Raw genomic sequence first — 272,644 nt, 5'->3', positions numbered from 1 at the left:
GCAGCAGCTCCACCAGGTTAATGAAATTGGCTGAATACTATCATCAGTCTGCCATTCCACTGCCCTCGAATCACACAACTGCCAGCATCATGGAAAATAAAGGGTATGGACTACAATGTTTAACGGAGTTTGAACCGGCCCGTTTGCGGAGCACGGATTCAGCCGCGGGACTGACTTACCATCACCCGGCGGGGTCACAACATCGGAGGCTTGGATTGCCTCAGCGCAGAGGGAGAGGGAGAGCAAGGAGGGAAGAGACAATGACTTTGGGACTTTAAACTGTGTTGAGTGTTTGTTATTTATTCTATGTTATGACTGCAGGCTAAACCATTTCGTTGCACTGAAAAGTGCAATGACAATAAATTGAATCAAAAAACCCCCCCCAAAAAAACCATTCAACATATCATATTGTGACTATAAAAGCCAACATTTAATTACTTACTAAAATGCACATTATCCAGATAATGTCATCGCCAGATTTAATTTTGTATTAATATTTAATGGAGAGATGTAAGATAAGCTAGTCTTTTATTTGCATTTTGCAGAACACAATTCTGCAAGGCATTTGCATAATTTGGATTTACCGCATCTGTTTTTGTCTGGTTTTGTATGTTGCTTTTACTGGATTCATGTTGGGATGTGGTCAGGACAAGTTTTGGGTATTCCAGCCAAGCCTCTTTATAAATGAGTGACATTGTGTGGCAATGTGTCTCCATGCATTCATGATGCCTGTGAGACAGTGCTCAGTCTCAAAACTAAATGGTTAGAAGTAAAAATAAAAAGTAAACTATCGACTCCATTTATACCTTGCGCTGCCTCGACAAGGCCAGCACCTTAATCAAGGGCGAGTCTCACCCTGGCCACTCCCTCTTCTCCCCTCCCTTTCATTATGCAAAAGGTGTTGAAACGCACACCTCCAGATTCAGGGAGAGTTTCTTCCCAGCTGTTATATGGAAACTGAATCATCCAACCACAACCAGAGAACAGTGCTGAACTACTATCTACCTCTTTAATGGCCCTCGGACTCAGACTTGGCCAGCTTTACCTTGCACTAAATGTCATTACCTTATCATGTATCTATACACTGTGAACGGATCGATTGTAATCATGTATTGTCCTTCTGCTGACTGGATGGCACGCAACAAAAACCTTTCACTGTACCTCGGTACACGTGACAATAAACTAAAACGAGACTGATAATGAAAAAAATCTATGGCTGCTGGATATCTGGAGCAAAACAGAGAATGCTTGAAATGCTCAGAAGGTCAGGCAGCATCTGTCTAGAGAGAAAATTGGAAACACAGATAATTAACAAAAATAAATGTGTACATAAATAATTCCCCGGATCAGCCTGCTGTCATTGTTTCAATTGTCAGGGTTACTTGAATTGAGCCTAGCTGTTGACCTTTCACCCTGACCTTCCTCCTCCATTTTGGGAAGGTCAAATTCCCTGATCCAGACCGTCTAGGAGGCAAACAGTGAGGGACCGTGTTGTGGTCAGAGAATGATTGATCGAACGAGTCACAAAATCCCCACCCATTTGTGAGAGGTTGTAAGAGCAGGAATAGCCTCACATCTATTTCTGCCACCCATCAAAATTGTCAAAGCTTTTCAACTGTTTGTCGATGTCAGCAATTAAAAAAAATGCTAAGCAAGAAATATGAATTATTAATTATAGGTTTAGTTCAGTTTAAATTAGAGATGCGTCATGGAAACAGGCCCTTCAGCCCACCGAGTCCGCACTGACCAGCAATCATCAAAACACTAGTTCCATTCGACACACCAGGGACAATTAACCTACAGACTTGCACGTGTTTGTAATGTGGGAGGAAACCGGAGCACCCGGAGGAAACTCTCGCAGTCATAGGGAGAACATACAAACTCCATATAGACAACGCCCGTAGTCATCAAACCTGGGTCTGGCGCAGTAAGGCATCAACTATACTACTGCAGCACTGTGCCTTTCTAACACTGTTAAAAATAAAAATAATTAAAATGAACTAAAATAATGAAATATTTGTATAAAATGTAGAGGAAAGATGCTGTCAAGCTGGAAAGGGTACAGAGAAGATTTACGAGGATGTTGCCAGGCCCAGATGGTCTGAGCTATAGGTAGAGGTTGAGCAGACTGGGACTCTATTACTTGGAGCGCAGTCAGATGAGGGGTGATCTTTTTTGAGGTGTATAAAATCATGAGAGGAATAGATCGGGTAGATGCACAGAGTCTCTTGCCCACAGTAGGTGAATCGAGGACCAGTGGACATAGGTTTAAGATGGGGGAAGAGATTTAATAGGAATCTGAGGGGAACATTTTCACACAAAGGGTGGTGGGTGTATGGAATAAGCTGTCAGAGGAGGTAGTTGAGGCTGGGACCAATCCAACATTTAAGACGCAGTTAGACAGGTACATGGATAGGACAGGTTTGGAGGGATATGGACCAAATGCTGGCAGGTGGGACTAGTGTAGCTGGGATATGTTGGCCGATGTTGGCTAGTGCTGGCAAATTGTGCCAAAGGGCCTGTTTCCACACTGTAACACTCCATGACTCTAATGAAGAATGTACCAAAATTGGTGATATAGTGAAATATCTGTTGATTGCGGTGACATAGATAGTGGCAAATCAACAGATTTGTTAAATCTACAATCTATGCCACAGTAATCAATAGATAAGCAACCTGAACATTCAATTTAGTTTAAATGATTATTCACTGCTATTCAAAGCCTTCACAGTGATGACCCGGTTTAACAACTGTTGGCAGAATGAGATGTAAGTATTTGTTTATGTTTGTCACATGTACTGAGATACAGTCTAGGTATAAATGTAAAATTGGCCCGAATGTGCATGTGGGTAGTGTTCATGTGCAGAGATCGCTGGTCTGTGTGGACTCGGTGGGCCGACGGACCTGTGTCTGTAAACTGTAAACCTGTAAACTAAACTAAAATAAACTAAATCTGCTGAGCTACTCCTGTACTTGTTTGAAATGATACCAGTGCTTAGTAATTCCAAGCGTTCTCAAGAATACAACTGTAGACAGTACATACTAAAGGAAATGAGAATGGGAAATGTTGTCATGGGATTTGTGTGTTGACTGAACAGTGAGTAGGTTGCCTCCAGATGCACACTTTAGTAGTAATATAGCACAATATTAACTAAGACACATTACACCATATTACATTGAAATGGCCAATTCTGTCATTCTAAAAGGTTTGTGGGATTTTTCATTAAAAGGGGAGTGATCGGTACCTCATGATTATTGATTCATACACAACAAGGATTGAAGCCAGAGATACAGGCACAACCATTGGGAGGTCATGTTGCAGTTGTATGTGTATCAAAATTGGGAATTCATGTTGCAGTTGTATGAAATGTTGGTGAGGCCACATTTAGTCTTGTGTTCAGTTTTGGGCACCATGTTATAGGAAAGATGTTGTCAAACTGTAAAGCGTGCAAAGAACATTTATGAGGATGTTGCCAGGACTCGAGGGCCTGAGCTATAGGGAGGGGTTGAGCAGGGTAGGATTCTATTCCTTGTAGCGTATGAGAGGTGTACTAAATCACGAAAGGAATAGGTCAGGTCAGCGACAAAGAAGGCCCAATATGTGAGCTAGGAAAAAGTTTGAAGATTGTGGAGGATGCTTGTGAGATTTCCAATCACAGAAAATAGAAATAATTTAATGAGGACACTGGGACTAGAGAGGGAGAAGGGACTTCAGTGAGGGAAGTATTCGATTTCTTGAGAACAGAAGATGCAAAGATTATTATCTGGTTACCAAACTCAGTACATTCAAAAGGTCATAAGGGATAGGAGTAGAATTAGGCCATTTGGCCCATCAAGTCTACTCCACCATTCAATCATGGCTGATCTATCTCTCCCTCCTAACCCCATTCTCCTGCCTTCTCCCCATAACCTCTGACACCCGTACTAATCAAGAACCTATCAATCTTTTCCTTAAAAATATCCATTGATGCCTCCACAGCCTTCTGTGGCAAATAATTCTACACTCACCACCCTCTGACTAAAGACATTTCTCTTCATCTCCTTCCTAAAAGAACATCCCTTAATTCTGAGGCCATGACCTCTAGTCCTAGACTCTCCCACCAGTGGAAACATCCTTTCCACATCCACTCTATCCACGCCTTTCACTTTTCTGTATGTTTCAGTGAGATCCCCCCTCATTCTTCTAAACTCCAACATTCAAAAGTATTTTGTAGCCATGAAATATTTTGTGATGTGCATGTAATGACGAGATTGTATGTTTAAAGGGTATTTTATTGTCATGTACACCAACTAAGGTCCAGTGAAACTCGATTTACCATACAGTCATACTAAAAAAAAGCAACAAGACACAAAACTACATAAAAGTTAACATAAACATCCACCACAGTGGATTCCCCACATTCCTCACTGTGATGGAAGGCAATAAATTCTAATCTTATTCACTCTCTATTCTCTCACGGACGGGGCAATCGAACTATCCGCAGTCGGGGCGATCGAAGCTCCCGCAGCCGGCGATCGAAGCCCCCACGTCAGTGCGGTCGATGCTCCCGCGGCTTGGAGCTCCCGAGGTCGGTCCCTAACCAGGTATTGCGAGCTCCACGATGTTAAGTCTGCAGGCTCCCGCGGTTGGAGCTCCGAAAGACGATCCCCAGCAAGAGGCCACCAGCTCTTTGATGTTAGGCCGCAGTGCGAACTGAGATACAATACGGAAAAAAGTTGCATCACGGTCGAGGTAAGAGATTTATAAAAGTTTCCCCTAACCCCACCCCCCCACATAAAAACAAAGCTAAGGAACACTTAAACATACATTTAACAAATACTAAAAACAACAAAGAAGAAAAGGACGAGACGGACTGTTGGCGAGGCAGCCACTGCGGCACCACCCGGGCAATGTTGGTTGAGGAATAATTGTTGAGAAATCTAGTGCTCAAAATATTGCCTTGGGATTTTATGACAATCATTTGAAAGAAGTGAACTTTACAAAGGGGATACAATATTGACTACAGAAATTTTTGGAGATTCAGTATAATGTTACATTATAAAGGTGGCATCTCAGACACTGGATCAGTGTTCAGGACAAAGGCAAAGCAAAGTTCTAACCCTGGCATGCTACTCTAATCCCACAATAATTCATAACTGAGAGTGCTGTTCCTGTACAGACATTTGTTCGGGATGTAAAAAGGATTGTGACGGTCACTAGAGACCATAGCATTAAAACGTAGAGAGAGAGCCAGGACATGGACTCAATTACAAAATTAAGCACAGCAAGGCATGGTGTCTGAAGGAGAGGATGATGGACTCAAGAAACAGTCGGATTTGGGGGTGGAAAATTCGGAGAGATGGGTGGGCGGGGGGGGGGGGGGGGGGGGGGGGGTGGGGGGGGGGGAAGGTGGGTGTGGAGGTTGGTGTGGTGTGATAAGTTCCTGCAAGATGATATTATTTGGAGCGCAATCAGCATTTCCACTTTGACGGAAATTACGTGAGATTCTGGTTCCGGCCCGGATGCTTTTGGGAAAAAAATTGCAATCATCTGCGCCTGCGCAGTTGGGGGAAGCCGGTGACGCAGTAGCGACACAAAATGACACTGTCTCTCCGTGGACCCGGGCAGGATCAGATCATCATTTGCACTCCACACAATCAGATATCACCTCGACGCCTCGTGTCTACTCTAGGTAAGTAGTGGAATATTGCGTTGTGGAAGGGGAGTCTGCTTTTTATCCTGGGTGGCAAACTACCCACGAGGGGCCCAATCCGGCTCGCTGGACGATTTGGAAAAAAAAGGAGTACCCGTTTCTCTTTGTTGTGACTGCTTTTTGTGGGAAAGCATTTGAATATTTGGTTGCATCATGGAGGTACGCAGTTTCAGCTGATCTTCTAGATGGGTATCCGTCATTTGTGACCTTAAGGACGTCTTGATTTGGGTTAGGTAGGAGAATCTACAGGGCTCAAAATTAACGGTTGCTCAGTTGCCAAAGGCCACCAAAAGTCCTGCCGGGCAACCTAAAAGCCGTGCCATTTTGCCCGTAATTCACGATCGGGATTTGATTGTTTTTTTTTGCGATGGGTGCGGTCGCACCCGCCTTTAAAAAAAAATACAGAGTAAATAAAAAAATTGGGGCGCAATATTTTTTTATTCTACATCAAGACAAAGGGAGCCTTCCCTTTGGGCTCCTTGACCCCCTTACAGCCGTACAGCCACTGGATGATCCAGGCGTTGCGCTCGATGACCGAGAGAACAGAGGCTTGTTCTTCCTCCGGAACAGCTCATTGCCGCTATCGCTGCTGCTGTGCCGGGACGGCACGCTCTCCGAGTCTGGGCAGCTTCACGCTGCAAAACATGAGGGCAAGGCTTTTGATGGCGGCATCGGCGGCAAACTTCTCCTTGGCCAGGTTCTCAATCACCTCGGGCTCGAGTCCGCAATGCTCGAAGAAACTGTCCAAGCCCGGGAGAAGCGGCAGATGAGGTCGGAGTGCGAGCACCGCAATGCTCCTTCACCGACCCCCTGCATTTGTGGCTCCTTGGGACGATCTGCTGCTGCTTCTCAGTGTGCTGCTGGCGTGGCGAATGGGGGGGGGGTGTAGAGGAAGGGGGGAGAGAGGAGAGAGGCCGGGGGAGCGGAGCAGAGAGGGGGTGAGAGGAAGGGGGGGAGAGGAGGGGGAGGGGGAGGGAGCGGAGCAGTGGGGAGTGAGCATCAACCAATGGAGGGGGGAGGGGTGGGGGGATGACAACACTCGCAGCACGAGCAAGACTTCAAATTTTGTCAGATTTTTGAAGATTTTCATTAATAACTCGAGAAATAAAGCATGACATTTTCACCCAAGGCGATTTTGGACTACAGGGGATTCCATACTGATATTTGAGAATACATGAGGTTGCATGCAAAACACTGATTATCAAAAATCCAGTTTCTGTGTAGTATGTTCTATTGCATTTATGTGAGAAATACTGATTTCCCCAACAAAATACTGATTTTCAGCCATCAAAATACGGAATTGCATGGCGAAACCTGGCAGCTGCAATCATTCACAATCACATTGTGTTTGAGAATTCAAAATGTGATTTGTGATCTTGTTTATGTCATCATAGAACTAAAATGTGTTATAATACTATGACATTAAAATATGTTAGTTTGAAAGCGATCATAGTAATGTAAATGTTTAAGAAGGAACTGCATATGCTGGAAAATCAAAGGTAGACAAAAATGCTGGAGAAACTCAGCGGGTGAAGCAGAATCTATGGAACGAAGGAAATAGGCGATGTTTCGGGTCGAGACCATACTTCAGACTTAGTAATTCTTAGTAATGTAAATGCACCATTTAGTTTGACTTCAATTTTCATGATGGAAATTGATGTTGAAGTTGTATTTACATCACTATTCCATGTTGAAATTGATGTGGTGAAGTTGTTAGGTCAGGAGGACCATTAAAGATGCACTGCACACACTAACACAGTCGAACAGTGACAGGCAATCAAATCAACACACAATACATTTTCTAAAAAAAGGTTTTATTTACTGCAAAAACTTACAGTATTTTATTTGCAGTTTTCCCATGCTCCTTAATAACATTTTACATAACATTTTACAACAGTACAACTTGATTATTAAAACAAGGACAACTTCAATTCTTGATTTTTTTAAATGTATACAACAATTACCCCAATCATCCCATTCCACTCACTCATTACTCTTGACTCAACCAAAATTATTTCTGAAATATTGGTCATAAATGTGATGCAAAAATGCTCCAAAATAAGGCTCAGAATGCACCTGAGAGCATCTAAAACTCTAGACCCTTAAATGGGCCCTGGACCTCGGCCGCAAGAGACTTCGAGCTTCGCGCTTGTGATATGCGCTGCACGCATTCATTTCACAAAATGTTTTTGTAATCCTGTCATGCCACCCCCTTTTTTGAAAAGCTTTGTGCGGCCCTGTTGTAGATGAATAAATGGGGTGGGAAATTGCAACCTTCACGTGGTCCGCCCAGTTTTGACGAATGCAATCAACCTGGCATGCACAATCAAATAAGATCAAATAGAACAAGTTGTCCTACAACTTTAGGCTGTGCACGCCATACGCAAGAAGAAGATGAATAAATGAGGGAATGGATTAAATATACAGAACGTCAGGATTTTCAGCAACCAGAGATGTACAATCTTTACTTATCCAAACAAATGTAGCTTGAAGGGCTACATGAAAAGGAAATGTACACTTAGAAATGAATAGCAATTTAAACTCTCGAAATGTTATATTGTTCTCTCCCCATCACTGAAACCTTTCATATTAAACCCTTCCCTCGATTATAAAATCACATCTCTTTTCATAATGCCGAAAAAGATTAAAAACCATTTGCAATTTGTAGTCCATTGAGTATATAATTGAACAAGCAGTTTAGAAAATCTAAATGTTCTCTTTATGAATGTAATTTAATTTTTATTGAGAAATCGCAATGTAATATTTTGGAATAATTACTTGTAAAACATCTTTTTGCTTATTTGCCGTATTCTTAACACACAGCTTCAAGTAGGGCAGTTATCTCAGAGCTCTGTGAAACAATAACAAACTCAGCATATTTGTAAACGGCATTATCTCCACAGGAAACCCTTGCAACCTGCTTCTCCAGTTCACAACCATTCCTCTGCAGAGACCTTAATGTCAGATGGTGGCTGGAGGATTCAGTGACAGGGAGCCAGAGATGTTTAAAATGAGGGAGTGTTTGAGCCTGGTAAAAGAAAGCTGACTATTTATTGTGTGGTCCAAATGCATGTGAGTTAGAATAAGGGGATGAAGAACATCTTCATAAGACGTTTAATGGTTGTGGAGCTAATGGGTCAATAACTTAGAAAGAAATTATCAATATTCAGATATTGACTGGATAGGTGACAAAGAAAATGAGCCAAATATTGGAACAGAGTGCTAAACAAGGTGTAGGAAGGAACTGCAGATGTTGGTTTCTATTGAAGATAGACACAAAATGCCGGAGTAACTCAGCGTGACATCTCTGGATAGAAGGAATGGGTCATGTTTCGGGTTGAGATCTTTCTTCACACTGAGACTAAGCAATGCCTATCTTGATATAACAAGGTCCAACGCAAGCCTGAGAAACAGCACCTCTGTGCATGTGTAGCCCTTTAGATTCAACATAATTTTTCTCTTTTTCCCTCTGGAGTCAGAGAACATCCCCAGTCTTCCATGCACTAGAGTACAAGACCTAAGCTAACATTTTAGTCCAAGGACCTAAAAGTGAAGTAGTGAAGTTCCTCCAAGCACATATGTATCCACCAATAAAGGTTACTAACGTCAGAATATATATATATATATATATATATATATATATATATATATATATATATATTTTGTGGCTATTAATGGATCCTGTGAAAATAGACTGCTGCCTTTGCCTGGATTACACCTGAAGAACATTTCATTCGATGCGAGGAGTTTCAGAAGAAGGGGCTGTAGATGAGGGATGATCATTTCATTGTTCATCCTCAATGAAAACTCCATGAAGGAAAACTGTATCTTCCTCTGCTTCCATTTCTCAATGCATTTTTATCATGTTTTGTCTCCAAAGATTATAAATTTCATATAATTTATATTGCACCTATACAAATCTATCCCTGCAAACAATAACTCATAGTTTAGTTTAGTTTAATTTAGTTTAGTTTTGTTTGGAGATATAGCGCAGAAACAAGTCGTTCGGCCCACCTAGCCTGCACTGGCTAGCGATCCCCGCACATTATAGACCTACTGCGACTTAACCCCTGCTCAGCATCCAATTTGCTCTAATAATCTAATATGAATCACTAATTAATTTCAGCTTTTTCTTTAGCAACTGAAAAGATTCCTAATGACCACAGGCACACTTTCAAGCCATCTTAATTGAACTGGAGGTGCTACCAACATTAAAATATTGGTATGTTTTATGTGGGGGGTGGGGGAGGGGACCGGGGGAAACTCTTTTTCAAGTTTCTTACCTTCCCGGAGATGTAATCAATTTTTGGATCACATTCACCGGGCTCTGCGGCCTATATCGATGGAGCTGGAAGACCCCTCGGACAGTCGTGAGCCCCACCGCGGGGCGTGGAGTTTAACATCGAAGCGGATCCCTTGCCTGGGATTGCTCCCACCGCGACCACCATGGACTTACCAACAAGGGCTCGCAGTCTCGGGTGAGGCTATTTGGGAGCCACAACGTCGCGGAAGGCTCGACCAGCCCCGACGCGAGGTTTGATCGCCCGGCGCGGGGGTGCTGACATCACCCCGATGCGGGAGCTTGATTGCCTCGACGCGGAGGGCCCAAACGCCGCCAGCTATGGGAGTCAAGATCATCCCATCAACGGAGGGCTCGAGGCCCATGACCGAGGAAGAACAAAAGGAAGAGACTTGAACTTTATTTCGCCTTCCATCACGGTGAGGAATGTGTAGGGGTCACTGTGGTGGATGTTCATGTTAAAATGCGTTTTTGAGTGATCTGTTATTTTTAATTGTACGACTGACCTGGCCAATGAAATTCCTCGTATGTTGCAAAACATACTTGGCGAATAAAGTGTGATTCTGATTCTGATTAACACAACCTAAAACCAATTTACACTTATACCAAGTATACAAACCCAAGCCAATTAACCTACAGACCTATACATCTTCGGAGTGTGGGAGGAAGCCGAAGGTCTGGAGAAAACCCACATGGTCATGGGGAGAACGTACAAACTCCATACAGACAGCATCCGTAATCGGGATTGAACCCGGGTCTCTGGCGCTGCAAGTGCTGTAAAGCAGCAACTCTACGCTACGCCACCATGCCGCCCCGACATCACCATGCTGTGTAGAGTAGTTTATGCCCGGATTTTATATTGAACAGCCGGTAGAGGCAGGGGTCCATTTGGATTTTTGTTTGTATTGAAAAATAACTCCATGGATTAGATCTAAAATATCAATTCAGCCGTATAATTCATAAGACCATGTTCAGTGGTGGGACTGCTAGCTAAATATTTTTATGTTGGTAGCACCTCCAGTTCAATTAAGATGGGTTGAAAGTGTGCCTGTGGTCATTAGGAATCTTTTCAGTTGCTAAGGAAAAAGGTGAAATGAATTAGTGATTCATATTAGATTATAAGAGCAAATTGGATGCTGAGCAGGGGTTAACTCACAGTAGGTCTATCCCACAGACCTGAATGATAAATATTGTAAGCTGCTCTAAACTACTGCATTGAAATTGCACAATTCCACCTTAGCAGCAAATTAGATAATGGTTCAGTTTTGCTTGCCTACAATTTCATTTCTTCATTACTGTGTATCACAATCTCTTCTCATTTCACAACTGTAGATGGTATAGGTATGGTTTAGGTTTTTTTTAAATTAATTTCAGGTGCTACCTGCTCCATGGTCGGATAGTTGGCGACTAAACCGTCTCCCCCACCTGGTTTGCCAGGTGAGGAGGGGGCTGTGGACCCCCAGCAGGACCAAAAGCAAGACCTGTCAAAGGGCGGATGAGCTTCTAGAGAGCCAACGGCCATCCACACTACAGTAGAAGTTGCGATCACTGTGGTACATAGCATTGTAAGGAATGATGATAAAGCACACACACACCAAAATCCTATACATCCAGCGGCGGAAGTGCACAGGAACTGGAGGACAGAGATGTGTGGTGCTTCCGTCACCGTTCCCATTGGAAACCAGCACCACTGCGTCGCTAATGTTTTCAACAATTATGATGCATTTTTTAAAATTTAGGTTTAGATTTAACTTTAGGTTTATTATTGGCTGAACTCTTATTTTCCCCCACCCATCAGCCCCGCTCTCCTTACCTACCCCTCCCCTTGTTTCTTTCTTCTTTAAGATATCGAGAAATGAAAGCTAGAGATGAGAGTGGTGTTGAAGAAGCAATGTCACGATTCAATGTTCCGTGCATCAGCTCATTTAATGAATGTGCACATTTCAAAGGATGGATGAGAGGAATATGTTGAGAAACCCAATGGTGTACAGCTGTTAAACGCAGTTACTCAACTCTAATCCTACAGGTCCTGACCATGTGTGTTGGATTAGGTATATGTTCAATAAAATCATTTGGCCTCAAGTTGGGTACAGTGGAACTGCAGATGCTGGTTTAAACCGATGATAAACACAAAAAACTTGGAACAACTCAGGGAGTCAGGCAGCATTAAAGCCCTGTCCCACTGTACGAGGTAATTCAAGAGCTCTCCCGAGTTAAAAAAAAAATCAAACTCGTGGTAAGCACGTAGAATGAACGTAGCGGGTACGTCGGAGCTCGGGGACGTCTCTTAGTGGCTCGTATCACTAACGGCAGGTACTCGGGAAATGCAGTAAGCTTGGAAAGACTCGTGAAGATTTTTCAACATGTTGAAAAATGTTCACGAGAGCCCCGAGTACCTGGGAGCAGCTATTACCGTAAATCTCCGAGTTCAAATCAGGGCAAACTCGGGAGAACTCTTGAATGAACTCGGACAGTGGGACAGAACTTTAACTGGAGAAAAGGAATAGGTGACGTTTCGGATTGAGAGTTTAGAGATACAGCGCATAAATAGGCCCTTCGGCCCACTGGGTCCGTGCCAACCAGCATTAACTGCACACTAGTACTATCCTACACACACTAGGGACAATTTGCAATTTTACCGAAACCAATTGACCTACAGTACAAACCCGTACGTCTTTGGAGTGTTGGAGGAAACCAGAGCTTCCAGAGAAAACCCACTCAGGTCATAGGATAATGTACAAACTCCATACAGAGAGCACCCATAGTCATGATCAAACCCGGTTCTCTGCCTCTGTAAGTCAGCAACTCTACAGCTGTGCCACATGGCCACCAGTAACCCTGGTATGTAAGGTTCAAAAGTGGGATAGCATAGAACTAGTGTAGGGATGGTCGGCATGGACTTGGTGGGCCGAAGGCCCTGTTTCAATGTTGTATCTAAAACTAATTTGGTCACAGGGTGAAAATGCAAATTCCACACAAACAGCATCTGTAGTCAGGATCGAACCCAGTTATCTGGAGCCCTGATGCATCTCCTGTACTCCTGTTCTATCCATGGCCATAGGATTCCATAATCCATATCTATCCTCTCTTCATAAAGGGTAAACAAATGTCATTTTACAAAGAGATCAACCCACTGCCAAATAAATGTACATAGTCATTAAATCTTAGACCAGTTTTATTTCAATATTTTTCCTCTACCACATGGTTCAATTCAATCTTATAATAAACATCAAATACAGAAAAAAACACAATTCCCTTTAAAAATATTCAGCCGATTTTAACTTCAAAATCTTACATATTGCTTTCATGGGTTTGTTCAGCACCCTATTGATGGTTAGCACCTATTGTACCCTTGAAAGCAAAACACAAAAGTATTCAATAACTCTGATCAAGAATCTGAATGTACTGTTTCTAATTTACCTCTCACACCAAATGCTGCACGTTACGATGCAACTGTTGGAAGATTTCACATATAGTGAAGGTAATATTGCATTATAATGAGTGACATTCCCCAGAAATATATATGGCCCACAGTAGATCACACAGTTGTAAGGCTGTTATGTTAAATCAGTCATTAATACATTTAAAATAAATGGTCTATCATGTGTTCATATCCCAAAGTTATATCGACACTATAATGACGAGAAAATTATTTGTGTTTATAAAGTGCCTTTCATGTCTTCAGAACAAGATTTTCATAACAAATTCCAAATATTTTTAAAGAGACGTCACTGTTAGATTGAAGGAAACTTGCCTGCTGCAAGTTTACATCAGCAACTAATCCATTCGATTGATGCTGGTGAAGGGATAAGTGTTGGTTAGGCTTGGGGAGAGCTTGCCAGCTCTAAGGAGCAAGATGGTCATTTCTGTGTCCTGCTGTACCACTCTGTTGTAACCAGGTGTGTGCACAGGAGCAATGTTGGGGAAACACATAACGTTGAACATTTTACACAGATAACCCTGTTTGCAGGTTTTCTTAATGTGATGAAAGAAAACCCTTACCCTTGCTCCACCCCACGTCACTGTTCATGCCCTCCCTTGTACGGTAAGTATAATGCTGAGACCTTTTTGTTTCTTCTACTTTATTACAAAAGATTCTGACCCTTGTTAAGATATCAGTCAAAGGGTGAGAGGGAGTTTTGATACCAGATACATACTCTTGAGAATACAATTGAAGGTTGTGAAAGATCCATTTAAAAGTCACATCTGACTCCTGCCTGGCTTGGGAATTTGCTGCTTCAGCAAAATATTTCATGAAAACAATTATTTTAATCGATTGAAGGAGAAGGTGCAAGTTCTTCCCAGGATGTCCCTGAAGTACACTGCAGGCAAGAGGAAGATAGATCTCCACTAATCCTTCGGACTCATGGGCTGGAGGCCTGGTCTCCACAAACAGCGCTAGGTATTTCCCACCCATAACATCCTCTACAATGGACTGGACTCTGATTAATCTCGCCTGAGCTTGCAATGGAAGTAGGACCTATTTGGTGAGGTGGTGAGTACCCAGTGCCTTGACAGACAGAGATCCCAGAGGGAAGTGACTGGATATTATAGTCATTCATATTTCAGGCCCACATTGGAAATGTTTCCCTATCAGAGCCAATGAAGGGATTTAATCAATACTGCAGCGAGGATTAGAAAAACATCAATTAATCATATAGGCATTTTTTTTTCAATTATGTCACACTAAGCAAGTAAGTGCAATGGCTGAATGACTGATGGAACTGCTGCAGGTGAGACTCCTGCTCTAGATTTTCCATAGGCAAATTCAATGTATGCTTGGAGAGGATGGGAAGCAGGTGACATGTTCATGTTTGAAGATAAGATATCAACAACTCTGAGCGTTATTTTACTGCAGTTAACCATCTCTGTGTTTGTTTACTTTATTTAATTGTTTGGCACAGTCAGGTTTTATTGCCTGCCCTAGATTGCTCTTGGGACACGTTCATGAACCGCTGCAGAATTTCCGGTGAAGGAACCCTCACAGAGCTGAGGGACAGAGGGTTTCAGGATGTGGAATGGCTGTTAGTGTAGTCTGGCAAAAAAATAAAATTAGTTCTAGGGAGGAGAAGCACAATACAAAGTGAACCTTGCATCAGATAAGCAGAAATATGATATGTTCTAGACCTATCAAAATTCTATGACAAACTTCCTAAACTACAGAGGATATTTGCTTAAACTTCCACCGACTATTTCGATCAGTAATGAGATTTGTGTTAACCGCAACATATTGGCATTCTGTTATGTTGTGGAGCCTCTTGTGCAATCTCATTCAGCCCACTAGGAGGTGCTGCCTAGCTGTGTGATGTGAAGAAGCCACAATGAAGATCTGCACTGATACAAGGAAGGACAAACAATTCAGCTGGAACCAGCTAGTCTCTTGCCTTTATTCCAATCAATGCCAGTTGGTTAATTTGACATCCATCCCCCATGTTTGACATCCATCCCCTATGTCCATTAACAGATCTATCCCAAGGTAGTCAATTGAAATGGATATAAAATACTGCCAATAATTGGTAATGCCTCAACATTATTTCCACTGTCATGTTGCTCTTTCCTGCAGCAGAATTAAGGTTATTTTTAAGTTAGGAAAATGGGGTTGATATTGATGAATTTTATATATATATATAGTGGGACTAGTTAATGCTTCTGAAGATATAAACTGTTAGGCAGTTTTACAGGACATCTCAGTTTAACTAAGTTGCTGACCTGATGGGCAGTGGGGTCTGCCTTACATCTAGGTTTGAGCTTAACACAGATTAACATTCTGGTACAGTATTGTCAGAGACACAACGTTAAACCATAGTCAGGTTCAGTAGCTTTGGTAAAGAACTCACGTCACTACTTGAAGAACCATAGAGTCATAGAGCACAGAAATAGGTCCACCCCAGCCATTCCTGCCATCAAGTGCTCTTCCATGCTAATACCATTTACCAGCTCTTGGTCCACAGCGTTCTATTCTTTTGCAATTTAAGGGCAAGCAGTTCTCACATGGACAGATCCTAAATTAGTCTTTCAGCAAAGCTCATCAGAATTCACAGGCACCCGAAGCTGATGTCCAATTGGGACAAAACAGCTGGCTGGCCTGATCAACAATGTGAAGCTCTGGTGAAGGAGCTGTTGGGTAGAGGGTTTCAACTTTAATCTGTGTTGGTTCAACAATTTTTTCGCAGACATTACTTCAACTTTTTTTTGATATAAATTTTGATATGAAATATATAATTGAGCATTGACCTGAAAGCTATAAGGAAATAATTTAGATGTTAGCATTCTTTATTATGATAATTAAAGATTGCCTCAAAAATATTACCCAGAAAGAAGCTAATCAAGAGTTGAATTTGGATATGCTGAGACCATGTTTACATTCACTAGCTGCCTGTAGCTTGTTAGAGGGTTGGTTTGTACAGAAAATGTTTGCCTATGACAAATTAAACCAACATTACTTCAATGGGAAGGTATTTGGATCAACAGACCACGGATGTTTGCATTACGTTCGTGGAAGTTAGCAGAATCTCCATCCTCATGAACAATGATCCAAGTTCACAAGTTTACAAGTTATAGGAGTAGAATTAGGTCATTCGACCCATCGAGTCTACTCCACCATACAATCATGGCTGATCTCTGCCTCCCAATCCAATTTTCCTGCCTTCTCCTCATAACCCCTGACACCCGTTCTAATCAAGAATTTTTCTCTCTGCCTTAAAAATATCCACTGACTTTGCCTCTATGGCAATGAGTTCCACAGATTAACTAACCTCTGACTAAAGAAGTTCTTCCTCATCTCTTTTTTAAAAGAGCTCCCTTTAATTCTGAGGCAGTGGCCTCTGGTCCTAGACTCTCCCTCCAGTGGAAACATCTTTTCCACATCCACTCTATTATGCCTTTCATTATTCTGCATGTTTCAATGAGGTCCTCCCTCAACCTTCTAAACTCCAGCGAGTAGGGGCCCAGTGCTGCCTAGCGCTCATCGTATGCTAACCCCCTCATTCCCGGAATCATTCTTGTAAACCATTCCATATACCATAGTTGCACCATGAAGGAGAGAAAAAGACCAAAGACCTTAAATCTGTTTAAAGTACAAAACATGTTGACTACAAAACAATATTCAAGCAGAAAAATAGATGCGGACAGATTAATACAAAGTTGCTCAGGCAAGGCGAATATTCAGGAAACACATACTGCTCTCAACATTCTCAGTATTATGCAGAGTACTTGAAGAAAAAAAACAAAAAAACACTGGATGCAGTGTATGTTAAACTTGGAATGATTCCGAGTCCTTGAAACGGATTCTTGTTCGAAGGGATTAGACACACTTGGTTGAATGGATTGGCATTTCTGATCCTTGTGTCACCAGTCTACCATCTGTATATTGTCATGAACGGAAACAGTGGAAACATCACAAAGTGGACAATTTGCTACAAACTGAATGATTTTCTGATGGACACGACATGGCACTGGAATTGAAGCACTGGAAAGAAGATTATCCAAGTGTGACACAAAGTGTTGGAGGAACTAAACAGGTCAGGCAGCATATCCGGAGAACATGGACAGGCTTTGGGTTGGGACCCTTCTTTAGACTGACTGTGGAGGGAAAGAAGAAAGCTGGATGAGAGGACGGGCAGGAGACAGCCTGGCAAATAATCGGTAGATACAGGTGAGTAGCATTTTGATAGGCAGATGGTTGAGCAAGGGCCAGAGATGAAAAGACAGAAGGTATGATTAAAAAAAAGGATTCAAGAGTTGCGGATTTTGAAGCTGGAAGGGTGGGGGACGGAAACAAGTGTGAGTTTAGGTGGGGAACAGGGGAAAGAGTGGGGCCAAAGAAAGGTAGGGAGGAGGAAGAAGGGAGAGGGAGAGGGTTATGTATTTGCCTAAAATTGGAGAATTCATTGGGTTGGGTTGTAAGCTACTCAAGCAAAATATGAGGAGCTGTTCCTCCAGTTTTCACTTGGCCTCACTCTGGCAATGGAAGAGGCCCAGGACAGAAAAGTCAGTAAGGGATTGGGAAAGGGACTTATAATGGTTAGGAACCAAAAGTTCCAGCGGACCAAGCACAAGTGTAAGACAAAACAATGTACAGATGCAGTAGATGCAACAATGTATAGATGCACATGAACGTCTGTCTCATCGGGGACGGTTGCTGGGGTCTTTTTGGTGTACTTACAAACTAATTACAGCTGCTTATATTAGTTGGTTTCTAGGATCATTCAGGAATCTCTTAGGAACTATTGATGCTAGCCCACCCAAAAGCCATTGGGGAATTTAAATATATTATATTGTTTTATTCATTACTTTGAGTTGATTAATTGAAACAAAATATTGGCAATAGGGAAAGTCTTTTAGACTGGGAGGAAACATTAACTCATGGGCGAGCTGGCAATTTCATTGGATCTTACAATGGATCGCTACCTCTTATTTCAGGAGAAAGCTATTCACATTGAGTGTGATAAATAGTAGATGGATTGCAGATCTAGTACAGTAGATGGATAGTAGATCTTTTCCAGGTAAATTCATCCGTGCATATCAAGAGCAAATAGAATCTCAGGATTATGGTCATAGTAGCATTGTCCAGAGCAGGACATGGTAAGCAAAGGGGTGGAGAAAGGGAAGATGGAAATTGAAAGGGAGAATGAGGAACAAAGGGTGGAAGGGTGGAAGGAAATAAGGTGCAGGAACCAACTGCAGATGCTAGTTTACCCTGAAGATAGAAACAAATTGCTGGAGGAATTCAGCGGGACATGCAGCATCTCTGGAAAGAAGGAATGGGTGACTATTTGAGTCGAGACCCTTCTTCAGACTGTGAGTCGAGGGAGGGGGAGACACAAGATTAGGGAGGGTAATGTGCAAAATGGAGACATCAAAAGAGATGTTGATCACGGAAGGTCAAGGATGTCTCGTTTTCACACATTACCCTTCCTTTTCTCCGTGCCTCCATTTCCCCCCGATTCTCAGTGTGAAGAAGGATCTTGACCCTAAATGTCACCCATGCCTTCTATCCAGAGATGCTGCCTGTCCCACTGAGTTACTCTGGCATTTTGTGTCGATCTTCAAGAAGGAAGGAAAGAAGAAAACAAGGCAAGAAGGAAGGAAGGGCTCTGCAAGGCATGGAAATGTCAAAGGAACACAGGAAATTCAGTGCAGTGTTACAGCTGTGTGATATCTTGCATAGGCAATCTATTTAGTTTGGGCGATGAGGCTCCAACTGAAATTTCCTCCAGGTAGGCGATGGCTGGGTTGTCACAAACTGCCTTCACCTTCATCTGTGAAGATAACTCAGTTTGGCTGGTGCCCTCTCGCGTATCACTCTTGTCGGCACAAATGCAGTGGTCCGTACAGCAGACGGCTGCATTGGTGATGATGCGGTCCATAGGCTTCAAGGAGTGCATCCAGTTGGGGAGGAAATCCCACGAGTGGAGTTTCTTTGGCAGGTATTTGGGACTACGTGTCTGCAAGACATTGGTGATGCCAATGAAGATGAGTATGCCAACAAACGGGGCACCCACTCCAATCAGAACCTGCCAACCCGCCATGGAAAGGCCGAAGATGAGCGAGGGGAGGAGAAGGAAGCAGATGATCAGATATAAAACAGCAAACCAGCGGTACTTGGCAGTCCGTTCACCCAAAGTTTTTGCCATGCGGATAGGGAAGCGGGTGATCGGAATAGGGTACCAAAGTATTATCCCAGCGATATTGAAAAAGAAATGGGACAGCGCAATCTGCAAAGCAAAACAAAACAAATAATAATCAGTCTTCACTATTACTTAGGCAAAGCCACAATGAATTCAGTTAAAGTTAGTACTGTCAATTTTTCTATCCGTCATGAAGATAGGATATGGTATGACAAGTAATAATAGTAAGTGGCTGGTGTAAAAATGATCCCTATTGTGAGCAGGTGGCTAGTATACTTGGGACAACAGATGGCACAATGGGCTAAGTGTTCGGCTGGCAACCGGAAGGTAGCCGGTTCGAATCCCGCTTGGAGTGCATACTGTCGTTGTGTCCTTGGGCAAGACACTTCACCCACCTTTGCCTGTGTGTGAATGTGTGTGAATGTGTGTGAGTGATTGGTGGTGGTCGGAGGGGCCGTAGGCGCAGAATGGCAGCCACGCTTCCGTCCGTCTGCCCCAGGGCAGCTGTGGCTACAGAAGTAGCTTACCACCAGCGAGTGTGACTGAGGAGCGAATGAATAATGCGATGTAAAGCGCCTTGAGTATTAGAAAGGCGCTATATAAATCCCATCCATTATTATTATTATTACTAGGGTGTCGTCAATGGGTATTTGAGAGAGAATGGGTTATAGGGTAAAATATGGGGAATGGGATCGACGGGAATGCATTGAGAGCCAGCATTGACACGACGGGCCAAATGGCCTCTTTTAAGTTGTAAGCGAATATGAGAAAATTACATGAGGAATTAATGCCTGGAGGTTATGAGGAGAAAAAGCAAGGTGGTGTTTTATATTTTTGTTAATTTTGGTTTATTTCAGCATTTATAATTATTTCTTCAAAATTGATGGAATTTTTAATCGTTACTTATGCAAGACAGGAGGAGGCTATTTGACCTATCAGTCTATGGAGTCTCGCACTAGTCCCGTTCCCCCTCTCTTTACTCCCCCCCCCCACCTGGAATCCTGCAGTTTAGAACATGGAAAAGTGCAGCACAAGTCTGTGCCGAAGTTGATGCCTACTTAAACTAATCCCTTCTGTTCCTTTGTGCACCATATCGTTCCATAGCCTGCGTATCCATGTGGCTATCTTAAATAATCTCTTAAACGCCACTATCGTATCTGCTTCCACACCGCCCCTGGCAGCATGTTCTAGCCACCTATCATTCTTTGTGTAATGAAAATTACCCCACAATCGCCTTTAAACTCCCCCTCTCCCACCTTAATGTTATGCCCACTAACGTTTAACATTTGCACCCTGGAAAAATGGTTCTGACTGTCTAGCCTATCTATTATCCTCATCATTTTATACACTTCTCTTTTGTCTCCCCTCAGCTTCCACTGCTGTGGCGAAAACAATCCATATTTGTCCAACTTCACCTTAAAATTTACACCCTCAGTTTCGGGCAGTATCCTAGTAAACCTCATATGCACCTTTTCCAAACCTCCCCCCCCCCTGTAACGTGGTAACCAGAAATGCACATAATATTCCAAATGCAGCCTAACCAAAGTCCTATAAACCTGGAACATGGCGCATATACTATATGTCTAACCAATGAAGGGAAACATAATCCTGTATATGCTTTCTTTTCCACTTTATTTACTTGTGTTATTACTTTCAGGGAGCTATTATCATGGACCCTAATATCCATGTATATGTCAGTGTTGTTATGCATCCTGCCATTAACTGTTTCATTTCCTGAAGTGAAACACCTCACACGTGCCCAGATTAAACTCCAACTGGTATTTCTCTGCTCATATCCATAACTGATCTCTATCCCGCTGTATCCTTTGACAGCCTTCTTCACTGTCCACAATGTTATCAATGTTGGAGTGATCCGCAAACTCACTAACCAAAGTATTTACATCTTCATCCAAGTCATTTATATGTATCACAAACAACAGAAGTCCTTGCACAGATACATGAGAAACTATTCTCTCTCCATTATACTTCAATTACACTTTGATTCTGTTTGCCAATTTCCTGCATTAGGGGGTAATTTATAGTGGCCAATTAACCTACAATCCCATTTTTGGAATATCAGTTCAGTTTAGTTTATTGTCACGTGTACCGAGGTTCAGTGAAAAGCTTTTGTTGCATGCTAACCAGCCAGCGGAAAGACAATACATGATTACAATCAAACTATTTACAGTGTAAATGATAAAGGAATAACGTTTAGTGCAAGGTAAAGCCAGCAAAGTCCAATCAAGGATAGTCCGAGGGTCATCAAGGAGATAGATAGTAGTTCTACACTGCTCTCTTGCTGTGGTAGGATGAGTCAGTTGCCTGATAACAGCTGAAAAGAAACTGTTCCAGAATCTGGAGGTGTGCGTTTTCACACTTTTATACCTTTTGCCTGATGGGAGAGGGGAGAAGAGGGCGTGGCTAGTGTGCGACTCATCCTTGATTATGCTGCTGGCCTTGCCAAGGCAGCGCGAGGTATAAATGGAGTCAATAGAAGGAAGGTTGGTTTGTGTGATGGTCCGGGCTCCACAACTCTATGCAATATCTTGTGGTCCTGGATGGTGCAGTTCCCAAACCAAGCTGTGATGCATCCTGATAAAATGCTTTCTATGGTGCGTCTGTACATGGGAGGAATACGGGAGGAAAACAGACGATCTGAGGGAAACTCATATGGCTACAGGGAGAGTCTAAAAATCTCTCAGTCAGCACCAGAGATCAGGATTGAACTCAGGTTACTGGAGCTATGAAGCAGCCCCACTGTGTTTTTCCACTGTGTAGATTGGTTTGCCTTAATCATTCAACCTATAATGTTTTATTTTGCTGGGCCTTTATAATTTATCATTTTAAAGGTCCAAGAAATTTTGAGCAAAATTAATGAACACTTAATTAATTTCACATACATTCTATTGTGATGATTTCATAATCCTCAGCCTATTTGAAACAAAAGTGATTTGCAATAATCCACATAAGTCAGGGTGGAGGAGGATAAGAAAATGCTGTGAGCTCTCCTTCCCATCACCTCTGTTGACTTATACATTGGACAAGGTGTGACAATTGCAACAGTTCCTCTCGCCCAACCCCACACTAGTGGTAAATCAAGATCACAACTGAAAGCTGCCCATTGAATGAGATTTGAGAATGAATGCCATTTGAGAACGTGTGCAACCAGGCTTGGGCCCAGGTAAGCAGATCCAGGGTATGAAAGGAAGAGGGGCGGAAAAATGAATGAACTGTATGCTTTTGTGTGAAATGCAACATTTACACTCGTCACTGAAGACTGGGTTTCAGAACAATGCTGGAAAAGCTGTATATTTACCTGGAAAGCGCTTGGTAACATGTCACCTGGACTGGCCAGAGCTGCCAAAACTGCCGTGGTGGTGGTGCCAATATTGGATCCCAAGGTTAATGGGTAGGCACGTTCAATATTGATCACCCCAATACCTGGAAAGTAGGAAAGAGCAGCATAGGTGGACACCACCTCAATATAATGTAGTTAATGAGACAATATTGAAATGATAATGATCAAATAGTTCATGTAATCATTATCACCCTAACAGGTTCATAAATGTTTTTTTGTCTTCTGACTGAGTTCTTCCCAACCACTGCCCCCATTGATGGGGGAGTGTAGAATATTTCACAGCACTGTGTACTAGCTTTAAACAGAAAATGTACTTGAATCCAACATTGTTTTGTCATAGTCAAAGAGCCACGCAGCATGAAAATAGGCCCTTTGGCCCATGTTGACCAAAATGCCCAGGTGATGTTTCAGGTCGAGACCCTTCTTCAGACTGATGTGTCTGAAGAAGGATCTCGACCCGAAACATCACCTATTCCTTCGCTCCATAGATATTGCCTCACCCGCTGAGTTTCTCCAACATTTTTGTCTACCTTCGATTTTTCCACCGTCTGCAGTTCTTTCTTAAACGTTATTTGTTAAAGTTCATTAGCCTTAAATGAATGCTTACATTATCATTTTATTCCTCATTTCCTGCTGATCACATGATGGCGATCTTTTGGGAAACCAATTCTGAACTCCTCAGCCATCAGATTAGTAAACAATGATCCAGTGAAGATGGCTGAACAACCAACATAGTCCTAATTCTGCCTCAACCATACACTGCAGTTGTTAAATTTACTATGATTCTTGGTCATCTTGCCAGGATTTTTTCCCCTCAGCAAATGTTATATATTCTGGGAGCTGTAACTCAGATGAAAGAGAGAATGTGAAGATAGCATGAGGGGCCTGTCCCACTGTACGAGGCAATTCAAGAATTCTTCCGAGTTTTCCCCTGATTCGAACTCAGAGAATGTCCGTAGCGGGTCCGTAGGAGTTCATGGATGTCTCGTAGCGGCTCGTACGAGTAAAAAGTAACAATTATTTTCATCGCGAGTATTTTTTTACTCGTGGACATTTTTCACATTTTTCACAGTGTTGAAAAAAACGTCACGAGTTTACCGGATTTCCCCGAGTACCTACCGTTACGCGTACGAGCCGCTACGACATCCACGAATTCCTACGGACCCGCTACAGACATTCTCCAAGTTCGAATCAGGGGAAAACTCGGGAGAACTCTTGAATTACCTCATACAGTGGGACAGGCCCTAGAAGATGTACATGTTAAAGCAGAGGTTTGGATTATGAGAGAATAATCAGAATGGGAGAAAAAGTATTTTGTTGTTGAACATACAGAAGGAGAGGCCGTGTAAATTGATGCATGAATTTAAACATTAGATTTGGAGGACAGCATTCACAATCTAAAGTAAGGAATGCACAACAAAATGGTAGAAAGTTTGGCAGTGCCAAAATAGAGATGGATATGCCGTTGATATTCCCAAATAGTCAAGGCATGGATTCCAAGGTGGACATATTAGGGAGGAAGGTAGAAAGCTGGACATGCAGGAAGGAAAGAAAAAGTAATAAAGATAGAAAAGAAGGAGAAAGTAAAATGGAGAGCGAAAGAAAAGAAAAGTAAGAGAGACCATTAGGAAGATAGAGGAAAAAATGGGAGCGAGAAAAAGAGAAAGAGAAAGAGATAAAAAAACTGGCAGAACAATTGAAAACAAGAAAGAGAAATACAGAGAGAATAAGATAAACAGGAAAAAAGAAAATATCAAGGGATTTTACCCAACATTTATGAAAAACTAAGGTATATATATATATATAGTGTGTGTGGGTGTGTATACTGACTGGCTAAAGAATCTATGGAAAGCTCTGAAAGTCATAAGTACAAAATAAAAGCAGAACATTCTGGAGATACCCAGCAGGTCAGGCAGCACCCCTAGTGTGAGTAGCAGAATTACCATTTCATGTCAATGACCTTTCAATTGGAAGTATCAACCTGAAAAGGTCATTGGTAACTTTCAAAAGAGAATGGGAGAAATACGTCAATTGGAAAACATTGCCCGGTTTTGTTGATGTGAATAATCAGATACCATCTGCATGGAGCCAGAACAACAAGACATGGGAGTATCTTCCTCCATTTGAAAGCATTTCATGTTTCTAACTAGCATCCATGACATGACTACCAGAAAGCACCTAGTACTGATTGCATGCAAACTTACCAATAAGCGGAGTGATGGCTGAAGTAAACACAGAACTGCTTTGTACAACAAAGGTAATGCCAGCTCCTACCACCATGGCAAGGTAGCCTGCCAGCCAGCCAAATGGGTATGGGAAATCTGAAAGCAGGGGAAATTCCGTGATAAATTCTCCATCTGGGATACCGTAACACTCCTGAGTCCTCACAATTTAATTATAGAACAGTCAAAAACAGTCAAATAACGAGTCAAAAATTAATGGTGTCTAATAGCAACATTGGAAGCATCCTTGCAATCGAAGCAGTTTGCTGCATTATTAAATGACTGGGCAGAACTACATTGCTTTTTGAATATAATGTCATTATTGTTTTTTGGATGTAAAGCTTGCTGCTGTTCCGATGAAGAGCCTTATGCTCTGTTAAAGTGCTCATGGCAGCATCACATTCTCAATTTACTGCAGGAACTGTTCTCACTGATCTTTGCTTATTCTGCTGGAAATCTGACCATAAACTGAAGCTCAGGGATATGTTTAAGTCCTTTAGTGTCTGTTGATGGAGGATGGTAGATTTAAATTCATTAATTCTGGAAGGTCGACGTTCTGAATTTTTTTCCCAGGGTGAAATTTGTTTTCCCAACACTAGAGAGCAGAGCCATAAGGTGAGAGGGGGAAAGTTAAATGGCGATGTGCGGGGCAAGTTTTTTAACACAGAGAGTGTTGGGGGCCTGGAATGCACTGCCAGGGGTGGTAGTGGTGACAGATACGGTAGTGGTGTTTAAGAGGCTTTTGGATAGGCATATAGACCTGCTGGGAATAGAGGGATATGGATCATGGGCAGGCAGATGAGATCAGTTTAACTTGGCATCATGTTGTGGGCCGAAGGGCCTGATCTGTGCTGTACTGTTCTATGTTCTATGTTCCATGAATTCTATTTTCCATTCTTCACATCAGCTGCCTGAGTGCCCACTTCCCTTCTTGAACTTAGTTTCAATCCAGCCCGCCAAACTTTTATCCATAAAAATGGCAAGTGCTTGACCTGCTGTGGTCAACCAAAGACTCCCTTTGTTACACCTGAAGTCTCAGGCCGTTTGCTGTGGATGGAGACTCACCAGTGTTAATAACGTTTTTGATGGCATTGGCGACCTGCCCCCTCAGCATGGAATTCAGTAGCTTGACTATTAGAACCAGGCAAGTGCACAGGACAACCAGCGAGCCAGCCAGCAGGATCAGCCCCACTACAAGATCAGGCATGGTGGAATTCACAAACAAATGGTTACCTGGACAAAGGACAAAAACGTTGAAAGGTCAAGCAATCGTTTCCAAACCAAGCAAGAGGCTCCTGAAATGGCAAAGGGTGGAAGCTAGGAATTGTTAAATGAAGTTTGTGTTAAAAAAAATTATTGTGTTTTTTTTTCATTGTACCGCTGCTGGCAAATTCATTTCACCTGCACTTTATGTGCAAGTGACAAATAAAACTGATATTGATTGATATTGATATTGAAGCTTTAGTGAAATATCTTTCCCGGACAGCTGTTAATCAAAATATCTTCCCCTCAATACTGCAATATTTGCAATTGTAACAGACAAAAGGTGCAAGCACCCTCTCAGTGATTGAAGTGAAGACATTCCTGTCCATGCATAATGCCTACACACACACACACATGTTCACGGGACTGGTTCGCGAGTGGGTGGGGGGAATCTTGCGGAACAATGTAACAGGCAGGCTCAGTTACTCAAGGCTGAACCATCCCAGTGCTCAGTGTTCTTGAGTCTGAGGCTGCCTCTGTAGACTGGCTCAGACTTTGTTTAGGCACTGATGTGTCTGTTTTTCGTTATAGATCATTGTCCCAGTCACAGATAGGCTGGACACTCAAGGTAGGGAGTTTCCTCTTCTGTTGCTGGTCTGGAGATAGGGTTGGCCATACTTGGATATACAAGAGTCTGGGTCATTGGCAGTCTGCAGCATTCAACCTAGATTAGATTACAATACTTTGATTAGTACGGGTGTCATGGGTTATGGGGAGAAGGCAGGAGAATGGGGTTAGGATGGACACATATATCAGCCATGATTAAATGGCGGAGGAGACTTGATGGGCCGAATTGCCTAATTCTGCTCCTATCACTTATGACTTTATTAGCTTCTGATCTACCCAGAAGAGCAGGGAATGGCCATTCAGTACCTCAAGTCCAAAATGCATCAAGTTATTTGGAACATTAAGGTACAAAAAAAGCCATTCAGTTCAAATAGTACATTCTAGTTTGAGTCTTTCACCAACTGACTGTCCCACCAGTGACATGTATGTTCTGAAGGCAATGTGAGATGATTCAATTGGCCATGTTATCATAACTTACTCAACTAGCCATTTTTATCATGTGGACACTGAGTTTTCAGTGTGATGAAGAGTGGCAGGTGTGCAAAGTATTCAAAGAGAAGTGGATTCAGCTGAAACGCCCACTGCTCATGTCAGCACCCCATTCTCATCAGCATCAATTTGGAGCAGAGTTCTTGGCAGATCAGTTCTCAGTGATTTTAGCACCTTCACAGTTTACTGGTTAAAGTCAGTTTACTCAGCTCAGATCCTTTCTTGGTCTGTCGAGATGAGTAACATACCACATGGCTCATTCTCACTTTCTGTATGCAGAGGAGAGCACTGAAAAGCTGCATTTCCACAGGGCATAGACATAGAAACATAGAAAATAGGTGCAGGAGTAGGCCATTCGGACCTTCGAGCCTGCAACGCCATTCAATATGATCATGGCTGATCATCCAAATCCATATCCAATACCTGCCTTCTCTCCATACCCCCTGAACCCTTTAGCCACAAGGGCCACATCTAACTCCCTCTTAAATCCAGCCAATGAACTGGCCTCAACAACCTTCTGTGGCAGAGAATTCCACAGATTCACCACTCTCTGTGTAAAAAAAGATTTTCTCATCTCGGTCCTAAAAGACTTCCCTCTTATCCTTAAACTGTGTCCCCTTGTTCTGGACTTCCCCAACATCGGGAATAATCTTCTTGCATCTAGCCTGTCCAACCCCTTAAGAATTTTGTAAGTTTCTATAAGATCCCCCCTCAATCTTCTAAATTCTAGCGAGTACAAGCCGAGTCTATCCAGTCTTTCTTCATATGAAAGTCCTGCCATCCCAGGAATCAGTCTGGTGAACCTTCTCTGTACTCCCTCTATGGCAAGAATGTCTTTCCTCAGATTAGGAGAACAGGAGAGCATGTTGGAGATTCCTCAAGCTTGAAATCTTTCAAGGATCCTCTCCATAGTTCAGGTTGTCAACTCCAGAGTAGAGGTTCTGCTTGGAAAGAAGTTGTGGGAAGTGTAATGGGCACCAGTGGAGGTGGAGGGGTGAACCTGATTGTACTGGGAGAATGGTTACTTCAAAATGCTGAAAGGGAAGTAAAGCGGAAGTGTGTGACGGAGGCATCATGTTGGGAAAATGGCAGATAGTCTGGTGCAATGGTTGGGCACATGGCAGTGAATCAGTATTCATTGGTGCGAAAAATGAGGACAGGTAATATAGAAACATAGAAACATAGAAATTAGGTGCAGGAGTAGGCCATTCGGCCCTTCGAGCCTGCACCGCCATTCAATATGATCATGGCTGATCATCCAACTCAGAATCCCGTACCTGCCTTCTCTCCATACCCTCTGATCCCCTTAGCCACAAGGGCCACATCTAACTCCCTCTTAAATATAGCCAATGAACTGGCCTCGACTACCCTCTGTGGCAGGGAGTTCCAGAGATTCACCACTCTCTGTGTGAAAAAAGTTCTTCTCATCTCGGTTTTAAAGGATTTCCCCCTTATCCTTAAGCTGTGACCCCTTGTCCTGGACTTCCCCAACATCGGGAGCAATCTTCCTGCATCTAGCCTGTCCAACCCCTTAAGAATTTTGTAAGTTTCTATAAGATCCCCTCTCAATCTCCTAAATTCTAGAGAGTATAAACCAAGTCTATCCAGTCTTTCTTCATAAGACAGTCCTGACATCCCAGGAATCAGTCTGGTGAACCTTCTCTGCACTCCCTCTATGGCAATAATGTCCTTCCTCAGATTTGGAGACCAAAACTGTATGCAATACTCCAGGTGTGGTCTCACCAAGACCCTGTACAACTGCAGTAGAACCTCCCTGCTCCTATACTCAAATCCTTTTGCTATGAAAGCTAACATACCATTCGCTTTCTTCACTGCCTGCTGCACCTGCATGCCCACTTTCAATGACTGGTGTACCATGACACCCAGGTCTCGCTGCATCTCCCCTTTTGCTAGTCGGCCACCATTCATGTAAAGTGTATGGTTTGAATGTGTGGACATTGGCATGCCTACATATATACGTAGGCATTGGTACTTGTGAATAGTTACAATGCAAATGGTCCAAAGTCTTAGTGGCAGCAGGGCTACACCTGTGCTCAAATTCAAACTCACCTGTGGTAGGTTAATGTGTAGGAAGGAACTGCAGATGCTGGTTTAAACCATAGAGAGACACAAAAGGCTGTAGTATCTCAGCCAGTAAGACAGCATCACTGGAGAAAAGGAATATGTGACGTTTCGGTCGAGACCCTTCTTCAGTCTGCAGAAGGGTCTTGCCCCAAAATGTAATTCATTCCTTTTCTTCAGAGATGCTAACTGGCCTGCTGTAGTAGGTTGATTTTCAGAATACATGGCAGCAGCTGCAATAATATGCCGTTACACTCACTTATCAATGCATGATGCTCTTATTTGTCTCTAAATACCCTCAGATACAGCATACAGACAATTTTTCAGTGGCACAATTATGCCTAGTATTTTTTAGAGATAAGTCTGGGAAATTAATGCACTAAGATGAAGTATGTAAAATCATATTGGTAAGAGATAAGACAAATGTAACAATTCTTTACTGTCACTTAACAGAGGCATTTGCAGAATGCTGCCTGCTAAATCCAGGTTCGAATTTGCACAAATATATAAATCAGAGTCAAATCTGGGGAACTATTCTTCCACCTACATTTCTCGATGTTTTCTTTGTATGTTCTGTTGACCAGGGTCCATGTGTAGTTCCTATCCTGCCAGCACATTTCCGGTGTTGTACATTTATCCAGACCGTCTACTGTGATGTTGTCCTGCACCTGTAACAAAGGGCCAGTTAGCCGCACTAACAAAGAGACTGCAGAAAGCTTGAGGCTATTACAAGATCAAAGTGGCCGAAGAAGCAGAGATAAAGGTCTAATCGAGCTGAAAGCTTTTTTTCAAATGTTTAAAAACAAAGAAACATAAAATAGGTGCAGAAGTAGGCCATTCGGCCCTTCGAGCCAGCACCGCCATTCAATATGATCATGGCTGATCATCCCAAATCAGTACTCTGTTCCTACCTTTTCCCCATTTCCCTTGATTCCTTTAGCCCAGAGCTAAATCTAATTCTCTCTTGAAAGCATCCAGTGAATTGGCATCCACTGCCTTCTGTGGCAGAGAATTCCACAGATTCACTACTTTCTGGATGATTTTTTTCCCCCTCATCTCAGTCCAAAATGGCCTACCCTTTATTCTTAAACTGTGACCCCTGGCTCTGGACTCCCCCAACATTGGGGATATTTTTCCTGCATCTAGCCTGTCCAATCCCTTAAGAATTTTATATGTTTCTATTAGATTCCCTCTCATCCTAAATTCCAGTGAATACAAGCCCAGTCGACCCATTCTTTCATCATATGTCAGTCCTACCATCCCGGGAATTAACCTGGTGAACCTACACTGCACTCCCTCAAAAGCAAGAATGTCCTTCCTCAAATTAGGAGACCAAAATTGCACAGAATAGTTTCATCAAAGGATTGCGATAAAGACCACTGATATTCGCAGAATACTCATTAGGACATGGAAACGTACAGCACAGGAACAGGTTCTACAGAACAAAATGTTTGTGCCAAACGTGATGCCAAGATAATCTAAAACTAATATCATCCATCTGCACATGATCCATATCACTCAATTCCCTACGTGTCTGTGTGCCTATCTAAAAGCCTCTGAAATGCCACTATCATACTTGCCTCCACCTCCACGATGCCTCTGGCATAATATCCCTGGCACCCACCATCCTCAGTGTAAAAAATGTGCCCTGCACATCTCCTTGAAACTTGGCCGACTTATCTTAAAGCTATGTCTCCTCCCATTCTATTAAAGTAACATTAATTAAAAATACATTAAAGTAAGACAGTTTCAATTAATTATTTCCTCATTCCCTCCACTGCCCTTGGTTTAGTAATTATTTTCCTCAAAGCCTTTGATTTTTGTTTAATTGAATCAAGTTTTTTTTTCTATTTCTGCAATTATTTTTCAGTTTCTCTTCCTCTCTTTCTATTTTATTTCCTCTCTCATTTCCTTTTGTTCATTTTGTTTCTCTCTCGGCATCATTTGACCCACTGCCCAGCTTGTTGGCTGGATCACTTGCTTAGAAAAAACAATCCAACAATTGCAGCCAAACATCGAATGCATAGCTTCAGGAAAGATGATAAATGCAAGGGAAGGTAATGCAATTCCATGACAGAAGCAAGTCAACGACTAAAAGACATTTTCACTGCAGTAAAACTCTGATAATCTGGCATGCTTATGTCTTTGGCAGTGTCTTTATCACCTCACCCACAGCTAACAATGGCCTGTTTCCTTTATAATTTATACTTTTCTGCATATCTTTCATTCATTTGTTCTATATCTCTCTATATCACCATCCATATCTCACGATTCCATTTTGCTTCACTCTCAGTCTGAAGAAGGATCTCGATCCAAAAGATCTCCTATTCCTATTCTCCAGAGGCTGTCTGACCCACTGAGTTACTCCAGCTTTTTGTGTCTATGTTCGGTTTAAGCCAGCATCTGCAGTTCCTTTCCAAATTTTCCAGTTTATTGGATATCACTCCTATTCATAACCCAATACAGCTTTAAGTCACTACTTATTTTAACATGTTACAAATATAAAAAAGTTTCCAGTAAACAAATACAGAGAGTTCTGTTTCCATACCACAAATTTAATATAATGCAACTGATGAATTAGGGAACACTGTTTGTATTATACAAGCCAAGAGGTACTAAAGAATTAAAAGTTACTTTGGAAATTAACAAGCAGAAAAAACACTGTCTTGCAAATAACAGTCTTGGAGAAAAAAAAATCTATATAGCCTCCCCACAGTAATAAGGTGCCATTTCTCTTCAGAAAACAGTCTGCCTGTTTTACATCGGATGGCCGTTGAAGTTGATAAACTATTGCTTCTATTGATACTTGTGATACTCTAATAGACAATGGAACATGCAGCCTTTCATCCTTTTTGCTTGCACTAACAAAATTTAATTTAATGCTGTTATAAAGGATGAATATTGCAAGTCTGAAACTATTTAGCCCCTAAACCAATTTTCATCATTGACAAAATTGTTTTTCTAACATGATTGTCTCTAAAACAAGGTTTCTTAGGAAAACATCTATCATGTTCCAGCAGAACTAGCTGTAATTTTAAGGTGAGCTCTTGAAATTGAATCCAGTAAACCAGATGTGGAACCACCTAAGACTTCAGCACAGGAAGGAACTGCAGATGTTGGTTAACACCGAAGATAGACACAAAATGCTGGAGTAACTCAGCGGGCCATGCAGCATCTCTGGAGAAAAGGAATAGGTGACGTTTCAGGTTGAGACCCTTCTTGAGACTGAGAGTCAGGGGAGAAGGAGACAAGAAGTATGAAAAGGTACAGAATAAATCAGAGCCTGTACAATTACATATCAGATTATCCTTATTTTATTCTATCGGGTTAAATAGAAAGCTAAAGGGACAATGTTGTCAGTGGCCAATCGAGGTGAATCTGTGCTGAAATTGAAGCCCGTCTGTGAGTTTAGTATCAAATAAGAATATGTAGCAGCAGTTGTACCAACCTCCTTACCTTCATCTGTCAATGCATGGCAGACTTTCTGGCCTCAATGATCATTGGGGCGACAATACCCTCAGTGCCCAAGTAATCTGACTCCAGTTTTTTGTACACATCTCTGCCCTCACCACTATTCCTGCCGTATCTGTCCAGCTCTCTTCCTCTCTTTCTCACTCCAAAAGGATCTTCCTTTAAACCCACTTCCTAGTTCCAGCGTTAAGTCATCCAAGCTCACTTCCCCAGCTTTGGCTCGATCTAGTTCTTGTCAAACCCTTATACTTCATTGGATACCATCCTGTGTTCCAGTCACTATATCAATGCAGTCCGCCATTCTATTCCAACAATATTAATATCCCTCGTGCATGAATTCTGACCCAATTCAAGACCACTGGACTCCAAAGCAACAGTAGAGAAACCCTAGGAGGAGACAATTTTTTATTTAACTTTCCCAATGACCAAGATACTTCCTTACCTGTACAGTTCTTGTTATGCACCATATCTTCACAAGACTCTTATTCCGAAAACTTTCATCTCCAATTGCTATGGCAGTGATTACAGATTTATCCAGCTGGAAAATATTAACTAATTTTAGATAACATCTTCTAAATATTGTTTATCACTTTTACATCTCTCAAGCATTGTACATTGTGAATTTAAAATTGCAAAATGTACTCATGATCAGTTGCAGGATAAAGTGCACAAACATATTTTCTAGTGGAGCTCTTATGATGTTTTTTCTTCAAAATATATTTGGGAGATTAACAACAAAACCCTTCTAGCCATTGTTTTAAATCATTGGCTAATCATACATCTCAACATGATCTTATTTCATTCAAATATCGTCGAACAACATTCTTGATTTCAATTAAAGTTAAAAATTAACAACCAGGAGAAGAGCCAGGCATATAATTGGCAGTAATATAACATATGTATATATTTCCATGGGATATCCTTCATCTCACAAGTCACAAGGCTAAGAGAAACCTATCATGCAGATTCTATTCTGAATACATTTGAAACAATGTATTTAGATTAATTTTGTTGATTGCTTTGTAACTGCAATGAACTAACTAATTAATTAAAACTGTTTCTTGAACGTTTGGAATGATTTATGTTTTGACCTTGAATGAGCCATGCGGAGACCAAGGCTGTTGATGTAGAAGGTCTTTATTTGGAACAAGCAGACATCCAGGAGAAGATCTGGTGCCTACTCTGTCCTGAGAGCATTTCCAAAGAGAATCCTGCAAGAGATTCTCCAACCATATCCCTTCTGCTAAAAAAACCAAAGTGAAAGTGCCGGAGGAGCGGGTCAGTCAGCATCTGTGGTGGGAAATGGACAGACAGCCTTTTAGGTTGGAACCCTAATAAGAAACATAGCAACATAGAAAATAGGTGCAGGAGGAGGCCATTTGGCCCTTCGAGCCGGCACAGCCATTCATTGTGATCATGGCTGATCATTCACAATCAGTAATCCTTGCCTGCCTTTTCCACATATCCCTTGATTCCGCCAGTCCCTAGAGCTCTATCTAACTCTCTTTTAAATTCATCCAGTGAATTGGCCTCTACTGCCTTTTGTGGCAGAGAATTCCACAAATTCACAACTCTGGGTGAAAAGGTTTTTTCTCATCTCAGTTTTGAATGGCTTCCCCTTTATTCTTAGACTGTGGTCCCTGGTTCTGGGCTCCCCCAACATTGGGAACATTTTTCTTGCATCTAGCTTGTCCAGTCCTTTTATAATTTTATACGTTTCTATAAGATCCCCTTGCATCCTTTTAAATTCCAGTGAATACAAGCCCAGTCTTTCCAACCTTTCCTCATATGACAGTCCTGCCATCCTGGGGATTAACCTCATGAACCTACGCTGCACTGCCTCAATAGCAAGGATGCCCTTCCTCAAATTAGAAGACCAAAGCTGCACACAATACTCCTGATTTGGTCTCACCAGGGTCCTGTGCAACTACAGAAGGACCTATTTACTCCTCTACTCAAATCCCTTGTTATGAAGGCCAACATGCCATTAGCTTTCTTCACTGCCTGCTGTACCAGCATGTCTACTTTCAGCGACTGGTGTACAATGACACCCAGGTCTCGTTGCACTTTCCCTAATCTGACATAATTGAGATAATAATCTGCCTCCATGTTCTTACTTCTGACAGATGGAGCAGATGGGAAGAAATGGTAGCAGTTGGATGGTGCAAAAAATGGCAAATGATAGGTGGATACAAGTGATGAGGAGCAACCTGTCAGATGGGTGGAGACTGTAACAAATGCGAGTGATGAAATGGAGACAAAGTGGTAGCAGGTAAGTAGCAAGGAAGGGGAGGAGTGGAATGTAATGCTGGAGGGAGGGGTATAGGTGGAAGGGGAGAGGGGACAGGGGAAAGGGGGAAAGAGTGGAATAAAATAAAAATGGGGAACTCAGAGAAGGGAGCGGTGGCAGATGAGTAGCAGGAGGAGGAGAAGGGAAAATGTGAATGGGGGTAGAGAAAGAAAGGTAAGATTATGTTCTTCTAGTTTGCGTGATGCATCACTCTTCTCTGCATGTCTACTTGTACTAAATAAAGACCTGTTACATCCGCAGCTCTGGTCTATGTGTGGCTCATTCATAGTCAAAGCAACCTTTAATTGGTTTGATCTTTGCTTTGAGTTGACTGACTAATGTTACATTAAGGAAAAAGCTACAGTGCTATTGCACAACCACTGATATTTAAAAAGGCTTTGATGGATGTGCAAAAAGTAAATCAGTCGTGTAACTTTGCTTAACTACATGAATTATTTATCATTCCAGCCTCTAATAAACAAAGGTTCTTCTTTGGATAATGAGGTAGAAACAAAAATCTGAAATCTATCATTTTTTTCATCCTTAATAGCATTCGATTCATGCCATACTAATAGTTATGCTGCAAACCTATCTGACACCTTTTTATAGACAAAAAAGCTGGAGAAACTCAGCGGGTGAGGCAGCATCTATGGAGCGAATGAATAGGCGACGTTTCGGGTCAAGACCCTTCTTCAGACCTTGTTTGACACCTTGTTATTCTATCTTATACCTGTCTTAGATTATAATAACATGAAAAGCGACCATTCAGTTCATTGGGCTAATGCTGGCTCTTGAGGGAGCAATACCATTAGGCCCATTCCATCTCTCTTAGTTTTCCTGCACCTCAGAACTTATTCTTGCATACATATGATTATTGTTGCAATCAACGTAAAGCAGACAATTAACCTACCAGTACATCTTTCAGGGTGTCGGTGGACACCAGGTCACCCACACAGTACCATGTTCTGACCTCAGGTGCAAATACCACACAGAGAGCTCCCAAGGTCAGGATCGAACCCCCGGTTCCTGTAGGTTTGAGGCAGCAGTACCAACTGCTGTGCCATTGTGTCACCATCACTGGGTACCATTAATCCTATTGGATCACGATTATCATCCGAAGTACACGTAACACAAACAACCATGTTAACAACTGATGTCCAAACCTGTATAATGTGGTTGGTGAATGGATCGGTAATGATACCGAGAAGGTTGGGTGCATCCTTCCCTGTCTGGATTTTGAAGCTCCCCACCACCACCTTGGTGAGCCGGTACAGGAAGCCGCTAGCAACCTCGATTGGCAGCAGTACCAGCACAGAGAGCCAATTGAAGCAATCGTGGACAGTGGCCCCTGCAAATGCCCTGAAATTAATTTAAGAAATATTTGGCAACATAGAATAAGTTGAGCCACTTTCATGTTGGAAGTTAGCTTGAACAATTGAGTGAGCCAGCGAGTGATATTTTCCCAGATGCACACAAGACCTCAAGTCTGGTTTCTGTTTGCCTTGATCCTAGCCAGAGTCACGATTGAAGTGCGGCAACTAACACCAAGGCTGCTTAAATAGGCAGGAGGTTTGGTCAAGGTTGCTATGGTCCAATTGTTATCAAGATATTCCTGGCCAGAATAAGATCAGTGTGGATGGTAGCATTTAAAAAAAATGGCTCAGTCAACCTTTCAACCCAGATAAACTGCCCCAGATGCACAGTATATCATCTATGTCTTAAAGAGTCAAAAATCATCTGCATTGCGATTTCCCGGTGCAGCTGCAAGGATTTAACACACCGTAGGTGGTGAAATTGCAAATTTGTCCCTCAACTTGAGGCACAGGGAATTGAAAAATCAATTGTGGAACAGAATATAACCAAAGAAACCACTCCCACCAGTGCTTATCAGCGATCTAAGAGTATATATTGAGAACATTGAACAGTGAAAACAAAAGGTGTGACAGCACCACTACCTGGTGCTCTAATCGAACACACTGTTCTGGCCTGACATTCTTCACTGTCTCTAGGTCCAAATCCTGGAACCTCCTCCCTAACAACATTGCAGGTATATCCATACCCTGAAGGACTGCAGCAGGGCACGAAGAGAGCACACCACAACCTTCTCAAGGGCAATTAGAATTGGGCAAATAAAGGGCCTGTCCCATGGGCATGCGACCTGCATGCGGCAAGCGAGACCTAAAGGGCCGGTCCCACCAGCACGCGCCTGCATGCGGCAAGCACGACCTAACGTGGTCGCTTGAGCCGTACGGCCTCGCGGGGCCGGTCCCACTTCGATCGGCGGAGCCGTATGGAGTTAAGCGGAGCTGGTCCCGACATCACGTGGGGCTCCGAAAAACTGACCATGTTTAAAAATTCCGCGCGGCAACAGCCGGCCAGCCCGCAGCCGCCTCAACGCCGTGTTACTCACTCAACCTCCGTGCGGCTCCCGCTTCTGGTTTGGTCGCGCTTGCCGCATGCCATACGGCTCAAGTGACCACGTTAGGTCGCGCTTGCCGCATGCAGGCGCATGCTGGTGGGACCGGCCCTTTAGGTCGCGCTTGCCGCATGCAGGCGCATGCTGGTGGGACCGGCCCTTTAGTGCTCTCACTATCCCCCATCACTGAATGAATAAAATCTCAGCTGGATATTCCTGGTGAGGTCGCATTTAGAGTATTGTATTCCGTTCTGGGCACCATGTTATATGAAAGATGTTGTCAAGTTGGAAAGGGTACAGAGACGATTTACAAGGATGTTGCCAGGGCGAGAGGGTCTGATCTACAGGGAGAGGTTGAGTAGACTGGGACTCTATTGCTTGGGGCTTAGGAGGATGAGGGATGATCTAATAGAGGGGTGATCTATTAGAGGTGTATAAAATCATGAGAGGAATAGATCGAGTAGATGCACAGAATCTCTTGCCCAGAGTAGGGGAATCGAGGACCAGAGGACATAGGTTTAAGGTGAAGGGTAAACGATTTAATAGGAATTTGAGGCGTAACCTTTTCACACAAAGGGTGGTTGGTGTACGGCAAAAGCTGCCAGAGGAGGTAGTCGAGGCAGGGACTATCCCAACCTTTAAGAAACAGTTAGACAGGTACGTGGATAGCACAGGTTTGTAGGAATATGGACCAAACGTGGGCAGGTGGCCTCTGTATCACTCAATGACTGACTTTATCCAGTCTTCATTCTGAGCACAGTAACACACATGCAATTTGCGCGATTATTCTGGGAGAGTAATATTATGAATGCTTATTTTCAATTTCTGTCCCTTGAGCATTTTACCTCAGAAGATAGTTGAGTTTTTCGTTTAGCTTAGCTTGTTGTCAGGTGTACAGTGAAAAGCTTTTTTTGATGCATGCTACCCAGTCAGGGGAAAGACTGTACATGATCACAATCGAGCCATCCACAGTGTTGAGATGCAGGGATAAAGGGAATAACATTCGTGCAAGATCAAGTCCAGTAAAGTCCGATTAAAGATATTCTGAGGGTTCCAATGAGGGAAATAGTAGGTCAGGAACACTCTCTAGTTATTGATAGGACAATTCAATTGCCTGAAGTCAGATAGATTGCAACTTAACAGTGGCATAGGTAGATTTGATAGAAAGAGGCCCTTCAATTGCCCATTGCCGGTTCGAATCCCGCTTGGAGTGCATACTGTCGTTGTGTCCTTGGGCAAGACACTTCACCCACCTTTGCCTGTGTGTGAATGTGTGTGAATGTGTGTGAATGTGTGTGAGTGATTGGTGGTGGTCGGCGGGGCCGTAGGCGCAGATTGGCAGCCATGCTTCCGTCAGTCTGCCCCAGGGCAGCTGCGGCTACAGAAGTAGCTTACCACCACCGAGTGTGACTGAGGAGTGAATGAATAATGCGATGTAAAGCGCCTTGAGTATTTGAAAGGCGCTATATAAATCCCATCCATTATTATTATCCATTATTGTGAATCCGATCACCCAGGTAATTAAGACATACATCCAAGATTTTGGAGCCTTAGCCAGGACCAAACTCATTGTCCTTGTGGGCACATGTCTGCCTAGATCACAGATGCTTTAGAAAGAACCCAATCTGAATGGCTTAAATTGGCAGTGAGATAATTAGTGGTTTATCTTACCGTTTGAATTCATTTCTGTCCCCAGCTTGCATTAGAGCTACAATGGTATTCGTTACAGAGGTTCCAATATTAGATCCCATAATAATTGGAATGGCAGACTGCACTCCCAGCACTGAAAGAAAAAACACACAGATATATTGAGTGTTTGTATTTGAAATTGGAAAGGCAGGACCTGTTACATATTATTATCCAAATGCACAAGTTTCTGAATTGTATCTCTGATCTATTGGACTGCTTTTGACAGTATGTGTAGATGCCCACTAACTTACATTGACTGTCATCTGGTTATCTGTCCAAAGTAATCACATCTCAAAATCTCATTTCCAGAACTAGGCTGGGTTTCATCCTTTTCTGAGAATAGCCATTTCATGGAATGGACGGTTGTTTTTTTTAATTTTTTAATTTCAAAATAGACTTTATTCAGGTAATAAATATATACAATACATGAAGCATGCAAAAGATTCATCCGACATTTTCGGAGGCTATACAAATTATTCAATACAGTCTACATACATTGCTCAAATTTCACAAATTTATCCCACACCCTTGCCACTCATGTGGCCCAATGGCGTGGAATCCCTTCCCTTATTTTGAGGAGCATATCCACCACACCCTGCCCCCCATGTTCAGCAGTGGAAGGAACCTAGAATGTGGTCCTCCCCCACCGAGCCTTGGCGTTGGCTGCACCGAGCTTCAGTGCGTCCCTCAGCACGTACTCCCGCGGTCTGTAGCGGGCCAGTCGGCAACATTCCCCGACGGACATCTCGCTCCGCTGGGTGGTGAACAACGCTCGGGCAGACCAAAGATCGTCTTTAACCGAGTTGATGACCTTCCAGGAGCACTCGATATCAGTCTCTGAATGCATCCCTGGGAACAGTCCGTAAATCACAGAGTCCTCTGTGACGGAGCTGTTCAGAATAAACCATGACAGGGACCCTTGCAGACCTCTCCAGACTCTCATTGCGAATCCATACTCTGTGAAGAGGTGGGCAACCGTCCCCTCTCCATAGCAGCCGTCCCGAGGACAGCGTGCGCTGGTAGTGAGGTTCCAACGGTGCAGGAAGGATCTGACTGGGAGGGCTCCCCTCACCGCCAGCCAAGCCAGGTATTGGTGCTTGTTGGTGAGTTCTGGCGATGAGGCATTTTGCCAGACAAGCTGGGCAGTCTGCTTTGGGAACCACGCCATAGGATCCATGGAGTAATTTCCCTGCAGTGCCTGCAGGACGTTCCGTGCTGACCACTGCCCGATGGACTTGTGGTCAAAGGTGTTGGTCCGGAAGAACCTTTCCACGAATGACAGATGATGCAGCAATGTCTTTATGTGGTTTGATATGGATCCAGCATTTTGATGTGGTTAGACACAAAATGCTGGAGTAACTCTACAGGACGGGCAGCATCTCTGGATAGAAGGAATGGGTGACGTTTCAGGGCGAGACCCTTCTTCAGACTGAGCGTGAGGGGAGAGGGAGTTACAGAGATAAGGAAGTGTTAGAGATCAAAAGAGATGTAGATCAAGGAAAATGTAGAATAGATAATTGTTAGCTAAGATATGATAACAAACAGAGCAAACTGAGTTAAAATGTAATCAGGGGGACAGTCAGACTGGTAACAAAAACTGGGAAGGGAGAAAGAGGGAAAGCAAGGGTTACTTGAAGTGAGAGAAGTCAACGTTCTCAACGCTGGGGTGTAAAATATGAGATGCTGTTCCTCCAATTTGCGCTGAGCCCACTCTGACAATGGAGGAGGCCTAGGATAAAAGGGTCAGTATGGGAATGGGAGGGGGGAGTTAAAGTGCTGAGCAACCAGGAGATCAGGTAGGTTTAGGTGGACTGAGCGTAGGTGTTAACCTACTGATCTCCCTACCTGATCTCCTGGTTCTCCTCCTCAATAAAATCACCTTTCAGTGGCAGTGTGGAGCTCAGCTCTTAAGTTCAGATACATCATTAATGTTTTTGCGTGACTGACAATGGTTTATCTTGTCTGCAAGTTTCTGCCCATTCCACCTGTGCTCTTGTGATCTGACTGGAAGTATGTACTTACATCCTGATGACACCATGCTGACAATGATGGACGTTGAAGTGCTTGAGCTTTGGACCAAGACGGTGACTAAGATTCCCACCACAAGTCCGGCCACTGGATTAGACAGGATAGCATTGTCCTTAAAAATATCACCTGCCACCTTGCCTAAAAAAAAGAAAGACTTCATTGCCACATGTCCAAAAATTGGTCACAATGATGCTTGCGTGAGCTAATTGAATTTACTTCTGGTTGGTTGTGTTCAACTTTTGAACAGAGAACAATTAAAAATGATCTAACTCAGAGAGGCTGAGCTTGAAATTAATATGTGCTGTTCATTTCACACTTGTAAATGGAGCAGACCAGTTACAGGAAAACTCTATGGCCTCAGACTATCAGGTCTAGTTGCTAACCATCCTGACACACACCTAAAAACATCTTATATATTTCAAGTAGTTCAGCATTCATTCTTCTAAACTCCAAAGAAAGCAGGTCTAAATTTTAATCTATTTATGATCATTTAGCCTAGTGAATACCAGCTGCCACCCAAACTAGTAAATCACTTATCACATCCTTTCTTATGTAACAGGACATGAAGTGCATACAAAATGAGATTAATGGTTTCATCCTGCACACAAAGAGGTATTGGATCTGGAGTACAATGAGTGAAACATCGCTTACCTCCAGCAAGTTGAAAAGCTGCACTGAGAACATCGAGGGAGCACACAAACATGTAGAGAAAACTAAAGAGGAGCAGCATCTTCATCATTGAGTTCAAGATAAATCTCACTTTCCCTTTTGCTTCAAGCTCTGAAATATATAAAATATATTTCTCAGATTATTTTTAGACAACTGCATTAAGATTTCTCTTCATTTTGAAAGGGGCTGATCACTTGGTCGGAGAAACCAAGCGCAGGTTTGGCGATCGTTTTACTGAACATCTCCACTCTGTCCGCCTTAACCTACCTGATCTCCCGGTTGCTAAACACTTTAAAGAGCCTGTTCCACTTACGCAACTTTTTTGGCGACTGCCAGCACCCGTCATAGGTCGTTACAGGTCGCCGAAAAATTTCAACATGTTGAAAATCCAGCTGCGACCAGAACAAGGTACGACTCTTTGGGCGAATACTCACGACCAAACAGGCTTCACCCCGCCACATGTCGCCAGGGTATCCCCTGCATGATCGTGAGTAGTGTCCTCAGTCGCCCAAAGAGTCGTAGCGTCTTTCTGGTCCCCGCTGAATTTTCAACATGTTGAACATTTTGGCGACCTGCAACGACCTATACTGGGTGCCGGCAGTCACCGAAAAAGTTGCGTAAGTGGGACAGGCCCTTAACTCCCCCTTCCATTCTGATAGAACTTTCTGTCCTGGGCCTCCTCCACTGTCAGAGTGAGGTCCAGCGCAAATTGGAGGAACAGCATCTCATATTTCACTTGGGCAGCTTACACCCCAGCGGTATGAATATTGACTTTTCTAACTTCAAGTAACCCTTGCTTTCCCTCTCTCTCCATCCCTCCCCCTTCCCAGTTCACCGACCAGTCTGGCCGTTCCCTTGATTAAATGTTATCCCTGTATGCTTCGATGTCACCTACTTCTAGCTAACAATGATCTATTCTACATTTTCCTTGAGCTGCATCCCCTTTGATGTCTCGTTTTTATACCTTACACTTCCTTATCTCTGTGTCTCCCTCTCTCCTGACTCTCAGTCTGAAGAAGGGTCTCGACCCGAAAGGTCACCTATTCCTTCTATCCAGAGACGCTGAGTTGCTCCAGCTTTTTGTGTCTATCATCACTTTCCAATTAACAAGAGTATTTTCATCAACAACACCACCTCACACTCTGGCTCTGAGAATCCATTTGAAATAATCCCAGCTCTTTGTTCAGTTCCAATTTCACCTACTGGATTCAGCAAACATCGTTCCCATTCCACAGTGGAGCCATGAAAAGGTTATTTGATTTATTTGCCTAATCCTTTTATGTTCAAATTTCATCTAGCTAGCCTGTGTTTCCAGACGAGAAATCCAAAATTTGTAACATTGGGTTTGTAAAAGTGGCCTTGAAGCTCCTCAATTGTCATGAAAGCCAACATGGTTCACCATTGTGTAAAGGTGGTGAACATTGCCAGGTCCATCACAGCATTGACCTCCCAATCATCAAAGGGACCCACAAGAAGCATTACCTCAAGCATTAGGCAACTAATATCATCAAAGACCCACACCACCCTGGCCATGCTTTTATCTTGCTGCTACCATCGGAAATGAGATACAAGAGCCTGATTACTATTAAGTTCAAGAACAGCTTCTTCCCCATAACTGTCAGGCTCTTGAACCACACTACACAGCCCTCAGCAGAAATCCTCCTCAGCACCGACCCACAATGGACTTTATATAAGGTTGCACTACATACTTCAGTTTCACTATTATGGTCCAGTTACCCAGTATTACTGATAATCTATTGTATTGTTGAAGTTGTGAATTTATTTGCGGTCTTGTTGTGTAAATGTGCCTATAAACCTGCAGCAAGTACAAATTTCATTATTCTGATCCTGGTGCATTTAACAATTAAACATCCTTGACTCTCTTGACTTGACTCAATGTCCTTTATAAAAGTAAGTATTCCTACTTTGTTCAGGCTGGCATACTAATGTGTAAGAAGGAACTGCAGATGCTGGTTCAAACCGAAGATAGACACATAAAGCTGGAGTAACTCAGCGGGACAGGTAGCATCGCTGGAGAGAAGGAATGGATGACATCACCCATTCCTTCTCTCCAGGGATGCTGCCTATCCCGCTGAGTTACTCCAGCTTTATGTGTCTATATTTGGCATACTAATGTGAATAGTGCTGAAGTGATATACAGTAGCACCAGACTGCTGCCCCAGCCATTCAAGAACCAACCAGCTACATTTACAGGACACCTGGAGATGGACAATAAATACCAGCCCGGCCAGCAATCCCCAGGGCCTAAATTTAACCTTTAATCAATTTCAGTCAATCTCTATTTTTGCAAAACATACCAAAAGGTTAGAGTGGTGTAGCTGCTGCTTCATCACTCCGATAACCCGGTTCAACCTTGAGCTGGAATACTGCCCGAGTTGATATTGAGAGTTCTCCCGGTGACCACAAGGATTTCCTCCCATATCTCAAAGGTATGCTGGTGAGTAAATTGGCCACTGTAAACTTATTCCTTAAATGAGGTAAGTGGAATAAGGATCAAAGCAGCATGCGAGGGAGAATAATTTGCCCATCTTCTGAGGTATAAAAGGTGGAATGGAACGGAAGATACCGCTGAGAGCTGGCGTGTAGTTGATGAGTTGAATGGCTCCCTACTGCCTTATAATAAGTGAATAATCCTTGCTTCTCATTTCAAAGCATTGATGGTAACCTCTTCAGGCCCAGTATGAATTCTTGAAAAACATAATTTATTAATCCATCCCTGCTTTTCTTTGTGGTTTCTCCTAGACACATTCTGACCTGCTAAAACATCAGCAGAGTATGTTGGCAGATAATTTGAATACATTGAGGTAATGTAAACATAGATAAATATAAAATTAGCTAATGCTACAAAATGCTGTGTGATTAGACTAATAATAGGATGAACCCAACAAATTGTGGGCATGAGATGTTACTGAGTTAATGTATTAAAATAGTTGTGAGCTGAAGTTTTAATGCATTCATAACTAATAATGTGATCTCAATTTTTATCATTCGACCTTTGGTTTGTTCTCTTACCACCAAGAAACTCCCCCCCCCCCCCCCCCCCCCCCCACCAACCCACCTGTCTCTCTACACCACTCACTTCTACATTATGCAATCATTTTTGTCTCCTTAGAAATGTTGTGTTATGGAAAATCATGTTATAAAAACAATTGTGCGAGTGGGGAAAAGCAGCTAGGGCATAGAGAGTTTCAGACATAATAACAAAATTAATCGAAAATAAAGGACTTTTTAAATAACTATTTATTTCTATTTCTGCAAGCAAAAAAAATGCTAACGATTATATGTAACATTGTTTAATAGAGCATTGTTGCTCAAGTATTAGTAGGTGATTGATTGTCAGTTTTAATGACCTCCTATGGTGAAACTGACTGATTACTGCAGGAAGGTTAAATGGAAACAGCGTTTTTTGCAACACAACTCTTTTTCAGCTTGACAATTGCCAAAGCAACTCTCAGGTGGTTTTCTAGTTCCCGATCAAAATCATGTTGCATCCAATGGTAGGCCCGGTGGTGCAGCGTTAGAGTTACTGCCTTCCAGCTCCAGAGACTCAGGTTCCATCAAGACTACAGGTGCTGTCTATGTGGAGTTTGTACGTTCTCCCCGTGACTGCATGGGTTTTCTCTGAAATCTTTGGTTTCCTCCCACACTCCAAAGACGTACAGGTTTACAAGGCTTTGGCTTGGCATAAATGTAAATTGTCCCCTGTTTGTATAGGGTAGTGTTAATGTGCGGGGATCGCTGGTCAGTGAGGACTCAGTGGGCTGAAGGGCCTTTTCCACGCTGTATCTCTAAACTAAACTAAACAATGCATCAATCGCATCACATATAATTTGAGTTATGGTGACAGACATTATAGCAGTATAGTATTTCATGAGAAAAAGCAATCTCTTCAACCAATATCGGGTGATCTTGTTCAATTTTTATTTGTTGAATCACAGGATTTTATTGGCTGAAGTAGATACATAGATGCAAGTGTTCTCTGTGATTCCTGGGTATTTTATTTATTTTTTCTCATATTTCTTTGCTCAGTTCTACATCTATCACTTTTTCGAACATTCAGCACGTTAACCTGCTTTTGCAAAACTTATCTGGCCAGCCTTGTTGGGATTCCTGCAAACTTGCATCTCAGGATGAGAATGCCCAAGGTGTAGGTTTAGGTTTGCTGTTGTCATGTGTACCAAGGCACAGTGCAAAGCTTTGTCTTGCATGCTATCCAACAGATCAGATAATACTATCAAATCGTCAAACTCAAGCTCAATAGGTAGAGCAATGGGTGAGATACAGAGTGCAGAATATAGTTCTCCACATCTGCACCTATTTACCTCTGTTGATTGATAAATAGCACTTACAGGCTCATTAGAAATAGGAATTAACAAGAGAGAAAATAATGATAGACACAAAATGCTGGAGTAATTCAAACTGAAGAAGGGTCTCGACCCGAAGCGCCATCCATTTCTTCTCTCCAGAGATGCTGCCTGTCCCGCTGAGTGCTCCATTGTTTTGTGTCTATCTTCGGTTTAAACCAGCATCTGCAGTTCCTTCCTAAAGCAAATGATGAGTTGGGGAGAAATGTTCTGTGTGGTTATTTGCATAAATTGATGGTCCACCACTTACCCCTCCATTGGAGCACATTAGAGTTGTCTAGCTTGGAGAATGTCCAGGGTTTAGCTGAATGTGAGTCAATCTCAAACTTGTCCATGCCATCCACCAGGTTGACTGAAGACCCTGGACAGAGGTAGCCGTGATCCGAGTGTGCCACCCCTCCCACCGTAGGGAGGGGGAATGGTTTAGTCCCAGCCACTCCATGCATGCCTGTCATGATAGAACACAACATTAGTGATGCTCTTTGTTCTCCTCCTGCTGTCAATCCTGTCCCAGCACAACTAGCGTGGATGCTCCAAGCTCCCAGACCCGAGAAGTCATTCAGAAATTACATGTATGAGAAAACTGAGCAGTGTTAGTGAACCACTTGCTAAACTGCAAATCTGAAAGTATCATTGAATATTGTTAGATTCTATCGAGGGTGGAAGGCTAGTAATGGATAAAAAGATACATTAATAGAAACAAAGAAACATAGAAACATTGAAAATAGATGCAGGGGTAGGCTATTCGGCCCTTCGAGCCAGCACCGCCATTCGATATGTTCATGGATGATCATCCAAAATCAGTACCCCGTTCCTGCATTCTCCCCAGATCCCTTGATTCTGTTAGCCTTAAGGGCTATATCGAACTCTATTTTGAAGACATCCAGTGTATTGGCCTCCACTGCCTTACAGCACCAGAGACCCGAGTTCAATCCTGACTACGGGTGCTGTCTGTACAGGGCTGTAATTTCTCCCCGTGACAGCGTGGGTTATCCCAGGTGCTCTGGTTTTCTCCCACACTCCAAAGACGTACAGGTTTGTAGGTTAATGAGGCTTTGATAAAAATTGTAAATTATCATTAATATGTAGGATAATGCTAGTGTATGGGGATCGCTGATCGGTGTAGACTCAGTAAGCTGAAGGGCCCATTCCTGCACTGTATCTCTAAAACTAAAACTAACACTTCCCTACAAGTGGTCCAACAAGCTAGTTTAGTGTTCAGTGTAGTCAAATAACCTCATCTGACTGAGATTTGACCTGAACTTTTGAAAGGGATATTAAAGTATGTTTCCGTATGGACAAGTGGGCCACTGCCTGTGGCACTGTTGCAAAAATGTTTTGGCACTTTTTTTCATTAGTGATCCAGGTGATATATCTTTCTCCGCAACCAGTGTCACTGGAACAGATTGCAACATTGCAGTTTGTTTTGTGATCTGACACATTTTCTATACATGGGTGCATCTGGTTGCAAAGCTTTGTGAGAGGCTTTGCTAAAAGCAAAAGGCACCTTTCAATAATATATATATATATATATATATATATATATAGACAATAGACAATAGACAATAGGTGCAGAAGCAGGCTATTCGGCCCTTCGAGCCAGCACCGCCATTCAATGTGATCATGGCTGATCATCCACAATCAGTACCCCGTTCCTGCCTTCTCCCCATATCCCCTGACTCCACTATTTTTAAGAGCCCTATCTAGCTCTCTCTTGAAAGCATCCAGAGAATCAACCTCCACCGCTCTCTGAGGCAGAGAATTCCACAGACTCACAACTCTCTGTGTGAAAATATGTTTCCTCGTCTCCGTTCGAAATGGCTTACTCCTTATTCTTAAGCCGTGGCCCCTGGTTCTGGACTCCCCCAACATCGGGAACATGTTTCCTGCCTCTAGCATGTCCAAACCCTTAACAATCTTATATGTTTCAATGAGATACCGTCTCATAGAAACATAGAAACATAGAAAGTAGGTGCGAGAGTAGACCACCAGGTCCGTCGAGCCCGCACCGCCATTCGCTCATGGCTGAACACTAAACAGACACACTTACCCACAAACAGTAGACACAAGACACAGAACACAAGACACTACCCTCCCCTTTATACCGCTATCACCCCTCTCCACCCCAAGAACCTCGTGATCTCCTGGGGGAGGCAAAAAACCGGATAAAAACCCAGGTCCAATTCGGGAAAAAAATCCGGGAAATTCCTCTCCGACCCCAATCCAGGCGATCGACACTTGTCCAGGAGATCACTCAGGTCTTACTATACTAACCATACCTAGGTCCATATCCCTGCCCTCTCCCCGTAGCCCCTTATCCCCTTGGCAGCTAAAAAACCATCTATTTTAGTCTTAAATATATTTAAAGTTTCTGCTTCCACTGCTCCCTGGGGCAGTGAATTCCATAAATTAACCACCCTCTGGGTGAAGAAGTTCTTCCTCATCTCAGTTTTAAAAGAGCCCCCCCTTATTCTGCAACTATGTCCCCTAGTTCTAGTTTCCCCGATCATTGGGAACATCCTCGGTGCATCCACCCGATCAAGGCCCCTCACGATCTTATATGTTTCAATGAGATCGCCTCTCATTCTTCTAAACTCCAAAGAGTAGAGTTCCAGCCTACTTAACCTTTCCTCATATGTCAATCCCCTCATTGCAGGAATTAATCTTGTAAACCTTCGCTGCACTGCCTCCAGGGCTAGTACATCCTTTCTTAAGTATGGACCCCAGAATTGTACACAGTATTCCAAATGTGGTCTCACTAATACTGTGTACAGCTGCAGCAAGACCTCCGTGTTTTTATACTCAATCCCCCTAGCAATAAAGGCCAAAACTCCATTGGCCTTCCTGATTGCTTGCTGCACCTGCATACTAACTTTTAGTGATTCATGTACTAATACCCCTAGATCCCTTTGCGTTGCATTACAACGCAGCTCCTCCTCATTTAGAAAATAACTTGCCCTATCATTTTTTTTCCCAAAGTGAATGACTTCACATTTATTAGTATTAAATTTCATCTGCCAAGTTGTTGCCCACTCACCTAGCTTATCTATATCCTTTTGCAGACTCTTCCTATCCTCCTCATCCCCTACTTTTCCTCCCATTTTTGTATCGTCCGCAAATTTTGATATATTACACTTGGTTCCCTCCTCCAAATCATTTATATAAATTGTGAACAACTGGGGTCCCAGCACCGACCCTTGCGGAACCCCGCTAGTTACCGGTTGCCATCCCGAGTATGAACCATTTATCCCCACTCTCTGCTTCCTATTTGTTAGCCAATCCTCTACCCATGCTAATATATTACCCCCAATCCCATAATTTTTTATTTTTAGCAATAGTCTCTTATGTGGCACCTTGTCAAAAGCCTTTTGGAAGTCCAAGTATACCACATCCACCGGTTCCCCTTTATCCACCCGGGTTGTTACTTCCTCAAAGAATTCGAGCAGATTCGTTAAACAGGACTTCCCCTTCACAAAACCATGCTGGTTCTGTCCGATGAAGTCATGTTTATCCAAGTGCCCCGTTAGTGTTTCTTTAATAATTGTCTCTAACATTTTACCCACCACCGATGTTAGACTAACCGGTCTATAGTTACCCGCCTTCTGTTTACTTCCTTTTTTAAATATAGGTGTTACATTGGCCATTTTCCAATCCACTGGGACCGTTCCTGCCTCCAGGGAGTTTTGGAAAATTATCACCAATGCATCCACAATCCCCACCGCTATCTCCCTCAAGACCCTTGGATGTAATCCATCAGGCCCAGGGGATTTATCCTCCTTCAGTCTCATTAATTTCCCTAATACCACCTCCTTGGTGATCTTAATAGTATTTAGCTCCTCCATTCCTACCGCCCCCTGTTTATCCAGCGTTGGAATATTTTTTGTGTCTTCTATGGTGAAGACTGATACAAAATACTTGTTTAATGCCTTTGCCATTTCCATGTTCCCCACCAACAACTCTCCAGTCTCACCCTCCAATGGACCAACGTTCACCTTAGCCACCCTTTTTCTTTTTATATAGCTATAAAAACTCTTACTATTAGTTTTTATGTTGTTCGCTAAATTCCTTTCATAGTCTATTTTCCCCGTCTTAATTAATCTCTTAGTTATTTTTTGCTGACCTTTAAATGCTTCCCAATCCTCTACCCTCCCACTATCTCTGGCTACCTTATATGCCCTTGCCTTCAGCCGAATACTATCCTTTATAGTTTTACTGAGCCATGGCTGACTATTCTTACCCTTACCCCTTTTTTTCTTCATAGGAATAAATTTTTCTTGAAGGTTATACAGTAGACCCTTAAACGTACACCACTGCTCATGTACCGTCTTATTCTTGAGTCTGCTATCCCAGTCAACTTTGATCAGCTCAGTCCTCATACCTTCATAATCCCCCTTATTTAGACTAAGCACCCTAGCCTGAGTTTCAACCTGCTCCCCTTCTATTTGAATATGGAATTCGACCATATTGTGGTCACTTGTTCCCAACGAGTCCCTAACTATGACATTTTTAATTAATCCTGCTTCATTACACAGGACCAGATCCAAGATTGCCTCCCCCCTTGTCGGTTCTGTGACATACTGTTCTAGGAACCCGTCTCTAATACATTCTATAAACTCTTCCTCTAGTCTACCCTGCCCAGTTTGGTTTGCCCAATTAATATGAAAATTGAAGTCCCCCATGATTACAGCAGTTCCCTTTTTACATGCGTCAACTATTTGCAGATTTATGTTCTGACTAACAGCGTCACAGCTATTTGGAGGTCTATAAATTACACCCACTAGTGTTTTTTTCCCCTTGTTATTCTCTATCTGTACCCAAGCTGTTTCACTATCCTGATCCTTCAACGCAATATCCTTCCTCTCTATTGCCGTTATTCCCTCCCTTATTAAAAGGGCCACCCCTCCTCCCTTTCTTTCCTGTCTATCTTTCCTAATTGTCGAGTACCCCTCTATATTTAACTCCCAGTCCTGATCCCCTTGCAGCCATGTCTCCGTAATGGCCACGATATCATAACTATATATACTTAATTGCACCGTTAATTCATTTATCTTATTACGAATACTCCGTGCATTTAGATAAAGCACTTTCAGATGATTTTTACTACCCTTCCTTTCCGTTTTTGCCCCTTTTACATCTAGAGCTTTATCTTCACACATTCTGTCTCCTGTCACATTTTGACTTTCCGCTTCCCCACTGATACCCTGCTCTATTTCCTCTACCCCTGCCGTTATTACCCCCCTTGATACCTCCCCCCCGCTACTTAGTTTAAAGACCTCTCTACTGCCCTAGTTATATGATTTGCCAGGACCCCAGTCCCAGCACCGTTCAGGTGAAGTCCGTCCTTACAGAACAGATCCCCCCTGTCCCAGTACTGGTGCCAGTGGCCCAAGAAACCAAACCCATTATTCCCACACCAGTCTTTGAGCCACGCATTTAGCTTTTTAATTTTACGTACCCTCGCCGATTTGGCCCGTGGCTCAGGTAGCAATCCGGAGATCAGTACCCTCGAGGTTCTGCTTTTTAATTTATTCCCTAACTGCTCAAACTCTTTCAGCAGATCCTCCTTCCTCGTCCTTCCTATGTCATTGGTCCCCACATGGACCACGACCACTGGATCCTCCCCCTCCCTCTGCAAATTTCTCTCCAGCATCGCAGAGATATCCTTAACTCATGAGTCTCATCCTAAACTCCAGAGTGTACAAGCCCAGCTGCTCCATTCTCTCAGCATATGACAGTCCCGCCATCCTGGGAATTAACCTTGTAAACCTACGCTGCACTCCCTCAATAGCAAGATATATATATATATATTCACATCTTTTTTTTCTTTCTTCTCAATAGGAAGCAGAAAACCAGAATAACTACTACTGACCATTTGCCCAGCACATGCCAAATTTTAGCTGGCATAAATCGAGTTGACACAAATTAGTGATCACTACTGGGTCAAACGAAACATCCGTCAAGAAATTGGACTCGATACTTCCACACACTGATCAGGTAGCATATATATTGTTGATCTGGAATCAGCGAAACACCTAAGCACATCAATAGTGACGCAACAATAATATATATGACCAATATAAGGTCATAAGGTCATAAGTGATAGGAGCAGTATTAGGCCATTCAGCCCAACAAGTCTACTCCATCATTCAATCATGGCTGATCTATCTCTCCTAATCCAATCTCCTGCCCTCTCCCCATAACCCCTGACACCATATAAACTGAAGTGTTAGGGTGCAAGCTATGACCTTCATTGAATTGTGACTATCCGCAGGTGCAGATTATGGTACTTGGAAGCTTGTTCCTGTATTTAACGGGATATTTCATGACACCATTGAGTTCAGAAATCAAGAATGTTCTGCAATATCAGGTCCTTGAACTAGTCTACACAACCCTAAAAACACGAATCACTGTGAACCATCTCTTACACAATCATGCTACTGTTTTATTTTTCTCTAATTGTGTTTTGAACAGTCTTTTTTTTCTTGTTGACAGTCACAAAAACCTAGAATAACTCAGCGGTTGGACAGCATCTCTGGAGAAAAGGAACAGGTGACGTTTCTGACCGAGACACTTCTTCTTCAGACTGAGTCAGTGGAAAGGGAAATGCGATATATAGACAGTAATGTAGAGAGATATACTGTAGAACAGATGAATGAAAGATATGCAAAAAAGTAACGATGTTATATGAAACAGGCCACTGGTGGCTGTGGCTGAGGTAATAATGAGTATAGACAATGTTTTCTTGTTTAAGAACGAACTGCAGATGCTGGAAAATCGAAGGTAGACAAAAGTGCTGGAGAAACTCAGTGGGTGCAGCAGCATCTATGGAGCGAAGGAAATAGGCAACGTTTCGGGCCGAAACCCTTCTTCAGAATTTTATGGATAATTTATATATAATTCATGTTTTGTGTGTTTTGGCTGAGTCCACATGCTGTGATGCTGCTACAAGCAAGATTTCCATTGTGCATGTATCTCACTGTACTTGTGCATATGACAATAAACTTGATTAGACTTTGCTTGACCTGATATTAGGAGAACACTCTGACCAGGTACTGGGCTCACTGCAAGCTGTTCCAACCCCTTGGCAAATCCACAGAGTGCGCTACGAGCAGCAGGCTGTGATTCTGCAGCAGATAACTGCTGACACGCTCTGTCAATGGGTGCCTCAGTGGTTCACTGCTACCAGCTCCTTTGGAGTCATGATAGCAATGACCAGCACTTCAGATGAGCAGAATGAATCCCTGCTCCTGGCCATTATCCCAGTACATATCAGCTCTGTAGTCACATCCAAGCTAAGTCCAGGCCATGGTCTCTTCCAATCTATTAATAGGTAGAACTACGAAAAGACATGACAGCCTAATTCCAGACTGTCTTAAAAGATACCATATCCTGCCTGATGAACAATGTATTCACAAACTCAGATCTCACTGACTGCCCTCACTGAGATATGAAGAAATCTGTGGGAAGACCAACAGTCTGGAGCTTGGGCCTGGAAAGCCTGAGCTGCTCTTTCTGTGGAAGTCAAGGTTGCTTCGTCTTTGTGTTGTCTTTGCCTTATTTTTCTACTTCTTCTCCACATAATCTCTTCAAGTGGTTGCAGCTGCTGCCTACTGCCAGTTGCGCCCATCAGAAGATTTCCTGATGGTGTCCCAGTGTACAGGGTGCATTCTCCAGATCCCGGGCATTCAGGTCTGGAGATACAGAGGTCTACAAGAAGTCCAGATACGACCTTGGTAAGGCCAAAAGGGACTTCTGCTCCAAACTGGAGGATGAGACGGATGTTCGGCAACTGTGGCGGGGATTTAATGCCATCACCTCCTACAAGGCGAAATCAGGAGGCAGCTCAAATGTCAGCGAAGCATCACTCCCTGTCCAGCTCAATGCGTTTTATGCACGCTTTCATAGGGAGAACACTGATGTGCCTTCCCGAGCCCCCATTTGCCGTGATGGTATTTCAGTCAGTCACAGAGGCCGACGTCAGAAGATCCTTCGGGGGGTGAACCCTCGCAAAATGCTTGGACCTGATGGTATACCCGGTCGTGTTCTAAAAACCTGTGCGGACCAACTGGCTGGAGTTTTGACGGACATTTTCAACCTCTCACTTCTGAGGTCTGAGATTCCCACCTGCTTTAAAAGGGCATCAATAATACCGGTGCCCAAGATGAGCAAGGTGACGTGCCTCAATGACTATCGACCAATGGCACTAACGTCAGTGGTGATGAAGTGCTTTGAGAGGCTCATTTTTATATTAGGAAACATTCACATCTCTCCTTTTAAAGACAAAACATACCTAAATGCCTAGACCTAAATGAGTAAAAGATGAAAATAAATGTTCCATACAAGGAAAAATGATCGTTGATGCTCTGTCATTTTAGTCACTGGACATCGGAGTAGGAATTCCTTAAAACAATATTCTCAGCCTAACCATCTCCCGATGTTTATTAATGGCCTTCCTTCCATCATAGGTCAGAGGGTGATGATTATACAATGTTCAATTGATTTGCAACACCTTAGAACAGAAACTAGTCTATGGCTGCACACAGCATGAGCTAGGCAACAAACAGCCAAAGGCTGAGAATTTGCAAGCCACATTCACAACTCAAAAGTGCACGGCATATCAATCTCCAACAAGGGAGACTTTTAACACCTACCTGTGACATGCAATGGCATTACCCTTACCAAATCTCCACTATCAACATCCTGGGGATTACCATTGATTTTACTTCGGAGTCACGTGAGTGACTACGTGAAGAAGCCCGCCAGGACGCATGCGTGTCATATCGCTTTCACGCTTGCGAAACGACAGGCGTGGGTGGAACGTTCCCCCGCAGCGGTAAGTTTGAAACCGCGACCTGCAGGTAAGTGATTTACTCTGCGGTAGTTTTTGTCCCCGCGCTGTTTTTACACAGGGGGGGAAGCTGGACAAAATAGTGTCCACAAGTGCTGCGAGTAAAGCTGGCTGGGGAGGACCGCGAAGTTGTGGGAGCCAGCAGCAGCTGAAGGCACAAGCCCCGTAAGGGATCAGCTGTGCCGAATTTTTGTCCCGCGCTGGCCAGAACACCACGGCCGGGCGGGAGACTATTCAGAATGAGGCCGTCGACTTTTGACAAGTCGAAAACGGAGGAGGCGGGGTGGAACGACGTTCCCCCATAGCGACAATTTAAACCAGGACCTGCAGGTAAGAGCTGCGGTCTTTTTGCGTTTTCCCATGCTGATTACAGGTGGAGAAACCAACGGGCTGTGACAAAGCTGGTGAGGGAGGACCGCGGAGCAGCGGGCAGCCAGCAGTAGCCAGCGGCACTCGGATCACCGATAGTGGGATCAGCTGTGCCCGATGTCGCCTCCGCACCGGCCAGATCCACGCGGCCGGGCGGTAAGGCTAGACACAAAACAAACAAGGTCGTGGACTCAGAGGAGTCTGACTTTGAACAACCGCGGGCGGCCAGCGACCGAGAACACTGGAGCCGGATGGAGCGGTGTGTGGAGCATTTGCTCCAACGTGACAGACTCCGGGAGATGGAGTCGGGTCACTGTGGGCCCTATGATAAACCCACAGCAGTACCTCTTGAAGGGCTGCACAGTGCTTCTACCTCATCAGAGGGGAGCACTGCGGGTCAGTTCTGGGCTGACCTGGAAGAGGGGTCCGCAGAAGGAAAGACAAGTGTGCAAGGGGTGCAGGGACTGTGCAAACCTGGGACCACAAAACCACCAATACTATTGTTTGGAGGCAACCTATTGAAGCAAGTCAAGGAGCTCGATGAGGAAGCAAAAACCCTGGGACTAATAAAAGGGACTCCAACAAAAACCCACTACAGCCAAAGACAGCACCCCTACGCACCCACCAGCAGAACTGGTGAAAGCTCGAAGGCCCGGTACTCAAAACATGAGTCTTTTTAGGCCATGGCCCAGGCCGGCCTTCTTGGAAGATGCGGGGACCTCCAGCGCCAACCAAACCGAAAATCCAGACACCAGCGCAACAACAGCAGCGAAGAACCTACAAAAAAGAAGTAAACCTGCCACTGGTAACTATGGAGGTAGGTGGGTCTGGTTCCCTACAAAATACAGGGAGCATGGAGGTTGGGGGGAGATTACACTCTTTTCTGAATGCATGGAGCATGTTAACAACCGATACTTACATCTTAAGCAGTATCCAGGGATATACAATAGAGTTTATACACAAGTACAGCCCTCCAGTTCAACATATACCGAAGCGAATGTTCGTGATTTCTGATAAAGAAAAATCAAAAGCGCAAGCTGAACTGGAGCGGCTTTACGTAAAAGGTGTAATTGAGAAAACTCAACACGAACCATTAGGATTCGTGTCCAATATATTTACCAAAAACAAAAAAGATGGTGGTTGTCGCATCATCATAGATCTGACAAAATTGAATACATTTGTACAATATATTCATTTCAAAATGGAAACCTTTGTTACTGCTAAACAATTAATTTCCAAAGATTGCTTCATGGCCAGCATCGATTTAAAAGATGCTTACTATTCAGTGCCTATACGAGGTGACCACAGATGTTACTTAAAATTCAACTGGATGGGACAACGATGGCAGTATAAAGCACTGCCAAATGGCTTATCATCAGCCCCCAGGCTGTTCACAAAAATTTTGAAACCAGCCCTAGCGTTTCTACGGAAACGTAAACACATGGTCATGGCATATTTAGATGACATACTCATTGTGGGCAAAACTTTGGAATTGGCCAAACAAACTGTAACAGCCACAAAACATTATTTGAAAAACTGGGATTTATTATCCACCCAGTTAAATCTAAACTAACGCCTTCCACTACTATGGACTATTTGGGGTTCACCATTGACTCAGTTCACATGTCGGTGACTCTGCCTAAGGGAAAGGCTAGAGATTTAATAGAGGCTTGCAATAACCTCATTGACATCAGCAAACCATCCATCAGATTGGTAGCAAAAGTAATTGGCAAAATGGTGGCTGCCTTTCCAGCCACACAATTTGGACCTCTACATTACCAAAACTTACAGAGAGCAAAAATACAAGCACTCAAAATTAATGCAGGTCACTTTGACAGACCTATGAAACTACCAATCAAAGCTAAAATTGAACTAAAATGGTGGATAGATCTGGCTTTGTTCCAATCCAATCATTGTCAGTAACCCTTCCACTTGGGTGGGGAGCCACCATGGGGGTGCCACCAATACCATCACCAGCTGTGGAGGTAGATGGACTGCTCAGGAGGCATCATTATTACTCACACTGGGCATAAACTACCTGGAAATGTTGGGTGCATTCCATGGCCTAAAGTCATATTGTACTGGGTCATATCACCAGCATGTTAGACTACAGATAGACAATACCACCGTGGTAGCATACATTAACCACATGGGTGGAAACAAATCGACATCATGTGACAATCTGGCTAATACAATTTGGCAATGGTGTATCCAGAGAGATATTTGGATATCAGCCACTTACCAACCAGGAAGACTAAATTTAGTGGCAGACACCAGCTCACGCAAATTTAATGAAAACACCGAATGGATGTTGAATAAAAAAGTATTTGCTGATATTACAGCAAAATATGGAACACCAGATATCGATCTATTCGCATCCAGACTTAACCACCAGTTATCAAATTATGTTTCATGGGAACCAGATCCTGGGGCAGCGGCGACAGATGCATTTTCGCTGCATTGGGGGGAAATTGTGTGTTTACGCATTCCCTGCTTTCTGCCTCATCAGTCGGGTATTAAGGAAAATACAACAAGACTCTGCGTCTGGTATTTTGGTAGTACCCGATTGGCCTACTCAACCATGGTTCCCAGTGGTATTAAACATGGTATTAGAACCATGTATCACCATCCCACATAGACCAGATTTATTGCTACATCCCGTAACAAGGGATAGCCACCCATGCCATAAACATTTGAACTTATTAATTTGTAGAGTTTAAAAACACCTCTACTACAACTGGGACTGACAGACCGAACAGTGAACATGATCTCGGCAGCCCAAAGACAGTCAACCAAAAAACAGTATCTGGTCTATATCAGGAAGTGGGAGATGCACTGCCATAAAAACAACATCACCTACAGAGACATGAACATCCCGTCTGTTCTGGAATATCTGGCAGGCCTCCACTATGATGAGGGGCTCAGTTACAGTGCCATCAACTGCGCCAGAAGTGCCCTATCGACTTACCTATGTCAGGGAACAGAGCGTTACTCTGTTGGGACTCACCCACTGGTAACAAAACTTATGAGGGGAATTTTTAATACTAATCCCCCAAGAACCAGGTACTCCCAAATATGGGATGTAAGTATTGTCCTGAAGATGCTCAGGAATTGGTCTCCAGCAACAGCTCTGTCCCTACACAGACTGACATTAAACAGTCATGCTAATGGCATTGGTCACGGCACAGAGGGTACAGTCACTGCATAAACTAAGACTGGACAACATGACTTCCTCAACAGAAAATATTACGTTTCATATCTATGAGTTAGTAAAGCAGAACAGACAGGGATCAGCAGGCCTCAATATACAATTTAGGTCATACCCAACAGATGACCGTCTCTGTATAGTAAGACATCTGTCGTTATACATGGAGACAACAAAAATCCTAAGAGGCAATGAGAAGGCACTTTTGGTCAGCCACAAGCAACCACACAAAAGAGTGACGGTCCAGGCCATCTCAAGATGGCTGAAACAGGTGCTAACACAGGCTGTGGTGGATACTAATATATTTAAATCTCATTCCACCAGGGCTGCAGCTACATCGGCAGCGATACAGTTGGATGTACCAATGGACCAAATCCTCAAGGCAGCAGGATGGTCTGGGGGAAAAACATTACAATTATTTTACAACAAACCAGTAATGAAACCTGGAAAGTTTGCAGAAACAATTTTAAGTTCTGTAAATTAATTTAAACCCATAAAAAGGGGTTATAATTTGTGTTAACAAATTTTATGATTTCAATGTTGAATTCATGTCCAAATTATGTTAACACAATTCCTCCTACAGTCATCAAGGCAGACGTGATGCATGGACTCGTTTCCACAGCATTAAATAACAGAGCTTTAAAATCTTCACGTAGTCACTCACGTGACTCCGAAGTAAAATAGTAAGATTAAACGAGAACTTACCAGTTTGAAGTTTGATCTGTATTTTATGAGGAGTTACGATGAGGGATTACGTGCCCTCCGCTCCCACCCTTGATCATATACTTAACTGGTATCTCTTCTCTAATCTTACTATGTTTAGTCATTACAGTTATTTGTGATTTCACACCGCTGCTTTGAAGAATGACACGCATGCGTCCTGGCGGGCTTCTTCACGTAATCCCTCATCGTAACTCCTCATAAAATACAGATCAAACTTCAAACTGGTAAGTTCTCGTTTAATCTTACTATTTCTAATCAGAAACTCGATTGACTAGACTGTTAGAATGAGCAGACATATGGCAGATGAAGGTTAATGCGGCGAAATACCAAATTATGCCTTTTGACTAGAAAAATTATGAGAGGAAATCTAGAATAGAAGATACACTAAAAAGACAAACAGGGTGCAGGCGTAGAGGGATCTACTGTGGGTGTATAGGGGTTCCAGATGTTAAAAATGTGAAGGCAGGATGTGAAAGCATTTACTAAGGCAGACACAATTCAGTGCTTTATCAATAGAGACAGAAAGTACAAAAACAGGGAAGTCATGTTGAACCTTTATAATATGTTTCAACTCTGGCTGTAGCTGCAACACAAGAGAGCTATGTTACAACTGGAGTCCAGGCTCCTGCTCCATTTCTATTACCCACCCAGTCTTGTGTTATTTTCCATCTCTTCTGGTTCTGACTTTCTTTGGGTATGTAAACCTCACCATTGGGGACATAACCCACAGCTGGCTTTCTTCTCTGAAACTCCCCAAGTTCCTTGGCTTTCCCTCCTAGCTTGTGTAAATGTGCTCTTTGACCAGGGATTTAATCCTCTGGCTCCCCGCCTTACATGTGTCCCATCCATCGAAACTCATATTACTCTCCTTTAAAGTTGTACACTTCAATTTTGTCTAACTACAAAAATATATATGTTTAATAAAAAAACATAGATTTTATATTTTTAACATTGATATAAAATTGCATCTGAATTACCAATGTTCCTAATATTTTTCTTTAACGTAGAATAGTGTGATCTCTTCCAAAGCACATACGTACATCAAGACCGACTTTAAGAACTGACCAAGCAAAATAAACTGCAAAAATATAGCCAGGATACAGGAAGATTAAATGGCCAAGTTTGTTCTACAGATTGTGTTGAACTTGGCACTTATTAGTTCATTCTCTAATTTAGACACAGCAGTTTAAACACAAACATTATTTTCGTTCTTTCTGATACGTGAGAATAGAACTCAATAGCTAACCTGTTAACTTATCATATTAAAGTAACACAATACCATCATACAAAACTATTAAAAAGACTCAGTAAAAATAATGGATGTAATTATAGAACTTTAATCAAATGTTACTTTCCTAACTTTAAGTGATATAACTTTTTTTCATTCATAAAATATTCAAATAGAAAATGAATTAATACACATATATGACACTTTAAATGCTTCATGCTAAATACCAATACTATTAGCATTCAATGCTGCAGTCCGTAGAATAATTGCTGCTCCAATAGATGCTTATGCCTTACCTGCGTTTGGAACAGGTCCCCACACGCGAATTCTTACATTCAAGTACGTGACCCAATTTAGACACCGGTTTTTAAACTCAGACCAAAGGATGAAAGTCTGGAGTGTCAACCTCACAAAGCATGCACCTACAATAAGTAACCACTGCTTAGGAAGCTGAATGTTGTTAATTAATAATCAATTTTTGGTTGGAAAATTGCTGTCACGTCAAGATCTGGGACTGTGTATTCTTGCAAATCGCAGTTCAGATGTAATTAACCCAATTTGCCTAATTCAGTAAAATCTCTGAAATGGGCAGAAGCCGTTTAATGGGTTTTTTTTGTACATTGATGCTGACAGTTAAAACTCACACAAAGAATAGCCGACTTTCATGTATCAGTGGGTAAGGAAGAGGTGAAATGAACTAATTCCATTCTCGACCCGAAACGTCACCTATTTCCTTTCTCCAGAGATGCTGTCTGACCCGTTGAGTTCCTCCAGCTTTATCTATCTCACGTATCTAGCTCACGTATCTATCTTTGATTCCATTTCTCAATCTGTTTTCAGTTTAATGGTGTAGGAAGGAATTGCAGATGCTGGTTTGAACAGAAGATGGACACAAAATGCTGGAGTAACTCAGCGGGACAGGCAACATCTCTGGAGAGAAGGAATGGTTGACGGTTTGGGTCGAGACCCTTATTCAGACCGGTGATGGATTTGGTGGTGAAAAAGAGTACTAAAGATCAGAGTCTAAAAACATATATAGAGTTGAATGCTGTTTTAAATTGTTATGGAGTTGACACTGCAACATCTGCTCCTGAGCATGGTGAAGCATAAGTTACTCTACCCAACAAATGTGTCTCTGCCTTAGAGTAACATCCATTCCTGCTCCTAGAAGCACCCAGAGGTGATAAATCAGCACTATGCAAATTCAAGCCTTTCTTTTCTTATTACCCATGTTTCCTTCAGAACTCGGATTAATTGCTTGGCTAGTGAATCTCCTAAGTAAAATAACTCTCCTCTGACATCATCTCTGTGGTGAGCTGTGACGTCAGTGACTAATGTTAACGATGACTATTACATATTAGATGTAATGGAGTGGGCAGTGCACTACATTACATCAGAGCAAGAGGTTAAAAATAAATCTAATTATAGAGTTCACAGTTTTACAAAAAAACATGTAGTTGGGCAGTTGTGTGTGCTTTTATTAGTGGTTTATACATTGTGTGTGCATTCATTCATTGTAATCCTGCTTCAGTCCATTTGTAGTCTCATCTTTAGTTGTCCAATGCACTAAAATTTGGATTTATCTTCTGAAATTTCTCCAGAACCTTGGCTTTTTCTCTTAGCTTTCAAAATCTTGTACTTGGACTTATCCTCTACTAAGTAAACGCATTTTCTTGCACACTGTGCACGTCGGGTGAGACGGAGTTTCAAATCAAATCATAGAAATTTATAACTCAGAGCATGGTCAATTGTAGATCTAATTATGTTAATCCTGTCTCCAATTTCTCAGTCCAGATTTTTTTTTTGCGTTCCAGGTAGTTCTTATGCCTCTGTCCCACTTAGGAAACCTGAACGGAAACCTCTGGAGACTTTGTGCCCCACCCAAGGTTTCCATGCGGTTCCCGGAGGTTGCAGGTGGTTGCCAGAGGTTGCAGGTAGTGGAAGCAGGTAGGGAGACTGACAAAAACCTCCGGGAACCGCACGGAAACCTTGGGTGGGGCGCAAAGTCTCCAGAGGTTTCCGTTCAGGTTTCCTAAGTGGGACAGGGGCATTAGATGTAACCAAAAGTTTTGCCTCCACCACCTCTTTCACAGAAGAGGAGTTGAAGCCAGTGTGGATATTGCACAGTGGGGCAGCCTTGAGTGGCCTGGTGTCCAAGTCCTGCTCCAATTTTTGTTGATTTTTGTATTCTGGCTGAGAGCTCCAAAAACTTCCACTCCTTCGGTGAAATCAGTTTTCCTCACCTTCCATGCAATCCTTCTACCCATGGATCTACACTGACCCCTTTGACCCCTCTGACAAGGGTTGCAGGTCCTACCTGGTCACCCTGTCTAGATCTCTTACTAGGTTCTGCAATTAAAAACCTCCCTCTGTATCTTTTGTTCCAAAGAAATCTAACCTCAGGCTTGGAGGGGTTTCCTCTGAACAATGGGGGGAGGCACAGCTGGTAGAGCTGCTGCATTACAGTGCTAGAGACCCAGGTTCGATCCTGATCTCGAGTGCTGTCTGTGGTGTGTTTGCATGTTTTGCCTGTGACTGCATGCGTTTCCTCCAAGTGCTCTGATGCTCACCCACACCCCAAAGACGTGCGGGTTTGTAGGTTAATTATCCTCTGTGATTTGTCCCGAGTGTTGTTTGGAGTGGATTATCAGTTTAGTTTAGTTTAGATTACTATTGTCACGTGTACCAAGGTACAGTGGAAAGCTTTTTTTGTGGCATGCTATCTTGTCAGTGAAAAGACTATGCTTGACTACAATCAATCTGTCCACATGTACAGATACAGGATTTACACTAAATTACATTTTGTGTAAGATGAAGTCCAGTTAATTCCAATTAAAAATAATTGAAAGATCTCCAATGAGGTAGATGGGAGGTCAGGACTGCTCTCTAGTTGGTGAGAGGACAGTTCAGTTGCTTGATAACAGCTAAGAAGAAACTGTCTCTGAATCTGGAGGTATGCATTTTCAAACTTTTGGCCTTCTAGCCTGATGGGAGCGGGGAGAATAGGGAGTGACTGGGGTGAGACTGGTCCTTGATTGTGCTGGTGGTCTTGCCAAGGTAGCAGAAGATGTAGATGGGGTCAGTGGAAGGGAGATTGGCTTGCGTGATGGAGTGGGGTGCATCCACAACTCTCCACAATTTCTTGCATACTTGAGCTGTTCCCAAACCATGCTGTGATGCATCCAGATAAAATGTTTTCTGAGGTGTATCTGTAGAAGTTGATAAGGCTTGTTGAGGACATGCTGAACATTCTAAGCCTTCTAAGAAAGTTGAGGCATTGGTGTGCTTTCATGGATATTGCTTTGATAAGAAAGTGGGATAAGTGGGATATGTTTCCACTAATGAGAGAGCCTGGGATTAGAGGTCATAGCCTTTGAATTAAAGGACAATCTTTGAGGAAGAAGATGAGGAGAAATTTATTTAGTCAGAGTGTGGTGAATCTGTGGAATTCTTTGTCACAGAAGGCTGTGGACGTCAAAACAGTGGATAATTTAAAGACAGAAATAGATAGATTGTTGATAGAATTTTGTCTTCCATTTTCCTGAGCCAGTTAAATAGAAAGGGCTGAATTTTGCAACAAGCATGTCAGTGAGGCATCATCAATTTCCAGGCTCTGTGAATGTGGTGTTAAACATGGAAAGTGCAGATGTATCTCTAGAAACAAGGAACTGCAAATGCTGAAGATAGACACAAAATGCTGGATTAACTCAGCAGGTCAGGGAGTATCTCTGGAGGAAAGGAATAGGTAATGCTTCGGTCGACACCCTTCATCAGGGAGACGGGAACTAAAGTTATGAGAAGGTACAGAACAAAGCACATCAATGACTCAGGAAATGTGGAGCCCACAATGGTCCATTGCTTGCTGGAGGTGAGGTGATAACGAAGGGGTACAAATGGTGAAATTAGGAAGAGGACTATGGTGGGGGAGGGACGGAGAGAGAGGGAATGCAAGGGTTACTTGAGTTAAGAGAAATCACTGTTCATACCACTGGGTTGTAAATTGCCCAAGCAAAATATGAGATCCTGTTCCCCCAAATTGCACTCTGACAGCAGAGAAGGCCCAGGACAGAAAGGTCAGTATGAGATGCTGGTTTAGACGAAAGGACACAAAGTGCCTTAATGGGTCGGACAGCTTCTCTGGAGAACATGGATAGGTAACATTTTGGGTCAGGACCCTTCTTCAAACTGGTTAGCCTTGGATGGACTCGGACAATTTCTGTCGTATTTAAGCTGGCTCTCCACCATTGCATTCCACTAATACCTTAATATCTTACAGGTAGTGGACCTTTGAATTCATTACAGGTAGCTCTGTTAAAATGCAATATTGCAATTGTTGCATTCATATGAAACTTACTGTAATACAAAATAATTACGTCAATTGGGAAAACAGGATTAGGCGCGAGACCTATCAACTAAGAAAATGTTCCCGCGTGATTTACAAAATATTTTTTCTAAAATAGTTACGTTTATCTTTGTTACTGCAAGCTAAAAATGCTAACGGCTGTATGTTACATTATTTGATAGAGTACTGCTGCACAAGTGCCAATAGAAGTGATCGTCAATTCCAATGACCACTAGCAGTTATGTTCCTTGAAATGTTTTATGGTGTCACAAGCTTGTGAAAAATGCTACACCAAAGCAAATATTCCTTTTGCACTGATCGGGAGAAAGCATCAGAAAAGGGCAAAAGCAGATGAGAAAAATATCAGATATAGATAGAGATTGAATGAAGACAATCCTGAGTTATGGAAAGGTCAAGGGACAGTAGCATGGACAATACTTCTACATGCAATGCCAAGTGAAGACAGGATGGGTGAGCACAGTCATAGGAGCCAAGCCCATGGGATGGAGTGAGCAAGGGAGGATAGGTCTTCCAGATGGAGCAGTGTGAGATTCTGAGGAATGAAGGTGTTAATGCGTCTTGAGAACATTCTACTGAGATGATAAACATCAAGGCCTTTAATTAGTAATGGTGTCCCACTGAGTGTAAGGCTATTTATATTCTGCACCAGCACTTGTTTGTAATCGTCATTCCTGAGGGGAGAAACATATTCAAACATGAATATCATGCAAGAGTGTCCAAGAATCAAAGGCCACAAACCTATATATTAAAAAAATGACATAATCCAGCATTTTTTTCCATCTGCTAATGTTGTTCAACATAAAAGTAGTTTTTGGCACCTCCACCTGAACGGCAACCTAAAATTGTGACTGCCAACAGTTAGGACGGCACGGTGGTATTGCAGTAGAGCTACTGCCTTACAGCCCCAGAGATCTGGGTACAATCCTGACTATGGGTGCTGGTCCATACGGAGTTTGTACCTTCTCCCCGTGACCTGCATGGGTTTTCTCCGAGATCTTCGATTTCCTCCCACACTCCAAAGATGTGCAGGTTTGCATGCTAATTGGCTTGGTATAAATGCCAAATTGTCCCTAGTGTATGTAGGGTAGTGTTAATGTGCAGGGATCGCTGGCTGGTGAGGACATTGGGTGAAAGGGTCTGTTTCTGCGCTGTATCTCTAGACTAAACTAAAACTGAACATACATGTTCCCTTACACTTTCACACCCTACCAACCTGGACATTCCTTAACTGTTGTTGGAGCAAACCACCAGCTCGAAAAAAAACAGTAAGAGGATCTTCGGCAACAGTTCAGGGAGCATTCCAAACAGGGGCGGAAATCGCTATCAAAACATGGGGAAACACAATTTCTTGGGGGCCGCACACGCACACACATGCACGCGAGGCTTCGGAGGCTTCGGCCGTGGACCCTGTGCACGGTAACATCGGGAGCTGACCTGGTTGGTGACCAACTCTGAACTCCAGCAACAGCAACTTCGTCCGCCCCGAATCATGGGCCTTCAATTGGCCCGTTTGTGGGGCCTTTCATCGCCTGGCGAGGCTTGAAACTGGCCGCGGGATTTTCCATCCCTTGGGGGGTTCAACATCGGGAGCCTCGATTGCCTCGATGCAGCAATTTGACCGTGGGGCGGTGGAAGATCCCGCGGCCGATTTTTAGACGTGCCGGGCCGGACGATGAAAAGCCTCGTGAACAGGTCGATTCAAGCTCTGCTCTATGATCTTTGCTCCACCAGGACATGTCCCTCCTCCGATCACCATGCTCTATCCTCAGTCCCACCCCTTTACTTCTGCCTCTGACCGACACCTCCCTCCTAAAAATCATGGCGCGGAATCATCATGTCCCGCACCCATTGCCTGCTGACCGACGTCTCTCTCGTCCAATCGGCGCCCTCGATCGTCAGTCCCACCCGCAATGTCTCGCGGAAAGTGGAGATTTTTAATAGATTTTTCTTTCACCAAGTTTCAAAATCCGGATTACAAAACATGGGGGGGGGATTGTCCCCCACCACTAAAAAACATGTGTCCCCCCATCCCCCTCCTCCCATTATTCCAACACTATGTCCTCTGGGGCGATTAGTGATTGATATTAAATATTGGTCTCACCATAGATGCTCATGCACCACTCATCCATTCTCCTGATCTGGTAAATAGCAGTTCTCCATTTATCTCACTCTGAATCAATGTGCAATCCCTCCGTTGATTGCACCTTTTAATTGTCGCCAGGAGCTTTTTTAATTTGATTTCCCAGGATAAGGCTTGTTATTGTGAATATGAATCACATGACGACAACAAATGCCAGAAAACGACCTTTACTGGAAGTCTCCTGGAGGCCTCCCTGTCAGCTTGAAGCAGTTTTAAGTTTCCCTTGTCCCTTGGAAAAGATTTAAATCCTTGTGTGTATTTTAACAAGTGTTATTGTTAAATATATACATAGTTCCAATAGCCTGTTTCTTTATGTTTACAATTCAACATGCAGTCTTTCAGAGTCATGGTGCTATAAAGCATGCAAAATAGCCTTTTGGCCACCTTGAGCATGCCGATTGTTGGCATTCTGGGTTCGGGTCCTGTGACTCCATATCCTGATGTCTCGCGTTTTGTATACCCTCCCACAGTCGGTCCCGCGTCCCCACTGCCACCTATCGTGTCCACCGCGGTCTCCCCGCGGCGTTTGTCGACTAGCTCGCCTATTTCGACACCCTTCCTGCCTGTCGGGCCGCCAGTCGTTTCCCCACTTCCCTCCCCGGTATCTTCTCTAGTGCAAGGAGGTGAGGCGGACTCGTACCGCACATAGGCCAGACGGGTTTGCAGGCCACCCGTTAGATATGGCGATTTTGTGTAATTTTGCAAAAGTATGATTAACATTCCACCTATATTGCTTAGCCACCGATGCTTCTTCGAGTGGCATGGGAAACACTATCTGGTTCTTGTTGACTCTTACTCGGGCTGGTTCAAAATTGATTTACTTCAAAACACTACTTCTGAAGCAGTTATCGAGAAGTTGCAGTGTCACCTCTCCATGCAAGGCTCTCCTGCACGTATCCAGTCTGACAATGGCAGACAGTTCACCAGCCAAGCTTTCAAAAACTTTGCAAAACGATGGGACTTTCAACATATTAACAGCAGCCCTGAGTTTCCACAGTCGAACGGACTCGCCGAACGCACGGTCCGGCGTGCAAAACAACTCATTGAGCGGTCATATTTTGGCAAATCGGACGTGTACCTGGACTTGCTCAACCTAACAAACATTGCACGGGACTATTTCGACACCAACCCAGTCAACCCAACGACTGATGTCTCGCCAAACCCGTGCACCTCTGCCTGTGTCCCAGCAGCTTTTGCAGCCACACGTTCGTTCCCCGCCTGCAGTCCAGAAACAACTACAATCCAAACGTGACACGCAGAAACGGTTCTTTGACAAGTCCAGCAAGCCACTTAAACCTCTCGCACATAAGCAAGTGGTCCGTCTAAAGACAAACAAGGGCTATGCACATCTGGGACATCCACGGCCCTGCCAAAGGGTCGCGCTCTTATCTGGTCGAAGCGGACAGAGTCATCTACATACGCAACCGTCAACATATCCTTCCGGTGAAGGAACCGCGTCCTGTGACTCCATATCCTGATGTCTCGTGTTTCGTATACCCTCCCACGGTCGGTCCTGTGTCCCCACTACCGCCTATTGTTCCCACTGCGGTCTCCCCGCGGCGTTTGTTGACTAGCTCGCCTATCTTACCACCCTCCCTGCCCTGTCGGGTCGCCGGTCGTTTCCCCATTACCCTCCCCGGTATCTTCTCCAGTGAAAGGAGTGAGGCGGACTCGTACCGCACACGCGACAGATGGGTTTAGAGGCCACCCGTCAGATATGGCGATTTTGTGTAATTTTGCAAATGTATTATTAACATTTCACCTCTATTATTTTTTGTTTTTTTTAATGTTTTTATTAGAAACATATACATATCATAACCAAAACACGATTTGTTTATCAGTTACATATGAACACAGCTTCTAATTTTATATAATTATTTTTGAAAGATAGATCTATAGAAAGAGAAGAAATAAGGGAAGAGAAAAAGGAAACTATAAGCTAATAGCGAGGGGGGGGGAGGAAAAAAGGATTGCCAATAACACCATTTTTTGAGATAAGTCTGTAGATTATAGTGTAATTGTTCATCCAGTCCTGAATTCATGTTTCAGTTCAGCTTCCGTGTTGAACCAGTTTACCCCTTTAGAAAATCAATAAATGGAGACCATATTCTAGCAAATAGTTCTGATTTGTCAATTAAGACGTCTAATTTTTTCCAAGTGTAAGGTCTCAGACATTCCACCTATTTTGCTTAGCCACCGATGCTTCTTTTGTTTCTACAAGGAAAGATGTAGATTGGCTATTTCATACTAGCCAATTATAGTGCTTGTTAGTTGTGACTCTGCCTAGTATGTGCTTTATATTATCTAGAGCTTGCCTACGCTAGTTAGTATGAGTAGCAGCTCGGAGATGTTATGTCTGCAGATCCTTGCTGTGTGGATTTAATAAACATGTGTTGTATCTTGATGTGTGTTCCAGTCGGCTCATTACAGTTCCATTTGCCTGTATTTGGTCCACATCTTTTTAAACACTTCCGATCTATGTATCTCACCAGACTTTAGAACATCATAATTGAAAGTGTCTGTATCTTCCTCCAGCATCTCTTTCCACATGTTCACTGCCCATTTAGTGGGGAAAAATTCCCTGAGGTCCTCTGAACTCTTTCTTTTCTCACCTCATGCTTATGCCCTCTGCTTTTAGAATCCTCTTTTCTGGAAAGAAGGTTATGAGCATTAACTTGATCCATGGCCCTGATTATTTTTTACACAATACCCTCTGCCTCCTTCATTGGAAAGAAAAACCTCCCAGCCAATCCAGCCACTATCTATAACTCAAGCCTGCCTGTCCAGGTAAAATTCTAATTAATTTACTCTGCGGCTTTTCCAACTCAATGGCATGCATCCTAAAGCTGAGCGATCAGATCTGCACACAATACTCCAAGTGTGGACACGCCAACTACTACAAATGCATCATGATGTTGCAAATTTTGTACTCAGTGCCTTTCCCAATGAAGGGAAGCAAGCCAACATCCTTCTTAGTGACACCCGTCCATCTGAACTGCAACTTTCATGGAACGACACACCTGTACCCTAGATCTTTACCACTTACTGTGCCCTGCCTTGGTTTAACATACCAAATTGCAATACCTCACATATGTCCTAGTTAAATTCCATTTGCCATTCCTTGGCTCACCTTCCCATCTGCAGCAAACATAGATATGGTTCCTCACTGTCCATCGAGGTGTCATGTGATCCCTTGACCCTATTTACCAATTTGCCTCAGCCAACTCTGCTCTCTAAATTGTTGTTATTTAAGTCTAATTTGCTGATTCAACAGAGCATCATGAGGCAGAGCTTGATATTGAGCCGAGGAAGATGTTTGGACAGAGTGCTATTTAATAAAGAAAGTGAGTCAGAAAGGCAGAAAGGGTTAGGAACAGAACTTCAAAGTTTAGGGTCTGCACTCTTGAAGCTATGGCTGCCAATGGGTAAGGAGAATAATCCATACCAGGCCAACACAAAAGAGTCTGAAGAAGGGATCTTGATCCAAAACATCACCCATTCCCACTATCCAGAGATGCTGACTGTCCCGCTGAGTTACTCCAGCATATTTTGTCTATCTTTGGTGTAAACTAACATCTGCAGTTCCTTCCTACACAAAAGTGATAATTCTGCAATTTACACTACTTTTCAGCAAGGCTATTTTGAATATCAGAATTCAGCAAAAAAAAACTCTCAAAAACAGGAAATGACATGGATCAGCCTTGCAAGGTTCGGTGCATACTCTCCTTGCTCGGTCCTAACCTGTTAATCATCATCTTAAAGACTGCATCTAACTAAAAGCACTGATGTGTGCAGATCAGCTCTGTTATTATGCTGGGGTCAGACATTTTAAACCTTGTTTTGGACAGAATGATCAGCAGTTTCTGACCGAAACTCCAGGAAATGGAAGGGTCTTAGTCACCACATAGATCCACTATGTGTATGAAGGATGGCAAAACCAAAACTTGGCATAATATATCATAATCCTTCATAATCCCCCAATGAATATTTAACAAGAAACAGCTTAAATTAGTTAATCAGCAATATGAAGATTTCTGCTTGTTGGAATGGGTATATAATGTGAGGAATCTTAAATACAAGATGCCTTTCCCGATGCTAATTGTAGTTCAACAAGGATCTTTACAACCAAAGGACTTCTCCAATAGTTCATAGGTAGGACATTAGACAGCCACATTCGCATGATGAGGTAAACAGCAATGAAATACTGATCAAATAGACTGAGTGATAAATTTCAGAAAGGTATCCAGTTCTTTGTTCAGGAATGCTAAAGAATCCTTCCTGTCCATTTGAGAGGACAGGTTGGAATATCATGGAAAAGGCTGGCAAATGGGATTAATTGAATAGTTTAGTTTAGTTTCGGTTAAAAGATACAGTGTGGAAACAGACAATTTGGCACACCGAGTCCGCGCTGACCAGCGATCCCCGTACACTAGTACCACCCTACAGACTAGGCACACTTTATAGAGGTCAATTAAGTTACAAATCTGCACGTCTTTGGAATGTGGAAGGAAACTGGAGCACCAGGAAAAAACCCCACTTAGTCACAGCTAGAACATACAAACTCCATACAGACAGTACCCGTAGTCAGGATTGAACCTGGGTCTCTGGCGCTGTGAGGCATCAACTATACCGCTGCATCACTCTGCTGCCTTGTTCTTTCAGACTCTAGCATAAACACAATGAGCCTGATTCTTGGTTTTGAGGATGTGTGATAGATATCTAGGTTTATTATTGGCTTATTATTGTCAGGTGTATTAAGATGCGATAAACAAATTTGTGTGCTATCCCGTCAAATGTTATTACACATGAGTACAGTCAAACCATACACAGGTGCAAAGAGAAAGATAGCAGAGTGCAGGATATAGTGTTATAGTATTAGAATACCACCAGGGGGCTCCGTACGATGGCTGTCTCGCCAACAGTCTGTCTCGTCTTTTACCTTCTTTGTGTTTTTAGTTTGTTGTAAAATGTATGTTTTTGTTTATCTAAAACCTACATTTTACAAGTGGGGAAACCTTTTTTAAATCTCTTTCCTCGACGGAGATGCGACTTCTTCTGTGTTGTATCTCCATCTGCATTGCGGCCGAACATCGTGAAGCTGGCGCCCTCTTGCTGGGGCCTCGGAGCTCCAACGGCAGGAGCCTGCGGTTTTACCATCGAGAGCTGGCCATCCCTTTGCCAGGGATCGACCTCGGGAGCTCACTAACCCTGGTTAGAGATCGACTTCGGGAGTTCCAAACCGCAAGAGCTTTGACTTACCCGACGCGGGAGCTTCGATCGCCCCAACTGCGGATGGTTCGACTCCCCAGACCGCTGGAGAAAAGGAGGAAAGAAGATAAGACTTTATTGCCTTCCATCACAGTGGGGAATGGGGAGGAACCGCTGTGTGGTGGATATTTGTGTTAAATTTTTATGTAGTTGTGTGTCTTGTTGCTTTTTTGGAATGACTGTACGGCAAATCAAATTCCTCGTTGCAAAACATACTTGGCTAATAGATTACGTTTATGGTTATGATTATAACATTATTTTTACAAAGGAAGTGCAGATGACAAAAAGTGATTTGCACTCCGGTAGGTCGGGAGGTTGAGACAACCCCTTAGATTGCGGGAGGATCGTTCAGTAGTCTTACAACAGTGGGGAAGAAGCTGTTCCTGAATGGGGTGTACATACTTTCAAGCTTTTTTACCTTCTTTATGACAGGAGAGAGGAGAAGAGGGATCAACAGCAGTGTGAATGATCCTTGATAACTTAGGCTGCTTTCCTGGGACATCATGGACTGTAGATGGTGTTGATGCTGGTTTGTTAATGGACTGGGAAACAGCCACAACTCTCTGTCATTACTTGTGGTCATGGGCAGAGCTGTTGCCAAACCAAGCTGTGGTGTGACCCAAAGGGATGCTTTCTGTGGTGCTTCAGTAAAAGTTGGTTAGAGTCTTTGGAGAAATGCCAAACTCCCTTAGTCTTCAGAGGAAGTAACGGCATTGGTGTGCTTTCTTGGCCGAGGATTCAATGCAATGGTGTTGATTTCAGCAAGCTTTCCAAACACAGAAGAATAGCCACAGCCGGCTGTCATACAAGTAAATAAAGGGCAACCTGATGCAAGGTATCGGCTATTGAGTTTAGTTTATTGTCACATGTATCGTGGTACAGTGATAAGCTTATGTTGTTTGCTAGCCAGTCAGTGGAAAGACAATGCATGATTACAATCAAGCCATTCACTGTGCACAGATACATGTGAATGGGAATAATATTGAATAACCTTAAGTGCAAGATAAGCCAGTAAAGTCCCATCAAAGGTAGACCAAGGGTCTTCAATGAGGCAGATAGTAATTCTGGACTGATCTCTACATGGTGGTAGGATGATTCAGTTGCCTGATAATAGCTGGGAAGAAACTGTCCCTGAATCTGATGGTGTGCGTTTTCACACTTCTATACCTTTTGCCCGTTGGAAGAGAGGAAAAGAGGGAGTGGCCAAGCTGCGACTCATCCTTGATTATGCTGCTGGCTTTGCCGAGACAGTGTGAGTGTAAACTGAGTCAACGGGAAGGAGGTTGGTTTGTGTAATGGTCTGAGGTGCGTCCACAATTCTCTGCAAATTTCTTGTGGGTTTTGATGGAGCTGTTCCTAAACCATGCTGCGATTCACCCTGATAAAATGCTTTCTACTGGCTGTGTGCCAGCAAGCCACTTCTTCAAAGCTCCAACCTTTTTTATTATGTGCCAATCGAGATACAAGTTCACAAGTTCACAAGTTATAGGAGTAGAATTAGGCCCTTCGGCCCTTCGAGTTTACAACGCCATTCTATCTTGGCTGATCTCTGCATTCTAATCCCATTTTCCTGCCTTCTCCCCATAACACTTGACACCCGTTCTAATCAAGAATTTGTCTATCACTGCCTTAGAAATATCCACTGACTTGGCCTCCACAGCCTTCTGTGGCAATGAGTTTCACCCTCTGACTAAAGAAGTTCCTCCTCACCTTTCTAGTGAAAGCATCCTTTCCACATCAACTTTATCTATGCCCTTTGTTATTCTGTTAGTTTCAATGAGGTCCCCCCTCAACCTTCTAAACTCCAGCGAATGGAGACCCAGTGCTGTCAAGTGCTCATCATATGCTAATCCACTCATTCCTGGGATCATTTTTGTAAACCTCCTCTGGACCTTCTCAAGAGCCAACACATCCTTCTTCAGATATGGGGCCCAAATTTGCTCACAGTAATCCAACTACGGCCCGATCTGCGCCTTATAGAGCCTCAGCTGATAAGATACTGGAGAAGATCTCACAGAACGCAATCACAGCAGTCCCCACCATTTTGGCCGGAGAAAGGGTAGGTCCAAAGTTCCTCTGTAGGAAGTGTCTGCTTTGGCTTCCAGTCAAATCGGAGGAGCCATCACTGCTGACATGGGTGACCTGCGGACAGTTTAATCACATATAGTTTGATGTTATATATTAATTTCTTCTGACGTCTGTTTCCACGTATCAGCTTTCAAATTATTAAATGTTTAATCAAAGATTAACATTATTTCTCTTTAATTTCATGCTTTAAGTAACCACAGAGGCCAGAAAAGGATGAGGAGGAAAGAATAAACGGATCGGTCTGTAAATGAGTAGAAGACAAAAGATCCAAATAAGAAATGGTCTGTTACCATGTTGCTAAATGAGATGGTAATGGGCCCACAGGGAATATCAGGATTAACAGGTGTCTCATATAGGCTTACAGTACATACAGTATTATTAAATATAAAAATCAAAAATTGAGTATAGACACAAAGTGCTGGGGTTACTCAAAGGATCAGGCAGCATTTTTGGATGAATGAATTGGAACCTTTCTTCAGACTGACATTTTGGGTCGGGATCCTTCTTCATCCTAATGAGTGTAGGAAGGAACTTCAGATGCTGGTTTACACCGAAGATAGACACAAAATGCCAGAGCAACTCAGCGGGACAGGCAGCATCTCTGGAGAGAAGGAATGGGTGACTTTTCGGGTCGAGATATTCTATTCTCTCTGTTTAATATCAATATTATCACTGTTAGTTATCAGCATTGTTATGAACCAGGAATGAAGAAAATATGAATCTCAGTAACTGTGATTCTACTTTGGAACATTTTCTGCTCATTAGTGGATGGTAATTCACTAACATGAAAAAAATAAAAGAAAAATGGAGAAAACAAAAAGGATAGAAAAAAAGGGAGATAAAGGGAAGGGTTGGAAGGTAAACTCTAAGAAAAAGAACATAAAATAAATGAAAGGGTGCCAGAGGGAGAGAAAGAGCAGAAAAGGGTGAAAATAAGGAAGACAGAAGGAGGAAAATGTGGCGAGAAGGATGCTCATTGGGAAAAAAGGAAAGACAGTAGAACATGGTAAATACTGTACATGGATATGTTTGGAAGGATATGGACCTAGCGCAGGCAGGTGGGACTAGTGTAGCTGGGACATGTTGGCCGGTGTGGGCAAGTTGGGCTGAAGAGCCTGGTTCCACATTGTTTCACTCCATGACTATGATTCTAACAGAGCCAGGGGAACAAAAAACAAAAGGGAAAGATTAAAAAGGTAAAGTGACAGTGAATGAAACAAGAGAGAAAAAAAATGGTGACTTTGCTTCTACACACCTGTAAACAAAGTGACCCTCCCCACAGAGAGTTAAAAAACACACACAAAATACTGGAGTAACGAAGTGGGCCAGGCAGCATCTCTGGAGAACATGGACAGGTCAGGTTGCCGGTTAGAACCCGTCTTCAGACACCTTCAGGTATCACCTTCTGTAGTTTTAATAACATCAGAAAAACAAACAATTTTTAATCCACCAATCTGAATTCCCTTTAAATAGCTGGCAATGAGTTTGAAGACGATATTAATAATTTTCCAAATAGGTTAATGCAGTGGATTATACATTAAAAAAAGCAACCTGATGAACTCTTAGATCTCCCAAGGAAGCCTTGTAACAAACTTAAATTCCCGATTAATGAATTTATTCTGAAGATACAGATTGCTTTTGTGGGACCATCTTTATATGCAAAACACAATTAAATTGCCATTTCAAAGTTCCACAATACTTTCTGCTAATTAATCAATATATAATTGTATAATTTAGCAAACAAGTTGGCACAACAGAATTGGTGGCACCGAGGTAGAGTTGCTGCCTTACAGTACCAGAGACCCGAGTTCAATCCTGACCACGGATGCTGTCTGTACGGAGTTTGTATGCTCTCCCCGTGACCTGCGTGTGTTTTCTCCGGGAACTCACACTCTCTAAAGACGTACAGGTTTGGAGGTTAATTGGCTTGGTATAATTATAAATTATCTATAGTGTGTAGGATAGCGTAAGTATGCGGGGATCGCTGGTCGGCGCGAACCCAGTGGGCCGAAGGGCTTGTTTTTAAATATTAAATATTTTATATACTTCTAGCATGTCTTCACTCAACCTTCGGTATTCCAGAAAAAACAATCCAAGTCTTTCCAATCTCTCCTTAAAGGGTATTAGCTTTAAGGAGTGGTGTTTAAGAAGCATGTTGTTGTGCAGAATGGAAGGTTAAAGATCATTTGCAGGCAGATGAGATTAGTTTATCTTGGCGTTATGTTCAGCATGGATATTTTGTCCAAATAACTTGTTCCTGTGCTGTTCTATATTCTGTGTTCCAACAGAGTAGAATATCTATCACAATCTGTTTCATTGGTGTTGATGCTGCCTGTCCCGGTGAGTTACTGCAGCTTTGTGTGTCTATCTTCGTTTTAAACCAACATTAATAGTCTTCTCAACCATCACTCCACCTCCAGGTCCCTCAAATCAGCCGAATTGGGGCTGCTGAATATCCCGCGGTCTAGGCAGAAGCTTAGGGGCGACCGCGCCTTTGCGGTTGCAGCTCCTAGACTGAGGAACAGCATCCACTTTCCCATCAGAACTGCCCCCTCCATCAACTCCTTTAAGTCAAGACTAAAAACCTATCTATACTCCCAAGCCTTTCCTGACGTCCACTGAGCGAGGGCTATATGTATATATGTATGTAGTTTGTTTATACTGTACTATTCTTATAACAAATGAAAAGCACTTTGGCTAACAAGAGTTATTTTTTAAATGTGCTATATAAATAAATGTGACTTGACTTGACTTGATTGTGGGAAGTGGAACAAAGACGAGCCAAGACACCAGTGGAGATGCTGTCTGACCTGTTGAGTTACTCCAGGTTTTTGTGTCTATCTTTGGTTTAAACCAGCATCAACAGTTCCTTATAGATGTTGGTCAGAAGACCCGAAACGTCACCCATTCCTCTCCAGAGATGCTGCCTGTCCCGGTGAGTTACTGCAGCTTTGTGTGTCTATCTTCATTTTAAACCAGCATCTGCAGTTCCTTCCTACACATTTCATCTACAATTCCTTCCTACACCTACTAAGGTTTCTACCTACGACTACCTGAGAATCCATTTAAAACACTGATGGCACATTTAGTAATGCACATCACCCTCAATACTGCACTGACATAGAAAATATGCCTCATAACTGAATTATAAATTATCCCTAGTGTGTCTATCTTCGTTTTAGATGCTATCCTACACACTAGGTGCATAACTGAATGTGCTCTGACACAGAATCATGAAGGGCATGAATATTCAGTGGAACAACTGCTCCTCTGATATCAGCCGGTCACTATAAGATACTTCAGTAACACATATTGAGTGTATGATGGCCTTCACAAGAAGCACATTGAGTCGCAAAATTGCTTCCAATTGTCAGTGCAGAGTGTGCAACATTGTAATGACTGAACGTTGGATCTGCTTGTATGGCCAACTTGCACTTGCCTTTTTTCATTGTCAGCTACAGTATAAAGCCTGATCTCAGTCCAGTAGAGCCGGAGCAACCTGAAGCTGGCACTAAACTCCACCAAATTCACTGAGTTAATGAAACAGACTGTAGCACATGTATATATTCTGTTAGAAGGAAGCTCTTGAAGAAGAACCTTCCTAATATGCTTGTCCATTGCTCACATCAGAACTGGAAGGTTGAATTACACGTGTAAACTTTAATGGATAGACTATTGACCTTGCCAAAATAATCGCCAGTAAGTACAGATTGGAGTTGTGATTCACTCTGTGTCAACCTCATATAAAACACTGCATTAAGATACCATATGGTGCATGGTTTAAGCTGTCATTTTACAGTGCAGTTCCTTCAAATGAAATCACTGTTGGAGAAGATGTAGAAAATCATTCTTCAGTCTTTTACATTTCTTCAGTTTAAAATATCGGGGACAGTGGAGTGAGATTCCTATCAGGTTTCATGTCCGGGTGCTGAAAACCCAATGCTGATATTAACAAACAGGAATGCCGTGAGAAAACATTGTCATAATTGTGATACATTCCCCATGGTCTGAGAACGCTCCATTCAAGAGTGTAGACTTTAGGCATCTCATATGTTTCTCCAGCTCACAAGGGCTCAAATGTTCATGGACAATATCCTGCTCTTTTGCCCCAATGTGGTGAAGAAATTCACTTCACCCTCCTTCAAAGACACTACATAAGTCTCAGCACTTTTTTTTGTGCCGTTCCAGTTCAAAAAACAGTTGGCTGAGGCATACACTGCAAGGGCACCCAAGGACATCGTTGGCATGGGAGAACAAGAAATATCAGGATTTCACGGATATCCAGAATACCACCGTGTGGTCAAGCAGTCATTTCCACTCATTTCAACTTCCTTCTTCCAAGATGAGGGGGTTTTGCACAGGGTCCCTTGACACGGCCAAAACATGGGACCATCCGTGAAAAAAGGAGAAACAAACTTTGAAGGTTTTCTGAGCGAGATGTCCATCTTGTCAGAATGCCCAAACTTGTCAAATTCTTAAAATACAGAAACCTGTGTAAAAAAAAAACATGCATTTTCTTAACAGTTTCTAAAAAAGAATTAAAATACTCTTTAGAATGTCATTGTAAACATACATAAAAACTTTAAAATGAATATCAACAATATATTATGGATGTAATTAATTGTAAGATAAATTGAAGAATCCTATTTACATTATCAACCTATCTAAGATCTTTTTACATGATAATAGAACAATAATCTGAGGTTCTCAGGAGGACTCTCTTTATATTAGACTGATAGAAAAAATAGTTGGACCTCCTCTTTGCTGACAAAGTGTTTATCAGTGAGCGTAGAATGTAGATAAGGTGCATTTTGAGCACCTAACCCTCCATGAGATGTCCAGTCAAAAGACAGTCTGCTGCCCATTTGTGATGCAGTAAAGCAGTTTCTGCTTTTCAACCCTTACCCACACATGCTCGTAAATGCTGAAGTTGCAGATGATTACGTGGTTTCATACGGACATGTTCACTTGTATTCCTCTGCAAAGTCAGAACCTTTCATAAGAAGGGTCTCGACCCGAAACGTCATCGTAAGTTGTGTATGCTTTTGATTGATAGGTTGGGAGAGACAGAGCGAGGGACATTGTTTTGCATGTTACGTATGTCCTTGGAATAGTCACTAAACTAAATTGAAGAAAGGATTTGCGGCCATCAGAGAATATATATAAGAAGCTTGACAAAGATAATACTAGAACTGAGTGGAAATGATTGAACACTGATATGCTTTTCTCTCAAAGGAGGAAAGATTGAGGGGTGATCTAGGCAAGTCCTTAAAGTTCTGAAGGTCAAGTCATAGTGGGGCGATTATTTCTAAATAGCGCTGGCCAAAATTAGCTTCCATAAGTATGGGATAAATAACAGATTGCATTAGCTACAGTACATGTAAAATAAGTGCATTGTAGAGGGAGGATTAGGTGGCAGGTATAGTGGCGTAGAAGAGGCTTTGAGAGAAGCTTAAATTAATTCTTGGCCAATTGAACCAAGTGCCTGTTTGTGTGCTTGAAGGTCTATGTGATTTTCTGAATGGTGTCTGTATTCAAATGGAAAGTATTCCATTTCTCAGCACTAAAACCCAGTAACTTAATCAGCTTGAAAAGCAAAAAAATATCTATAATTTTTCCATGACAGAGATGTGAATTACCTTAAATGACTGGGTAAACCACCGTGAGATGACAAATTATTAATTAACTTGATCTAGTTAATTAACTGGATTAATTCAATTGCATCCAAAAACCTTCCGATCCGTGTGCATTGCAGTCATCGGTAAGTCTGGAATGTATCCCCTTTATAAATTTCCACTGTCCAAAGCCAAAACGGACAATATAATGTCTTGTGAGAAGAATCTGTTCAAATGAGTTTTCCCATGTACATCACTCTTTTATTACCGGCTTTTCATAGATTCATTCGTCACATCTACCGCTTCGATGCCCTGGAGCCTGTTGAGGTTACGGTGTTCTGGCTATTAATCCGGAGCATGGAGGCAAGTTTCTTATGAGTTTGCCATCCATTTCTACTTTGATCCCATGCCAATGATGCATCAGCAGGTCTTAGGGGTTGAAGTTTGAATAAGGTAAGGGGATTTTAAAAAAATGGCAGAATTTCATTAACTGGAAGATGCATCTGTGCTGAGTGAGGATGTGACCGGGCATCACCGCAGTACCCTTCACAGTTGAGCAGCTTGGTGTTACCACTTCCTGGCACTCAAGGCAATAATAATCAATGGTCCATGATCAGAAGTTGATACCATTGATATTATTGGTATGAGCCTTTCTTCACATATGACAATTGAATTTCAAGTCTCAACCCTTCTAGTATCAAATTATATATATTATTTTAGTTTAGTTTAGTTGAGCGATACAGCACGGAAACAGGCCCTTCCACCCACCGAGACTGCCCCAATCAGCGATCCCCGCACACTAATATTATCCAACACACGAGGGACAATTTATGATTTTACCGAAGCCAACTAACCAACCAACCTGTACGACATTGGAGAGTGGGAGGAAACCAGAGCTCCCAGAGTAAACCCACGCAGGTCACGGGGAGAATGTACAAACTCCATACAGACAGCATCCGTGGTCAGGATCGAACCCGGGTCTCTAGCGTTGTTCGGCTGCAACTCTACCGCTGCGCCACTGTACCGCCCTTCCTATCTTCCTATTTCAAGTCAAGTCAAGTCAAGTCAAGTTTATTTGTCACATACACATACGAGATGTGAAGTGAAATGAAAGTGGCAATGCTCGCGGACTTTTGTGCAAAAAGACAAACAACCAAACAAACTATAAACACAATCATAACACACATATACCTTTACATAATAAATAATGGAAGGAAAAACGTTCAGTAGAGTTAGTCCCTGGTGAGATAGGCATTTACAGTCTGAATGGCCTCTGGGAAGAAGCTCCTTCTCAACCTCTCTGTTCTCACCGCATGGCAACGGAGGCGTTTGCCTGACCGTAGCAGCTGGAACAGTCTGTTGCAGGGGTGGAAGGGGTCTCTCATGATATTGTTGGCTCTGGAGTTGCACCTGCTGATGTATAGTTCCTGCAGGGGGGCGAGTGAAGTTCCCATAGTGCGTTCGGCCGAACGCACTACTCTCTGCAGAGCCTTCTTGTCCTGGGCAGAGTAATTCCCAAACCAGATGGCAATGTTCCCGGACAAGATGCTTTCCACCGCCGCTGAGTAGAAGCACTGGAGGATCCTCGGAGACAATCTGAATTTCCTCAATTGCCTGAGGTGGTAAAGGCGCTGCCTTGCCTTACTCACGAGTGCTGAGGCATGTGATGCCCATGTCATATCCTCGGAGATGTGGACTCCCAGATATTTAAAACAGTTCACCCTATCCACAGTATCCCCATTTATCCTGAATGGAGTGTACGTCCTCGGATGATGTGCCCTCCTAAAGTCCATGATCAGCTCCTTCGTTTTTTTGATGTTCAAGAGGAGGCTGTTATCCTGGCACCAGAGTGCTAGACCAGCCACCTCCTCCCGGTAGGCCTTCTCATCGTTGTCTGAGATCAGGCCCACCACCACAGTGTCATCAGCAAACTTAATTATTGAGTTGGAGCTGAACCTAGCCACACAGTCATGTGTGTACAGGGAGTACAATAGGGGGCTGAGGACGCAACCCTGGGGCGATCCTGTGCTCAGGGTGAGGGACTTCGATGTATTCCCTCCATCTTGACTACCGGGGGCCTGGCGGTGAGAAAGTCCAGGCCCCAGGCACACAGGGAGGTGTTGAGCCCCAATTCCATTAGCTTCCCGGCCAGTCTGGTGGGGACTATCGTGTTGAAGGCTGAACTGTAGTCTATGAACAGCATCCTCACGTAGCCCCCCTTCTGGCTGTCCAGATGGGAGAGAGCGGTGTGCAAGACCTGGGAGACCGCATTGTCCGTGGATCTGTTCGGACAGTATTCAAACTGCAACTGGTCCATGTTCTGAGGGAGGAAGGCGCAGATGTGTTTCTTCACCAGCCTCTCAAAGCATTTCATGACTACCGAGGTAAGGGCCACCGGACGGTAGTCATTCAGACAGGCTGGGGAGGCATTTTTAGGTACCGGTACAATGATAGATTTTTTGAAGCAGGCAGGGACCACAGACTTGTCCAGGGAGATTTTAGTCTTAAATTATAGCCTTGTGGATGTAATCTACACCGTCAGATTAACCAGCCTCTCCCCCCACCCCCAATATCAACTTCATCTGCACTGCATGTTGCCTCGCGAAATCGGCCAACATAATCAAGAACCATTTTCATCATTGTCATGCTCCCGCCTCCCCTCTCCCGTGGGGCAGAGGTATAAAAGCCTAAAAGCACATCCCACCAGATTCAGGAACAGTCTTCTCCATTGTTATCAGTACTGAGCAGTCCTTTTATAAGGCAGGATGTAGTCTCAATCTCCCAACCTACCTCACACTTTTTGTATCTGCTTTTTCTCTGTAATTGTAATATTTCCCCATAACTTTATCGCTACAAATACGCAAAAGTATATTATGCACTTCTGATTATTTTTCTCTTTGCTCTACCTATTGTAGTTATGCATCGCTTGATTGTCATTATGATTTGACTGGATGGTGCGTCAATAATGTTTGCACTGTATCACCGTACATATGACAATAATAAACCAAGACCAATAGTACTACTAATACGATTACTTGTGAAACGGGGGTAGTAATTCATTCATACTGCCCCTTCCATTCTTCACCGATCACAGAGATCACAGTTGAGCATTTGTTTCAAAGCTGCTTGTTAATGCACTCACCTCATGCCTTCCCTTCATTCCCAAAATTCCCTCCATTGCATTCATGAATATGCTTAATGACTGAACATTTACAGCTGTCTGACATGGTTATTTACAGCCATCAGTAGACAGAATGTGTAAGAAGGAACTGCAGATGCTGGTTTACACAAGATAGACACGGGCGGTCACAGTGGCACAGCGGTAGAGTTGCTGCCTTACAGCAAAAAGCAGCGCCAAAGACCTGGGTTCGATCCCGACTATGGGTGCTGTCTGTATGGAGTTTGCACGTTCTCCCCGTGATCTGCGTGGGTTTTCTCTGAGATCTTTGGTTTCCTCCCACACGCCAAAGACATACAGGTTTGTAGATTAATTGGCTTCATTAATTGGCTTGATAAAAATATTTTAAAAATTGTCCAAGTTGGCAATATGCAGAGTACTGCCCCCTGCCGACTACAAAATTCAGAAGGTTCAGAAGGTTCAGAAGACACAAAATGCTGGCGTAACTGAGCGGGACAGGCAGCATCTCTGGTAAGAAGGAATGGGTGACGTTTCGGATCAAGAAGAAATGTCACATCCACAACACTGAAGCAGTGTCTCGACCCGAAACGTCACCCATTCCATCTATTCAGAGATGCTGCCTGTCCTGCTGAGTTACTCCAGCATTTTGTGCCTATTTACAGCCATCAGACTGAAGAAATATTTCCTTATGTTGATCTTAAATGGGCAACATCTTGTCCTGAGACAATGACCTCGAATTCTAAACACCAGCAAGAAGATTAAGATTCTTAGCACTTAACATGTAAAACCTTCTAAGGTGTTTATACTTAGATCAATTTATTCTTCAAAACCCCAGGAAATGCAAGCACTTTTTTACTAATTCTCCCTCATTGAACAGCCTTGAATCACAAGGAATTATTGGAGTGAATGTTCATTGTATTGCTCTGAGATAATTACTTTAGTAAAGAGACTCAAATTGCATTTAGAGTGTTACAATTATGGTCTTAACAATGTCCTATGTATTCCCAATGAGATTTGTTTTCTTCATAATGCAGTCACATTATCATAAAGACATTGTCTTCTGTTTGATTTTTCAATTGTTTCCTTATTCATATTTTAACTTCCTGTGGAACACGTACAAAGGCACCAAAATCTTTCTCAATCCCAGCCTTCACTCATCCCACTTTTTAAATATATCCTGTTGTTATATTCTTCTTACCAAGCTGGATAAGTTTATGAAGACTTTTTTTTGCAGTCTCAACATTTGAAGCCCCATTATCCTCTCCTCAAATCTGACCTTCCCACCTACCTCTGTGTCATCACCAATTCTAGAATGAATCATTTATTCTTACACTTTGTTAGTTGAATATTGACCAAATCTCATTCTGAGGCTGATATACAGTATTACCGTGTTTAAGAAAGAACTGCAGTTGCTGGAAAAATCGAAGGTAGACAAAGAAATGCTGGAGAAACTCTGAAGGGTCTCGACCCGAAACGTCACCTATTCCTTCTCTCCATAGATGCTGCCTCACCCGATGAGTTTCTCCAGCATTTTTTGTCTACCTTACCATATTACCATGATCCCCCGGGCCCTAATTTTGTGCAACAGCCTCAACTTTCCTGCAACTTTATGAAGTGCCTTGTTAAAAGCCAAACCCATAACATCAATTGGTTTTGCCAGATCCAAACCTGCCATGTGTACCCTCGTGAAATTCTAACAGATCGTCAAAGACCTTTTCTCTTTCATGAAGTGTTTAATCGATCAAAGTGCTCAAACCGATCCGCATCTTGTGTTTAACAAGAATCGACACTTTTGATACATATCAGTCTAACCAGCTGATAGATCGCTGCTCGCTCTTTGCTTTCTTGCTTGAAGAAAAGACCAAAAGACCATAAGACATGGGAGCAAAATTAGGCTTTTCAGCCTATCAAGTTTACCCTGCCATTCAATTATGGCTGATCTATTTTTCAAGAGTCAAGAGTCGAGAATATTGTATCGCGTTTATTGCCCAGTGAGGTGTGGCAAACTGTTTTCATAAACCACTACAGTCCTTCTTTTCCCAATATTATATTTCAAGAAGAGGATTGTATGTGTATTGAAGGGGAACCTGCAGGTGGTGGTGAGTCTTATGCTTGCTGTCTTTACTCGTCATGGTGGTATAGTTTATCAGTTTGGAAGCAGTGGAGACAAGTGACTGCAGTAGGCTTTGTGAATGGCTTACAGATGCAAGCCGTGGCATATTGGTGGAGTAGTGAATGACTGTTAGTGATGGTGGGTTTGGAACCCTTGGAGTCGGCTGTTTTGTCCTATATGCAGTGAAGCCTCTGGAATAATATTGGACCTTCACTCATCCAGATAAGGTAATAGCCTTCATCACACTCCAGATACTGTATACTCCAGAGATGGTGGAAATATCTTAGGAAGTGGCAGAAGTGCCAGGGGTGGCACGGTGGGGTGGCGGTAGAACTACTGCCTTATAGCGTCTGATCCTGACTAGGGATACTGTCTGAACGGTGTTTGTACATTCTCCCCATGACCTACGTGGGTTATCCCCAAGAGATCTTTGCTTTCCTCCCATAATCCAAAGACGTACATATAGGTTTGTAGGTTAATTGGCTTGGTATAAATGGAAAAAAATTGGTTTGTGTGTGTGTGTGTGTGTGTGTGTGTGTGTGTGTGTGTGTGTGTGTGTGTGTGTGTGTGTGTGTGTGTGTGTGTGTGTGTGTGTGTGTGCGGGGTAGTGTTAATATGCGGGATTGCTGGTCGGTGCAGAAAACTCAGTGGGCCGAAGGGCCTGTTTCCACACTGTATCTCCAAACTAAACTTAAAAATCATCAATCACACATTGCAGGGCAATGTAATCACGGTATTTATGTGGATACTTAATTATAGGTTATGGTCAATGGCATCCACAGGATATTGATAGTAATTGGTAATTGGTTTAATATTGTCGAGATACAGTGAAAAAAATAGTTTTGTGTGCCAGTCAAATCATACTACTCGTGTCTATACTCAAGCAATGCACAAGTACAACGGGTAATGTACAGAGAAAAATAACCAGAGTACAAAATATAGTGTTACAGCTATGTTACAGAGTAGGACATTCAATTACAGTAATGTAATTTACAAGCAGTTAAACAGTCTAATGCAAGATAGACACAAAAAGCTGGAGTAAATCAGGTGGTCAGACGGCATCTCCGGAGAAAAGGAATAGGTGACATTTCTGGTCGAGACCCTTTTTCAGACTGAGAGTCACGGGAAAGAGAAACGAGAGATATAGACGGTGAAGTAGAGAGATATAGAACAGATGAATGAAAGATATTCAAAAAGTCCTCTTGTTGCGTATGGCGTGCACAGCCTAAAGTTGTAGATAAAGGGTAGGCATCCAGGCCAGGACAGCATCAATTACCGGGTGACAATAGACAATAGACAATAGGTGCAGGAGTAGGCCATTCAGCCATTCGAGCCAGCACTGCCATTCAATGTGATCATGGCTGATCATCCCCAATCAGTACCCCGTTCCTGTCTTCTCCCCATATCCCCTGACTCCGCTATCTTAAAGAGCCCTATCTAGCTCTCTCTTGAAAGTATCCAGAGAACCGGCCTCCACCGCCGTCTGAGGCAGAGAATTCCACAGACTCACAACTCTCTGTGCGAAAAAGTGTTTCCTCATCTCTGTTGTAAATGGCTTACCCCTTATTCTTAAACTGTGGCCCCTGGTTCTGAACTCCCCCAACATCGGGAACATGTTTCCTACCTCTAGCGTGTCCAAACCCTTAACAATCTTATATATTTCAATAAGATAACCTCTCATCCTTCTAAACTCCAGTGTACAAGCCCAGCTGCTCAATTCCCGGGAATTAACCTTGTGAACCTACGCTGCACTCCCTCAATAGCAAGAATGTCCTTCCTCAAATTAGGGGACCAAAACTACACACAATACTCCAGGTGTGGTCTCACTAGGGCCCTGTACAACTGCAGAAGGACATCTTTGCTCCTATACTCGACTCCTCTTGTTAGAAAGGCCAACATACCATTCGCTTTCTTCACTGCCTGCTGTACCTGCATGCTTGGTGGCATTGATGCCCTCAGGGAAAAGCCTCAGTGAGCAGTCATTCACGATGTGTGGGTTGGTCTGGTCTGGATATCCGCAGTCGCAAGCAGGGCTGTCTGTCATCCCCCACTTATGCAGGTGATGGGCTGTTCTTGCATGGAGGGTGCAGATTCTGTTCAGGGTTAGCCATTGCATGCGATGGAGGTCAAACCCAGTGGTTTCACTGTGGGGTCTGGGATAACCTCTCCGTTGTTGGTGTTGGCATCTTTCCAGGCTCTGCGCCACTCAGGCTTGGAGTCAAAGTCTTCCAGGGATTTAACGGAAGACCAGAAAGTTCTTGTTAGCTGTTTGTTAGGTGAGAGCGAGTACAGACAATCTCAACAAGACAACTTTGAAGCTGGTACAAGTTTCCAGTTTAAACCAGCATCTACAGTTTCTTCTTACATATCATTCTAATCCAAGATGGACGTTGCCCTGTTTGTTGCCACTGAATACCCCATGCACAGAACCGTTATCGTGTCTTGCCTTATACAGGTGTGGACTGCTTCATTTTCTGCAGAGGTGCAAATGGACCTGCACATTATACAACCATCAGTGGGCAGTCTTCTACAACCGAAGATAGCTCATTGATGATTTCTACCCAATTGTTTTGTTTTTTTAGTTTAGAGATACAGTGCGGAAACAGGCCCTTCGGTCCACCGAGTCCTTGCCGACCAGCGATCCCCGCACATTAACTCTATCCTACACACACTAGGGACAACTTACACATATACCAAGCCAATTAACCTACAAACCTGTACGTCTTTGGAGTGTGGGGGCGAGACTGAAGATCTCGGAGAAAACCCATGCGATCACGGAGAAAACATCCAAACATCCAAACGTACATACAGCACCCGTAGTCGGGATCGAACTCGGGTCTCCGGTGCTGCACGCGCTGTAAGGCAGCAACTCTACTGTACCGTTGTGTCACGGTGACCGCCCTAACACAGTACGGACGGGTAGAAATCAGATTACATAGAATCGTGTTGCCCTGCAATTATTCCATTGAATGATACTGTGTTTTTTTGTTTTAATCAGAAAAGCATACTTTTTCTGCATGGATTGTGCCTTCCACAACATTTGGTTCATCATTTCTGCCCATGGTGAGTGCTAGTGCATTCAGACATTTATTGCATTAGACACCCACAGAGTGATGTCATCCACGATCTAATGCCCTTTGGAGCAATTGCATCTGAAATTGGATGAGGCTGTTCTGCTTCAGAGAACCAAGTTCTTATCCCACTCTCTTCAATCTGGCTGTGCTACTCAGCCACTTGACACTTGTCTCTGCATTCTGCTCTAAGGGAGAATGACAGAACACTCAAGAAGGTAAAGTGCACTCCCATTTTCCTACATTAGTGCATTATCATATAAATAGCTAATTCTAAGCTCCCCCCAGTCTAGTTTCAGTCATTAAAATACTGAATCAAGCACTTGAGCAACTAAACTTTATTTTGAATAACACAACACAAATTCCCCTATACGATACTTAACCACCGTGGGTTGAATCCTTATATCTGCTTGGCCAAGCCCTTCCAGCCACGTGCAAGCAGAGACACTCCATAAGGTCACACAGTCCCAAGCGCTCTTCCAAAAGATTGACAACGGACCTCTTTGGGCTGCCTTTTATAGGTCCCCGAACCTTGAGGGGCCGAACCTCATGGGGTGGGTCTCTTTATAATCCAATTAAACACATTAATTATAACAGTACATAATTGACAGTTCTCCAACCCAATAATGCAATCTTGAATACAGTGTGCTTGAAAGAAGCTTCTAGAAGGAAGCAAACACAAATTAATAGTGCAACATGTGCCCTGGGATTCAAACAGTTCCTCCAAGGCTCAACATTTCAACCAATCAACAATCAACAGGATAACGATCTCATAAGATTATTTATACTATTTACAATACCCTTGCAGCGATCCAATCGAAATGATGCATTTAAGGGAGTCTGAAGAAGGGTTTCGGCCCGAAACGTCGCCTATTTCCTTCGCTCCATAGATGCTGCTGCACCCGCTGAGTTTCCCCAGCAATATTGTGTACCCCCCCCCCCCCCCCCCCCCTGATGCATTTAAGGTTTATTTTCAAAATTGCTATACAATTTATCAATTTAGGAGAAACAAGGAGAACACCTGGATCATTCACCATAGTGCACATCACTCTAAGCCTAGACTGGCTGGCGCCATCCAAAGACAGTAAATTGCAGCTGACATGGGTTAAGTGCAGGGATCCTCCATTTTATGGTGTCTTCAATTTGGTCAGTAGTAACAATCATGGCTGCTTCTGCAATGGTCCCATGAGGAATGCTGGAGTCTGATGGAGCTAAAGATTTACAGCAAGCATTCTCAGTGATATGAGAAAAGAATCAAAGCACATTTTCCCCAGCCTGGTCTCTCAAGAGTGTTCAGGGTGCATCTTTCCATGTGTAAATCCTGGCCAAAACAGAGCTAAAATAAAGCAAAGGATTTATGCATCTACAAGGCCTGTTAGCCTTTTTCTATAAGAAGTCACAAGCTGCGAGGTGGTGCCAGGAAGTCTTGGTCCCAGATCAATACATCAGATAAGGAGAGGTCCAAATGTCCTCCCAAACGATAATATGTATGAGGACGATAATATGTATGAGGACGTTGCAGAGAAACTCTAAGGTGTTGTAGATGCATGGTCTTGATTGGATTGCTGCAAAGGGATTGTAAATAATGTTAATAATGTTGCAGGACAGTTATACTGCTATTTGACGATTAGCTGAAGTGTGAAGCCCTAGCTGAATTGTTTCTACTGCCAGGGGAAATGTTGCATTATTTAGTTAAGCTGATTACTTTCCAGAAGCTTCTGTAGAAATATTGTATTGGGACTCTTTGTAATTGGGTTGGGGGATTTGTATATGGGATTTGTTGTTCATTCAAAAATAAAGTTTAGTTGGTCCAGTGCTTGACGCAGTGTTTTACTGAACTGGACTAAGGGGGGTAAGCTTTAAGAGCATATTTATATCTGCAGGTTAATATATCTGAACATGAATGTTCTCTCTCTCAGTCATTCCAACGGAGATGTGCAGCTCACTGTGGGTGGAGTTCCTGTCTGGGGAGGTCTCTCAGATATCAAGATCGCCATCATCTTCAACTTGCTAGCTTCAAGATCATTCTATGTGACAGAGGCTAATGCCTGCCAAATGTCATTAGAAACGGGAATAGTGCCGGAGGATTGGCGTACTGCGCATGTTGTTCCATTGTTTAAAAAGGGGTCTAAGAGTAAACCTAGCAATTATAGACCTGTTAGTTTGACGTCAGTGGTGGGCAAATTAATGGAAAGAATACTTAGAGATAATATATATAAGCATCTGGATAAACAGGGTCTGATTAGGAACAGTCAACATGGATTTGTGCCTGGAAGGTCATGTTTAACTCATCTTCTTGAATTTTTTGAAGATGTTACTCGGGAAATTGATGAGGGTAAAGCAGTGGATGTTGTGTATATGGACTTCAGTAAGGCCTTTGACAAGGTTCCTCATGGAAGGTTGGTTAAGAAGGTTCAATGGTTGGGTATTAATGGTGGAGTAGCAAGATGGATTCAACAGTGGCTGAATGGGAGATGCCAGAGAGTAATGGTGGATGGTTGTTTGTCAGGTTGGAGGCCAGTGACGAGTGGGGTGCCACAGGGATCTGTGTTGGGTCCACTGTTGTTTGTCATGTACATCAATGATCTGGACGATGGTGTGGTAAATTGGATTAATAAGTATGCAGATGATACTAAGATAGGTGGGGTTGCGGGTAATGAAGTAGAGTTTCAAAGTCTACAGAGAGATTTATGCCAGTTGGAAGAGTGGGTTGAAAGATGGCAGATGGAGTTTAATGCTGATAAGTGTGAGGTGCTACATCTTGGCAGGACAAATCAAAATAGGATGTACATGGTAAATGGTAGGGAATTGAAGAATGTAGGTGAACAGAGGGATCTGGGAATAACTGTGCACAGTTCCCTGAAAGTGGAATCTCATGTAGATAGGGTGGTAAAGAAAGCTTTTGGTGTGCTGGCCTTTATAAATCAGAGCATTGAGTATAGAAGTTGGGATGTAATGTTAAAATTGTACAAGGCATTGGTGAGGCCAATTCTGGAGTATGGTGTACAATTTTGGTCGCCTAATTATAGGAAGGATGTCAACAAAATAGAGAGAGTACAGAGGCGATTTACTAGAATGTTGCCTGGGTTTCAGCAACTAAGTTACAGAGAAAGGTTGAACAAGTTAGGGCTTTATTCTTTGGAGCGCAGAAGGTTAAGGGGGGACTTGATAGAGGTTTTTAAAATGATGAGAGGGATAGACAGAGTTGACGTGGAAAAGCTTTTCCCATTGAGAGTAGGGAAGATTCAAACAAGGGGACATGACTTGAGAATTAAGGGACTGAAGTTTAGGGGTAACATGAGGGGGAACTTCTTTACTCAGAGAGTGGTAGCTGTGTGGAATGAGCTTCCAGTGAAGGTGGTGGAGGCAGGTTCGTTTATATCATTTAAAAATAAATTGGATAGTTATATGGATGGGAAAGGAATGGAGGGTTATGGTCTGAGCGCAGGTATATGGGACTAGGGGAGATTATGTGTTCGGCACGGACTAGAAGGGTCGAGATGGCCTGTTTCCGTGCTGTAATTGTTATATGGTTATATGGTTATTTGACAAGACACATAGCAGCGCATGTACTGTAAGTTATATAGTTCACTGAGTGGAAACAATGAGATGAGCGTCTAACATATCCTTTTGAAATAAACATGAGTCAATGTTGCAAGACCTCAACAGGTCAGTGATTAGATAGTGGTCGCTAGTTACGGGAAAGGGAGTAAGCAGAGAGTTAAGGAATCCCCTGTGAATATTCCCCTTAAAAACAGGTATCCCTTTAAGATATAGTGGGGGGGGGGAGAGAGGGTTGACTGTTCAGGATGAAGCAGCAGCAGCTGTCAGGTCCATGATACCAACTCTGGCTCCGAGGCACAACTGGGAAGAGTGATGTCAAGCTGAGCGATTGTGTTCAGAGACTCCTTAGTTAGGGGTTTAAGAAGGAACTGCAGATGCTGGAAAATCGAAGGTAGACAAAAGTGCTGGAGAAACTCAGCGGGTGCAGCAGCGTCTATGGAGTGAAGGAAATAGGCAACATTTCGGGCCGTTTAGGGGGACAGGCAAGAAACTCTGTTGCCACAAAAAATACTGCAGGATAGTGAGCTGCCTCCCTGGTGCCATGGTTCAAGATGTCTCGGAGTGACTGCAGAACATTTTCACAGACGAGGGTGAGCGGCCAGAAGCTGTGATGCACATTGGCAGAAATGATGTGGTCAGGAAAATGAATGTGATCTTGTTGAGTAAATATAGGGGGTTAAGCAAAAGGATAAAAAGCAGGTTCTCAAGGGTAGTAATCTCCGCATTACTCCCAGTGCCATGTGCTAGAGAGGGTAGGAATAGGACGATAAGATAGGCAACCTTAATCAGGTATATACAAGGACACAGCTGGAAGCTAGAGAGGACGTTGCCAGAGTCCTGGCTGAGATACATGAATCATCAGTCGCTATTGGTGAGGTACCAGAAAACTGTAGGATGATCAATGTTGTACCTCTATATAAGAAGGACTACCAAGAGAAACCTGAGGACTATAGACTAGTAAGCCTAATATCTGGCAGGCAAGTAGCCCGAGAGGATTGTGAGGGATAATGTAGATATACATGCATTTGGAAAGTCGGGGGTTGATTAAGGGTAGTTAGCATGGTTTTGTGCATGAGAAATTTTGTCTCACAAATTTGATTGAATTTTTTTAAGGAAGTAACCAAAAAGGTAGACGAGGTAGATGAATAAAGAAAGACCTAGGTAGAGTGGATGCGGAAAGGATGTTTCCAGTAGTGGGAGTCCACAGCAAGAGGGCACAGCCTCAGAATAAAAGGACATACCTTTAGAATGGAGATGAGGAGAAATTTATTTAGCCCGAGGGTGGTGAATCTGTGGAATTCATTGGCACAGGCGGCTGTGGAGGCCTAGTCATGGGTATTTTTTAAATGGAAATTGATAGGTTCTTGATTAGTGCGAGTGTCAAAGATTACTGGGAGAAGGCAGGAGAATGGGGTTGAGAGGTTGATCAACCATAATAGAATGGTGGAGCAGACTCAGTGGGCCGAATTGACTAATTCTGCTCCTATGTCTTATGGTCTTATGAGGGGATGGTTGTAGATATAGTCTATGTAGACTTCTGCAAGGCCCTTAATATGTTTTCACTTGGTAGCCTACTCTAGAAGATTGCATGGGATCCAGAGAGCGATAGCTAACTGGATACTGAACTGGTTTCATGGTAAGAAGCAGATGGTGGTAGTAGATGGTTGATTTTTTTAAATCTGAAAGCTGTAACTAGTCACAGGTGGATAGGATAGCAAAGAAGGCATTTGGCATGCTGGCGTGGAGGATGTTAAGAGGGGATATGTGGGAAGGAGCTGCAGATGCTGCTGAAGATAGGCACAAGATGCTGGAGTAACCCAATGGGACAGGCAGCATCTCTGGAGAGAAGAAAAGGGTGATGTTTCGGATCGAGAAGAAGGCTCTCAACCCAAAACATCATCCATTCCTACCCAGAGATGCTGTCTATCCCGCTGAGGTTTGTGGCTGTGTTAAGAGGAGACATGATTGAGGTCTATAAAATTATGAGTGGCATGAATAGGATAGACTGTGGGATCCTTTTTCTCCAAATCAGAGGTAGATAAGCCAAGAAGATGTAGATTTAGGGTGAGGGGTGAGAGATTTTGAAAGGATCTAAGAAGGACTTTTTTTAGCCAGATAATATCTTGAATGCACTGCCTGAGAAAGTGATGAAATCTGAGCCGTTCACAGCATTACAGATGCACCTGGAAGACTTTGAATTGCCTGGGTAACGACAATTCGACAATTACAGGCAACATAGCATGCTGGAACATAGGATTAATATGACTGGATGTCCACCGTTCTGTGTGCAAAAGGTGGGCTGAATGGCCTTTCCATGCTGTTTGACTCCACAAACTTTGGGTATGTGACAACCCATCAATCTGTTCCATTGTCTGACCAGCACAGTCATTTCTGAGTTGGTAGGTTTACCCTTTGAAGAACCTCTGCAATGGTAATCTATCTTGCATTTATATTAAGTATGCAGTGTAAGTGGAAGGAAGCTGTGAACATTTGCTTGCATGCATAAGTTGTCTGCTTTTTTTCAGTTTAACTGAGAGTTAAGCATGCCCACAATAGCACTTTATCCTTGGAGACACAGGGAGTTGCAGATTCTGGAATCTTGAGCAAAACATGAGTGCTGGAGAAAGTGAGTGGGTCAGGCAGCATCTGAGGAGGGAATGCACTGGCAACGTTTCGAGTTGGGACTCTTCTTCAGAGTGATGGTCGTAGTGGGGAGACAGCTGGAAAAGGGAGGTGGGAGCAGGACAAAGCATGTCAAGTGATAGGCGGATTCAGGTGAGGGGTGGGGGGCAGGGATTTGTTGGCAGATGGGTGATGTAATTGACAAAGGCTAGAGGTGAAAAGGAGACAAAATGGTGTCAGATAAGGAGAGAGGATAGAAACTTCTCCTCAGGTGCTGCCTGGCCCATCAAGTTCTTCCAGCACTGTGTTTAGCACTTCATCCTCCATAGCTCTGGGGAAATAAAGAGGTGTGTAATGATAGTGTGAGGATTGTTGCATTGACAGCCAGCAATGCACACATTGTACTAAATGGACTGCTGTCATTCATAGCAAATACATATTTGCTCCATATTAATTTTTCACATTGACACGATCCAAAGGAAACTGATAAAAAAGCAACTAGTGGCCTACTTGTCATTATGGAGTGTCAGCCAGTCAATTAATACGATTGGTAGATATTCTATCTTTGCAAGTTTGCTGATAAACCAGCTCTGCAGATGGTGTCAAAGTTGCTCTGACACAGGGAAATATCTTGCCTGTAACATCTATTCCAGTTCCGAATCAATAACAAGACTATGTTTTTATGGCTAAGTTTAATTCACAACTACAAGGCTGTGCATGTCCTTTCTTTCCCTCTCCCTCCATCCCCCTCACCACATCCTAGTTCTCCGACTAAATCTGACTGTCCACAATTAAATGTCACTGCATGCTTCATTGTTACCTTCCCCTAGCGAACATGATCTTTTCTACATTTTCCTTGAACTGCATCCCTTTTGATGTCACCTTTTCACACCTTACCCTTCCTTATCTCTGTGTCTCCCTCTCCCCTGACTCTCAGTCTGAAGAAGGGTCTCGACCCAAAACGCCACCCATTCCTTGTATCCAGAGATGCTGCTTTTCCCGTTGAGTTGCTGCAGTATTTTGCATCTATCTTCGGTGTAAACCAGCATAGGCAGTTCCTTCCTACACATGAATTGACTGTTATGTATTCCAGTGTCTTCATTTCAAATACACTTCATTGGCCATGAAGTATTTTTTGACATTCTGAGGGTATAAAACTTGTTTTCAAATTCTCTCTCATATTTGCCCACAGACTATGTGAAAAATTTCCACTCTTTGTTGATGATTCATACCGAGTCTACTTCAGTAATCAAAAGTCAGGAACCAAATTTTCCAACAATTGTGAACCAAAACATTACCCTTCAGAAAATAAAATGTTAAAACCTGTACATGTTGGAAATAACTCAGCAGACCAGGCAGCATCTGTGAAGAGAAACAGAGTTAGTATTTTTGGTTGGTGATCTTTCATCATAATCAGAAAATGATGGATAATGAATATACTAAGATGCACAAAAAACTGTAGTAATTCAGCTAGTCAGGCAGTGTCCCTGGAGGGATTCCTCTTGTGACACTGTGTGACTACCTGAGTTACTCCAGTATTTCGAGCCTTTATTTATAAACCAGCATGTGCAACTCCTTGTTTCCGTATATTATGTTGCAGTTGATCCATCATATTCATCCATCAGACATTTTGTTTCTTCTTCAACACCCCATTCTCCACATGCCTGTTTTCTATAGTTTCCCAGCTCTGATGAAAGGTCATTGACTTGTACCACTAACTGTTTCTCTCTCTCAACTAACATGGTCAGAATTGCCAGCATTTTCTGTTTGCGTTTTAGAAACAGGCATCTCCCCAAGTGCTCCCTCTCTGTTGAATTCATGTGATTCTATCATCCCCATAAAAGGCCGAGGAGGCCAAGTCAATGGATATTTTTAAGGCAAGAGATAGATAGATTCGTACGGATGTCACGGGTTATGGGGAAAAGGCAGAAGAATGGGGTTAAAAGGAAAAGGTAGATCAGCTATGATTGAATGGCGGAGTAGACTTTATGGACCGAATGGCCTAAATCTGCTCCTATCACTCTTGAACATGAATCCTAAGCAAGGTGTTTGTATTTACATTCCTAAATGCCTTAGATCTTTTTTTTAATGTCCCAAATTTTGGTGTCCCCAATACTGAAATTAGTAAGGAAGATGCTCTACAAATGCAAGTTCAACACTCCTTGAAATCAGCATCTGCAGTTCCTTCTTACATACTCCTTTTCAAAGATGAGGTAGATATATTTTAGGAAGATCTCTGTGGTCTCTGGAAACTGGCACAGAGGAGGAGATCTCATTTTCTGCTGTGTTAAAAAGAGATAGGGATACCATAAATATATATTCTTTTTAAACTGAATGACTTGGAAACAAGTCAGTCGTAACATCACGAAGCACAACAAGTTTAATATTAATGATATGAATAAATACAGACAACTTTAAGCTCAATTACATGTTCATAGAAATATGGTACCACGCATTCTGCATTTCACGTGAAATCATTATTTCCATTACAGACATGTTAACCTTCTCAAGGCTCATTCTACTTGTCCTTGTCGAGGAGGAACACCTTGAGCAGTGACTACGTGATCTCTTGATTCTTCACCCTTCTAGGCTGAAGGACGGGGAACATCAGACCTGTGCCGACCATGTCCCAAACTAGTAGATCTTATGGAAGGTACACAAAATTGCTGGGGAAACTCAGCGGGTGCAGCAGCATCTATGGAGCGAAGGAAATAGGCGACGTTTCGGGCCGAAACCCTTCTTCAGACTGATGGGGGGTGGGGAAAGAAAGAAGGAAAAGGGAGGAGGAGGAGGAGCCCGAGGGCGGGCGGATGGGAGGGTGGGAGTAGACAGCTAGAGGGTGAAGGAAGGGGAGGAGACAGCACAGGCTAGCCAAATTGGGGGAATTCAATGTTGATGCCATAAGGACGCAAGGACCCCAGACGGAATATGAGGTGCTGTTCCTCCAATTTCCGCTGTTGCTCACTCTGGCAATGGAGGAGACCCAGGACAGAGAGGTCGGATTGGGAATGGGAGGGGGAGTTGAAGTGCTGAGCCACCGGGAGGTCAGGTAGGTTATTGCGGACTGAGCGGAGGTGTTCGGCGAAACGGTCGCCCAACCTACGCTTGGTCTCACCGATGTAAATCAGCTGACATCTAGAGCAGCGGATGCAGTAGATGAGGTTGGAGGAGATACAGGTGAACCTTTGTCGCACCTGGAACGACTGCTTGGGACCTTGAATGGAGTCGAGGGGGGAGGTGAAGGGACAGGTGTTGCATTTCTTGCGGTTGCAACGGAAAGTGCCCGGGGAGGGGGGGGTGGTGCGGGAGGGAAGGGAAGAATTGACGAGGGAGTTGCGGAGGGAGCGGTCTTTGCGGAAGGCAGACATGGGGGGAGATGGGAAGATGTGGCGAGTGGTGGGGTCACGTTGGAGGTGGCGGAAATGGCGGAGGATTATGGAAGTCCTCCCTACCTACCAGTGCCTGGTGGAGAATTTGACATTTCTCTATCCCAACATGGATAATGATATCAATGGAGGTAATAAAACACATTACCTAGATGCAATACCGAATAAACATTTAACATTTGCACATTTCTCATCTCCATAATAATGCCACTTAAAATATTTTTTTATTCCCATGGCACAGGCACAGAAGAAGCAGCAGACCAAAACATTGTGATTTTCTTGAATCCATTGCTGCACGACATCAACAAAGGATTGTATTTTAGATGCAGATAAAGCATGAGATTTATATATTTATTTTAATGTCAAAGCTAATAGAAGCATCAATCATTCTCCTGGTGGACTTCACCCATTCAATACAGCAAACCTGAGGCATAGAAGGGCACAGGACCAGAAATAAATGCAGACTCAAGCTCCACATGAAAAAAATAACATAAAGCATAAAGTAGTTAAGGTTATGTTTCCACAAAATCTCAGGCAGAAATTGTTGAATTAAGGTAAACCAGAGAATTAACATAAAATTCAATGATTAAGCCTGTTTTTATCTGCAAATGTTTCTGGGGTATTTTTTTCTGGAGGAGACATTTAGTTATTGGGAGGCCATTTCAGGATGGCACTGTGCACAATTTTCTCACCATTTAAATTAAATTCAGAGGCAGTGGTCCTATGATTTCCAAGCCTTGTTTACAGCATGCAAGACTTGCTATAGGGCAGGCATAGTTAAAAAGTGCTCCCTTGATTTGTGAAGTGATAGACAGTGTTGCTGATTCTTCCATTGCCTGTGAAAGGGCTGGATGAATGGATGATAATTGTGGCACATAAATTCAAGCATGCTTCCCCATTCACACAGCAGCTTTATAGCGCAGTTGAACAGCTTGTGAGGATTCTGTAGCATCACCCACCAAAATACATCTTTAATTTCTGCATACAGCTACAAGACAGGATGATGGAAACATTGGCCACACACTGACAACACAATCAATAATGGCCATGGTTACTGACACAGTACATTATAACAAGTAAACATTAAGTTATGGGAACTGCATTTTTAGCAGCTTGCTCAATGGGAACTTTGTTTCGCTATTCATCCCTACAGCCCAAATCCCCTTAGTCGAACAAAGAATAAGTATTTGTCAACGACATTGAGGAACTCAGGTCAATTTTTAATCTGCTCAACCAATGTTTCATCATCTTCTGGAGAGATAAGAAGTTCTTCACTTTCAGTAGCTTCCTGTAAACAATCAAAAGAGCATATGATGAAACACTGCCATATAATCGCAGGGCATAGTTTAGTTTAGTTTTGTGATATAGAATGGAGACGGGCGTTTTGGCCACCGAGTCCAGCTGACCATCGATATCCCGTGCACATTAGTTCCACGTTATCCCCTCTCATCCACCCCTCAATATAGGAGCAATTGGCAGAGGCCAATTAAACTTCAAACCTGCATGTCTTTGGGATGTGGGAGGAAACCGGATTGCTCTAACCTTAGCACATGTGCGTGGAGATGTAGCAATGTTGTAGGACTTAGGCTATAATTCTTGTCCCTGGACATGCTACCTTTATGTTACATGAATGCTGAAGATGTCCTTAAAGCAGATGGATCTGCCCAAATCAGCAGCTCACCTCGAGCTGCACTTGAGTGGCTGCATTAGATAAACTTGTACCCTACCCCAGGGCCGGCCTTAGGAGATGCGTGGCCCAATTGGGAACAATTTTGGTGAGCCCCAGGTTCCCAGCCAAGGTCTGTAGATTCATAGAAATAGAAATAAAGTCTATTAAAGACTTTATATCTCTATGGAAGAATGGAAAGTAATGATCATGCTATGATCACAATGAATGGCGGTGCTGGCACGAAGTGCCAAACGGCCTCCTGCACCTACGTTCTAATCAAAATATGCGCTTAAAAGGTGCATGCGAGTTAATGGACCAAACAGATCTAAGCTACATTTTAATATCAAATTGCATACGTGTAAGCCTACAAGTAACACACAAAATTGTAGATCACCTCTGAAAAGTACATAGTTACAATGCCACTTATTTTAGTGACTGTGAAATTTAAAAAAAAGTAATTTAATTATCTAGATCCTGGAAAACCAATAACCATTGGTGAAAAACCAGTCCAGGCATTAAATTTTGGGCTTCATCCCCATCCCACCCTTTGGGCTTCTACCCCATCCTAACTTAGTTGTGTGTGTGTGTGTGTGTGTGTGTGTGTGTGTGTGTGTGTGTGTGTGTGTGTGTGTGTGTGTGTGTGTGTGTGTGTGTGTGTGTGTGTGTGTGTGTGTGTGTGTGTGTGTGTGTGTGTGTGATGTGTGAAGGAGGGGAGGAGAGAAGGGAGGGAGGGAAGTAGAGGAAGAAGGAAGGAAGGGAGGGAAGGAGAGAAGGGAGGGAGGGAAGGAGAGAAGTGAAAAGAGAGAAGGGAGGGAGGGAAGGAGAGAAGGGAGAGAGGGAAGAAGGAAGGGAGTGAGGGAAGGGAAGGAGAGAAGGGAGGGAGAGAGTGGGCCAGCGGCGGGAGCGGATGGGTGTGAGCGGACTGGGTGTGAGCCGAGGCCGAGGTTTGTAAACGTTGCTCCAACTCTCGGCCCGGCCCTCCCTGTATTGTTCACCGTGCATTCCCGGAGAGAGGGGTGGAGCCGGGGCTGTGTGCGTGAAGCACAGTGACTGGAGGTTCGGGAGCGCTGCCCCGGGACCGTGAGGGAACGATCCACCTCCCACTCTCCCCCTTCTCCATTCACCCCTCACACCCCCCTACCCGTCTACCCCTTTCTTCCCCCTCCGCCCGTCTACTCACTCTCCACCCCTCTCTCCCCCCACCACCCAGGGAGTGCAATTGGTCCAATTGGCTTAAGGCCGGCCTTGCCCTAACCATTAATCCCAGATATACCAAGAATCCCAGATATGTTGAACATTCGCTGGGGATGAACGATAACAATTGATTCAAGAGATAAAACAAGTAATTGCATGATCCCAGATGGAAAACTGTTCAGTACAAAATAAATATAAAAATTCTACCTTTTAACAAATTACTCAACTCATAATCACCATTTCAGAAGTGATGAAATTAGGATAAATATGCAGACATATCATCACAAATTTATCCTGATCATCAATGTGAACAAAGTAGATTTATAAACAGATAAAGAACCTAAACATCATTTCATGGCCCTCAAATCCCACACATGACTGCGTGGAATATTCTTAGAAACATAAAAAAGTGCAGGAGTAGGCCATTCGGCCCTTCGAGCGAGCACTGCCATTCAATATGATCGTGGCTGATCATCTAAAATCAGTACTCTGTTCCTTCTTTTTCCCCCATATCCTTTGATTCCTTTAGCCCCAAGAATTAAATCTAACTCTCGCTCGAAAACAGAAAGCGTTTTGTTTTGCAGGAAATAATTAGGCAAATCAAGGGATGAAGGCCGTTAGCCAATTAGCTAACACTAATTGAAACCCTTGTATTTATGCAGGATCTTTTTATGACCACAGGACATTTTTAATTATTCACAGCCAAGGAACTACTTTGGAAATATAATGGTTTTATACAACATGACTGTAGGAGACAGTCAAGTTGTACAAAACAGAGACTCAGGAACAAATATCTATTGACGTCCAAATGATCTGTTTTGCTTCAACGTCATTAGCCGATAAATTCATAATGCAGGACCCAGAGGGAGCAAAGCTTCACGGAACCAGTTATGTACAGCTGATGCATTAGCATCTTCTTCACTCCTTCATGGTTAGTCCCAGTGAGCATGCCCCTGGAATGGAATTTTTAACCTGTAACCTCTTGACTTGCAGTTCAGTGTCACTATTGACCAGAGATGATAAACCTCTTGTATATAATCAACATATTATTGAGCATGTTGTGATCAAAACTTACTTAATGCGTTGATAGTGGCCCAGTAGAATGTATAGCTATTTAAAAAGCCCCAGTGACGCAGGTTCAAGCCTGAATTTGAATGCTGTCTGTGTGGAGTTTGCATGTTCTCCCTGCAACCTTATGGGTTCCCCCGGGAGCTCTAGCTTCCTTCCACAACTGAAAGGTGCAGTGTGAAGCAAGGAACTGTAGATGCTGGTTTACACCGAAGATAGACACAAAATGCTGGAGCAACTCAGCAAGGCAGGCAGCATCTCTGGAGATAAGGAATTGGTGAAGTTTTGGGTTGAGACCCTTTTTCACACAGTGGGCTGGAAGGCTAATTTGAGACTGTAAATTATCTGTAGGTTTTTAGTAGGAAAATCATGGAGAGTAGCTGGCTGTTTTAGATTTAGTTTAGTTTGGAGATAGAGCATGGAAATGGGTCCTTCAGGGAGGACATGCAAACTACTACATGGGGCACAACAAATTGCAGGGAACACATGGAAGAATTGTATTGAAGGAAATTATTAGACAGCCAGCAGTGGACCAAATAGCTTCCTTCCCTGCCAGAAGGAAATTGATATATTTATATTTTATTTTAAATCACGTTTTTCTTGCAAAGTGATAACACAGGCATGATGAGCAATATTCTCCCTCAGCGCTGAATAATTCAAAAATAACAGTGAGTGATCTGTACTGATCAGAGTAGGATGAGGAAAGGTGTGGGGTGGATGTAAATGTTGGGGTTATGGAACCAAATATCTTTTTCAGCACCGCGTATGCCAAGTAATTCTCAAACGGTGGAAACAGTGTGGTGAGCCAATAGTGGAGGGCTCGGGTTATAATTACCTTCAGGTTTTCCAGTTCTTGTCTGCCAGGAAGAGATATCTGAGGTGTGTGGAAAGCCTATCACATGAAAAAAGGTATTTGGTCAGTAAAGCATTATTGACATTAAATATATTTATACTTCGACAAGGATGAAAATGAAGGGTTTCCTCGTGTGTTTTTGGGTAGATTTCATGTCTGGACTTCAAGTCACAGCTTTGAGAATAACATGCCACTGGTTTCATGCCTTGGCAGAACCATATGCCCAGCTACTGAACAGAGCAAGATGTTCAAAATCAATGTGGGTGTTCCAGTACATTGTAAAAATCCAATATTCAATTCCATTAAAATGAACACACCACTATTTTGCTGTGCACGACCAATGTCAGTCAAATAGTCAGGAAGGAACTGCAGATGCTGGTTTAAACCGAAGATAGACACAAAAAGCTGGAGTAACTCAGCGGATCATTTCACTTGGGCAGCTGACAACACAGTAGTATGAATATTGATTTATCTAACTTCAAGTAAATCCTTGCATTCTTGGTTCATGCTCCTCCAAAATATTCCAAATAGAATTTAATTCCCTCTCTCTCTCCATCCCTCCCCCACCCGTCGTACCAGATTCAAAGTCACCTTGTTGAGTCTCATTGTCTGTAACTCGTTTTCATCTAGCCCACAGCAAACAATGGCTTGTTTCCTTTATCATTGTTACTTTGTTGCATATCTTTCATTTGTTCTAGATCTCTTTACATCACTATCAATATCTCTTGGTTCCCTCTCCCCTGACTCGCTGTCTGAAGAAGGGTCATAACCCGAAACTTCACCTATTCCTTTTCTCCAGAGATGCTGTCCGACCCACTGAGTTACTCCAGCTTTCTGTGTAGATAGAAGCATTCTGAAACAAATATTAAACAATCTTACTTGGATGACCTGAAATTAAAGCATATAATTAGTTAGTTACCCAATTGTAGCTAATTCCAAAATTCAATTACTAGATCTAAACATCTATCAATTTCTTAAGAAAAGATTAACATTTTTAAATAGCCTAAGTGTCCAAAGAACATTCACACAGGAATTCACAATAAAACATGATTTTAAAATCTCATTTACATTAATTTATAGGCCAAATGGAAGGGATTTAGTGTTCAATTGCTGTAAATGAATGGCCATTTAAATCAGCTTGTGAGTGGGATTTTCTCGAACGCGCTGGTTTGGAACGCTGCCATTGCGGTGGATTGAAGCCCATATCCGGCATGAAAGATACTGCAGGATTAAATGGGCCCCCAAATCACGTATTCTCAACTTAAAATTTTGAATAAAGGGATCTTAAGAAGCCCTTTTTAATGTAAAATAAACAACCTACCTGGCGTTGTCCCCTACATGAGATCCATCCCGTTGTCGGCGTTCGCGGCTTTAGAGGATGATTTTTAATCTACTATAGTAATTAAATAATCCAATTTAGTTTAAAAATACCTGCAGCGAACGAATTTCGCAGCGATTTTTCGTCAGCAACTAAGTAGGCTGAACAACATCGATTTCAACAGCCTAGAGAAAATCGCGTTTTAAAACCCGCCCCCCTCTCAAAGGCGCCAAAGTCGCGCACACGGGCAGCGGCAGAACTGCAGCGCGGCTGAAGGTAAGTTTTGCTACATACCTACAATATGCTTTCACCTCCTCAATTATCAGGATTCTATTACTCTTTCAAAGAGTCACATTAACTGGTCCTTTAGCCAACAAAGTCTGCACTGTACATCAAGCACCCAATTAAAATACAGAACAGTTCAGCACAGGGAATGGCCCTTCAGCCCACAATATCTATGCCAAACATGATGCTACGTCCAATGCGTATTTGCTTGCACATAATCCATATCTCTCCATATTCTGGATATTCATGGCCCCAGTCAAAAGCCTCAATCACATCTGCCTCCACCACCACATCCAACAGCAAATTTCATTCTCTCATTTCACTCTGTGTAAAGAAAAGCCCCACACATTTCCTATAAACACTGCCCCTCACACCTTAAAGCTCTGGCCTCTAGCCGTCAGTTTTCCATTCTAGAAAAAAAGTTCTGAATGTCTACCCAATTTATGTTTCTTAGAATTTCATGTATTTCTATCAGGAATACCCTCAACCTCCTGCGTTCCAGAGAAAACAATCCACATCTGTCCAACCTCACCCTGCAGCTAAAGGGGTTGTCCCACTTGGGCGACCTAATTGACGAGTTTAGAAGAGTTTGAAAAAAATGACCTCTCATATCCTCCAAAAATGCAACACCTCACACATATTCAGATTAAACCCCACCTGCCATTTATTTGCCCATTTCTGTAGGTATGTTACAATACTTACCTTCAGCAGCGCTGCGATTCTGCCACTGGCCGTGTGCGCGATTTTGGCACCTTTGCGGGGGGGGGGGGGGGGGGGGGGAGGGTGCGGGGTTAAAACTCATTTTTTTCCTACCTTGTCCTGGAATATATTTGGTTGGAGTGCAAACTTTTGCTGAAGAATCGTTCCGACGAGCGTTCTGTGTATTTTTTATTTTATTTTTTTTAAATCGCCCGACAAGTTCAGTGCTGGAGTAATTTTAAAATCAGCTTCTAAAGCCGTCAACGCAGACAACGGGGAAAGATTTCAGGTACGGGACAGGTAAAAGAAAGCCGTTTATTTTATGTATAAAAGTGGTCCTTAAGATGCCTTTAATTCATATTTTAATTTGCGAAACGGTGATTTAGTCCCCATACGAACCGGCAGTATTTTTCCTGCCGATATGGGGTATAAATTCACCACAAACCGCAACGTTCAAAATGATCGCGTTCCAGAAAAACTCACTCGCAAGATGATTTAAATGGCAATTAATTTACAGGCGTTAAATATTAAATTCCTTCCATTTGGCCTATAAATCCATGACAATGAGATTTTAAAATTAGGTTATATTGTGAATTCTTGTGTGAATGTTATTTGGACACAGGCTATTTAAAAATCTTAATCTATTCTAAAGAAATTGATGGATGTTTAGATCTAGTAATTGAATTTTGTAATTAGCTACAATTAGGTAACTAACTAATTATATGCTTTAATTTCAAGTCATCTAAGTAAGATTGTTTCTTATTTGTTTCAGAATGCTTCAATCTATAATAACTGACATTTTATTTCAGTTCTCTTAATTTTTAAGAAAGTTATAGGCTTTTGACTGTCCTCGATCACAGCTTTTGTGTCGTCAATGGAAAAGCAATAGGGAACAAGATGCTAATTTCCGAGTATGAAAATGGCCATCACTTTTTTAGTACTGAAGATATGAAAGTGAATTAGGTATCAAATTAAACTTATTTTTATGCTTTATCTGATGGGATAAATTACAAACTAGATTTTTTAAATCTCAAAATGTTGTAACGTTCCTAATTTCTGTAGCTGATCTGTATCCTTCTGTATAGTTTGACAGCCTTCCTCACAGTTCACAATCCCAGCTATCTGCAACCTCACTGACCAGCCCCTCTACATTTACATCCAGGTCACTTATGTATATCACAAACAACAAAGGTTCCAGCACGGACTGTTTCTTTGAACACGATGGCTTGGTCATCCTGGACCTCCAAGTTGTCATCCATTTTAACTCCCCTTCCCATTCCTATATTAAATTTTCTGGCCTTGGCGTCCCCCACTGCCAGAGTGAAGACACATGCAAACTAGAACAGCACCTAACACTCCGCTTGGGTAGCTTACAACTCAACGGTACAAATATTGAATTCTCCAATCTTAAGTAACACTTCACTCTTCTCTTACCCTCCCCCCCCCCACTCCCTTTGACCCCACCCCAGTGCCCTCTCATCAATGCCACTGTCACCCTGTTCCGTTCCCTTCCTCTTCACATTGATCTCCCACCCATCCACCTCCAAGTCACCCATTTTCCTTTTATCCTTCCACTTTCTCCACCAGCTTTCCCCATCCCCTAGCCCCTTCCACTCATATCCCTCTCTCCAGATTTACATTTCACTTCACCTCTTCTTTCCTAAACCGATACCTTTTTGTCTCCTTTTCACCTCTGGCTTTTATTACTGCCCACCCAAAACCCAATTGCCATGCCCCGTCCCCTCACCTGTATCCATCCATCCATCACTTGCCAGGCTTTGTCCCCCCCATTACTAGCTTTCTCCCCATCTATTCATCAGTCTGAAGAAGGCCCTGACATAAAACGTTGTCTGTCCATTCTCAGCAGATGCTGCCAGACACAGAGTTCCTCCAACACTTTGTTTTTTACTCAAGATTCCAGCATCTGGAGTTTTGTGTGTTACTATTTTATTCTCCCCACAAGTTCCCATCAATTTCCACCCAAATTCTACTGCTCGCCAACACACTACAGCAGCTGGTAATCTTGAGTAATACTTTGCACTTCTGTCACCCCACCTCCTTTGACCCTACCCCAGTGCACTCTCACCAATGCCACTGTCACCCTGTCACCCCAGCAGCAGATATCTTTGAGAAGTGGAAGGGTACTGGAGCACTCAGAAGGAACCCACAAAAAGCAAACATGCAAACTCCACACACTCAGCACCAGAGGTCAGGATTGAGCAAGGAACAATGGAGACACTATATTCACCATCTTTTGGAGACAATGGTTCCAAAGACCATCAACTCCTAGAATCAAAAAAGCTCCACCCCTTTCTTAAATCAACTTTAGAGATACAGTGCGGAAACAGGCCCTTTGGCCCAACGCCGACCAGCGATCACCCTTTACACTAACACTATCCTAAACACTAGGGACAATATTACAATGTTTTACTGAATCCAATTAACTTCCAAAATTGTACATCTTTGGGGCCTGGGATGAAACCAGAGCAACTGGAGAAAACCCATGAGGTCACTGTGAGAACATACAAACTCCATACAGACAGCACCTCTAGTCAGGATTGAACCCAGGTCTCTGACGCGCTAAGGCATCAACTCTACCACTGCACAACAATGCTACCTACTATCTATCTATCTATCTATCTATCTATCTATCTATCTATCTATCTATCTATCTATCTATCTATCTATCTATCTATCTATCTATCTATCTATCTATCTATCTATCTATCTATCTATCTATCTACCTATCTATCTATCTATCTATCTACCTACCATCTATACTATTAGTAAAACTCTAATTTTGATCACTGTGTTGTTTTTAAATTTGCGCAAAAACAGTACCCTATATTGCTAGGATTTTTTCGCTACCTTACTCAGCATTCTCTGCGCCAAGCACACCAAGTTTTGTTCAGATCGGTGGAAGATTACAAAACTTATGAAGGTTTTAAAAATTGTGAGATCAGCAGATTGGTCTTCTCATCTGCCAGTCACCATGAGGGTAGCGCCCCTTCCAGCACCCGCTGGAGAATAAAGCCCTGGAGGCGGGGCTAAGTCCTTGAGCATATCCAGAAGCCACCCATCCAGTAACCGCCCTGTGTCTGCTCACAAACAAACTACGGCAGCTGAGTGAGTCCGGAGCCGGGTCCTGGAGCCAGGAGTGTGGTCGGAGTCGGAGCTGGGGCCAGGTACTGGTGAGCCCACACACTCCCCTACAACATCCCTACACCCCACACCATCCCCTACACCCACACTCCTCCCCCACACACCCCTCTCCCTCCATACACCAACAGTCTCGCACACCCAACATCCCCCACACCCTCCCCTTCCTCCACACCCCCATCCCTACCGCACCCCCCCCCCTCCCCACACACATCCCTCCCCCACACACACCCCCATCGTCCCCTACAACCCCCTCCCCTACACACCCCCTCCCCTCATACACACACACCCTCTGTCCCCTACACCCGCCTCCCCCACATCCCCCCTCCCCCACACTCCCCATCCTACTCTGCCACCAGCAGCACACATGAAGAATGGCAACAAAAATATAATGCCTGCTACCAACAACACATTTGGAACAGCATCCCAACAAGACTCGGAGAAGCTGTGATAGATATAACTTTCTAATCGCAGTGTGAATTTCACTGGAGTTCTACAAAGAATGGGGTTTCATTTAGAAAAGAAGACCTTCTTTGCTTGCACAATCTCATCGGTGGATTTTGAGCGACTCTTGACATTCTGCCTCTGTGGTGAAGGTGATTCATTCTGAGGAAAAACCAAAAGGACACAGACTGTTAAAAGTGCATTGGAGAGGGCCAGCTTCCACTTGAGAAACCTGTAAACCTTCCAATTTTCTACAAATTACACAGTGACATAACAAAGCAAGACCTGTAAAAGCTGCAAATCTAAAATAATAACTGAAAAAGCTGGAAACATTCAACTGGTTAATCAGACTTTAGATTCTAGAGATACAGCATAGAAATAGGCCATGCGCCACCATGCCATCCCAAATTCATCAGTTTGGATGAATCAGCCAGAAATGATATCCTTGTTTCTTTTTTAACAGATGCTGTCAAACCTGCTGCATTTTTCCAGCATGTTTCATGTATCAGATTTTCAGCATTTGTAGTTCTTTTCCCTTCATTGTCATTTATTTATCATGTTTAGATGAAAACAGAAAATACCGTATGTAACTTTTTTTGCTACAAACATGTGCCCAAACATTAAATTATTCTACGTTAACATCTCGAATGACCTATCCTGGGCCTAGAACATAAAGGTAATCACGAAGAAGAAGCACTATAGAAAATACCCTGATCAGTTGGAGATGATTGCAGGAATGAATGGGACAGCATATGATGAGTGCTAGGCAGTACTGGGCCTCTACTCTCTGGAGTTTAGAAGGTTGAGGGGGGACCTCATTGAAACTTAGAATAATGAAAGGCACAGATAGAGTGGATGTGGAAAGGATGTTTCCACTGTTGGAAGAGTCTAGGACCAGAGGCCTGATAATTAAAGGGCACTCTTTTAGAAAGGAGGTGAGGAGGAACTTCATTAGTCAGAGGGTAGTTAATCTGTGGAATTCTTTGCCACAAAGGGCTGTGGAGGCCAAGTCAGTGGATATTTTTAAGGCGGAGATAGACAGATTCTTGATTAGGGCGGGTGTCAGGGTTATGTGGAGAAGGCAGGAAAATGGAATTAGGAGGCAGAGATCATTCATGATTGAACGGCGGAGCAGACTCGATGGGCCGAATGGCCTAATTCTATTCCTACAACTTCTGAACTTCTGAACTTGTATCATGACCAGGTACAGCAACTCCAAATTTGATGATTGCTGAAGGCTGCAGAGAGTCGTGGACTCTGCTTTCCTCCGCGTAGTCATAGAGTGATACAGTGTGGTCCAACTCGCCCACACCGGCCAACAATGTCCCATCACCAGCAGCTACATGAGCCGCTGCCTCAAGGAGGTGGCATCTATCATCAAGGATCCCCACCATCCCGGGTGTTCCCAACTCTTGCTGCCACCATCAGGCAGGAAGCACAGAGGCATTGTGTCCCATACCATCAGGTCCAGGAAGAGTGACAACCATCCGATTCTTCACTGACTTGCATAACCCTAATCCTGCCTCTGGAACAGTACACTACGGACCACCTCCAATGCTATCAGGGAATTACTTTCCAATTGCGTTTTGCACTAATGTCCTCTTTATTCATGGTATTTTTGTCCATTTCGCTATCTTATATAATTTATGTTTTGTGTGCTGTCTGGGTCTCTGTGCCCATGATGCTGATGTAAGCAAGAATTTCATTTGATTGTACTTGTGTCTGATGGGTTTAATGGCTACATCTAACACTACCATGGTTTGTAACTGAAGTTCTCAGTCACTTGGCACATTCAGATTGTAATGTAGCACTGGTCTTTCCCAAATAAGAACATGATATTATTGCACTCTTACCTTTTTGTCCATCTTGCCCCAGGTTTATGTAGGAATCCTGGTTAGGAAATGGTATGGCTTCCCTTTGATATCAAGCTTCAACCTTTAGCAAATAAAGGCAGACATAAGTTGAATAATATTTCCCATGTGGGGCTTCATACCAAAGTGTTCCCAGTACCATGATGCTGCCACTTTTACATACCATATCACATGAATTGGCAGGTGATAGCAAAGTGTTCCTGGAATACACCACTGAGCCATCAGGAATAGCAAGTTATCACATATATACTTTTAGTTTAGAGATACATCCCAGAAACAGGCCTTTCAGCCCACTGAGTCCACACCAACCAGCAATCACCCCGTACACAAGCGTTATCGTATACACACTAAGGACAATTTATAATTTTTGCCAAAACCAAATTAACCTACAAACCTGTACGTCTTTAGAGTGGAGCACCCGGGGAAAACCCACGTGGTCACGGGGGAGAACGTACAAACTCCATACAGACAGCACACAGTCAGGATCGAACCCCAGTCTCTGGCACTGCAAGGAAGCAACTCTACCGCTGCGCCACAATGCCGCCCCCAAACATATATATTCCTACATGAATTATTGAAAATATATCAGATCAGATACACACAGATCAGCTCAAAGACATCTCAACATAAAATTATAAATTTACAAAATTATTACAAATGTGCCACAATGCAACTGAGCCCAAACATAACCGCAACAAGCCACCAGAAATATATCTTCACAATAGTCATCTCGACAATACTGTATCAGAATGAATCACTACATCATCAACGTGAGGAAGCATAAATGAAACAAGCATACATCAGTGGAAAATGTACCTCAATGGGAATGATAATGGTATTAGTTTATTATCACATGTACCAAAATATAATGAAAATATTTAAGACGGAACTGCAGATGCTGGAGAATCGAAGGTAGACAAAAGTGCTAGAGAAACTCAGCGGGTGCGGCAGCATCTATGGAGCGAAGGAAATAGGCAACTTTTCGGGACAAAACCCTTCTTCAGACTTTTGTCTACCTAATGAAAATATTTGTATGTATGATATCCTATCAAATCATACTACACAAAAGTACAATCAAGCAATACACAAGTGCAAGGAGAGAATTAACAGAGTGCAGAATTTAGTTTTACAGTGTTATGGCGTTCTAGTTACAGAGGAAGTGCAGGTGAAAAAAAAGTGTAAGGGCCACAATGAGGTCGTTTGGGAGATTGGGATTTCACCTAGTTTATGGGAGGACACTTCAGTAGTCTAATAACGGTGGGGAAAAGGTTTTCCTGAATCTGGGGTTTGTACTGTCAAGCTTTTGTATCTTTTACCCAATGGGAAAAGGAAGAAGCGGAGATAACCGAGGTAATAATGGTCCTCAAATACGTTGGCTGCTTTCCCGAGGCAGCGTGAGGTGCAGATGAAGTTGATGGGGGAAGAGAATGGTTTGTGTTGTACATCCACAACTTTCTTGAGGTCTTGGGCAGAGGTTTTGCAAACAAGGTTGTGAAGCATTCTCACGGGATGTTTTCTGCAGTATAGCTATAGAAGGCTATAAAATACCCAATCACGTTAGTGCTAATGCCAAGTGATACAATTTCACTAGGAATGAAGAAGGCATTTTAAACAGAATAATGGTTTAAAATGCAGCTTTTGAAATGTAAAGTGATGACATTGGTCTTGCAAAGTGAAGAGACCGTATTGGAGAAAAGGGAACTATTGGCAGTGCTGATAATATTAGTATCTAACTGGCAATGAATGGTAGAGGAGTATGGTCAACTTGAAAGCATTTTGGAGTAATATCCCTCCAAGAATGCCGCTCCATCGTTGCTGGCATTTGTTACCCATAATACTCATCCTCATGGGTAGTTCTCACCAATGGGATCTGTACAGGATCTTAATTACCCATTGAGATGATTCTGGAGTACCAGTTGAATAGCACGTTTTTTTCTCACTTACCTTATGAATTACAAATGCAAAGATATAGCGTAGCAAAGTGTGTACATTTTAGTTGTAGGAATAAAGGTGTCGATTATTTTCTAAATGGGGAGCGAATTCAGAAATCAAAGGTGCAAAGGGACTTGGAGTGCTGGTGCAAGATTCCCAAAAAGTTAATTTGCAAGCTGAATCGGTAGTAAGCAAGGCTTGAATACAAAAACAGGGATGTAATGCTGAGGCTTTATAAAGCACTGGTCAGACCGCATTTGGACTATTGTGAACAGTTTTGAGACCCATATCTGAGGAGGAAAGTGCTGCCGTTGGAGAGGGTCCAGAGGAGGTTTATGAGAATTATTCCAGGGATGATTGGGTTAACATATGATGAGCGTTTTTGACATCACTTGGCCTGTACTTGCTAGAGTTTAGATAGATGAGGGGGGACCTCATTTAAACTTACTGAAAGACCCGGATAGAGTGAATGTGGAGAGGATGTTTCCATTAGAGGGAGAGTGTAGGAGCAGAGGGCACAGCCTCAGAATAAAAGGACGTACCTTTAGAAAGGAGATGAGGAGGAATTAAAAAAACTAAAAAAAAGCATGAAGATGATGGGGAAAAATAATAAATAGGAACCCGAGGGGCCACTTTTTCACACAAATTGTGGCGAGTGTATGGAACGAGCTGCCGGAGGAGATAGCTGAGACAGGTACTATTGCAAAGTTTAAGAAACATTTAGACAGGTACATGGATAGGACAGGTTTAGAGGGATATGGGTCAAATGCAGACAGGTGGGACTAGTGTAGATGGGATATGTTGGCCGGTGTGGACAAGTAGGGCCGATGGGCCTGTTTCCACACTATAAGAGTCTATGACTCTAAGCCAAGCTAATAATGCCTTGTACATTTTCCTCTGGGTAGCTCACGACAGGATTGATAAATTTAGTTTTAAATTTCTGTGGAGCCCACAGCAATCTTTAAGAATTGGCAACCCATTTGATTAGCAGTAAACAACAAGGAAGAGGTTCAAGAAAACTGAAGAGAGGAGAGATGAACCTGGTGTGTCATATAATGGAGGAGTGATACGAGGAACAAAATAACTGCAGCCAGGGGTCAGGATCTCCAAGGGGAAACAAGGTGAAGTAACACTGACCCCACTGATGTTCTCTGTCTTGAAGACATGGAAGCAGCCACACTTTGCACCTTATCTTCTCTACTGTTATGGTGCAGACATCATCACCCCAAGCTCTGCAGAGACAAGGCCCCAAATGCATGCATGCAGGAATTGGCCTTCCCAATAATATCCACATCCTTAAAAATCTTCCCATTGTGAAGGAGGCAGAGTTTGAATTGGATTTCAGGAATCAGTTGGATTTTTTTTTTCAATTTACTTAGATTGCATTTAATGTCAATGCTAAGATTGTGGTGTGAACAATATGGAGAGAAGAGAATAATAAAATCTGTCTTTTTAATTTTTCTATGGGCATATGCATTTATTAATTCTAAAACAAAGCTCCTTCAATAACTGGTCGAAACATTACTAGCAATGGCTGGATTTATTTGACATCCTTGGTGGCCCCAAGCAGATTGATTGATTGAATGAAATATACAGCATGGAAACAGGTCCTTCAGCCCACTGAGCCCATGCTGACCATTGTTTCTCTGTTCACACTAGTTCTATGTTATCCCACTTTCATATCCATTTCCTACACATTTTTTAAGAAGCCATTTAACTTAAAAACCTGCAAGTCTTTGGATGTGGGAGGAAACAGATGTACCTGAGGAGAACCCATATGGTCACAGGGAAAATGTTCAAACTTCACACAGACAACACCCAAGGTCAGTTTCAGTTTAGTTTATTGTCACGTGTACAGAGGTACAGTGAAAAGCCTTTGTTGTGTGCTAATCAGTCAGCAGAAAGACAATACATGATTACAATCGATCCATTTACAATGTATAGATACATGATTGGAGAATAACATTTCGCTCAAGGTAAAACCAACAAAGTCCAATCAAGGATAGTCCAAAGGTCATCAAAGAAGTAGATAGTAGTTCAGCACTGCTCTCTGGTCGTGGTAGGATGAATCAGTTGTCTAATAACAGCTGGGAAGAAATTGTCCTCAAATCTGGTGGCGTGCGTTTTCACACTTCTATACTTTTGCCTGATGAGAGAGGGGAAAAGAGGGAGCGGCTAGGGTGCAACTCATGCTTGATTATGCTGCTGGCCTTGCCGAGGCAGCGTGAGGTACTAATGAAGTCAATAGAACAGAACAGAGATTGGTTTGTACGATGGTCTGGGCTGAATCCACAATTCACTGCATTTCTTTGCAGTCTTGGACGGAGCTGTTACCAAACCAAGTTGTGATGCTTCCTGCTAAAATGGTGCATCTGTAGAAGTTATGAGTTGTAGGAGACATGCCAAACTTCCTTAGCCTTCTAAGGAAGTAGAGGCATTGGTGTGCTTTCTTGGTCATTGCTTCAATATGGGTGGTCCAGGAGATGTTTTTGGTGATATTGACTCCTGTGAGGTTTTCAATCATCTCTACTTCAGCACGGGCAATGCAAACTGGGGCATGCGTACCGGTTCTCTTCCTGAAGTCAATCACCATCTCCTTTGTCAGGATAGATCCCAGGTCTCTGGTACTGTGGGGCAGAAGGTCTACCATCTGCACCACTGTGCCACCCAGTGATAATGTTGGTCATTCTTCCCAAGTCATTATAGTCCATGTGATTGAGTGACTTACTGGGCAAATGCAGTGAGCAACTTAGAGGTAACCGCACTAATGTGGGTACAGTACAGACTCTAGGGTCATACAGTATATGGGTCATATTGGGCAAGGAAAAGTTTCCATCCCTGAAGCACATTAGTCAACTGGTTTAACATGAACAACAACTTCATCTCTTAATCATTACCTCCACTAATAATGGCCTTCCATTTCTTTAAATTTCTAATTTATATTCTGAAATAGACAGTGTGATTTTGAACTCTGAATTCAGCAAAGGAGGATCAAAACACTGATAAGGAAACAAAGAGTACAAGTATAATCTAGCAAGAAACATAAAATGACTGCAGAAGCTTCTGTAGTTATGCGGCTAAGTTTATTAAATTTAATTGTAGTGCCACTGTTAAGTGTGAGATTATTTCAATGACAGGATAAGGTTTAATTGTTGAAAGGAGAAGTTCGAACCTTGCAGGAGGTGCTTTGAATTGTGACTCAGAGCCCTGGGGCCTCATGCCGGAGTTCCTGTGCAACCACTGTTTGTATCAGCGAGGCATCTGTAGTAGGCAGGGAGCCATAGGCGTGTGCTATGGCGAACAGGTGTCGAAGTGTCGATGATGCTGCCAAAATAGAGATGGTCGAAAACTTCAAATTCCTCAGAATCAATATCACCAACTTCTCCTGGTCCACCCATATTGAAGCAACGACCAAGAAGGCACACCAACGCCTCTTCTTCCTAAGAAGGCTTAGGAAGTTCGGCATGTCCCCTACACTCTCACCAATGTCTACAGGTGCACCACAAAGAGCATTTTATCAGGATGCATCACAACTTGGTTTGGGAACTGCTCCATCCAGGACTGTAAGAAATTGCAGCGAATTGTGGACGCAGCCCTGACCATCACACAAACCAAACCTCCCTTCTATTGATTCCATTTATACCTCGCGCTGCCTCGGCAAGGCCAGCAGCATAATCAAAGACGTGTCGCAGCCTGGCCACTCCCATCAGGCAAAAGGTACAGAAGTATGGAAACGCACACCACCAGATTCAGGGACAGCTTCTTTCCAGTTGCTGTCAGGCAACTGAATCATCCTACCACAACCAGAGAGCAGTGCTGAACTACTATCTACCTCTTTGATAATCCTCAGTCCTTGATCGGACTTTGCTGGCTTTATCTTGCACTCAGCGTTATTCCCTTATCATGTATGTATACACTGTAAATGGATTGATTGTAATCATGTATTGTCTTTCTGCTGACTGGTTAGCATGCAACAAAAGATTATCATTGTACCTCGGTACACGTGAGACTATAAACTGAACTGATAGGTGGAGATTTGAAATACCACTAATCATTTTTTCTCACTCCCTATTACACTCAAAGGCTGTGAACACCTACATTAATGTACAACAAGGGGTCTTTGAGGACTAATACTCCATATTGGCATTATTGTCTAATACCTCAAAACATGTGGGCCTGGATTCTGAGGGCTAGATGCCAAGAATTGCTATACCCATGAACAATCACTTTGGGAATGCTGCATTCATTCAACTTCAACCTGGAAAATCTCATCAGTCCACCACGAGCTATCATGCTTTTAGGTGTCTGGACATTCCCTCCCTCAAGTGTTTGGCTCCCTCCTCAAGTTCCTCCTTAACCCTTCCTCTTTCACGAAGCTTCAAGTCACATCCTTATCTCTCCTTTGTCACACCACAATTACCTTCAATGCTCTGAGAAATGTGTGGGGACTGCAAACTCCATTCAGGGCCAAGGTAATCATAGAAAGTTAGCCTGAGCCATTTGAGCTTTACTGACATCAGCTAAAGCCAGAGCTCACCAGGTGAATGAAAATCTCTCAACAGGGCTCTGTCGACAGCTCACCACTTCACTCCCACCCACTGGTTGTATCTGAATTATTTAGACTGACGAACAGACACTGTAAATGACACAGTACTGTATGTGCAAGAGAAAAATGCAAATCTCAATGCTGACTCGTTCTGCTATTCTACTAGCAGTTCTGCTAGGTTAATTGGCTTGGTTTAGGATTAATTGGCTTGGGTTTGTATACTTAGTATAGGTGTAAATTGTCCCCAGTGTGTGAAGGCTTGGGTTAATGTGCGGAGATCGCTGGTCGGTGCAGATTCGGTGGGCCGAACTAAAAACTGAAAACAATGAATGAATTTATAGGGCTGAGGAGGGAGCAATACTCCCCCTATAGATGCAAATGCAGTAGGCCCTCAGGCCATACTTCAGAATGACACTTTAAGGCCAGCATGGTGGCGCACCGGTAGAGTTGTTGCCTAATGCCCCTGTCCCACTTGGGAAACCTAAACGGAAACCTCTGGAGACTTTGCGCCCCACCCAAGGCTTCCGTGTGGTTCCCGGAGGTTTTTGTCAGTCTCCCTACCTGCTTCCACTACCTGCAACCTCTGGCAACCACCTGCAACCTCCGGGAACTGCACGGAAACCTTGGGTGGGGCGCAAAGTCTCCAGAGGTTTCCGTTCAGGTTTCCTAAGTGGGACAGCGGCATTACAGAGCTTGTGGCACTGGAGACCCGGGTTCTATCCCAACTACGGGTGCTGTCTGTACGGAGTTTGTACATTCTTACCATTTGTAGGTTAATTGGCTTGGTATAAGTGTAAAATTGTCTCTAGACTGTGTAGAATTGTGTTAATGTGTGGGGATCGCTGGTCTGTGCGGACTCGGTGAGCTGAAGGGCCTGTTTGCATGCAGTATCTCTATACAGGCTCCTTCATACCTAAAGACAATACCCAAGACATGGCTTTTAGTGTCTTATCCAGGTTAGCCGGGAAGTGTTGTTGGGTAAATTAAATGGATTAAAGGCCGATAAATCCCCAGGGCCAGATAGGCTGCATCCCAGAGTACTTAAGAAAGTAGCTCCAGAAATAGTGGAATTGGGGGTTCAGTATTGATTGGGGGTTCAGTATTGATGTGGATAGAGAACCGGTTGGCAAACAGGAAGCAAAGAGTAGGAGTAAACGGGTCCTTTTCAGAATGGCAGGCAGTGACTAGTGGGGTACCGCAAGGCTCAGTGCTGGGACCCCAGCTATTTACAATATATATTAATGATCTGGATGAGGGAATTGAAGGCAATATCTCCAAGTTTGCGGATGACACTAAGCTGGGGGGCAGTGTTAGCTGTGAGGAGGATGCTAGGAGACTGCAAGGTGACTTGGATAGGCTGGGTGAGTGGGCAAATGTTTGGCAGATGCAGTATAATGTGGATAAATGTGAGGTTATCCATTTTGGTGGCAAAAACAGGAAAGCAGACTATTATCTAAATGGTGGCCGACTAGGAAAAGGGGAGATGCAGCGAGACCTGGGTGTCATGGTACACCAGTCATTGAAAGTGGGCATGCAGGTGCAGCAGGCAGTGAAGAAAGCGAATGGTATGTTAGCTTTCATAGCAAAAGGATTTGAGTATAGGAGCAGGGAGGTTCTACTGCAGTTGTACAGGGTCTTGGTGAGACCACACCTGGAGTATTGCATACAGTTTTGGTCTCCAAATCTGAGGAAGGACATTATTGCCATAGAGGGAGTGCAGAGAAGGTTCACCAGACTGATTCCTGTGATGTCAGGACTGTCTTATGAAGAAAGACTGGATAGACTTGGTTTATACTCTCTAGAATTTAGGAGATTGAGAGGGGATCTTATAGAAACTTACAAAATTCTTAAGGGGTTGGACAGGCTAGATGCAGGAAGATTGCTCCCGATGTTGGGGAAGTCCAGGACAAGGGGTCACAGCTTAAGGATAAGGGGGAAATCCTTTAAAACCGAGATGAGAAGAACTTTTTTCACACAGAGAGTGGTGAATCTCTGGAACTCCCTGCCACAGAGGGTAGTCGAGGCCAGTTCATTGGCTATATTTAAGAGGGAGTTAGATGTGGCCCTTGTGGCTAAGGGGATCAGAGGGTATGGAGAGAAGGCAGGTACGGGATACTGAGTTGGATGATCAGCCATGATCATATTGAATGGCGGTGCAGGCTCGAAGGGCCGAATGGCCTACTCCTGCACCTAATTTCTATGTTTCTATGTTTCTATGTTATCCAAGTTTAAACACCATCCACGATTAGGTAATTCTGCACCATTAGTGACACCATCCCCGAGACAAGATACTGACTTAATTTTGATGCAAACAATCTTACAGCACTTTTCACATAACAGATGAATTCTCCACTGACTTCATGGATATTACTTGTCCATCACTTTTCATTACGACTGCAGATTATATGATCATGATTTAATAGTAACCTGTGGGACTTGGTTCTAAAAATCAGCTGCGTAATTTCTCTTAACAACAGCAACGTACATCCCTCAACATAGATTATACTTTAAAAACAACAGGATCTTGGAAAATGCAATTGGATTTGGACCATGCAACATCAATTATAATGCTAAGTGTTAATAAATGTATACACCATTGGGTTATGTGCGTACCAAGATAACTTCCTGAAACCAATTTTGTTGGAGTACTGACTTCAATCATGACCTGAAAAGTGAATGAGTTATGAGTCACCACCTCTCAATTGTGGGTTTTAGGACAAAGATCTATTCATTGCTGAGTGAATCATTTGATGTAGGTGAAGCATTTTTGAGGAAGGCTGTGGGCGGAAAGGGCCATGCTGTATTCTCAAAAGGAAAATATTTAATCAACATACCCAGTCTGAACCTTTTGATTGTCGCAGAACTGTCTCAAAGGAAATATTAAAAAAGATTGTTTTAAAATTGGTGAAATGCATTTATGACATAGGCAATTTCTGTTCATTTGTCTGAGGCACAACAGGATAGATATTTCTCACCTAGCTTTAATGGTGCTAAAGCAGTTTGTGTCTTATCCAGCAGCAATCGTAAAAGTCCCATAGAGATTGCAAATTTCCACTGCTCAATTCCTCCACAACTTTGATGGGTTTCTCCGTGTATGGCCATTGTTATCTACTCTTGGTTTAGGCTATCGTTTTGACCTATTGCAAAATTGTTCAGAAGCAGCACTTAATAGCATAGCTATAACCTTTGAAAGCAGCCCTTGAAGAAACAATAACGGTGCAATATATGCCACACTATTCCAGCTACCAGAGTGTAGATACTCCAGAAATGGATGCTGCAATTATGTGAAAGGATAGGCAGTACTTCGAAACACTTGGATAGACAGGGGGAAGAACAATTACAGGAGGCGATTTCTTTATTCACGACTGTCGGGATTTTCGCTTAGATGATGGGCGGAATCTTGCTTGGTTGATTGCAGCAAAGTGTAATTCCACTGGCGACAAATCTATGGATACTTGAACTTTGGCTAGCCTGCTGTGGAAGAATGGCTCTGCTTGTTACTGCGAGGGGAAGGGTATGTATGTGAAATGTTCTCTCCTTCAGCATAGTGTTTGGGTAATTTCATTAATACAGCAGGGAAATGCAAATGTGAGAGGGGGCAGAGAGATAAGCAGCAACAGCCTAGCGTGAACCTTGGTCTAAGAAACCAAGAATGACAGTAGTGACCCTCACCTTCATTGTCAAAACAGCCCAGACACGGTCTCGCTGCTACCATCAAGCAGGAGGTACAGAAGTCTGAATTTTCACACCACCAGGAACAGCCAAATACCTACAACTATCAGGTTGGATAGGTTTGGGTGGAGATGTTCTGCACCCCCTACTGTGTGGCTATCAGCCTTCTTGAGGCCCCACTCCACACCTTCTAGGAAGAGAAATGTTAGGTGTGTTGCCCGAATCCCCACTTAAAATCATTTTGGAGTTCAGAAAAAAAGTTGAAAATCTAAGCAATAGTAATCTTAAGTGTGAACTTTTGCAGAATAGGCAGTGTAGCTGTAGAACAGCCTGGCAGAGAATGTGGTTTGAAGGTTTTGGTGTATGGGGTAAATGGTATTAGAAAAGTGAATATTAGTTCTATGAGTAAAACTGGATTTGCTGCCTTCTCTTCTACAATGATCGTGCATTATATTCTAAAACTTTGGGCAAGAGATCGCAGGTGGCAAAGTTGGACATACAAACTATGAGATGCCTTGAGGCTTTTGAAATACAGTGCACTGTGGAGAAGAATAGCAACCGCCTTCTGGAGATAATCTGGTGAAAATGCCAGACTGAGCTAAGTAAAACTTTAGTTAGGCCACATATGGAGTTGTGTGTGCAGTTCTGGTCATCTCACCATCGGAAGGATGTAAAGGTTTGGGAGAGGGTGCAAAAGAGCTTCGCCTGGGATGTTGTCTGGAGTGCATTAGATATCAGGTAAATTTGGACAAACGGATTGTTTTCTCTGGAGTGCCAGAGGCTGAAGGGCAACCTGATATTAGTATATAATAGTATGAGAGGCTTAGACAGGATGGATATTCAGACTCTTTTTGACCAGGGTGGAAATTTCAAAGACTAGAGAAAATGTTTAAGGTCAAAGGAGGACAGCTTAAAGGGATTAGTGAGGCGCATGTGAACAGGGGAGGTGGTACAAGCAGAAATTACAGCAATATTTAAGACGTATTTAGATAGACACATGAAAAGGTGGGAAATAGAGGCATAAAGGTCATGTGCAGACAGTTTAGATAGACACAAAATGCAGGAGTAGCTCAGCGGGACAGGCAGCATCTCTGGAGAGAAGGAATAGGTGAGGTTTTGGGTTGAGATGCTTCTTCAGACTGAACTGATGGGATTAGTTTAGTTTGGCAATATGACTGGCGCTGCCATGATGGGTCTGAGGACCTGTTCCTTTGTGGAATTGTTCTTTGTTCCATGATCAAGACAGATCAAGCTTTGTGCACAGCAATATGTGAGTGACACATTCTGGAAATTAGAGGAGGAGAAGCAATACAAACCAAAGGGAACAATTTTGGAGTGCAGAAACTCACGTAACACATGCAACAATAGCTGAAGGAGGGGGAAGAAAGGTAACGATGCATTACCAACTTGACTGAGCATACCTTTCATGCTTTACAGGGAAGGCATGATGAATTATTTTACTCATCATTTTTGAGCAACAGATGGGATATGGAATCTAAGTCTAGGTATTACACTTTTGGGAGAATGTCAGACCTTGGAGAAATGTACAATGGAACAACTAGTACACTTAGGTGGAGATAATAGAGAGTTAGACATTTAGGGCTGATTGAAACAATGGCCACTTTATTAGACGTTGTTCCTTTATTTATTTAGTTTTGTTTAATTTAGTTTAGAGATACAGTATTGAAATAGGCCCTACGACCCACCGGGTCCAGGCCGACCAGTGACCCCCTTACGCCACCCTATACACACTAGGGATAATTTACACTTATACCAAACCAATTAACCTACAAACCTGTACATCTTTGTAGTGTGGGAGGAAACCGAAGATCTCGGAGAAAACCCACGCGGTCAAGAGGAGAACGTACAAACTTCGTACAGACAGCACCCGTAGTCGGGATCGAACCCGGGTCTCCAGCGCCGCAAGCACTGTAAGGCAGCAACTCTACTGCTGCTCCATCGTGCTGCCATAAGGGATTCTTATCCCTCTCTTAATTCCAAAACTTCATTCAACCCCTTTACTTCATTTTCTTCGATAATTTGGTAATTATCAAATTATTCAACTATTGCCCTCTCTTATAGAGTTTCCGCACTACTTAGTTTTAATTTTTCACTAAAATTGTTTAACTTGCCTGTCCGCAAATTTTCCAGTCATGCTGTAAACAGGATTAGACAAGAAACAGAATAAGTATAAACTGTGTAGGAAGGAACTGCCGGTGCTGGCTTATACCGAAGATAGACAAAATGCTGGAGTAACTTAGTGGGACAGGCAGCATCTCTGGGGAGAAGGAATGGGTGACGTTTCGGGTCGAGACCCTTCTTCAGTCAGAGTCATAGAGACATGGAGCGTCAGAGTGCTATTCAGCATGGAATCAGGCAGTTCGGCCCAACTTCCACTTGCTATTCATTGCCCCAACTTCCCAACAAATTTAGATCCTGGTGCAAACTTAGATTTCCTTCTTCATTATCTTCTATATCACCAATTTTTGTGTCAAAGTTACTAACAATGTTAACTACATTCTTAAATGTATATAACACACAGCACCAGTATCATCATTGAGCCTTGTGGCACACCACTGGTCACAGGCCTCCAATCAGAAAAACAACTCTCCACAACCATCCTGTCTCCTTCCTCCAAGCCATTTTTGATTCCAATCGGCTAGCTCTTAGATTCCACGCAATCTAACCTTCCAGACCAACCTACCATGTAATACCTCATCCAAGGCCCTGCTGGTTGATATAAACAAGTTCAGTTATAGGAGTAGAATTAGGCCATTCGGCCCATCGAGTCTACTCCGCCATTCAATCATGGCTGATCTCTGCCTCCTAAATCCTATTTTCCTGCCTTCTCCCCATAACTCTTGACACCCGTTCTTGTCAAGAATTTGTCTATCTCTGCCTTAAAATATCCACTGACTTGGCTTCCACAGCTCCCTGTGGCAATGAGTTCCACAGTTAACTACCCACTAACTAAAGAAGGTCCTCCTCAGCTCCTTTCTAAAAGAGCGCCCTTTAATTCTGAGGCTATGACCTCTGGTCCTAGACTCTCCCACCAGTGGAAATGACTATTGCCTTGCCCTCATCAATCCTCTTAATTGTGACCTCTTCAAAAAAGCTATTAAATTCCTGTGATATGATTTTCTGCAAACAGAACCCTGCTGACACTCTCTAATCAGTCCCAGCCTATCCAAACACTGGTAGACCCTATCCCTCAGGATCCCTTCCAACAACTTACCCACAGCTGATGTCGGGATCACTGTCCTGTAATTCCCGGGCCTGTCCTTGCTGCCCTTCGTAAATAACTGTACAACATTAGCCATCATTGAGACTTCTAAAACTCCACCAGGAATATAATATAGCTAAAGATAATAGAAATATCTCTGCAAGGGCCCTCGCAATGTCTTCCCTAGCTTCCCACAAAGTGGAAAGATGCAGTTGATCAGGCCTTGGGGGATTTATCTATCTTAATGCACTTTAAAACCACCAAGATCTTCTTTTTGGTAATTTGTATATATTGCACGACATTACAAGTCATACACCTCAATATCTTAACTTCCATGATATTCTACGCAGCAAAAAAGGACTAGAAATATTGATTTAATATTTACCCTATACCTTGTGGCTCGACACAAAGATGTACATATTGGTCTTCAGTGTGGGAAATTGCTGGTCTAGTCACCATTTTACGCTTAATATACCTGTAGAAACTTTTAGCGCTGTGCTCTACGATGCTTGCCAGATCCGTTGCTTATCTTTGTTTGCCCTCCTGATTGTCTTTTAAAGTGTACTCCTTCACCTATTCATGAAGGGTTTGACTTGATCCTGAATGCCTGAATCTGAAATGTGCCTCCCTGTTTTTCTTTAACTGAACCTCAACATCTCTTGTTCCTTGAACTTGTCAGCCCTGCCCATCATCCCGACAGGAAAATGCTACCCCTGTATTTCCACTATCACACTTTTGAAACCCTCCCACTTGCCAGTCGTTTCCTTCCCTACAGACTCACCCAACCGACCTTGGCAAGCTTCATATAATGCCCCTAAAATTGACCTTGCCCCAATTTAAGACCGTAACACATGGACCAGTCTCCACGACTACTTTAAAACAAATAGAATTCTGGTCACTGTTCCCACCACACATCCCCACTGACACTTCACTCACTTGCAGAAACAAGGAACTGCAGATGCTGGTTTATACCAAAGATAGACACAAAATACTAGAGCAATTCAACGGGTCAAGCAGCATCTCTGGAGAAAAGGGATAGGTGACCTTTTGGGTCAGGACCCTTCCTCAGAATGAAATGTCAACCTCACTCCCACAGAGAAGATCTAGTGTTATCTCTCTTCTAGTAAAGTCATCTTTATATTGAGTAAGGAAGCTTTTTTTTGGACACATCTAACAAACTCCATCCAGTCCTAGCCCTTTACACTGTAGGGAAGCCAGTCATTAATCGGGAAGTGGTGATGCTTCAACCTCAATATGTCAGTGAGCAGTGTCTAGAACACAAGTGGTCAGCGTCTGGAACAAAAGCAGGACTCTGGAAGAATTCAGAGAGACAAGCTACATCCGTGGTGGCAAAACATCTAAATTAACATTTTGGATCGAAAGGTTGCCCAAGGACCAATTGGTGGAATATGCTTTACAAATAGCATGGCCAGTAAACCTTCCCCATTATCACTGTGGATGGGAGAACACTGTGGAAGGGAGAACACTGTGGAAGGGAGAACACCACGGATGTAGAACACTGGGTGGTAGAACACGTATGATGGTGGTAGATAATGATTGGGAAAGACCTTTGGTTTGGGAGTTAGAGCAGGTGAAAGGGAGTGCACTGCAGTTGTAGGGATGGAGTGGGGAAGGTGGATTGGAGAGTTAGATGAAAGGGAAGTGGATCCTGAGGTATGGAGTATGGGACATAAAAACACTCAGAATGGAAAGGTTTGGGATAATGAACAGATGTGCTTGTGGAAATGGGGCAGGTTTGGGGAAATGACGGGAAGGGGAGGACATAATAAATAGAAAGGTAGAGCCCATTCAGCCCGTTATATCTGTTCTGCCTTTTAATATTAAAATGTCTGATCCTTTAGCAAAGCACCACTTCACACCTGCACATTCTCTTGCATCTACACACCTATCAATCCTTGCCTTGAATATACTCAGCAACTGATCCTCCTCAGCCCTGTCAGGGAAAGAACGCTCCTGAATGAAATGTCTTCTCATTTCAGTACTTAATAGCCAACCACGAGATCACAACCTATTGTTCTAGGGAGCTCCAAGAGGGGAATCATCAACACTGCCTCTACTCTGTCAAGCCTGGTACGAATTTTGTACATTTGAATGAGATCATCTAAAGTCATAAAAGTGAGCAGAGATTGAGTGCAGTTAAAGTGTGTTCATGTGACAGAGGCACCACCCCAGGAACAGTCTTGTAGGGATCAGAGACTTTCACACAGTTTGGAGAGGACATCAAGGTTTGGGATCCAGAGACGTGTGGAAAGTGCAAGGACACATCAGCAGAGTTAAGTTGGAAGACCATTCCTGGCAAATATAAACTTAGAGTAGGAATCTGCAAGGGACCACAGTGACCAACCCAGCTGGAATCAGGCCTGCTTCTGTGTTTGAGACCACGGCCATTCATGTACAATAAACTCACAAATTAGGAATAGGAGTAAGGGTCTGGGCCCTCGTTGCTCCACATGTTTAAGAGGTCATGGCTAATTTAAAGTGTAGGAAGGAACTGCAGATGCTGGTTTAAACCGAAGATAGACACAAAATGCTGGAGTAACTCAGCGGTCCAGGCAGCATCTCTGGACAGAAGGAATGGGTGATGTTTCGGGTCGAGACAAATCTGAAGAAGGCTCTTGACCCGAAACATCACCCATTCGTTCTCTCCAGAGAACATGGCTGATTTAATTACAGCCTTACCTCTGTATTCCTATTTATCACAAGAAACCTTACCTATGTGTCATCCACAACCCCGCCCCCCACCCCCCCCCCCCCCCCCCCACCCACCCCTCCCCCATCTTTTTCATCAAGGATAGTGGAAACCCATTTGCTGAATACTTTTTCCAGCTTCTAAAGTATTTAGTAAAATAAGTTTCCCTATTCTTTGAAAGAGAATTCCAAAAGCTCACATCCATCTAAAAGGGAAATGTTCTCCTCCTCCCCATCTTAATTAGGCAACTCCTTACTTTTAAGCCATGACTGTTAATTTTTGGTTCTCCCATTAAATAAAATGCTCTCGCACATCCACCCAATCCAAGATATTTCATGCTTCAATACTTGCAAACTCACGTCAACAAGCCAGGCTTGTCCAACCTTTACTAAGACAACCCCACTAATTCCCAGCAGAGATCTATAAACCCTCTCTGAACAGTTTTAGTGATTTGATTATGTGCCAAGCAGCATCCACATCAGTGTTGCCTTTCATCTGCTATTACTGAAAATCTCCAGTGCCTCCCTGCATGAAAAAAAGTTGCAGATGCTCAAATCAGAATGTTAGAAATACTGTTTGAGTGTTTGTCTTTTTCCTTCAGATTTCCGCACATGGATTACACCCAAGTGAAACATTTTAAAAAGTATGCTGCTGATTCACATGATATAAATACACACATGATACTCGACAATAAACAGCATTAGAGTTTCCAATAACATTTCATAGCATCGTGTGACTATAAATGTCACGCTACTTATTACTGAAGCAGAAACAAAGAACTGAAGTTGCTGGTTAACACACAAAATGACACTAAGTACTGGATTAACTCAATGAGTCAGGCAGCACCACTGCAGACATGGAAAGGTGACGTGCCAGGTCGAGACCTACCCATGTTCTCTAGAGATGCTGCCCGACCCGCTGAATTGCTCTGGCTCTTTGTGTTATTACTCAAGCAATCTGTTTTAGCGTTGTGTTGAGGGAACATTAACCATGCATTCTTGAAAATGTATTGTGGGTTCGTTAACCTCCATCTCCACACAGGAGAAACATAAACAGGAGCAGGATTAGGCCACCAGGCCCCATAAGCCATCCAAGATGGCACCCAACCCAAGTGACCATTTGCGAGCTAGCCACAGAAGCAGATCTGCAATCACATATTACAATTGCTCCACATTCTTACATCTCTACTCATACAGCAACATTCCTTACTTTAACTATGATCTTCTTAAACTCCTCTCAGGTCTGTCATTTGTGATCCTCAGACTATCTTTGATCAGACTTTGCTGGCTTTACCTTGCACTGAACGTTATTCCCTCATCATGTGTCTATACACTGTAATGGCTCGATTGTAATCATGTATTGTCTTTCTGCTGACTGGATAGCACGCAACAAAAGCTTTTCACTGTACCTCAGTACACGTGACAATAAACTAAACTAAACTGAAGCCTGCCCCGCCATTCACGGCTGGTCTATTCTGGCCTCAACTTGTCTTCTGTGTCAGTTCCTTCTAGGTTTTTGGAAAAATCAGGGCTTGAGAGCTATCCACATCAACCTTAAATACATCTAGTGACCTTGGCCTAATCTGATCTAGTCTGATCCAGGAAACAGACAAGGCTGGGGTTTAACAGGACACCTGAAATGGGGCTTTCTGACTGTGCAGCACTCCCTGGGTCTTGCACTATTTACAGTGCCCTCCATAATGTTTGGGACAAAGACCCATCATTTATTTATTTGTCTCTGTACTCCACAATTTGAGATTTGCAATATAAAAAAAAATCACATGTGGTTAAAGTGCACATTGTCAGATTTTAATAAAGGCAATTTTTATACATTTTGGTTTCACCATGTAGAAATTACAGCAGTGTTTATACATAATCCCTAATATGTGTCTATACACTTCAGAATTCATTATGTTACCACCATCAGCAGTTGTATCATCAATGAAGATAAGTGAGCCAGTACCTTCAGCAGCCATACATGCCCAGGCCACAACAACCCCACCACCATGTTTCACAGATGACGTGGTTTGCTTTGGATCTTGGGCAGTTCCTTTTCTCCTCCACACTTTGCTCTTGCCATCACTCTGATATAAGTTCATCTTCATCTCATCTGTCCACAAGACCTTTTTCCAGAACTGTGGTTGCTCTTTTAAGTACTTCTTGGCAAACTGTAACCTAGCCATCCTATATTTGCAGCTAACCAGTGGTTTGCGTCTTGCAGTGTAGCCTCTGTATTTCTGTTCATGAAGTCTTCTGCGGACAGTGGTCATTGACAAATCAACACCCGACTCCATTTGCACAACTTTGGTCCTCATGTTGAAAAACAGCAATAAAAGTTTCCAAAGGTGATGGAAAGACTGGAGGAAAGACTAGGTGCTGAGAGCTCTATTACACCTGCATTATGGAGGCAAATAAACACACCTGAGCAATTACAGACCTGTGAAGCTATGTGTCCCAAACATTATGGTGCCCTGAAATGGGGTGGGGGGGGGGGGGAAGTGGGACTACGTATAAACACAGCTGTAATTTCTACATGGTGAAACCAAAATGTATAAAAATTACCTTTACTAAAATCTGACAATCTGCACTTTAACCACATGTGATTTTTTTTTTCTATTACAAATCTCAAATTGTGGAGTCCGGAGGCGAATAAATAAATGATGGGTCTTTGTCCCAAACCTTATGGAGGGCTGAGACTCTGGCATTGATATTGAATGCACACATTTCTGATTCAGAGCTGAGAATGCTGCTACTGAGGTTTGACTCACTCATACGTGCCCTCTCCCTGGTTGGTAGAGGATAGACGGAGAAGTGATTTGAACAGATTTTAACCTCCTTTAATCTGAAGCATTTGCAACAATTCGAACTCCGCTTCTTCATGACTCAGAATGCAATCTGTCCGTCTGGCAGTCACGGTGGCGCAGCGGTAGTTGCTGCCTTACAGCAAAGACCCGGGTTCGATCCCGACTCCGGGTGCTGTCTGTATGGTGTTTGCACGTCCTCCCCGTGATATGCGTGGGTTTTCTCCAAGATCTTCGGTTTTCTCCCACACTCAAAAGACGTACAGGTTTGTAGGTTAATTGGCTTGATAAATGTAACAAAATGTCCAGTATAAAATTGTCCAGTGCTGAGTGATGGTCTACCTCTACCTAAAGCTTTTCAGCGAACTACATCAAGATCTACATTAGCTGCACCGTAACTATCCTCTGCTGTAAGCGATGCCTCATCTCGGAGATGAGGAGACAGTTTTCGATCATGAAGAAGGCAGAAAAGAAACCGTAGCTCCTACCCGGTATCTTTTACACAAAATCTTTTTTTTCACTTGCAACATTTCTCCGAGTTAGAAATCTGCATGATTAAAATAAAAATGCAGCAAATTTGCTCCATTTTACCCCCCAATCTTTCCCAACCCTTGCCTCCAAATGGAAGCGAGATATTTGGATTTATTATAGTTTGCATGCTCATGCTAATACAATAGCAGGGTGCTTCCTACACAAGACCATCTCAACCAAGTCACATTGATAAACGATAATATTGCCCGGACACAAGAAAGATATTCATTTTTACTTCTAACACCCGTTAATATCGCAAATGCCCTTCCAAGAACTACGCGGCGGCAGGTCCACAACAGGTGCTGGGACCTCTCGTTATTTCAAAGTCTCTACTTCAAATAATGATAGGAATAAGAAACTTAAATCGTTTTTTTTCACGCCAGTGTACGCGATCATATAAGCAGAGGATGTCCATTATCAGCAGAAACCTCGTGTGGTTCAATAGTTTTTTGTTGCCAGTAACCGATTCACATCAGACGTGCCCGCACCTTCAATGAAAGCATTTCACTCAATACAATTAAATTTCCGCGTTTGTCTTTCATCAACAATGCTGCTCACCTTTATGGACTAAGCTTACGAGAGTTCAGGGCAGAGCGAGCTGTTTACAGGTTTCCAACCTCCATCCTTCCTTAGCAGCGCCTCCACAAGACACTCTCACAAGTTTCATTCATCACCCCTGAGCATTTTCGCCCCTTCAACAGTTGCCTGCGTTGGTGACGGGTGGGTCACGCGAATTGGCGAGCAGCCTATCAAACCCTGGCCACAGACAGAAGATGTCTCGGATGGAGCGGAGAGCGCTACACGGTACACAGTCCTGTCTTTCAGCAGAGCTGTGTGCGTCTTATTGCTGCGAGGGATTTTGCTGAGACTAGGCTTTACTAGCTGCATGTCTGGGCCACTGCAATACTTTGTGATTCCTCGCGGCAGACTTTGATAAATTCATGCTGAAAACCTTGATTTGTTCGGAGCCCCGTTGCTTAGAATTAATTCAAACGACGCTACTCAAACAATGTTAGCACCAAGCAATCACCACCCACTTTTGTTGGTGTACAATCTTCCGTCAAATTTGATGTTTTTTTTACATCGCAAGTAAGCTAAAAAAAAAGACTGTTGTAGCCCGAGTTCTTCAACACCAATATTTTACTGTTATCTCAATTCCCCAGCTGCTTACTGTTCACTGGCCCTGAGGAAATGTGATTGACCCAGAACTGCCTTTTCATATTTGGGACACTTACATGTTGACAACTTGGGTCGGTAGGTTAATTGGCTTCTGTAGACAGTCCCGAGTGTGTTTATGAATAATAGATCCTGGGGGGTAGTTTAATGTGCGCCAAAAGCTGGAGTGTTTTCTCCAGAACGTTGGAGGTTGAGAGGAAAACTAGCAACCCCTGCATTCCCTCTCTCTCCATCCCTTCCCCACCCTAATCGCCCTGCCAGCTTCACTGATGGTATCTCTTCCTGACCACCTCTTCAAAAGCCAGCAATGGACCATTGTGGGCTCCACCTTTCCATGGTCATCAGTGCCGGCTCTAATTTGATCTGAACCTTTTTATACAGTTTCCCTTTCCCCTGACACTCAGTTTGAAGAAGGGTCTCGATCCACAACATCACCTATTCCTTTTCTCCAGGGATGCTGCCTGACCCGCTGAGTTGCTCCAGCATTTTGTGTCTATCTTTTAGAAATAGATAAAAGTATGAGAGGCATAGATAGGGTAGAGAGTCAGAATAATTTCCTCTAGGTGGAAATGTCAAGCAATAGGAGGTGAGAGGGCGGAGGGTGCAAGGTTATGCAGGGGTAGTTATTTTCACACAGTGGTGGGTACTTGGAGTGCACTGCCAGGGTTGGTGGTGGCGACAAATACGATAGTGGAATTTAAGAGATTTTTAGCACAGGCATATACAGGGAGTGGTGGGATGTGGATCATGTGGAAACAAGGAACTGCAAATGCTAGTTTACCAAGGAAAGATACAAAATGTTGGAGTAACTCAGCAGGTTAGGCAGCATCCCTGGAGGACTCAGATAGGCGATGTTTCAGGTCGGGACTCTTCTTCAGAATCTAAATGGAGCATGTGCAGGCAGAGGAGATTAGTTTAACTTGGCAATATATTTGGCATGAACATTGTGGGGCGAAGGGCCTGTTCCTGTGCTATGTTCTGTGTTCTATAATACAATGGGATTAATATAGGAACAGTGTAAATAGGTGTAGGAAGAAACTGCAGATGCTGGTTTACACTGAAGATAGACACAATAGACAATAGGTGCAGGAGTAGGCCATTCGGCCCCTCGAGCCAGCACCACCATTCAATGTCATCATGGCTGATCATCCACAATCAATACCCCTTTCCTGCCTTCTCCCTATATCCCTTGGCTCCACTATCTTTAAGAGCTCTGTCTAGCTCTCTCTTGAAAGCATCGAGAACCAGCCTCCACCGCCCACTGAGACAGAGAATTCCACAGACTCACAACTCTCTGTGTGAAAAAGTTTTTCCTCCTCTACTTTCTAAATGGCTTACCCCATATTCTGGACGCTGGAGTGACTCAGCGGGACAGGCAGCATCTCTGGAGAGAAGGAATGGGTGACATTTCAAGACACTTCTTCAGACTCCAGAGTCTGAATAGCCATCTGAAGTCCCTTGCACTTTTTAATATCTGCACCTTCACTGTAACTGTGATACTTTAATGCTAAAACAAGGAACTGCAGATGCTGGTTTACAAAAAGAGACACAGTGCTGGAATAATCCAACAGGTCAAGCATTATCACTGGAGTGCATGAATAAGTGACATTCAAGTTAGGACTTTTCTGCAGAATCTGAATATGGGTCTCATATTGAATTGTCACCTATCTATGCTCTCCAGGGATGCTGCCGGACCCACTAAGTTACTCCAGCACATTGTATCTTTTTTTGCTATAATGTGGCAATGGTATATTCTACACTTTGGAGTTTTTCACATTGCACTATGTGTTGTACATGGATTTGGTTTGATTAAATTGGCATATACTATGATTTGACTGGATAACACACATGCAAACTTTTTACTGTATCTTGGTACACTTGACAACAATAAACCAATAGGAAATTGTGAACTCTTTGCTTTGTCTACTTTAGCATTTGGAAACCAACAGTTCTAAACCCACCACCAAGCACATGTTCTACCAATCTGCAGTTATCCTTGCACTTGGGTATGTTTTTGACACAGGCAACCTTCACCAGATGTCTCAGATCCAGGGGATGCCACTTAAAAACATTTCAGATCTATCGGTAGTATTCTGTAGGACAGCAACCCCATATTGAGACTCTGACCATACTCTGTGGTTGCCGTATATGGCCCAGATTATACAAAAACCTGTCTCCCATAACACTGCTGTACTCCAAGCTCCACCTCAGAAGAGACAGAGCTCGGAATTTATATGGCATCAACTTATAACATCCTCTATTACAACCCTTACGTGCTAATGGTGAAAATTCTAATGACTGGCTGATTTTTTTTTTGGCCACAGTTAAAATCTGAATCCGTCCTGCAGAATACAGTATATCATTATTTTAGATAATATTATCTTTGCTCTTTTGTTTCTTTAACCAAATACTGGGGACATGGTGGATTGTCACCTGGTCGTGGTGGAGAAACTTGTGTGGACCTGAGATCCTGAGAGCGATGCTGTCTGGTCCTATGCTCCTGGTAGGGCCACCCATGGCGGTAAGGTCAAGGGGGAGGTCTCTGACAAAGAGCAACCCAACCAAGACCTCAACGGTGGAACAGGCGGAGGACGATGGTTGACATTAGTGGAGCGTCACAACGGCTGGGAAGGCAGATGAAGGCTGCAGCAGAATAGGGTCCCCAGTCCTCTTGGACTCCATGCGACTGGATCTTGACCCAGATCTGTCAAGGACCGTGGGGTGGCTGTTTGTGCACCAGTCTCCCCACGTTAAACAAAGTCACGCACAGGCATCCTCCATATAGGGAATAGCACCCTGGAGACACCCATGGTCAGCCATGACCGAAGGGGGCCTAAGAAAATAAGGTAGAGATCCTCTTATCCCATCATTGCTGTGTGGACATCCTCAAATACACCCTATCAAAATACAGAGAGCTTATTCATAATATGGTTGGTAGCAGAAGGCTGCAAAAAAACAATTATATATTAAATGAAGGGGTAAAGGGGAAATTTTATTTTTGTTGGCTCCTAAGATGTGCGGAGTCATTTATATTTCATATATATGGTCTTTCAGAAAGTTATCGATGAGAGAGGCTTATGGAATTTGAGCAAACATCTAATGAAAATTCTCTCACGGTTTACTCTCTGATGAAGGCTCTTTTAAAACTGAAACTCTGAATCCTTAGTATACTGACAATCCCTGGAGGGATCATTAACAGGCCATCTCCTTGCAACTTCTGAAAGTTGGGCAGGACCATTAGTTGAGATTTTCCTGTGCTGCAGAGGAGGCCATGATAGCTGAGATGAAATGGAAAAGAGAGGTTCTCCATCCTAAGAGAGCCTGGTCGCAGCCCAAGACATATTTCAGAAGCAGGAGACAGCTGTGCGGACCAGGGAATGCAAGGAACAGTGCCAAGGGAAAATACTGTGTCACCAAAAGCTCAAAAATCAATGAATACAGCTTTAACTTTAAAGTGGTATCAATTGCACAACAAACCTCACACACTATTGCAAGTACCACTCTCCTATCCCTCACCAACCTATAGTATCGATCAGTCATAACCTGCAGTTCACCTTCAAGTGTCCAACCACAATCTCGGCAGCTCACCATTTTTCTTAGCCTCATTCACAGACATGGCCTACTTCTGCTTCTCAATCCATTGTTGCAAACTTTGGGGAATGACAGTCCCAACGAATTCTCAACATGCAATGATTATTGAAAAGCAGGGCTACCAGAACTCATGGAACAGCTTCCAGCTGCACTCTCCACTGGGACATGCTGAACACTAACACAAAATTGCCCAATGAATAATTTAACCTAACTGTCAAGAACGTAATGAAATAATCATGGCCAATTCCAATGGCTTGGAATTTTAGTACTTTTTTTTGGCTGGATCCTAGTGCCAGTAAATATTCCACCTGCTCAGCAACTGCATTACAATTGTGACTGAATGTACAGGATAATCTGAGACATCTTGGGGTCCATGTCCACACCTCCCTATAAGTGGTAACACAAGTAGACAGAGTGGTAAAGAAGGCATATGATATACTTGCCTTTGTATAAGACTCTGGAAGTCATATTGAGCTCATATTGTGTGCAGTGCTGGTTGTCCCATTACAGGAAGGTTGTGGAGGCTTTGGAGAGAGTGCAGAAGAGGGTTACCGGGATACTACATGGAATAGAGTGTATTAGCTATAAGGAGAGTTTGGACAAACTTGGATTGTTTTTTCTGAAACATTAGAGAATGAGGGGAGACCTGATAGAAGTATAAGAAATTATGAGATGCAACATACTATTCTTTTTTCCAGGTCCGAATGTAAGTCTGCAGGGAATGGAGGGACGTGGATCACGATTACTTTATAACTTGTTCAACATCTTGTACGGCACCTACATTGTGGCCGAAAGGGCCTGTTCCAGTCATGTACTGTCTATGTTCTTTCTATAGAGAGTGCAAGCTGCCATTGGAAGTGCTCACAGGATTAACACTCTGGGCAAGTGGAAGGGAAAGTTCTCCAATGGGTGGCACAGTGGCATAGTAGATAGTGCTACTGTTTTAAATTGTTTTTAATGTCGAGATACAGCATGGCCCTTCAGCCCTCACTCACCAATGATCACCCACACACTAGTTCTATCCTACACACTAGGGACAATTTATAGAAGCCAATTAAGCTACAAACCTGCACGTCTTTGGAATGTGGGAGGAAACTGGAGCATCCGGAGGAAACCCATGGGAGAAACACAGGGAGAACATACAGAATCCACACAGAGAGCACCCATGGTCAGGATTGAACCTGGGCGTATAGTGCTGCAAGGCAACAACTCTACCATTGCACTCTCTGGTGCTGTCAGTGAGGAGTTTGCACATTATTTCTGTGAACATGTGGGCTTCCCCCAGTGTGCTCCGGTTTCCAGTTATATCCCAAAGACTGCCAGCAGCTGGGCGGATTGTCTACTCAAAATTATCCCACGTATAGCTGGATGGAAGGAGAATCAGAGTTGATGGGCATGTGAATGAGAATGGCTGACAAGGAAATAAGAGGCAGTAAAAGGAACTAATGGGAATTGTTTTGAAACCAGCACAGACGTCATGGGCCGAATGGCCTCATTCTGTAATCTGAGAAAATATGACAAATATATATGATAGACTAGTCCAATCAATTGAAGGTAGATGGTCTGCAAGAATAGTGCACCAACACACACAGTTGATGGGAGGCAATATTGAAAAGGTCGCCAGATGTTGGCACTGTGGAAGTTGCATGGATGTTATTGAGTTAGGAAGGATCCTTACAAAAACAGACAGATCCACCATGAAGAGCTGAAGGTTCCATGGAGGTCTTAGCCCAGAAAGAATAAATATATGTCCATGTTTTGAAGCTGTCCTGTGTCAAGGAGTACCCACTTCATGTCTTGGCACCATGATACACTGAGATTCAACTTGCAAGGCTAAGGAGAAAGATGGAGACTAATTGGTCAGCTTGTGTCAGTGACACGTCCACCCTGAGAGCCTTTTTTTTAATAGACTATCCACATCAATGTGTGCACTGATCATGATTCCATGAAGTCAAGAGCAGTAATCCACACACCAGAGCTGATTCCATCTCACTGTCAAGCATCCAAGTCTAATTCTCCACTGCTACAGTTATCATGGAATTAAATTTCATTGGTGACATTTTCTGTTTTGGCTCCAGGTACTTTCTCCTGTGACAGCACAAATCCATGGCTCTAGTCTCTAACCCCAATAAGTTCATAAGTGACAGGTGCAGAATTAAGCCATTCGGACCATCTGGTCTACTCCACCATCAATAATGGGTGATCTACAATATCTTTCCCTCTCAACCCCATTCTTCTGTCTTCTCACTAGAACATCTGACAACTGTACGAATCAAGAATCTATCTATCTCTGCCTTAAACATATCCATTGAATTGGCCTCCATAACTTTCTGCAGCAATGAATTCCACAGATTCATCATTCTCTGACTAAAGAAATTCCTCCTCATCACTTTTCGAAACGAACATCCTTTTATTCTGAGGCTATTGCCTCTGGTTCTAGACTCTCCCACTAGTGGAAACATCCTCTCCACATCCACTCTATCCAGGCCTTTCACTATTTGGTAAGTTGCAATGAGGTACCCCCTCATCCTTCTGAAATCCAGCGAGTAGAGGCCCAGTGCAGTCAAACGCTCTGCAGCGCATCAACTGTTCTTGGTTACTTGGTCCTCCAAAATATTCCAACTGGAATTTAAACTGGAGGTGGTGAAGGGAGGGATTAAGCCAGAAAGGGTTATTGGGAAGAAAGTGCTACTTTAAATTTAGTTGCATCTGGTTGGGTAACTATAGTTGGGTGGAGATTATTCCATGCTTTAATTGTGCAGGGGAAGAACGAATTGCTGTACACATCTGTCTTTGTAGCTGGGATCACAAATTGGATCGAATGCCCTCGTCTGCTCCTAATTGGTTTGGGGTTGGTGTAGGTCTTGTGATCTATGTCTAGCTGACCACTTAACATTTTGTACAAACAGGTCAAACGGTGAGCTTCACCTGTTGACCTGAAAAAGTTAAGGGAGGCATGTCATAGCCAACAACATCATCCTCTCTCCTCCCCTTTTATTGTTTCATTGGTGTAATATATTGACTATTGGAAATTGCAGATTTCTCTGCCTTTTAATGACCATTATGCTGCTTCACCACAATCTACCAACAGGAGGAGTCCGGAGGAGCAGAAGTAGAAGTAGAAAGATGGCTGCATTTAAGTGTCAAGTGAGTTTATTTGTCATAGATATGAATCGGAACAATGAACTTGTTGCAGACACATTAGAGACAACATCAACAAAATTGCCTATCAATTCCCCTTTAATTCCTTTGCCAGGTGCCTCGACACTGGGAGCAAATTACAATGGTCAATTAACCCAACGGTGTATCTTTGGGATGCGGGAGGAAACCAGAGCACTTGGAAGAGTCATTTAAAATATCAAAGAGTAAAAGAAGATTCAACTAGATAATCCTCCCCGACTGACAGCCACAATTAAAACATTAGTAAGTCATGAGGGCTATTTTAACAAAATAATGTACATTTTGAAGTATATCTAATTGAAGTTTCTTGGATGCGGCCTTATTAGATCACAGCTAACAATGCGGCATTCCACCATGAAAAGGTTCCCCACCCCTGTCCTACACATTCACTTTAAGCCTGAGTCCCATTCCTATTCTGAGCTCTTCATTATGTTCTACAATGAAATCTCGGAACAACTGCTTATCTCGTGATGAGTCACATAACAACTCACTGGAATCAACTATTATTTCAGCACTTTCAAGTAATCACAACCCTTGCAGCTTATATCGGACTCACAGGAGATTTATTTGGTAAAGACAGATATAGAGCACTTACTGAAAGCGATGTGCTAGCTGTAAATGGAAGTGAAAGATTAATCTCATATCAAACCATCTGCTGCACGACATACAAAATCACTCAGAATCCATATAAAGAGTAAATGGAAATGAACATTGTAGAACCTTTCCTGTTAAAAGCAGATGAACTCTTCCATGAATGGAGGTAGTGTCAAATAAACTGTATGCATAAAATCAACATAGTCCTTGCTTGAAGCAAGTGATCAGCAAGCATGACTGACAGGGGATTATTCAATCATCTCCGCTTATTAGTTGTGGTATCTTTCAGATAAGGATTTGCTTCCTCCGTTTTCACTTTGTCCAAGTTTGCCTTTAATTCTATTCTTGTTTCATTGTGACTCTCTCTTGCACCGTTGCCCATTTTCCATTTACTCTCTCTTTCCTTTCACTTGTCACGAACACGCACTTCTGTTCTCGCCTTCTTTTCCCTTTTACTCTTCCCAAAGTCTTTGACATTTCTGATGCAAGAGGATCAACCCAATACACTAACTCAGCATCCCTTTCTACAAAGATACACATACTGACCTGCTGAGTATTTCCAGACATCATGTTTTTTTTTACATCCCAATCAGATTTCTGAAATGATTGGTACACAGGGTAGTTAGACGAGGAAAGTCGAGGATCAACAAACCTGCATTCATCGATGGGTGGGTGGTCGAGAAAGTCAACAGTTTCCATTTCCTGGGTGTGCACATCTCTGAAGATCTGTCCTGGACCCAGCAGACAGATCTTTCCTGTACAATCATACAGCAATCATAAAGCAAGCCCATCAGCACCTCTACTTGCTTAGAAGATTGAGTTGATTCGGTATGTCGATGAACTTCTACAGGTGTATGGTAGAGAGCATAAAGACTGGTTGCATCATGGCATGGATCCGCAAATTAAACGGACAGTAATGATGAGAATTTTAAAAAGTGGTAGAAGCTGCCTGATCAATCATGGATACTGACCTCCCCACCTTCAACGGGATCTATAGGAGGTGCTGCCAGCATCAAGGACCCACGCCACCCTGGACACACTCTCATTTCACTCCTGGCATCAGAAAGAAGTACTTCACCTGCCTGCTCCCCATAACCTTTGACACCCTTAAGGGCCTGTCCCACTGTGCGAGGTAATTCAAGAGTTCTCCTGAGTTTCCCCTGATTCGAACTCGGAGAATTACGGTAATAGCCGCTTGTAGGTACTCGGGGTTCTCGTGGACATTTTTCAACATGTTGAAAAAACATCACGAGCTTACCCCGTTTCCCGAGTACCTGCCGTTAGCATTACGAGCCGCTAAGACGTATACTTACATTCTACGTACTTGCCACAAGTTTGATTTTCTTTTAAACTCGGGAGAGCTCTTGGGTAAACTCGTATAGTGGGACAGGCCCTTAACTAATCAAGAACCTGTCAAACTTTACTTTACAAATGCCCAATGATGGCCTCCACAGCCATCTGTGGCAATTAATTCCATAGATTCACTGCCCTCTGACTAAAGAAATTCCTCCTCACCTCCTTTCCAAAGGTGTATCCTTTTATTCTGGCCTGTTCCTATGCTGTACTTTTCTATGCTGCTCTATGTTCAATGTTCCATAGTATTATTCACAGACACAATTTGACACTGAGCCCTCTTTCGGCCATTGAAATACATGTTAAATATAAGATAAGTGCAGGACTAGAGAAAGCAAGGGACAAAATCATGAAGGGATTTGAACACATGTGAGCATGTTAAATTGTACTGCATACATGTTTGTAGTATTTGAAGATGGACTCTAGCATGCTTGGTTCTATTAGCCTTCCCACCCCCTTCAAGGCTCAAAGCAAGGTAGGGCACGTTTCCATGGCAACTGTCGGCTCCTCAAAGACAGGAGAACAAGGGAAACAGATGACAGTTTACTCAGCTCAAAGTGACGCTGTGTTTGATTTTCTAATTCCTTAGCAAGTCAACGTATATATTGTTTAAAAATATAATTGCTTGCAAAATACAATAAAAGGTACAATGTTTTAAAAGAATTCATGAAGAGACCTCATGATTTTTTCTTTCATTATGGCCATCTTTCTGCGATGTAATTAATTCATAATGTCCAAGGCTGCCACACAGCATTTGCCTGAGTCTGTAGTTCAGGTTGAGAACAGGCTGCGCTTCTTTCTGTTGTCACTTAGCATTATGTTGAAGACAGTCAACTAAATCATTCAAAGCACTGTAATGTTGGAGGGTAGTTTCCATTGGTTGTGGACCAAATATGCACAAGCAGCAAGATAGGAATTATCTCTAGCACTTATTTTTTCTCAATCTTGCGTTTCTTTGTTTAAGCCCTGCAGATGGCAAGTGCCCTGGCTGTTCAACCGTGTAGATTCCACAGCTCTTCCTTTTGCTTGTCTTAATCTTGTGAGCCGATCATTCATCTCCTCGATGGGTAAAAGTAATTGGGCTAGAAATTCTTTAACGCAAATTGAAACGAAAGTTTACTCTGGCTGCTCTGAATTTTGTCCCACATCCTAAAGATGTGCAGATTGGTAGGTTAAATGGCCATTCACCACAATGAGACAGCAACCATGGCTGATCAATCTTTCCCTCTCAACCTCCTACCTTCTTCCCATAACCTTTGACAACATTACTAATCAAGAACCTGTCAACATCCGCATTAAAAGTTTCCAGTGACTTGGGCTCCACAGCAGTCTGTGGCAATGAATTCCACAGATTCACCACACTCTGACTAAATAAATTCCTTCTCCTCTCCTTTCTAAAGGTACATCCTTTATTTTGAGGCTGTGCCCTCTGGTCCAAGACTCTCCCACTAGTGGAGACATCCTCTCCACATCAATTCTATTCAGTAAGTTTTAATGTGGTCCACCCTCATCCTTCTAAACGCCAGCTGGGGTAAACCTCCTCTTGACCATCTCCAATGCCAGCACATCCCTTCTCAGATATGGGGCCTAAAGCTACTCATAATAGTCCGACTAGTGTTGTTTAAAGCCACAGCATTCCATCCCTGCTTTTACATTCTAGTCCATTTGAAATCTATATCTATCTATATTACTAAAAGTCTAATCTTGACCACTTCCTGTTGTTCTGTATATTGATTTTTTAGAAATAACGCTGCCATTTTAGGCTGTGATTTTTGGCCATCTTACTCAGAGTCCCCATAGCTGCGCAGGGCAAGAGGAGTTTTCCCATCGATGAAAAATATAAGAGTTATTAGTGTTTAAAAAATGTTAAGATTCTCTCTCCTGTCAATCACGCCATGAAGGCCACGCCCCTTCTGGTGGGAGGGGGGAGGGACTATAAGACCCAGAAGTGTGGGTGTGGCTCAGTCTCTGCAAGATGGAGGAGGGAGAGGTCACGACTCACTGTCTTTAATGGCCTTGCACCCTGCTTGAAATGGTATGAAACTGCACTTGAATTTGGTGGCCTTGCACCTTGCTTGAAAAGGAATAGCCGTGAGTCAACTGTCAGCCCACCAGCCGTGAGTGAGTGAGCTGCCAGCACAACAGGCTTGAGTGGCTGAGCCACCAGCCAAAGAATCCATTAGGCCCACAATGTCCATACTATCCCTCTGGAAACCAGTCCCTTCAGCCCACAACACCCATACTAGCGCTCTAGAAAGCCCCCCCCCCACCTCCCCCCACTGGCCACCAATATTGGAATTGGTGGAGAGGTGGAATATTGCGTTGGGGGACCAGCCCTCATGTGTGATGCTAGGACCCACGGGTCCCACTTAGTCTAGTATATATATAGAACTCTCATTTTGCGCAAAAAAGGTACCCGATAGTGCTATGAGTTTTAAAATAATGGCCAACTGTACAGACGTTGACTATTTGTCTAGGCTCGTGCAAGGAGAAGAGTCAGTGGCAGCCTAGTGTGGAACAACACAGATGTTTAGGGACAACTTCAATCAGAGCTGGGGAGCAGTGAATCTGTGGTAAACGAATGAATGAAAACTTTATTGTCATTCAGATATACACCTAGACACAGTGCACCTTGAACGAAATTTCGTTGCATTTGACTCTCCAAATCAGGTAAATAGTAAAAGTAAAAGTGCTAGGTGCGTCCATAAAAATGCCTCATGTGCATGGTTCTGTAAAATAAATATATATAAAAAGTTTTTTTAAAGTGTCGATATTTAAAAAGTTCTAGCCTCGGTTTTGTTGAATGTTCAGTAATCTTATGGCCTGGGGGATGAAGCTGTTGCAGAACCTGGTTGTCCCGCTCTTCATGCTGCGGTACCTCCTCCCATGGACCAAATCACACAAGGGTACTGGTTTACTGTTTAAATCCTATTTTAAGATGCTGTAATTTTCCTTTAAAGTTCTTAATGTTAAAAACACTGATGTGGGGAAACAAAAATATTTTGATAATTTGAGAATTTGAAGTTTTAGAAATAAAATGCTTGTTTCAGTTATCAGTTCTTATATTTCAATTTGGTTCAGGCTATCAAAAGGTGTGGGAACACACGGATCAGTGGAACTGATGTCAAAACTACACCTGTCATAGTGTTATTAAATGGTTGGGTAAGTTTAAGAACTGTTTGCGCTTATTCCTGCCCCCATTTACTCGTGATATGGTAAATATCTAACTAATATGTTTATAACTTGATAATTGCTCGCTTTACTCATTCTATTTCCTCTGTGTCTGTGGAACAAGCTGCCAGAGGAGGTGATTAAGGCAGGGATTATCGCAATGTTTAAGAAACCATAAGACGGGTACATGGATGGGACAGGTTTGGAGGGATATGGACCAAACGCAGGCAGGCGGAAATAGTGCAGCTGGGATATGTTGGCCGATCGGCAAATTAGGCCGAAGGGCCTTTTTCCACACTGTATTACTCTATGACTCTATGACCCACTATAGATAAATGTAATCTTCTCTTTGAAGTGGCTTAGCAAGCAACCCAAACACATTGGAAGACGGGCTCTCTGCCACCTTGTCAGGATAACAAGGTGACGCCAGAATTAACTGTTGAGCCATCCTGAGGTGTTGTGGGCCTAACTCAATGAAACACCAGTGAAGGGAGGTGCCAGCTTGATAACCCCAATAATATACTGGCATCTTCACGATCAGTCTACATGTGCTTGTTAACATGTCTATAGGTTATTATTACATATGGAGTTAGTTATTGTCCTAGTGCATATATTTGTATAAGCAGTTTAGATATTGCTTTGTCTTTGTGCTTTGTTTTCTTGGTTCAGCGCTTATGTTTGCGTAATAACACAAGTACTTTGTGTTTTAGTTGTAATGTACAAGAGATGAGCAAGAAATGCTGCCTTTATCACAACATCAGAGATTAACTTTAACAAGAAAACATTCTAACCATGTCAAGTCTTGGAAAATAGAGTTGTACAGGAAAGAAATGGGTTCTTCTGCCTACCATATCCATGACAACCTTTATTTGTCTGAAGAAGGGTTTCGGCCCGAAACGTCGCCTATTTCCTTCGCTCCATAGATGCTGCTGCACCCGCTGAGTTTCCCCAGCAATTTTGTGAACCTTTATTTTTAGTTGTGTTTAGAGATACAGCGGCAAAACAGGCCCTTCGGCCCAACGAGCCCGCCCTGACTAGCAATCCCCGCACATTAACACCATCCTAAACACTAGGGATAATTTACATGTATACCAAGCCGATTAACCTACCAACTTGTGCGCCCTTGGAGTGTGGTAGGAAACCGAAGATCTCAGAGAAAACCCACGTGATCACGGGGAGAACGTACAAACTCCATACAAACAGCACCCGTAGTCGGGATCGAACTCAGGTCACCGGCGCTGCAAGCGCTATAAGGCAGCAACTCTACCGCTGCTCCATCGTGTCCAACCATTCCAATCCTATTTGCCCACATTAATTATCCATCCTTCTATGCCCTGCCTAATCAAGTGCTTGTCTAAACATCTCTTAAACGTGGTGATGTTGTCTGATTCCACCACCTCTGGCAGCACATTCCAGGAAAATGTGGACTATTAGGGTCCTTTCGAATGACACAAGAGAGACCATTTCCATGAATCGACAAAGAAACTGTGGGGGAAAGCAGAAATAAATATCTCAAAGTCTTATCTGTAGAATTTCTGTTGAGAAAGGTATTGATACAAATACATCGATAGATTGATACAAATACATCGATAGATGCTCCTGAACACATCATCAGTGATGTAACCTGGGGTCATTGGGTGTTTCGGGTCTTTCAACATCAGACACCCTCACCCAGGTGACCCAGCCGTGGTTGATCAGACCACGACTTGTGTTCAGGTGGCATTCGCTCCTCCCTATGGACCTCCTCTCCTGATCCAGAGCCATCTCGAGGCCTTCTCCGCTGCCTCTGTGGTGTTCTTGATGGCCTTTCTCCTCGCCACTCCGTTCATGCCCAGTGCACTCAAGGCTTTGTAGAGCGATTGCCCTGCAAAACCTCTGCAGCCAACCTCGATAGGCATACACCTTGCCTTCCAGCCCACCTTGCGGCAGTCTATGACCAGCTCTTCATACTTGGCCAACTTCCTCTCGTGGGCCTCCTCCAGACGGTCATGTAATAGATGTAATAGATCTCCGAAGGAGTCTTTGACTGTTACTTTACACAGAGTCCAGGATGGAACACTCATCATAAACTGAGAATATTAGGCAGTGGACAATATGTACTGACAAATTTCAATCCCTACTTATCAATTATGAAACGCAGGAGGTTTAAACAACCGGCAATTATATTGTCACCAATACTTGTCCCATGTAGGGTTTTGACAGTAGTGGCTGATGAATATAATTGCATTTGAGTCACAATACTATGTTTCAGCTCTATCTAAGGAAGAAATTTACATGAAGGTTGCTATAGACACCGATCATCCATTCCGATCAACACGGTGCAATTTACAACGGTTCATTGAAATATGTTTCCAAACAGTGATCAGCAATTAGTTTTCCTTTTTCTGTCAAGAACTTTTCTGCCAGTTATATACTGTGCCAGTTCTATACTGTGCATTCCCTTATGCTTTTATACACTACTATACGAACACTCCTTAGTTTCCAAGGAATAAAGTGCCCGCCTGCTCAACCTCACTTGATTGTGTTTTTGTTTATACAGCAATCATTCACATGGTGAATGTTTCATCAACATTTCTTTCCCACCCTTCTTTTCGATCCACAAAAATATATTTTAAAAAGTAGGAAAGGGAAATGTGTCTGTTTGAACCTATTCTGTCATTCTATACGATTGTGGCTGGTGCCTCATCCCAATACTATATTCCCACTCTCTCCTAATGCCTTTTGGAGCCCTTTGTGAGCCTTTGAAATCCATACATAGAACATAGAACAGTGCAGCACAGGTACAGGTCCTGCAGCCCAACATATCTGTGCCAAACATAATGCCAAGACCAATGTTTACCAGCCTGAATATAATCCATATCCATCCATTCCCATCATATCCCTAGGTTTATCCAAAAGTCTCTTAACTGCTACTATCGTTTCAGTCTCAACATCCTACCCCAGCAACGTAATCCAGGCACTTACCACGTTCCTATAATTGGGCAATATTGCATGTAATGTTGCACATAAAACTTCAAATGCAACCTAACCAAAGTCCTTTGAAGATGCATCTTGCTCAATGGCCCAACCAACAAAGGCAAGCGTACCATATGCATCCTTTACCACTCTGAGGGAGTTATGGACTTGGACACCAAGGTCCCTTTGTACATCAATGATTATAAATATCATGCCATTACTTGTACACTTTCCCCTTACATTCAATCTCCCACAGTGCAACATCTTACACTTGCTCAAATTAAATTATGCACCGGAGTGACTTAACAGTCAGGCAGCATCTGTGGTGGACATTGATAGGCAATGCTTCAGGTCAGGATGCGATGGATAGAGAGAGCTAGTGTCATACAGCATAGGAACAGGCCCTGTGGGTTAAATAGTCCATGCCATCCAAGTGCCTATCTAAGCGAGTCGCATTTGCCCACATTTGACCCATTTCCTTCTAAATCCAATCAGTGTAACGTTCCAAATGTCCCTTAAATATTGTTATTGTACCTATGTCAACTACTTGCTCAGGCGGCTTGTTCCATACATATACAGTACCACCCAAATGTGAGAAAAATTGCTCCTCATTTCTATTAAATCTTTCCCCTCTCATCTTAAGCCGATACCTCTAGTTGTTAATTACCCAACCCTTGGGTAAAGGACTTTGTGCATTCTCAATATTGTGCATTCCCTTATGCTTTTATACACCACTATACGATCACTCCTTAGTTTCCAAGGAATAAAGTGCTAGCCTGCTCAACCTCACTTAATAACTCAATCCCTGAAGTCCTGGCAATATTCTCATGAATATTTTCTGCACTCTTTCCAGCTAAATGGCAGTGATGTATATTTAGAGAGAGGAGCAGAGGGAGAGAGCAAGAGAGAAAGTAGGACATGGATAGAGAGGCAGTGGGATCCAGGGAGACACAGAGAAAACGGTGGCAATAGGGAAATGAAGAATGTAAAGGGCCTGTCCCACTTAGGCGACTCTTTAGGCGAGTGCGCTCGCCACATTATCACCACATGTTCGCTGTTGGTCTCTGGTGAGTCTCCTTCATGGTCGTGAGGAGTTCCCGCATTCTGGGAACTAGGTCACGGCCTCAGAATGGTCGCCGCAAAATTTTCAATATGTTGAAACATTTTCTGCGACCAAAAATTGGTCATCATGTAGAAAATCGATAATCCTGCAGTTGTAGTAGGCTCGCCATGTAGTTGTCGGTAGTCGTAGGGAGTTTTAGTTACTCGCCTTTGCTGTCCGGTCATTTTCATTGGCTCATTGGGGGGAAAAAAACATAAGCACGAGTTTTCAGAACCCAAGGATAACCGACCGGTAATGTTAAATGCCCGCCGAACTTCACAGCTGTGTATCTCTGGCTTCTTAATAGTTGTCTGGCTTCTTAAAAGTGTCTCCACCCCATCTCCAGTCCTTCCCCACTCCTTCTTCCCCCCTTCCCCCCCCCCCCTTCTCCCCCCCACCCTCTTTTAAAGGACTTATCGTACACTGTGCTAAACCTTCCTGTTCATTGCGGTGTGTGTCTGTATCACCGTGGGCTTGCACCGTGTGAATTTCAGACAACGCTCCCTCCGCTTGCCCTGGCCCCCGCTGTGTGTGTGTGTGTGTGTGTGTGTGTGTGTGTGTGTGTGTGTGTGTGTGTGTGTGTGTGTGTGTGTGTGTGTGTGTGTGTGTGTGTGTGTGTGTGTGTGTGTGTGTGCGTGTGTGTGTGTGTGTGTGTTTTTGTGTGTGTGTGTGCTTTTGTGTGTGTGTGTGTGTGTGTGCTTTTGTGTGTGTGTGCTTTTGTGTGTGTGTGCGTGTTTGTGTGTGCATGTTTGTGTGTGTGTGTGTGTGTGAAAAGAACAAGTGGAAAGACAAAAACCATCAGTGGCAGAGAGAAAGTGAGTGAATAACAGAGGGAGATTTATAGGAGAGATACCCTTCCGTTCATTGTGAGTAAAAATGAGTTGTAAGCCTTGTGTCTGAAAAGCCAGTCACATGTATATATGTTGCTTTTGAAATGTAGGTAATTACGCTTTCATAGCATTTTACAACGCACCATTTTTTTAATAACATTTAAGGTTCCAATCATAGAAGAATATTTACAATTGCACGTAATTACAGCTTGGAAAATGACATCACTAAAGCAGCCCTTTCTCAGACATTAAAATAAACCTGATCATGATCAAATAAATAAATATAGTGCAGCGGTGACAATGCTAGGTGTGGGGCTGACACAAATCCACAGGTCACATCATTAGGGTTTAACAAAAAGTTGGCTGCCTGTTGTCACTCCTCCTCCTCTTGCATCACCATCATGTGGGCCAGTGCAATCCGACCACAATAATCATCCTTGGAATATGTTTCTGACAGGGATGCAGAATAAAAACAGAATCAAATTTGCAAATAAACAGCTGCTACCGGTGAAGTGACCTCAAAGCAGCCAGTCTCTTGCTAAAAACAGCTGCCTTATCTGGGATGGAAACCTGTGGTCGTTTGCTGGGTCGTGACTCCAGTCCCTACACTAACTTGGATGACTTAACTGTTCATTGAGGAAGGGCAGTAAGTCACCCAGTTCTATTACAGCATTTGAACACTTTTTACCTTATCCATTTGAGGGAATATTAATGATTGCTACTGAATGCTGGCTTTGGCAGTCATATCCACGTCTCTGGATTAAACAAAGGACAATCTGAAGATTTTGATATTTCACACACTCTCTCTCACACACACCACACCACAGATAACATGATTTCATCAAGTACCATAACCTTGGTCCTGGCAGTGGGCAAGATGTGCAATTCCCTGAGACTCTCTTTCTTTATCCAGTTTGTGAACCAAAAATACGCAAAGACTCAACAATGACAACTGATATGTGTAAACAAATTGGAGACTCGATAAATACATGTCCTTTGAATTGGCTGAAGTCACCTCACTTCAGAATGATTCATAAAATGGTTAGAATTATCAGTCAGGCATCTGCCTCTTTGACCCGGGTACCTGGTAAGAAAAGCTGCCCATCCCCAACAAGTGAGCAATCCTCTTGGAATGAGCAGTATGGGAGCATAACTCATACTGGTTCTCTCCGTTTAACTTATTCAGACCCAATGTCTCAGCAGCATCAGCTGGATGTATAAGCAGAAATAGTCATGAAACAAAGCATCCTTCATTGGTGCTGGCCCACTCTGCTAGGGATGAATTGATTCCAGATTCACCATGATTCTTTCACAGCTTGGTTGAGGTAAAGCGTGGAGTTCATCGAATCATTGAACTGTGAAGCAAGAGAGAGGTTCACCGGCTGAATGGGAATTGATGCAGTTCCATTTGGCAAGGTGCTGAAGACTTCGGCAGTGTGGGCTCATTGGGCCTCAGGGTAATAGTTGGTTGACATCCCTCACCTCATCAATCTGATAGCCATTGCCCCAATGACCGACAGAGACAAGGCAGCTGATGGGAGAGGACCTTGTTTGTACCGTGTTCAGCCAGACACAGATGAGCCAATTCTCTCATTACAAATCTGTCCAGGTGCCCGTTGCAACTCCCGGCTGTGAGTCCTGTGAAGTGGATGTTCTCGGTGTGGGTTCCTCACCCGGAACGCCTGGGGTCTGGTCACCCTTGGATGCACCTTTCTCAGGATGGGTTCGATCTCCAGTGCCCATTTCTCTTCCATCTTCTGATTCAGGCGGACGAAGGCAGATTCCTGCTATCTCTTTGGGAAGCTGCAGAAAGTCTGGAAGCACCAAGTCCTCCTTCTTCAGAAGGCCACGCTGATCATCCACACGGCAACTTTGTGCTTTGGACAACATCTCAAACAGCGCTGCAAGAAGAGGAGCAAAAATACCATTACATCAAAGCTCAACAGTTCAAGTCAGTCTTCACACCCCCAGTCTCTCCCTTCCAGAATGTGATGGTAGTAATTAAAACTGAATCCCAGAAAGACTTCAGTTGTTCTAATTGTTGTATCACTATTACCACTTATTAGGGCTGCTGCACATCTGCACAACTTTCCTGTTCAGTAAGATTCAGGTCTACGTTAGACAGTTCTCATGCCAATTGACCTGAAACCAATCCTTAAGCTATTCTATCCTTGTCCATTATTCCTTCTGCTCTGATTGTCTATAGAATTGGTCCTCCAAGGTTGTTGGACCATAATCTATGAATTTTCAGGATGATTATCTGCAGTTTTGGTTGCTGCATACAGGAAGGACGTGAAGGCTTTGGAGAGGGTGCAGAAAACGTTTCACCAGAATACCACTTGCATTAGAGTATTATAACTATAAACATTGATTGCTTTTCTCTGGAGCATCAGCGGCTGAGCGACAATTTTCATGTTCATAATTGATAGGAGTAGGATTAGGCCATTTGGTCCATCAAGTCAAAACCTCAAAACTATTAACTTGTCTTTTTGTTTGCTAGAAAATGATGTTAATGATTTAAGTCACTTTTGCAATCATATAACTCATTTTTAATACCATATTTTCTCTACCCCTCCTTTATTGTATCCCCTTGTTGATCAGATCTCTGTTGTTTATTAGAGTAAAATCTGCACTCTCTGTGAAGTACAGGTACTTTGTTCCGTTTTTTAATTACAGCGCAGAAACAAGCCCTTCAGCCCATCAGGTCCGCACCGACCAGCGATCCCCGCATATTAACACTATCCTGCACTAGGGACAATTTTTACATTTATGCCAAGCTAATAAGCCTACCAGCCAGTATGTCTTTGGAGTGTGGGAGGAAACTGAAGTTCTCAATGAAAATCTGCGCAGGTCACGAAGAGAAAGTACAAACTCCATACAGACAGTACCCGTAGCAGGGATCGAACCCAGATCTCTGGCACTGTAAGCGCCGTAAGGCAGCAACTCTTGCGCTGGGCCAATGTATTGCCCACCGTGTCCCTGTGATGAATATGTTAATCTTTAATTCTGGGAAAGTGCAGATCTTCAGGGTCAAGTGGGTGACCCTAATTTCTTCAGACTGCTCTGTTCCCAAGCGTCCCTTCTAACACCACCTACCTTGCACACTTCTAGTAAACTCCCCTGAAACTCATGACTTTAAACTTTGAGCTTTCAACCCTCATGGCATTTATTTCAGTCGTATATACAGTAAGTTGTTCATAAGATTTACCTTCAACATCGTAAGTCTTTCGATACATTTCCTTTCTTTCTTCATTTGTTATCTTGTGTCTATATCTTCTAGTGGGCTGTGAATTTGTGGCGAGACTCTCCCAAGCATTGTTTCCATTTGCGGGTGACTCCTGCTGCTTCTGTTGATGAGGAAATTGGACGTGATAATATTTATTTGTTTTAATGTGCCATTACCCCTCCATCCCAACAAAATATCACCTCATCTTAACACCCCCAACATCAATTCTGCATTTCTTCATTACAGGTTGTATATTGGCTCAAACTGGGTTTCAAAGTAATAATAGTTCGATAACAAGCATGCTCATCGATATGCTATCTCATATTAGGTCCCACTCATCCAGTATCACAGACACAGGCCTATTTTATTGCCATTTTGGCCATACCACAATTTTAAAATGTTAGTCAGTCTTTATGTATGTAACATCTTCTATATTACAATTGCTTGTGACCATCACACTCCTTGACTTCCATTCCATCGTTTATCCCCAATCTTGTTTGCTCCAAAGTTGGCAGCTGTAGCTTTTACTATCAACCCCCTAAACTCAGCAATTCCCTCCCAAACCAACTTTCCTTCCACCTATCCCTTTCCTTAACTACAACATTTCTACAAACCCATCAATATATACACCCATGCATCTGTGTCAAATTGTGCCCATCGGCTCCACAAATAAAGGACCAGAGACATCTCACTACACTAAAGGGTTTTCTAAATGCATGGCTTTTTGTTGTTTTGGTGTTGTTGTGCATAATTACTAACAGTGTGTTGAGTAAAAGGCAAAAATCCACTTCAATCTCGCTTGATATTAAGATGTTAAATGGTGTTGTACTTACAAGGTATGTAGATGATTGTTTTAAATGCATTCTTGCTTCTGCTGTGCCTGTGAACAATGAAAACAGAACTGATGGTCAGAGAGCATTCATTCCAGATTGTGTCGGATCAATTTCCCTTTGTTGAGTTTCCATCACACAGCACAAGAAGAGGCAAAAGCGAGTAAAAAACAAGGAATTGTAGATGCTGGTTTACCAATGAAAAAGACACAAAGTGCTGGAGTAACTCAACAGGTCACGCAGTATCTCTGGCGACCACGAGTAGGTGAAGTTTTTGGCCAGGCCCCTTCTTCTGTCAACTCCAGCACTTTCTGTCTTTTTAGGCTGAGAGAGTGTTGGACTGAACCCAGTTCATCAAGGGCACAGCCCTCCCCACCATTGAAAGCATCTCCATGAGTCGCTGCCTTAAGAAGGTGGCATCTATGTTCAAGGATCCCCATTAGTCAGGCCATGCCCTCTTCTTCTTGCTGCCATTGGGCAGGAGGTACAGAAACCTGCACATCACCAGGTTCAAGAACATCTACTTTCCTACAACTATCATTTATTGACAAATCTGCACAATCCTAATCATAACTCAGCAGCTAAACAGCAAGGACCACCTCTTCCACTACCTTTTATTTTATTTTATTTGTTTTTATTTACATTTTTTTTCATTTTACTATCTATCAGAATTTAGTACAATGTTTGTATGATTTGTGTATAATTTGTTTTTGTGTGTTGTCGGAGTCCAGATGCCTGTGATGTAGCTTCAAGCAAGATTGTCATTGTGTCTATACCTTATGGTAGGTGTGCAGATGACAATAAACTCAACTTGAAGAATGCTGGACCATTCTGGATGAGATTGACCCACCTATTGCACCTGATCAGAACAAGTCTAGGAAGAGTCAATGGTTTCTTACTCCTGGTTCTATCAGATGCCTGCCATTAGACATCTGCTTGGTGGATATTCTCCACACTACCTACAACATTCCTCCCCTTCTGTTCCACTGGCCAGAACTGGAGGCAGGATGTGGTCTGAATGGAGATTTTATTTCCATGATATCCTTTCTCTGGAGCGCTGGAAGCTGAGGGAAGACCTGATAAAAGTTTATAAAATTATGAAAGGTATAGATAGGGTAGACCGTCAGAACCTTTTTTTTCCAGGGTGGAAATGCCAAAGAACTAGAGGACATATGATTAAGTTGAGAGGGGCAAATTCTAAAAGAGATACGTGGGGCGTTATTTTTACGTGGAAAATGGTGGGTGCTTCTAAATGCTACCAGGGGTGCTGGTGGAAGCAGAAACGATAGTGGTAGTTAAGAGTCTCTTGGATACACATGTGTATATGCAGGGAAGGTAGACACAAAATTCTGGAGTAACTCAGCGGGTCATGCAACATATCTAGAGAAAAGGAATAGGTGACGTTTCGGGTCAAAACCCTTCTGAAGAAGGATCTCAATCCAAAACATCACTTGTTTTCTCCAGAGATGGTGCCTGACCCGCTGAGTTACTCCAGCACTCACTTTGTGTCTATCATCGTTGTACACCAGCATCTGCAGTTCCTTCGTACACACGTTGTATTTGCAGGGAATGTGGCGATATGAATCACGTGTAGGTAGAGGAGATTAATTTAACTTGGCATCATGTTTAACCTCAACATTGTGGGCCAAAGGGCTTGTATCTGTGCTGTACTAGTTATTCTCTGTTTTCTGACTGGTTATAACACTGTAAATCATCAATCTGATTTTTCATAGGACTAATAAATGACTAGAAGCTTATAGCAGAGGGAAGTGAAAAGCAGGAAGTGGGGTAGGACTTGGGGAAGCAACTAAAGTCTGTCAAGAGATAGCTCCTGTGATGACAGAAACAGGTAGAGCCAAGAGGTATGGACCAGTGACCAAGAGGAACAACGAAAGAGTCCCCTGCTACTCTCATTCCAGCAGCTATTTTGCCATTGCATGCAACCTTGGCATAATCATTTCACCGCTGCTTCACTAGCATCTGGGAGCAAGAGGGAACAAAGGAAAGAGAAACTTAGGCAAGGTGGCGCAGCGGTAGAGTTGCTGCCTTACACCACTTGCAGCGCCAGAGATCTGGGTTTGATCACAATTACGGGTGCTGTGGGTTTTTGAATAAATTCTTGAATAGTACAGGTGTCAGAGGTTATGGGGAGAAGGCAGGAGAATGGTGTTAGGAGGGAACGATAGATCAGCCATGATTGAATGGTGGAGTAGACTTGATTGGCCGAATGGCCAGATTCTACTCCTATCACTTATGAACATATGATCTTCGGTTTCCTCCCACACGCCAAAGACGTAAAGGCCTGTAGGTTAATTGCCTTGGAATAAATGTAAATTGTCCCTAGTGTTAAGGGCCTGTCCCACTTGGGTGTCATTTGCGTGTCATTTACGTGACATCATTTACACGTCACAACGCGCGCATGGCATGCATTACGTGCGCATGGCGCGTGGTGGCGTAGGCAGTGACACGCAGTCGCACGCGGTGCCCCAGGATTTTGGGATTCACAAAATCTACGCGCGCCAACTGCGTGACGCGCAACTGATGCCCAAGTGGGACAGCCCCTTTAATGTACGGGGATTGCTGGTTGGTGCGGACTGGGTGGGCAGAATGGCATGTTTCCGCACTGTATCTCTAAACTAAACTAAGAAACGCTTTCTGGGGTAAGTTAACAATAATCTTATAACCCAACGCACGGGTCTTGTAATTGATGCGAAATATAACTCTGTTTTGCAATGAGAGGTAAGACCAGTTTTGGTAATGCACTGTGTGTGAATTAGCAATACATATTAGGGACTATACTTCATTTCAGATACTTTGGCCTGCTGCCCATGAATATCAATTGTCTAAATGAATGAAGGCTGTGAGAAGCAATAGGCAGCAAAAATAAAAGATTTCAGCAGCTGTGGGGCAAGATGTATGAGACAATCTAATGGAGGCATAGAGAGATCCTGTGCATTGGCCAGTGAAAGGTCAGCACTGTGGGAGCCCACTTAGAGAAGGTTGTTTTACATTTACAGCTGATATCTTGTGGCTCACACACAAAAAGAAGCAGACAGCTCACATCACCATCCAATTATTGCCTGCTATTTGAGTCTGTTCACAGATAGAGGCAATTTGTTTCTTACAATATGTAATGCAACCATCCACCATTGCTCAGTGTGTGCATGGTTCAATATGAAGTGATCCTGGTTATGGAGGGGGAGCAGGCTCCTGATTCTGCATTGTTGAGACAGCTGGTCTTTATGTTTATAAAGGCAGACATGATGTGCTGTTAGATTTCAGTACAGTAGGCGCAGTTGCTGCTATTACAGATTGGTTATAGTTCTAATCGTGAGATTTCCAAGTCCCATTTTATAGACAGGAATGAAACAATCCTGGATGATGGCTCTGGATTGTTTGACGGCACTGGGCCTGTACTCGCTGGAGTTTAGAAAAATGAGGGGGGACCTCATTGCAATGTACAGAACAGTGAAAGGCTTGGATAGAGTGGATGTGGAGAGGATATTTCCACTAGTGGGAGAGTCGAGGACTAGAGGTCATAGCCTCAGAATTAAAGGACATTCTTTTAGGAAGGAGATAAGGCAAGGCAAGGCAAGGCAACTTTATTTATATAGCACATTTCATACACGAGGCAGACTCAAAGTGCTTCACATAAAAACATGTCATACAATAAATGAAATAATAAAATGAAATAAAATAGAACTAAAAGAAAAGAAAAACAAAATTAAAAATGCATTATAAAAAGTGCAAAAGTTAAAAGTGCAATGTAGTTAAGATTTAGCTGAAAGCTAAAGTAAACATAAAAGTTTTCAGTCTTATTTTAAAAGTGGTCAAAGTTGAGGCAAGTCTTAAATCTTCAGGAAGTTTATTCCAGCTATTTGTTGCATAGTAACTAAATCCTGCTTTCCCATGTTTTGTATTTACTCTGGGAATCACTAGCAGATTGGTTTCAGAAGATCTTAGCGGTCTAGAAGGCTTATATAGTGGAAGCATGTCAGTGATATACTTTGGCCCTAAACCATGTAGTGATTTATAGGTGAGCAGCAGGATTTTAAAATCAATTCTCTGACATACAGGGAGCCAATGTAAGGATTTAAGAATTGGTGTAATATGCTCAAATTTTTTGGTCTTTGTTAGAACTCTAGCAACAGCGTTCTGAACAAGCTGTAGCTGCCTGACAGTTTTTTTTGGAAGACCTGCAAGGAGACCGTTACAATAATCTAGCCTACTATTAATAAAGGCATGTACAAGTTTTTCTAAGTCTTGAGCTGACATGAGTCCTCTTAATCTTGCTATGTTTTGAGGTAGGCCGATTTTGTTACTGATTTGATGTGACTGTCGAAATTTAAATCTGAATCCATAATGACCCCAAGATTTCTGGCTATGTTTGAAGTTTTCAGGGACAGAGAGTGAAAGTGTTGGGTTACTTTAAGCCTTTCTTTTTTAGCACCAAAAACAATTATCTCCGTTTTGTCCTTATTTAGTTGGAGAAAATTTTGGCACATCCAGTCTTTGACTTGCTCAATGCACTGGCACAACAGATAAGGAGGAATTTCTTTACTCAGAAAGTGGTGAATCTGTGAAATTCTTTGTCACAGAAGGCTGTGGAGCAAAGGTCAGTGGATATATTTGAGGCAGAGATAGATAGATTCTTGATTAGTACGGGTGTCAGTGGTTATGGGGAGAAGGCACGAAGGGTTAGGAGGGAGCCTTGATTGAATGGTGGAGTAGACTTGATGGGCTGAATGGCCTAATTGTACTATCTCTTATGATCTTCTGATGTAATGATCTTATGGATGGTATGAAGTGATTACTGCAGGTAATGTCTTCCGGGCAAACTGTCAAAGTGAGACACTGTTTGCCCGCTCAATAAAACATAACAAAATAATGAGATATTATAATTTGAAGAACAGCAGGAAAGTTATCCCTTGTGTTCTGATCAATATTTGCCCCTCCTTCAACATTGCTAATCATGAATGTGTTTGTTTTCACAGTCTGCTTTGTCAGAGCTTGCAATACACAATGCTGATCCTGAGTTTCAATAACTATCCTTCCATATACAAATGTGAAATACCATTTATTAAATGCATTAGTGAAGAAACTGTTGTGCGATTAATATACTCTTTGCAGATAGTGCTATCTTGGGTGCTGCCCCTTGTTGAGGTGGGAAGACTCTGAAGCTTTCACAACCCTGAAGAGTTTCACCATTTCCAAAGCCAGACAGGCCAAAAGCTGGTAACTGGAAGATCTCTTTGCCTCGCCACACTGAGACCCCCACCTCTATCTACCTCTCCACCCACCCAGCTTCTCTATAACAGCATTGAGTTCTTTCCTCCCATCCTCACCTATTCTGTCCCCTATCACCCGTCCGTCTACACCCGAATGACACCCAGTCCCTCCTCCCATCCACCCTCTCCTTTTCCTTTTCTCTTGGATTCAACTCTACTCTAACTTCAAAGTATTTATCCCACACACCCCTTTGCCCTACATTTTATGCCACTCTTCATCACTAATATCCACTCTTTTCCTCTCTTCGACTCTCACACTCCTTTTTATCTCCTTTGGAGTCTCACCTTCTTCCCCTACACCCGCTCCCCCTCTCTCCTCGCCCTCCCATTTACTGTGCATCCCCACTCTCTCCCTCTGAAAGGCGCACCTACCATCACTCAGTGAAAGACGGTAGGAGGTAGATACAACACCTGTATTTCCGTAAGGGCAGGTAAGGTAGCTTGATTACAAATACACTCCTGCCATTGGGACGGCAAGAAGGTACGAACGGGTCCTCATTGGACATCAAAGACCATTTTGAGGGATGGGTGAAGGGGGTGCAGAAGGGGATCAATAGACAATAGGTGGTGCAGCAGTAGGCCATTCAGCCCTTTGAACCAGCACCGCCATTCAATGTGATCATGGCTGATCATCCCCAATCAGTACCCCATTCCTGCCTTCTCCCCATATCCCCTGACCGCTATCTAGCTCTCTCTTGAAAGTATCCAGAGAACCGGCCTCCACCGCCCTCTGAGGCAGAGAATTCCACAGACTCACCACTCTCTGTGAGAAAAAGTGTTTTCTCGTCTCGTTCATAATGGCTTACTCCTTATTCTTAAACTGTGGCCCCGAGGATGACCATAGGATGATAGGTCAGAGCTTGGTATCCATGGTCTAACATGGGCAGTACGGTGAAGCAGCAGTAGGGTTGCTGACTTACAGCGTTTGCAGCGCCAGAGACCCAGGTTCGATTCCGACTACGAGTGCTGTCTGTACAGAGTTTGTACATTCTCTCCATGACTGCGGGTTTGCTCTGAGTTCTTTGGTTTTCTCCCACACTCCAAAGATGTACAGGTTTGTAGGTTAATTGGCTTGGGTTTGTATACTTGGTATAAATGTAAATTGTTCCTAGTGTGTGTGTGTTAATGTGTGGGGATCGCTGGTTGGTGCGGAATCGGTGGGCCGAAGGGTCTGTTTCCTCACTGTATCTCCAAAAACTAAAAAAAAGTACAATGGGGAGGGATCAATGTGTTTCACAATGGTTCCATTTTAAAACCACAGTTAATTTTTGTTATATTTTATTTTCAGAAACAGGCTTTCTTATTAATGGATGCAATTAACAAAAAAAAAGCCATGTCCATTAGTAGTGACTAATGCATCACCCTAATTGATCTTTAATCATGTTCCTTGCCAGTTTAAAAGTTAGATAGGAAGCAATGGACTTCACAGTATACTTAAGGCAACTTTAATTGCATCTTACTGCTTCCCGTTCCAGTTATCCATCTATTTCCTCTCTCTGGTCATTCTTAATTGGCCAAGAATCTGTAGCAATAGAACTAATCCCTGAAGTGTTGCTGGAGGCAGCCCAGCAGAAAAATCATTAAACAAAGAGAAATATGTGCACAAGATACATACCCTTAATCCTGTCAAGGATCAATCGCTGACTATCCAGGCAGGACACAGTGTCGTACATTTTCAGAGGTTGGGGCTCTCCGCTCTGTTTTACATAGGTTAAAAGAAATGATATCTTATTTTATCCAAAATATAAATGTGTAAATGATACCCAATTATCACCAATTAACTCAGCATCATCAAATTCCAAGCCAAGGGCATTCCATGCCTAACTTCATTTAAGAACATGATGAACTGATTATGAACATACAGAGACTCAACCAGCTTCCAACTTGCACACTAATCACGTAGAGGGGAACATTCTGATAGATTATCAGCAGCATGCTACTCATTTCCTGGATATGTTCCCAATCCCGTAAGGGTGGCACGGTGGTGCAGCGGTAGAGTTGCAGCCTTACAGCGCTTGCAACGCCGGAGACCCGGGTACGATCCCGACTGTGGGTACATGTGACAATACAGTATTATTGACTCATTGAACACCTATAATGGTTCAGTTTGGACTGAAACTGGATTGTCATATTTCCTACATAGCATCATGTCTGTGTCCAAAATCATTAATTGAGCCACTTTGGGGTATCCTGAAGAAGTGTGAGATGCTATATAAATGGAAAGTTTCACCCTTGTTGATACGTACAATTCTTGCCTCCAGCTCCTTGGCGTTTAAGTTATACTTCATCAGGAATGGTTGTAAAGCCTCGGACACTGTTTTGGTAGGTTTTGCCGTCACCCAAAGTTTTTGATTTACTGGAACAAGTTCCAATCTGAAAAGGAATCAGAGGGAAAGATGTGAAGAAGAATTTAAGTCAGCACTTAAAGGGCCTGTCCCACTTACGCAACTTTTCAGCAACTGTCTTTCAGAAGGGGGGGTTGGAGAAGGGGGGGTTGGAGAAGGGGGGGGTTGGAGAATGGGGGAGGGGAGAAGGGGGCAGGGGAGAAGGAGTGGAGACACTTTTAAGAAGCCAGACAACTTTTAATTAAATTTAGGGGCATTTAACATTACCGGTCGGTTTTCCTTGGTTCTGAAAACACCAATGAGCAAATTAAAATGCCCGGTCAGCAAAGTAGATTGCCTACAGCTACCTCGATTGCCTATAACTACTTAACGACCCCACACCACTGCACTACGAGTTCAAAAGAACCATGCTGACCAATTTTTACTCGCAGAAAAATGTTCAACATGCTGAGGCCGTGAGTATGCGGGAACTTCTCTCGAGCATGAAGGAGAGTTACTGTGACCTCCTAGGACCAAGTGTCGACCATGCTGCGAGTTTGTGGCGAGCACAAACTCTTCTAAACTCGCAAATTAGATCGCCATAGTGGGTTAGGCCCTTTACAATCTCCCCAGACTTGAGGTTTAAAGATTCACCAACAACATAGGTTAGGGAATAAATTATAACAGGCCTATCTGAATTCAACATTCAATTCACGTCTGGTTCCATCAATTAAAATTTCTACACCAGAAGTTCCTAACCATAATTCTTGCCAGTTCTTTACCATCGAGGTTTCTCTATGTCCAATAATTAACATTCTAGTATGCCATTGATCATATGTTAATATGTAACTTACTCAAATAATACTTTCTTCTCAACACGAACTTCCTTGTCACACAAGATCATACTATCTTGATCCAGTACGAGAGGTTTCTGCAATTTAAAATAAAAACGGTCTTAAAACAAGATATATCTGAAGTCAGAAATTATGATCTTTGGAACTGCACCATAGTATTATGAGGCTTTTGTGGATAGGAGTAGTTGAGGTGATCCATGGTTAAACCTTCCTCTGACACGAGGAGGCATGCAAGTTGGCTTTGATAAATGGGCAGGAGAAGCAGCATTAACCAAGTCTGGGCTCATTTTCACGCCTATTTGCACACATTAGGGATAAAGTGTATTACCTGGTATCATCAGTCATTCCACTCTGTCCGTATGTCAAAGTAACTTAGCAACATGCAATATCTAGGTTAATCCACAAGAAAAGGCCCACATAACCAAGAATGGAATACTGAAGAGGGTTGGGAACTTTCTCAATATAAACATGCAGGCAAATAGGAAATAGGTCTAATTATTTAAGTTTATTTGTGTTCTCCATATTGTAGGCATCATTGAGACTTGCTAACACCACTGATTCCCATTATTGTGGTGCAGCAATTATTGCATGGAATAATTGGATGAGACATTGGATGAGAATATTGTCATTTTTTTTTCAGTTTCAGATACAAAAACGAAATGATAAGAAAAGATAATATTAACAATGTTGGATTGAGCACAGTGGTGCAGCTGGTACAGTAGTTGTCTTGTAGCTCCAGTGACTCAGGTTCAATCCTGACCTCCAGCCTCCTTGCACTCCCTTCAGGTACCCCTATTCCCTCGTACACCCAAAGATGTGTGGGTTGGTAGGTAAATACCAGCTGGCCAGCTGCTTTATCACAATGACAAACCAGAACAAAAGCGGAATTACAGCAAGAACAAAGGTTGGAATCACAGGTAATTGTGTTAATGGTGGAACAGGGTGTTTGACAAGGAACTTTCTCTATAACAGTTTTGTGTCTAACAATTGCTCAGATATATAATTGGTATAATACTTTGTCAAGGTTATGCACTGTAGCAAGCAGAGAAAGAATGCTTTCTTTTTAACGTGATATGCAAGAGGCTTGGAATCTTCACTTATCCTGTGTTTCGGTGGCTCAAGAGAAGTGTTAAATTACCGAGGAAGGCGCTCACAGGTCAGACACAACTCGACAGCTGGGCAGACTATTGAGATTAGGAAGGAGGCGGAAAGAAGTTAAATATATCTTAGACACACAGCAGTAGAGCAGGTAAAGTTGCTCCCCTATAACTAATACTAATAGCCTCAACATTATGCTTATTGTCTGTATCTGTTAGAATGATCCACAGTAGTCTCTCTCCTGAAGGTGCTCCTTACTATGATTTAGACAGAGGGACGATGAAAGAGCAGTGACACACTTCCTAGTCAGTGTGAAGTGTAATTTCAAGGGTTACTTGTAGGTCATGGTGTTTCCAAACCTCAGCTCTCCCAGTCGACCTCAGTGGGACATTGTTCATGGTCGTGGATTAAAAGGTGATAAAGGAAACTCCAATTATGGTGAATAACAGTCTTCTAGAATGGTGGAGCAGGCTCAAGTGATTGAATGATATATTTCTGTTCTCATGAATCAACCATGGAACTGTCAGCCTCTACAAAGCATACACCAGGAAATCACCTGGTCCAAAGCCTCTCAGAGAAGCTCTCTGGAATTATATGGCCTGCACAATCATATTCCAACTTACCTTCTCACTTCCAGCAAGATAAATGCTTGTGGCAGCCAAAGGAATTCCATGCCTTTCACATATCCCAGACAATAAGTCTCGGATGGTCAACCCAGGCCGAACTATTTCTAAGGAGGCAGTTTTGTCAGGCAGGTAGACACAGCAGTATTTCACCTTCTGCTCTGTTTCAGATTCCGCAGTCGCCTTCTCACTCTGCAAGCAAGAGAATGGATTGTGATCAAACTCCCACCGCTCGCCATTTACCATGTCCCAATCCAATGGTCTTTCTGGGAATCCTTGCTGGAAACCGTTCACACAACCGGCAATATTAATCGCTCTCTGTAGCAATGCTTCCTCTAGCCCGAGAAGCCTCCAACTTTGGATCCCCTTTCACTCCCACCTGTGCCATCAGCTGGCTACACTCCAAATCTCCAATTTTACGACACTTCTTAATATCCATAGTGCAAGCTCTTCATTTGGATCTACTTGGCAACTCCAGCTTAAATTGTGTTCAGACTCATCAAAGATAGAATGAAATACTTTATTGTCACATGTGACTAAGCACAGTAAAATTATTTGCTTGCATACCCAATGTATACAAATAGCGGCCACCTACGGCGCTGACAAAGTTACAAAGCTGGCCGGCTCCTCCTTTTGTTTTCCTCCCGCCCCCACGCCAGGTCTCCATTGTCATTTGTTCTCCCACCCTCCCCAATTGTCCATTGTTCTCCTCCAACCTCCCTCACGATGAGCAAGTTAATAGGTTGATTGGCTGATGTAAACTGCCCCGAGTGTGTAGGTGAGTGATAGAATTGGGTGGAGTTGATGATGTTGATGAGGGAGTTTATAAGAGATTAGTGTAAATGGATGGTTGCAGATGCCACGGAGGCGATGTTCCAAAGTGATTTGTATCTGTGCTGCATTTCTCCATAACTCTATGACTATCTATCTACCTCTGCCTTAGAAACAAACAAGGGCTCTGCGTCTATTATTTTTTTAAGGAAGAGTATTCCTTAAAGATGCGTCATCCTCCAAGAGGAAAAAAAAACTAATCTTACCTCTGTCTTAAATGGGCAACTTCTTATTATTTTAATTCCAACTAAATTCTCCCACAAGATGAAACATTATGTACCGACCCTTCAAGTTTTTATATGTTTTAATCAAGTTGCTTCTCACTCTACAAAACTGCAATAAATGTAATCCTGGCTCATCTAATCTTTCTTATAAAACACCCTAGCCACTCCATTTATAACCATATAAACCATATAACAATTACAGCACGGAAACAGGCCATCTCGGCCCTGCAAGTCCGTGCCGAACAACTTTTTTCCCTTAGTCCCACCTGCCTGTACTCATACCATAACCCTTCATTCCCTTCTCATCCATATGCCTATCCAATTTATTTTTAAATGATACCAACGAACCTGCCGCCACCACTTCCACTGGAAGCTCATTCCACACCGCTACCACTCTCTGAGTAAAGAAGTTCCCCCTCATGTTACCCATAAACTTCTGTCCCTTAATTCTGAAGTCAATACATCTGTATAATACATTTGTATAATGCATCTCTGAACTGCTTCCAATGCATTAACGTTTTTTTTTAAATATGGAGGACAATTTCCTCCAAGTATGGTCTCACCAATGCCTAAAATAACCTCCCTGCTTCTGCATTACTTTTCCCTTGCCTTCCGAAAACCATGCATTAGGGTAGTCAAACCTTTCAGCAGGCGATACTGAGGGAGACCGAGGGAAGAGCTATTCACTGAATGTGGTGAACTAATGGGTTTCTCCAGCATACAAGGCTGTGGAGGTAAAGTCGCAGAAGACATCCAATAAAAAGGTAGATAGCTTTACAGCCCCAATTGAGGGATATGGGGGGGGGGGGGGGGGGGGATATGGCATTGAGATAGAAAGTCCAGCTATGATATTGGTAAATGGCAGAGCAGATTCAAGAGACTGAATGATCACCACCTGCTCTTCTTTTTCTGCCATCTGTAATTTCTCACTATTTAGATAACAGGATTCTTCTTCATTGTAGATTTAAAATGCTAGAGTAGCAGGCAGCATATCTGGATAGAAGGAATGGGGGGACAAGATTTAAAGGAAATGTGCAGGGCAAGTTTTGTTTTACACAGAGTGGTGAATGTGCTGCCATAGTTTGATGTGGAGGCAGATAAGAAAATTAGAAAGACACATGCATTTGCAGGGAATGGAGGGATATGGATCACATGAAGTCAGAGGACATTAGTATAATGTGGCATTATGTTCGGCACGTACATTGTGTGCCAAAGGGTCTGTTCCTTCACTGTATCTTTTCTATGTTGGATGTTCTATGTCCTATGTTCTATAGGTTATGTAAATGAATTCCATTCTAACTCATTGGCATAATCTCCTGAAGTAATAAAATCAGACAGCACACAAAACATTATTATTCATTTTCTTCAAGTATTATTATTTCATTTTCTTCAAGCATTAAGGATAGTCCTTGATGCCTTGAAGATGGTGTAAGTCCTTGCAAGAATGCTATGCAGTTTAAAATGAGAAGGATAAATGGGAAAGATAATTGTTAGAATTTTTTACTTGTTAAAGAAACATTATGTTGGGAACCAGCAACAAGGAAATTAATCAGCATTGTTCATTGGCACTAATGTTTTTTGAGCTGTAAAATAATCTCTTTAAATTATTCTTTTTGTGACATTTTTTTAAAGCTTGAACATGAAAAATGCGCACTGTGGAATTGTAACCAGTAAATTGCTCTGTGTGGATGGTTTAAAGTCATTTTCAGTTATTTAAAATCAGTTCATTCCCAAGATGTGGACTGCAAAATGATTGAAAATCTCATCTGTTTCATTTCTAGCTGTGCCATATTACAGGATCAACCTGCCACTTCCAAAAAACATAAGAGTATTTCATCATGACTTTCTTTCTCATTACGCAGTCTGATTGCACTGGTTCATAAGTTATAAAAATTAGATCGAGTTGAAATCTTAACCAGGTAATCAGTTTGAAAAGCTTTGTTGATTGCAGCCGAGCCAGAAATACTACACCATAATTAGTCTCATCAGCTGCAATTCCGTACAGGTGAATAATTTAACCTCGGTCACCAAGGCTACGTTTTCCTCTGTCATACCTCAGTTCTGGAACTCGTCAAGCTGAGGTAGCCCAATTCCATGCTGGCTGTGGAATACACAGATCCCTGAGATTCACGACGAGATAGGGAGAGACCATTGTTCTCTGAAAAATCCACTAAAAAAAAAAGTGAGGTAGAGAGATTTGTTAGTCACAATGTAAAATGCTTCTGCGCCAGAAAGTGCCTGAGCTAGCTTCTTGGAGGGAGTCAGTAGATGTGCTGACCATCTGGTTTCCTAGACCACAAGATCATGCCACAGAATCAATCCTTAATCTTCATCAAATTAAGATATCTTGTACAAAGTGGATGGTGGGGCGACTATCACTTTAGCATGTGTGTTAAGGCTTCAATCTCTATTATTACACCTGCCACAGACATGTATGAGAGGAATAGTGGAACGACTAGCAGAGATGTTGCCTCACATGGATGCACAGTTGGTAGAGATGTTGTCTCACACCTCCAGCGAGCCAGTACCAATCAATTAAATATGGAAACATTTATTTCATTGGAATAAATGTTCTTGAGCAGAAAACGTCACTGAGGAAAAGTTTGGGTTCACCGATGTTGGTCCCTGCTTGAAGTAGGGGTTGAGGCAGATTTAATAATAACCATCAGAAAGAAATTAGATAAATACTTGAAACAAAGAAAAAAAAAAGAATAACTATGTGGTACAAATCTAGATGGGGTAGCAACCATGATGAGGTAATGCCAACAAATAGTGAAAGGCCTGGATAGAGTGGATGTGGAGATGATGTTTCCAATCGTGGGAGAGTCCAGGACTAGAGGTCTTAGCCTCAGAATTAAAGGACGTTCCTTTTGGAAGGAGATGAGGGAGAATTACTTTAGTCAGAGGGTGGTGAATCAGTGGACTTCATTGCCACAGAATGCTGTGGAGGCCAAGTCAATGGATATCGTTAAAGCAGCGATAGATTCTTGGTTAGGGTTATGTCAGGGGTTATGGGGAGAAGGCAGGAGAATGGGGTTATAAGTGAGAGATAGATCAGCCATGATTGAATGGCGGAGTAGACTTGATGAGCTGAATGGCCTAATTCTGTTCCTAACTCTTATGAACTTATGAACATGTTCTGCTGTGTTAAACCATAAACTTATGCAGTAGGTGAGGTGAGATCGATTCTGCAATTCATTTGAGTAGGGAGTTTGAGATTAATAATTCTGGAACATTGAAATAGTACCAAGATGGAATGCCTCCCCTGTTGGCCTTAGAATTATATGTGGTGAGCATTGTGTTCTGGAAGGTACTGCCATATAAACTTTGGTGCGATTGCTCTTATGGTAATAAAACTAATCGTTTTAGGAGTAGGTAGGTCTTTTCAATGTAGCAACAGAGATGATAATTCAAACTACCCAAAGTGCTATTCAGTTATGACTGGTAAGAATCAAGTTCAGTTTCAGTGTCAAGATATGAGGCAGTGCTATAAGTTATCCATCAGTGTGCCAATGTTTGCTGTCAGGAATTTTTGGATCAGTACTAGAGTAGCAGGCCGTTGTCAAACTGAAATACAATTTAGTGCTATCATTTGCAGAAAAGGATAACAATGGCAGAAATTTGGAATACGCACACTCACAAATTAGAACTTACTATTGTCTGACCCTGCTGGCAGTGTGGAACTACTGGATCAAACTCACGATATGGAAACAAACGACTTTAATGAAGCAAAACACATCGTGCAGCAGTTTCGGCATTGCATGTTCAATGGCATCAATCAAGGGTGCATTTCTCCTACTTATTCTTAAGGGCCTGTCCCACTTGGCTATTTTTTCGGCGACTGCCGGCATCATTGACTAACGTCTCAGGTCACCGAAAATTTGCGGCTTGATGCGCCTGTGACACGGCGTGATGACGTATTGCCACGCGGTGTTTTTTTCATGAATCACAACATTTTTTGTCGACGCTGGATTTTGAAATGTTCAAAATCTTTTGGCGACACTGATATGACGCCAGCAGTCGCCGAAAAAAATCGCCAAGTGGGACAGGCTCCTTACTCAAAGATGCCAATGTTTGTTAAATAATGGGAGAATCCTAAAGGGCCTGTCCTACTTGGCGAGTTTTTCGGCGACTGCCAGCGTCATTTCAGTGTCACCAAAAGATTTTGAACATTTCAAAATCGAGCGGCGACAAAAAAATGTTGCGGCACTTGAAAAAACACCGCGCGTCAAATGTCCACAAGCCGCGTCATGCCGTGTCACACCACAATTTTTTCGGTGATCTGATACGTCAGTCAATTATGCCAGCAGTCGCAGTAAAAATCGGCAAGTGGGACAGGGCCTTAACACACCTTCAGCATCCTCTTACATGTTAGAGTGCCTTATTAAAACATCCTGCATCTGTTAATTAACATTGCCAACCTTCATATTGATGCCATTACAACTTAGTTTTCATTGGTTTACACTTTTCCATTGTTTGTCTGACCTCCCAAGGAGTCTCCTTTCTCTTTTCTCCGGCTTAATTTGCTTGTGCTCGTCCACGGCTTATTTTGCAGGTTTGCTCCGGTTCTTATGTAGCTCTCCTGTCGAAGGCTGCTGAAAGACTTTCCCGGCTTCAGTTTCTGCTTCTGTTTGGTGGCAGTAAGAGACATGTCATTGTAGTTATCATCCTGCTGACTCATTCTTGGGAGGCTAAGCTATCTTATATCTACTATGTACCTGCTCCATGGTCAGCAGATTTGTCCACCACATGTATTAGAGATAATGAGGAGGGGGGGGGGGGGGGGGGTTGAAATGAACAAACAATGTTTTTTGGGTTATGACTCTTCATCAATTTGGAGAAGGGTCTGGATACATAACATTGTCTATCCATTATCTTTGTAGACGCTGCCTGACCCATTGAGTCACTCCAATGCTTTGTAATGCACAGACGTATGTTCATTAACCGAGAAGATAATGATTTTTTCAAGGATCTCATTGCTCCTTTCACCCGAGGGACACTCTCATGTGATTGACCATGAAATTATTACATGCTTGAAGTTCTGGATGAGGACCAACAAAGAAGACAAGAACACTAGAAATTAGGAGAATGGGTTCTCAGTCTCTCAAGCCTGCTCTGCCATTCAATGTAATGATGGCCATTCCATGATGGCCTCAACTACTCTTCTGTATTCCTAGAACCTTCAGTTTATTCCCTAAACTGTCACTCCCCATAACAAGTGCTTCAATTGTTTACATATTTGATCTTCATCTTAATATTACTTAATGATCTGTCCACCACCACCTTCAGGGTGAGATAATTCCAAAACTTCTGCACTGTCTGAAAGAATAACTTTCTGCACACCTCAGTTTTAAATTACTGGCCCCTTACTTTGTAGCTCTGTCCCCTTCTTCAAGATACAGGTGGAAACATCCCAAAAAAGACTGATTAGAGGTAATCTCAGCTGGGGGACCAATTCAGATCTCACAATGCATGACATGAGATGAAATCAGCCCAAGGCATGTCATCTCATCCATGTCAAACCCATGAGATACCAGAACTTCCTCTTCAGGATGGGCAGTACGGTGGCACAGCAGGATAGTTGTTGCCTTACATTGCCAGAGACCTGGGTTCGATCCTGACTACGGGTGCTGTCTGTACTGAGTTTGTACATTCTTCCCTTGACCTCGTGGGTTTCCCCCAGGTGCTAAGGTTTCCTCCCACACTCCAAAGACGGAGAGATTTGTAGGTAAAGTGGCTTTGGTAAAGATTGTAAATTGCCCCTAATGCGTAGGACAGTGCTAGTGTATGGGCATCACTGGTTGGAGCAGAATCAGTGAGCAAAAGGGCCTATCTCTAAACAAAACTAACAAGACAATGGTTCAGGACATTGAAAGCCATCAGTAAGTGATCTCAGCCTCTGTGCAGTGGAATCTACAAATTAAGTGCCAACAGATTGGAAAACTGCAGAGGTCTCCTTTCAGTGAGGCAATTCAGTAGATTAGAGATCAATACATAAGTGTAGGAAGAAACTGCAGATGTTGGTTTACACCGAAGATAGGCACAAAATACTGGAGTAACTCAGCGGGACAGGCAGCATCTCTGGAGAGAAGGAATGGGTGACGTTTCGAGTCGAGACCCATCTTCAGACTCTATAGCATAACATATGGTACATACAATACAATACAATACAATTTATTTGTTATCATTTGAACCTCTTGAGGTTCAAACAAAATTTGGTTTCTGCAGTCATACCCACAAGAAAAAGAACCAAGACACAACACAATTTACACAAACATCCATCACAGTGAATCTCATCCTCACTGTGATGGAAGGCAAAGTCTTATCTCTCCCCTGCTCTCCTCCCGATGTCAGAGTCAAAGCCCCCGGATTATCCTGGAGTGCAGCAGAGCCTCACCTTCTTGGAGCTTTCCTGGTCATGTTTGGAATCAAAGGATGTGCTTCCTCTCAGGGAGCTACCGCCAAGGAGAGAGCGACCCTCTACTTCTGCCAGCACGCATTGCTGGTAAAGTGGAGACTTCACAAAACGGGTGTAGCTGTCAAACTTCATCAGGTTAAAGATCTAAGGAGAGGTATTACAGATCAATGCAGCAAACCCAAGATCAAGCATCTCTAAGGTTACATCATCTACAACTATTTATGGTATAGAATGTGATGATGCAGATTCAAGTTCAAAGATGGAAAGGTAGATATTTGTCTTTGGAAATGGATGCTAAATGCAAATGAGAATATGGATATACAGGTCAGCCACCTCACATGGCCTCGGCACCATATTTTTAGGGGACTTACGGAAGGGGGGGGGGGGGGGGGGAGAGAGAGATTTGAAGTGCATTTTTGTATTTTGTCTGGATTAAAGGACATTGCTGGAAAATTGGTGGTAAACCTGTACTAATGGGATGGGATGGTGGCACTTGATGGAGTGCTGTTGATTCTCAGTTGCAGTGATCCAGAGTTCATTCCTGCCCTCAGCATTCTCTGTGTGATTTGCACATTCCCCCTGTGACTATTTGGGACGATCCAATTTTGTCCCACTTTCCAGCTTGGTGGAATAATTGGTCATTGTAAATTGTCTCTACAGACCTGATGGGAAGGTGAGGAGTAGAGGTAACATGAAACATTAATGGGAATGGGATTGATCCGTGAGTCAGCATAGATGTGATGGTTCCGCAGGGCTCGGTCGTGGGGCCGCTACTCTTCAAGTTGTATATTGATGATTTGGATGAGGGGATTGAAAGCTTTGTGACCAAATTTGCTGATGATACGAAAATAGATGGAGGGGCCGGTACTGTAGAGAAAACAGGGACTGTGCAGAAGGACTTGGACAGGTTGGAAGGTTGGGCAGAGAAGTGGCAGATAGAATATAGTGTAGCAAAGTGAGGTGTCATGCATTTTGGGAGTAGGAATAAAGGCATAGATTATATTTTCTAAATGGGGAAAGAATCCGGAAATCGGAGGTGCAAAGGGACTTGGGAGTGCTGGTACAGGATTCCCAAAAAGTTAATCTGCAAGTCAAATTGGTAGTAAAGAAAGCAAATGCAATGCTAGCATTATTTCTAGAGGGCTTGTATCAAAAATTAGGGATGTAATGCAGAGGCTCAAAGAGGCGCTGGTCAGGCTGCATTTGGAATATTGTGAGCAATTTTGGGCACCATATCTGAGGAAGGATGTGTTGGCTCTGGAGAGGGTCCAGAGGAGGTTTACAAAGGTGATCACAGGAATAAGTCGGATAACCTATGATGGGCAAATTAAGTCAAACATTAATACTTATATTTGTTCCTCCTTCTAGACAAAAACAACAGACAATTTGCCTTTAGTGAATCAACTCTAAAGTGAAGAGGCAGAAGATTTTATTCCGACACACCACTATCACTTTTCTTCTGGGATGTTCATGAGATTTGTGCTCACCCTCTGGCAGTACTGGGGTAGTGCTGCACTGGTGGAGATGCCACACTTGCAGGTGAGATGCTACATCATGGTCCAAAGGATATAAAAAATCCCCATGCCAGTACTTTAAAGGAGAGTTGGTGAGTTCTTCTTAATTTCCTTGCCACTATTCATTCCCAAACCAACATCAGTCAAGTAGATTAAACAGGTATTATCTCATTGTTATTCATTGGACCAGCACATAGTTGTGTACCTTGGCTTCATTAGAAGAATGAGAACATTTGGTATGTCTTAGAGTCATAAGGTCATGTGGCAGGAGCAAAATTAGGCCATTCAGCCCATCCAGCCTACTCCACCATGTAATCATGGCTGATCTATCTCTCCCTCCTCACCCCATTCTCCTGCCTTCTCCCCATAGCCCGTGACACCCATACTAATAAAGAATCTATCTATCTCCACCTTAAAAATATCAATTGACTTGGCCTCCACAGCCTTCTGTGGCAAAGCATGTTGATGAATACACTTTAGAAATGCTACATGTGTTTGGTAGAGAGCATATTGACTGGTTGCACCGCAGCGTGGTTAGGCAGTGAAATGCGGGAGCTTACAGAGAGTGATAGACACTACTCAGTCCATAACATTATTGACCCCCCCACTATCAAAGGCATCTTTAGGAGGCACAGCCTCAAAAAGGCAGCCAATGTTATCAAGGAACATCAGCCTGGCCACACTCTCATTTGCTCCGAACATCGAAAGGTATGGGAGTTTGAAAACCATGACCTACCCAAATCTGCACGTGTGAACTTTGATAGACGATCTTTGGTGGCACCAAGAACGGATATATTCTTACACTTGGTTATTAATTTATAGATTTTTTGCTTATTAAGCATTATCTATTGTACATTATCTTATCTTAATATACATTATCTATTTGTACGATGTTTACAGGTCTGTGATGCTGCTGCTAGCATGAATTTCATTGTCCCATTGTCAGTACTTATGACAATTAAACACTTGAGTTTGAGAATAGTTATACGTCAAAAATGCTTCTTTGCTGTGAAACATTGAAGTAGGAAAAGCAATATAAATTCAAGATACTTTCAAAATACTTTCAGCCACCAGTCAAGTTACATGTGTAACAAGCAGCTTTCCAAACAAGCACCTCCTGAGGCTGTTGACTCTGCGAATGCAGATGCAAGAGATAGTTTAATCCATTGGATGCGTGGTCATGAAGCAGAGGAAGATGAGGACTGGCATACGGTACCTGGAGCTGTTGTGCTTTGAACATATCGGACCTGGGGTCATTGAGGATATCTTCCTCCAGTTGAGCCTGACTGTCAATGTTGATGGGACTGGCAGAGCTGCTGGATAGGTACGTGCTGTAGATCTCGCTAGCACTCTGTGAGAGCTGAACACAGGACAAAGAGAATTAGGTCAAAGCAGTAAGTAGACACAAAATGCTGGAGTAACTCAGCGGGTGAGGCAGCATCTATGGAGAGAAGGAATGGGTGACGTTTCGTGTCGAGACCCTTCCTCAAGCTGATGTCGGGGGAGGACCGTGGGGGGACCAGACAAAGATAGAAAGTAGGCGGAGACAGTAGGACTAGCTCTCCATAAATGCTGCCTCACCTGCTGAGTTACTCCAGCATTTTGTGTCTACCTTCAATTTAATCCAGCATCTGCAGTTCTTTCTCAGACACTTTAGGTCACAGCAGTGCTGTTCCATATGTGTGGAAGCTACACAAATTCTGAGAGATATCAGAAAATATTATTAATCTGATATTCTCCCCTCACCCCCACCAATCTCACCCCTTCCAAATGTGCAGCCCTCCATTCGATATGATATGTTACAATACGATACAATATGATATAACTTAATTTAGGAAGGGGAATTGGTCTGCCAACAGTCATACAACACAAGATGATACAGGAAACATGAAATTAAAGTGATGAGTGGAAACTCCAGGATTGGGGATGCGCAAAGATTGAAAAAGGAGGGGGGTGGGGGGGTGGGGGGGAGGAGTCAGTCTACCCCATGACAGAATGGGGGAGGACTTGTACAATGTGATAGCCACAGGGAAAAATTCACATCCCATCTCTCACAACACTTTCCCCTTCCTCAATCTTCCTGTCTGTATTGCAGGGCCTAATTTTCCACAGATATCTAAAGCAAGCCCATTCACTCCCATCGTGCTTTGACTACATTTGTTCCCACCCGGTCTCTTGCAAGAGCACCATTCCTTCCTTATAGTTTCTACATTTACATTGCATCTACTCTCAAAATGTGGTTTAATCATGCCAGGATATCTCAGAGCGCCTCCGCACCGACCCCTCACTGACCTCTCCCCCTACCCGCTTCCTTCAGGAAATATGGTTCCCCTCCCCCCCCCCCCCCCCCCCCCATTTTCTGCTGTTGCGGATGGAACTCTCACCTGTTTCCTTCATTTCCCGCAGATCTGGTCTCGTGCCCCTTCCTGACCACCCCCCACCCACTTTCATCAGACTGAATATGGATGGAGTTCCCCTAGTCCTTAACTTTCACCTCACCACCATCATTCTCTGACATATCCAACTAGTCCAATACCATCCCACTCACAAGGCACATATTTCCCTCCTCACCCCTTTCTGATTTCTGCAGAGCCCACTCTTTCTGTGACTCCTCGGTTCACTCCAGCCTCCACACCCACCTCTCTCCCTCCCCAGGCACCCTCCCTTGCAACTGCAGGAGGTGCAACACCTATCCCTACATCACCTCTGTCCGGGGATCCCAATAGCCCTTCCAGTTTAGGGAAAGATTTACATGCATCTCCTCCAACCGCAACTATAGTGCTCACAATGTGGCCTCCTCTACATTGGTAAGTTCAAGCAAAGACTAGCTAACTACTTCACTAAACACTTGTGCCCTGTCTGCCAGGGCTAGCGAAAAAAATAATTCTCCTTCCCATTCCCATACCGACCTCTCGGTTCTCCTCCAATGCCAGAATGAGGCCATGTGCAAACTGGAACAACAGCATCTCATATGCCACTTGGGTAGCCTACAACCCAACAGCATACATTTTGAATTCTCCAATTATAGATAACCATCCCCTTCTCTTTCTCTTCCACCCAGTGTTCTCCACCACTCCCCACCAGGCACATTTGTCTCTCCATAACTCTCCCCCCCGCGCGCACCTCCATCTCTCCTTCTCCCCTTCTCCAGTTACCCCAACTGTTCATCGCCCACCTTCCCTACTCCAGGTCCCCTATTTGTCTCCACCTTCCCATTCCCTTCTACCAAGCTTCCCTCCCTTCGGTTCCATTCCCAACCTTCCTTTCTTATCAGATTCCATCATCTGCATCATTTTGCATTCTCCACCTATCACTCCCAGCCATGGGGTGGGAGATTGAAACCTTCACCCTGTCTCGACGAATGCAATCAACCTGACGTGCACAACCAATTAGATCAAATAGAACAAGTCTAACAAATCTCCAACTTTAGGCTGTGCACGCCATACGCAAGAAGAAGACTCCCAGTCCTGATGACTATATCCAGCCTTCTCTTTCCCCAGCTCAGTTGTCAGACATTCAACCCCCATAATCTTACTACTCTTGCCCCAATCTCTCCCCCTTTTTCCATCAGCTATTTCCCCTCAAGTCCTTCAGTTCTAAGAAGGGTCCAGACTTGAAATACCATCTGTCCACCTGCTTACCAAGTTCTTCCTGCAGTTTGTCTAGTTATTAATCATAAAAGGTAACGGAACAGACATGCCCAGTAAACTAAAATAAATCAATGAAAGGATTCAAGACTGATGCTTTTAAAACCAAGGAATTAAAAATAAACACATTCTAAATGTTTTTGCTCATGACTTTTTAACTTCTGATATAAGAAATAACCATCCTCAATCAGAAATTGCCAGAGCCACTCCTTTATTTAAGAAGCATTAGATTAGTTAACCAATTACAGGACTTAAAAGATAAAATTGGAATAAATCCAGTCTACTGATTTGATTAGGCAGTTGGCTAGGAGGAAAAAGATAAGAGACCGATGATAGTATGTGGAATCAAATTGCATTGTGCGACTCCGAGGTGCATTACTGGGGCTTCAACTCTTCCACAGCATTGATAGATGAAGGAGTAGGGAGAGTGTCTCAGTTTGCTGATGATATCAAGTTAGGTTAACAGATTTGACGCAAACAGCAAGTTGTGAAGGAGCACACTTTAACAGATGGAGTTTAACGTGGGGAAGATTAGGATCATCCACTTTGTTTTGAAAAAGATGAATCAGTTAATTTTCCAAAAGGTAAGCCATGTTGAGACGCTGGGAGATTTAGGGCTCCACAAAGAGGTTGATAATTACAAAAAAAATGATGATTTGAGAGCTTGGATTTCTAAAGCTCCCGATTACTAGAGTTTCCTTAACCCATATTTCTTTATAGCAAAAAAAGAGGCCATATTCAGCCCATCGACCTCTGGTAGCTGACATCCTTTCACTAATCTTTCCTGCAATCTATACTCGTCATGTTCTGATCAGTTCCCTGTACTAATCCACACATCCTTGGGATGTGGGGGGGAATCAGACTACCTGGAGGAAACGCATTGTGACCACAAGGAGAGCAAGCAAACTCCACACAGAAGGTTGTGGAGGTCAGGATTGAGCCCAGGTCCATGGTGTTGCGAGGCAACCAATCTGTCAACTATTCCACTGTCCTGTCCACTGGGATCACTGCCTGGGTGTGCAGCATCTCAGTTGGTGCACACGGGATTCTTTTTCAGTTACTCTATGACTATCGAGTTGCCAGATTTATTTGAGACTCCTACCTATCAATATATGTAAGAAGGAACTGCAGATGTTGGTTTGCACCAAAAATTGATACAAAATCCTAGAGTAATTTAGAAGGCTAGGCAGCATCTATAAGGAAAAGGAATAGGTGACACTTCGGGTCGAAGAAGGATTTCGACCCGAAACATCACCTATTCCTTTTCTCCAGAGGTGCTGCCTGACCCAATTAGTTGCTCCAGCATTTTGTGCCTATCTTCCTACCTACATAAAATACTACAGCTCTACCATTCCCATGAGAACTGGGCATTGACTCATGAAGCAATACAACATGGAAACAGGACCCTCAGCCTACCTTGTCCATTCTTAGCCAGTTGGCGTTTTGGGCTGGTCCCATTTTCGTGCATTCAGCCCATATCCCTCTAGATCATGCCTGTCCATATATCTTTCCAAATGTCTTTTGTATGTTGTAATTGCATCTGCTTCTATAGCTTCCTTTGGCAGCTCGTTCCAGATATGGGATACCCTCTGAATGGAAAAACCTGTCCCTGAGGTTCCTCTTAAATATCTCCCCTCTGACCTTAAAGCTATGCCCTCTAGACTTCAAGTTTTAGAATCCTTGAAGTGGATAGACTCCCTACCCACACAAAATATTTGCATGTGGTCTGTGTGACGGGAAACAGGCAAGAGGAGATGGAAGATCCTTGCTGTAGATCTCTTGTCATGGGGTGTTGAAAATGAGGACTTCATTATTCAGGCCTGGAAACAATGCTCGATGAGAATACTTAATCTGGAGAACCTTTTCCCATCCTTAACTCAACTCCCTGGAGAAAAGTCAATAATCAATAGTGTTTTATTTGTCACATGTGCAACTTCACAGTGAAAGAGGACAAAGATGCAAGTACACAGGGAAAGAAACACAGCAAGTGTAGTCAAGAGGAGATACAAGGAATTGCTGGTGCTGGTCCCATTTTCATGCATTCAGCCCCTATCCCTCTAAATCCTGAAAAAGTCTGAAGAAGGGTCCCGACCAGAAACGTTACCTATCCAAGTATAGTCAGCATGCACTTACCTGTTTGGAGTTTTCTGCTGGGATCTGCTGGAAATGTTCGCAGGCTTGCCAAAACAATATGTTTTCTGCGCTGAATTCTTTCTTTAAAAATTCCTAAGGGAGGACAATACATATGAAAAGGAGAAACATTCATGAGATTGAGCAACTCAATTCCAGAATGGAGATCCACCCAACCTACCTGCTAATCTCATTAACCTGTCTCCCTTTCAAACAACCGGAGAAATATCTTGTATTTCTTATTTCCAGCACCCTAAGCATCCCAAGGTGCTTGACAGTGGCATAAACAATAATTAATGGGCCCACAGATTGATTCAAAAGTTACATTTTAAGGGGACATTTATATTTCTGATTAAATCAGATTCTCAGTCCATTATTGACCAAAGTGCAGATGGACATGGATCCTACACGAAGCAGATACCAGGACTGATTCAGTTCCAGATTGCCATGTTGAGATAAGGCAAAACGTCTGTTGGATGTTACATCCAGGGCTTCATCCCCTCCTTGAAATCCAGGGCCATTTGCATGTACTTCATTATTCAGGCGAGTGACATGCTTGGGCGCACTCAGAGAATTTCTGATTAAGGTTAGAATTACCTCCAAACCTAACATCAGCACAAGAGAAATTTCCAGGATGTCCCAATATATTTTTCAGGGTAAAATCGAACACACATTGAAAATAAGGAATTAAATACATTTGAAATAAGTTGTAAATGATCACATTGCAACCAAAATGCTGAAACAACCACTTCGTTCACTAACATCGTTGAGGAAGGATATTTACCATTGTCGATTGCCCTGGCCTATATTTGACTTCCTGCTCACAACAATGCAGTTAAAATGGCCTGCAAACCACAATAGTCAGGAAGCAATTTGGAATGGATGATAAATCCATTGCCTTGCCAGTAACATCAAATTCCTATGGATGAATATCTTTAGAAAAAAGAACTATCAAATTAATGGAAAGGATACTTAGAGATAATATATATAATCATCTGGATAAACAGGGTCTGATTAGGAACAGTCAACATGGATTTATGCCTGGAAGGTCATGTTTGACTAATCTTCTTGAATTTTTTGAAGAGGTTACTAGGGAAATTGATGAGGGTAAAACGGTGGATGCTGTCTATATGAACTTCAGTAAGGCCTTTGACAAGGTTCCACATGGAAGGTTGGTTAAGAAGGTTCAATTGTTGGGTATTAATAGTGGAGTAGCAAGATGGATTCAATAGTGGCTGAATGGGAGATACCAGAGAGTAATGGTGGATAACTGTTTGTCAGGTTGGAGGCCGGTGATTAGTGGGGTGCCTCAGGGATCTGTGTTGGGTCCACTGTTGTTTGTCATATACATCAATTATCAGGATGATGGTGTGGTAAATTGGATTAGTAAGATGATACTAAGATGTTGTGGATAATGAAGTAGATTTTCAAAGTCTACAGAGAGATTTAGGCCATTTGGAAGAGTGGGCTGAAAGATGGCAGATGGAGTTAAATGCTGATAAGTGCAAGGTGCTACATCTTGGCAGGACAAATCAAAATAGGATGTACATGGTAAATGGTAGCGAATTGAGGAATGCAGTTGAACAGAGGGATCTAGGAATAACTGTGCATAGTTCCCTGAAGATGGAATCTCATGTAGATAGGGTGGTAAAGAAAGTTTTTGGTGTGCTGACTTTAATAAATCAGAGCATTGAGTATAGAAGTTGGGATGTAATGTTAAAATTGTACAAGGCATTGGTGAGGTCAATTTTACTTCGGAGTCACGTGAGTGACTACGTGAAGAACCCGCTTACGACGCATGCGTGTCATTACGCTACACGCATTCGAACTCGTCATTGCTGGAGGAAGGACGTTCCTCCCAAACGGCAGGGGTTGAACCTGCAACAGTAAGGTGAGGGAACGTTGTTTCTTTTACTTACCTTTTTTCTTTCTACAGAAGGCTGATGAGAACTGGCTGGGGAGAGTCTGCAGAACTGCAGGCAGCCAGCAACGGCCGGGTCCCTGCTATCTCCCTTAAAACGGGAGCCGGAGCCGACTTCAGCTCCAGGAGCAAGCCGACAGCGGTGGAGCATGTCTGGAGCAGTAATTTCCGACGACTCGGACTACAGCCCCACGGACCTATACATGGGTCCGAGGCGCTGGAAGGAGCGAGAAAGCTGGCGGGGGAGAACCTGCAAAATTGCGGGCAGCCGGCAGCAGCAGCAGCAAACGGCACGCTGATCTCCCGTAATGGGAACAGCTGTGCCCAATTTCGCTCCCGACTTCGCTCCCGCGCCGGCCCCGGCCGGTCGGGAGAGGAGCAGCCGCGAGCGACCAGTGCCCGTGTGCATGGGGGTCGGTTTGAGCGGCTGGAGGAGATGGCAAGCAGCCGCGAGCGACCAGTGCCCGTGAGCACCGGGGTCGGTTGTAGCGGCTGCAGCATGACCAGCAGCCGTGACGGCCGGTGCCCGTGAGCACCGGGGTCGGTTGGAGCGGCTGCAGCATGACAAGCATCCGTGAGCGGCCGGTGCCCGTGAGCACCGAGGTCGGTTGTAGCGGCTGCAGCATGCAGGATAAAGAGCAGCCGGGAGCGGCCAGTACCCGAGAGCATTGGAGCCGGTTGGACCGGCTGCAGGAGAAATTAAGCAGCCGCGAGCGACCAGTGCCCGTGAGCACCGGGGTCGGTTGGAGCGGCTGCAGCATGACAAGCAGCCGTGAGCGGCCGGTGCCCGTGAGCACCGAGGTCGGTTGTAGCGGCTGCAGCATGCAGGATAAAAAGCAGCCGGGAGCGGCCAGTGCCCGAGAGCATTGGAGCCGGTTGGACCGGCTGCAGGAGCAGTACCCCTTGTGGGGCTGCAGAGTGGAAATACTCCAAAGTGGCAAAGCCACAGTGGGCAACTAATAAGCCCCACAGCAGTACTCCTTGTGAGGCGGCACAGAGTTTCTCACTCATCAGAGGGGAACACCGAGATTCAATCCTGGGCTGGCTGCAGGAGCTGGAACAGGAGCAGCTTCAGGAGCAGCCGTGACAGCCATTGCCCGTGAGCATTGGAGCCGGATGGAGTGGCTGCAGGAACTGCAGCAGGAGCAGCCTCGGGAGTAACAGCTTCAGGAGCAGCCGCGATGGCCAGTGATCATGTGCATTGGAGCCGGTTGGGTGCCCGAGAGCATCGGGACCAGCTGGAGCGGCTGTTGGAGCATGTAAGTGGCAGGCTCCATGATATGGAGACTAGTCACAGAGGGGCAGCTAGTAAGTCCCACAGCGGTACCTCTTGTAGGGCTGCACAGTGTTCTCCCTCATCAGAGGGGAGTATAGGGGGTCAAGTTTGGGCTCCACTTGAACAGGGGAGCAGAACATACCCCTAGTACACTTAGGGTGCGGAAACCCTATGGGAAAACACTTACCATCAGGGAACTGCAAAACCTGAATGTTCCCAGTATCAACCTAAACATGGTAGGGCAGGGAATTGAAACAAAAGAATGTTCTAAGTCCTAACAGATGAAAACCTGGAACCTCCCAACCTCCAATATTAAAATTTGGAGGCATCTTATCTTAACAGGGAAAGATGTTCACATCGAGGGAACTCTGGGACACATTAAGGAACGTCTTAAAAACTACTTCCTGAGAAATGTGCTACCCTCATCAGACACCGGCACCTCAACGACCACAGAGGATGCCGAAATAGTAACTAACCTACTAATAGGAACCAGGGAGGTTGGTAGTGGATAACAGATCTATCTGTATGCATAGAATTATTCTACCGACACTTAAAATTCAGAAGTACAGGGGTATACCTTAGAATTCTTCATTCCATTACCCTCCAGTTCAGCATGTACCGAACTGAATGTTCATGCTTACAGGGAAAGAAACAACTAAAGCGCATACTGAACTACAGTGCCCATATATTATAGGACTTATGGAGGACATCCACATGAATCACAGGGATTTGTGTCCTAAATATCCTTCTCATAATTTAGAGGTGGTTGCCACTTCATCTTAGATTGACTAATTTGAATACTTCGTACTTTATATTCATTACAAATGGGAACCTTTGGTGCAACTAAGGGATTGATCCTAGGGTACTACATGGCAAGCATGGTATTAAAATACGCTTGCTATATAGGACTCATTGAAGGTGCCCACAGGTGTATTTAACACAACAGATCATCTGCGATCCACCGTTAACACACTTCACATGGCAGTAACTTTGCCGTAAGAAAGGGTACAGCCTTTATGGAGGCTTCCAGGGAACTAAACCAGCCATCAGACTGGTAGTAGAATAATTGGCATTAGGGGCTGTGTGACAGCCACATGATATCGGACCTTTACATAATCATAGTACAGAGCGCTACACGCGTCACTCAAGAAATTATGTGGGGGTCATTCTGACCGACTTATGAAACAACCAAACACAGTTATCCGTCTATGGAACCACATACTGATGGGCCTTGGATTGGGATGCTACTAATTCCATCTCCAGCTGTGGGGGAGATGGAATGCTCAGGAGGCATCACTACTAACGTTGGGCATATATACCTGGGGAAGTGAGAGCTAGTCATGGCTTTAAGTCAAATTGTTTTGGGTTATAACACCAGTATGTTAATCTACAAATTGACAACACCACCGGGGTAGCATATGTCAACCATATGGGTAGAAACATATCGACACCATGTGACTATCTGGCCAACAATATTTGTGAATTGAATTGAATTGAATTGAATCCATCTTGTCAATCAGACCTTTCGGGCTGAACGAGATGTTGTTGCCTACAGCCATACATGTAATACTAGCAGCACACAATGGACACGGGCTGGCATCCGCCGCGGTGAGTTCACCGGGTACCTCCACTCTGTGATGCAGGCAATAGTCTTAGAGTCACTGTCTCTATTAATCTGGATTAATAGCGTATCCAGATAGAGATTGGATATCAGCTTCCAACTACCAGGAAAACTGAATTTAGTGGTAGACAACAGGTCACGCTAAGTCTAAAAAGTCTGTATGGATGTTGGATAAAATATGTATTGCTGGAACAGCTGATATGGAACACCAGATAACGACCTATTCACATCCATGCTCTTACCAGTTATCAAATTATGTTCTTGGGAGCCAGAACCTGGGGCAGTGGTTCAGATGTATCTTCGCTGATTGGGGGATCATTTATGCATCCCTCCCTTTTGCCTCATCAGTTGGTTATTTAGGAAGAAACTATAGACTTCACGTCTCGAATTTTGATAATACCTGATTGCCCTACGCAACCAGAGGTACGGGTGATATCAACATGGGTCAGAACCATACATCACCATCCATCATAGACCTAACTTACTGGGTCTTCCCGCAACAAGGGGAGTTACCCGTCACTATTATATATTAACCTATTTATTTAGAGTTGAAAGCACCTCTTCTACACCTGGGACTGACGGACCGAATGCGGAATTATTTCAGCGGGTCACAGACTGTCCACCTAAACATCAGTACTTGGTATCATCTAGTAATGGGAAGTACTGTCACAACAACAACCATCACCCACAGATCTATGAACATCCCGTCTGTTCTGGAATTCCTGGCAAGCCTCCATTACGATGAGAGGCTCAGTCATAGTGCCATCAACTGCGCCAGAGGTGCTCTGTCAATATACCTGTTGAAGGTGTTCAAAAGGGAACTGCAGATGCTGGAATGAAGGTACAGAGCGGCATTCTGTTGGGACAAACCCTGGGAAACAAACTCATGAGGGGCATTTTAAAATTAGTCCCCAAGAACCAGGTACTCCCAAATATGGGATGTGAGCATTGTACTGACCATGTTAAGAAACTGGTCTCCAGCTACAGCTCTGTTCCTACGGGAACTGACTATGAAAACAGGCATGCTGATGGTCCTGGTCACGCCACAAGGGTCCAGTCACCACAGAAAACAAGGTTGGACAACATGATTAATTCATCTGGAATTTATGGTTTACATCAGTGTAATAGTCATACAGAACAGACAGGGGTCAGCAGGCCTAAAAAACAGAATTCAGGGTCTACCTTACAGATGGTCGTCTCTGTATTATAACACACTTACTATCATACTTGAAGTATACTAAGATCATCAGAGGGGAGGAATGTCACTTTAATCAGCTACTAACAGCTATTTAAAACAGTGACAGTCCAGACCATCTCTGGATGGCTAAAACAAGTCCTAAATAGGCTGGAGTGGGAACTAGCATTTCAAATCTCACTCCACCAGGGCTGCAGCTACATTAGCAGCTATGAAGTTGGACGTACCAATGGACCAAATCCTCAAGACAGCAGGATGGCCAATGGAGGAATTTTCCAACGACTTTATAACAAACCAGTCATTGAACCTGAAACATTTACAGAAACAAATTTAAGTTCTGTAATATAATAGACCCATAAATAGGGGCAATAATTGGTGTTCATAATTTTACTGTTGGATTTCAATATCGTATTGATGTCTAATGTTGTTAACTCTACTCTCCCCAAAAATCAAGGCAGATGTGAAGCATGGACTCGTTCCACGGCATGAAATCACAGAGCTTTAAAATCTTCACGTAGTCACTCACGTGACTCCGAAGTAAAATAGTAAGATTAAACGAGAACTTACCAGTTTGAAGTTTGATCCTTATTTTATGAGGAGGAACGTTGAGGGACTACGTGCCCTCCGCTCCCACCCTTGATCATAGTCTGAACTGGTATCTGTTGTCTAATCTTACTATGTTTAGTCATTATAGTTATCTGTGATTCCACACCGCTGCTTTGAAGAATGACACGCATGCGTCGTAAGCGGGTTCTTCACGTAGTCCCTCAACGTTCCTCCTCATAAAATAAGGATCAAACTTCAAACTGGTAAGTTCTCGTTTAATCTTACTATTCTGGAGTATGGTGCACAATTTTGGTCGCCAAATTATAAGAAAGATGTCAACAAAATAGAGTACAGAGGAGATTTACTAGAATGTTGCCTGGGTTTCAGCACCTAAGTTACAGGGAAAGCTTGAACAAGTTAGGTCTTTATTCTTTGGAGTGCAGAAGGTTAAGGGGGACTTGATAGAGGTCCTTAAAATTATGAGAGGGATAGACAGTTGACGTGGATAAGCTTTTTCCATTAAAAGCAGGGAAGATTCAAACAAGAGGACATGATTTGAGAATTAAGGGACAAAAGTTTAGGGGTAACATGAGGGGGAATTTCTTTACTCAGAGAGTGGTAGCTGTGTGGAATGAGCTTCCAGTGGAAATGGTGGAGGCAGGTTCGATTTTATCATTTAAAAATTAATTGGATAGGTATATGGACGGGAAAGGAATGGAGGCTTATGGTCTGAGTGCAGGTAGATGGGACTCGGTGAGAGTAAGTGTTTGGCATGGACTAGAAGGGTCGAGACGGCCTGTTTCCGTGCTGTAATTGTTATATGGTTATATGGTGAAAGTACAAGGTTTTTTGACAATGAATACCAATTTCAATGTCATTGTCCTATCAGGGACACATGACAATAAACTCACTTCAACTTCAACTAATTTATTGGTCATGGTTCTAATTTGTAACAACTCCATTTGTGGAATTATAGTCTTTCTCCATATGAGCCTTCTACTGCAACTTCTTGTGTAATCTGCAACAACATCTTTGTACTTGCTCTCCTATACATTTTTCTAGATTTTACTTAATGGATATATTTAAAATTCATGACCCCTGGTTCAGTTACCCACATGTGTGATCAACCTTATATTGAAAGTAAGATTTCACTCAGTTGTGGAAGGTATATAGAATGAGCCACCTGAGGAGGTAATTTAGGCAGGTTTAATAACACCATCTTAAAGACATTTGGAGAGGTTACATAGATAGGAAATGTTTAGAGGTTAATGGATCAATTGCAGACAAATGGGATGTGCTTAGATGAGGCATCTTCGTCTGCATGGGTAGGTTGGGCCAAAGGGCCTAGTTTGCATGCTGTATGACTATGAATCATCTTAAAACATTGCTTAAGTCAAATGTCTACCTTATATCATCTGGCAAGGGCAGTGCACAAATGCTTACATAATTGCCTATCTGTCATACCGTCCCACATTCATATCCTTCTCCACAGAATTAAGCACAAAAGCTTGTGCTTTTTCTCATGCAGTTTCGAGGGATTGCTGTATTAAGATATTAAATTGAGGTTTTACAAACACTCTGAGAGACCTAAAGGAACCTACGACACTATTTTGATTAGCATCAAAGGAGTTATATTTGTGCTCTGCCAATTGTCCCACATTCAACATTTTCAAACAGCAAGTTATTTGTTTGTTATTACATGGCTACCTGTGGTGATTTTCAGGGCACAAATTGGCTGGTGCGTTTACTATTACAGAGCCTGTACTTCAGCAGCACTTCCTTGGTATGAAGCACTTTGGGAACATAAGAACATAAGAAACAAGAGTAGGTGTAACCATTTGGTCCCCCGAGCCTGCTCCACCAGTCAACATTGCACAGAGGTGCAGTAATACAGCTTCTGCCTTACAGCGCCAGAGACCCGGGTTCGATCCTGACCACGGATGCTATCTGTACGGAATGTGTACCTTCTCCCCGTGACCTGCGTGGGTTTTTCCGAGATCTTCGGTTTCCTCCCACACACCAAAGATGTACAGGTCTGTAGGTTAATTGGCTTGGTATAAATGTAAATTGTCCCTAGTATGTGTAGGATAGTGTTAGTGTGTGGGGATCGCTGGTCAGTGTGGACTCGGTGGGCTGGAGGGCCTGTTTCCACACTGTCTCTCTAAAAGTTAAAAAACTACAAGATTATGACATCTAATCTTGGCTTTAACTCCACTTTCCTGCCTGATCTACAGAACACACAATTCCCCTCTTGTTCAGATCTCTACCTACGTCAGTAAACTCAACTTTGAAATTAGATAACAATGTCAAACCTCTCCAAGATAATTTCAAAGCTTCACAAGAAAACCTGAATGAAATCGGCCGTCATGCTGGTTAATAGGATGTTCCCTTCTCCATCTCAACATTGGCATTACATTCAGGACTGAGAAGAGAAGCAATTTCTTCACCCTGATGTCAGAGATCGTTTGGAATTCTCTATGTGTGGTGGCTCAGTGAATGAGCATATCCAAGACTGAGATTGGAGGTTCTAAGAGTCGAGTGACAGGGCATTAAAGTCATCATCACAGAGAGGTAGAACATAGAAATGTTCAGCCCATCCAGTTCTCGTTGACCATCAACTGCCCCACGTTTTCATCCCCCCCACATTTTGTCAGCTCCCTCCAGATTCTATCATTCACCTACACACAAGAAACAGTTTACAGCAGCCTCTGAACTTCCCAACCCACTCACTTTTGGGACGTGGGAGTTAACCAGAACACCTAGAAGAAATCAAGCAAGTGATGCAAAGCCACCATTGAATGGGAAGTGGATGTGAAGAGCCAGCTGGTCTCCTGCGTCTGGTTCTTATGCGTTTATATTTAGTTTTAGTTTGAGAGATACAGCGCGGAAGCAGGATATTCGGCCCACCGAGTCGACACCGACCAGCGATCCGCTTACACTAACACTATCGTACACATATTAGGGAAATTTACATTTATACCAAGCCAATTAATCTACAAACCTGTACGTCTTTGGAGTATGGGAGGATACCGAAGATCTCGGAGAAAACCCACGCGTTCACGGGGAGAACGTATAAACAAACAGCACCCGTAGTTGTGATTGAACTTGGATCTCTGGCGCTTTAACACTGTAAGCAGCAACTTTACCATGGTGCCATCGTGCCACCCCTATTCTTCTGTCACGGGATTGTTTTAAGTTCCTCGCTCGCTTTTTCTCTAAAATGTTCATTAATTTTTCATGTCTTGTTTTTGTGAAGTCAGATAGAAAATAACTGTTTAACCTCACCGTCTTATTCCTCCTAAATATGAATTAACCAACCTCAGCTTTTAAAAGACCAACACTTACTTTCATTATTCAATTTTGTAAAGAACCATCCCATTTAGTCTTTTATTACTCGTAAAGCCTCTTATTGTTGGTATAATATTTCAAGGCACTCAAAACCAAGGGAGGTTCATGGAACAGGCAATGAGGCAGTCAGTTACCATTAGATGAGACTGTAGTTCTTGCTGGGACTATCACAGTGACCACTATGTTTAGCCCTCAGATTAGCGTCAAGAATGACTCATAATAATGCAAAAATACTCCAGAATATTTCTTACCCCATGTAGATAGTTAGTTGGATATATAATCTAGAGGAAGCAAATTCTATCTGTGCAATTTGAAAATGTGAATTCAATGTTTTGTTTCTAGATTACCTAGTGATGAATAAATGGGATTAGTAAGAGTGTTGCTGTTGACAACTCAAACCTGACACACTTATAAAGTTCTGATCAGTTTCCCATCAAAATTAGCTACATTCATCTGTCCTTCAAACTGGCCTAGCAAGCCATGTCTCTGTATTAAAACTAAAGCCCATGGTTCAATAAGAAGTCACAAATTCACACATCACAAGTGTTTGAAATCTGGTCAATCATGACCAAGCTGGCCAGCAATGCCTTAAAAATTCAACAGGTACAATGGTCACCCAAATCAAAAAACCCCAAGCCCTCTAACATCCAGAATAATGTACAGTTGTGCAACATCTCTAATAGAGAAAACAGACCCAGGATAATTCAAGGAACTATAATGCAAAGGAGAAAATGAGGCAAAGAAAGATTGGTTAGGAGGTGGTGTAACTATAAGCATGGTTAAAGATGGAGTAATAATAGGCTTGGGTGGTTATTGATGAAGGGTGGTGAGTACTTACTGTGAAGTACTTCACACCAACTGGGTCTTGTAGAAGCCGTTCGAAGGAGACTGCCCAGCTGGCCACTGATCTCTCGGAGTAGCCCGTGTTACTCTGGAAATTAGGCAGACTCACGTTGCTGTTTAAACTCAGGTCACTTCCCCTTCCATTGATTTCAGCAACATTCAGCTCTGTGCAAAAAAATGTGTTATTGTCTTTAGATTTATAATCTCAAAGTTGAACAAAAAAAAAATAAACATCTGAGGGCATGAATTATGATTTGCTGAAAGTTTAAGATCATGCATCTAGCAGATCCAGGAGCGTAAGATTAGGAGTGAAATATTGAATCCCATTGACTATTCCACCATGCTTTAGATTACAATGATTTGTACCTGATCTTCTCTTACCTGCCATTGCTTGATTTGGTTAAGAAAGGACAAGTGCTGGTTTACATCGAAGATAGACACAAAATGCTGGAGTAACTCAGCATCTGGAGAGAAGCCATGGGTGACGTTTTGGGTTGAAACCCTTCAGGGGAGAGGGTGACATAGAGATATGGAAATATAAGATATGAAAACTAGAGATCAAAGGGGAAGAGGCAAAGGAAAATGTAGACTGGATCATTGTTGGCTGAGGGGAAGGTGACAATGAGGCATACCATCTATAGGATTTAATCAGGACAATTAAACTAGTTGGAGAACAAGGGTGGGGGAGGGATGGAGAGAGAGGGAAAGCAAGGGTTATGTGAAGTTAGAGAAGTCAATATTCATACCACAGGGTTGTAAGTTCCCCAAGCAAAATATGAGGTGCTGTTCCTCCAATTTGCTTCTCTCCGGAGATGCTGCCTGTCCCGACTTGACTTACTTCAACATTTAGTATCTATTGTTGCTTCATTTGCCTTGATCCCTGTATATTGATTTATATTAATAACAATAATTTGTGTCTATCTTTGGTTTTAACCAGCATCTGCAGTTCCTTCCTACACATTACATTACAGGTAGTTCTGCTTTGATATGTGTCTCCATAATGCAAATTGGATATAGCGCGATTGTTTAATTGGAGAACACAAGCTGTATTATGTGGGCTAAAATGGATATAATGCAATTCCAATCGGAAACTGGAGACCCACTTATAGGTTACTTTGGGAATTGACAAGCAGAAAAAAATGTCTTGATAAAAAACAGTCCCTATAACTTCCCGGCAGTCACCTATCACCATTGCCTCGTTAGAATTGTCTCGTAAAGTGGCGGCGCCATGCGGCAGCGACCCCTACAGTCCGTCTGTCTTTTTTTTATTTTTGTCCCATTGAATGTATAGTTTGTTGTGGTTTATATGTTGTTTTTAACTGTGTATATGTGGGGGGCTGGGACTTTTAAATCTCTTCCCTGTATGGGGGACCTGACCTTTTCCCTGCCGGGTCTCCGTTGTCGTTGGGGCCTAGCACCGTGGAACGGCCTCCAACCGGAACAACCTGGGGGCTCCAGTCGCGGAGCCTGCGGACTTACCATCGCGGAGCTGGCCGAGTTCGGAGCGTGGAGAGCTGTGGTGGGCGCGGCTGCGACCCGACTACCCGACTCCGGAGCTAGGAGTCTCCAGCCGCAGGTCCGGTGGACGATGACATCGGGAGCTCGCGGGTCCCTGGTGGGAGATCGCTTTTCGAAGCTCCCTCAATGGCAACTTCTCCTGCCCGAATTGCGGGGTTGAAAATGACCCAGAGCGGGGCCTGACATCGCCTGGCGCGGCATTAACGGCCGCGGGACTAGCCATCGCCCGCCAGGGGCTCCAACATTAGGATGCGGAGCAGGGCCTTACATCGCCCCGGCGCGGCCTTAATGGCCGCGGGACTTGCCATCGCCCGCTAGGGGTTTTAACATCGGGAGAGGATGGAGAGCAGGGGAGATACAAGACTTTGCCTTCCATCACAGTGAGGAGGAGATTCACTGTGATGGATGTTTGTGTGAATTGAGATGGTCGTGTGTCTTGTAAAATTGTTTTTTCTTGTTGTATGACTGCAGAAACAAAATTTTGTTTGAACTTCATTTGAGGTTCAAATGACAATAAACGTTATTGTATTGGTATTGTATTGTATTGTATTGTAGAACACAGCTGCCACTTTAACTGCTGGTGAACAATGAACTGAACAAACAATCGCCTCGATCGAAAGCTGTGCTGTGATACTCTAGTCAATGCAACAGGCAGTCTTCAGTATTTTTCACTTGCAGTAACAAAGATAAACTGTAGCCATTAAGAAAACCTTTATTTTTGAAAATCTTGCAGGAAAAATAACTTTATTATCGTGTCTGAAATTCTCTTGCCCCTTAACCCCCTTTTCCCAGTTGGCACAATTGTTTTTATAACCCTATTTTCTATAATGCAAGATAATTGCTCAGGAAACATTAGAGCAAAACTACTGGTACAATAAGATAATTTTACAAATCCTTGGTACACAATCATCTTATTTAAAGACCAAAATAAGAAATTTAAAGCCTCCAGGCATTCATCACACCATGTAGACACAACATGCTGGAGTAATTCAGTGGGTGAGGCAGCATCTCTGGAGAGAAGGAATGGGCGACGTTTCGGGTCGAGACCCTTCTTCAGACTCAATGGGCAGCATTTCGGGGCGTGACCCTTCTTCAGACACATCATCACAGCATGGTGCTTTATTCTAAGTGGCAACAGTATGGGTGACATACAGGTGCAGAGAGTGGACACCATGTCTTACAGTTCCAATGACCTTGGTTCATTTCTAATCACAGCAGCTATGGAGTTCACTGCTTCTCCCTGTGGCCACGTGGGATTTACCCAGAACAATCTAGGGTGTGTGATCCTTGGTTACGTTGCCTGTTTCCCAAGGTAGAATATTAAAATAGGGATGAAATGCTGAGGCTTTATTAGCACTGGCCAGAGAGCATTTGGAGTATTGTGAGCAGTTTTAGGCCCAGTATCTGGGGAGGGGTGTGCTGCATTTGGATTGGGTCCAGAGGAGGTTTACAAGAGTAATCTCTAGGAAGATAGGGCTAACGTATGATGAGCGTTTGAAGGCACTGGGCCTGTTCTCGCCGGAGTTTAGATCGATGGGGGGGGGGGGACCTCATTGAAACTCACCAAATAGTGAAAGGGCTGGATAGAGTGAATGCGGAGAGGATGTCTCCACTAGTGGAAGAGTCTAGGACCAGAAAGTATGGCCTCAGAATAAACATTCCTTTAGAAAGGAAATTAGAAAGAATTTATTTTGTCGAGGGTGGTGAATCTATGGAATTCATTGCCACAGGGGCCAAGTCATTGGAGATTTTTAAGGGTTCTTGATTAGTAATGGTGTCAAAGGTTATGGGGAGAAGGCAGGAAATGTAGTTGAGAGGGAAAGATAGATCCACCATGATTGAATGGAGAGTAGACTTGATGGGCCGAATGGCCTATTTCTGCTCCTATAACCTTGTGAACTTATTAAGGTAGACTGAATTGTAGATGGATTTGATGGTGGGAAGTTGGGTCTGCATGGTGTACTGTCCCACATGCACAACTTTCTCATTTCTTGTGCGCTTGGCTAAAGCAGTTGTCAAACCGAACTGTGACACATCCCAAAAGAATGCTTTCTATGGTGCATCTGAAGAAATTGGTAAGAGTCAATGGAGATATGCTAAATTCTCTTAGTCTACTGAGGAAGTAAAGTGTTTGGGTGCTTCCTTGGCCATAGCATCAATGTGGTTGCACCAGACAAATTGTTGACAAAGTTCACGCCTAGGATCTTAAATATCTGGGCAATCTCTACTCTGGCACCACTGATGCCAGCCCACTATCTTAAGTGGATGACCAACTCCTTCATTTTACAGTGTAGGAAGGAACTGCAGATGCTGGTTTATACCAAAGATAGATGCAAAAAGATGGATTAACTCAGTGGGACAGGCAGTATCTCTGGAGAGAAGCAATGGGTGATATTTCAAGTGAGACCCTTCTTCAGATTGGTGACGTTTCGGGTTGGGACCCTTCTTTAGACCAGTCTGAAGAACATAATTGAATGGAAGCCATGGTGACCCCACATGACTGTAGGTGTCTGTTTGTAAGCATCATCCAAAATCAGCTCCCTATACTAATGAGGGGAAGTGCAATGGATTTTCCAGCCACCTACAGTAAGGTAATTACGTCAGATGCATAATGATGTATTGATGGGTAGCAAAAGGCTGGCCTTTCCAGCAACACTCCTGTCAGCAGTTCAGATGAATGTCATTCTAATTACATTTGGCATGGTACTCCCCCACACACATTTCAGTGGCTAACGCACAACACTGTTGTAATCTGGGGGTGATTAACACAAAATACCCTGAGTGACTCTGACCTTTGCGTGGAGGAGAACATTTCAGTCAGAGCACAATGAAGTCAGTCAGGGCAGGAGGTGAAATATCACACATGCTCTGCTGCAGATTGAACATTACAGAAGGAATTATGTTCTAGCCATGAGACAGAGGGCCATGGTATCCACCGCATTGTCAGAAAAGGCGTTAACCCCAAGTTCCCTCTCAAAAACGAATGGAGAGTTCTCCCTGATCTCCTTTATCCATCTGGGAACATGACTAAAATTAGCTATTGCATTAATAATCCAGAAGGATGGACCCAGAGACAAGAGGTTAAATCCCACCACAGCAATTGGGGAATTAAAATTAAACAAAATCTCTAATAAAGTCAGCACATCAACAGGGACAATGAAACTAATATCATAACAGACCCATGTATATCAATAAAGTCCTTAGAGTCATAGAGTCATAGAGTGATACAGCCCTTCAGCCCAACTTGCCCACACCGGCCAACATGTCCCAGCTACACTAGTCCCCCCTGCCTGCATTTGGTCCGTATCCCTCCAAACCTGTCCAATCCATGTACCTGTCTAACTGTTTCTTAAATGTTGGGATAGTCCTAGCCTCAACTACCTCCTCTGCCAGCTTATTGCATACACCCACCACCCTTTGTTTGAAAAAGTTTCCCCGAAGAAGTGACTGCTTCATAGAAGCAGATCTGTCACCGTCATCCTGTCGGTTTATTTGACTCCAAAAGTATAGCAATGTGGTTGACACATAACTATCTCTAACATGGCTATTCATCTATGCAAGACACAGCCAACTAGAGATAGGGCTTTCAAGCAAAAGATAGATTGATTACTAGAATCTTGCGGTATACAAATTGCTTTCCTACATCACAAGAGATTTCACCGATCTTCAAAAATACGTTGGTATATCTTCAAGTTGTGAAAGGCGTTCTATAATATTTGGGTAATTTGACATTGATATTCAATGACATATCTTATTCCCCATATCCAAGCCCTCTCAAGCGAATGTGTCCAAATCTCAAACAGAAAATTGACACTTTCCATGACTTGAATTATTCCTTGCTGTTATCATCCGTCGCTATTACGCGTGGTGCACAGGATAAAAATGATACTGGCTACTTTAGATTTCTCTTCATATTTGCGGTCTTTAATGATCTTATTGTTTCCCTGTATTTGCCACTCCAACTAAGTAGACTTGCTGAAAGTTCTACTTTGACGTTTCACTTCTTGAAAGCACTGCGACACATCAGAACAGGAACCATTCTGAATAGCACAGCACAGCAGCAGTGGGGAAGAAATCAAAGCTTTCATTACATCAACACATTATGACATTCAATATACCAAGAGGATTGACAAAACTCAAATGCAAAAATAAGAAAGACCCAGATGTTATGGGCCGAAGGGACTGTTCCCGTGCTGTACTGTTCCACACTTGGTTAATATATAGAAAGGAACTGCAAATGCTGGTTTAAAGCTCTTCTGGGTGAGATGCTAACTGCATTTCGTTGTCTCTGTACTGTACACTGCACAATGACAATAAAAGATTGAATCTGAATCTGAAACCGAAGATAGACACTAAAAGCTGGAGTAACTCAGCGGGTCAGACAGCATCGCTGGAGAAAAGGAATAGGTGATGTATCAGGTCGAGTCTGAAAATTTCCTTCCTAGGATAAATAAAGTTCTATCGCATCGTATCGTATCGTGAACCCGAAACGTCACCTATTCCTTTTCTCCAGATATGCTGTCTGACCCACTGAGTAACTCTTGCTTTTTGTATCTATCTTAGATTAATATATAGTTCTGTTGAAGGGAATTCACAGGACCCTCTCAGAAGGCACATCTGACACCAAAGTTCATAATTTAGCATGAGATTCCAAGTGATAAATATTGGGAATTATCAGGATTAACAGGAGTTGGGGGGGTTGTGGGGGTGGGGGGTTTGTGGGGTCAGGGGGGGGGGGTTATGGGGGATTGTGGGGGCAGGGGGTGTTGGCGGGGTGTGTGTGGGCAGCGGGGTGTGTGAGGGGGGTAGGTGTGTGTGCGCAAAGAGACATGGGGGAGAGGGGGGCATCACGGGGGAGGGGGGGAGGAGCCAGCAAGGGGGACCAGAGGGGTAGTGGCCGGAATTGGCGGTGCGATGGGGACTCACAGCGGGCGCTGGTCACTTGTCGTTTTCCTCCGCCAGGATCAGAGTCTCCGCTTTGCGACATCGGCGACATCTCCGACTCCGGGCTGGGCTGGGTCAGGTCTCTGATGCTGTGCTGCTTTGGGCGGGGCTGCTGCTTGGGGTGGGGCTGCTGCTTGGGGCGGTGCTGCTGCTTGAGGCGGGTCTGCTGCTTGGGGTGGGTCTGCTGCTTGGGGTGGGTCTGCTGCTTGGGGCTGGGCTGCTTCGGGTCCCTCCGAAAGTCCGGTTGGAAACCTCCGCTGGCCATCTTCAGCTCCAGTAAAGATGTGATGCCACAGGAAGGGGCAGACCATCCCGGGGAGTGACAGGGGAACAGACTAATCCGTGCGGCGCTGACTGGCAAGAGAAGAGATCGATCTGTGCACGCGCGGTTTTTAAGATATTTAAACCTCGCTAACTTTTACGACTTTCAACCGATCGGAACAAAACTTGGTGCACTTGCAGCACAGGAGAACAGCGAGTGAACTGGTGAAAAATCGTAGCGCTATTGCGAACCTTTTTTTGTGCAAATAGAAAGACCGCCAAACCGGAAGATAACAAGATCAGAGTTTTAGTTATGTACACATGGATTGATCTAGTCCGGAAGTGGCGGTGCTGTTAACAGCTGCGGCTCGCCTGCAGTCCGTCTGTTTTACTTTTTTCTGTTGTTTTTTTTTTGTCTTGTTTTGGTTAAGTTTTAGTTTGTTGGGTTGTGTTAGAGGGGGTGAAACATGTTCTCTGTCTCTTCCTTCGGGGGAATGCGACTTTTTCGTGTCGTATCCCCCTTCTCTGCCTCCGTCTGCGCTGAAGCCTAATGGCGGAGCTGGCGGCCTCCAACCTGCGACCGACCCCGAGGCTCCGGAGGCAGAGCCAGCCAGGACTTACCAACGAGAGGCTGGCCGTCTTCGGGGCTAAGACAGCGGTGGCCCGACTTGCTGGTGCGGCGTTCTGGCTTTCGGCGGCGGCCTGGAGCTGATGCAGCGGGGCTCGGAGCTGAGACTGCGGGACCCGGAGCTGGGGCAGCGGCCCGGAGTGGGGACTGCGGGACCTGGAGCGGAGACTGCGGGACCCAGAGCTGGGGCGGCGGCCTGGAGCTGGGGCGGCGGCCCGGAGCGGAGCGGAGACTGCGGGACCTGGAGCTGGGGCGGCGGCCTGGAGCGGGGGTGGTGGCCCGGAGCTGGGGCGGCGGCCCGGAGCTGATGCTGTGGCGGGCCGTCTTGGAGACGGCGTACCGGCTTTCGGCCGCGGCGACATCACCACGGAGGTCCGCTGGACTGGAGAGCGGCATCTTCGGCCTGGATCGATCGCCTCAGAGCAGAGGGAGAACAAGGAGGGAAGAGACGGAGACTAAGACTTTGCCTCCATCACAGTGAGGATGTGCTTGGTGAACTCACTGTGGTGGATGTTTAATTTGTGTTTATTGTATGTTTTGTTATTATTGATTCTGTGTATGACTGCAGGCAACATAATTTTGTTCAGACCGAAAGGTCTGAATGACAATAAAGGATCTATCTATCTATCTAATAGGGTATTGGGCTGGAGACAGTTTTCCAGGTGGATCGGGAATTCTGAAGATGGATGAAAGAGTCCACAGTTTAGTGTGAATGATCCTGGCAAAAGAAATGGGCACAGAGGCATTGGAAAGATAATTCATCGTCATGTTACACTTGGAATGAATTATGATGGGGATGCAGGTAGAATGACGTGGAGACCTCAGCAGAGGATTGAACGCTGGGGATCGGTGGGGGGCTGGGGGAGCGGGGGTGATCAGGAATGTTGAAAATACAGCAGGGTTTGGGACTGGGGAGAGAGATGGGGTCTGAGGAAAGTGAAGGCAAAGATCCAGAGGGGTATTGGAATCTAAGAGCTGTCGAAATTTACAATCTTTATGATCTTTGCTGTAAGAAAGGAACAGGCAGCATGTGGTGCAAAATATAGTACATTGGTGTTACAGATAGAGGTAGAGATTACACAAACATATAGTATTAAGTGTGGATCTGATGATGTGAAGAGAACTGTGCCTCGACAGTTGGATACTTTGCACATACACCTCCGATTTTGTGATGCTGCATGTGTGGAGTTTGCACGTTCTCCCTCTAACCACATGTGCCTTGGTTTACTTCCATATCCCAAAGATGTGTGAGTCAGGAGGATAAATGGCCACTGTAAATTGACCTAGTGTGTAGGTGAGTGCTGGAAGCTTGAGGGAGTTGCGGTGAATGTGAGGAGAATAAAATGGGATTAGTCTCAGATTAGTATAGATGGTTGCTTGACCATTGATGTAGGGCCTGCTCCTGTGCTCTAGGGCTCTGTGACACTTTCTTTAGTGTTGTTAATGAATGGAAAGTGTGATTGAATATGGGGTATTTAGCTGATGTTCCTGTCCCTTTGTTCTCTCCGTCCACATTCAAACACATCTTTGCCAGTTCACAGGTAGCATCATTGACCTGATTCATTAACAATTTTCTCTTTCCACATTCACTGACTAACCTGCTGAATGTCAAAGCATCACAAAGTATTTATGATTTTCAGCATCTGATTTTTTTTTTTTTGGTCTCCTGTCAGCTACAGAATTTTAACGAATGACTCAGAAAATACAAGGATTTGTTGCTCATTCGCCACTAGAACAGGAGTACAGTTCCCATCTGTTGATTTTTAAACCTTCCCTCCATCCCCTGATACAGACGTATCCTTAACCCTTTTCATGGACTCTGTTTCAATCCTTTTATATGTGCGGTCGATTGTACAGCCTTATAAATCTTTGCACATGAATCATGACTTCCGGCACTGTGCGGTGTTTGCACGTTCCCACTGTGATAGTATGTGGTTTTCTCCAGGTGTTCCGGTTTCATCCCACATACCGAAGGGTATGTTGGTAGGTTAATTTTGCCTATGCTACATTGCCTCAGGAGTGTAGTTGTGGTCGAATATGGCGTGTATAGCTGATGGGAATGTGGAAAGAATTAAAAATTCGATTATAATAGGATTAGTGTTAATGGGTGGTTGACATTCAGCAGGAACTAGGTGGCCAGACAGCCTGATGCCATGCTGCATTGATCTATATATTTAGGACTGTGGCAAGTTAACAGTTAATTGCTGGATAAGATGCAGCCTGGATTAGATGCAGATCAGGATTGTAGTTTACAGCTTGTGCACTGTTTGCATAATGCTTCACGTCTGAGAAATGTTCCTGGAAATTATATATTGTGCAAACAGTGAGACCCCTACTGTCACTTGAAATGTAATAGATAGACTATTGGCATGCTTCTTCTTCTTCTTCTTCTTCTTCTTCTTCTTGCGTTTGAGGCAGCAGAAGCCTGCAGCAGGTTGATGCCATCCGGTTTGACATCCGTAGGCATGCCGAAGCTATGATTCCACTGCCCTGCAAGCACAGGATTTTGGGTGTGACTCCCGGACCGCTGTGGCTTTCTGCTTGATTTGCAACATCTCTTCATGAATGCATTCACAGTCCCTGCTCAAACTACCAGGCGAGGAGCTAATCAGCAGGAACGAGGACGAGGAACAGCAGAAGAAAGCTCAGGGGGCAGAGATGGAAGAGGCAAGAGGCAAACCAGAGGACAAAACCACAGGCAAAATGTGTAGGAAGGAACTGCAGATGCTGGTTGATGCCAAAGATAGACACAAAAAGCTGAATAACTCCGTGGGACAGGCAGCATCTCTGCAGAGAAGGAATTACTGATGTTTTGGGTCGAGACCCTTCTTCAGAGTTCAGAACTCACACTCTTCCGACTGAAGAAGGGCTTCGACCAGAAACGTTACCCATTCCTTCTCTTCGGAGATGCTGCCTGTCCCGCTGAGTTACTCCTGCTTTTTATGTCTAACAATGTCACAGACTTATATTGCACAAAAAAAGGCCTCATCTCCATGTCGGCCATCAAGTATCTCTCTCTATTAATCGCATTTACAAGCACTTGGTCCTGAGCCATCTGTGTCTTGGCAGTTCAAGTGTTTGTCCGGATGCTATACCATGTTGTCAGGGTCTCTGTCTGCACCAGCCCCTCTGCAAGCACATTCCAGCTTCTAATCACTTACTAGGTGAAAATAATTATCTCAGATCCTAAGCCTTCTACTGCTTCGCTTCAACCTCTAGTTATTGACAACACTGTTGAGAAGAAAAGATTCTTACTATTAATCCAGTCTGTGCCCTTTATAAATGTTGTATTCCATCAGGTAGCCTCTAAGTCTCCTCCATCCCAAGTAAAGGGCCTGTCCCACTTAGGTGATTTTTTTTTTGGTGACTGCCAGCAACTGTCACAGTCGTAGCAGGTCACAAAAAAAGCGGCGACTGGCCCCCGCCTATGACAATGTCTAAGACAAGCTACGACAACCTACCACCTAGCCGACATCAAGCTACCGACAACCGGCGACCCATTAGGACGTCCACTTATGACCACACCTACGACAACCTATGACCACACAGGTGACAACCAAAGTCAACCTATGTCCGCCCGCGACAAGCTACGACAAGCAACGACCCTGTCTGCGACAACTGAAGACAATTCAGTCGCCGGTACCTGTCACCGGTTGACGTAGTTTGACGTAGGTAGTCGCCAATGGAATTCACCAAAGTCAGCACCCGGCGACAACCAACAACAACTGGCGACAACCTGCGTCATCCTGGCGACAACCAGCGACAACACCTACGACAGGCGAAGACAAGCTGCGACAAGCCCACAGTCACAAAAAGTTTTGAACATTTCAAAATCCAGCGGCGACCAGAAAAACGTTATGACTCTTTAGACGACGTGAGGAGACTACTGACGACCATACAGGCGACACCCTGGTGACCATGTGGTGACAGCGCAATTGCCTGTATTCGTCGAAAAAATCGCCTAAGTGGGACAGGGGATTAAAGCAAATACATTCTTTCCCTCTAAATGAACTGCTCCATCACTGGCAACATTGTGATAAATATCGTCTGCATCCACTCCAGTGCAATCACATTTTGGTTTAGTTTAGTTTAGTTTAGAGATACAGCACAGAAACAGGCCCTTTGGCCCACCGGGTCTACACTGAACAGCGATCAGTGTAGACAACTTACATTTATACCAAGCCAATTAACCTACAAACCTGTACGTCTTTGGAATGAGGGAGAAAACCAAAGATCTTGGAAAAATACCCACGTGCTAGAATGTACAAACTCCGTACAGACAGTGCCTGTAGTCGGGATCGAACTCAGGTCTCATGCACTGTAAGCGTTGTAAGGCAGCAACTCTTCCGCTGCGCCAACATGCCGGCCAGAATATGAACACTGTACACTGTACTCTAGCCATGGCCTAACTAATGTTTTATATTGGTATACCATAACATGTCTGCTCTTATATTCAATGCCCTGGCCAATGCAGGCAAATATTTCTAAGCTTTCTAAACTACCTCATCTACTTATGCTAACACCTTCAAGAATCACTGGACTTGTAGACAAAGATTCCTCTGCTCCTTTGTACTTCCTGGGCGTTTACCATTCATTGTGTATCTTCTTACTTTATTACTTTTCCTAAAGGTAAGTAACTCACTTTTTTCAGTATTATATGGGTGAAAGACTAATTTCCATGTGCTATCAGTAACCTCAGACCAACCATTCCCTTCCCTTAGTCATTGACTTTCAAAACTGCCTGTTTGATGCATTGGAGCACCTTTCTGTGCAGCTCCCTCCATTGCAATGCACCTTCTTATTGACCAGTTCAATCTGTGTAACAGGCCTGGTGAATAAGTGGGGTAAAGTGATCTGGTCCCCTGTGGGCAATGTCTTACTGCTAAATATCTTGGGCAAAATTATTTGGATAAACTGATAACACAATGTTGAAAAAGGTGCCTGGATTGCACTGATTGAGTAGTCAAGTCAAGTCAAGTTTATTCGTCACATACACATACGAGATGTGCAGTGAAATGAAAAGTGGCAATGCTCGCGGATTGTGCAAAAAGACAAACAAACAAACAACCAAACAAACTACAAACAGAATGAAACAGAATCACATATTCTTTTACATATTGTGGGCGGAAGGAAAAAGGGAAAAAAACAGCAATTTTTAAAAAAGCAGTAGAGTGGTACAGTAACATAGAAACATAGAAACATAGAAATTAGGTGCAGGAGTAGGCCATTCGGCCCTTCGAGTCTGCACCGCCATTCAATATGATCATGGCTGATCATCCAACTCAGTATCCCGTACCTGCCTTCTCTCCATACCCTCTGATCCCCTTAGCCACAAGGGCCACATCTAACTCCCTCTTAAATATAGCCAATGAACTGGCCTCGACTACCCTCTGTGGCAGAGAGCTCCAGAGATCCAGTAAAGTTAGTCCCTGGTGAGATAGGAGTTTGCAGTCCTAATGGCCTCTGGGAAGAAACTCCTTCTCAACCTCTCCGTTCTCACAGCATGGCAACGGAGGCGTTTGCCTGACCGTAGCAGCTGGAACAGTCCGTTGTAGGGGTGGAAGGGGTCTCCCATGATTTTATTGGCTCTGGAGTATTGGGTAATTGTATATCTTGATCCCCGAGTCTATCTTCAAAGTGCATTCAGTTTAACTCACAATCTATGAAGTAAAACTTCAATACCATTTTGAGGAGTGTCTATGACTGAGACATTAAACCAAGTCTGTGGCTACCATTTGAAATGATGCAAAAGTAATCCTGATGTAATTTGAGCAGGGTTGAGTCTGAAGGAACATTTATCCTGAAATGATAGTGACAAAATCAGATTATTTTTTCACATGTAGCTATTGTGGGATTTGTTTCTGGGCTTCCTTGGCTGCTGCAACAGACATTACACTAAATCACTCAGTTAATCGCTCTTAGAATTTTACTGAGTTATAATAGTTGCTGAGAAAATAACCGATAAAAACAGCCTGTGAATCCATGTGTCGACAAGGCATGATACTTCATGAATCATTCATTGAGGTTTTTGTGCGAAAAATTCCCAAAGTTCTTGATGTAGAAATCCAAATCTGCCCAATCAAACCTGACCAGATCATCTGTGCTCTAACTATTGAATTTGGATTTACAAGCACATTCTCGCTGGATGGATTCCCTGACCTCTGACCTCTGACCTCTGTCCTCCTTCCAAGGCACCATTCCTGCCTGTTTCAGACCTTTAATACTTTGGGATCTCCCGCATCGTGTGCATTCCTATTCCTTTTACCCATTGTTAGTTATCACACCTTCAGTGTGCAGCCCTTTACCTCCTGTAAGCTTTTCAAAAACTTTTCCATCTCTCTTCAATTTATATTAGTTTAGTTTAGTTTAGTTTAGTTTAGAGATACAGCGCAGAAACGGGCCCTTAGACCCACTGAGTCCGCACAGACCAGCGATCACCGCACATTAGCACAATCCTACACACACTTGGGAGAATTTTACACTTATACCAAGCCAATTAACCTACAAACCTGTATGTCTTTGGAGTGTGGGAGGAAACCGATGATCTCGGTGAAAACCCATGCAGGTCACTGGGAGAACGTACAAACTACGTACAGACAGCACCCGTAATAAGGATCGAACCTGGGTCTTTGGCCCTTCTTCTTAATTAAGAAGCTCATCAAAAGATATCACTTTGTCTGAGCTTTTCCTTGGCTGCCTAAGAAATGCTTTATATGGCCAGGTATTCCATTTTCTCTTCTAAAATTCCCTTGATGCCCTGGAAAGACTTCTTGATATTCCAAATGCCAAACTACTGTAAGATGCTATTAATGTTTTGAAACAAAAATACTTTATCTACCAGCTCCAAGGTCTATTTTGCAAAGCAATTTCTACTCAAGATGCAAAACATCCAAATTGGAATCAGAAGGAAGCCATTCCTTAAAATATTTAAGTATAATAGGGACTATATCCTGCCATAAGTGGCTGTCTGCACTCATCAACTGTTATGGGAGTGAAGACGGCCTTGATTCAGTTAAATGAAAGCTACACTAATAAGAAAACAGATTAAAAAATAGGCAGATAAATCACACAAATCCACAGACAGATTTACATGCCTTGCGTGTAAATCAATGCACATTTGGAGAGAACCCCAACCTTTGGCAAAAAAAGAGGTGCAAATAAAAAATAGGAACACGTAGAAAAATGAAGAACTCTCTAAATTATTTGGAATCAAATTGAGTTGTGTTATTATATATTAGTGTCTCTGTGGTCCCCTGTTCTGCAAATATGATTTTGACTGTTGTGGTTATTGTTGCAGTTCCTAAGACTTCAATTCTTCTGAAAAATAAGAACTTGGAACAGCAGTCTGCTAATATGAAAAAGCAATCCTGCTTGCATTTGAACAAAGAAATCTACAGTATATAACCAAGGTAATAGGAAGGACAAGCAATGCATGTACAAGGTATAGCTAAGAATATGTGGAAAAACACTCAGTTCATCGGTAAAACCAGTAGGTCAACATGGTAGCGCATTGAGTGATGTAAATCAATTGAAGAAATCAGTCTTTGATTGCACCAGGGTCGATGGAACAGTAAGCATCAGCAGTAACACCAGCAGCAAAGGTTAATGTGACTTCTTTCACAACAGGGTGAAATCATCATGACAGCAATGTACAATTCATCACTGGAAAAAGGATTCTTACTTTGTACCCTTTCCATGCCTTCAATGATGTATATACTGTATTCCTATCTATTTTCCCCTTTAACTTCTCATTGGTGGTGCAGCGGTGGATTTGTTGCCTTACAGCGAATGCAGCGCCAGAGACCCGGGTTCAATTCGGACTACGGGTGCTGTCTGTACGGAGTTTATACGTTCTCCCCGTGACCTGCGTGGGTTTTCTCTCAGATCTTCAGTTTCCTCCCACACTCCAAAGACGTACAGGTATGTTGGTTAATTGGCTTGGTAAATGTAAAAATTGTCCCTAGTGGATATGGGATAGTGTTAAAGTGCGGGGATCGCTGGTCTGCATGGACCTGGTGGGCCGAAAGGGCCTGTTTCCGCACTGTATCTCTAAACTAAACTAAACCACAAATACTCTCTAATCCAGGCAGAATTCTGGCCCCTCTTCTGCACCTTCTCCAAAGTCTCCATATCCTTCCCGAAATTGGGCAACCAGAACTCTACGCAATGAACCAAATGCAACCTAACCAAAGTTTTATAAAGCTGCAACCTGTCTTGAAGTTGAGTGTCAAACAGACTGCTCATTAAAAATAGACACACAATGCTGGAGTAACTCAGCGGCAGCATCTCTAAAAAAGTGTCTCGACCTGAAATGTCACCCATTCCTTCCCTCCAGAGATGCTGCCTGTCCCGCTGAGTTACTCCAGCATTTTGTGTCTATCTTCAATTTAAACCAGCATCAGCAGCTCCTTCCTACCCATTAAAAGATGTTATATTGCTGGAAAATATTATTATTTTAAGATCATGTAATGAACTCCATTGTAGATGATGAACCACTATTTTGTACTTTTGCATTTAACTGACTTCTCCACTATATGCTGTATAAAGAGAACCCGATGAACCACTCAGTTTATAGAATGAAAGCTGTAGAGTAAAAAGGTTGTTGAACCACAGACATCAAAATGGTAGTTTAATTAAGAAGCCGTTTAGGAAAAGGTAGTTTATCTGGAAGCAACAAGATGTATCAAAGTTTACCTACTACCCAGGATCTAATCAAACATCAGTTATTGTCCTCCACTACATACCCCCTCAAATGGTTCACCTCTCCCATTCCCATCATTTTACATCAAAGTTTTTTGCTGTCATCAAAGTGACTCTCTACCCCCAACAAATCCACCTAAAATCTCAGTTGTAGCAATCACAGGAGCCAAACTGGCACTTACCAGAATTTGTGAATCTGTGTCGACCTTTAAAAAATCCCAAACGTCTCAAATAAAGCATGTTAAACTCAACACATGCCAGCATAATAACTGAGGGCTCTTCAGAATCCTCAACTCCTCCCTCCTTTCTCCCACACAATTCATAGCAGGAAGTGACACTGGTTTCCAGATATGTTATGTTCCGTTATTCTCACTTCTCATGAGCATTCTCCACATATATTTTAAACAATCTCATCATCGTTCCCCCAGTGTGTTTTTTTTCCCCCAATATAAAAGGCTTCCATGATCCCAGGCTACATCACCAAAATGGATCATCCCCTCATTAATACTGAAGATAGACACACAAAAAGCTGGCGTAACTCAGCGGATCAGGCAGCATCTCAGGAGAATAGGAATAGGTGACATAACGGGTTGACAGACTGAGAGTCAGGGAAAAGGGAAATGAAGGTTATGACTTCTGCTGTTTGCTAACGTGTCACAGAGTTCACTACTGTACAGTGGGTAATACACCTCTTTATTAGGAGGAAAATAATAGGTGGCGTTTCAAGCTGAGACCCTTCTTCAGACCCGAAACATCACCTATTCCTTTTCTTCAGCTGTCAGAATGGCTGTTACTCCAGCTTTTTGTGTCTATCTTCAGTTTAAACCAGCATCTTCCTACCTACCTGCAGTTCCTACCTACAGCACATGTTAACCACAAGGGGGGTGGGTGTGAGGTGGAATAGAGTTGTTAGGATTTCTTAACGACCCCAAACTTTCAATAAGCTTCTACCTTTAGCTGCATAATTTCTATATATTTTTTAAACAATTATTTATAGCCGCAAAATCAGAGGCCACAAGCTCCCTAAAGGGGCTGCCCCACTTGGGCGACCTAATTGGCGAGTTTAGAAGAGTTTGATAAAATGACATGTTAATGACCTCCTTCAACTATGTTGAAGATCAGCTTCAACTAGCTATGACTAGCTACAACTAACTTCGGGAAAATTGGACACCGAATAGTGGAGAGTGAAGACGACCTCCTTCGATCTCCTTCGATCTCCCTTCGATTATGATGAAGACTATCTACAACTACCTTCGACTACCCTTGATTACCTACGACTAACATGCAGACCTACTACGACCTACTATGACCAAACCTATGAGTAAAAAAAGTATCAATTTTTTCCATGGCGACCTTTTTTTACTAGTGGGCATTTTTTAACAAATTGAAAAAAACACAGCGACCTAGCTGAGGCCTCGAGTACGCGGAGACCACTCTCGAGCATGAAGGATAGTTATGAAGACCTCCTACGACCTCGTGTCGACCATGCTGCGAGTATAAGTCGAGGGCAAACTCGCCAGAACTCGTGCATTAAGTCGCCCAAGTGGGACAGGCCCATTACTAGCAATGTAGTGATTAAGTCTCACCTGTAGAAACATTTCAGTTCAGTTCAGTTTAGTTTATTGTCACGTGTACCGAGGTACAGTGAAAAGCTTTTGTTGCCTGCTAACCAGTCAAAGGAAAGACAATATATGATTACAATCGAGCCATTTACAGTGTACAGATACATGATAAAAGAATAACATTTAGCGCAAGATAAAGCCAGCAAATTCCCATTAAAGATAGTCCAAGGGTCACCAATGAGGTAGATAGCAGTTCAGGACTGCTCACTAGTTGTGGTAGGATGATTCAGTTGCTTGATAGCTGCTTGATGGGAAGAAATTGTCCCTGAATCTGGAGGTGTGCGTTTTCACACTTCTAATTTGGCATTAAGCTTGACTCAACCCGACATCAATGGTTCGATACAAAAAAACTGGAGTCATTCTGGCAGCATATCTGGAGAGAAGGAATGGGTGACGTTTCGGGTCGAGGCCCTTCTTCAGACTGGTTAGGGATAAGGGAAACAAGAGATATAGATGGTGATGTGGAGAGATAAAGAACAATGAATGAAAGATATGCAAAAAAAGTAACAATGATAAAGGAAACAGGCCATTGTAAGCTGTTTGTAGGGTGAAAATGAGAAGCTAGTGAGACTTGGGTGGGGCAGGGATAGAGAGAGAGGGAATGCTGGGGCTACCTGAAGTGAGAGAAATCAATATTCCTACCACTGGGTTGTAAGCTGCCCAAGCGAAATATGAGATGCTGCTCGTCCAATTTGCGTTTAGCCTCACTCTGACAATGGAGGAGACCGAGGACAGAAAGGTCTGTGTTGGAATGGGAAGGAGAATTAAAATGTCCAGCAACCGGGCGATCAGGTTGGTTCAGGTGGGCTGAGCGAAGGTGTTCCGCGAAACGATCGCCCAGTCTGCATTTGGTCTCGCCGATGTTTAAGACTCCACATCTTGAACAACGGATACAATAGATGAGGTCTGAGGTGGTGCAAGTGAACCTCTGCCTATCCTGAAAAGACTGTTGAGGTCCCTGGACAGAGTCGAGGGAGGAGGGATAGGGACAGGTATTACATCGTCTGTGATTGCAGGGGAAGGTATCTGGAGAGGGGATGGTTTGGGTGGGAAGGAATGAGTTAACCAGGGAGTTGCGGAGGGAACGGTCTCTGCGGAAGGCAGAAAGGGGTGGAGATGGGAAATTGAGGCTAGTGGTGGGATCCCGTTGGAGGTGGCGGAAAATTCGGAGGATTATGTGTTTTATGCGAAGGCTGATGGGGTGGAAGGTTAAGACTAGGGGGACTCTGTCTCTGTTGCGACTAGGGGAAGGGGAGCAAGAGCGGAGCTGCGGGGTACTGAGGAGACACGAGTGAGGGCCTCATCTATAATGGGAGAGGGGAACCCCCATTCACTAAAGAATGAGGACATTTCGGATGTTCTAGTATGGAACACCTCATCTTGGGTGCAGATGCGGCATAGATGGAGGAATTGGGAGTAGGGGATTGCAGGAATCAGGTTGCGAAGAAGTGTAGACGAGATTGTTTCCTCTGACCCCAACCCCCACCCTTGGCATGTCTTCACCATCCCCTCTGACCCCCCACCCCTTTCTGATACGGAATGGTCTGGCATCAACTTCGTTTTTCTCTGCCCCCACCTCAACGAGTTCCGTGTCCGCCACGACGTAGAGCTTTTCTTCCATCGCCTCCGCCCCTTTTTCTATGGAACCCAGTGATGACCCCATGTCCACCGGTTCCCCTCCTCTTGGACTCCCCAGAATGACCTTCTACCCTCTCTAGACCTCTTTCTTTCTAACTGCCAGCGTGACATCAACTGTTTCAACTTTTCCACTCCCCTTACCTGCTCGAACCTCATGCCCTCTGAACGTATAGCCCTCCGCTCACTCTGTGGCAACCCCAACATTATCATCAAACCCGCCTACAAAGAAGATGCCGTGGTAGTCTGACGCGCTGACCTCTACCGGGCTGAGGCCAGACGACAACTCTCAGACACCTCCTCCTACTTATCCTTGGACCATGATCCCACAGATGAGCACCAGGCCTCAATCTCAAACACCATTACTGATTTCATCATTTCTGGCTGCCTGCTTCCACAGCCTCCAACCTTATCGTTTCCCAGCAAAGCACAGCCTGGTTCTACCTTCTCCCCAAAATCCACAAACACAACTACCCTGGCAGACTCATTGTTTCTGCCTGCTCCTGTCCCACAGAAATGATTTCCACATACCTCGACTCCATCCTATTCCCCCTGTTCCAATCTCTCCCGACCTATGTCTAAGAAACCTCACATGCTCTTTGTCTTTTTAATGACTTCCACTTTGCGAGCCCCAACTCCTTCATTTTTACAATGGACGTTCAGTCACTCTACACCTCCATCCCCCACCAGGAAAGCCTTAACTGGCCCTATCCCCGAACTCTATCTCCGTTACATTGATGACTGCATCAGTGCTACCTCCTGTGCCCATGCAGAAATGGACTTCATCAATTTCACCACCAATTTTCATCCACACACAAATTTACTTGGACCACCTCCGACACCTCCCTCCCCTTTCTTGATCTCACAGTCTCCATCACAGGAAATAGACTATTGACTGACGTCTATTACAAACCCACTGCCCCCCACAACTATCTCGACACCACTTCTTCCTGCCCTGCTTCCTGCAAAGACTCTATCCCTTAAGGGCCTTTACAGGCGACTGCCAGCATCCGTGATAATCGCCGAAATTTTCAACAAGTTGAAAATTCAGCGGCGACCAGAAAGATGCGACGAATCTTTGGAGACCTATCACAACCATAGGAGACTGCTCACGACCATACAGGCTGTATGGTTGTGAGAGGTCTCCTATGGTCATGAGAGGTCACCCGCAACATGTCGCCAGGGGTCGCCTGTATGGTGGTGAGAGGTCTCCTATGGTCGTGAGGGGTCTCCAAAGAGTCATAGCGTCTTTCTGGTCGCCGCTGAACTTTCAACGTTGAAAATTTCAGCGACCTATGACGAGTGCCGGCTTTCGCCTGTAAAGGGGCTGTCCCACTGCGGCGACCTAATTGGCGAGTTTGGAAGAGTTTGCCTTCGACTCATACTCGCAGCATTGTCGACACGAGGTTCTAAGAGGTCTTTGTAACCCTCCTTCATGCTCGAGAGTAGTCCCCGCGTACTCGAGGCCTCAGCTAGGTTGCGGCGTATTTTTCAACATGCTGAGAAAAATGCCCGCGAGTAAAAAAAGGACGCCATGGAAAAAAATCAATATTTTTTTTACTCGTAGGTTTAGTCAAAGTAGGTCGTAGTAGGTAGGCATGTTATTCATAGGTAATCGAGGGTAGTCAAAGGTAATCGAAGGTAGTCGTAGATAGTCTTCAACATAGTCGAAGGAGGTCAAAGGAGGTCTTCAACATGACACTTTTTCAAACTCTCCTAAACTCGCCAATTAGGTCACCGCAGTGGGACAGCCCCTTTGCCGTAACTGTGCCAGCCGTCTTTTACCTTCCTGTTCATCGCGGGTGTGAATTTCAGGCAGTGCTCCCCCGCTTTCTCTGGTCCCCACCTTTTGTGTGTGTGTGTGTGTGTGTGTGTGTGTGTGTGTGTGTGTGTGTGTGTGTGTGTGTGTGTGTGTGTGTGTGTGTGTGTGTGTGTGTGTGTGTGTGTGTGTGTGTGTGTGTGTGTGTGTGTGTGTGTGTGTGTGTGTGTGTGTGTGTGTGTGTTGCGTTAGTGGGACAGGCCTTTAAAGGTTGCGTAAGTGGGACAGGCCCTATACCCCCAATACCTCTGCGTCCAAGATGAGGTGTTCCATACTAGAACATCCGAGATGTCCTCATAAGGAACAGGGGTTCTCCTCAACCCATCATAGATGAAGTCCTCACTGATGTCTCATCATTACCCCGCAGCTCCGGCCTTGCTCCCCCTTCCCCTAGTCGCAACAGCGACAGTCCCCCTGGTCCTTAACCTCCACCCCATCAGCCCTCGCATACAACACATAATCTTTTGAAATTTCCCCCACTTTCAACGGGATCCGACCACTAGCCATCTCCACCCCTTTCCACCTTCCACAGAGACCAATCCCTCTGCAACACCCCAGTTAACTCATCGCTTCCCACCCAAACCACCCCCTCCCCCTACAACCGCGGAAGATGCAACACCTATCGCTATAACTCCTCACTCGACTCTGTCCAAGGACCCCGACAGTCCTTTCAGGCTAGGCAGAGGTTCACTTGCTCGACCTCCAACCTCATCTACTGTATCCGTTGTTCAAGATGTGAACTCTTATACATCAGCGAGACCAAACGCCGACTGGGCAATCGTTTCGCAGAACACCATCGCTCCACCCGCCTGAACCAACCTGATCTCCCGGTTGCTACACACTTTATTTCTCCTTCCCATTCCTACACTGACCTTTCTCTCCGAGGTCTCCCCCATTGTCAGAGTGAGGCTTGGAGGAGGAACTGTAGGAACAGCATCTCATATTTGGAGAAACAGCATCTCATATTTTGCTTGGACAGCTTACAATCCAGTGGTATGAATATTGATTTGTCTCCCTTCAGGCAGCCCCGGCATTCCCTCTCTCTCTCTATCCCTCCCCCACCCAAGTCACACTAGCTTCTCATTTCCAACCTACAAACAGCTTACAATGGCCTGTTTCCTTTATCATCATTACTATTTTGCATATATTTCATCCTTGTTCTTTATCTCTCCACATCACCATCTATATCTCTGTCAATACTACCCTTACCCCTAACCGGTCTGAAGAAGGGTCTCAATCGGAAAAATCCCCCCATTCCTTCTCTCCAGTGATGCTGCTTGTCCCGTTGAGTTCCTCCAGCTTTTTGTGTCTATGTTCGGTTTAAACCAGCATCTGCAGTTCCTTCTTACACATCAATGGCTCGATGGTACTTTTACATGGTTTGTCGTGGCTTGTCTTAACTTGATTTGTCCAAACTTTCCAGCAGGTTAGGGAAAGCAAGATTCGATTGGATCCTCGTTTGGGGTCTTGTTTAAAATGCCCTCATGTCCACTCCTGACCTGCCCATACAATCCTGCCTCAAAAAGGAATAGAATCCTCCAAAGAATCTTTGCGTAAAAATGTTTTAAATATTTCATAATTTCTTGTTAATGTTACAGTGGTAAACTTGTTCCTGATCGTTTGGTAGTTTTATTACTGCAATATTGGGGTTAGTTTCAGCATTGCAATCGTTTCCCAATTTCACAAAGGGGAACTAATTACAATAGATGACACTCATTGTATCGTTCTGGTTGCTAACCTTTTCTCGTTGTTTATTATCTCAATTGGTGAGTTGAAGTCACTTTCCAGATGCACAAAAACAATGAATCTGGAGCTGTGGGAGAGTCCTGCTGTACCCCAGGCACTGCCCTTGGATAAGACGGTACATCTGCCCATTTTAAGGGGTAATAAGGAAATGTAATTTAGTTTAGTTTAGAGATACAGCACAGAAACAGGCCCTTTGGCCCACCAAGTCCGCAACAACCAGCGGTCTCCACACATTAACACTATCCTACGCACATTAGGGACAATTTACACTTATACCAAGCCAGTTAACCTACAAACTTGAACGCCTTTGGAGTGAGGGAGGAAACCGAAGATCTCAGAGAAAACCCACACAGTCACGGTGAGAAGGTACAAACTCCGTATAGACAGCACCCGTAGTCAGGATCGAACCGGTTCTCCGGCGCTGCAAGCGCTGTAAGGCAGCAACTCTACCCCTGCACCATCGTGCCGCCCCATGAGGGTATGATTGAACAAGAGCAGGGAGTTCTGCTTTGATACAGTTCTATGTAAGCGCTACTCTTCATGTTTGCACCAACCACAATTAACTTACAGACCCAACTTCCAGAGAGCCTCCAGAATGTTTGCAATGAATGCGTAACAATGAGTCACCAAAAATGCCCACATATTTTGCCAACAAGTACACACCTTTTCACCCTGTGCTAGAAATCCTGATTTGTATAAAATCCTGAGGTGCCTAAAATCATGAGAAGAATAGATGCCCATAGGACATAGGTTTAAGGTGAATGGGAAAAGATTTAACAGGAATCTGTAGGGAAACATTTTCACACAAAGTGTGGTGGGTGTATGGAACAAGCTGCCAGAGGAGGTAGTTGAGGCAGGGACTATCCCAACATTTAAGAAACAGTTAGACAGGTACATGGATAGGACAGGTTTGGAGGAATATGGACCAAGCACAGGCAGGTGGGACTAGTGTAGCTGGGACATTGTTGGCCAGTGTGGGCAAGTTGGGCCGAAGGGCTGTATCACTCTATGACTATGACTCTATCTGCTCTCCCCTTGTTCTAAACCACGTGACAATCCAGGAGCAAATGGTGAGTTAAGATAATAATAATAATGGATGGGATTTATATAGCGCCTTTCTAATACTCAAGATAGAGCAACAAACTCTCACTAAGTCTGTGATCTCAATACTCATATTTGCCTGGCAAGTGCACATAATTGAATCCTTTTGTGTTTCGCTAAAATTGGACTATTGAGAATGATTAAATTAAAGAGGCTACATGATTGCTATAAAAGCAGGGAGAAGGCAGGACCTATCAAGGGTAAAGGGGGAATTTGGGCTTGGAGTCTGGGGATGTAGACGAGGTACTAAACAAGTGCTTTGCATATGTTTTCTCATCAAGGAGTAGGACATGGAGGTGAGTGAGATCAGTGTGGAGAATACAAATATGCAATGGCAGTTTGAGATTATGAAGGAGGAGGTGTTGGGGCTCTTAAAGAGCATTGAAGTGGATATATCCCCAGGACTTGATGGGAGTTCTCTCAGGTTATTGAGAGATTCAAGAGAGGAGATTAACTCCTCCCACTATCTTTGTATCTTCTCCAGCCATAGGCGAGGTCCAGGAGGGCTGGAGATAGATAATATTGTTCCCTTATTTATGAAGGGAAGTAGGAAGAATCCAGGGTATTATAACCCATGAGCTGCACGCCAGTGGTTGGGAAACTCTTGGAGTGGACTCTTCAGGATAGGATTTACACCCATTTGGAACAAAATTGATGAATTGGGGACAGTCAGCATGGCTATGTACATGGCAGGTCATGTCTTAAGGGCCTATCCCACTTGGCGATTTTTTTCAGCGACTGTCGGCTTCATTGACTGACGTAACAAGTCACCGAAAATGTTTTGCCTTGATGCGGCGGTGACGCGGTGTGATGACGTATTAACGTGCGGTGTTCCTCAAGTGTCCCTCCCTTTGCATTGTTGAAGATTTGGCCGCTATTGCTGTCCTCAACATTTGTTTTGTGCCGATGGGTTTTGAAATGTTCAAAATCTTTCAGCGATCCTGCTACATCAGTCAATGACACCGGCAGTAGCCGAAAACAAATCGCTAAGTGGGACAGGCCCTTTACTAACTTGATCGAGTTTATTGAGGAAGTGACAAAGGTGTCCGAAGTGGAGAGGGCAGTGGATGTTGGCGACATGTTAGTCCGGCACTTGATAAAGTGCCCCATGGGAGGCTAATTAGGAAGATTAAGACACATGTTCTTGATAGCAACTTGGTTGTATTGATTCAAAACTGGCTTACTGATAGAAGACAGAGGGTTGGCATGGAAGGACAATATTCAGGCTGGTGGTCTGTGAGGTGGAGTTCTGATGGGATCTGTGCTGGGACCACTGCTGTTTGTGATATGTATAAATGACTTGGATGTAAACGTAAACAAATTGAATAGTAAGTTTGCAGGTGACACCAAAATTGCTGGGGTCGCAGACTGTGAGGAAGATTGTCAAGGTATACAGTGGGATATAGATCAGCTACAGAAAAGGAGCGAGGTGGAGTTTAATCCAAGCAAGGGTGAGTTATTGTATTTTAGGAAATCAAATGTAAGGAGAAAATATACAATTAATGGCATGAACAGATAACAGCATGATGTACAGAGGGATTTTGGAGTCCTTCCCGTCGATGTGCCTTAGGTTGTGGAAGTCCTGTAGCAGCAGGCAGCTGCTCATGGCTGTTTGCCTGACTGTGATCATGTCATTGGACACATGCGATCCGAAAGGGAGTCAGGTACTGCAAAGTAACACACGACATAACAATTAGATTGTGGGTTTTGCTATCCAACAGACTGTTGAGGTTCAGTCACTCTAAGATCAGAGATCAATGGAATCTTGGACATCAGGGGCATCAAGGGTTATGCGATTAGTGCAGGAAAGTGTTGCTGAGGAAACATATCGACCAGGAGCAAGCCTGAGGGGCCGAATGGCCTTTTCTGCCTTCCGTTTCTTTAGCATTATGTTTAAGAAGGAACCGTGTCCCACCGAACCTATGTCCACATACCTTGACTCCATCCTATCCATCCTGGTTAAATCCCTCCCTACCTATGTTCAAGACACCTCACACGCTCTTCGTCTATTCCATGACTTCAGTTTTCCAGGCCCACATTCCCTCATCTTCACCATGGATGTCCAGTAACTCTACACCTCCATCCCCCACCAGGAGGGTCTTAAAGCCCTCCGTTTCTTCCTCAACCGCAGAACCAACCAACCCCGTCTACAGATGCTCTCCTCTGCGTAGCGAAGTTGGTCCTTACCCTTAACAACTTTTCGTTTGACTCCTCCCATTTCCTCCAAATACAAGGCATAGCTTTGGGCACATGCACGGGCCCAAGCTATGCCTGTCTCTTTGTAGGGTACGTCGAACAATCCTTGTTCGAGGCGTACCATGGCCCCAACCCAAACTCTACCTCCGCTACATCGACGACTGCATTGGTGCTACCTCCTGCACCCACATACAACTCACTGACTTCATCCATTTCACCATTAACTTCCATCCTGCACTCAAATACACCTGGACCATTTCCAACATTTTCCTACCATTTCTAGACCTCACTATCTCCATCACAGGTGATAGACTACTGACCGACATCTACTATAAACCCACTGACTCCCATGGCTATCTGGACTGCACTTCTTCCCACCCTGCTTCCTGTAAAGACTCCATCCCCTATGCCCTATTTCTCCACCTACGCTGCATCTGCACCCAGGATAAGGTGTTCCAAACCAGGGCATCGGAGATATCCTCATTCTTCAGAGAACGGGGGTTCCCCTCTACTACTATAGATGAGGCTCTCACCAGGGTCTCATCTATACCCTGTAACTCTCACTCCCCATCCCCCCACTTGCAACAAGGGCAGAATCCCCCTTGTCCTCACCTTCCACCCTACCAGCCGTCACATACAACAAATAATCCTCCAACATTTTCGCCACCTCAAACGGGATCCCACCACTGGCCACATCTTCCCATCTCCTCCCCTGTCTGCTTTCCACAGAGACCGCTCCCTCCGTAACTCCCTGGTCAATTCATCCCGCTGACCTGACTTACTCCAGCACTTTCTTTCTATCTTCGGTGTAAACCAGCATCTGCAGTTCCTTCCTACACATACTCATGCGTTGAAGGTTTTCATTGTTCTTGCGCCTGTGCCAGCAACTTGCAGAGGGATTGAAAAGGTCGGATGTCACAGGATTGGGGAAAATCATGAAGATTACTCTTCCGCCCTGGCATAAGACCACATTGACAGTAAGGCTTTGGAAAATAATGACATATGAAGTAGATTTTCAAAGTCTACAGAGATATTTATGCCAGTTGGAAGAGTGGGCTGAAAGATGGCAGATGGAGTTTAATGCTGATAAGTGTGAGGTGCTACATCTTGGCAGGACAAATCAAAATAGGACGTGCATGGTAAATGGTAGGGAATTGAGGAATGCAGTTGAACAGAGGGATCTAGGAATAAGTGTGCACAGTTCCCTGAAGGTGGAATCTCATGTAGATAGGGTGGTAAAGAAAGCTTTTGGTGTGCTGGCCTTTATAAATCAGAGCATTGAGTATAGAAGTTGGGATGTAATGTTAAAATTGTACAAGGCATTGGTGAGGCCAATTCTGGAGTATGGTGTACAATTTTGGTCGCCTAATTATAGGAAGGATGTCAACAAAATAGAGAGAGTACAGAGAAGATTTACTAAAATGTTGCCTGGGTTTCAGCAACTAAGTTACAGAGAAAGGTTGAACGTTAGGTCTTTATTCTTTGGAGCGCAGAAGGTTACGTGGGGACTTGATAGAGGTCTTTAAATTGATGAGAGGGATAGACAGAGTTGACGTGGATAAGCTTTTCCCACTGAGAGTAGGGAAGATTCAAACAAGAGGACATGACTTGAGAATTAAGGGACAGAAGTTTAGGGGTAACATGAGGGGGAACTTCTTTACTCAGAGAGTGGTGGCTGTGTGGAATGAGCTTCCAGTGAAGGTGGTGGAGGCAGGTTCGATTTTATCATTTAAAAATAAATTGGATAGTTATATGGACGGGAAAGGAATGGAGGGTTATGGTCTGAGCGCAGGTAGATGGGACTAGGGGAGAATACGTGTTCGGCACGGACTAGAAGGGCCGAGATGGCCTGTTTCCATGCTGTAATTGTTATATGGTTATATGGTTATATTTTGTGGAAATAAATAAGTGCTGCCTGGAACCTGAATTAGCTACACCATGCCAGTTTAAAGCCTCTAAACAAGAGCCTGACCATTATGGCAGCTCCTGCCTTACCCACCTTGCTCCCCCATCCACACAGACTAACATTGTCATGTTGGCAGGGTCGTAAAAAGCTCTGCCAACAGAAGGTATCTTATACTGCACTTGCTATCTTTCTTTGAAAAGTTTACTTCCTTACATTTGCTGAGCACAATGCAGAATGAGTGCCTGTCATTCAGCTGTCAACCAGAAGGGGGCAGACTGTTTGAATCTGGGGTATCTCCATGTTTGAACTGGATGCTATAGTAAAGATTCACAATCAGCTCCTTGTGGACGACAAAACAAAAAGGAATGCAGAGCAGTGTCGGGCCATTTCATCCAGTGTGAAATCAAAGGAATTAAATCAACTGAGTCGTTCCAGGTGTGACAGAGGTTCACCTATATCTCCTCCAACTTCATCTACTGCATCCGCTGCTCTAGATGTCAGCTGATCTACATCGGTGAGACTAAGCGGATGTTGGGCGATCGTTTCGCCGAACACCTCCGCTCGGTCCGCAAGAACCTACCTGACCTCCCGGTGGCTCAGCACTTCAACTCCCCCTCCCATTCCCCATCCGACCTCTCTGTCCTGGGTCTCCTCCATGGCCAGAGTGAGCAACACCGGAAATTGGAGGAACAGCACCTCATATTCCGCTTGGGGAGTCTGCATCCTGCGGGCATGAACATTGAATTCTCCCAATTTTGTTAGCCCTTGCTGTCTCCTCCCATCCCTCAGCCCTCGGGCTCCTCCTCCTCCTTTTTCCTTCCTTCTCCCCGCCACCCCCTATCAGTCTGAAGAAGGGTTTCGGCCCAAAACGTTGCTTATTTCCTTCGCTCCATAGATGCTGCTGCACCCGCTGAGTTTCTCCAGCATTTTTGTGTACCTTAAATCAACTGATACCTCTGTGTCTTCCTGACTCTCAGTCTGTAGAAGGGTCTCCACCCGAAACGTCACCCATTTCTTCTCTCCAGAGATGCTGCCTGCGCCGCTGAGTTACTCCAGCAGTTTGTGTCTATCTTTGGTGTAATCCAACATCTGCAGTTCCCTCCTATACCTAAATCAACTGCCTATTTTGCACAACATTTCTACTTCCTCAGAAGACTAAGAACATTTGGCACTTCTCCAAAGACTCTCAACTATTTCTACAGTTCCACCATAGAGTCATACATTCATACAGCAGAGAAATATGCCCTTTGGCCCAACTTACCCTTGCCGACCAAGACGCCCCATCTACACTCATCCCACCTGCCCACGTTTAGTCCACATCTCAGATAAAAACTTTTCCCTTCCAGGTACCTGTACACATGTCTTTTAAATGTACTTCCGGTGGTGCTGGTGCCAGCTACCTCCACCTTCAGCCGGTATCTTTTTGTTTTTTTGTTTTTTTGTTATGTTGAAGTGTGTTTTTTATTTTTTTTTTTAATGTTTTGATGTGGGGGAAGAGGGTACGGTAAGGGGGATACCGTCCTTCAGTCGCTTCCTGGAGAGGACGCGACTATTATTCGAGTCGCGTCCTCGCCCCCCCCCCCCCCCCCCCCCCCCCCACCCAGCGGCCTACCTACTGGATTGGCACGGCCTTTCCTGTCTGGATCGACCAGAGCTCCAGCAGCGGCGGGACAGCGCTGATACATCACGGGGCTGGCCGTCTGGAGCCCGGAGTGCTGGACCTGCGGCACCGACATCCTGGAGCTGTGGTTCGCAGAGCTCCCAACGCGGGTTGCGCTGACAAACATCGTGGGGTCCTGCGACTCTGCCCGGCTCGGCCTGCGGACTCGGGAGCTGCGGACTCCGGTGGGAAGCGGCTGATCGGGAGGTCCGGGCCGCTGAGGAGGATTTTCACCGTCGGGGTTAGGCGTCGGCGTTCTATCAGCCCGGCGAGAGGGCCTGAGCATCGGGCCGCCCGGGGTGGCGACTGCGGGTGCTCGGAAGGCCCCGACCACGGGTGAACATCTGGGAAGATCGGAGGGGAGGCTGGCTGGACTATGGTGCCTTCCTCACCTTGGTGCCATTGTGTTATGTTGTGTCGTGGACTTTGTGTTTGTGCTTTTTTTTTAAATTCTATTTTATTTTTAATATGTTTTATTATTTATTTATTATTTATTTATTTTTATGATACTGACTGTAAAAGGAAATTCATTTCGTTGTCTCTAATTGAGGCAATGACAATAAATTTGAATAAAATACAATACAATACAATATGTTGTTATAGTATCTGTCTCTACTACCTCCTCTGGCAGCTTCTTCCATATACCCCCCACCCAATGTGTAATAAAGTTGTCGCCAGGTCCCTATCAAATCCTTCCCTCTTACATTAAACCCATGTCCTCTGGTTCTTGATTCCCCTACTCTGGGTAAAAGTGTCTGTGCATCAATAGACAGTAGGTGCAGGAGTAGGCCATTTGGCTCTTCGAGCCAGCACCACCATTTAATGTGATCATGGCTGATCATCCCCTATCAGTACCCCGTTCCTGCCTTCTCCCCATATCTCCTGACTCCGCTATCCTTAAGGGCCCTATCCAGTTCCCATCTACCCTGTCGATCTTATACACCACCATAAGATTACCTCTTATCCTCCTGCAGGTCAAAGAATAATGTCAAAGCCTGTCCAGTCTCTACTTATAGCTCAACCTCCAAGTCCTGGCAACGCCCTTGTAAATCTTCACTGCATTTTTTTCCAGCTGAACAATCTTTCCTACAGCAGGGTGACCAAAACAATAATGATACAGCAATAAAACATCCCACCTTCTATTCTCAGTACCCTGACTGACGAAGGACAATGTGCCAAAAGCCTTCTTGACCATTCTATCTTCCTGTGACACAATTTGCAAGGATCTATGTACCTGCACTCCTAGATCCCTCTGCTCTACAACACTCCCCAGCGCCCAGACAATCAGTGTCAAGGTCCTGACCCAAAATACAACATCTCACACTTATCTGCATTAAACTCCATTAACCATTCCTCAGCACACATGCCCAACTGATCAAGGTTCTGCTGTGCGCCATATTAGGATGTAGTACAGCTTGGTCTGGCAAATGCTCTGCCTACGATCGCAAAAATTGTAAAGAGTTGTGTGCGTAACCCAGTGCATCTTGCAAACCGATCTCCCCACCATTTACCTCACACTGTCTCAGGAAAGCAGTCAACATAATCAAGGCCCATCTACGCTCCAGTCATTCCCCTGTCTCCCCCTCTCCCATCGGGCCAAAGATATAAAAGCTTGAAAGCAATCTGCATCTGCAATTGCTACCCACACATTTTCTCCAAAGAGACGCTGCCTAACTTGCTATGTACCTCCGGCACTTTATATCTATTTTTTTGGATTTTGTGTCTTTTTTCCATAACGTGTGACCACGCTCAGAGTCTTCTCCACCATCACACTGTTGTTCTACTAATTGACATCATCTGTAGGCGATATTTTTAAACTACAGTGCCCGGGTCAAGTGGATGGCGTGACTTGATTAGATTAATGTGGGCTTCCTCACAATCTTGATAAGATTAGTGTGGATCTTGTGGTTTATTTTGTCAGTTCTTGGAACCGGAGGGTCATATTCATAAAACACCTTCATATATCATCTTTTATCCTCGTATTGCCTTTTTAGTTACCTTCTGTTCTTTTTTTAAAAGCTTCCCAACCCTCTAATTTCACACTAATCTTTGCAATATTATATGCCTTCTCTTTATGTTTTATGCTGTCTTTGACTTTCCTTGTCAGCCGACTGGAGTAACTCAGCGGGCCAGGCAGCATCGCTGGAGAACGACAACATTCTTCAGACTAAATTTTTTTTTAGGTAGTGGGAAGAAGCCTGGGACCGAGGCGAGGCAGGGCAAAGCATGACAGGTAATAGGCACTCACTGGTGAGGGGAGGTTGGTAGGTAGATGGTGGGAACAAAGTCCAGAGATAAAAACATTCCTTCCTTTGGCTTCACAATTTGCGACTCTTCAATCCTTTTGTCTCACATCTTCTGCCTTATCTCTCTGGCCTTTGTACCAACCATCTCCCTATCGACCCCCTGTCCTGTTATTATTGTCACACTTTGCCATTCCCCTCCCCTCTTCTGACTTTTTTCCCTCACCCTAAAATCAGTCTGACCCGAAACATCGCCTACCCTTGTTCTCCAGAGATGCTGCCGCATCTGTTGAGTTATTCCATCACTTTGTGTCCGTTTGTGTAAACCAGCATCTGCAGTTCCTTGTCTCTATGGTCATACAGTCATCATGGTCAGTATTGTATCTCTTGTAGTGTCAAGATCATGGGCAAAGTGCAATGACCAGAAGCTCAACTTAATTAACAAGAAGCTTTAGAACCGAGGTTTTCTTCTGTTGCTGTGCAAGAAAACAAAGGTCAGCGATCAGCCTTTCGAGTTGTGTAAGTTCATAACTATAGGAGCAGAATCAGGCCATTTGCCCCATCAAGTCTACACCGCCATTCAATCATGGCTGATCCATCTTTCCTTCTCAATTCCATTCTCCTGCCTCCTCCCCATAACCCCGGACACCCGTACTAACCTATCAATCTCCACCTTAAAAAATATCCATTGACTTGGCCTCCGCAGCCTTCTGTGGCAAATAATTCCACAGATTCACCACCCACTGACTAAAGAAATTCCTTTTAATCTGCTTTCTAAAGGTACGTCCTTTTATTCTGAGGCTATGACCTCTGGTTCTAGACTCTCCCACTAGTGGAAACACCCTCTCAACATTCACTCTATCCAGGCCTTTCACTATTTGGCGAGATTCAATGAGGTACCCTCTCATCCTTGTAAAGTCCAGTGAGTACAAACCCAGTGCCATCAAACGCTCATCATATGTTAACCCAATTATTCCTGGGATCATTCTCGTAAACCTCCTCTGGAAACCCTCCAACGCCAGCACATTTCCTTAGATATGGGGCCCAATACTGCTCACAATACTCCAAATGCAGTCTGACCAGTGCCTGATAAAGCCTCAACAATACATCACCTTTTTTTATATTCTAGTCCTCTCAAAATAAATGCTAGCATTGCGTTTGATTGATTGATTACTTTATTAATCCCCTTATTCAGGGAAAATTCTGATGTCCTTGCAGCACACTAATAAAAATACAACACAGTATTCATAAAGAAATTCAACACCAAGACATCCCCCCACAGTGATTCCCACTGTGGGGGAAGGCACAAAGTCCAGTCCCCATCCTCTTGTCCACCCATAGTCGGGCCTATTGAGGCCTCCACAGTCGCCGCCACGGCGCCCGATCTTCTCGCCGGGTGATGGTACTCCGGCGTCGGGAGAACCCCCAGCAGCTTGGGGTGCCAGGAACGGCCGCCTTCCCACCGGAGACTGCGGCTTCCAAGCCAACAGACCACGCCAGACGGAGCTCCGCACACTGGTGATCTCGGCGAGATGTAAGTTCAACGTCGCAGCTGGCCGCTCCGCAGAACCGCGGCTCCACGATGTTTTCCTCGGCGGTACCAAGCATACTGGAGTCCCAGCGCGGCGACCCAGGAAAGACATCGCCCGCTCCGCAATAGCGCTCCAGCGCTGCACTGCCGCCAAAGCCGATGTTCTGCGCCGCCGCCAAAGCCGATGTTCTGCACCGCCGCCAACGCCGATGTTCTGGCCAGGTCCCCTCAGGGAAACGTCGCTCCAGGACCCGCTGGTAGGCCGCGAGGACAGGTCGAAGACGCTGCTCGGAGGAAGGCAACCCCTCCGACCAGGTAGGGACTTAGAAAAGCAGTTTCCCCCTTCCCCCCCACCACCCCCCACACATAAAAGATTTAGACCCCCTGACTGTACACTTAACGAACTAAAAATAATAAAAAAGAAGGGGAAAAAACAGACAGCTGCAGGACAGGCAGCCGTTCAGGACAGCGCCTCCTCCGGTATGGCCTTCCTTTCTACCGATTTGACTTGCAAAATAACGTTTTGGGAATCCGGCACGGGCACTCCTAAGTCCCTTTGTACTTCCGATTTTAGAATTCCATCCACATTTAGAAAACAGTCTACGCCTATATTACTATGACCAAAATACATGACTCCACACTTTGCTACATTGTGTTAAATCTGCCACTTCTTTGCCCACTCTCCCAACCTGTCCAAATCCTTCTGCTGAGTCCCTGCTTTCTCTATACCACCTGCCCCTCCACATATCGTCATATCATCTGCAAGCTTAGCTACAATGCCTTCAATTCCCTATCCAAATCATTAATATACAGCGTGAAGAATAGCGGCCTCAGCACTTGAATTTCAGGCATGTTGCTGATGTATTCCACTGTGAAGACTGATGCAAAAAACCCTATTAAATTCTTCTGCCATTTCTTCATTCCCCATTATCACTTCTCCAGCATCAATTTCAAACGGTCCAATGTCCACTTGCCTCTTTCTTACTCTTTATTTATCTGAAGGAACCTTTGTTATCCTCTTTTATATTATTGGTTAGCTTACTTTCATATTTCATCTTTTATCCTCGTATTGCCTTTTTAGTTACCTTCTGTTGTTTTTTTAAAAGCTTCCCAACCCTCTAATTTCACACTAATCTTTGCAATATTATATGCCTTCTCTTTATGTTTTATGCTGTCTTTGACGTTCCTTGTCAGCCACAGTCACTTCAATCTATCCCTCGAATCTTTCTTCTTCTTTGGAATGGAAAGATCATTCATTCCTCATTATTTATTCCTAATTATTCTCAAAATCCAAATTATTTCCAGACATTTCTGCCACTGCTGTTCCACTGCCATTCCTGCTAGGCTCCCTTTCCAGTCACCTTTAGCCAGATCCACCCTCATGCCTCTGTATTCCCCTTTGCTCAGCTGTAATACCAGCACATCCAATTTTATCTTCTCCCTCTCAAATTGCAAGTTGAATGTCATTACAATATTGTCATTACCTGATAGCAGTTACTTTACCTTAAGCTCTCATATCAAATCCAGTTCATTACACAACACCAAATCCAGAATTTCCTTTTCCCTGAAAGGCTCAACTGCAAGCAGCTCTAAGAATCCATCTTCCATCCACTCTACCAATTCTCTCTCTTGGGGCCCAGTACTAAACAGATTTTCCCTGTCTACCTGCATATTGAAATCCTGCATGACCACCGTTGCATTACCTTTCTAGTGAATATCCATCACAATGTATGATATATTTGACCAAATGCATGCAAACAAAGCGTTCCATTGCCCCTCAGTGACAACGATAAACTAAGATGAATATTATATTATATTATATTACTTTGTTCTGAAGGGTAAACAGATTCATGATTAAAATCAAAGCAAAACAGGTTTCCTTCCTTCAGGATATTAATGGACCCTGAATGTTAATGAAACATACAAAGGTAAATTCATTTTATGTTCATTACATGGATGTATCTAAAGCATTTGCAATTTAACTAGTGCATGTAGATAACATCATATCATTGATGGGAAACTGCTGCTAGACAGCAACTTTTATTGGAAAATCGTGTCTAGGTAAAAGTGCTGAGACCAATTAACAGCACATAATGAGAATTTATATATGGTGATTGCATTTAGGAAGTAAACATCTGAACTTAAACATCCTATCCACACTGAAACTGTTGAATCTATTTCCTCTCAAACCTTCACTTGAACCACACCTAAAAAAAAATCTAAATCAGTAGAGAAATTCTAGACAAACATGGTTACTCAACCCGACCCCATTTCATCAGTTTCTAACCACCTCCCACTGAAATGTTTGGTGGTGAAGTGGGTTTGTTAATGGACTCGTAATTCAGATAAATTTGAGATTAAATGCCACATTTTGAACTTAGTTGAAAATAATATACTGGAAATAAACTCTTGCTGTAGGTAAAATCTGCCTTTGCATATCAATTTAGGTTAAGGAAGAAAATGCGTTGTGTGCTGAGGTGTACCTCAGTATCTGTTTATCAACCAGGTTCATAGTAATGTAAAACAAAAAGGCACAAAGTGCTGGAGTAACTCATTGGGTGAGGCAGCATCTCAGGAGAACATGGATAGGTGACGTTTAGGGTCTGGACCGACTACAAACTGATTGTGGGAGGTGGAGCAGGGGGGGGAGGGGGGGCGGGAGGGGGGGGGGAGGGGGGGGGAGGGGGGGGGAGGGGGGGGAGGAGGGGGGAGGGGGGGGGAGGGGGAGGTGCAGGAGAGAGTAATAAAGTTGGAAGAGATGGGGCAGGACAAAGCCTGGCAAGTAATAGGTGGATACAGGTGAGGTGGGTTTTTAACAGGCAGATGATTGGACAAAACCCAGAGATGAAAAGATATGTGTGAGACAAAAGGATTGAAGTGTTGCAAATTGTGAAGTTAGAGGAAAGAATGTTGGTGGAAGGGGGAGGGGAAGGGGAGGTCAGATGGGGCACAGGAGATAGAGTGGGGGGGAAAAGAAAGGGGAGCGTAGGGGAAGAAGCAGGAAAGGGAAATTTTACTTGCCTAAAATTAGAGAACTCATACCATTGGGCTCTAAGCTACCCAAGTGGAATGTGCTATTTTATAAGTTTGCATGTGGCCATAATAGTTTTGTTTAGTTCATTATCGTCACGTGTACCAAGGTACAGTGAAAAGCATTTTTGTTGCATGCTATCCAGTCAGTGGATTACAATCAAGCTGTCCCCAGTACACAGATATAGGATAAAGGGAATCACATTTAGTGAAAGATAAACTCCTGTAAAGTGTGATTAAAGAGAGTATGCGGTTCTCCAATGAGGTAAATGGTAGGTTGCTTGTTGGTGATGCAAGATTGGTTTTGTGCAAAGTAATGGTTAAATTAATTCCTTTGGTTTCAAACTGGATGATATAACTCAGCACTGCCCTGTACACCCATGTTCTTTATCAAGGAATTGTGACAACAATTCATACATGTGGATATACTCCTTTCAAATAGCCACTCCTAAAGCCCACCTGTGCCAACTCTTTCTTGTTTACAGTTGAGCCAAACTCCATTGTATGAGAGAGGGTAAGCAAGGGTTACTTGAAGTTTTAGAAATCAATATTCATACCGCTGGATTGTAAGCTGCCCAAATAAAATATGAGGTGCTGTTCCTCCAATTTCAGTGTGGCCTCACTCTGACAGTTGAGGAAGCCCAGGGCAGAAAGGTCAGTGTGGGAATGGGAAGGGGAGTTAAAGTGTTTGGCAACCAGGAGATCGCTTCAAGTCAATTTAAAGACTTGATTCTGAAGTAATGGCACTGGACCTGACTTTGAAGCAATGACCTTGGCTGACATGGCACAGATTATTATTTTTGATTTTTTTTAACATCTAAAACAAACATTGAACTATCCGGGTCTCAACCAGAAAAGTCACTCATACCTTCTCTCCATGCTGCCCATCCCGCTGAGATATTCCAGCATTTTGTGTCTATCTATGGTGTAAACCAGCATCTGCATTTCCTTCCTACACATTGATCTATCCTTATTTATTTTGACATTTACTGCCTTGAACTTTCAAATTTGTACTTAATTAGGAGTATGGGAATAGATAATATATTATTTTGGATTTCCCTTTACAAATCTTTACATAACTGTCAAAATATTGAAAGTAAATATGCTGAGATCAACAAATTATTCTGCTTCAACTCATTTATTTGGTGTTCATTTGTAAAATCGAAAACAAATCAGGTCTTTGTTACAATTGCTAGAGTGCATCCATCAATTAAATTAAATTATTAACAATTTTTTTCCCATCAAACTGTGACTGAGGTGAAATCAATGCTTACTCATAAAAGTCTAAAGCTGCCATGAAAATGCAAGAGGGTCTAGAGAGGGTTACAGCATTAATAACTGTGTGGAATCAATGGATGCACAGTGTTTGAATTAAATGCACATCTGTCACAAAGGCAGATGTAGATCTGAACTCGATTCAGCTTTTAACTAATGAAACCCTGTGATACACAACATATCTTGACTTAGTACGGGTGTCACCCATTCCTTCTCTCCAGAGATGCTGCGGGTCCTGCTGAGTTACTCCAGCATTTGTGTTGGAAAGAACTGCAGATGCTGGTTTAAACCAAAGATAGACACAAAAGCTGGAGGAGCTCAGCGGGACAGACAGCATCTCTGGAGAAAAGGAATAGGTGACGTTTGGTCTCGACCCGAAACATCACCTATTCCTTTTCTCCAGAGATGCTGTCTGATCCGCTGAGTTGCTCCAGCTTTTTGTGTCCATTGAATGGTTATTTATATGTATTTCCTGCATCCCTTAAGTGGAGTGCACACTGAAACATCTGTATTCTCCGCAAACAGGCTGCGTCAGAGGTTTTGGTGAGACCACATCTGGAGTTCCAGGTAGAGCAATGGTCTCCTTACTTAAGCAAGGATTGGACAGGTTAGATTTGGATGTGCTGAAGTTTACACGTGTGGGAAGTAAGTTGATTGAAATATACAAGGATACTGGAGTGTATTGCGGAGATGATGTTCCCATGTGTGAATGAATCAGGAACGGGGAGAATAATGGGATTAATTTAGATGGTACATCTTGGTCGGCATGGATGGGTTGTTGCAGTATGGCCTCTTTCTATGCTGTGATGCTGCGTACAGAGTCATCATAAGGTCATAAGTGATAGGAGCAGAATTAGGCCATTCAGCCCATCAAGTCCTCTCCACCATTCAACCATGGCTGATCTATCTCTCCCACATAACCCATTCTCCTGCCTTCCCCCCATAACCACTGACACCCGTACTAATCAAGAGTCATAGTCATACAGCACAGAAACAGACCCTTCCGCTCAACTTGCCCTTGCTGACCAAGATGCTCACCTACCCTAATTACATTTGCATGCATTTGGCCCATATCCCTACAAACCTTTCATATCTATCTATCTGATCAAACACCTTATAACTTTCACCATAATAACTGCCTCACTACTTCCTCTGGCAGACATGAAATGCTGGAGTAACTCAGCGAAACAAGCAGCATCTTTGGAGAGAAGGAATGGCTGATGTTTCGGGTCGAGACCCTTGAAACGTCACCCATTCCTTGTCTACAGAGATGCTGCCTGTCCTGCTGAGTTACTCCAGCATTTTGTGTCTACCTTCGATATAAACCAGCATCTGCAGTTCTTTCCTACTTCCTCTGGCACCTTGTTCCATATACCCATCACCCTCAGGTTTCATGTGGAAAACATTGCTCCTCGGGTTACTGTTAAATCTTTCCTCTCACCTTAAATCTATCTCCCCTACTCTGGTTAAAAGTGTGCATTTACCCTATCCATTCCAGCATTTACCCAGCTCTTCCATAACATCTCTCCATTCCATGACATGACATCCAAAGAAGAAGTTGGTTCCTATTTATGGGCCAATGCAGTGGTAATAAATATGGGGTATTGACAAATTGCAGATAAGGAAATCTGAAATAAAAACAACGGATGTGTTGCACGCAGCAGGTTAGGCAGCATCTATGGAGGGAGAAACAAGTTTCAGGTTGAAGACCTCACATCAATACTGCGAAAAAGGGAAAGTAAGTTTGTCTTAAGTTGCAGAGAGGGAGGGGTAGGATGAAGGAAATATCCTTGGTAGGGTGAGAGCAGATAATGACAATGCCATCCAGATAAACGATCAATGAGGGAAGTTACAAAGATCACAAGGAAAGTGGCGTTTAAGCTGTGCATCTCAGAAATATCGACTAGGTTCAAACCCTGATCTTTATTTTCAACTTTATTTTTTCCGAGGAGCAGAATTCAGATCAATGAAACACAATAATGAAATTCAGATGAAGATACCTTTGAGCAAAGTTACGAAGTACATTTTATCAAAAAGTGTCGATATACGAATTACAACAATACTGTATATAATGGGTGATCAGAACAATTGCCATCATAAATCGACAGCTGTTTGTGGGCTGGAGTATCAGCTATGGTTAATTAGGTTAAAAATCCAGTGAAGCGATCACCAGCAGCCAAACATCTGAATCACCACATAACCTGGTGCCTGTTGAAGGAGTAAGAGGGTTGTCCTGGGCAGGCTCAGTGGCTACGTTAGGATAAGATAACTAAAATTCAGCTTCTGCTCTATTTGCAGGTATTTACGCAAACCTGGCCTCTCTGAACAAAGGCGGCACAATGGTACATTGGTAGAGTTGCTGCCTTACAGCACCAGAGACCCGGGTTCGATCCTGACCATGGATGCTGTCTGAACAGAGTTTGTACATTCTCCCTGTGACCACGGGTTTCCTCCCACTCCTACTCCTACTCCAAAGGTTGTAGGTTAATTGGCTTCTGTAAATTGTACGTTGTCCTTGGCGTATAGGATAGTGCTAGTGTATGGGGTGATCGCTGGTCAGTGCGGACTCAGTGGTTCGAAGAGCCAGTTTCCAGGATGTATTTCTAAAGTCTAAAGGGTGCATAAAGATACTCTGCTGTCAGTCCGGGAGTTGAGAACAGGCGAAAATGACGGGGCCCATCTGAAAGACTCGGAGTTATGGTGGTATCACAGAACATTGGTCACCACAGTGTTTGAGGTGCTCTAAGCCTGAACATTTGTACCTGTTTTCAACAATCTTTCTTCTTTAACCCCAAATACCATGACATTCACATTTCTCAGTCCTACCACAAATGTTGTTCATCGCTTGTCTCCAAACCAGTATACTAACCTCCATCTGATATGGCAGTAGCCTGGAAAACAAACATAGAAGAGGATGAGAGTATTTTTCTCACACTCTAGAAAGAGTTGAACATACAGTTTTGTTATACGGCATTCATATACTGTACATACCAACACTTGGTAACATTATCCTGGTTAACATATGATGAGCGTTTGACGGCATTGGGCTTGTACTCACTGGAGTTTAGAAGGATAGGGGGGACCTTATTGAAACTTACTGATTGGTGAAAGGCCTGCATAGAGTGGGTGTGGAGAGGATGTTTCCACTAGTGGGAGAGTCTAGGACCAGATGTTATGGCTTCACAATTAAAGGGTGTTCCTTTAGGAAGCAGATGAGGAGGAATTTCTTTAGTCAAGGGTGGTGAATCTGTGGAGTTCATTGCCACAGAAGCCTGCCGAGGCCAAGCCAAGTTAAGGCAGAGATAGATAGATTCTTGATTAGTGTAGGTGTCAGGGGCTATGGGGTGACGGCAGGAGAATGGGGTTAGAAAGGAGAGATAGATCAGCCATGATTGAATGGCGGAGTAGAATTGATGGGCCAAATGGCCTAATTCTGCTCCTATCACTTATGAACCTATGAACTTAAGAACAGTAAGATAATTGCTCCCAGCTCTAACCAACAGTTATAAACATCAGTGCTAACCCCTCAGGTGTGATGGTATCACTTATAATGCAGATAAACAATCTGGATATTCCCTTTCACAAAATACATCCCTCAAATGAAAAGTCGATTTCATTGACAAATCTTCGGGCGGCAGAATTACACCGCAGTCAATACAGCTGCCTCACAACTCCAGTGATCTGGGTCCGATGCTGACATCCAGTGCTGTATGTATGTATGTATGGAGTTTGCACATTCACCCTGTGACTACACGTGGATTTCCTCTGGGTGCATCAGTTTCCTCCCACACCCCAAATGCTCGCTGGTAGATCAAAAGACCATGGCAAATTGTGAGTTAGGAGGGGAAGTTTCATGGGCATCAGAGAGGAAATAGTTTGCTGGGGAATAAAAGGGAATAGTATTGATGATTGTGCTCTGAGAGTCAGCATAGCCTCGATGGGCCAAATTGCCACTTTCTTTGTCATAACAATACAGATATAATGTGAGTAGATAGATAGATAGATAGATAGATAGATAAATACTTTATTAATCCCCTTATTCAGGGGAAATTCTGATGTCCTTGCAGCACACTAATAAAAATACAACACAGTATTCATAAAGAAATTCAACACCAAAACATCCCCCCACAGTGATTCCCACTGTGGGGGAAGGCACAAAGTCCAGTCCCCATCCTCTTGTCCACCCATAGTCGGGCCTATTGAGGCCTCCACAGTCGCCGCCACGGCGCCCGATGTATGTAATATAACTAAAGGCCCTGTCCCACTTTCAGACCTAATTCACGACCTTTTTTACTCTTGGACATTTTTCATCATGCTAGAAAAACGCCCCAACCTGCTTGATGCCACGAGTACCTACGACTATCATCACAACCTATGTACGACCTCGTGATGACCATGCTGCGAGTATGAGTCAAGGGCAAACTCGGCAGAGGTCGTGAATTAGGTCGTGAAAGTGGGACAGGCCCTTAAAAAGTTGCTCCTCAGATCCTTTTACCTCTCATCTTAAAACTATGTCCTCTGCTTCTTGATTGCCCTACTCTGCGTAAAAAGACTGTGCATTAACCCTATCTATTCCAGCATTTACACAATCTGTTCCATGACAACATGACATCAAAGAGGAAGTTGGCTCCTGTTTATGGGCCAATGCAGTGTAATATTGAGAATCAACAATGTGAATATCCATACCAAGAATTGGATAGAGCACAATGGATGAATTAAGGAACACTTTGTTTATTATGTCATAAAAAAGAATCGCAGATGCTGCTTTATACCAAAGATAGACACAAAGTGCTGGAGTACCTCAGCGGGTCAGGCAGCACGTTTGGAGGAAATGGACAGATGACGTTTCGGGTCGAGACCCTTCTACTATTTTTTATTACTCGGGCTGAAATGGTTATAATGCAATTTTGATTGGGATCGTGAGAAGCACTACAAGGTTTAGTTTGGATATTTAAGAACAGAAAGAAAATTAGCATGCAAAAATGAAAGGAAAAAAATATTGTTTCTATATAACCTCCCTGCAGTAATCAGACACCATTTCCTCTTAAGCACACAGTCTGTCAGTTTCACCGCGGGTGGCCATTGAAATAAATATACAACAGCTTCTATCAACACTTGAACAATTATACTCTGTTAAACAATGTAACATGCAGCCTTTAGTATTTTTACATTGCATTAACAAACATAAACTTATAGCTATTAATAAAATATTCATTTTTGAAAACCCTCTGGGGAATAATCTATTATTCAAACTCTTAAGTTGTCCAGCCCCTAGTTCATTTACCATTGACAACATTGTCTTAAAAAAAAACTTTTCTCTCACACAAGGTTTGTTGAGGATGCACCTATCATGGTGCAGCAGAACTACCTGAATGTAAAATATATAATGTCTAAAATGTTGACAGTTTCATATAAATCTTATTAGTAACATTAAGGTGAATGTCTGTGGGTTAAAGATTAGGGTTAGGGAGAATGGATTGGAAATTGGGTAAGAATTTGTGAGTCATGTGAATGTTGATGCATACAATGATCTTTGTTCAGTCTCCTTTCTCCGACAGGTAACCTCCTGTATCGTCTTGCATCATAATTCTGTGCAAATGAATATTCATGTTTTGCTGCCTTTTAATAATGTATCAATTCTGAATCCATTGCAGAAATAAGTCTGAAAAAGGGTTCCGATCGGAACATCACTTATCAATGTTCTCCGAGGATGCTGCCTGACCCGCTGAGATACTCCAGTATTTTGTGCCAATCTTTGGAGAAATAAGGTCCTGGCCTTTAATTACTGGTCACCATGAATGTCCACAGCTACAATCCAGCTGTAGCAGTGATTGAAGATGGACACAAAAAGCTGGAGTAACTCAGCGGGTCAGACAGCAACTCCGGAGAAAAGAAATAGATGATGTTTCGCATTGAGACCCTTCCGGAGATTACAGAGAATCTATCACTTTCTCTAAGTTTTGAAAGTAGAATTTTAAAAGTAGCTCTTCCGCTTTGCAGGGGTTATTGAAGATGGTGAGCAATTTCTCCCAGTGGATCAGGACCCAATGATTGTCAGTTTGGACATATCAGGTGAAGAATGATCATGGTTGGAGGGCTGGGGGAAGAGGAAGTCTCCGATGTGATCAACACAGACAGCAGTAAGGTCAATACATCAGCAGAAGTCGGAGGCAAGATGTACAGTATTTAAAAATTGCCCACATAACACCCTTGTACAAAAAGTGGTGTTGGGATAAAACAGCAACTCCAGACCAGTTAATTCAGCAGACTTAGCAGTCAATGAATTAGATATAGATAGAATTAGCAGTCAATAAAACAGATATAGATTGATTAGAGAAAGCCAGCATGGAATTGTCAAAGGCAAATTGTATCTAGCAAATTTAGGAGAGTATTAATTGATCATATTAGTCAGAGGGTTGATGAGGTGATTGTAGTTGATGTGGTATATACAGACCAAAAGGCATTTGATGATATTAATGAGTATCATCAAAGTTGAATCACGTAGAAAAAAAGATTATATGGCAACATAAACACCAAATTGAATAAATGTGTGGAAGCAGAGAGTAGGAGGGAAAAAATATTTTTGAATTAAAGGACATTGTACAGTGCAGCCACCTGATATTAGAACCAGGACTGCTACATAACTAATATATATATATATATATTAATGACTTGGGTGTGAAGCCACAATATCCCAATGTGCAGATGACACAAAACATGGAGGCTTAGTGGATGGTGAAGAGGGTAGAAATAGATTTCCGAGAAATAGTAGCTGGCTGATGAAATAAGTGGATGAAAAGCAGATGTAATCTCTCGCTGATAAATGTGAAGAATTATATTTTCATGGTAAGAATGAGAAGAGGCAATGTAAGCAAAATTCTAGAAGGGATAACAGAATGGGGGGGGGGGGGGTGAGGAGGGAGCAAATGCAAAATGTAACGCTGATCAAGGGAACAGTCCATTGTTGGCAGTGGGCTAAGGGATAGCGAGTTATACAGACAATGAAACACAATAGGATGACAGTGAAATTAGTATGACGATTAGGGTGGGGGAGGGACAGAGAGAAAAGGGCATGCAAGGGTTATTTGAAGTTAGAGAAATCAATATTCATACCGCTGGATTGTAAGCTGCCCAAGCAAAATATGAGGTTTTGTTCCTCCAATTTCCGGTGGTCCTCACTCTGACCACGGAGGAGGCCCAGGACAGAAAGGTCGGATACAGAATGGGAGGGGGAGTTGAAGTGCGAAGCCACCGGGAGATCAGGTTGGTTAATGTGGACCGAGCGGAGGTGTTCGGCGAAGCGATCGCCAAGCGTACGCTTGGTCTCACCGATGTAGATCAGCTGACACCTAGAGGAGCGTATTCAATAGATGAGGTTGGAGGAGGTGGAGGTGAACCTCTGCCGCACCTGGAAAGACTGCTTGGTCCTGGAATGTAGTCAAGGGGGGAGGTAAAGCAACAAGTGTAGAATTTCTTGCAGTTGCAAGGGAAAGTGCCCGGAGAGGGGGTGAGAAGGGACGAATGGATCAGGGAGTTACGGAGGGAGCGGTCTCTGTGGAAAACGGACAGGGGAAGAGATGGGAAGATAAAATGTTTGGCAACCAGGAGATTGCGTAGGCCAAGGCGGACTGCACGAAGGTGGAGCGACTCATTGGGTCAGGCAGCACCTCTGGAGAGAATGGATAGGCAACTTTTCAGGTCGGGTCTCTAAAATTGCCCCTATTTTATAGGAAGGGATTGAGAAAATGGGATAACATAGACCAAAAATGTCACCTATCCATGCTCTTCAGAGACGCTGCCTGATCCACTGAGTTACTCCAGCACTTTGTGTCTTTTTTTGTAAAGCAGCATTTGCAGGCTTCTTGCTTCCACTGAAAATAGATCAGTGGCTCAATAATAGTGCCAGTCAGAGTAGAAATTGGAACATAGAGATCAATATAACCAGCTGCATGACGCATTAATTATTTAGGGATTATCTTAATTTATATTGAAGAGTTTTTCTTAAAGCAACATTTGCTTCAATAGTAAAGTGAATTACAATTGCATTCAAGAGAATTTCCTGGATCAAAAACGTAACTGACCCACAGGGGTAACTGGGGAATTAATTGGCTTCGACTAGCACTCTGCAGTGAGACAAGAATGATTATGATTGCCTTGCGGTAAGCACTTCTAGGGAAGTGAACATTACATAAGGTGTTTGAATTTGCATCAATTCCAGACATCGTGCATCACTTCATGTTATATAAGTGCCATCAAAATGGAAATTTCCTCCCATAGTCTCAAGCTAGATGGAGGCCCTGGACTGGGGGGGGTTCAAATGCACCCTGATGTTGGAATCCTGATAGAGTCCAGAGGCACAACACAAAAATATTACAATTCCTCATAAAGTCCTTTGGTTTGAATGGAAGGGACAAGCTGTGAGAGTGGATAAATAGTCGCTACGTTACATATTTTGATCAACTAAGTTTAACTAAATGTTTTAATTTCTGTCCTTTTTTTAAAATTTAATGTTCAATGATTTAATGTTTTCAATAATTCCCTTACTTTATGAGCATCCGAATGATTCTGAATGCCAAAGGGCATTGAGATACATCTAAAGTTCTTGACAGAATCATCGGCTAAGTTTACAGTTTGTTATCAAATACACAAAGTACAGGAAGGTACAGGTACAAAGAAAAATCATGCTTGCAGCAGCACCACATGCATTCAGAGATACAAAAATGTATACATCAATTAAACATACAAATTTTAATAAAAGATTGTGGAAAAAAGATATCTGTGCAAAAACATAATTGAATTGCTGGGTCTCTATTCCATGGAGCGAGGGAGGATGAGGGGAGATCTTATAGAGGTGTACAAAATCATGTGAGCAATAGATCGTGTAGATGCACAGTTTTTTACCCAGAGTAAGGTAATCGAGGACCAGAGGACATAGGTTCTAGGTGAAGGGGAAAAGATTTTTAATAGGAATCCGAGTGGTAACATTTTCACACAGAGGGTGGTGGGTGTATGGAACAAGCTGCCAGAGGAGGTAGTTGAGGCTGGGACTATCCCATTGTTTAAGAAACAGTTCGCCATGTACATGGATAGGACAGGTTTGGAGTGTTATGGACCAAGCGCAGGCAAGTAGGACTAGGGCAGCTGGGATATTGTTGGCCGGTGTGGGCGAGTTGGGCCGAAGGGCCTGTTTACTCACCTATCACTCTATGACTCTAAGGTAGGATTAGGATTGTGTAGGTTGAATCAGGAAAATGATAGTTGTAAGAAAGCAGCTGTTCGTGAACCTGGTGGTGTGGGACCTCAGGGCTTGCATCCACTGCTGAACGGTAGCAGTGAGAAGAGGGCATTGCCCAGATGGTGGGGAACGTCAATGATAGATGCTGCCATCGTGAGGCAACACTTCATGCCGATGCTTTCAATAAAGGGAGAGCTGGGCCATGATGGACTGGGCCGAGTCCACCACTCTCTCTGCAACCTCTTGTGTTCCTATGTGTTAGATTTGCAACACCAGGCCATGATGCAACCAGTCAAGCTACTTTCTCCAATACAATAGACAATAGACAATAGGTGCAGGAGTAGGCCATTTGGCCCTTCGAGCCAGCACCGCCATTCAATGTGATCATGGCTGATCATCCCCAATCAGTACCCCGTTCCTGCTTTCTCCCCATATCCCCTGACTCCGCTATTTTTAAGAGCCCTATCTAGCTCTCTCTTGAAAGCATCCAGAGAACCTGCCTCCACCGCCCTCTGAGGCAGAGAATTCCACAGACACACCACTCTCTGTGAGAAAAAGTGTTTCCTCGTCTCCGTTCTAAATGGCTTACTTCTTATTCTTAAACTGTGGCCCCAGGTTCTGGACTCCCCCAACATCGGGAACATGTTTCCTGCCTCTAGCGTGTCCGAACCCTTAACAATCTTATATGTTTCTCCACATGTTCTGCACATATACACCTGCATCTACATCTGCAAAGGTGTGTCTCTGAATACTGTAAATGTCTAAGGAAGTAGAGGCATTGGCATGCCTTTTTCATGGTTGGATTTATGTGCTGGGCCAAAGTCAGGTTGTTCAAGATGTTAAAGCCCAGAAATGTGAGGCTGCTTGATCTCTCCACCACTGACCCATCTATACAAACTGGTGCATAGTCTCCTAACTTCCCCTTTCTGAAAACAACAACCAATTGCTTGCTTTTGGTGACGTTAAGCGATACGATGTTGTTGCAGCACCATTCAACCATGTGTTCTATCTCTCTCCTGTACTCTGACTCCCCTGGGGGGGGGGGGGGGGGGATTAAACATGCAGCCTCAAACTTCACCTCTGTTGAGGGTCAATGAGAAAGAGATGCTGTCACCGATACACACTGATTGAGGTCTGCTGATGAGAAAGTCAAGGAGCCAGTTGTAAAGGGAGCTTCAGAGGACCAGGCCTTGGATCTGGTGATGAATTTATAAAGAATGATTGTGTTGAACGCCAAGCTGCAGTTGATGCCATCCCAGGAGATAATCTATCTACTGATATTTCCGATAAAACAACTGACTCCCGCAGCGACATAGACTGTTCCCCTTTCTCCTACTTTCCCCATTTCTGCTGTATCGACTCTCAACGTGAGGCCTTCCATTTCAGGACATCTGGATAGTTCTCAATTTTCAGAAAATGTGACTCCCTTTCTCTTTTGATGGTGCCTTCTCTCATATATATATATATATTCTGGAGCGCAAGTATGGGTGTTGTGGGCTGAAGGGACTGGTTTCCAGAGGGCTAGTATGGACATTGTGGCCTGAAAGGATTCATGGGCTGGCGGCTCAGTCACTCAAGCCTGTTGTGCTGGCAGCTCACTCACTCACGGCTGGTGGGCTGGCAGTTGACTCACGGCTATTCCGTAAAATTCCATTTCAAGCAGGGTCCAAGACCACCAAATTCAAGTGCAGTTTCTTACCACTTCAAGCAGGGTCCAAGACCACCAAATTCAAGTGCAGTTTCTTACCACTTCAAGCAGGGTGCAAGGCCACCAAATTTGTGCAGTTTCATACCATTTCAAGCAGGGTGCAAGGTCACTAAAGACAGTGAGTCGTGACCTCTCCCTCCTCCATCTTGCAGAGACTGAGCCACGCCCACACTTCTGGGTTTTATAGTCCCTCCCTCCCCCTCCCGCCAGAAGGGACGTGGCCTTCATGGCGTGATTGACAGCAGAGAGAATCTTAACATTGTTTAAACACTAATAACTCTTTTATTTTTCATTGATGGGAAAAATTCTCGGCACCTGATGAGCGGCGGGGGACTCTGCGTATGATGGCCAAAAATCACAGCCGTACGTTGTAGCGTTTTTCTAAAATCAATATAAAGCGCAAACAGGAAGTGGTCAAGATTAGACTTTTAATTATATAGAAGGCAAGGCAACTTTGATTAGGCAAGGCAACTTTGGGAGCCTCTGAGTAAGATGGCCAAAAATCACAGCCGTAAGTGGCAGCGTTTTTTCCAAAAATCAATATACAGAACAACAGGAAGTGGTCAAGGTCAGCCTTTTAGTAATGTAGAAGATATATATATACTAGGCTAAGTGGGACCAACCCCTCACACTTACACTAACCTACTCCCCCCACATACACGGCGGGGGGGGGGGGGGAGGGGGGAGGGGGTGGGAGAGGGGGGGAAGAGGGGGGAGGGGGGGGGGGGAGGGGGGGGTAGAGGTGAGTGGGAGAGAGAGGAGGAGGAGGAGGAGACACACACGCACACGCACACGCACACGTACACGCACACACGCCTAAGAACAGAAACCCTACAGCAGTCCCACAGAAAATGGTAGGTGTGGCCAATGCTTAATTATCTCACTTTATTAAATTTAAATAAAATATTTATCAGTGTGTTTTGAGTTAATATTTTTATCCTGTAATATTTATTTTTAGCCATGTTCATAATTTGTTTTTGACATTTTCATAAAATTCTGAAACTCTCTCCTCAGTATTATTTTGCAGAGCCAACACAACTTTAGAAATGTCTTCCTCAGCATTCACTGTTCTATATCTGAGTTAGCATGTTATGTGCTGCAAAAATCTGAACATGAATAAAAAAATCTATATGTCTAGTTCCTTGAAGGTGGAGTCCCATGTAGTGGTCAAAAAGGCTTTTGGCACATTGGCCTTCATCAGTCAGAGTATTGAGTATAGATTTGGGAGGTCATGTTGCAGTATATAAGATTTTAATGAGGCCGCATTTGGATTATTGTGTTCATTTCTCTAGACCGTGTTATAGGAAAGATGTTGTTAAGCTGGAAAGGGTACAGAGAAGATTTACAAGGATGGTGCTAGAACTCGGGGGTCTGAGGTTTAGGGAGAGGTTTAGTAGGCTGGACTCCATTCCTTGGAGCGCAGGAGGATGAAGGGTGATCTTAAAGAGGTGTATAAAATCATGAGAGGAATAGATCGGGTAGATGTACAGAGTCACTTTCCCAGAGTAGGGGAATCGAGGACCAGAGGACATAGGCTTAAGGTGAAGAGGAAAGATTTAATAGGAATCTAAGGGGTAACTTTTCACACGATGGATGGTGGGTATATGGAACTAGCTACCAGACGAGGGAGTTGAGGCAGAGACTATCGCAACGTTTAAGAAACGGTTAAACAGGTACATGGATAGGACAGGTTTGGAGGGATATGGACCAAATGCAGGCAGGTGGCACTAGAGTAGGTGGGACATGTTGGCTGGTGTGGGCAAGTTGGGTCAAAGGGCCTTATTCCACACTGTAGCACTCTATGACTCTGTGACCTCAGTACGGCACTGAGGGAGTGCTGCACCATCAGATGAATTAATGAGGGATAAAACTGAGGCCAGCACCAGTCACCATAAACAAGCCCATGAGACTGCCACAGTAAACCACAGGAAACTCTCTCCAAGGCACTGTCCTACTTCCAACCCACAATATCATCAACACAGATCTGGTAGTGGGGGATGTAACAGTGTCTGATTTGGCTTTGTTGTTTACATATATGCCACTCACGTTGTGAAATGATTGGTGCGATCACCAACAATTTCCAGCAAGATGCGACCAATGTTATGATCACACTTCCCAAAATGTATATTTATCACCAGGTTATTAATTAATCTAACTGTGCTGGTTGTGAAGTACTGTGGAGTAAAGTTCTTCTCCTATATTTACAGTCAAATAAATTTGGGCAGATTTACGCATAAGTATTTTAAAATGTTCTTCATGAAGCTATTGCCTCTTCCAGTTGCAGTTTACATATGAATTTCACCGAGTTTCATTTTGGAAAGTGATCAACATTTTTAGGTTTCTATTTCAAAGAGGAATGTGTACATGTTCACAACTACCATATAATGCTTAATTCCACCAGGTGGCGCCGTTGTGGCTGCCTCGCCAACAGTCTGTCTCGTTCTTTTCTTTCTTTGTTGTTTTTAGTATTTTGTTAAATGTATATTTTAGTGTTCTTTAGCTGTGTTATATGTGAGGGGTGGGGAGGGGGTTGGGGGAAACTTTTAAATCTCTTATCTCGACGGAGTCACGATTTTGTTCTGTATCGTATCTCCGTCCCCGCTGCGGCCTAACATCGAGGAGCTGGCGGCCACTTGCCACAGTAAACCACAGGGAACTCTCTTTGGGATCGACTTTGGTAGCTCCAACTGCGGGGGCCTGCAGGACAACATCGTGGAACTGGCGGTCCCTTAGTTAGGGACCAACTGTGGGAGCTCCAAACGCAGGAGCTTCAACCGCCCCAACGAGGGAGCTTCGATTGTCGGCTACGGGAGCTTTGATCATCCCGACTGCGGTTGGTTCGACTGCCCCGTCCACAGGAGAATAAGGAGGAAAGAAGATTAGACTTCATTAATAATAATAATAATAAATTTTATTTAATGGGCGCCTTTCATACATCTCAAGGACACCTTACATAGTAATCGGAATAAAAACATATAATCGGAATAAAACAAGTAATTAAAGACATCACAGTTACACAAATTAAAAACAGAATTCAATCCAAAAACAGAAAATTAAAAACACAGTGTGAAAAGAGAGCAGCGGCAGCCAAAGCGCGCCAGCGTCCACTCTCTCTTCACGGCAGCCATCTTGGACACAGACCTACAGGACTACAATTTGACAAAAAAATCATCCCCCCACAGTGGATAGCACCGTGGAGGAAGGCACAATGTCCAGTCCCCACCTCATGTTCACCCCAAAGTCAGGCCTATTGAGGCCACCGCAATTGCCTGTACGGAGGCCCGATGTCCTTGGCCGTTCTCACCGGGTGGTCTTGCCCCGGCGTCGGGAGAGTCCTTTCGGCAGCTGGGCCACTTGGAACGGCCGCTTCTTGGTTGGAGCCCGCGGCTGCCGAAGCCGACAAGGCCGCGCCGGTTTGGCGCTCCCAGGCTCCAGATGAAAAAGTCGGCGCCCGCTCTCCGCACTGCCGCCTTGCCGCCTCTACGCACGCCGTCTCTCCGCACGCCGCCTCTCCGCTCCGCAAACCCGCAGCCCGGAGATGTTGCTCACGGCGGTCCAGCTCGCCAGAGCTCCAGCGCGGCGACCCAGGCAAGGCATCGCCCGCTCCGCTCCGCTCCAGCGCTCCAATGCTGTGCCGCCACCCAGGCCGAGGTGCTGGGTGGTTCCCGCCAAGAAACGGCGCTCCAAGCCCGCTGGTAGGCCACGAGGACGGGACGACGGGCAGCCCGGAAAAAAGGCTGCCACACCGACCAGGTAGGGACCTATAAATAAAGTAACACCTACCCCCCCACATTAAAAGACCATATCCCCTACAAACAAAAAAACAGGACTCACTAAAAACTATTTAAAAAAAAACGAATTTAAGACGGACGGCTGCTGGCTAGCAGCCGTTCACCAAGATGGCTCCTCCTCCTGCCTTCCATCACAATGAAGAATGTGGGGGAGCCACTGTGGTGGATGTTTATGTTAACATTTATGTAGTTGTGTGTCTTGGTGCTTTTTTTATTATGGCTGTATGGTAAATCGAGTTTCACTGAACCTTAATTGGTACACGTGACAATAAAATACCCTTTGAACCTATGACTCTCCAACACGCACTCTCAAGCATGTAAGCGTGCAAACACATGCACACACAATTACAAACATATATGCTCAAACACCCCCTCACAAGCCTACACAAAACTCAGACACACACTTGCATGTGTGCGCATGTGTACAGACATAAAACACTCGGGGACAAACTTAAATACAAAAGCATACTTGGGCACAAAACATCAAAATGGACACTGACACACTCAGAATACAATTAGAAATTAGTTTCCACTTTATGTAGTCAGTAGGTGTGACATCTCAAGTTAAACACTGAATTAGATAAAAAGCAGAAATTTCCAAAAACACAAAAATCAGATAAAGTGTGGGCCAGTGGTAAAAGGTCAGTCATTCCCATTCACCCACGTGGCATATTATGACTATCAGATACTGGTAGACTTGGCCATTACATTACTGTGTCGGAAATTCTCTGCATCGGGGATTCCCCCTGTATGATGATGATAGATGGTCATTTTCAACACGTTGCACAAAAAGGAAAGGTAGCACCTACGCGTGATTTTAATTGACTAATTCTTGCTTTAGATGACATTTTGTACATAGCTCAGCACTAAATAATTACCCCACTGGAATTTACAACGGTGAATAATTGAGCAGAGAATTAGATGCATTTCTCCAGCCTGCCAAAGCATTCAATAGAATTAAACACAAAGAGCAGTCCTGAGCAGTCCTGAGCTACTATCCACCTCATTGGAGACCCTTGATTGCACTTTACTGGACTTAATCTTGCACTAATCGTCATTCACATTATTCCCTTTATCATGTATCTGTACACTGTGGATGGTTTGATTGTAATCTTTTATTGTCTACCTGTGACTGGTTAGCATGCAACATAAGCTTTTCACTGTACCTCGGTACATGTGACAATAAACTAAACTAACCAAACTAAAATAACAGGGGTATGAAAGAAGATACCCCTCGGACTTGGAAGAGCTCAATGGGCTGAATTCCCCATAACCATGCTACACTTATGAATATAATTATGTGTTGATAGCATCTTTAGCTATGGGACATGACCTTGCAGTTAAATAACATAAATGTAATTAAAGAAATGTGTCTATGTTTATCTATTTTTATAAAGAGTTTCATACCCATTATAGAATAATACTCTACTAATCTGCCATGCTGGGATTTTAGAGATGTCAGATCAATAGATTGTCCCGATTACCAGCTGTTATTCCTACTACTACAATGACATATTTAATTCACTTTTTTTTTTTAATGATGTTGCATAATATACCAATACATTTTCCAATGAACACAGTAAATTTAAAGGGATCATGAGAAATGGAACCAAATGAGTTTCAAGGGAGTCAGGAAAACATGATCAAATGAGTTCAAAGAGATGTTCCATACCAAGACATCCGAGATGTCCTCATTCTTTAGGGAACGGGGGTTCCCTTCTCCCACAATAGAAGAGGCCCTCACTCATGTCTCCTCAGTACCCCGCAGCTCTGCCCTTGCTCCCCATCCCCCTAATCGCAAGAGAGACAGTCCCCCTAGTCGTTACCTCCCACCCCATCTGCCGTCACACACAACAAATAATCCTCTGAAATTTTTGCTACCTCCAATGGGATCCAACTAGCCACATTTTCCCATCTCCACCTCTTTCCACCATCCACAGAGACCATCCCCTCCACAACTCCCTGTTTAACTCATCCCTCCCCACCCTAACCACCCCCTCCCCAGGCGCCTTCCTCTGCAATGGCAGAAGATGCAACACCTGTCCCTATACCTCCTCCCCCGACACTGTCCAGGGACCCCAACATTCCTTTCAGGTTAGGCAGAGGTTCACTTGCACCTCCTCCAACCTCATTTACTGTATCCATTGTTCAAGATGTGGACTCTTATACATCGGCGAGACCAAACGTGGACTGGACGATTGTTTCGCGGAACACCTTCGCTCAGCCCACCTGAACCTATCTGATCTCCCGGTTGCTGGACACTTTAATTCTCCTTCCCATTCCTACACAGAACTTTCTGTCCTAGGTCTCCTCCATTGTCAGAGTGAGGCTAAATGCAAATTGGAGGAACAGCATCTCATATTTCACTTGGGCAGCTTACAACCTAGTAGTACGAATCTTGATTTCTCTCACTTCAGGTAGCCCCAGCATTCCCTCTCTCTATCCCTCCCCCACCCAAGTTTCACTAGCTTCTCATGTTCACCCTATAAACAGCTAGCAATGGCCTGTTTCCTTTGCCATTGTTACATTTTTGAATATCTTTTATCATTGTTTTTTATCTCTCAGCATCATCGTCTATATCTCTCATTTCCCTTATCCCTTAACCAGTCTGAAGAAACCCAAAACGTCATCCATTCCTCTCCAGAGATGCTGCCTGTTGCTCCAGCCTTGTGTCTATCTTGATTTTAAAGAGTGTAGGAACCAGGGCTCTGATGTGTTAGAATCAGTACCGAATGGGACAACTGCCAAACAACTTCCCCCTCTCTCCATCTTCTCTAACGTTAATTAACCCTTGCTTTCCCACTCTCTCCATCCCTCCCCCATCCTAATTCTCTGACTAGGTTCACTGTCCTTCTGATTAAATCTTACGAATTGTATGCCTCGTTGTTACCTTCCCCTCAGCCAACAGTGATCCATTCTACATTTTCCTGGGTCAGCATCTTCTTTGATCTCGCGTTTTTCCACTTCACCCTTCCATATCTCTATGTCTCCCTCTCCCCTGTCTCATTGTCTGTAACTAGACCACAGCTAACAATGGCCTGTCTCTTTTATCATCATTCCTTTTTTGCATATCTTTCATTCACTTGTTTTATATCTCTCTATATCACTCATTACCCTTTGCCCTGGCTCTCAGTCTGAAGAAGGGTCGTGACCAGAAACGTCACCTATTCCTTTTCTCCAGAGATGCTATCTGACCCGTTGAGTTACACCAAATTTTTGTGTCTATCTTCGGTTTAAAACAGCATCTGCCTACACAATTCTTGAGCTCTTGAGTCTGAAGAAGGGTTTCGGCCCGAAACGTCGCCTATTTCCTTCGCTCCATAGATGCTGCTGCACCCGCTGAGTTTCCCCAGCAATTTTGTGTACCTTCTGCCTACACAAGTTCTGTTTGGACTTTGCTCCAGAAAATTCCTGAAACTAGTACTGAATGTCTAGAAACCTGCCGGATCAAGAAGAGACCTGACATCTAGTCAGGACGCTGATGTCTGTGACACAGAATGCAATGAACCCCTGCTTCCTGCACGGAGGTAGAGTTCACCATTAACAACAGGGTGTCATGCGATTAGATCACACCTCCATAAAATTACACAGCGCACACAACCAAACAAGTCTACCCCAAGCCAGAGTAATACCGAGAAAATTGTTGCCCAAACAAAGGGCTCCAGGTACACTCGCTGCTACAGAGAGAGAAGTAACATGGTGCTCTGTAGCTCACTGTATTGGGTGCGTGCTGAATTGTAAGGGAGGAAGTGGTTAATGATAGTACCATCATCAACCTAAAGCATTAGCTCTTCCACAGCCGCTGCCTAATCTGCTGGGTATTTCCAATATTTTCTACCTTATGTTAGATTTTCAACATCTACTTTGTTTTTCTATTTTCATTCTATGCAGTAATTATTTGGATTAGTCGATTCAACGCAAGCACCATGTCAACAGAGCCCCATAAAAATAATCTTATATTTTCACAACTAAAAATCCCCTTTGTATAAAAAAGTTTATTTCTTTCTTTTGATGGTGTAAGAGAAATTATTCATCTGCTCCTGACATTTAATTTTAGTTGCAATCCCAAGTACCTCAGTCAGATCACCCCTTAAACGTGTACGAAGGAAGTGCAGATGCTGGCTTAAACCAGATAGACACAAAAAGCTGGAGTAACTCAACGGGTCTCTGGAGAAAATCTCTGGAGAAAAGAAATAGGTGACTTTTTGGGTCGAGACCCTTCGTCAGTGCGATTCCTTTTACCAGAGATACTGTCTGACCCGCTGAGTTACTCCAGCTTTGTGTCTATCACCCCTTAAACTTTTGAAGTCTGACTTTTCAAACCATTAAAAAAGGATATGATCATGGAAGGGAAGATGAAAAGGAGGAAGGACAGGAAAGAAAGGTTGTGCCAATAGTGCTTTTTATTGTCACGTATATGTTATTTGTTATCTCAGTGAAATTATTTTCCTTGCAAACTGTCCAGTAGAGTTTCACCATGCCCTCGATCAGCACGGGTACAGGAATAATCTACTGAGCCACATGGAGGAGGCATCATGTTCAGGCGGCATGAAGGAAAAGAAAAATAAATAAATATTTTTAAAGTGTAAAACAGGAAACATTGCAAGCAAGTTGCACACACCAAGTTCCCCACAAGCAGCAATGTGGCAATGATTAGATAATCTGCTCTTGGTGATGTTGATTGTCAGATATATATTGTCAATGATACGAGGGATAATTTGAAAACTGTACTCTCCACTAGAGAGAATAGGCCAAACTTCAATTTAATACCTTATCCGAAGGAGTTCTTATACTGGTGGTGTCACCCTCTCATTTCTGGACTGGAGTGTCTGATACTTTTTTGTGCTCAAATCTCTAGGGCAGGACTTGAAACAAGAACCCTCTGTCTCAAAGGCAAGAGGCCGACCAAACAATGCACAGACTATAAACACATTGTACTTTTTCTGTTGACACAGTATGCGTGCACTAACCTGGCACTTGCAACAAGTATACTTTGAGACATTTCATTCACAAGGTTCAACCGCATCCTGTTGGAAGGGTTAAGCTACCACATCCCGATATCTCACTTGGTGCAGTGTCCCCTCTCAATACCCCACCCTGCAGATGGGTGCACATGCTACACACATCAGCATAAACGAGAAACAATTTCTTCAAACAAAAATGACCAAGCTGTGGTCAAAACTTCCAGCAGTGATTTAATGATTAAAACAAAACTTCCAGCAGTGGAAAGCAACTTGTCAGAAAGAATAGTGACCTACAGCTCTTGTGATGGGCATGACTGTACGTTAGTCAGTACCGTCAACTGCCTCCAGAATATGGTGCGCCTGGGACTGTCTCTGCTACAGTGAGGCTGGTGTTAAAAAAATACTTGCTAATGTTCTTCTGCAATGAGGGAAGGAAAACAATTCTGTTCAAACAAGAGGTATTAGACCTGTGACTTCCTTTTACCTCTGGGCTCTGATGGTTACATCACCCAAAGGTGACACAAAATGCAGGAGTAACTCAGCAGGTCAGGCAGCATCCTGGGAGAACATGGATAGATAGGTGAAATTTCAGGTCAGACTCATCTTCAGTCTGAAGAAGGATCCCACCTATCCATGTTCACCAAGAATGTCGCCTGACCCGCTGAGTTACTCCAGCACTTTATGGTCTTTTTTTGTAAATCAGTAACTGCAGTTCCTTGTTTCCCCCACAAAGGTGAACGGTTTCTCACAAAGGGCAGATGATCAATAGGAGCAATAGCCTAAGCGAGCCTCATTTGAGAATGGTCTGACAATAGTTTCATTAGCCATGGACAAAGAATTGGAGTAATACGACTTAAAGATTAAAATTACTTTCTCGGCATCTGAAGATCCGTGAGGTGGAGCTCAACAACAGCCCAACATTGAACACTAAGCCCCAAAAGGAAATTTACCAATTTACCAATCCTGTACACTTTACACTCACTTTACAAAGAAAAATCTGAATACAAAAAAGATTGATGTTCTATAGCAATTTTCCTGGTAAAGTTATCATTAGGAGGCATTTGTAATCAAACACAAAATAGTATTGGATATTAATGTCACACTGCAAGATTGCACCCCATAGTTTAGGTAAATAACTGTCAGAATCAATACTGTCACACCCCTCGTAAAAAATAAAACGTACTATTATAAAATCATAAGACCAAAACAGATGCAATTTCATTTGTGAATTTACCATAACTATTTATATTAATTTCAGTGCCCTGTTTAACACGCACAGGATGTCAACATTAAAATTAGGTAGGTTTTACCCTTGACATAGTTAAGGATCGGTGAGTGACACATACATTCCCTTCAAAATATGGGCACAATGTAAAATACAGCTTAGCGAATACACACATTAAAAACAAACACACTCCGATTCAAGGATCAATAGACACTCACCAGCCTCCCATTGATGGCAAGCATTGTTTTTCCTGCCATTCTTCTGTCTAAAGCATTGGATATTTTCAAGAGGCTTGCTGAGAAGAGAGAGCAAGCTTTATGACCGGTATTGTTCTCTAACGACTACTCAGAGTACTGCAGTCATTCTTCCTCAGGAAGGACTGTCATAGCAACAGACCACAGAAGGAAGTCAAAATCTCACCCTTCTGAGTCACGTTTACTTCAATCTTAAGGGGCTGCTGCTTGCTCTTCTGTAATACAACCTGAATAATATTTAATAACTTCTTGCCAGTCGTTTGGAGATGAAGGTCACCAGTGTGGCACAGGGAGAAAAGAAGGATATAACAATAGCCAAAGAGAAAATTAGCACTGATGGGGCAAGTTGAGCCTGATGGCTGGTGTCATTCACACCTAAATATTCCTCATCCTCTGCCCACATCCATTGCCTTGGCATAGCGTATGGCTGTGGAATGGGCCTGTGGTCAATTGAAGGGGGATCAGCGTTTGTAAGTGGCAGAGAGGGAGCGGGGCTAGAGGTGGCTGGAGTGGCAAGGCAAATGCAATACTCCTGCCCCCAAGGTAGACAATAACATTTTTAAGCCTACAATCTGCACTCCCTTGGTCTAACAATTCCTTCAGTAGATAGACACAAAAAGCTGGAGTAACTCAGCAGGACAGGCAGCATCTCCGGAGAGAAGGAATAGGTGATGTTTCAGGTCGAGACCATCCTTCAGACCCTTCAGTAGGTTTGGTCTGGTGGGAAGCCAGTGGCACAGACTTGCCCAAGGCCTCTGATTAACACTGCCGTTCGTTCCCAGTGATAATTCCAACTCTATAGGCATATTTAAATACCTATTGTTTGTTCTGCTAACTGCTCTAAAGTGGATGCTAACAAGTGGCCTAATTTTAACCACTTCTACAGTTACTGACTGATTTGCTCATGAGTTGTGAGATTAAAACTGAAGTTTTAAGATATAAATTTTGGACACTTAGGCCCATAAATTGGGCTTTAAGTGTTGCTGGTATGCGACAGTGTCTCAGTGTACAACATTCATAACATGCAAAGAAAGAGCAAAATTTGCTGATCAAAAATCTTTAACAACAAGCGCTACAGTGTTGAGAAATATATTCTGCACACTGTATCTTCTGTTTTGCTCTATCTGTTGTATTTGAGTTTGACTTGATATGGCATATCTGATCTATTTAGATAGCATGCAAGATAAGGCTTTACACTGTACCCCGGTACATGTGACAACTATAAACCTAAACTTAATCCGAAACCGATGGTGTTTTTGACCAAACGCATGCCTTTAAATGGAGCCTGTGGTGTCTTTACAAGACACACAACCAAATGTTGTGGATCAGCACACACTTTCCATGAGAGTTAGATCCTTTGAAGGCATGTACCTCCACAAGCACAGTTAGCAGTGATACCCAGTAAAGGGCAGTGAGGCTAATCAGCAGGAGACAGCTCTGCACTGCACCCTGCATGAATTACAAGTGCTCACCAAATCCTTAGGAACCAGTTGGCCCTGCGCAGCAACAATACTCCAGTAAACAAACACAACATACAGCCTTTGGTATTTTTAGCTTGCAGTAACAAAAATAAACTTGTGATTAAAAAGACCTTTACTTTTGAAAATCCTGAGGTAAAAGTAACGTTGCTATTGCGAGTCCGAAAGTCCCCAGCACCTACCACACTTTAACATGAACACAATTGTTTTTATAATGCAATTTTCCATAACATGGGGATACTTCAGAATGCAACTCCTGCATTACAGCAGAACTACCTGTATGTCTTTGGGACCGCCCTGTATTCAGGCTTGGCCAGTGTGACTGGTGGAGTCGGGGCATTGTACGTTCCCCGTGCCTCACTGAACAAGACTGCAAAATGAGTGCCTGCCATCTGATGGAGGCCCAAGATACTCCACATTTCAATGATGGCTTCCCACCTGGGATCTTTGCTGAATAGCAGCAGCCCTCATCACTGTGAAGTTAGTAATATCATTTGACCCCAATTACTTACCTCTGCTGTTTACTTTATAGTTTAGTTTAGAGATACAGTGCGGAAACAGGCCCTTCGGCACACCGAATCCACGCCGACCAGCAATCACCCCGCACATTAACACTATCCTACACACACTAGGGATACTTTACATTTGCACCAAGCTGTACGTCTTTGGAGTGTGGGAGGAAATGGAAGATCTCAGAGAAAACCCACGCAGGTCACGGGGAGAACATATAATCTGCATACAGACATCACCCACGATCAGGATTGAACCGTGTCTCCGGTGCTGCAAGCGCTATTAGGCAGCAACTCTACCACTGTGCCACTGTGCTGTCCTTCCTGCTGTCTTGTTCCTTCCTGCAATACCCTCTACTATACTACAAACATCAAGACCACACACCTGCAGAGAGAGTACGGGCCAACGGACTGATTGAGAAATCAGAGTCCCATTTTAAGGACAATTATTGTGTGCTTTTATTGATGATTCTGGCACTCATGAGGCTCACGTTAAGGGGGTGCTCTGCAGTAGTGTGGACGAATAGTGCAAGGATTAGGAACCAGGGAAGGAAAGGGATAGCCTCGTCCCATGGGATCGTTCCTGCTGAGCAGTGGCAACCTCTGAAGATATCTGCCAGCCCACTCTCCCTGTGGGACCTCTTGGGAAATATTACACTGAAGGGTGAGCAAGAGCTTCAGATGATCTATCACAATATGTACGTTCAGTAGGTGGAAGTTCTTTGTGCTGGTGAACTGGATGGAAGTAGCAAGTGAAACTATGAGGGACGAATCAATGCAGTTTATGGCTGTCTAACTGTGTGGGAAACCAATGCTAATTGATCCTAATGCTAATGAGATGATATCTTCCTCAACGAAATCGAAGTAGATAAAGTCATTGCTTCTGCGTGACTTCACTGACACAGTGTTGGCACGAGAGCCAGATAAATCTTTCCTGAACAGGTCACACATTTCTGATATGACTGTCTTTGAAAACTAAAGCTTGTGAGGATTTTGCTCTTCAGAGAGATCAAGACAACAAAACTGCATTCCTGAAGGCTAAGGGGATAGGCATTACCGCTACTGCAATGTGCATGCCTCTTGCATTGAGGTCCCTCCTCATCACAGGCCAACCCTCACCACATTCATTTCTCCAGTCATGGCACTCATTATTGTGACTACCGAACTCTCTCAATATATTTTTAAGGAGTTAAAGTCACTTGCTGTGTGTTTCAGCTATCATTAAGCTTTGGCAGATCAGCCAACCCTGACCTCTGAAGGTGGTCATTCAGAAGTGCACAAAAAACATTGGAAATAGGAGCAGGTGCAGGCTAGCCGGCCCTTTAAATCTGCGTCACCAACATTAACAAAATGACCATCTCAACATTTGCTCCACTGTCCACATTTTTCTTGATTTCCTTAAAATCCAGAAGACTATTGATCGATGTTTGGAATAAACACAATCATTGCATCCTGATCGTCTACCGCTAGCTGTAGGAAAGAATTCCAAAGAATCGCCACATTGCATGAAGAAATTGTTCCTCAATTTAGTCTTAAACAGTCTTAATCTGAGACTGTAACCCTTGGTTTTAGACTAATTCAGGGAAACACACTCCTTTCATCCAACCAGTTGAGGTATAGAAGCATTTTATGGGGCTTAATGAGATATCGCCTTGTTCTTCTAGACAGTCATAGACACACCGGTAACCACTTCTTTCTATGGTATTTTGCATCAATGTTCTTGTCACCTCCTTCAGCTTGATGTGAGCTTTGTCCATCCAATTCATGACCAAATCTGCAAAGTAGCACAGGAAGTTAACAGGTGAACTACAATTGGATCTTGAAAGTAGAAAGTCAATCCCAAAATGACCATTTTATGATGTTAAAGCCAGATAAATTGCGTACAGCAACTTAATCATTAGCTGGATGTAATGAGTCGAGTCAGACACACATCAAGATACAACACAGGTTGTAGGGAGCAGGACAGGTTGGGGGAGTGGGCGGATGCATGGCAGATGATGGTTAATGTGGAGAAATGTGAGGTTATCCACTTTGGTAGCAAAAACAGGAAGGCAGATTACTATCTAAATGGCATCAAGTTGGGAAAAGGGGAAGTACAGTGGGATCTGGGGGGTCCTTGTTCATAATTCTATGAAAGTAAGCATGCAGGTGCAGCAGGCAGTGAAGAAAGCAAATGGCATGTTGGCCTTTATAACAAGAGGAGTCGAGTATAGGAGCAAAGAGGTCCTTCTGCAGTTGTACAAAGCCCTGGTGAGACCACACCTGGAGTATTGTGTGCAGTTTTGGTCCCCTAATTTGAGGAAGGACATTCTTGCTATTGAGGGAGTGCAGCGTAGGTTTACAAGGTTAATTCCTGGATGGCGGGACTGTCATATGCTGAGAGAATGAAGCAGCTGGGTTTGTACACTCTGGAGTTTAGACGGATGAGAGGGATTCTTATTGAAACATATAAGATTGTTATGGGTTTGGACACGCTGGAGGTAGGAAACATGTTCCCGATGTTGGGGGAGTCCAGAACCAGGGGCCACAGTTTAAGAGTAAGGGGTAAGCCATTTAGAACGGAGACGAGGATACATTTTTTCTCACAGAGAGTTGTAAGTGTGTGGAATTGTTTACCTCAGAGGGCAGTGGAGGCAGGTTCTCTGGACGCTTTCAAGAGAGAGTTGGATAGGGCTCTTAAAGATAGCGGAGTCAGGGGATATGGGGAAAAGGCAGGAACGGGGTACTGATTGGGGATGATCAGCCATGATCACATTGAATGGCGGTGCTGGCTCGAGGGGCCCAATGGCCTACTCCTGCACCTATTGTCTAACACATATTTATTAAATTTACTTACAGCATTGGTCTGCAGGACATTACAGTAACTAGCAGCTACTCATACTGAATGGCGTAGGCAAGCTCTTCGTAATATAAATTCCATACTAGGCAGAACAACTACTAACAAGCACTACAATTGGCAGGAAATAACCAATCTACATCTTTCCTTGTAGAAACAAAAATAAAGCATTGGTACGTGGGAACATGGGGGCTAAGCAATATAGGAAGCGGAACGTTAATAACGCATATGGGAAAGTTTATACAGTTGCACAAAGTCAACGTATCTAATGAGTGGCCTGCTAACCCGTCCAATGCGTGTGCGGTACGAATCCGCTTCACCTCCTTTGACCGGAGAAGATACCGGGGATATGACCGGGGACCCGTCGGGGCGGGGAGGTGGTGAGATAGGCGAGCTAGGTGCCGAGCGCCGTGGGGAGGTCACAGTGGAAACGGTCTCTGATAGTGGAGCAGCAGGACCGGTAGTGGGAGAGTCTACAAAATGCAAAACAGCTGGATATGGAGTCGCAATACGTGGTTCCTTCGCTGGAAGGATATGTTGACGGTTGCGTCTGTAAATGGCTCCATCCACTTCAACTGGATAAGAGCGCGGTTCTTTGGCAGGGCCGTAGATGTGACCCAGACGGCCGTAGCCCTTGTTGGTCTGGAGGCGAACCACTTGTCCACTGGTGAGAGGTTTAAGTGGCTTACTGGATTTGTAGAAAAAACTTTTTTGTGAATCGCGTTTGAATTGTAATTGTTTTTGGACTGCAGACGGAGAACAAACTTGTGGCTGCAAAAGCTGCTGGGACACAGGCAGAAGAGCACGGGTATGGTGAGACATCAGGCGCTGGGCTGGGGAACTCAGTATGGGATCCCTTGCAATGTTCCTTAAATTGAGCAGGTCTAGGTATACGTCCGATTTTGCAAGGTAAGAACGCTCTATTAGTTGTTTTGCGCTTCGTAGGGCTCGTTCGGCGAGTCTGTTGGACTGCGGAAACTCAGGGCTGCTGTTAATATGTCAGAAGTCCCATCATTGTGCAAAGGTTTTGAAAGTCTGGCTGGTGAACTGACTGCCGTTGTCGTGCAGGGGAGCCGTGCATGGAGACGTGGCGCTGCAACTTGTCGATAACCGCTTCAGATGTGATGGTGTGGAGTAGATCAATGTCAAACCAGCCCGAATAAGAGTCAACAAGAACCAGATAGTGTTTCCCATGCCATTCGAATATATCGGTGGCTAACGTGGACCACGGTAAAGGAGGAACTGGGTGCAGCAGTAAGGGCTGCTTCTGCTGATGTGACGTCAGGCTTTTGCAGACGGCGCAGACTTCAGTTTTGTCGCGTATGTACTTGGTCATACCAGGCCAGTAAAACATGCTTTGTGCCTGATGTATGGTTGCCTCCACGCCGGGGTGACCCCTGTGGACGGCATTGAAGTACTTGTCCCGGAGAACAGCTGGGACAACTGCCTTGTGGCCCTTGATTATAATCTCATCCTGTAAGACCAGTCCGTCACGAACCAGGAAGTATGGGCGGATTGAGAGCTGGGTGCTGTGTTGTTTATCCGGACAGCCACGCCGGATGACTGCGGACACCAATTGAAAAGTCTCGTCAGCAGCTGTGTGTTCTGCCAGGCTACTCAAGCAATCAGTAGGAACATATGATACCTTCATTACTGAGAACTGGTCCTGTTCAGGGAGTTGTTGTTCACTGGTTTTGCGTGGGGCTCTAGATAGCGTATCAGCTATGTGCATGTCCTTGCCTTTCTTATAGACAATGTTGAAATCAAACCAGTGCAGCTGCATCACCATCCGTTGTAGACCGGAGCAGCGTGAATGGGTTTATTCAAGATAGTGACCAGTGGCCGGTGGTCTGTTTCTATAGTTACAGACTTCCCAAAAATAAAGTCCTTGAATTTTGTGCAGGCGAAAACCACTGTGGGCAATTCTTTTTCGATCTGGGCATAACGTTGTTCAGTGCCAGTTAGTGTGCGAGAGGCATAAGAAAGAGGGTTGCAGTCGCCATCGGTAGTGACTGCAGCCAAGCAGCATCAAGTCCAAACTGGGACACATCGCAGGTGAGCGTTATGCGTAACTCCAAAGCAAAGTAGGCGAGAGTAGGTGCGCTAGCCAGCAGCCACTTGAGAGTGTCAAAAGCTCTTTGGTGCTGCGGATACCAGGACCATGCAGCATCTTTGTGTGTCAGTTCCCGCAGGGGGGCAGATGTGTCGCTGAGGTTGGGAATAAATTTCCCCAGGTAGTTGACCATTCAAAGGAACCTTTGCAGACACCCAACGTCAGTAGGAACCGGCATCTCATTGATAGCTGCTGTTTTTGTGGGGTCTGGCCTGAGACCATCCGCTTGAGTTCATTGTGTACCCTGTCACGCATGGCATGTGGAACACTATGTGGTGCTTGAACCACAGGAGTGGCATTGGGATCAATGACAATGTGGTGCTCGAGGGGCAACTTGCCAAGGTTGTTGTTAAACAGTTCTCTGGATTGAGAGAGTACTTGCTGAGTGGGGCCTTCAACGAGAAAGAGTTGATGGACAGCGCGGCCAAAGTATACCAGGCTTAGATTGTGGCATGCATTGATACTAAGAAGAGTCTCAGAATCCCCCTTGACGATATAAAACTTTAGGGTATGGGGCCTCGAGTCTATGGTGCATTTTAAATTAGTCTGCCCAAGCGGGTGTAGAACATCTCCCCCTTAGGCTCGAAGTTTGGCCTAGGCCTTTTCAACAGGTTCAGCATTATCAATTTTTTTTAACTCTGATAACGACATGACGTTGCATTTTGTGCCCGTATCAACCTGGACGATCACAGGTCTGTTATTCACAAACATGGTTACCTCAGGGTCAAGTTGCTAGTTAGAGGAAGGGAGGAGAGAGTGGATGGCTGAACTGGTATCTGCACTTTCTGGGAGCGGAGAGGGGTTGGCAAGTCAGGCTCTTGGAATTCGTTATCAGCAAGGTCATGTTGTATCAGGTGCAAGCTCATTCTTGAGGAGGATTGAGTCTCATGGGAACGGCAACATCTTGCAAAGTGGTTTGATTTCTTGCAGAAATTATAGGTTTTACTATAAGCAATACAGAACTCTCGACATGTAGCGTTAAAACAGTTGCAATTAGGACATCGAGCAGCAGACCTTTGCTGCCACCAGGCCGGGGAGGGCTGGGAATGGCTGTTATGAGAGGAGGTGTCTGTAAGATTGACACTATACTGCGAACGCTGACCGGAAGTGACAGATTTAGTGTGAGAAGATGTTATTTCAGCAATCCGAAAGGCGTGCATGGCTTGATTAAGGGGCAGGTCAGTGTTACGGAGCAGTTCATCCCTTAACTTGTTATCAAGCATACCTCCAACAATCTTGTCACAGATGAGCTCATCACACAAATCACGAAATTGCCAGCGTGCAACCATGTGTTTTAAGCCACTGATATAACGTTCTATCGGTTCATCAATCTGTTGCTTACGAGCATAAAACTTGGTACGTTCGATAATGCAGTTTGAGGGCAGGTCACACAACTTTGTAAGTAGGACGGCAGGGTCAACAATTATTTCTGCAGGCACTAGGACCTGTCCATTCACATCTAAAACAGCAGGCTCAAATGTGAAACTGTCGGCATGTTTCATTGCCTCTGGGCCAGCTAGGTTGAGTAATACAGAAGCACGCACATCAGTAGGATCGTTGTGATGAACAATGCGAACATAGTGAGTGTAGTCACGCTCAAAAAGACGCCAGCATTCAGCAATGTCAGAGTCAAAGATCAGAGGACCAGAACGGCGAGACGAGTTTGCCATGATACAGATAACCGGCACAAAAACAAATTAAAAAACAAAAACCCGATAAACGTGAACAGAGTAGGTAAGACTCACTCTCTGACACCATGTAATGAGTCGAGTCAGACGCACATCAAGATACCACACATATTTATTAAATCTACTTACAGCATCGGTCTGCAGGATATTACAGTTCCTAGCAGCTACTCATACTGAATGGCGTAGGCAAGCTCTTGGTAATATAAATCGCATATTAGGCGGAGCAACTACTAGCAAGCACTACAAGTGGCTAGTAGTAAATAACCAATCTACACCAGGCAAATTACAACCTGAAATTGCTTGGAAAGCAATTAAAACTGCAGATGCTGAAATCTGAAACAAAGACAAGAATGCATGGAGGAATTCAGCCAGGCAAACAGCATCTGTGGAAAGAGAGCACATTTAACGTTTCAGGCCAAAGATCTTGATTTCTGATGAAGGGTCTTTGACCTGAAACAATGCTTTTTCTCCACATTAGTGCTGCTTGTATGATTGGTCCTTAATCCTTTGAGACTGCAATGAAACGGTTAAGGAGCAGATATGGACTGTGATGCCAACTGCAGTGTGCAAAATTCCTGTTGTCCAACAACGATACGATACGATACAATTTATTTGTCATTTGGACCCCTTGAGGTCCAAACGAAATGACGTTTCTGCAGCCATACATTACAAACAAATAGACCCAAGACACAACATAATTTACATAAACATCCATCACATTGCTGTGATGGAAGGCCAAAAAAACTTATCTCCCCACTGCACTCTCCCCCCCGATGTCAGAGTCAAAGTCAAAGCCCCCGGCGGGCGATGGCGAATTGTCCCGTGGCCATTAAAGCCACGCTGGGTGATGCAAGGTCGCACACCGGGTTCTTGATGTTAGAGCCCCCGGCGTGCGCTCGCAGAGTCCCGCCGCCATTCCAAGCTGCGCGGAGCGATGATGTAAGGCCCTGCTCCAGGAGCTCCTCAACCCCGCAACTCGGGCGGGAGAAGTCGCCGTTGCGGGACCCCTGAAAAGCGCTCCCTCCAGGGACCCGCGGGCTCCCGGTGCCGCCGTCCGCCAGATCCGCAGTTGCAGCCTCCGTAGCTCCGGAGGTCGGGCCGCAGCAGCGCTCCACCACCGCTCCACCCGCTCTGGACTCGGCCAGCTCCGCGACGGTGAGGTGAGTAGTCGGCACCAGAGCCCCCGGTCTTCCTGTTGGAGGCCGCTCCTCGTTGCAGCCCCAACGACAACGGAGACCCGACAAAGAAAAGGTCGGGTCTCCCGTGCAGGGAGAGATTTAAAAGTTACCCCCTCCCTCCCACCCCACCCCCACACACATACCCTAACAAAAAATAACAAAAACTACATAAAAACATAGACATAAAATAATAAAAACGCAGACGGACTACAGAGGCCGCTGCTGACGAGAGTCGCGCCGCCCACAAAATGGTGGACCTCTAGCATAGGGTGAAACAATGTACTGTATGCTATGAAGTTGCAAAGTGCCAACCAAAGGTGTTCAGATGGGGTGAGAAATTCTTCCAGCATTTCTGTTTCTGGTCTCCGGAAATAGTTTCATGGGCAAAAGCAAACATCACAAATTGGCTCTGGACCAAACTTGTGACACGTATTAATTTTTTGCTGCTACCCTTTAAACTTATCCATTAAGCATAATTTATGCACCCATTGCTCATGGGCCCAGTTTCCAGGCCCTGAACAAAGCCTATGTGGTGATAGACACAAAAACCTGCAGTAACTTAGCGGGTCAGACGGCATCTCATGGAGATGTTTTGGAATGAGACCCTTCTCCAGATTGACTGCAGCCAGGTTGGAGAATCTTCAGTCTAAACCAGCATCTGCAGTTCCTTCTTACAAAACCTATGTGGTGTATGTTCGCAGTAGCATTGGAGAAACTAAGAGGGGTGATCTGTCACAGAAGAAGACTGTCACACCCGCATCCTCAGTTTGGTTTTAACACAGTGAGGCGGCTGGAGTGTCTGCTTTTATGTTACTATTGAGGAAACTGAACAATCAGTAATCTTTGCCAAATCTGCGGGTCCATCAGAGTTGGCAGTGACCACAGTGCTACAAAGCTTGACCCCATATTCTGAGTCAATACTTCAGCCCAGTTCCTCCAACTGGATGCAAAACAAACTACCCCATCAACTGCCTTCATGAGTACAGTTAAAAAAAATCAACATCTAAACCATGTGTCTAACTCTGTGTCCAATTTGTCCTATACCCCCACCATGTCAATCTACCCAGGGACAGGGCTACTGGATGTGTAAGACAAAGAAGATGAGAGGCTGTTTTACAAAGTAACTCACTCTTATTTTAAGACTCTCACTTTTTGTGCATGTGCGTGCATGTATTTTTGTTTTGCTTTAAAATTACTTTACCAAAAGCAGCATAAAATACTCAACGTGCAGGAAGGAACTGCAGATGCTGGTTTAAACCGAAGATAAACACAAAATGCTGGAGTAATTCAGTGGGGCAGGGAGCACTTGTGCTGCAATTGCCCATGAAGTCTCCGAATGGGACATTGTAGATAGAGTTTTATTTTGCATCCGATTCAAGGTGTGCATGTTCTGGAAGAATTTGCAGAGATACATCCACTCTGATCTAATACATTATGTAACTCTGCCTGGGAGAGATAGGTATAGCAGGGGTACCGTGCCGGTGTTCAGGCACAGATTTAGACTCATGGGCAACTTCCACAATGGCCAAATAGTACTGGCTGTGGACTGGAGTTCTACATTCTCAATCATCGGTTCCCAATGTAATGTCATTAGGTCATGATCATAAGTTCTCCTTATCGAGTCCACACACAAGATTAGAAGTTGTTCAACTAGAGCTGAACACACTTCTCGGCATCTGCATATAATGGTGCCAGTCTTGTGCTTATTGTGCTTCTTGAGCGTAGAGGTGGAAAGATTGGTGAAAACAGGGCCACAACATGAACGCTCTTTCCTTGACCCCATGATCATAAGTGATAAGGGCAGAATTATACCATTCTGCCCATCGTCTATTCTGCAAATCAATCATGGCTGATCCATCTCTCCCTCCTAATCCTGCTTTCTCCCCATAACCCCCGACACCCACACTAATCAAGAATCTAGTTCCTGCTGATACTCTGCTCATGCCTCCCACGATAGAGTTAGCTTGTCCAGTCATTCCTATCTGGCCTTGGTAAGAGTTAGGCCTACAGTGTACAAACAATGAATTGCAGATGCTGATTTATACCAAAGATAGACACAGAGTGCTGGAGTAACTCAGCAGGTCAGGCAGCATCTCTGGAGAGAAAGGACAGGTGACGTTTCAGGTCAGGACCTTTCTTGTGTACTAGTATGGGTGGCGGGCCAGATCCCGCCAGGCTCCACCTTGTTTCGAATCCCAGGACATACATCTGACCTGGAAGTGCTGATATTACACTGTGCATCCTACTTCGTACTACACTTTGTATCCCACCTCTACCATACCCAATCTGGGAGAGTTTGGTGAAGAAAATAAGCATTAAAAATGGAGAGAGTTCACTCCCTGGCACCAACTTCCCCACTTTGATGAGATTAAGATGCACAAGGTAACCACAAATAGAAAGTAATGCTTGATAAAAATTTAACATAATGTTACATCTTCTACAGTACCATCCCTCATTGGTTTATCTCATCACCACATTGAGAGCAGTCCATGCCGAGTTATTCAGAAAAAAACATGACGTGTATGTGGCTTGTAGTTACATTCTGTTGACGTTGTCCATATTACACTTTGCAATCATTCAAGTAAAGTCAACCTCAAACATCCTGTTGAGTTGTTTGACCCAAATTACATCACCGAACTGGTTGGCAACCTTGGTTCGGCTTCTGGCTAGAGCAGGTACAGATACAGTAGAGAGCTGGTGTCAGCCTAATAAAGCTACATTTTTCAGGGAGTGTTCATTTATTCAGTTTGGTTCTACCTATAGATGAACTATTGCAAGTAACATTTTTTATTGTCGCCTATCATCAACTGAAAAAGGCTGTCAATGCATTTCACCCTAGGGTAGAGTGAAATTTCAATTGAGTAACACAGGGAGTGCATTTTCTGGCTACTGAAGGGTTCAGTGATGTGACCAGTCTAGGTGTGTCGCAGATTGACCTCAACATATTACAGCACATATTGAGATTAATATCCACCTGCAAACAAGACCTGATCTCCGTGCCTGTCACAAATATAGTGTTCCTTCAGTTCATCTCAAGGCAGGCCATACAAAGACTCATTGAACCAACTGAACTTCTCAATATACAACTATCACAGTCAAGAAGAGACAATGCGATCAATGAAGTCTATCCCACAGTCCAATGAAGTCTATCCCCCATGACACCTTATTTCATAACATTTGGATTATCTTGAATCATGAATATCTGGATCATTTAGAATCAAAACATTTAGACCATCTGGAACATGCAACCAACACAGCAAGAAGCAACAACAAACATCCCAGAGAAAACCCCAACCTGCCTCTAGCTGCCTGACAATACATTAATTTAACAATCACTCTCCACCCTTTCTCTTTCATAAACAACAAATCCATCAAATCATTCTTTTTCCATTGCCGTATCGAATCAGGGGGTGACAGTCATTAATTATGCTCTCTTGGGAGAACTCTGATTGAATCTAAGGCTTAACCGAGTTGAGGAGCTCTGTCAGAATTGGACATGATCTCAATACTCAAGACAGCAGCATCAATCTGTCCATGAACTCAAGGCCAGGTATTTGTGATATAGGTCAGTTGTTACTTTTGTGAATGATATAGCATTGTCCACCAAAAGAAAACAGTTAGAAATTAGTTATTTCATTTGTAATTAATACGGGACTTTGTACTGAAAAACACCTACCTCCAACCTGCCACTGAAAGCTTTATTTCTTCCAGATCTTCTTCTGGCAGTGGCCCATGGAAGGTGTTGTCTGAACCTCCTGGGAATATCCTCCACAGATTTCTGTAGGAAATGAAACATCAGATTCAACATCACAGTATTTGTCAAAACTGAAATAAAATTTGGGTGATTTCTCTCCTCAAGGTGGTCCAAACTTTACATCACCATTCTACCTTAATGAGCATGTTCTAAATGATGGGAACATCGCAGCCATTGTGGTGGACATTTTCTAGTCCATCACTGATATTGTCCTGTGTTCAAGAAGGAACTGCAGATGCTGGAAGATCGAAGGTACACAAAATTGCTGGAGAAACTCAGCGGGTGCAGCAGCATCTATGGAGCGAAGGAAATAGGCGACGTTTTGGGCCGAAACGCTTCTTCAGACTCGTTGTTCTACTGATATTGTCCTCCTCACCATCGAAGAAGTGCTGCCTCAAAAAGACAGCTCATATCATCAAAGAACCACACCACCCTGGCTACAGTCTCACTGCACCGTCAGGAAGAAAGGACAGAAGACTGAGAATTGTTACCTTTTTAGTTAATTTAGCACTTCTGTCTAAAGGAATCAAGGGATATGAGGAAAAGGCAGGAATGGAGTACCGATTTTAGATGATCAGCCATGATCATATTGAATGGCGGTGCTGGCTCAAAGGGCCGAACGGCTTACTCCTGCACCTGTTTTTCTTTGTTTCTACCTCCAGATTCAAGAACTGCTTCTTCCATTCAATCATTAGGCTCTTGAACCAACCTGTACAAGCCTAACCACAAGCCTAACTCAGCACTGAACAACCATGAATTTTGTATAAGGTTCATACATACACCAGCTTGCACCATCTGGTCTGGTAAATGAGTGTACCAGTGTAAATGATCACTTGGTTTGGCTTGAAGGAGAAAGTGGAATCGTTTTTATGGATCAGTTGTTTTAATTAAGTTCACTCGTATGTTTAAATGTTTTACATTTTATATGTATGTTTTGCGGTTTTATTTTAAATATATAATTTAGGTCCTGAATAATAGTTCGCGTCTCAAAAAATGACAAAGGCAATCAGCAGACATGATGCTTGTGAAACTTTTCAAATGCTTTGAGATGCCTACTGTGGGCTGTGCAAGTCTACAAGGTTTGTTGGAGAGCAGGCAACTCTACTGGGGATAGACCAAGTGTTTTGCATCAGATTGGAAGTCTTGATTTTCAAACACCCTTGTCCTTTCAACCTTAGGCCATGTTAGCCTCTGGAATACCATGGTGAATTTAATCATCAATATTTACTAAGCTCTGCTTTCCAGAGTCTCAGGAAGAACCATCACCATTGGATTAGTCACAAAATGCTGGAGTAACTCAGCGGGACAGGCAGCATCTCTGGAGAGAAGAAATGGATGATGCTTGGGGTCAAGACCCTTCTTCAGACTGAGAGTCAGGGGAGAGGGAGACAGAGATATGGAAGGGTCAAATGTGAAAATGAGAGATCTCTCCGGCAGTTAGTCTATCTTCGGTGCAAACCAGCATCTGCAGTTCCTTCCTACACCAACACCGGAGACTGGTGCTGCATAGTAAAGGCAGGCTGAAAGGGAGGTTTTATCTTGCAGAAGTTGAATGGGAAGCTTATCTTTTTGTTTGTTTCGGTGAATGACTGAACAATGGTTTGGAGTTCATCTTTGTGTGTGCAAGTGCAAATGAGGTAGGGGTGACCTTGGCACTGAAGGGTTGTCACTGGGCATTGAGTACTATAACTGATGGAAAGTTATTGTGCAAGTGGGTGAGAAAAGAAAATTGTATCTTGTTGCACCAAAATAGTTGATAGAAGGGTTCTACTAAATAAGAGGAATTACTTTTAATATATTTATTTTTTATTTTTTATTTATTATTATTTTTTTTTAAAGGAACTGCAGATGCTGGTTTATACTAATGAATGACACAAAATGCTGGAGTAACTCAGCAGGTCAGGCAACAGATCTGGAGAAAATGGATAGGTGCTGCTTTGCATCAGGTCTGAAGAGTGGTCCTGACCCAAAACATCACCCATCCATTTTCTCCACAGATGCTGCCTGAATCGTTGAGTTACTCCAGCATTTTGTTTCCATAAGAGGAACAACATTAGCAAGCACTACTTATCACTATACACGTCTACCTACGGCTGCAGCCTACTACATTTCACTAGCCCTGCTGAAACCACAGGAGTTGCAGCACAGAAGAAAAGGAAGCATAATGTCATATGGTTTCACAGGGATATATCGGTCGGTGCTAAAAACTGCTTTGTTGCTTAAGTTTCATTTGGCTATTGAACCACAGAATCACAACAGTTTTTTCCTTTCGTGTTTGCTGGCTGACGTGGTTAATTCAGCTATCTCCGATCTGAATTGATGGCAGCGACTATGAAAGGGTGCTGTGATTACCAGCAGGAGTGATTTATAGCTGCAATGATGGAGCATGTGAAACCATTTCTCACAGCACCATCTACCTCAGAGTCAGTGAAGGAGGCTGCATCAAGACTTCTTAGTCCTCCTGTAGATCCAACACAAACTCTCATGTGCAACATCTCATGCAGTTCTGCACACCTAAACTTGGTCTCTGAAATCTGACCAGCCACATGGTGCACATAATCAGCAAATACAGTAGAATTCACGAATCTTATGCTGCACTTCAACTGGGCCTCATTTCTCAGAGTTTAGCAGAAGGCAGGCATCCTGGCTTTGTTTGTGTAGTTTAGTTTTCAGTTTAGTTTAATGATACAGCAGGGGAACTGGCCCTTCAGCCTACAGAATCCACACCAAGCACCAACCTGCACATTAACACTATCCTACGCACACTCGGGACAATTTACATTTATACCAAGCCAATTAACCTAAAAATCTGTACGTCTCGAGTGTGGGAAGAAACCCGAGGATCTCAGAGAAAATGCATGCACGTCATGGGGAGAACGTACACACATGCACCTGTGGATAGGATCGAACCTGGGTTTCTGGCACTTTATGGCAGCAGCTCGACCACTACGCCACCGTGCTACCTGTTTGATTGGAAGATATAGCATGGAAAAGGGCTTTTGGCTCACAAATTCCATGCCAAACATGAATCTCCTATTCACAATAACATTATGTTATCCCACTTTCTCAATGACCTCCTACACACTAGCGGTAATTTACAGAGGCCAATTAACCTTCAAACATGCTCGTCTTTGGGATGAGGGGGTAAACCAGAGCATCCGGTGAAATATGTTGCATGTATGAAATATGTTCTCTATGTCCCAGATAGAACACAGACAGCACCCAAGGTCAGGATCAAACCCAGGTCTTGGTGTTGTGAAGCAGCAAGTCTACCAGCTGCATCACTTGTTCTCCAAGTGTCCCTGCTTCAAGTGATGAACAGATCAAGGAAGGGGGTTGCTACAGGAAGCGAGCTGCAAGCTAGCTGTACAGAATTCTTACATGCATAGAAAGATCCTTCTGTGGTTCCTCACCAGCTGTCTACTTAAAGCAGCATAGCTGACAAACACTTCTGTGTTCTTCAATTACCACTGTGTCTTCCCTGTTGACTCCCCCATCTTGAGAACTGCTGTAGCTTTGGGAGCAACAACAGCAGCAGGAGGAGATTAGCAAGAGATACGACTGATTGGCTCTAGCCCAAGTGGGAGGAGAGAAGTGAGTCAGTGCTGGGAAAACAGTTGAAAACTGAGGAATTTGGTTTGTAAATTGGTAAATCAGGCAATTTATCAGTCAATTTAAGTAAGACTGCTCTTAGGGAGCGGCAGTGAGTGAGCGAAGTGCCCTGTGAGAAAAGTGTGAGTCTTTGGCTCGAGAGTCTTCGGAGGCTGAGGAGAGGAGACTACGCAAAACACTGCAGAGGGAGAGACGAAAGAAGGAGATGACAGGCAAGCTGATTCAGTGTGATGCTTGCAGTATGTGGGAGGTCAAGGACACCGCTGGTGCCTCTGGCTGCTACAAATGCGAAAAGTGCATCCAGGTAGAGCTCCTGAAGGGCCGTGTTGGGGAACTGGAGAAGCAAGTGGATGACCTCCGGTTCGTCCGAGAAACTGAGTCGTTCCTCGACAAGTCCTACAGTACGATTGTTACACCTAAGGTACTGGAAGAGAGAAGGTGGGAGACAGTGAGAACGGGAGGGAAGCATGGAATGCCAACGTCCCCGGGTGTTGTACCTCTTGTGAACAGGTTCACCCACTTAGAAGCTGTCGGGACAGAAGAGGTGTTTACACTGGGCGGCGGACTGGCTTGTGATGCGAATAGGGCTGTTGAGCCAAAACCAAAAATGCCTAAGGCAGGCAACGCCATTGTAGTAGGAGACTCCATTGTGAGAGGTATGGACAGGGGTTTCTGCGGCAACAGACGGGATGCGAGGATGGTGTGCTGCCTTCCTGGTGCCAGGATCCAGGATGTCACGGACAGAGTGCAGAAAATCCTCAAGGGCGAAGGTGAACATCCGGAAGTGGTAGTGCATGTCGGCACAAACGATGTCGGAAAGAAGGGGATGAATATTCTGCAGCGTGACTTTAGAGAGCTCGGAAAAATGCTAAAAAGCAGTACCTCCAGGGTTGTTATCTCCGGTTTGCTTCCAGTTCCTCGTGCTGGCGAGAGCAGGAACAGGGAGATACGGGACCTGAACGTGTGGCTGAGGAACTGGTGCACGGGGCAGGGATTTAGATTCTTAGATCACTGGGATCTGTTTTGGGGTAAGGGGGAACTGTACAAAAGGGACGGATTGCATCTTAACAGGTGTGGGACCAGCATTCTGGCAGGCAGGTTTGCCACTGCTACACGGGTGGTTTTAAACTGAATAAGGGGGGTGGGGTGTCGAATGGGCTAGTGGAGGATGGAGTTAAAGGGAAAGGGTTTCTTAAATGTGTGAGCGTAGAGACAGAGGGGTGTAAAATGAGGGTAGAAGCAATAGGTAGCAAGGTGAAAAGTAAAAGTGGCAGGCCGGAAAATCCAGGGCAAAAATCAAAAAGGGCCACTTTTCAACAAAATTGTATAAGGGGTAAGAGTGTTGTAAAAACAAGCCTGAAGGCTTTGTGTCTCAATGCAAGGAGCATTCGTAATAAGGTGGATGAGTTGAATGTGCAGATAGCTATTAATGACTATGATATAGTTGGGATCACGGAGACATGGCTCCAGGGTGACCAAGGCTGGGAGCTGAACATCCAGGGATATTCAATATTCAGGAGGGATAGAGAGAAAGGAAAAGGAGGTGGGGTAGCGTTGCTGATTAGAGAGGAGATTAACGCAATGGAAAGGAAGGACATTAGTTTGCAGGATGTGGAATCGGTATGGGTAGAGCTGCGAAACACTAAGGGGCAGAAAACGCTGGTGGGTGTTGTGTACAGGCCACCTAACAGTAGTAGTGAAGTTGGAGATGGTATCAAACAGGAAATTAGAAATGCGTGCGACAAAGGCAAAACCGTTATAATGGGTGACTTCAATCTACATATAGATTGGGTGAATCAAATTGGCAGGGGTGCTGAGGAAGAGGATTTCTTGGAATGTATGCGGGATAGTTATCTAAATCAACATGTAGAGGAACCAACGAGAGAGCAGGCTATTTTAGACTGGGTATTGAGTAATGAGGAAGGGTTAGTTAGCAGTCTTGTTGTACGTGCCCCCTTGGGCAAGAGTGACCATAATATGGTTGAGTTCTTCATTAGGATGGAGAGTGACATTGTTAATTCAGAAACAATGGTTCTGAACTTAAAGAAAGGTAACTTTGAGGGTATGAGACGTGAATTAGCCAAGATTGACTGGCAATTAAATCTAAAAGGGTTGACGGTGGATATGCAATGGAAGACATTTAAAGACTGCATGGATGAACTACAAAAATTGTTCATCCCAGTTTGGCAAAAGAATAAATCAGGGAAGGTAGTGCATCCGTGGATAACAAGGGAAATCAGGGATAGTATCAAAGCGAAGGATGATGCGTACAAATTAGCCAGAAAAAGCAGCATACCGGAGAACTGGGAGAAATTCAGAGACCAGCAGAGGAGGACAAAGGGCTTAATTAGGAAAGGAAAAATAGATTATGAAAGAAAACTGGCAGGGAACATAAAAACTGACTGCAAAAGTTTTTATAGATATGTGAAAAGAAAGAGATTAGTTAAAACAAATGTAGGTCCCTTGCAGTCAGAAACGGGTGAGTTGATCATGGGGAACAAGGATATGGCAGACCAATTGAATAACTACTTTGGTTCCGTCTTCACTAAGGAAGACATAAATAATCTGCCGGAAATAGCAGGGGACCGCGGGTCAAAGGAGTTGGAGGAATTGAGTGAAATCCAGGTTAGCCGGGAAGTGGTGTTGGGTAAATTAAATGGATTAAAGGCCGATAAATCCCTAGGGCCAGATAGGCTGCATCCCAGAGTACTTAAGGAAGTAGCTCCAGAAATAGTGGATGCATTAGCAATAATCTTTCAAAACTCTTTAGATTCTGGAGTAGTTCCTGAGGATTGGCGGGTAGCAAACGTAACCCCACTTTTTAAGAAGGGAGGGAGAGAGAAAACGGGGAATTACAGACCAGTTAGTCTAACATCGGTAGTGGGGAAACTGCTAGAGTCAGTTATTAAAGATGGGATAGCAGCACATTTGGAAAGTGGTGAAATCATTGGACAAAGTCAGCATGGATTTACAAAAGGTAAATCATGTCTGACGAATCTTATAGAATTTTTCGAGGATGTAACTAGTAGCGTGGATAGGGGAGAACCAGTGGATGTGGTGTATCTGGACTTCCAGAAGGCTTTCGACAAGGTCCCACATAAGAGATTAGTTTACAAACTTAAAGCACACGGCATTGGGGGTTCAGTATTGATGTGGATAGAGAAATGGCTGGCAAACAGGAAGCAAAGAGTAGGAGTAAACGGGTCCTTTTCACAATGGCAGGCAGTGACTAGTGGGGTACCGCAAGGCTCAGTGCTGGGACCCCAGCTATTTACAATATATATTAATGATCTGGATGAGGGAATTGAAGGCAATATCTCCAAGTTTGCGGATGACACTAAGCTGGGGGGCAGTGTTAGCTGTGAGGAGGATGCTAGGAGACTGCAAGGTGACTTGGATAGGCTGGGTGAGTGGGCAAATGTTTGGCAGATGCAGTATAATGTGGATAAATGTGAGGTTATCCATTTTGGTGGCAAAAACAGGAAAGCAGACTATTATCTAAATGGTGGCCGACTAGGAAAAGGGGAGATGCAGCGAGACCTGGGTGTCATGGTACACCAGTCATTGAAAGTGGGCATGCAGGTGCAGCAGGCAGTGAAGAAAGCGAATGGTATGTTAGCTTTCATAGCAAAAGGATTTGAGTATAGGAGCAGGGAGGTTCTACTGCAGTTGTACAGGGTCTTGGTGAGACCACACCTGGAGTATTGCGTACAGTTTTGGTCTCCAAATCTGAGGAAGGACATTATTGCCATAGAGGGAGTGCAGAGAAGGTTCACCAGACTGATTCCTGGGATGTCAGGACTGTCTTATGAAGAAAGACTGGATAGACTTGGTTTATACTCTCTAGAATTTAGGAGATTGAGAGGGGATCTTATAGAAACTTACAAAATTCTTAAGGGGTTGGACAGGCTAGATGCAGGAAGATTGCTCCCGATGTTGGGGAAGTCCAGGACAAGGGGTCACAGCTTAAGGATAAGGGGGAAATCCTTTAAAACCGAGATGAGAAGAACTTTTTTCACACAGAGAGTGGTGAATCTCTGGAACTCTCTGCCACAGAGGGTAGTCGAGGCCAGTTCATTGGCTATATTTAAGAGGGAGTTAGATGTGGCCCTTGTGGCTAAGTGGATCAGAGGGTATGGAGAGAAGGCAGGTACGGGATACGGAGTTGGATGATCAGCCATGATCATATTGAATGGCGGTGCAGGCTCGAAGGGCCGAATGGCCTACTCCTGCACCTAATTTCTATGTTTCTATGTTTCTATAGTAAGCCAGCCAGAGCCACATTTCCAGTCCCAATCATTCTAACCAATGCTAGCATCACTACCCTGCCCTTTGCCTTTGCTAGCTGGTTGCAATGTGACTAACAAACACTGGTAAAAACAATTGCAGGAGCAACTGAATTCTCTCCTGGTGGTTCCCATTAACCCAAAGTTCTAGAGGGAGAGCAGAAAGTGAAGCCATCCCAATTAACTTCCATAAAGTGCGCTGGCTTGGCGGGGCTCTTCTATCTTAACGGTGGGAATCAGAAATTTCCAAGCAACAGTGATATCAATGAAGCTATCATCTGCCTCCATGTCAATCAGAGCATTGTTTCAATAGCATGTCTCCATAGCGTGCCATAATCGGAGTGAGTCTGGTGGAAAAAGGAGGGAAATAAACCTTGCTCACCCATAATTCCTCTCTTGCTGGGGAGCGTTGGCTTTTACCGGGCAAGCAGCGATGTAGTGTCTGGGACCTCCACCGTAGAGACAACACCTCTCCCGTACGCGTCTCTGGCACTCGGCCTCGCTCAGCCTGGTGCGGCCAATCTCCATAGGGTCCCCCTCCACTGGATCAGGACCGGGATGCATGGGGCTTCTTCTTCCCGAGGGAAATAGACAATTGGCTCACTATGATGAGAGGAGTGTGATGCGTAAGGACACTGTTTGAGAGCTGCTGGCAGCTTGTGTCGCTTTCGCTCTTGGAGCCGGTTATCTATCCGGATGGTTAAATCAATCAGCGCGTCCAGATCCGAGGGAAGGTCCCGAGAGGCCAACTCATCCTTCAGGTTCTCATTGAGGCCACAGATTAAGATACTGAGCAGAGCGGCATCACACCAACTGGTCTCTAAAGCAATGGTTCGAAAATCAATAGCATAATCGCCTAGCATAGTCACCTCACCCCCTGGCGGAGATGCAGCATCCTCTGGGCTGCCTCACATCCGACCAAAGAGTGGTCAAAAATCTTTCTCAGCTCTGCTGAAAAATGAGCAAAGTCCTGGCAGAAGTCTAGCTGTCACTCCCAGGCAGCTGTACCCCAGGCTGAAGCACGTCCTGACAACAGGGAGATGGCAGAGGCTACTTTGTTCTGCGCTGAAGCTGTACGGTTGTAGCTCAAAAACCAAGGAGCACTGGGATAGGAAGGACCTGCAGGTAGAAGGATCACCATGGTACCTCTCCGGGGTGGGAAGTACTAGTTCCAGAATGGACTGGATATGGCTGGACGTGGACAGAGGCGGAGAGGCATCAGCGGAGGCAGGAGGAATTGGCGGTGGTGCAAGGTGTGCCAGGAGCTGGTGGACACTGATTGTTAACTGCTCGACAGTATACGTAAGTCGGCCTATTCGACCTGTACAAGCCCTGTCCCTCGGTTCGAGTTCATTCCAAGAGCTCTCCCGAGTTTGCCCTGATTTGCTCAGAGATTTACAGTAATGGCCGCTCGTCGGTACTCGGGGCTCTCGTGGACATTTTTCAACATGTTGAAAAATCTTCACGAGTCTTCCCTTGCTTACCTGCCGTTAGCGAGTCTTCCAGAGTACCTGCTGTTAGCATAACAAGCCGCTAAGAGATGTCCTCGAGCTCCGACGTACCCGCTACGTTCATTCTCCGTGCTTACCACGAGTTTGATTTTTTTTAAACTCAGGAGAACTCTAGGAATGAACTCATACTGTGGGGCAGGGCTTTAAATTGGTCTATTTGAACCTCATGGGTGCCAAGAGTGGAGCTTTGGTGTTGAACAGCCTTGTGGAGATGATCCAATATCTCCTCAGTCCTGGAACTGGGGGCATCCAAACTCTGGTCTATCTAATCTGTCCACACTGGCCGACAAATCTGTCAGAAAGCTCAGGAATGGAAAGGACTCAAATGCAGGCTCACCAAGAAGTACTGAAGAAAATCCAAACGTGAATGGAACCGAAAGATATAGTCCTGAAACCAACAAAACTCAGAATGCAGAACTGATTAGTCAGCCCCCAATTGGTGATGATCTCAGGTATTTATACCGTGAAAGATTAGTGGAGCAGATTAAATGCAGGTGTGACTCCTAATAGCTCAGTGGAGGAGTGTGGAAAGAGTCTCAACTGTCTGGAGGTGTGGCAAGTGTGACAGCGAGTCACACAATGACCAGAGACAGTGATCACTACCTACCCATGCCTGACATGGGACCAAATCACCACTGTTCTATTAGTTTTTAAATTGTTATGGAAAAGGACAGGACAGGACTGGCCCACAAGTTAAAGCTCTAATTCAGGGCAAGGACAGTTTGAATGGTATTGGAGAGGGACTTTCAAAATTTGATTGGATTAATTTGTTTTTTGGGCAAAAGGACATCCGAAAAATGTGAGGCATTTAAAAGTGTGTTAATATCAGTTGAATGCAGAAGGTAGTTCTACCTCAAGGTAGTTTGAAGGTTCCAATTAGAATGAAGGTCAAGGAAGAAAGGAGTAAAGATAGAGACCACTTAACCACCAGAGTGAATGCCCAGCACAAGCCCATCATTCCTTTAAGAAGGGAGGTACTGTGTACTGGAACCACTGCTTGTGTGGAGTTGATTGTTGCTGCAGCTGCTGGTTCTACTGCATCTGTGGCTGCTGTGCTGATGCTATGAGGCATGCACTGCTGCTCATGATATGGTTGCTGCTATTGCAACTACATCATGACCAGCAGTGGTTGCTGTGTGTGGGAAGGAACTGCAGATGCTGGTTTAAACCGAAGATAGACACAAACATCTGGAGTAACTCAGCAGGACAGGCAGCATCTCTGGAGAGAAGGATTGGGCGATGTTTCGGATCGAGACCCTTCTTCAGACTGTGTTATGGTTGCTGTGTTATCTTGGCTGCTCCTCCTCCTACTCCACCTATTGGTCTACTGGCCTTGTGGCTTGCAGAGGTACTGGTGGTAGATTGTGTTGCGATTCACCCTTGTTCGCAACTGAGGTCAAAACTAACACAGCATGCTGTAGTTGGTGCCCCTGCTGACCAGCTCAGATGCTCAAACGCCACAGGAGACCCTTCCTCCCTGTGGCTACCAAACTGTACAACTGCCTCCCCTTCTGTCATGGGGTAGACTGACTCCCCTCCCCCCCCCCCCCACACACAATCTTTGCCCACCCCCAATCCTATCCACTCATCACTTTAATTTTGTGTTTCATGTATTTTGTGTTTTATGACTGTTGGCATATCAATTTCCCTCCTGGGATAAATAAAGTGATATTGTATTGTATTGTATCGTATCATAAACTCCCAAATAGCATAAAGGCAGAACTTTGAACACTCCTGTCCACACAAGTAGGTAAGAAAAGTACTGAGCACCTACTTCCTCCATATAAATTTTACTCCAAAATATGGCACAATCTTACTTTGAATTCCCCACCATCCAGGCCATGCCCTCTTGCTGGCTCTACCATCAGGCAGGAGGAACCAAAGCTTGAAATCGCACATCAAAGCCTTATTTTATTAATTCTCATTCTCCTTGGCAGTGCTCCTCCTTACCCCCCTCAACACTAACGACTTAGGTCCCCGAACTCTTCCAATACTAATTATTCCCTTAAACTTCTGAATGATCCTTCTTGATAAGCACTCCAAAGATGTATAGCCTTGTCGGCTAATTGGCTTCGTAAATGTGAAAATTGTCCCTAGTGGGTGTAGGATAGTGCTAATGGGCGGGGATCGCTGGTCGACGCGGACCCGAAAGGCCGAAGGGCCTGTTTCCGCGCTGTATCTCTAAACTAAACTAAACTAAAAAAAAAGCAGGATACAGTCCTGATTCTCCAAACATCCTCTTTGCAGACATTGGATTTTTTCTCTGGAACTGTTATGCTACAATGCTGAAAAAAACCATTCTGCACTCTGATATCTTTCTCTTTGCTCTACCTTTTGTGCTTGTGTTTGATTGATTGTATTCATTTATTGTCTTATCTGATTTGATTTGGTTTGATTTGATACACACAAACAAAAGCTTTTCATTGTACCCCAGTACACATGACAATAATGAGCCTAAACCTATACCTAAACTACAGTAGCCTCTTGCTCATCCCTGATTTCCTTCGCTCCTCCACTGACAAACCTGCCTTTAGCCCTGGCTCAAATCTTTGGATCTCTCTTTCCAACATCCTATCTTTCTTGTTCGGATGTTCGAACTGTTATCCGAACAATAGCAATTGGTGTCATTAATGGTGAGCAAAAATAGTCAGGTGACCTCTAGGCTCAGGTCGATCAGCACCAGTTGGAGTTGGGTGCGTTGGCGGGAAGCA

At 43.6% G+C, this 272,644-nt stretch overlaps 2 protein-coding genes and 1 long non-coding RNA gene across 4 annotated transcripts; all 3 read right to left on the bottom strand.

Moving 5' to 3' along the window:
• Positions 1-19,136: 19,136 nt before the first annotated feature.
• LOC116978417 (sodium-dependent phosphate transport protein 2A-like) lies at positions 19,137-46,997 on the bottom strand. The gene is made up of 11 exons (XM_033029538.1): positions 46,802-46,997; positions 42,149-42,277; positions 41,492-41,635; positions 39,452-39,563; positions 36,528-36,723; positions 33,517-33,612; positions 30,151-30,271; positions 26,268-26,435; positions 25,185-25,301; positions 22,939-23,063; positions 19,137-19,709 (listed from the first exon to the last, which is right to left on the bottom strand). The coding sequence occupies exons 1-11, from the start codon at positions 46,995-46,997 to the stop codon at positions 19,137-19,139; spliced, it is 1,977 nt and encodes a 658-aa protein (XP_032885429.1).
• Positions 46,998-98,498: 51,501 nt separating this feature from the next.
• LOC116978658 lies at positions 98,499-131,429 on the bottom strand. 2 transcript variants are annotated; one of them, XR_004413496.1, is made up of 5 exons: positions 130,942-131,429; positions 110,836-110,917; positions 109,067-109,144; positions 103,060-103,116; positions 98,499-99,581 (listed from the first exon to the last, which is right to left on the bottom strand). It is a non-coding gene; the product is annotated as an uncharacterized LOC116978658 (long non-coding RNA). The 2 variants fall into 2 exon arrangements; XR_004413495.1 differs by having other exon boundaries at positions 130,826-131,171.
• Positions 131,430-148,175: 16,746 nt separating this feature from the next.
• Positions 148,176-247,026, bottom strand: rgs14 (regulator of G protein signaling 14). Its single transcript, XM_033029958.1, has 15 exons — positions 246,933-247,026; positions 228,661-228,682; positions 187,972-188,141; positions 177,230-177,322; positions 172,666-172,809; positions 169,915-170,079; positions 168,003-168,138; positions 165,572-165,687; positions 162,463-162,654; positions 160,742-160,818; positions 159,810-159,936; positions 159,179-159,260; positions 152,279-152,325; positions 151,428-151,566; positions 148,176-150,120 (listed from the first exon to the last, which is right to left on the bottom strand). The coding sequence occupies exons 1-15, from the start codon at positions 246,969-246,971 to the stop codon at positions 149,813-149,815; spliced, it is 1,857 nt and encodes a 618-aa protein (XP_032885849.1). The 5' UTR covers positions 246,972-247,026; the 3' UTR covers positions 148,176-149,812.
• Between the last annotated feature and the right edge of the window lie 25,618 nt (positions 247,027-272,644).

The sequence above is a fragment of the Amblyraja radiata genome, chromosome 11, assembly GCF_010909765.2.
Source record: "Amblyraja radiata isolate CabotCenter1 chromosome 11, sAmbRad1.1.pri, whole genome shotgun sequence".
In the NCBI taxonomy this organism is placed as follows: domain Eukaryota; kingdom Metazoa; phylum Chordata; class Chondrichthyes; order Rajiformes; family Rajidae; genus Amblyraja; species Amblyraja radiata.
Note: the sequence above shows the minus strand (reverse complement) of the source record. Positions and strands in the feature narration are given on the sequence as shown.

What these genes read in the sequence shown, in the direction of transcription:
- rgs14 (XM_033029958.1), bottom strand. Translation starts at nt 246,971, where the DNA reads ATGGCAGGAAAAACAATGCTTGCCATCAATGGGAGGCTG. An exon ending in TACTGCCATATCAGATGGAG is followed by an intron (nt 188,142 to 228,660) that starts GTTAGTATACTG and finishes TTTTTTGCACAG; the next exon opens with AGCTGAATGTTGCTGAAATC. An exon ending in TGACGAGTTCCAGAACTGAG is followed by an intron (nt 162,655 to 165,571) that starts GTATGACAGAGG and finishes TCTTGCTTGCAG; the next exon opens with AGTGAGAAGGCGACTGCGGA.
- LOC116978417 (XM_033029538.1), bottom strand. Translation starts at nt 46,997, where the DNA reads ATGCATGGAGTGGCTGGGACTAAACCATTCCCCCTCCCTACGGTGGGA. An exon ending in TCACCAACCACATTATACAG is followed by an intron (nt 33,613 to 36,527) that starts GTTTGGACATCA and finishes AATATTTTCCAG; the next exon opens with CTGGATAAATCTGTAATCAC. An exon ending in TGTTACCAAGCGCTTTCCAG is followed by an intron (nt 19,710 to 22,938) that starts GTAAATATACAG and finishes TTTGCTTTGCAG; the next exon opens with ATTGCGCTGTCCCATTTCTT.